The sequence below is a fragment of the Phyllostomus discolor genome, chromosome 6 (genome assembly GCF_004126475.2).
Source record: "Phyllostomus discolor isolate MPI-MPIP mPhyDis1 chromosome 6, mPhyDis1.pri.v3, whole genome shotgun sequence".
In the NCBI taxonomy this organism is placed as follows: domain Eukaryota; kingdom Metazoa; phylum Chordata; class Mammalia; order Chiroptera; family Phyllostomidae; genus Phyllostomus; species Phyllostomus discolor.
The window spans coordinates 35,644,672-35,933,029 of record NC_040908.2 but is presented as its reverse complement, the minus strand read 5'-3'; the positions used below and the strand labels follow the sequence as shown (position 1 = coordinate 35,933,029).

The following is a 288,358-nucleotide window of genomic DNA, read 5'->3' as shown; positions in this document are numbered from 1 at the left end:
GTTGATGTTTCTCTCCTTCTCTTTCTCCCTCACTCCCCCTCTCTCTAAAAATAAGTTTTAAAAACCTTTAAAAATATTTTTTCCTCATCTTATAAATGGTGTATTAGTTTGCTAGGACTGCTGTAACAAAGCACCACACACTGGGTAGCTTAAACAACAGAATTTTATTTTCTTACAGTTCTGGAGATAGAGAAGTCTAAGATCAACATGTCAGCAGGGTCGATTTTTCCTAAGGTCTCTATCCTTGGCTTCTCGATGCTACTTTCTTGCCCACATCTTGTGCCCACTTGGTTTTCCCTCTTTACCCCTCCATATTCAAATTTCTTTGTAGAAGAACATCAGTTGAAGTGGATCAGAATATGATAGCCCTATATATACCACTTCAGCACATTGATTGTTTAGGGCTGAAGGAAACTGAAAGACAGCAGGCACAGAAGTAGCTCTCCGCTATGTGCATGAAAGCAGGGCATAAATTTCCCATGAAAAAGGTACAGCCCCTATACCAGGAAGAGGAGAGGAGAGAACGGTGCTCTTATCTCTAGAGATGAGGAGACAGTGCTGAGACGAGTCTGCATTAATAGACCTTACTAAAATAATCTTTATCTTCCATTAAAAAATATCTTAACCCACCCCATGTACTTCCTAGTCACTCTTGCACAATTAAAAACCCAAACAAATCCCCTTTCCTTTGCCAGTCACTTCTTCACCATTTATCACCCTTTGTTAAAATAGTATGTAAGCCCTGTCTGTCTACTCTTGACTTTTTCCCTTCTTTTTTTGTGAAGCTCTCATATGCATAAAATTTGAAATATTAATAAAATTATATTCCTTCTCTCCTGTTCATTTGTTTTTTGCCAGTTTAATTCACAGGCCTTAACTACTAAACCTAAGAGAACAGAGGAAATGATTTTCTTTTTCCTTCCCTACATATTCATATTGGATTTGGACCTACTTTAAAGGCTTCATTTTAACTTCATTACCCCTTAAAGGCCGTCTCCAAATACAGTCAAACTCAGGTGCTAAGGTTTAGGACTTTGACATATGAATTTGAGGGACATAATTCATCCCATTACAGATGGGAAAATAGACTGTATGACGTCAAGTTTCTTCCCCAATGTCAGAGCAAAGTCAGGGCTTGCAGCCCCCTGTATTTGATACTTAAGCAACAAGATAACTCCCCATTTTCACTTTATAACACATCACAGAAATTTTTCCATGCCAATCAAAACATATCTACATGATCTTTTTTTTTAAAGATTTTATTATGTTTAGTGAGAGGAAGGGAGGGGAAAAGAGAAGTAGAGAAACATCAATGTGTGGTTACCTCTCACATACCCCCTATTGGAGACCTGACCCACAACCCAGGCATATGCCCTGACTGGGAATGTAACCAGTGACCCTTTGGTTCGCAGTCCAGCACTCAATCCACTGAGCCATACCAGCCAGGACTCTACATGATCTTTTTTAATGTTACCTAGTACCTTAGTTCAGGCTGCTATGACAGAACATCCTAGACAGGTGGTTTATAAACAACAAATTTATTTTTCACTGCTCTGAAGGCTGGGAAACTTAAGACCAAGAAGTCAGCAGATTTAGTGTCTAGTGAGAGCTGGCTTCCTGGTTCATAGATGGCCATCTTCTCTCTGTCCACGGAGGTGGAAAGATTAAGAGAGCTATTCAGGGTCTCTTTTATAAGGGCATTAATTCCACTTATGAGGGGTCCCTCAACTCTCATGATCTAATCACTTACCAAAGGTCCCACTTCCTAATACCACCACATTGGAGGTTAAGGTTTCAACATATTAATCTTAGGAGCACACAAACCATTCAGTCTATAGAGCACCTACTTTCTATTGTATGAACATAACACAATTTATGTAAATACACCTATATTGATCTAGAATGTTTCTGGTACTATTTTAAAAATAGTCCTACAGTAAGCATGCTTGTAACTAAATCTTTACACCTGATCTTTATCCTTCCTAAAAGTAGCCTTGCTAAATCACACAGTATGCAGTTTTTAAAGACATTTGTACCTGTGTAGTTTTTTAAAGAGAAACTATTTTACATTCTGCAATAATCATGGTTAAATGCTAAGTAATTCTTTCGTGTTAGTGTGTTACATCCATGAGTCGACATATCCATACACATGCACAAATAATCTCTGACACTTTGGAGATTGTTAATTTAACCAAGGAAGGCTAGAGAAATGACTATGAGTTCCTCACAGACTCTGTTAAGGAAGCAGAGTGTTAAATTTCACAAAGGCATTTAAAAGGCCAACACAATGCTTGGCACAAAGAGATGCACAATGAATACTTTATGAATATGTGAATGATGATCTCAGTACATAATGCCTCATAATTACCTAAAAATAATCCATTTTTCGTTTATAGCCCTGGGGAAGAGAGCAAAGGTGTGGCAGAGCAGATTTTTTTTTAATCTTAACAAAACTCACTTGCATTCTACATCAGATAGCTTACAGTTATTATTAGCAATAGGCCTAAAAATACCAATGCAATAGGAGTGTCATTTTCATATGTAATTTATAGAGAATGTAAAACATTAGCAATGAACTACCTAATTGCTACTCCAAAATGAGCTTTCAAATAAAGAGAGAAAAAAGGTCACTGCTTTAATCCTATAAATTGCTTTTATTCTGGCTATAATAAAACTATGTAGAAGTTCTGAATTATAGGTTCTTTGCAAATATTCTTACTTGATTATCTGATTTACATAATAGCAAAGTGATGGAGGAGGTTTCCATGGGTTGGCAAATAATTAATTCCCTGGCATATTTCAAGTTCTCCAATGAATTTTAGATTTTTATTGCATTTGCAGAGATAGCGTCACAGAATTTCTATTCTCTTTTCAATGTCTTGTTTTCTATTCCTCATAACTTAAAAAATATTGAGCAGCTTGATTTACTAACAAAGAAATAATAAAAATACAGTGTCCTTTCAAATCATAGCTAAATACATTCATCTGGTATAAAATGTCAATGCTTAAAATCCTTCCTTTATTCATTGAGTGCTTACTATGTGCGAAGCACTATGCCAGTTGCTGAAATAAAGAGCTCCAGATAAGGTGCATTCTCAATTCCAACTGCGTGGCAGTTTGCTTACTCATTTCATCACTAAATGTTCAGTGTTTTTTTTGTGATTTATTGTTTCTTTTTATTTTTACCTCCCTCTCTTTATTCATTATTTTTATTATTATTTTTCATTGTTTTATGTGTGCATATGGAGAAAATTTTTCTGTTTTTTTTCTTTCCTTCTACCTTTTACTATCTACTAAGGTGACTTTTGCATTTGTCTTTTATTATGTTTTCTCACCTATTCTCCTGGGTTTTCTCCTTTTAACTACTATATTGGTGACTTTGGGGAGGATGACTAATGTGTAGAACATGTTTATTTGTGCCTTAGATCTGCTTTTAGTTCTCTTAAAAGCAGCTGTTGTCTAGATTAATGGCCTCTAAAATGTTTTTGAACCAGTACTTCATTATAAAAGACTTCTGAATATTTTCTTAATAGGTGAGTATACATTTACTAATGAACTACCTACAGGTACATATCCATAAATAAATATAAAAGTTGTGTAATATACAAGTAAAAAACAAAACTCAAAAATGGAAATTAATGAAGAATGAGATAAAAATATTTAGGTTGAAATTCTAAATGCTTGTTCCCTGAGTGCCAATGAATCATCTTGAACACCTGCTGTGGAGGCCACTAGTTTGGGCTTGGTGAACTTGATAGTGTGGGTTTCTGACAGAGTAAGGAAGACAGTGAGTATCTATTTTCTCCAGTTCCTCTTAGAATATTCTGGGAGAAATAATCCAGAAAATTTTGAGATTTGTATTTGAAGTTCAGGACACTGAGATCAAGATTCTCAAACAAAAGAGGATGAAAAAAGCCTCCTCCACCTTCAGAAGAGATGGAAGCATCCCAACTGGGAACTGTTCTGAGGTGGGAGGCAGTAGCGAATCGGGCTTAATACTGGGACATTTTTTTAAGGATTGCTAGGAAACACTCTTGAATTTATTTACTTTAAAATTTTAACCTGGCTGGTGTAGCTCAGTGGATTGAATGCAGGCTGTGAACCAAAGGGTCACAGCTTCGATTCCCAGTCAGGGTACATGCCTGGGTTGCAGGCCATGACCCCCAGCAACCGCACATTGATGTTTCTCTCTCTCTCTCTCTTTCTCCCTCCCTTCCCTCCCTAAAAATAAATAAATAAATTCTTCTAAAAATGTTTTTAAATTTATTGCTTTTTTTGGAAAAGTAATATATGTACATTGTGAGAAACTCAAACATCATAGAACTACACGATTAAGAAACTGAAAATTGATTTTTATTATGAACTAAAGAAAACCACTATAATTGTGTGGTTATTGGCCTCCAGATTATTTTAAATGCACATATTAGCATATAATATCTTCTTTAATGATAATGAAGACATTCCCTTTTATACAATTTGTTTTTACTTCATTTTCTAGGAATATCTTTCAATATTAACACAAAAATTGTTCTTTTAAATTCATCTGTTGTACTTCATTATATAGACATACCTTTATTTAATATCTTATTCATGATCATTTCCAATATTTTGCTCTTATAAACAGTGCTACAATAAGCATGAGTGTACATGTATTTTTGTATTCTTAGTGGAGTAGTTTCATAAAAGAGAAGCAGAATTCTGGGTGTAAGGATATGAAACATTTTGGGAACTATAAAATTATCCATCAGTGTTACCAAATTGCCCTCCAAAGGCAGTACCAATTGATACTGTCACCAAAAGATTATGTGTTTATTTTTTCATACCTTTTCAGCACTAAGAACTATTAGTGTTTTAATGCTTTTTGTCATCTGAAAGGGTAAAAATATTTAATCATTTTAATTTGCCTATATTTAATTTTTAATGAGATTGAGAATTCTTTCTTATAATCATTAACCACTTATAATTGTGAGAACAATGATTTTTGTTTTGTTTCTAGGTTTAACTTTTTACTATACAAATTTGCAAATATACACAAAAGATGCACCATGCTTCAACAATTATCAACATTTTCGTGAAACCCAGACATCATGTCATTTTTTATAGGAGTGATTTTAAGGAAGATGCCATTTAATGCCCTTTAACCCAGGCATTCACCTCTAATGCCTTGGCTAACCAGAAAACTGTAAACTGAAGTAGCAACAATAGCCAACTCCACATGTCTTATAGCAGTAAAAATGTAGTTGCTGATTCAGGTCACCAGATGGCAGGCCACAGGTTTTAAAAAAGAAAAAGGAAAAGAAAGGAAAAAGCCCCAGCTTCATCATAGACCAGATAGATGTCTTAAGGAACTTCATTTCCTATTAGTATTGGGGGCTGGGGGAGAAGGGAGACTGAGAAGGGGTTGTTAGTCAAAGGTATTGTTTTAAACCACAGTAATATATTTGATTACCTAATAGTAGTGTAGTTTATAATCTAATGAAATATGTTTTATATTTTGGGATTTTTCCTATGAATTTATTATTCTTAAGGCCTCCAAAAAATGTTTTAATTAGAATTTCATCAAACCTGTAAGTTAATTTCAAAAAATAAATATCCTTAATATATTTATTTTTTTCTACTAAAGAAGATGATGTTTCCCCCATTTACTTGTCTCCATTTAGATCTCTCAGTAAGAATTCCACTTTTCATTATAGTGATCATAGACGTCACTCATTAAGAATTTTACTTGGGAATGGGTTTATTTTATATATTTTCAAACTGGTTTTTGATGATTTTACAGACATATATTGACTTTTGCAGTTAATGTTTAATCCCTGTATTCTTTTGTTAAGAAATAACTATGAATTCTTTTTAATTTTCTTGCAATGCAATGATATAATCTGAAAAATATCATAAGATTCTTTTTAAGCATATTTTATTGATTATGCTTTAACAGTTGTCCCATTTTTTCCCCTTTATCCCCACCCCCTCCCTCTAGCATTACCCCCCTTAGTTCATGTCCATGGGTCCTATATGTAAGTTCTTTGGCTTCTCCATTTCCTATACTATTCTCCCCCCTGTCTATTTTATGCCTACCAATTATGCTTCTTATTCCCAGTGCTTTCCTCCCCATTCTCTCCCTCTTCTTCCACACTGATAACTCTCTATTTCATCCTCAATTTCTCTGATTTTGTTCCTGTTCTACTTGTTTGCTTAGTTTTTTTTAGGTTCTGTTGTTGATAATCATGAGTTTGTTGTCATTTTACTGTTCATAGTTTTGATCTTTTTCTTTTTCTTAGGTAAGTCCCTTTAACACTTCATATAATAAGGGCTTGGTGATGAGGAAATTTACCTTTTCTGGGAAGCACTTCATCTGCCCTTCCATTCTAAATGATAGCTTTGCTGGATAGAGTAATCTTGGAGGTATGTCCTTAACTTTCATGACTTCAAATACTTCTTTCCAGCCCCTTCTCGCCTGCAAGGTTTCTTTTGAAAAATCAGCTGACAGTCTTATGGGAACTCATTTGTAGGTAACTGTCTCCTTTCCTCTTGCTGCTTTTACGATTCTCTTCTTCTCTTTAATCTTGTCTAATGTAATTATGATGTATCTTGGTGTGTTCCTCCTTGGGTCCAATTTCCTTGGAACTGTCTGGGCTTCCTGGACTTATTGAAAGTCTATTTTCTTTGCCCAATTGGGGGAGTTTTCCTTCATTATTTGTTCTTATAAATAGGTTTTCAATTTCTTGCTCTTCCTCCTCTTCCTGCGTCCCTATGATTCAGATGTTGGAGTACTTAAAGTTGTCCCCGAGGTTCCTAAGCCTCTCCTCATTTATCTGCATTCTTGTTTCTTCATTCTGTTCTGGTTGAATGCTTATTTCTTCCTTCTGGTCCAAACCATTGATTTGAGTCCCAGTTTCCTTCCCTTCACTGTTGGTTCCCTGTATATTTTCTTTTATTTCATTTTGTGTAGCCTTCATTTCTTCCTTCATTTTGCGACTGAGCTCAATCATTTCTGTGAGCATCCTGATTACCAGTGTTTCAAACTCTGCATCAGATAGGTTGTCTATCTCCTCATTGCTTAGTTCTTTTTCTAGAGTTTTGATCTGTTTCTTCCTTTGAACCATATTTCTTTGTCTTGGTGCACCTGTTATGTTGTAGCACAGTAGAGCCTTAGGTATTTGCCAGGTCGGGGCAACCCACTTTGCTGCGTTGTGGCACTGTCTGTGGGGGTCGGGTCAGAGAGGGAACAATGATGTTCGCTTGTTCTGCTCTCGCCCTACTTTCCAATGAACTCTCCTGTGAGACTGGGAGTTTCTCCTACCTTTGTAGCTCCCACAGTATTTTATAGCTAGAGGTTTTGAGTCTTCAGTTTCCTAGTCAGGCAGCCCCGCCTTGCCCACGTAACCTGCCACCTTGCCAGTCCTCTTCACCCAGCTGCCCATCTCCACCCCTCCTACCAGTATGGGTGAATGTTTCTTTAAGTCCTTGGTTGTCAGAGTTCCATGCAATTTCATTTTATGGCAGTTCTAATTGTTTATTGTTTTTAAATTAGTTGTTACCCTTCTTTTGGTTGTGCGAGGAAGCAAACCATTTCTACCTATGCATCCATCTTCGCCAGAATCTCTGAAAAATATCATAAGATTCTTATGTTTGCCTTTCCAATGTTTATTTCTCTCATTTCTGTTTCATACTTCATTACATTGAAGTAATGTAATATGTTGTATGGCTAAAATGACATACAAATATAAAATAATGATAAATAATATATCTTTACTATGTATAATTGGTTTTTTATTTGAAATAGATACTCATCGTGTTTATTCTAATGTTACATAGTAATACGTTTTTATTAAGAGTATAAATGGGTGTTGAATTGTACCTGGTAGCCTTTCAGTATCTTCTGAGAGGATCATATGATTTTTCTTATTTAATCCATTGATATTATTATTTTATTAATAAGTTTCCTTATATTACTAGTTTTCTGGTCTGAGGTAAATTCTTCTTGACCTCAATGAGTTAAAGTTTTAATGTAGTTTTTTTAAGATTTTATTTATTTTTAGAGAGAAGGGAAAGGAGGGAGAAAGAGAGGGAGAGAAAAATCAATGTGTGGTTGCCTCTCCCACACCCCCACCTGGGGATCTGGCCTGAAACCCAGGCATGTGCCCTGACTGGGAATCAAACCAGCAACCCTTTGGTTCACAGTGCTCAATCCACTGAGCCACACCAGCCAGGGCAATTTTAATGTATTTTGAATGAGGTTTTCTAGCATTTATTTGCTTTGTGTCTAATATTCATAAGTAAAGTTTGTCTATAAAATTTTTTGGTGTAACACATCTTTATTAGATTATAGTGTCAGAGCTATATTTAGCTCATAGAAGAATTGGGTAGCATCCAATCATTTTCTGTTTTATGTTCCAAAATAAACATGTACTGATTTTTATCTATTTAATATTATTTTCCAAAGGCAGTTCCGAAAAGAATACTATTTTTTAAAAATTTAATTACAATAAATAAATGCCTATATTATGGTAGAGATGTTTTATAATTCAAAACCTTAAAGAACTATAATAAAGGTTATTTTTCTTACAGCAGCTTGTTAAAGAAATGCCTGCCAAATCTATTATAAAAGATTACCTTTGTCTGGGTATGTTATGGGTTATACTACTACATAAAGCAAACAAAATCTCTTATTTTACTCAACTATCTAACTCAGTCATAGAGAGAATAAAATTATGCCTAGGGATTAAGCATCTGAAATGTTATACCAGGCCAGAAGTTGCTTCCTATATATTTTTCATAATAAACTATTGTATTTCTTAGGTGCTGGTAGATAATAATATTCGAAGGAAGTCTTTCTGGGAGAGGGAAGCAATAAAGAATTTGACCCCTGTTTTATCTAGCTGTATATCTTGTCTCTAGAAATAACTCATAACTTGGATAATAAAAATATAGTTGTGCCAAACTTCCAGATGAATAACATTGATAAACCTTCATTATGACGCTTCTCCTCATGATGGACCACAGCACTGTTCAACAGAACTTTCTACTGTGATGGAAATGTCCTGGTTCCATGTGTCCAATGTGTCCCTGGGCCCCAAGTCTCTGGGGACTTGGAATGTGGCTAGTACAGATAAGGGACTGAATTTTTATTTTATTTAATTTTAATTAATTTAATTTTAAGTAGCCATGTGTGGCTAGTGGCTATCATATTGGACAGCACAGCTTCGAAGTGTGAAATTGAATCAGTATGGATACACTAAAAAGCTAGAATGCATTCACCACTAAACATTTCCTTATTACACATAAATAAATTTTACTTGCCCATGTTTTGTCAACTGATAGTCAGTATTAGTCTCTGCTCACTTCTCCCAATTATTTATACTTGTATTTTTAAAACTTGGTTTCATACTTACCTCCTGTCTGAACTGTCTTCTCTTGCCATTCTGAAAAGGATCTGTTTTTCCTGTCATTGGCGTTTTACTCTTTTTGCTGTTTCTTTTTATTTACATGCTCTTAGTTGCCATTAGGTATCTTTGTAATTTTGCATCCAAATCTACTGAATTTTTGTTAGTTCCTTTAAAAAGAAGTAATTTGGTTCAATTATTGGACATGAACATTTTACCATACATAATGATGGATAATTATATCAATAAAATAGTCATGGGTAAAAAATGATTGAGAAGAGTTTATAAAAAAATTGTAATGAGAATTTATAAGAATAGAACTGGCACTTTGGTATGGAAATTGCAGCTATATCATTGAACTGTTTTTCAAAGATGAAGCCATTTTACTGAATCCATTACTGTAATTACACTTTAAACTTGCTAAAAATATACATTTCAGTATGCACCAGTTTTACATCTAGTTACCACATTCAGCTCCATTATTATTAAAATTTTAAGGTTTGGAGGTTCTATTGTAATAATATGGCATGTGTTGCTTCTTGTATTTCTGTAGAAGCAATGTATACTTGAAAAGTTTTATGGTTTCAAATAACCTAATAGGATCAAGGAATAATTTCAGTGATAATTTTTTAATTAACAATTTCAAAATACTTTTTTTTACAGAGGTTGGAATAATCATTCATTTGAAGCTAAAGCTTCATCATTTCATAAAATAATTAACCATTCAAGTCATAATCTTCAGTAGTTGCAAATAATGGTAGCTGCTTAAATTCTGAAAAAAAATAATTTAAATGAAATTATCTGTGACTAGAATTCAGATATTGAAAACACTGAAATATTGGACTTGCTGGATACTTAAAAGAACTCAAGCCTCTATAAAGATGCTGTGTCTGGTGGTGGAGGCCATTCTTAGAGAAGTGACAGAGGTGACTCACAAACTCCTCAGGAAGGAGTAGAAACAAGGCACTACACTTCCCATAGATCAGCAACTAAGAAGATTAGTTTAGAATCTTGATAAAATACAATCTTACTGTCTCTTGGTCCCCACCAACCCACAGTTTAAGTTTTCATTGTTTCTTAGGAAAATATTTTGCTAACAAAATAATAATGTGAACTCAAGGAATAATAAAGTCTTTGATTTTTGTATGATTACCTCATTTTAAAAATTAATGTAACATAAGATCATTTTTTTACTATGGCTAAGGATATTGCCTATTCTTACCTGTTTATCCTTTCAGATAAATTTCAAAATTACTTTGTCAAGTTCTTCTGAAGTATTTTATTGGAATTTTGCCTACCTGCTTTAAGTATATTAACTAATTAGTGGGAGAATGACATTATTTAAATATTAATCTTCCAAAATATAGTACCACTTTTCTTACACTCAGTATCTTTCAGGAAAATATTCTAGTTTTCTTCATACTGGCAATATAGTTTCCATTAACTTTCATTAACACATATGCCTATCTGATACTATTGTAAATTAAGATTCCTTTTGAAGTATGTATTTCAACCTAAGTATTGTTGGTACATATGAATGTTGTTTCAATTTTATATATTTACCTTATTTCCAAGCATCTTACTAAACTCTTTAAAGTATCTCTCCCAAAAATTGAAGTTGTTTTTGTTATCTATTTTTGTAATCAAAAGTAATACCTACTCATTTCATACATACTATGTTCATTTAGGTTTGAGATGCACTGGTGTTGAGCCACTGGGCTGACGCATAGAGATAAGGAACATGTGCCAGCAGAGTTAGGGTAACATAGGCAAGTCACAGCCCAAAATACCTGAAAATCAGTTTAGAAACAGCAGTGTCTGTTTAGACATTCACGAATGTAAGGGGAAAATTTTGTTAGAGGAAAAATCACCTTAAGAGTATTATATGCTGTACACTTGAAACTAGTATAAAATAATATTGAATGTAAACTATCATTGAAAAACATTAAAAATAAATAAATAAAGAGAAACACAGGGATGTAACAGGAAACTGACAGCTATTAAGATATGTTTTCTATGATATTTTTTAAATGAGTAGACAGATTAAAAACAAAGAAATTTAGAGATGGAAGGAAGCTAAGAGACTGGGTAATTTAAGTTCTCTGTTTAGCAGTGTCTTAGAAATAGTAGGTATGCAGTAAATGGTTTTGGCTTATCTATATGACATATGTCTATTTATCTTCATAGTATTCTTTAAATTTTTGATTTATTAAAGTAATTCCCATATAGAGTTAATTAAATATCTCTAATTCTTTCTAAAAATAAATAAATAAAACTGAAATGCTCCCCCCTAAAAAAAAGAGTGTTGAAAATTTGTTGCCATAAACTTCTAAAGCTTACAAGAGGTTATTGTTACATTGGTATATAAGCAATAAAATTGGCATGAATGAAGGACTGAATGAATATATGTAGCACTTTCTTCTGCCCTGAAGGTATAGTGATGAGCAAAAACACACCTCAAGGGGAGATATACATTAAGTAAGGACTCACCCAGATAAATATAACACATGGTTACTAAATTGGAGATTTTGAGGAGCCCAGAGATGGTGACACCCACAGAAATACTCTGCACTGTGACCTTAACCCCCCACAGGAAAGCTACTCTTATCTAACACCATTTCCTGTGGGTTTTCCCATCCCACAAATCTCTGATCTGTGAAACAAAGCCCATAAACAGACTTTGAGAGAGTCCTATTAGACACATTTTTCAGAGGAAGAATTAAGCAGGACAGCACCTAAACCACCATTCCACCTTCAGTTAGATGCCTAAACCTTCTATTGCCTGAGCTACTTCCTTCCCCGTTTGCAAATTACTAAATATTCTCAATGAATTTTCAAAGAAATTCCAGAGGCTGAGGCTAAGCTACAGTATTTGTATTTACCACAGGTCAAGGACTTTCACTGATACCCATAGCCACATTTCAGGGTATCCAAACTACCCCCTGGGCATCCCATTTACACCCCTGAAACAGGACTCAACTCCATGATCTGTTGCATTTGGGTGGAGCCATGGATGCCCAGGGCTAACAACTGCATAAAACACCTGATAACAGTTTGTGGGTGGGGAGCAGCTTCCAGAGAAACATTTCACTATTTTCACTTAGAAACATCTGGATTTTCCAAAGCTCTGGTACTTTAAGAAATAGTTTGGTCTGTAGTCAGTCCAATCAGTCCAGTCAGGAAAACAGAAATCACTGGTCATAGTTTAAACAGAAAGGGATTTAATTCTGGGAAATGGTTACAAAGGTATTGAAAGGGCAAGAAAAGAAGGAATGTTCCTCTGAGATGAGAAGCTGCTACCACCACTTTTAGGCTGGAGACCCCGGCTGCATTTGCTGTGGGAGATTACTGCAGGAACTGAACCTTCGCAGAAGGGGCACCATGTCACCAGTGCCCAATCTGCCACGAGACACCCCTACCACTGGTACTAGATGAGAATGGCTTCTTCTCTTCTCCCACCAGTGACTCCCATTGTCCAAACTTGTCTGGAGGCTGGGTGGTAAAGGATAACCACCTTTAAATAAAACTGAAATGCACCTCCATTCCACCTGGAACGGAGTTCCAGGCTTCCAGCCCCTATAATTACAGAGGACAGAAAGGAGAGTGTGGCATCGTGCCAACAGAAAGATAACTGGCATGATAATGTTATCAATTAGGTAGATGTTAGTCATTGTTAATCAATTACATTTGATAGAAAATTACTTTTGAGTGGATTGGGTAAGTGTACAGCATTAATTGCTTTCTTTCCCATCAGTTCTTAAGAAATCGTGCTGTTGAAGATGAAGAGCAGCACAAGACAGGGAGAGGGAATGACAGACAGGCCAGGACAGGTCCAGGAGCAGTCACAGGAATGATTAACTAGATGAAAAGCCGGAAAGGATTGTGAAAAAACACTCCATCTTTCCAATTAGAAAACATTTTGTCTCTAAAATTGAGTGTGGAGATAGGAGGACAATAATAAAAATCCTTTCCTTTTGTCTGAGTAGCAAGAGCCAATGAATTTCAAAAATAGAAAAAAAAATCTGGTGTACTAATTATATGTAACTTCTCCTTTATATGGGAATAAAAATGAGTCACCAAAAATACAAAAGCTACATAAATTAACATCCCTCAATGCCTTTAGACAAGTGAGTGAAACAGCATAATAGCTTCATGTCCCAAACTGAGCTTCCTTTCACATTCCATCCAGGCATATCCGGTAGCATTTGTAAAAGGCTCAGATTACCGTCAGCTGATACCTGATGTGGAATTTTTTTAACTTCTTTATATCTCTTCTACCCTCGCTCTAATTCACAAAATGCTTTGTTCAAGTTCGTTTGGGTTTTGTGGCGTATCTGACTCAAAAATGAGTTAATTCCTATTTTGTTCGTTGGCATTCAATGAGCAATGTTGAGTAGGATGATTACTCTGTGAGTAAACATGTAGAAATCATTGCAAAGACTGTTTTGAAATTTCTACTCTAGAATAAAATACATTTACTTTTTTAAAATGTCATGAACTTAAAATATTAGCTTTTAAAATGAACTTTGCTCCTGGCCAGGGTGTGTGCATGTGAGTAGACACCTTAAGTCCATGACTAAATGTTGTGGTGTGCCACTCTGAAATGTTGTTCTCAAGACTCCTTTTGGAATGATGAGTTGCTTTAGAGTTCCAGAAGTCAGAATGGATTTCTGGAGCTTAATTTTTTGAAGCTGCCACTTACTGTCATCATGAAATTCACACTACATAACTAATAAAAATGAATATAAAAATAATAAAATAACTTCCTATACATGCATTTAAAATGTTCGCATATGATAAAAGGGAGAGCATTATTGTCAGATAGCTTCTTAAGTTAGTGCACAATTCTTTTCCAGTTCTCCTGGATCTGAAGTAGCCTGTCAATTTCATAGTTAACCCTACTAGGAAAATATGGGGAGGGGAAAGCAGCAATTGGTTTGTGTAGCTTAACCTTCCCCATTTTTGCTCTTGGAGGTTATAGGGTGAACATTCAAGATACATTCACTGAGTACTACATAGAGAATCCAAAGGGGCCGTTTTACAGACGACTTGTATTCACTTTCATTCAGGCAGCACAAGTTTGACTATGCTGTTTTTTCAAAAAATGAAACACTTTCATATCTACTGTGGCAGGCAGAATAATGGCCCCCAAAGATGTCCATTCTCTACACCTCCACAACCTGTAAAAGTACCACCTTACATGGCAAAAAGGACTTTCCAGATGCAATTAAGATCTTGAAGTGAGCAGATTACCCTACAATATCCAGTGCATGCAATCTAATCCCGTGGATCTTTAAAAGCAGACTTTTTCCCAGCTGTGATCAGAGAAAGATGTGGCTGTGAAAAGAGGCCAGAGGGGAGTTGTAGGGTTGATGGCTCTGAAGTCAGAGGAAGGTCCCACAAGGCAAGGAATGTGAGCAACATCAAGAAGTTGAAAAGGCAGTGAAACATTCTCCCTTCGGACCTTCAGCAAGGCAGACAACTGTGTCAGCACCTTGATTTCAGGTCATAGCGACCTGTGCCTGATTTCTGACATACAGAACTGTAAGATAGTAAGTTAGCATTACTTTAACACACTGTATTTATGGCAATTTGTTACTGCAACAATAGAAAACTAATATACCCCTAAAACCACTGCCTCAAAGCCCACTGCTGGCTCCACCATCCTTCTGCTTCCCTGGGACTCAGTCCAGTAACAAGAGGGGCCACTCCTGGCACAGCAGAGTTCCCTGGGCAGCTGTTCCCAAACCACAGCCAGCTTTAGTTCTGACGGGGCGATGCCTAAGCTTTACCAGTTGTGAAGTATTTTGAACATTACCTTTGGTTACAGAGATCTAAATCGGTAACTTTCAAATTTTTTTGACTCCAACCCACCTGCAGTTAAGACATACATTTTTATTTTAACCTAGGGCGCACACACATTTCCCCTTCCACCTGCCACTCAGCCACTCCACACTTACACGCATACAAAAAATATTTTATAACTACACTAACATTTTATGAAATAGTACTTATCTTCACCACATGTATTGCACTCTGATATTTTCAATTCTATTCCCTTCTATTTTCTAATGTACATTTCAACCCACTAAACTGATCTATGATTTGCTAGTTGGCTGCAACCCTCAACTGAAAAACACTGACCTGAGTCATGACAACTTGATGGTCAAGATGGAGAGTTTATGGTAGAGAATATATTGTGTTTTGTTTCCAAAGGAAGCATAAACATTTGTTTAGAATTTAAATTGTTTCTAGCCCTGGCTGGCATAGCTCAGTGGGTTGAGCGCAGGCTGCGAACCAAAGTGTCCCAGGTTCAATTCCCAGTCAGGGCACATGCCTGGGTTGCAGGCCATGACCCCCAGCAACCGCACATTGATGTTTCTCTCTCTCTCTCTATCTCCCTCCCTTCCCTCTCTAAAAGAAAAAAATAAATAAAATCTTAAAAAAGAATTTAAATAGTTTCTGTATATAACCTTAATTTGTTATTAAATGTTATTTATTAATATACAAAAATGTATTCACTTTCTCAAAGTGAACTTTAAATCCATGACATTGGATAAATTAAGCCTAATAGTAAAAGAGAGGGACCAGAAAATGAATGGGCTACATTTTAGAAAAGCAATTTAAATGAAACAGCCATTAGGTGCATGTATTTTGTGTTCTGCATTTCTATTACTCAATTTTGTTCATTTCTGCTTTTATTTTTAAGATTTCCCTTTTTCTTGCTTGTCTTTAAGATATTACCCATTTCTTTTTTCAGATTAATTTATTGTATTTCTCTTTTTTTCTTATTACAATTTATAGCTGCAGCATCATTTCAAGCACTTGCACTTTGTTTCTGTTAATTTTGAGGTCCTGAAGGAATTGAAATATGTGTTTAAAATTGTTTGCTATAATTCAACTGGCTTTTCTAGGTGTTGGATCTAGCAAAGATTATGCTCTGATATATATGTATAATATGTATACATATACATATGTATAATATGTATATTAGTTAGTTCTCACTACGTTATGTTGTAGAACAAACAACCCCCCAAACCCCAGGGGCTTACAACAACAAAGGTTTATTACTCACTCATGGTACATGTTGGCTACAGTCTGTTTCCGGATCCTCATTCGAGGATGTAGATGGAAGGAGCAGCTTCTATATGAGACACGCTGGTTCGTGGCTGAACCACAGGAGTCTCCTAAAGCTTCTGCTCTGATGCAGGCCATACATCACTTCTACATACATTCCATAGGCCAAGCAAGTCTTAAGACTGAACTTGATGGCAACGGGATAGTAAACATAATCCTTTTATAGGCAGGGCGCCAAAGAGTCGGAAGCAATAGTGTAATCTACTCCCATGTTATCCCCCATAATGCTGCAACCACAAAGCTTTATCCTTGTGTCTGTCGATTTAAAACTCCATTTTTTTGTTGGATTACATGTAGGATTTACCATTATAGCATTTATGTTTCTATTTTAAATATATCTTTACTCATAATATGATACTGTTTATCTCCCTTAATGTGTTTTGCTATAAGATCAACTGTGCTAATCATGTTTTTATAGGCCACTCCAGACTGTAGCTACTATGGGTTATAACAACATTAAGAAAACTATTTTTCTAGCTTAGCCTACACCCACAGCAATGCAAGATCTTCTCTCTCTCAAAATTTACCAGGTAGTGCAAGCGCTTCTGCGAGGGGTCCTGTGGTGCCCAGGAAGATCCTGCTTGGTGCCCATCCAGCCTGGGTTTCTAGTCTGCTGACAGGAGAGCAGTGCCCCCAGCCACCTCCAGACACAGAGCTGTGCTGCTCACACAAGCGGAGACTCCAAGGATTTCACTCTTCCCTAAATTAATAGCCATCTTTCTCTAGAGCTTAAGCTGAAGTTCCTAGTTGCTGGGACACCATTGGGTAGAGAATAATATGATTAATACACTGTGCCATTATCAAAATTACTCTGACAGCTAAACCTTATATTTTAATGAGCTTTTTTCCTTCCCCCTCCTCTTGAGAGTCTTCCCTCCCCTCCGCTCCCCTCTTTCTTCCCCTCCCTCCCCTTCCTCTCCCCTACTGCTCTATGTGAGACTCCTCTGCTGTTCCACTAATAGAGCCTCTAATAACCAATCCCACCCTGAAATCTCTGTGAAACTGAGGTAATTTAAACACCAGGTTTTTATTGTGTTTGTACAGGCATTATGAATTGTAAGCCATTCCCCTTGCCTTATTAAAATTCCTTATTTTAAAATATTTTATCATAATAATCACACATAAAAAAACAGTAATATAATAGGCCTAATCATGAAAACAGTAGTCTACTGCCCCACCTTCTCCCACCCCTAATTTGATTTCCCAGAAGGAACCACTTTTAACCATTTCTGTTTCAAGGCTTTGTGATGGCTACTTTTCTAATTCTGAACACTGCTATTTCTTGATTTACTTGGAAAATCACTATATTAAGTGGTAAGGTAAGTTCTCCTCTTCTAACTCTTCATCTTCCTCCTGCTTTCTGTGTTTATATCCTTACTTTCACATTATAAAGGTTGGCATTTGCAATTTCTCTAGTAACTATATTTAAGTTTTACCCGTTTTGTTCATGGGCTGCTTCTAAAAGTTGAAAGCTACTGACAATCATTGATATATTAAAACTATGTAAATATTGTTGATAAGAAAATTAGATACAGCACTTCATTTTCCTCTCCCCAGGAGCTCTACAGATCATGTTAAAAAACTGTTCATATTTAATATCACAGAGTTTTACTTGGCTGGTTCAATTTTATATTTCTATCTCTTTTCACTTATGCAGAAAGTCTTGATTCCAATGACAATAACATAATAATAAAAAAATGTCAAGCCTACAGGAAAAGTAGAATGGTAGAATAAATATGGTATGCCCTTTATCTAGATACACAATGGTTAAAATTTGCCACATTTGCTTTATTTTTCTCTTTTGTTTTTACTGAGTCATTCATTTGAAAGCACATTACAGATAACATAACAATTCACCACTTGTATGTTTCTCCTAGAACAAGGACATTTTCTAACAAAGCCATAATCCCATTATCAAACCCGTGAAATTTGATATCAATTCTATAATACCTGACATAACCCATATCCATTTTCTCAATTATCACATAAAACTGTCCTTTATAGCTTTTTTAAAAAATGTTTGTATTTATTTATTTATTTATTTTTAGAAAAGGGAAAAGGAGGGAGAAAAAGAGGGAGAGAAACATCATTGTGTGGTTGCCTCTCGTGAACCCCTTACTGGGGACCTTGCCTGCCAACCCAGGCATGTGCCCTGACTGGGAATCAAACCGGTGACCCTTTGGTTCTCAGGCCCATGTTCAATCCACTGAGCCACACCAGCTAGGACTTTATAGCTTTTTTTCTATCCAGAATTTAATCAAGACTCACTCATTGCATTTAATAGAAATATCTCTTTAGTCTCCCTTATTGTCCCTTTTATTTTATTGTACTTTATTTTTTGTCTGTTATGACACTGACATTTTTTGAAGAGTCCAGCAGCCCATAACAGGTTTCAAAGAGAGTTAGTGAAGAGGGTCATCCAGGCTTAGGGCTCAGGATCTGAAACTTAATTTAGGTTAAGACGTTATCTTTAGCCTGCCAGGGGCTTAAACCCTGGGACCTTTAGTCAAAACCCGCCTTTTGTTTTCTGCTGCTTCAAGGGTCAACAATCACCAAGGTGATGAACTAAAGTCAGGTCAGTGAAGTGTGCTGAGAGAAAGAAGAAAAAAGAGTGTTTGTGTTAAAACTATAGTTTAAATCAAACCAGAGTCATGAGGATCTTCAGTTTCAGCATCCACAGATGCCCCTTGGTTGAATCAGTTACACTAAGGTCTTAAAAATGGTGATTTTCTTTCTTTTTTTCTAAGATTTTATTTATTTATTTTTAGAGACAGGGAAAGGGAGGGTGAAAGAGAGGAAGAGAAACAATAATCACTGTCTCTTGTATGCACCCCAAACTGGAAAGAACCCACAACCCAACACCCTGAGCAGGAACTGAACCGGTGACCTTTTTGTTTTGCAGGATGACACCCAACCAACTGAGCCACACTGGTCAGGGCAAAATGGGGATTTTCTAAATCACTTTTCAAAATGGCTGCTAATATAACAACCTTTAGAGTTGTATCATAATTTACTTATTAAGTCCCCTGTTGATGGACAGTTTTGTTTTTTTTTTTAACCTTTTGCTGTTACAAATAATGGTGCAAAGAATACCCTGGTGTCTTTTATGCAAACTGCAACTATAATTGTCAGAATTATAGGAAGAAAAATCACTAGTTAAAAGACATTTAACATTTGGTAGATATGTTGCCAGTGAAAGTGGGGCTCTTTCACTGGATCCCAAGAAGAGCGTTTCATAGACCCATGCATGGGAGATTGTGGTATAGTCAGATTTATTCAGGTAGAAATAGAAGGCAATCCCTGTGTCCCAGCTTCATTCATCCCACCATGGAAAAAGCCCAATTGTGTCTTCAGTAAGGCCAAAACAAAGGCCAGTGTCCAGAGTTTCTGTTATGTATTAAAGCTTAATTCTTGGGAGCCCTCAGGAGACAGCTAAGTGGTCCTAGTCCCCACCCAGGTAGCTTAGCACTCGCAGCTTGGCTGTACTGCTGTACCCGAGCTCCTTCCTGGAGCCTGTGTTTGGAGTCCACGTGGCTGCCAGCCACATAGCTGCTAGACCTGCATGGTTACTATGGAGAGAACACACAAACAAACGGAGCGAGTGTGTGTTTCTGGGTGAGAGAGATTGAGAAAGAAATAGAGAGTTTCTTTGCTAAACTGGGTTATACTATTTTGGGCTTGGGATGAACCATGCACTTTTTCAAAATAACCAATCAACTTTCCAAACCTTCTTGGCCCACCCCCTAGCCAATTGATCCCTTTACCAGGTTAGACTGATAGGTCTCTCTGGTCAGGAGCCTCCCCCTGTACCATTTGACTTGTATTGCACATGTGCTTATCACCCCTTTCTCCCTGCAACAATCTAGTACCAAAAGGCAGGCAGTAGCCTTGGAGATATTTCCTGTCTACTCCAGCTTTTCCAGGTGTGTCCTTTCAGAGTTGTGGTCTCTACTGATTGGTAAGCACCAGGGCAGGGGCTCATTAGCCATTGTAGTTGGTCCTAACATCTCCTGCCTGGTTTTGCTGCTCTTCCAGACCTGGAGCTGAAATATAACTGAGGCTTTGATGTTATCTCTAGGGAAGAAAGGTCAGGGAAGGGTCTGAACTGCTTGACCAGTGATATGAAAGGTCAGGAGGTGTCTAACAGCATGACCAGTGGTATGCCAAGGGAGGAAAGACCACCCTGGGGGTAAGGTCCTATTCCTCTTTGCACATTGCTAGGCACTTGGGGCTTTCTGCCCTGGTGACCTTCTGTATCTGGCTATAAATTGCTCACCATTTTGTCCAGAGATCATCTGTCTCAGTGACCCCATTCCACTTGCCAAGAAATTTTTATAATTTCTTACTGTCCTGCCTCAATACATTTGGTTATGACCTCCTTAAAACACTTTATTCTAATCTCTGCTCAAAGAGGACTTTTCTGCCCTGGCTGATGTGGCTCAGTTGGTTGGGCATCTTCCTGCAAACCGAAATGATGCTGGTTCAATTCCAGTCAGGGCACATGCCTAGGTTGCAGGTTTGATCCCCAGTCGGGGCATGTACAAGAGGCAACTGACTGATATTTCTCTTGCATTGATGTTTCTCTCCCCCCCTCACCCTCTGGAGTGAGAATAAAATAAACCTTTGAGGGGAAAAAAGGGTTTTTTTCTGAGCACTTTGGGTTAAATAGCCAAGCAACTGTTCCCTTCCACTTTGTACCATCTACCCCCATACTCAGCAGTGTTGATTTCCACTTGATACATTTTATAATTATTTGTTAATTGACTTTCTCCTTAATGTCAATCCCGACCTGAACAAGGCAACTATATAATGACATCTTTGAGACAATTAGAGGCATTTGAATATAGACTGGCTATTAAAAAATATTAAGGAATTATGTTATTAAGGAATTTTGTTAGCCATGGTGTTTATGTGAAAAAACTCCTTGTCAGTTAGAGATAACACAACAAAGTATATATGAGTGAATTGACACAATGTCCAAAAATTTTTTTTAAATACTTAGGAATAAGTCCAAGATTTTTTGGCTTGAGCAACTGGGAGAACGAGGCTGTTATTTGCTGTGATTTTTTGAAGACTCTAGGAGGAAGTAGTTTTGTAAGGGATGGAAGTGGGAGAAAATTATGAGCTTGGTTCTACACATTAAATTTGAGATGTGTGTATGTTACAGGGTGCAGCCAAGAGGGGGGCCCAAATAGGCATTTGAAATGGGGCCCAGAACTTAAGGTGTCTAGGAGATTTTGGGATGTTTCCATCCCCCACCCCAGGGTGTGGGTTGGGGGAAGGGACAAATGGAGCAGGGCCATTGAGAGCTGTTTTGCATAGCAACAGCCTTGCAGCTAACCTCTGGGTTGGTCATTTAACATATCTATAGCCTTTGGCTGGTTGCATAGGTAAGTTAAGTAGCTGTGATCAGCTCTAAGCCAGGGGAATGGAAGTAACTTCCCCACCCAGAAGTAACTTCCCCACCTAGATGTAAATGGGGGGCGGGTCCCCTGCGTTACAGCGCCTGCGTGGGAGCTCAGAGAGGATTGGGTCCAGGACATGGGGCCATGCCTGCCCATACTCATGATGGCAGCCCAGTAAAGCTGGAAGGATACGAGTTCCGGCATGTGAAGCCGAGTGTGGAAGGAGTCGGAAATGGGGCTGCAGAGGAAGATTGGCCGCGGGGATTTAAAACCCAGACTTGGCGGCCATTGTGAGGAAGAGAACCATGCTGCTTTAGGAAGGAGAGCCATGCGCAGCCCTGAGTAGGAGAACCATGTGCAGCTCTGAGAGAGGAGAAGCACGCAGACTTGATGGAGTGTAGACTCCTGCAGCCCTGAGAAGAGAACCACGTGGCAGCCCTGAGGAGAGAACCACGTGGCCTGGCAGAGTGGGGACCCCCACAGCTTTAGAAGGGGGAACCACCACCTGGTTTTAGCAGAGATCCCGGCGACTCAGCTGAGGGTGCCGGGAACCCAGGGAGGTCTCCCAGTTGGGAGGGAGTACTAACTGAGAAGAACCAGAAGACTACCTAAGCCATGGACTTCTATTTCCTTTCCTGAGATACGGTACTCTGGATTGGGCAAAGGGGGGAAGGAAGGAAGGACTGTGTGTTTGTGGGTGTTTTTAGGGACTTTGGGATTTTGGTAAAGACATTAGGTCACTACTTTAAGTTTGTATAGCATTAAATAAACGTTTCCTTTCCTTTTCACGAATCTCTGGCATTGAGAGACGTCTTTCCTCTGGCGGCGGACATAACGGACCCGGGTCCTTCTTTCAATAATAGTATATCATCCCAGGCCCCCCTTGTTGTGTTCTGTAACATGTAGATACCTAAGTAGAGATGTTGAGTGGGAATGGAATTCAGGGAAGAGAATCAGGCTGGAGATAAACATCTGGGAGTCATCAAAGTATGTATGATCTTAAAGCCATTAGTCTGGATGGGAACATGTAGGAAATTAGATATTTGAAAAGAGAAAAAGAAGAGGTCTGAGGGCTAAGCCCTAAGTAATCCAAAATTCAGAGGCCATAGATGAAAAGCCATTAGAGGACTAGGAAGGAGTGGCCAGTGAGGTGGGAAGTGGCAGTCTGAGAGCCAAGTTGTTAGGAACCGCCCTCCCTGGTTTCAGGAGCTGTAACCCCCATTGCTAAGGCTGAGTGAGTGACCTACAGACCATAAGCCACTAAAGAGACAAAGCTTATCTCCCTGGCAGGAGCTCTGCTTCTGCTCCTCGTTTCATAACTGGCCTCCAATGTTTGATTAGTTAGCCAATGACAGATAAGATTCCTCAAGGGGGGAATGATCTAAGGCAGGCATGATCACATGGAGGCCTCAGGGAAGGACTTGGGGGGCTATGGAGAAAGGGGGTGATGGACTCTTGCCCCTTGGCTTTGACAAAGCCTGAGTCCTCATTCTGCCTGCAAGAAGTCTCCTATCTCTTGGCTGCCTTACTTCCCCTGCCCGACTTAATCCTAAAACAACAACAGAGGGTGGTGCAGCCCTGTGCTGGAAAGGGCGGGTTTCCCGGGGTAAGCAGGCCTGAGAAAGAATACATAAACTCCTATGAAACCTACTTCTCTAAGAATGCTCTTAATTAAATGATAAAGGTTTGGGCAGGAGATGAGTTTGCTTCCCAGACTTTTGTAGCCCTTTAGCTAACAGACCCTGACTCAAAATAGGCCCTCAGAGTTATTTGCATGTTATCTATTATTTGATCCTTACTGCCTGACAATGATTAATGAACTTTCCCTGTATTCCTGGGAAAATTAAAAGCCAATAAAAACCCTGTGAAGGAAGGATCAGGGCACTCTCCTCTTGAGAGAGTGGCCAGGCTGCTCCAAGTCACCCTCCCCTTGAGAGGGTAGTCGTGCCGTCCCTTTTCCTCCACACAGCACTCGGTAGTCCATGTGAATGTCTCACGTCTCATCCATGACACCGCAGCAGACACTGCAGGCCGGTGTCTACGTCACCAAGTGAAGAAAGTACCACCCAGGGTTCCAAAAGTGAACGTATAAAGAAAATGTTTAGAATGGGAAGGGTTTACAGGAACAAATTTAAAGGACACATGGACAAAAACTAGGGGGAGGGTGGTAATGGGAGGGAAGTGGGGAGGGTTGGGTGGGTGGGCTGGAATGGGAGTAAAAGGGAGAAAACTGTACTTGAACAATGATTAAAATAAAAAAAATAGAAAAAAAAGAAAATGTTTAGCAAGTGAACACAATACAATAATTTATTTCCTTGCCTCAAAATATGCAACAACTGAAGATATTCAATGGATATAAAATGCCAGAGTAATAATGGTAAATTCATATTCCTTTATTTTTTAATTTTATTTTAGAGAGAGAGGAAGGGGAAGAGAGAGAGAGAGAGAGAGCCATCAATATGAGAGAGAAACATTGGTCCATTGTCTTCAATATGCACCCTGATGGGGAACAAATCCACAACCCAGGTATGTGCCCTGACCAAGAATTAAACCCACAGCCTTTTGGTGTACAGAACGATGCTCCAACCAGCAGAGCCACCCAGCCAGGGCATCCTGTTGACTTTTTAAATAGAATAGCTATTATTATGCAAATTATGGGTTGAATAATGGCTAAATAACACTATCATCTCAGGATTTAGTTCTGGTTTACATGATTTGAGTGAATACTATTGTGTTCCATCAAAGGTCAACATTCTCATCCTCTAGCTCCAGAGCATATTAACTGCTGTTAGCTCACAGCTGCATTCCTTGCTGTGAACCCCCCTAGAGTGCAAAGAACTACCTTTCCTAAATGATAAGAGGCAGCTCATATCAAATATCTGGTTGAGGCAGAGATACAAAGCTTGGCCCCCTTGCCTCAATCTGGGACAATTCTGAAGGGTCATCCCTGCTCCAGAATTTCCCATTGGATTACTGAGGCTGCAGCTGAAGCCTCACAGGGGTCAGCTTCTCCTCTGCACATCCTACCTTCCTCACTTCCTCAGAGGCATCTCTCCAACAGACTTCTGCATGCAACTTTCCACCTCAGAATTTGTATGTAGAGAACCCAGCCCAAAATAATGTTCAGTGAGGTGGCACTATACTCCAAATGTAATTGCACCATTTACAATATAATTATAAAATTTATTATTTGTTGAAAAAGCCAGGTCAATTGTTTTATAGACTTCTCCTATTCCTGGAGTTGAGTGATTGTACTTTCTGTAAAATGATAGTAATTGATTCACTTCCAATCATTAAAAACTAACATTCTGAAACCCTTTTTTACTTTTCTTTTTCTATTCTGTAAAATTTAAATATTGATTATCTAAGAGGAGGAAAAACTAAAAGCCTCCTAGGATTAGGAGAGATCATTTATGACTGTACCACCCCCCATTCTCCCCTCCCCATACCCACACACAGACCTGATTGGTATATGCAACTGAAAGACTTTCTAGATGCATATTTGAGACTCAAGGAAGTACCTGAGAATGTGTTTACCTGGATTTACAGCCTTAAGCACAAAATACCTTCTTCCCAAAGCAGAGTATGATTATCTCATTCTCTCTAGGAAGGAAACCAAAGACAGCAAGACTATCTCTGAATCATTTGCATGTTGAATTTGACATTGCTACTAATTTTAAAAGCCATCCTGGCTTTCTTCTGTCAAATGGTTTGATTGTGGATCACATTTTTTCACCGACAGCTGGTGTATTCTAAGTCAATTAATCAACATGCATTTATCAAGCACCTGCTGTGTGATCAACGTCATTCTTGGAGCATTCATGCTGATTAAATTCTCTATAAAACAATTAGGAAGCTGTATTTTGTTTCTGCTCTGTCCCCATCCCCCAATTCACATAAACACATTCAAAAATCAAATAGATGCTCTTTTCATATCAATTTACTCTTTTGAATTATCTACACCCTGCTCCATTCTGTTGAGGGTTGATAACACCCTTGACAATTTATGCATAAATGTATAGTATATACTTCTGTATAATTATGTTCTCTTATGTATCTCCTTTTAAAGAAATTTGTTAAGTTTTCTGTTCATTTTACTTTTTATTAATATCATTACAAGTAACGGAAACCAGCTTAAACTGGCTCAAGAGAAAATAAATCTTACTGAAAATATATTAGCCTCTCTCATGTAATTCAAAGAAGAATTGAACCACCAACCAGGCCTCTGGAAGGACAGAAGACAAGGGAGGAAGCTCTGGGGACCCTGACAACAGCTGCTCATGACCTTCTCTTTGGAATTCTGCCATTAACATGATTCAGAGCCAAACTTCTCCATTCCCCGTGTATCTCAGTTCAAAATTCAAATTCCTAGGAGGAAGAATCTGATTGGGTGATTTGTAGTCAGAAGGCTACTGGGCTCCAATCAATTAGGGCTAGTAGGCAGAGTATCCCTGCTCTAAATATAAACTGGCCATACACTGGCCACATGTGGCTATGCAAAGTTTTGAAATGTGGCTAGTATGATTGAAGACCTGAATTTTAATTTTATTTAATTGTTATTAATTTAATGTTAAAGCTGAAGCAATGTAAAATATTTTTCCATTACATATAACTTAATTATTTTGGTACAACTACATTTCAAAATTAAAGAATTAGCTAAAGAATTGTTAGAATTTGCCATGTGATGTGAGATGTGCTGCCAGTGTAAAATACTCATCAGATTTCTAAGACAGTAGTAAAAAAAATAAGTGTAAAATATTTTATTAATAATTGCATTTACATTATATTGATTTCATATTCAAATAATAACATTTTAGATATCTTGAGTTAAACCAAATATTAAAATAGTTTACCTACGTTTTTTTACTTTTAAAAATATAGCTACTAGAGTATATATGTGATGCACATTACATTTCAAGGGGACAGCACTCCTCTGTATAGGATCCATTTGTGAGGACCAGGGGCAGTTTCAAGATACTGGATAAAATTCCTGAGCAGAACAGACCCCTGATAGTAGTCAACGGCAGTAAAAAGTTACTGAGATCCCTGGGGCAACCTAATGCACTAAAATGACAGTGGAATGCATCTCTTCAGCATTATTTGACTACTTCATTGCAACATTTTTTATATCACTAAGGATTATTGAATACTATTATCTCTGGCTTTAATGTTTAATGCTATGAATTTTCACCCAACCAACATTTATTAAGACAGCCCCTATTCTCATGGAGCTGAAAATCTGGTAGAGAGGAGACAGACAACAATACCCACATAATTAATAGGTGCTCTGGGAAAAAAAAAAAGGTAAGGGGATAAATAATGACAAGGGATGCTCCTTAACTGGGTGATTAGGGAAGATTCTTTGAATTGGTGGCATTAGAGATTAGAGAAGGGGAAAGCATGAAAGTCTTGTGACTCTTAGGAAAACCTGTCCTCCAGCAAAAGTAATTAGTTCAGCACATTTCAGGATCCACAGGGAAGCTTCTGAGGCTAAAGGACAGAGAGAAAGCAGAACAAGGTAGAAAGTAAAATCTGAACAGGTAGTCTGGAGTCAGATTATTCAGGGCCCTTAAAACAAGTTAAGTGGGAGTGGAAGCCTTTGCAGTGTTGAATACAAAACTTTTAAAAAAGTAATTCACTCAACTGCCTAACACACAAAGAAACAGACACCCGTAGAACCTAAAAACAACCATAAAAGAGACATGAATGCAGAGGTACATAAATTCCTAAAACTTGCTAAGCATATGCACAAATAATGTATATACAAGAAGTATACTATATATACAGAGTCTGACACAAAAATGCCCATTTTTTATTACAAAATCCTTTATTATAAAATCACAAGCATACAATTCTGCAACATAACAATACCACACTCAAGCACACCATGTGACATTTTAGGTTAAATGTTCACATTAAAACTATAAATCATCACATCCATATTATTAACCTACCAACCACACTCAAGCAGGCATTACTTCTGCCAGACTCTGTATAATAATGGCCATTATACATAATAACTACCATTTTAAAAATAATTAAAAATCTTTTAAACTACAGTTCACATACATTATTATATTAGCTGCAGGTGTATACTCCAGTGATTAGACATTACATAACTTACTAAGAGATCATCCTAATAAATCTCATACCCATCTGTTGCCATACATAGTTATTAGAATATTATTGACTATATTACCTATGCTATACTTTACATTCCCATGACTATTCTGTAACAGCCACTTTGTACTTCTTAATCTCTTCACCTGATTCCCCCATTCCCCCAGACTCCCTCCCTTCTGGCAACCATCAAAGTGTTCTCTGTGTCTATAAGTCTATTTCTGTTCTGCTTATTCATTTATATTGTTTTTTAGATTCAATTGTTGGTAGATATATATATATTTTTTTTTTTACTGACATTTTATTGTTCTTTTTTTATCTTTTTTTTCTTCCTCTTAAAGAAGATTCTTTAATATTTCATATAATACTGGCTCGGTGGAGATGAACTCCTTTAGGGTTTTCTTGTCTGGGAAGCTTTTTATCTGTCCTTCTATTCTAAATGATAGCTTTGCTTGGTAGAGTAATCTTGGTTGTAGGTCTTTGCTTTTCATGACTTTAAATTTTTGTTGTTATTGTTGCTGCCATTCCCCTCTAGCCTGCAAAGTTTCTGTTGAGAAATCAGCTAGCAGTCTTATGGGCGCTCCATTGCAGGTAACTAACTACTTTTTCTGCTTTTAAGATTCTCTCTTTGTCTTTAACCTTCTGCATTTTAATTATGATGTGCCTTGCTGTGGGTTTCTTTGGATTCATCTTGTTTGGGACTCTCTGCTCTTCCTGGACTTGTATGTCTATTTCCTTCACCAGGTTAGGGAAGTTTTCTGTCATTATTCTTTCAAATAAGTTTTCCATTTCTTGCTCTCTCTCTTCTCCTTTCAGCAACCCCATGATGGGAATGTTGGTACACTTCAAGTTGTCCCAAAGTTTTCTTACACTAGCCTCATTTTTTAAAATTCTTTTTCTCTGTAAAATTATTCATTTCAGTTAGTGTATTCTTTATTTCTGGCTGGTCCTTTTTTATGCTGTTGATGTTCTCACTAAGCTCATTGAGTTTCCATGTAACTAGTGTTTTGAACTCTGCATCTAATAGGTTACTTGTCTCAGTTCTGTTTAGTTCTTTTTCTGGAATTTTGCTCTGTTCTTTCATTTGGGACGTGTTTTTTCGTCTCTTCATTTCGTCAGCCTCCCTGTGTTAGTTTCCATGTTTTAGGTAGAGCTGCCATGTCCCCCAGGCTTGGTAGAGTGGTCTAATGTAGTAGGTGTCCTGTTGGGTCCAATGACACAGACTTCCCATTTACCCAAGCTGGGTATTCAAGGTGTACCCCCATGTGGGCTTTGTACACGTTCCTTTTGTAGTTGAACCTTGATTGCTTTTGGCATGTCAATTGGAGGGATTTATCCACAGGCTGATTGGCAGTAAGGACTGGATGTGATCACTGTGGAGGATCAGTTGTGCAGGGGCCCACTTCACAGAGCAGGATTTAACTTCAGTGGGGTTCTGGGACCCATTGAGACTGCCCTGTGAGTGTGTCACTTGTCAAGGTGGTTGAGTGGTTATGCTTCAGTGTGGTCTGAAGCTGTCCTCTGGGTGTGCTGGTTCTGGGGCCTTTTGGGAGGTTAAGGCCAGAGTCAGCCTTTGCCTATGTTCTGCCTATGGCCACCTACATGAGCTACAAAGCAACCTGAAGGTGGCTGCTACTTGCACTGGTTTTGAAGGTGTTCAGGTGAGGCCAAGTTGCAAACTCAGGCTGGTTGCTGCTAGTGCTGGGCCTGGAGACACTTAGCAAGAGGTATGGGACATGCTAAGGCCACATCCTGCTTGTTTGAGAGATTTTAGGAAAATCTGAAGCATGAGCTGCAACAGGATATTCATATGGAAAAGCCACTGAAGACTTCTTGGGTGGGTCTAAAAGTTGGGGGCCTCAGGAAATCACCAAGGCAGGACAAACAGTGTAAGCCAGGTTGATACAGTCTCAACTATGGCTCCTGCCTGTGGGCTCAGTTAGGGGAGGGCTCATCCAAACACTTCTATCTGGGAGAAAGCTGCCCACTCCCCAACCCGTATGCTCAACCTGATGACAGAAAATACAGTTGCTTCCCTAATGCCTCTGGTGCCTTTCAAGCTGTTGCCCCCACACTGGAGCTCAGAGAGACTGAGTCCAAGTAAGTCTGTGTGGGGGCCCTTTAAGAGGAACTTCCTGGGGCTCCAGAAGCCCTTTTTGTCTCTCAGCCTCAATCTCCACTGACTTTTACAACCAGAAGTTATGGGAACTTCTCTTCCTGGTGCTGGAATCCTAGCCTCAAGGGCCTGGTGTTGGGCTGGGACCCCTCGCTACTCAGGGTGGGCCTTTGCAGACAAGAAATCCTTCCCAATTTTTATCTGCCACATGTGGGTGTGGGACCAGACCATTCTGGGTGTCTGCCCATCTTACCAGTCTTGATGTAGCTTCTTTAATTCCCAGTTGTAGGGTTTCTATTCAGCCAGATTTTAGGTCATTCTAAAGGATGTTTTTTTGGTAGTTTATTTGTAATTTTGATGTAGTTGTGTCATAAATTATATTTCCACCACCTTTATAGTATGTCACTGGAATAAAATCCTAACTCTACTAATTACATTAGGAAGAATGAAGTTGTTTTCCACTTAAAGTTAGAATGCTTTGAATTTTCTGGTACCACTCTCAGCTCTTACTGTCGTGGAAACTACAACCTGTAGAGAATGTATGAAATTGTATAAAGCTAAAATGTGTCAAATAATAGTGTTTTCCCAGAAGAACTCATAATCACAAAACATGGCATCTTGACAACTTGTGTTTTTGCTATTAATAGTTAATCTTAAATATTAAAATACCACATTCATAATAATTGTCATAGCTTAACTAGAAATGCGTTGAAAAGTGATTTGTTTTAAAATTTAGCAGGTTACATGCAATGTGGTATCCTGGACTGGATCCTGGAATAGAAAAAGAACATTAGTGGAAAACTAGTGAAATCCATATGAATTCTAGAGTTTAGTTAATAGTAATATGCCAAATATGATCTACTTTTGACAAATGCTTCAGAGCTAGGTAAGTTGTTAACATCAGTGGACATTGGATGGAAGGATATGCAGGAACTTCTATACTATCTTTGCAATCTTTCTGTAAATCTAAAATACTCTGAAATCAACATTTTTTTTAAACTCAATATAATTTAGCTGAATGTTGAAGTTACATTTTTTCACCTATTTCCATGATAAGGTAGCCGGGCTTACAATTCCAGGGATCTGCATTGGCTTTGGAACTGTGGGGAAAACAAGACAGAACAATAATACAAATTTGAAAAGACTAGAAACCAAGAAAGCTTCTGGGTGAGGAAGTTCAAATCTAGCAGAAACCTCCATAGGACTGGAGTAGAAGTCCCCTAGGTTGTGAATTTGGTATTTAATAAGTGCTAATATAAAGTTAGTAATGAGATTTTAGAAATAATGTATGAAAACATTATGTCTTCTATGTTTAGAAAACATATATGTAAATGATAATAATAGATATAGCACCTTCTAAAATTACTGCTGAAATTTATATTCTACCTGTCAAACAAGGGTAAAACTGCAGATTGACTAAAGCCAAGAAAGCTGCTGGATATTTACAGGACCAGCTCTTGCATTTCTGATGGTGTGAAGAAGAGGTGACAATGTCTTCTTGTTTTCCTTGTTCTCTGGTTCTGTTCTTTCTCATTCTGTTAGAGATCACCTTGCAATTTTTAAACATGAGGGTGTGATCCTAATAATCTTTTCTACTCATACATTTTCAGTTTTAAATTCAATGATTTGATATCAAGTACTAAATTCTTTCTTAAAACATTTATTTATTTCAGACATGGCAGGTGTGGCTCAGTGGATTGAGCTCTGGCCTGCAAACCAAAGGGTTGCCAGTTCAATTCCTGGTCAGGGCATGTGCCTGGGTAGCGGGGCAGGTCCCATTTGGGGGCATGCAAAAGGCAACCAGTCGATGTATCTCTCACACATCGATGTTTCTCTCCCTCTCTTTCTCCATCCCTTCCCATCTCTCTAAAAATAAATATAATCTTTTTTTAAAAAATGTATTTATTTGAGAGAAAGAGAGAGAAACATCAATTTTTGTTGTTATACTTCTTTATACATTCATTGATTGATTCTTGTATGTGCCCTAACCAAGGGTAGAATCTAAAACCTTGGTATATCAGGATAACACACTAACCAACTGAGCTGCCTGGCCAGGGCCCTAGTACTAAATTCTTTTAAAATAAAGGTAGTAGTTTGTAGTCTACCCTGGCATGGATTCCCACCACTCCCCCATTTCCCCAGTAAACCCCACCCACTCTGAGGTGGGTATGAGATCCAAGCCAATCAAACACAGTACCCCATTCCTTTGGACATACTGACAAACCAGGGTGATATGAACATGGAGTTGCTAGAAAGAAACCTCGCTAAGCTAGGAGGAAAGAATAAGCTGAAAGCAGAAAGGCAACAGCATACTGGAAGTCCCCTTCTGCTTCCAGCCAGCAATCCTGGACCATTAAGGGTCAAATTCCTCTTGCTGATTTGAAAAAGCCAAACTCTATGCTCCACTTTAAAATGAATACAAAAAAGAGAGGCAGGAAGCACAGCAGAAATTTGATAAAAATTAGGGAACCCTGTTTCCCTTGCACCTTTGTCTTAAACAACTGTGCTATTCCCTGCCAAATGTAATCAGAAATCATGCCTGTGGCAATACACTGCCCACAGGAGCACAGCCTAGGGACAGGTTAACCATTATGGGAGACTGTAAATTGAGAGCCTATAGATGAAGCAAAGCTGAGATGTGTTGCTAAGAGACAGAAACTGGGAGGGTGGAGTAAAATTTCTGGTATTGGGGCCGGGTTTATGGGATCCCGAGGTATAAATTTGGTGAAGAGCCAGCTGAGGTCTGAAGGGAGTTATTGCCAGAAAAACCTAACATGAAAACAAGCCTGTGAGTGCTCAAACCCTAAGGCAGCACAGAGGCTCCATAATCAGGCCAACAAGAGCATAGTGGTATCATTCAGAGATATGATGGGTGAAGGAGACTTGCTTCTCAAATGTACAGACCCAGGGGCAGCAAGATTAAGTCTCTAAAAAAACTCTAAGTTGCAATAGAGGCAACTTAGATGATAATTTGCATTGCAGGATCAGGAGGAGCCCTGTTTTCATCCGACCAAGAAGAAAAAGCATATGGCCCCAAGTTCATAGACTTTAAGACAAAGTGGTCACTGGACAAGACTCTGGGTTGTCTTTATGGGAGATAAACTGTGCATGGAGGTGTTGCATTAAATTCAGAATGGGAAATTTTTGGAATTGCATGTTCTGAAAGGCCAGAGCATGCATAACAGTGAACTGTGATAGTATACTGTGCTGCCCATTATCTTTCTTAATTTGCCTGACGGTTATTGCTTTTTCTCTCTTCTAGTACCAGATCCTCTCTCCTGAAACATGTATGGGCACGTGTCACAAGCCCACCCAATCTAGGGTTTGGCATGTGGCCCAAGCAGGCCCTGTAATAGTCCTTCTCTGGAAGTGATACACAGACATTGCGGGAAAGAGGTCTCTTTCCACTGGGATTCCTAAAGCAGATGATGTAAGCCTAGAGGCGTGAGCAACCTACTTCTCTGGCAGCCTGAAGACGGAAGAAAATGAGGTCACTACACAGAGGAGGCTGAGCTGAGATATTGGGGGAAGGTGAAAGGGAGAGACCTGATGATATAATTTCTACCTGGGCCTGAAGCCAAACCCTTCTATGAACTTCTCTCTCCTTCTTTCTCCCTCCCCTTTTAACTACTCTCCCTTTTTGGATTAAGTTGAGTTGTATTTTTGTGAATTTCAACTGAAAGAGTCTCTATGTATTTTTATTTTTCTAAATATAAAAGTAATACCTACTCACTGTAGAGGAAATTTAGAAATACACATAAGTAGAAAGAAAAAACAAAATATTCTGTTATGCTTCAATTACAGATTAGCATTTTAGAAGTTTTGCAGTATTTTAAATGCTTATTTTACATAGTCATGATCATAATAAATATTCAAGTTTAGCATACTTTCTATTTAACATTATAACATTTTCCCATGCTCTTAAACCACCTTATAAATATAATTTTTATAAATTGTCTCTATTATTAGATAATTCTGAAATATAACAATTTTAGGTTATAGCCCTAGTATTTATTTTCAGAAATATAATTACTGGGCCTAAATATTGGAGCATTTTAAAGTCTCATGATATGTTTTAGATATGATTCCTTTAGATTATGATTTAGATGAATACAAGTATACATATATGACAAATTTGTCTTTCATGGGTAATTGGGATTAAGTGATTCAAATATGTGGAGTTAAATAAGAGGAAAGCAAGTAAGGTATCATCAGGCCTTCAATAGTTCTTTTTAGGGGTAAAAGCTATCTTAACTCAATTCAAAATTTAAGCCACATACAATTACAGGAACTAAAAGAAATGAAAGCACTGATATTCAACTATGACACCTGGTATACATTCCTCCCTAACTGATAAAATCTGAAAATATAATTTTATCATTTTCCACTATAAAAATAATATATAAAGCAACATAATATACCATTGACAGATTTTTTTTAAAACAATAGTGTCCATTGTCATTGAAGGTACAGGTACAATACTAGGAAAATGCAAATTAATATAACTCCTTGGGGACAACTTGGCAACTATTTTATTTCTGTATAAATGAATAAATAACCAGGCATTTAAATTACTTTATAATATTCCATTAAGTACATGTATTTACTTAACCATTACTCTATTTTTAGACATTTAAATTGTTTCCAGTGTTTACTATTATATATATTCATTTATATGAGTCTTAATATATTATGGATTATTTTCTTTGGATTGATTCCCAGAAGTGAGATTGCTGAATCAAAGGTCACTGAATCAAGATTACAAAATCAAACGTTTTCTGACTCTTGATGGAGCTTGCCAAATTACTTTTCAAAGAGAGTGCACCAGTGTACCACGCCAACAGCAATAAATGAGAGTATACATTTCACCCCACTTTTTCTAGTCTATTAAATGATTTTAATGTTTGCTGATTTAAGAGGTAGAAATTGATCTGGTTTTAATTTAAATTTTAAAATCACTAACCAAGATGAATATTTATGTGAAATTTTATTAATCTTCCCAAACATAATCTTTTTTTTAAGATTTTACTTATTTTTAGAGAGGGAAGGGAGGGAGAGAGAGAGAGAAACATCAATGTGAGGTTGCTGGGGGTCATTCCCAGGCATGTACCCTGACTGGGAATCGAACCTGCAACACTTTGGTTTGCAGCCCACGCTCAATCCACTGAGTTACACCAGCCAGGGCTTCCAAACATAATCTTTTACCAGTAAGAAGGTGCCCATTTTTCAGAGTGGCTTCTGTCATATTAGGAAGAAAAACACTAGGCTCTTCTGTCACTTTGCCTAAAGTGCGGATGGGAGCTGACAGATCAGGCTCACAGACTATAATGGTCCTCAAATGCCTACTCAAAAAACTGTTTGAACCACTTCAGAAATAATAGCTGGGGCATCTATTAAAAATACAGATTCCTGGATTCCAGTCTCAGAGTATCTAACTCTGCAGGCCTGCAGTAATTCATATATGTATATTTTTTATCCTCACTCAAGGATATGGTTATTAATTTTAGAGAGAGGAAAGGAGAGAGAGACATTGATCAGTTGCCTCCATACATGCCCCAGCTGGGGATCGAACCCACAACTTTTTGGTATATGGGAAGATGCTCCAACCAATTGAACCATCCAGCCAGGGCAGTAGATCATATTTTTAACAGTTCTATAGGTGAGGCTGATATGTTGTCAGATTTGGACACCAGTGCTGTAAAGCAGGAGTTTCTAAAGTGTGGTCCCAAGACCAACAACATCAGCATCACTTTGGAACTCATAAAAAATGTAAATGCTTGGGACCCCACCCAGACCTACTGAATCAGAAACTCTAAGGGTAGGCCCCAGCAATCTATAGTGTAACGAGCTCCCAGTTTACTCAGAGGCAGAACCATTGCTCTATTATTGTGAGATGAAGAGGTGAGAACCATTCAAGATGTACTACATCCTGCTTGGAAAGTCAAAGGAGTTGATGTCTGCAGGACAAGTAGACTCCTACTGGGGACAAAAGACAGAGGGGACTGTCAGACCAGTATAGCAACAAGTGAAAAGGCACAGAGGCAGGAGAGAACAGGGCGCATGACGGCACAAGGTGGTTCGCCTGGCTGGAGTGTGAGGTGCAGCAGGGGTGACAGGAGATGAGGGAGAAAAGTTGACCAAGTGCCCAATGTTAATGCAAAGGAGTAAACATTTGTCATTATTTGGCCACTCAGTCACCATCTCTCTTCCTAATTGTACTCCAGTGTCCATTGATGGAATTACTTCTTCCCCACTGTGTCTCATTGACAAGATGGTGAATCCAGGTAAGGAACCAAAGGAACCCTTGGCAGGTCCAGGAACCCCTGGACTTTCCTCTCACCTCCCTGGTATAGCCCAGGGGAGAACATGTGACCTAAACCAAACCAACTATACTCTCTGTCTTGGGACTTTTTCTTTTTTTTTATTTAATTATCTTTTTATTGTGGAATATTCAAACATCTACAAAAATACAAGGAATATTATTATGAATAATCTTCACAAACCTAAACTCATTCTCAACAATGATCAATTCATGGCCAATCTACCTTGTGTATACACTTCTTTGTTTCCTCCAGTCTGTGGGTCTTTTTGAAGCAAATGTGAGAGCTACAATATCAAGAAATATTTCCCCAGTATTATTAATATAAGGCATTAGACTAACTTAAGTTAGTTTGATGAAAATATTGCTTTGTGCTATAAGTGACACTTTCTCAAGTCCTTTCAGTGCCTAGTATGGAAACTGACAATGCCTGAAAAAAGCGTTTTCCTCATTGGAGGAAAGAAGAAAGGGCCAGGTTTGGTCACCTTCTGTGTTTCTCTGCTTCTTTGTCTATCTCTCTTACCTCCGAAGTTAAACACAGCTGTATCAATTTTAATTAATTTAATCATATTTATTTAATTTCATATATTATCATGTGCCATCCAATCCCTAAAAAAGGTTAAAAGCTATATTTATGTTTCATTGCTCTAAAATTGCTTTCCTGAATATTTTAGCTGAAGATATTATAGCATCAAGATTACTGTATTTTTTAGTTTATGTGATAAAATATACAGAATATAAAATTTGCTATTTTAACAATTTTAAGTGCATAGCTTGATGGCATCAAGTACATTCACAATGTTTTATGACCAGGGACTTTGTATTTTGCAGTGTAACATAAGGAAAGAACTGGTAGTGTTTATTCATTGCAGCATAAGTACCTAACTAAGATCATATAGGGATCCCTACTATTAAAACCCACAGAAACTATCTCATTCCAAGCAGATTTTTCAGCCTCCCTTCAATCACATAAGCTCCCCCAAACCCCTTAAGATGATCAGTGTCAATTGTTTTTCCACCAAAGAACCCTAAATAATGCAGAACTGTGAGGGATTTTAAGCAAAGAAGTGACATGATCTGTTTTATGTTTCAAAAACATTGCTTGACTATAGTGTAGATTGTTATGGACTGAACTGTGTCTCTTCTAAATTCACTCACTGAAGCTCTGACCCCCAAGGTGACTACATTTGGAGATAAGGCCTTTAGGGAAGTAATTAAGATTAAGTGAGGTCATAAGGGTATGGCCCTGATCCAAAAGAACTGATGTGCTTCTTGGAAGAGGAAGGAATGCCAGAGATAGCTCTCTCCCCCTTTCCCTCCCCCTTCTGCATTCTTCCCTCCTTCCTCTCCCTCTCCATGTACCCAGAGAGGAAGCCTTGTCAGGACATAGTGAGAAGGTGCCAGGAAAAACACCCACCAGAAATGGAATCTGTTTGCACCTTGATTTCAACTTCTAGCCTCTAGAACTGTGAGAAAATTAATTCTTGTTGTTTAAGCCACCCAGTTGGTGGTATTTTGTATAGCAGCCCTGGTTGGGCCTAGAACAGCTTCTCTTGCTACTGAGACCTGACCTAAGCCAATTTGTTATTCAATAATTGTCAACTTCTTCTATTAAAAACAACAGTATCTTCCAAAAATGAGAAGTGCTTCCTCTCCAGTTACTTTACTGTGATTCATTGCAATGAAACCTACACTCAGACCTAAAATTACCATAGACACAAACATGTTTTAGGAACTAGGCCAAATAGAGTAGTTGTACAAACAGTTCCTCTAAACTCCATGAAGTTCACACTTCCTATTCTTGGCGATCTAAGAAGCTACCTAGCATGGAAGATTCATTTGGATGCCGACACAACTGTATTCTGACAGAGGGTGAGACAACCTTCCAATCAGTTCAAGTGAAAGATTTCTGTATGAAGAAAAGCAACACTTAACTAAACAAGTTAGAACTAAAGACTTGGTGTGCTACCTTAAAGGCTGTTAGGCTTCCAGGCTACCAGAATTTTATACATAATTTATGCAAAGTGGAAATATCTGTACAGTATATTTTGAATAATGCTCATTTTGCTACTAAAAGAAAACACCTCTTCTGATGCAGGTTTGGATAGTGATCTGTAAAGTGCCACACTATCCTGATTTGAGGGATGAACTACAGATTGGGATCCTTGGATGGCTAGCTAATCACTTCTGCCTGGGGAGTGGACCCCTGACCAGGCTGTTAAAAATGTTAAATCATTGTCCCTAGGATGTAGATCAATTTACACACACACACACACACACACACACACGTCAAACTGGTGTATTTTCAAGAAAATTCCAGAGAAAATATCAGCACTTTTAATAATGTTTAAACCTACTTTTATTTCCCACATTATTTTTTTTTCTCCTAGGGGTGAAAATGAGATTGATTTTAAAAAATAGTTGCCATAATCAGGTATTGCATAAAATGGAATATGCCTTACTATTAGTGGAGGGGTAGTAATCCTACTCAAATTAATTTAGGCAAAGAGTGGAATTTAGTGGACCACGTTCCTGGCGAGCATAGGGAAGGATGTGACCACAGGCACTCTAGACCCAAGGACTCAAAAGGGTATTGAAAGTTCTCATTCTTGCTTTCTCTCTCCCTCTGCTTTGTGTTCCTTTCTCACAGGTCTATTCTCTGTGTTTTGGCTTCATTTTCTTCTGTTGCTCATAAGACTTTTCACTAGGCAGGCAAGCCACTTCAGTTTTACTCACTTCTAGCACCATGGTCCCAGAACCTGATGGGGGAGACTTGGATTATCTCAGTTTGTGTTACCTGCTCTGAATAACAATCCCTAAATAATCCCTCTAAGGGTAGGAGGTTAGGGTATCCTGTCTAAGTCTGGGTGACTTGCCCTGTTCTTTGTTTTGGGAAGAAGACTGTTATCAAAAGAAAGGGTGACAGGGTCAGGGGAGGTAGAAGAGGGTAAAGCGGGGGATACAGGGTGATGGAAGGAGACTTGACTTGGGGTGATATACACACAATACAATATACAGATGATATAGAATTGTATACTTGAAACCTGTATAATTTTATTAATCAATGTCATCCCAATAAATTCAATTAAAAAAAGAAAGGGTGGAGCTAAACTACCCAACACTATAGTTGCCACAGCCTCCCCCACCCTTTCTGCTCTCCTTTCCCTGCTTTTCTTTGGCTTGTGTGTGTTAAATTGGATGTTATGGAAAAACAAGAGAAATTAAAACTTTCTGTGTCTTAAGATTTTTTTTAACACATAAACTTTGATCAACCTTCTATTTTTCAGTAGAAGAGACTGGGTAGAAGAGCTGGCAGAAGAACTTTCTAAGATTTTCACCCCCTCATGTGATACCATTAAAATGGAAATCTGAAGGTTTTTATAAGCAGATGTGGACTAGCATTGATTTGGGGAAAAAGTGCCAATATGCCATTGCAGTGAATATCATAACCAAAATAAATTTCCTTAATCATCAAAATTAATTGAACCTGGGACTAAGGAAAAACAGCCTGTTAACCCATTTTATCACTGTCTATGGGTAAGAAGCTCCTGGACTTTCCAGGTGAATGACGCTCCTGATAAATATCTCTCTGTCTTGTGGACAATAAAATGATTCAACAAATGCCATATGTAGTATTTAGCCCTCAAAGAGACCTACGGCCTAGTTGGAACACATCCTATTTGCCGTGCCTACTGGAGGGTAGAATGAACAGATTGCTGGTAATAGCTCACTCCACATAGTGTCTGTCAGACATGAAGTGCCAGGCCAAAAAGTGACCACACGCAATGGAGACACCATTATTTTTCCACTTTCCTCCGTCACTAAAAGTCTTCTAAGAGAAACAAAGAGAACAAACAGCAGGAACACTACTCAGACAATAAATCATGGTATGAGAACTGACCACTATATTATGATGACTAATTTATAGCAGTGTTGATTAATTTCTGGCATGAAATTCTATTATTGAATATTTTCTGAAGAAGAGTATCATTGTAGCAAAAAAATATATTACTATTCAGGTAAGATATGGAAGATAGTGGCCTCAGATAAGTGGATAAGACCCAAATAAATGTATAATGGTGAGTGATAAAGTCTAAGTTCTGCTACTTAAGACCTAGTTGGTTGCTGAAGGTTGCAGGTAGGTTACTGAAAGTGTATATTGTTGTGTGTATATGAATGATGTAGTGCCTTGATACTCACAGTGTGATATGCAAACCTGCAGCATCAGCATTACCTGGAAGCTTCTTCAAAATGTAAATTATTTGGCCCTACACTAGACCTACTGAGTCAGAAATTCTTAGAGATGGGCCAGTGACCATATTTTGTAAGCTCTCCACATGCTTCTGGTGTATCCCTCAAGTCTGAGAAACACCATCCTAAGGACCCTTCTGGTAGTTTGTACAACTGCCCAAGCAATAGGACCTGTACTGATGGTGTAGATGTGCATGATGCTCAGGTCTCTCTTATCGGGTCATGACCTGCAGCTCTAAAGTAATTTAGTAGACCTCTAGGACTGCAATAACTTCTTTCACCTAAACCTCAAACCCACCCATTAGGTAGGTTAAAATAGTCTCATTTTCCTCATCAACTTCTTTAAAGTCATTGATAGGGCTTTACAGGTTACTCTTACTTCTAGAGTTCTGTACTCTGTTATCATTACTCAGTCCTATATAAACACAATGCTGTTTCTGATAGTTAATACAACTAAGGCATTTCTTCTCTGTAACATATATTCTTTAAAAGTTTATTCTTCTTTTTAACTATTTTTTTTCATAAGACAGGAAGAGTTGAGTTTTCTTATGTCACTTAGTACTAGTACAAAACCATTTCAGTATGTATGCTAGCCAAACCCACATAATTGTTGGATGGTACTTCTTTTTTTTTTAAAGATTTTATTTATTTATTTTTAGAGAGGGAAGGGAGGGAGATAGAGAGAGAGAGAGAAACATCAATGTGCGGTTGCTGGGGGTCATGGCCTGCAACCCAGGCATGTACCCTGACTGAGAATTGAACCTGCGACACTTTGGTTCACAGCCCAAGCTCAATCCACTGAGCTACGCCAGCCAGGGGATGGTACTTCTTGAACCAGTGATTAATCAACATCAAAAAACACTTATTATGTATATGTTCTAGGAGCAGCAGAATATAAAGTAGTCTTAGTACAATCATTATTTAACATCCAGTTAGAGAAAGTATAAATTTGAAAATTTTAATGACCATATCAGATAATAAGATAAAAGATATCCCTATTACTATTACTACATAATAGTACTATTGTATGATTAATAGTAAAATAAATGAAGAATTCATTGAAAATAAAGAAATCATTGGACTGAATAAATCTGGGAAGGCTTCACTCAAGGCTCCGCTACTGAGCACATGTTTAGGAAATAACTGCTCCAGAACGGGCCTCATGCAGGTACTAGAACAGGTACTAGAGAAAATGTGGAACTTGAGCTAGTCTTTGAGAAAGGCAATTCAAATGGTAGGATCAGCACAAGGAAAGGCACGGTGTGAAGAGTTAATAGAGTTGTTCTGGTAACCCTCTTCTTGCATAATTCCAAGAAAGCCTGGATCCATCCCCTGGGTATATGGTCCTTGGAAGTTTCTTTATGTTAATTTTGATGATTTTATTGTACACACCTACAGCAACGGGCCATGCTCCACCAGCTTGTCAGATTGCTTTGCACAAACTTCAAGATTGCCAACATGCACTGGTTTCATTGTTAGGGTCCTGAGTTTCAATTGCGACGAATGTATTTCAGTCATGTACTAGAATGGGCCTTTGTGATTATCCCTCCATAAAGCCTTGGACTGTAAGACTTGAACTGACTCCCCTGAGTGGAGACATTCTGCACATGTCCTCTGCAAGAAACAAAGCACATTCTAAGTGGCACTTAATGGGGAAGAACTTGGAAATCTGTATCTGCTCTCTCCGGATTCTGCCCAATGCCTATCTCTTCCCCACTGCGTTTGCTCTGTACCCTTGGCTATAATAAACCTTAGCCATGAGTATAACCTGATATTGAGTCTTATAAATCCTTCTAGCAAATCACAAATATGGGTGATCATGGGACTCCCAAAACATATTGCATGCACCAAGATTTGAGTCACACATGAATTTTGGGGGGTAGAGACAATAAATATTTAGATCTAGTGGGAAACTTCAGTTCTTGATTGCTAAATATAGGTGAAGGGTATGTGGGTGTTCATTGTACTAGTCTTTAAAGTTTCCTGTAAGCTTGAAATTTTTCAAAATATAAATTTGTAGAAAATGAATCATTGGGCAAAAATTAAGTACTAAGGAATGTTAGCAATTAAAAAATTGATTAGTAATATGTGCATGGGCATGTGTGTATAGAAGCACAGAATTGTGTATTGTCTGAAAAATGTAAGTTGTACACTTTAGTCAAATCTATCCATCTTTTCTTCTTTGTTTGTATGTGCATTTTCCATTTCCTTTTGACCACAAACTCCTGTCTTGGACATATGGGGGCCTGAGAGGCACGGTAGAGCCCTGAGTTTCTGGGCTGGAAGTGGGCACGAGGCTGTGGTAAATGGAGCCAAGAGGTTAATTACCAGGGAAGTTTCCTGTGGAGTTCCTGGGTCAGTGGTGCCAAGACCAATAGTGTAGGGTCAGGATGCCAAATTCAGACAGGACAATGAGAAGAGGAAGCTCTGATTCAAAGCTGATCTGTCTGACAGAGAAGGCAATGTAAAGATAGTTCAAATAGGGAGGAAGGCAGACCAACCAAGAATGACCCCTGAGGAAAAAAAAGTAAATGGAGCTAAAATTTCCTTCTTAACCTGGTTCCCATCACAGCTGAAAGAGGGAGTGTATCCTGAAGTGATTGATGCAGCCAGGGACTGGACACTTACAAGGTCACAGAGTTTTCTCATCTGAGACTCAATAAATATTCACATATATTTTCTTCTGATTTTATTATTTGAGATTTTACATGTATTTTAAATCTCTCTAGTTAGACTATTTCTATCTATATGGGTGAGATTAGTTAGTATTGTGCTAGCTTCCTCAGGTTTTATTAATAGGATTTGCATAGTGGTCAAGAACGTGAACTCGGAAGTCAGACTCCTTGGGTCCAAATCTTGGCTCTAACACATAACAAGTAATTAGCAATATTACTTAATCTCCTACCTCACTCTTCTATTAAATGAAGGTAAAAATATTACCCACCAAAGGGTTTTTATGAAGGTTAAATGAGATATATATGTAAAGCAATTTGCGCAATCCTGATAGAGACTAAGTTTTTATTTTTTTATCAGTATTTGCAACATCAGAAGAAGGAATTACAAATCAGGAAAGGAGGGAAGCTAGAATGATCCCTGTGGTGTTGGGCTGGAATCAAAAGTATGAGGAGCACGGTGGCAGAATACAAGTTTTCTTTTGTCGTCCTACCACGGAGCATCAGTCTTGACAATCACCCTCAGATGAGGGGACCTTTGTACACACTGGGAGTCCAGTGGAGAAGCTCCAGCACATCACTGCAGAAAAAAAAAATCAGAGACTAGACATAATGAAGAGGGTAAGAAGAACAGTTTTACTTGCATAAGTTCTGAGAACTAATAATATTCAGCATGGTGCCTATAATTAATAAAAATGTATTGTATACTTAAAATTTCCCAAGTGAATGGATCTTAAAAAGTCTCACCACATATACAAAACAGATAATTATGTGAGGTAATGCATGTGTTAACTGACTTAATTGGAGTACTCATTTCACTATATATATTTATCAAATATATATATGATATATATATCAAATATGTTGTACAACTTAGATACAATTTTATTTGTCAATTTTATGTCAATAAAACTGGAAAAATATCAGTGTGAACTAATGGTTTGGGATAAATATAGAAATAGAGGTGTATCCATGTATATACATACAAGGTATGTCCAGAAAGTATCCAGCCACATACTATAAGAAATAGAGACATTTATTAAAGAAGATACAAGATACAAAAAACATTCTATATAGGACAATGATGCCTCAGCCCCCTTCAAAGTAAGCACCTTGGGACCTCACATGTTCTCCCAGTTGCAACACAATGTCCTTTCTGCTCTGGTAGTACAAGCCACGGAGCAAATTTTGCCATGACATGTTTCATGCCAAGATCCTGCATTAAAATCTTGGACACAGTAGTTTTTGAAATCCCAGACCAGCTTCTAGTTCACACACTGTCAGTCTCCGATCTTTGTTGATTGTGGCCTGTACACATTCAACATTCTGGTGTTCTGCTTGGTGCAGGTATTATAGACGTGAATCTCTTTCAACAGATTCTTGACTATGCATTGGTGCCATACTTTTTTTAAAGATGTTTTTTATTTACTTCTTAGAGAGAGTGGAAGGAAAGGAGAAAGACAGGGAGAGAAACATCCATGTGCAAGAGAAATATCAGTAGGTTGACTCTCGCATACCCCCAACTGGGGAACCTGGCCTGCAATCCAGGCATGTGCCCTGACTAGGAATTGAACTTGCAACTTTTCAGTTCACAGGCCAGTGCTCAATACACTGAGCCACACCAGCCAGGGCTGTGCCACACTTTTATTTGCACTGCACTCATTGCATAATCCCTGAAGCCTTCTGAATCATCTGAATAGCTTCCACAGAGGAATGCTCAAGCTTACTGCAAAATTTGATGCAGATTCATTGCTCTACTCATTCAGTCATTTTGAATGTGATGGCCACACAGTATACAGGCTCACTCAATGGTGTCTACCACCCCCACTGACTAGTACAGTGAAGTTGTCATTGTTCACACATGCGCATTTTAGCCCACTCTCCTTGGCTGCCAGGTTACATCATGTCACGCAAAACTTTCTCATTATATTAACAGTGGCAAGACTCTTTCCAAACAGACCTTGTATATATAAATAGATATTAGCGTGCGTATACATATATGTATATATGTATATGTGTACATATGTATACATGTATGTATATATGTCTATATATGTCAAATATGTAGTATATATATATATTTTAGCTCTGTCTGCTGAAAGGGCCTAGAAGCAATGATAACCCAGTATCAATGAACATGCCTGGTGCCCAGATTTTGTTCTGTAAATACAAGAGTTAAAAAACAAAAACAAAACAAAACCCATAGTTCCTTAGAGAAATGGCTATTTCAGGGCTGGAACAAGGAGACAACAAGAGGAGCCTGGAACATCTTATAAAGCCAAAAAGTAAATGGTCAATAAATGATGCATAAGTGTTGAAAGAACATAAAAAAACACTATGGAGGGGATCCAAAAGGCCAAATCTGAGGACAATTTAAGCAACAAAATCAATAATGATAGCAATATGTTATAACCCATGGAAAAGAACCAATGTCCCTAAGACCACATGGTAAAAAACTGAATAAATAACTGATGCAATTATACAAATAATTGGTGAAGTAAAGAGAAAAAATTACAGTAGAATTATAGTAGAATTCTAAGGAATAAATGTTGAAGAAGTGATGGAAATAGAAAATAACCATTTGCCAAACACTATAGTAAAAATTGTTTCAGGCAAGAATCATTAAGGGATGCTAAAATTGTGTGGCTAGAGTTTGGAGAAATGGGATTTCTACATAACATGAAATACCTCCCCAGAAGATGCTTATTAATTAATGCCAAAGAGGAAAAGTGTCAAGGTCATGAAAGACAAAGGAAGATTGAAAAACCATCCCAGATTAAAGAGTCTAAAAAGTCATGAAAACTAAATGTACTATGTGATCCTGGATTGTCCAGAAAAAGGATAAAAAAAGGGACAGTTGGCAAAATTTGTATATGGTCTGTAGATTAGTCAGTGGTATTTATTGGTGTTATTTCTTTGGTTTTGATAATTTTAATGTGGTTATGCAACATTTAACATCTGGGGAAGCTGAGGTAAGAATATACAGGAATTCTTTGTACTATTTTTGCAACTGTTTTGAAAATCTGAAATTATTTCATAATGAAAAGTTAAAATATGAAAATATTTTTCCTGTTTACTGAAGTCTTTCCAGACTCTTCTAATATATGCATGAGCAAAAGACATATAATTGCATATAAATTGTTTTGTTCTCATTTTACAGAAATAGGATTCATTAGACATGACTCTTTTTGTTTCCACTTAACAATGTTTTCTCTTTTTTATTTTTTTATTTTAATCATTGTTCAAGTACAGTTTTCTCCCCCCTATTCCCATTCCAGCCCACCCACCCAACCCTCCCCCCTTCCCCCCATTACCCCCCACCCCTAGTTTTTGTCCATGTGTCCTCCAAATTTGTTCCTGTCGCTTAACAATGTTTTCAATTATTTTCGGGGTGTTGGCTTATCTCACAATGGTCTAGCTTAACTTCCTTCTCTTTAAAGATGAGCCCTAGAGAACCATACATCTGTTCATATAACTTCATTCCTTGGTCACAAATGATCAGAACATGAATAGCGATCTGACACAAACTGAGTCCATCGGATTCTGCTATCAGAAATTTGAAATCCCATTTGTAATACTCTAATTCAGACTGAGCTACTGTCTTGAGTGAAGGAAATTGAAAAACTTCAAAACTGGGTTACACCTGTAACATGAAGTGTGAACTGAGACAGTTGCTGGGCAGAGAAATGAGAATTAAATAGAGAAGCAGGGACAGGATATGAGAAGGCATTTCCTGGGTTCCCAGTTGCTAACTATTTTATTATCCCCTCTCCTCCTCTTCTCACCTCTTCTCCCCCTCCTCTTCTGGTCCTCCTCTCCTCTCACAGCCCTACTACTCCCTTCCCTTCCCCCTTCCTGAGGCTTCCCCCTCCCCTTCCTTCTCCCCCCTTTCTGTCCCCTCCTCCTCCTTCTCATTCTTCTTCCACAAAGAAGCAGACACAGATATTTTTTTGCTTCCCCTTTTTTCTTACATGAAGGTAATACTCTTTACTTTTTTTTTACACTTGAACATTTATCTTAAAATTTGTTTATAGTGACCCTCCTCATTTTCTTTTACAACTGTATGATACGACTTTGTGTTGCTATGCTATAGTTTATTCAATTATCCTAACAGGAGTTATTTTTCAATTATATATACTGCTTTTAAAAAGCTTTTAATATAAATATATGCATATGTATATATCAAATTATATGCACATATCAAAGAGTACAGCTCAGTGAATTTTCACAAACTAAACACACAAAGGTAACCAGTAAGTGGGTCAAGAAGCTATGTGATCCTGGATTGTCCAGAAAAAGGATGAAAAAAGGGACAGTTGGCAAAATTTGTATATGGTCTGTAGATTAGTCAGTGGTATTTATTGGTGTTATTTCTTTGGTTTTGATAATTTTAATGTGGTTATGCAACATTTAACACCTGGGGAAGCTCAGGTAAGGGTATACAGGAATATTATAAGTAGCCCCAGAGCCCCCCTTGTGCTTCGTCACTACTACTGTCCACCCCTACCCCCACACTATCCTACTTCTAAGAATAAAGATAGTTCCATAGATTTCATTCTTAATATTAATAGAATTATATAATAAGCACTCATTCTTCATTGAACACTGCATTGTCTAGCTTCTAGCCAATGCTAGCTTCTTCATTGAACATTGCATTGTGAGAATCATCAATGTTGCTCTATGTAATAGATCATTCTTTTTGCTGTATAGTGTTCTATTTATGTATCCGTTATACAGCTGATGGACATTTGGGTAGTTCCCAGTTTGGGGCCACTACAAACAGAGCCACCATGAACATTCCAGCACCTATCTTTGGTATGCACAGGCATACATTTCTGTTGCATATTAACTTGGAAGTGAAATAACTATATTATGGGATATGCACATTTGATTTCAGTACATGCTGCCAAATAGATTTTCCAAAAGATCAATTTACACTTCTACTAGGAATATGAGAACTCTGTTTGCTTCACATCCTCACCAACACTTGGTAATTTCATTTTAGTCTTTCAGGCGGGTGTGTAGTGGTATACCAATGTGATGTCAATTTGCATTTCCTGAATGACTAATAAAGTAGAGTACCTTTTCATATGTTTATTCATCACTTGGATATGCTCTTTTATAAAGTATCTGTTCAAACTTTAGCTCCTTTATCCTATTAGATAGTTTGCATTTTACTGTTTTTTGAAGAATTGTTAAAATAATATAAATATTATGGATACAAGTTGTTTCTTGATGTCTTAGTTTGAATTCTCTGAAAGCAGACCATGAAGTCAGGATTCTAGTGCAAGTGATTTATTCAAAGACTACTTCCTGGAGAAAATAATGTGGAAAGTGAGAGGCAGGATAAAGAAGGGGAAGAAGCCAAGCAAATGTGTGATTTCAGGCAAAATACCTCTGATCCCACCGGGAGCTCTGAGATGTCAGTTATGCCTCAGAGTTTGTCCCAGACTAAAACAAGTTCATTGGGCTTTCATATACTTCAAATATGCAATTCTGATACATACTACAACATGGATGAACTCCGAAGACCTTATGCAAAATGAAATAAGCCAGACACAAAAAGACAATATTATATGATTTCACTTTTGAGGTACCTAGAATAGTCAATTTCATAGAAACAGAAAGTAAAATGGTTATCTGTGGCTGGGGGAAGGAAGGAATAGAGAGTTATTGTATAATGGATACAAGGTTTAGTCTGAGATGATTAAAAATTTCTGGGGATGGGTAGTGGTGATGGTGGTACAATAATGTGAATGTACTTAATGCCACTGAACCATGTACTTAAAATAATTAAAATGGTAAATTTTGTCTTATTTATATTTACCGCAATAAAACATAAAAAACCACATTAAAGTATTATATATCATAATCAAATGGGATTTACCCCTAGGATGCTACAGGGATGTCCAACCCACAGCCCGCAGGCCAATGCAGCCCATGATGGCTGTGAATGTGGCCCAAAACAAAATTGTAAATTTATTTAAAACATTATAAGATTTTTTTGTGATCATATGTCTTAATGTATCTAATGTGTGACTCAAGACAACTTTTCTTCTTCCAGTGTGGCCCAGAGACAAATGTGATTCCCCACATTAATAGAGTGAAATAAAGATTTTTTAAAGATCACATGATTTTCTCAATAGATGCAGAAAAGGCATTTCACATAATTCAACATCCTTTCATGATAAAAATTCTCCACAAATTGAGTATAGAAGAAACATATCTCAACGTAATAAAGGCCATACATGACAAGTGCACAGCTAACACCATAGTCAGTGGTGGGAGTTATAGCGTTTTTTCTAATATCAAAAACAGGACAGAGGTGCCTGCTCTCATCACTCTAATTCAACATAGTAATGGAAGTCCTGAGCAATTAGCCAAGAAAATGAAATAAAAGGTATCCAAATCAGATATGAAGAAGTAAAACTTTCTTTGTTTGTAAATGACATGACCTTATATATATATTGATATATATAATTCTAAAGACTACAAAAAACCTCTTAGAACTAATAAATGAATTTACTGATGTTTCAGGACACAAAATCGACATATAAAAATTAAAGTTTTTTTTAAGTATTGGTATCTTCTGTCCTGAGTTTTCTTTACTTTTTAATTTAATCTTTATTGTATTTTTCCATTACCATTCAGTCCCCTTATATACCACCTCCCCCAATAATCACCACACTGTTGTTCATGTCCATGAGTCCTTTTTCCTTTTTTGCTCAATTCCTCTACCCCCTCACCTCCCTTGCCCAGCTGTCATCTGCTCTCTGTCTATGAGTCTGTCCTAATTATCCTTGTTAATTCAGTTTGTTCATTAGATTCCACGTATGAGTGAAATCACATGGTATTTACCTTTCTCTAACTGGCTTATTTCACTTAGCATAATGTTCTTCAGGTCCATAATGGTGTTGCAAAAGGTAAAAATTTTTCTTTTTTTATGGCCAAATACTATTCCATTGTGTAAATGTCCCGTAGTTGTTTTATCCACTCATCTACTGATGGACACTTGGGCTACATCCATATCTTGGCAATTGTAAATAATGCTGCAATGAACACAGGGGTGCTTATGTTCTTTTGAATTTGTGCTTTGAGTTCCTTCAGATATATTCTCAGAAGTGGGATAGCTGGGTCAAAAGGCAGCTCCAGTTTTAATTTTTTGAGGTATCTCCACACTGCTTCTCACAGTGGCTGCACCAATCTGCATTCCCACCAACAGTGCGAGAGTTTCTTTCTCCACATCCTTGCTGACGTCTGTCGTTTATTGATTTATTGATGACAACCATTCTAAGAGGTGTGAGATGATATCTCATTGTGGTTTTCATTTGCATTTCTCCGATAATTAGTGACATAGAGCATCTTTTCATATGTCTATTGGTCATCTGTATGTCCTCTTTGGAGAAGTGTCTATTCAGGTCCTTTGCCCACTTTTTAATTGGTTTGTTTGTTTTTTTGGTGTTGAGATTTGTAAGTACTTTATGAATTTTGGATATTAAGCCCTTATTAGATGTATTGGAGAACATGTACTCCCATTCTGTGGGTTGTATTTTATTTTGTTGATGATTTCCTTTGTTATACAAAACTTTTTTAGTTTGATATAATAGCATTTGTTTATTTTTTCTTTTGTTTCCCTTGCCTGGGGAGACATATCTGATAAAATATTGCTATGAGCAATGTCCAAGGTTTTCTTATCTATGTTTTCTTCTAGGATTTTTATGGTTTTGGGGTTTAACATTGAAATCTTTGATCCATTTTGAATATATTCTTGTGTGTAGCATAAGAAGGTGGTATAGTTTCATTTTTCTGCACACATCTGTCAAATTTTTCCAAAACCATTTATTGAATAAACTATCTTTAGCCTATTGTACGTGCTTGTCTTCTCTGTTGAATATAAATTGACTGTAAAGGTATGGGTTTATTTCTGGGCTCTCCATTCTGTTCCATTGATCTGTGTGTCTGTTTTTATGGCGACACCATGCTGTTTTGATTACTATGGACTTATAGTATAGTTTCATATTAGGTAGTGTGATTCTTCCAACTTTATTCTTTTCTCTCAGGATCACTGTGGCTAGGTGGGGGTTTTTGTGATTCCATATAAATTTTTAAAGTATTTTTTCCAATTCTGTATAATATGTCATTGGAATCTTGATAGGAATTGTGTTGAATCTATAGATTACTTTGGATAGTATGGGCATTTTAATGATGTTAATTCTTCCCATTCATGAACACATTACATGTTCCCATTTATTTGTATTTTCTTCCATTTCTTTCTTCAGTGTCTTGTAAGTTTCTGAGTATGGGTCTTTTACATCCTTGGTTAGGTGTTTTCCTAGATATTTTATTCTTTTTGTAGTAATTGTAAATGTGATTGTTTTCTTAATTTCTCTTTCAATTAATTCACTATTAGCATGTAAAAATGTAACTGATTTCTGGATATTAATTTTATATTCTGCTACGTTGCTGAATTCATTTATCAGTTCTGATGGAATCTTTGGGGTTCTCTATGTACAGTAGCATGTCATCTGCAAATAGTAGTTATGTCTTTATACACTAAAAATGACAACATGAAACAGAAATTAAGGAAATCCAATTTATAATAGCATTGAAAATAATAAAATTTTTAGAAATAAATTTAACCGAGGAGGTAAAATATCTGTATACCGAAAATTCTATGACATTCATGGGAGAAATTGAAAAAGACATAAATAAATTGGAAGACATCCTGTGTTCACAGATTAGAAAATTAATATTGTTAACATTGTCTGTACAACCCAAAGTGACCTAAAATTCAATGGAATCCCTGTAAAAATTCCACTGGCATTTTTCGTGGAAATAGAAAAAATAATACTAAAATTTGTGTAGTACCATAAAGGACCCCAAATAGCCAAAGCAATCCTGAGAAAAAAGAACAAAGTTGGAGGCATCACAACACCTAATTTCAAACTCTATTGCGAAGCTATAGTAACCAGAACAGTATGATACTAGCGTAAAAACAGACACATAGATCAATGGAACAGAATGAAGAACTCCAACTTAAACCCATAGATATACAGTTGACTAATATTCAACAAAGGAGCCAAGAATGTTCAGTGGGGAAAGGATAGTCTCTTCAATAAATTGTGTTGAGAAAACTGGATATTCACATTAAAAATTATATTGGATTCCTATCTTACACTACTCACAAAAATTAACTTGAAATGGATTAAAGATTTAAATGTAAGAACTGAAACTATAAAACTACAGGAAGAAAACATAGGAAAACATTCCTTGATATTGGTCTTGGCAATGATTTTTTGGATATGACACTAAAAGTACAAGCAATGAAAGCAAAAATAAACAAGTGGGACTACATGAAACTAAAAAGTATCTGCACAGCAAAAGAAGCTATCAGCAAAATGAAAGGGCAACCTATGAAATGGGAGAATATATTTACAAACTATATATCTGATGAGGAGTTAATATCTAAAGTATACAAAAAACTCATGGAACTCAATAGCACAAAAAGAAGAAAAAGGAGGAGGAGACAATCTGATTAAGTTATTGGCAGAGTATCTAAATAGAAATTTTTCCAAAAAGTCATACAAATGGCCAACAAGTGCAAAAAGTCATACAAATGGCATAAAAGGTGCTCAACATCACATATTATCAGGGCAATGTAAATCACCACAATGAGGTATAACCTCACATGGTTTGGGGTGGCTATTACTAAAAAGACCAGAGATAAGTGTTGGTGGGATGTGGAGAAAAGGGAACCCTTGTTCATTGTTGATGGGAATGTAAATTGGTGCAGTCATTATGGAAAACAGTATGAAGTTTCCTCAAAAAATTAAAAATAGAACTACCTCGTGATCTAGCAATACCACTTCTGGTTATATGCTCAAAGGAAATAAAATCAGTGTCTCAAAGAGATATTTGTACTCCCGTGTTTATTGCAGCAATATTCACAATGGCCAAGAGATGGCAATAACCTAAGTGTCCGTTGACAATAGATAAATGGATAAAGAAAACATTCTGATTTTCCCATAGTGATGACATATTCTTACAAGTCAATTTATATAAAGATATTGTAGTTTTTGCTAATGGGCTTATTACTGAATATATTAGGGTGTATAATAAGTATTCAAGACACAAATATGAATTAGCTCTATTTATCATATTTTGTTAACCTGTTAACACATGTCAATGTTATTTATGCATTGAGACTACCACACTAATGTTATTTTTATTTTCTTTTCATTCTTATATCATAAACTTGTGAGGATTCTTTACTGCATTCTCTGCTCTTACACAGTTATTGGAAGAGAGTTACAATAGAATTTACAACTGACTTGAATTTCAAAGTAGGAGAAAACTTGAATTAGTTGTGTTTAATTATGTGGAGAGAATGACTGAAAACCTCAGTGGTGGTATCCATTTATATTTGTAACACAATACTGGCATGTCTTTTTACATCACCAAACATAATGAACATTTTTTTCAGGGAAACTGAAATACTGTTCGCAAATAAAATGTGAAATAACGCCTAAACAGTAATTTCTTTTCCTTTCTGCCAATAGAAGGCAAAATGACCAAGTTGCTGAGTTGGTAGTAGTATTTATAACCCCCTGTCTATCAATAAAATTTGAGGAACTCACTGTTCAACTTGCAACAAATAAAGGCAGCACAAGTCGAATCTATCACACTTTAGTAGGAGGAATTGCTGTGTGATTTCTCTGCCTGGGGTCTCATCTCTTCCCAATGCCCCCACTACAGTGCTGCTAGAATTTTCTTTTTAAAAGAGAAATCTGCCCTGGCTGGTGTGGCTCAGTGGTTGAGTGCTGGCCTGCGAATCAAATGGGTACTGGTAGTATCCTCAGTCAGGGCACTTGCCTGGATTGCAGGCCAGGTCCCCAGTAGGGGGCGTGCGAGAGGCAACCACACGCTGATGTTTCCCTCTTTCTCACTCCCTTCCCTTCTCTAAAAATAAATAAATAAAATCTTTTAAAAAGTGTTTTAAATAAAAAAATAAAAGAGAAATCCGATATTCCCTTGATTTTTTGAAAGCTTCAAATAAACCCTATTGACTATAGAATAAAATATGGTATTTGAGTCTCTTTACAGTATGACTTTAACTTTCATTTCATGTCATTGTCTGCACCCTCAGAAACTCTATTCTTTGTCCATGCAAAGCTCTTCATGGGTCCCCAAACACATCACACTCTTCTGTGCTTTGATGTGTTGCTTCTGTTGATCTTCCACCTGAAATTCCCTGTACTGCCCCTCCCCATTGAATAGCTACCTTTTATTCAAGGCCTGGGCCAAAAGTCACCTGTCTGTGAAGACTTACTTGACTTTCCATTAAAACTTTCATTTTTCTCCCTCAAATATCACATGTCATGCATTGCACTGTTTTAGAATAATCAGTTTGTCTAAATTTCCTGGCTGACCATAAGGATCCTGAGGGTTTTGGGTCAAAAGGAAACATCTTATTCATCTTTGGATCCCCAGAGCCTGGCTTGTAGTAAATACTCAAAATGGACAAAAGGAAAGGACTAAACAGGAAGTTCTCATACTGTACAAAACACCTTGAATAGAATTTGGGACTGACATTTGCAGCTAAGGCATGTGGATAGTGTGTCTCATAAGTTCAGGAAACATCAGATATTACCAAAACTTTTTTTTAATATACAGGAATTTTTTCATGAATTTTAATTTCTTCATTGCTTCATAAAAGCCAGGTTTTGTTGTTGTTGTTGTTGCTATTGTTGTTGTTGTTTTAGTAGTAGTAGCAGTAGCTGTCAAGATGGGGATCCTTTAGTGCAGAAGTACAGGCAGAGCATGTTGTTTACAATTTGGAGAAACTGTGGTAGCACCAGGTCACTTGATTTCTAGGCCAGGTGGAATTCCACTTCCCTGTTTCTCTGGAGACAGGAATAATGTACAATCTGTGTGTACTTGGCGCACTCAATAACCAATTGCAGTCTCATTTACACTTTTATGCTGAGATCAGCATTCAATAGTGCAATGAAGAGAGAAGAAACATTCTTTTCATGATTTTACCTCCTCGTTGAGCACCACAGTTTGTTTAAAAACACATGATATATATATCAGTAAGTAGACACAGATGATGTTTTGTAGAGGTGATCATTGCTATACCATCTGCCAGGGTCTGCAGTTGGTTAAAAAAAAGAAAAAGAAATTAGTTTGGCAGGATTTGCTCTTCACAAAATCATGCTGATTTTTGCCAATTCCTCGTAATTTGATATGCCCCTGCAAAAGGAGTAAGAGAAAAGTACTTTCACGTTTAGCTACAGGAAAAATATGGTCATTGTTCTTATGACTCTTGTTCAAAAACATTCAAGTATGAGTTAGATAGAGCCATAGTAAATAAAAGAAAATAAAGGAGATGGAGACATCTGGGTAAGTAATTCAGAATGACCAAACTTGAAAATTGTTTGTAGCTGCAGTGTAATTGATATGCTATTGCTATGTCTTAAACTAAAATGAAGGGGTATGAGATCTAAAGCCTTCTGGGATAAAAATATGCTCAATACAGGACTTGAAAACTTGTCTTTTTAGATTTATCCTAGTAAATTTCCACAGAGAGTGTGTATGAGTTTCTGAAAGTTTACATTTACACATAAAGGATTTCTTCCTCATTTAGAGTCAAAGTCTTCACATGATTAATGTGTTGGGAAATAGAAGCGCTCTAGCTGGTATTACATACTAACATCATTTCAATCAGTGCCATGGTTTTCTACTGTGCTGATTTCACAATGACTTTGGAAGAGGCTGTTAGAACTTCCTCAAATATAAATAAAGGGCATAACAATTGATTTGTTATCAATTTTGCTTTTATCAAGTAAGTGATGACTGTTTTCAAATAGGGAGACACTCTGAATAAATGTTGAATGAATGGGTTTTAGTGAAAGCTGGCTTGTGTGTAGAGCTGCCAGTGACTGCGGTGAGTGGAAGACACAGATGAGAGAATCCCAAGTGTCCCATATCACGGTAACCTAATTTTGATATTTTTTAAAAAAATAATGTCTTCTAGCCTTGGCTGGTGTGGCTCAATGGACTGGATGCCAGCCTGTGAATCAAAGGGTCGCTGGTTCAGTTCTGTCAGAGCACATGCCTGGGTCACAGGCCAGGTCCCCACTTTGGGGTGCATGAGAGGCAACCACACAGTGATGTTTCTCTCCCTCTTTCTCCTTCCCTTCCCCTCTCTCTAAAAATAAATAAATAAAACCTTTAAAAATAATGTATTTTAATAAATTATATTTTCTACTACTTAAAAATCAAGTTTTTAAAATAAAAGTTATAAAAACTATTTTAACAAATGTAGTCATTTAACAATATAGAGCAAATACTGTGTACAAGACATTGCAGTGCACTGATATTTTATATTTGTCAGTCAAAAAATAAGATTTGGTTTGTACCTTACATTAAGAGATCATATGTATCAAACTATATGCCACAAATTTTATGGCACTTTATTGTTAATATAAACCAGTTCCCTCTGTTTTGTCATGGCACTCCATCAAAGATTTAAGCTTGTGTTAATTTGGAAAGAATTTCCATCTTTAATGGCTATCAAAGAACCTATAGAAATGGTTCTAGGTGTTATTTACAGTTTTCGCATGCAGCTCTGTGCTAGGCAGTCTTCTTTTTGTGCCTTTAGTTCTGCTCTTTCTGCCTTTCTCTGTGCCTGGTGGCTGACCTTCGTGGACTGTATCTTCTGTGTTCTCTTGCTGTCTGCTTCTCATGGGGTGCAGCAGTGCAGAGCACTGGCCAGCAATATAAGTGAGAAGGAGAGAGGGATTGGGATATTCTTTTCCAATGTTTTCTTTTGCATCATGATGCCAGCAGTGAACCCATTGTTTATGGACACAGCTCCTATTCAGTGGCTCCTTTTCCAAGACTGAGCTTTCAGGATTCTGGTAACACTTTCCTCCTTTTGTCCTTTCCACCCTGACCATAGCTGGAAGCACTCCCGGCTTTTGCTTCTCACTGGCTGATTTACCACCCTGTGTTGGTTCACTTAACTCTTCAGACCTCTAAGTCATCCTTTCATTAAATTCTCTTGTTAAATACTTCAAAGTTGCCTGCTATTTCTTGCTGAGACTCAAGAGGATTCCCCCCCAAAATGGTTTTAAACCCAGAGGAAAGATTTTCAATGATAACATCATGAGAAATGGAAAACAATTCAAACTATACCTGACGACACTAAATGGAATCAATTTCCAAACAACTGGCGGACCAACTCTTCTGCATATTGTATACTTATACAATACAGTTGGATGGTTAATTTAATTCTTTATAAAGTTAATTGACTGGAAAAAACTTCAATTTGTTTTCTGTTTTGCTGCATCCAATGTAAATAGAGTAAATACTAGTTTAGAGGTCCACAAGCAATGGAGTGGGGGCCAAACCCTATCTGCTGTCCCTTTTGGCAAATAAGGGTTTACTATACAACACAGTAATGCTCATTTCTTTACATATAGTCAGTGGCTGCTTTGTGATATCATAGCAGTTGCAACAGATACCTTAAGGCACACAAAGCCTAAAATATTTACTATCTGGCCTTCTACAGAAAAAATTTTGCCAACCTCTGAATAAATTGGTTGAATGACATACTGGCCATTTTATTATTTTGGCTTCATTTAGATACAGTCTTCTATGTGTTTTGTATCGTCACTATGTTACCTCACATATATGGTAGCACCATAAATACTGATTAATAAAGAAAGTAAGAATGCACTGACAATTATAGAACTCATAATCACAGTTTTATTTTAAACACAGAAGCTACACTTTCATTCTTTTGCAAGATTTATTAGTCAAGTTTTATACATGGTCATAGGATTTGGAGTTTGATGTTTTAAAAATTGGTAATCTGGCAGTTCTACACACTTCACATATGATGAATGTTGATATTAAAATGCACTTGAGCCCTGGTTGGTGTGGTTCAGTGGACTGAGTGCCAGCCTGTGAACCGAAAGGTTGCCAGTTCGTTTCCCAGTCAGGGCACATGCCTGGGTTGCGGGCCAGGTCCCCAGTAGGGGGCGTGCAAGAAACAACCAGTTGATGTTTCTCTCCCTCTATTCCTCCCTTCCCCTCTCTCTAAAACTAACTAAATAGAATCTTTTAAAAAATGCGTTTGAATTTCATTCATTGATAAATTTAAACTGAGAGCCATGTGCAAACTTTAATCATTATTGTATTTTCCAGTGGTGTTTGACAGTGGTCCAGTGTTTTAAATGATGTGAAACAAATGCAGAAATATATTAAACTCTGACTGGTATGTTATAGGTTTAGTTTTTTTGTTTCTTCTTTATGTGTTGTTGATTTTTCCAAATAAGACAATGAAACATTATTTTTATGAGAAAGTAAATAATTCTTAAAATATGAAATGTGTTTAGTTTCATGTAACTGAATATTTTTATTGCTATTTTAGTTAAGAAATCCAAGACAGATCTTTAGGTTAAAAATTCATAGAATAAAATTGAGACTGAAAATTTTCTCAAGCTAATATGTTAAGAAAAGAGTCAACTGGCACACATTGATTGAAAATTAGAAAATAAAGGCATTTACACTTAAATATTTTAAAGTTTCATGAAAAGTTTAACTTTCAACTGCAGAAAATCAAATACATAGTCTCATATCAGTATATGCATTTTTAAGTATATCCTTCTACTGCCGTTCAACAGAAGGAAATAAAATGTCTTCATATTTCCTCATTTGTAACTTGTAGTTTTTGATATGGAAGCAGATCTACACTTTTCCTTTGATTATTAATTATTTTAATCCACATTTATTTTTAGTAGCCTAAAAGCACAAGTGGTGCTTTATGTGGAAACCGACAGGGAAAGTTGTGTGGCAAATTCAAATGATGCCCTAAAAATGGTATTTTTATACCCAGGAACAGCCATTGTGTGCTTCTTTTATTAGAAGATTTTAAGATTTTGTATTATGGTATATTGTGTATCGATTATATTTCTGAGGTTTTCACTGTGAAAAGAGTGCCTGCCACATGAATTTTTTGTCTATTTCATTAAGGATCTATCACTTGTTCTGACATATGTGAGGTTCTGTTTGAACTAGGTATTGCTAATGTCTGTCCCTAGAGTGGAAATGGTATGTGGTAGAGGCTGGGAACAGGCTTATAAGCAGAATAGGAAAGTGATTTTTTTTTTCTCGCCATTTAAAAGTCCATTTCAGCCCTAGCTTACATGGCTCAGGGGATTGAGCACTGGTGTGAACTGAAAGGTTGCTGGTTCGATTCTCGGTCAGGGCACCTGCGTGGATTGCAGGCTAGGTCCCTGGTTGTGTGAGAGGCAGCCAACTGATGTTTCTCTCTCACATTGATGTTTCTCTCGAGCTCTTCCTCTCTCTCTGAAAATAAATAAAGAAAATCTTTTAAAAAATAAAGTCTACTTCATAATATTTGTCCTTCTCTATACATGCTTTTATTTTCTTTTCCAACTATCAGGTTTCCATTTGCTTAGTATCTTTCCATCAGTGGCATTATAAATAGGAATGAGTCACCACCCATTACACAGATTTGAGTTAAAGGAGGAACCTAGCAAACATAAGGAACTGATCCCTTGATAGGAGAGTCATATCCTGGAAATAGCTGCTAAGTGACCAATAATTTATAAGAGTATTTCATGTCATACCACAGCAAACCAGTTAAAGAAATAGGGTAGCACCACCTCACTTAAGTAAAACCAAGAAACTGTCCGTAAGCAAAAACATTACACCAGAAGACATGTTTAGGCTTATCACCAGTTCATGGACTTCACTCATAGAAGAACCCATCAGGTCCTCAGTCAAAAATTTCTAATTCCTTCAGACTGTTTTAACAGTCTGTGAATACCCTACATACGGTAAATTAGAAACAGCACATTAGAATGGGAACTATGATACAGATATTATATCTGTAAAAACAAGCAGCAAAAAACAAAGAACCAAGAGAGAAAATGGAAAAACTACTCAAAGTAAAATAAAAATTCAAAATGTAGTTGTCTGGGACCTATGAGTGTAAGTCAAGTACCCTTGCAATTTTTAAGAGCCTCTGAATATATAATTATATTAAAAGCACAAAACAATAATTTAGGTCAATTGTGATGACATAGTTCTACACTAAAATGTCAGTTTCTGTTCAGAATATGCTGTCTAATAAAGTTCAGACAATTATAACACCTTTCTTGAATATTTCCTTCAAAATGATACAAAAAAAACCAATTTGGGTGTTGAAAAGGGTAAATATGATGTCTGAGAAATAAAAGATTATATGAAGTTTATGTATTCCTCTAAGCTTTTCTCTGAGAAAAAAATTATAGAGTTGAAAAAAATTTGTCTTGAAAGCCATTTTTTTTGTCTCAGTGTCTTTTTAGTTCTTCAAATTTACTGGCAAGCAGTAATTGCCAGCTAATGCCTCCTTTCTAGGTAACTCGTTAATTAGAATAGTTCTCAGAAATTTCTCTGCTGTGAGCTTTTGCCAATTGTCAGGAATTTAAACTGGTTTAAGGAAGACTCTTTGGCACATTGACTAAGATGCTGTCTTGAATGTCAGGGATACAAAGATGAGCAAACCAAGTCACTTTCCAGGAGTCCCCCATCTACTCAGAAAAAGAACATTTGAGCAAATACATATCATTCAGAGCAAGTTAAGAAATAAAGGAAGATCAGGTACTCTTCAGGCACAAAAGAGAGAGTGGTCAGCTCAACCCAGGAATAGGAATGCTTCATGGACAGCAACACTTGATTCCTGAAAAAGGTGTAGGAGTTGATCAGGATAGAAAGCAGGAAAGGGCATTTCTGATGGGGATGGTGGCATGGAATACAATAGTGATTTTGTGATGGTTCACTTTGGAGCAGAGCACTAAAGTATTTGAAAGGAATAAATGAAGACTGGACTGATAGGAAAATCCCTCTCTCTACCCTGTCATCTCTTTCCAACTTTCTTTTCTTCTGCCCAGTTGAGATGCAGGACAGAGCAATAAGCCCACGGTCTAAGCAGTTGTCCAGTAGGGAATGAAATTAGTACTTATACCCATTTCACAGCTGAGGCTCAAAGAAGTTAAATGACACACTTAATATCTCTCTTTCTCTCATTGTATTACATTTCTTTTTAAAACTATGTTGGATAATTAAAACATATATGTTCTATGTTTTGGATGAATTAAAAATCTTATTCATCAGATCATGAGGACTTAGAGGCCCTTTTGAAAAGTCTATGAGAAATTGGATTTTTTGATAGCATTTCTTTTTAAATATTTATGAGGCAATGGTGCCATTCTTTCTTTAAAAATACAGTTTTCTTGCCTTGGCTGGTATGGCTCAGTATATTGAGGGCCAGCCTGCAAACCAAAGTGTTGCCAGTTAGATTCCTAGTCAGGGCACATGGCTGGGTTGCAGCAGACCAGGTCCCCAATGGGGGGGGGGGGGCGCATTAGAGGCAACCACACATTGATGTTTCTCTCCCTCTATTTCTCTATCCCTCTCCCTCTGTCTAAAAATAAATAAATAAAATCTAAATAAAAGAACAGTTTTCTTGAGAAATAATTGACAATTCAGCCATTTAACGTGTCCAAATCAATAAATTTTTGTGTGTTCATGGAATTATGCATTTATCACTGCAATCGATTTTAGAATATTTTGATTTTCTCAAAAAGAAACCCCATACCCTAAGACATGAAACCCCCATATCCTCCCAACCTTGCCAGGTCTAGGCAACCACTAATCTGCTTTCTGTCTCTATAGATTCATCTCTTCTGGACACGTTGTATAAACGAAATCATGTAATAAGTGGTCCTTTGTGACTGGCTTGTTTAACTTAACATAATGTTTTCAAGGTTCATTCATGGTGTAGCATGTACATTACTACATTTTTAAATATAACTTATTTCTCTTTATTTTTTTAGAGAGAAGAGGGAGGGAAAGAAACACTGATGTGGTAGAGAAATATTGACTGGTTGCCTCTTGCATGTGCCCCAATGGGGGACAGACCTGCAACCTAGGCATGTGACTGACCAAAATCCAACTGGCAATCTTTCGCTTTGTGGGACAATGCCCAACCGACTGAGCCACACTGGTCAGGGCAGTACTTCATTTTTTTTATTTCCAAATATTCCATTGTATAACTATCCCACATTTTATTTATTGATCTATCGATCGAATGACATTTTGGCTGCTTCAGTTTTTGGATATTATAAACAATGGTACCACTCTGCAGCTGCCTTTGTTATTTTTAGTGTACTAGCTTATGAATGGGATTAGTTTTGTAAATATTTATCACTGAGGAGCCTGGTTTGGGTTCAGTCCATCATTTTCTATGGTGTAGATCAAGATGGAGGTACCTTTGCGTGCTCTTGTTACACAGGTAGTGTTATGTATATGAAACCTGCAGGGGAAGCTTCAATTATAATACATGGCGAGGTGGGGGGGGGCAGGGAATTGTGGGGAGGGAAAGAGTGGGGGAGAATCTTTCTCTTGTGACCCCTAAATAGGATCATGGTGCATTCTAAACATTTAACTTCTGATTAAAAGAGAGCGGAGCAAATAACTTAGACCCTAACAAGATGGGTATAATTTTTCTAAAATCCTGTCCTGTTGTATTTAACATTCTAAGAAAGGATGAATTCAGGACAAACGAATGACTACAAAGCACAAAAGTAACTTGAGAAATCTCTTCTTAAGCGAAAGGAGGATTGGAGCAAACTTTTGGATTTAATCTTATAGGACGTTGAAATTTGAAGGCCATTAAATTGTATAAATGTAAAATCCTTCTTTTGCCAGACAGAGAAGTTTCCTGATTGTACTCCTGAGATATTATAAAGCATTTCTAAGGCTGCTGTTAAACTAGAGGATTGTGAATTGGTAGGTTTTCAAATAAGTTACTCCAGACCTCAGTCTGGTCTAAAGCTTCCTGTTTTTACAATTAACTCCTCATGTTTCTTTGTTGAGTGTGTGTGTGTGTGTGTGTGTGTGTGTAAAACCTAAAGATAGACTAGGAAACATGTGGGGCCATCTGGCTTTAGAGGGGAATCCAGATTTCTGTCAGGGCTAGCTACTAAATGTAAACTGGATGAACAATGCTATTTTAATGTACAACTCCTCTGCTAACCCTTCAGTCATTACTGTCCAAAGTGCCCCCTAACTTCTTGTACTTTGGTATTAATGCTGTATGGGTTTTTCATGTGTGAATGAAGTAGGTTGGTCCGTCTTAAGATAAAGCCCCATACAAGCATGAACACTTCCATGTTACTGAGTCAAGCTTCTGAGGGATTACAAAGAAAAGTGAACCTGTCACTTTTTTCCTGTGAGGAGCAGACACTGGGCTACTCCTGAACTCGATGTTTCCTTCTTGGCCCCCACTCTCCCTTGGTCTGCATTTCCAAGTAAAGAATTGTGATTAAGAAAGAGTCATCAAGAGCAGAAGGAAAGGATTCCTAGCAACCAGAATGACCCAAGGCTGTGTGCTGACTAAGACAATGCGAGATTTTCCTCTGTGCACCAGTTAGCAAAGTGTGACATGAATGCATCCTAATATTAATTAAGATGATTTTGGAAGGGCATGTCTCTACTCTCCAAAAAAGAGCCATTCTGTAACTGAAGTAGGAGAAGTTACATTTCAAGTTTTTTCCTAAAGATTCTTCATTTGGGGGGAATAATGATTAAAGAAAACACCAATAACATTTATAAAACACTTACTATACATTGCTATTTAATTTAACCCAATTATTATCCCTGCTTTACATATGAAGAGAGTGAAACACAGACAGGTTCAGTAAATTGCCTAGGCTCACACAGCTAAGTATTGGAGCCTGGATTTGAATTAGGCAGAAAGACTAGAGCTCAGGCTCTCAACTACCTAGTTAAAAAATGGTGCTGTTTCTTAATTCAGTGGTATGAAAAAACAGTTTTTGCCACTCATTTAAAATGCCATGTAAGTAATCAGAGTAGATGTTTCTGTAGATGTCAACAGCATACATTGCAAAACTATACTATGTTTATTTTCTCTCAAAAAATTTGTTTAACATGCCCATTTTGTCCCAGGGAAAAGGTCTTTATTTTCCTTCAAAGTGAAGAGTAACATTTAATTTAGCTAGAGAACTGCTAAAATTACTTTGATGGTTCCACTCGTGCATAGCATAGAGATTCATGACAAATATGTAATCTGTTTATTTGTCATCCAACTTGAATGACTTCCAAATGTTTCTTCTTAGTAGCTCTTGATTTTGTTTGGATTTTTTTCCCCAGTGGCCAAAGTCTGAACCACGTTAGCTCCAGCCAGGGAATACCAACAAGTTGAAAGACAGCTATGGTTATTTAAAATCCTACTACATTCACTTGCAACTTTGAAGAGCATTCATGCTTTTAGTGTACTGGATTTTTTAAAAAAGAAAAAAAAAACAAGTTTGGGGCTCCAGTCCCTCCTTTGCTATTTACTGCAGCGAGTTTTCCCATTCCATTTTGCAGGCGAAAGCATGCTAAATAGATCAAGTCAAACTGTCCGAAAGGCTGTCTGCATCCCTCATGGTTAAAAGAGAAGGATTTTGTTCTTTTTCCTCCACACATCAAAGAAGGCACTCGGGGAGGAAATAAACCATAATTAGGCATGAGTGAGCAGACAGACCCCTTCCTCTGTCTTTCCCATCCCCGCCCCCAGACCCTGGCAAACGTCCTGGGTGTGAGCGAGGCGCCGGCCACCGCTGCAGCTGCGGCGAGAGCGCGTCCGTGCCCGCGCCCGCTGCCAGGATCTGGGCGGCGGCGGGACCGGCCCGGGGGCGCGCTCGCTCGGGAGCGCGCTCTTGCAGCGGTTTTCATCTCCCACTCCCACAATCCAGAGGCTGCGGCGCGGGAGGGGCGGGGAGTCGGCGGAAGGATACGAGCGCGGAGGCAGCAGCGCGCTCCTTTTGACTGCAGGATCGCGGCATCTGCTGGGCGGCGAGGAGCGGGGTGTGATGCGGCACTGCGGTTTTGAAGCCGTTACTCCGGCTCCTCCACAGAGGGCAGAAGACTAGGCTGGAGCGCGGCGGTGATTTTTGTGCCAGGGCTCCCGGAGGCTCACCGAAAAGGCTGGCGGGGCTCAGAAAACTGGAGGCTTAGGGACATATTCAAGCCCCCACCCCCTGGGAGGGGAAGGGGGCTGGAGGCGAGGCTTGAGGGCGGCCGAGGCATGGTGTCTGGTTGGAGGGAAGGGACGAGCCCTGCCTGTCGTTGGTGAGGGGCAGGGGAGGCTCCGCGTTTCGTAGCAGCTCCGTGCCCACTGCGGGGTGGAAGGTGTTGAGGGGCACACGGAGGTCCAGCCTGGTGGCCGTCCGGAACCCTTAATGTGAAATCGAACGTGGTATTTCATTTAGCCCACGTTGGGATTAATTCATTATAGGCAGCCTCGCTAGTCAGGCTCCTCCAGGAGCTGGGCAACCTTGACGGGCTTTTTGTCTTGCTGCTCCAGCCCCTTTTCCCTTCCTCCTCCTCCAGATGCCTTTTCTCTGCCCCTCCTTGCCCGGTACAGACATTTCCAGCGCAGGCTGCGGCTCGTGGCTGCTGTCGAAGCCACTTCTTGGGATTTCGGCTCGTTTCCCTCTGGGGTATTTTTTGAGGAGGGAGAGTTCTATTCTCCCCTCCACGATGGGATTTTCTTCCCGTGCCAAAATAGACTTTCATTGATTTCTACTTCAACGTTTAGTGAACAATTCCCTAGGCGTATTTTTTGTGGTAGTTCCTTTTTTGAAATACATGAGCTGTAAAATGGAGAACGAAATTTTTACTCCCCTTCTGGAGCAGTTCATGACCAGCCCTTTGGTCACTTGGGTGAGTGTTATTTGTTATATATTTTGCTGCATTATTTGTGACTGCAGAGATGGAGGTGGGCATTGGTGTTTGATGATCATTCTGTTCCAGGTTAAAACGTTTGGACCTCTGGCTGCAGGAAATGGGACCAACCTGGATGAATATGTGGCTTTGGTGGATGGGGTGTTCTTGAACCAGGTCATGCTCCAAATGTAAGTGTTCTTTTTTCTTTTCTAGGCAACTTTTGTGTGTGTGTGTGTGTGTGTGTGTGTGTGTGTAAATGCATACTGTGAACTTAGAGATTTTATGTTTTAAGCTCCTAATTTGGTTCTTTGCCAGAAAAATTCAGGTGGTTTAACAATTGGACCTTGAAAGGAGTAGTAAGCTTACATGCCCAGCTTATTTATCACAACCCAGTGATTAAAATTACGAAACTTTAATTTTTCATTCCGTAAACCATGTATTGTCCCTTACTGTCTTCAGTGCTGAAATTCAAACCACATTGTGTCCTCTGATAATTAGGTGAGAGAGAGAGAGAGCGCGAGAGGGAGAGAGAGAGAGAATAAATATGAGGATGAGAATGAATAAGAATAGTTTCCTATGGGGGGGTCTTTACTGTGAAGTTATGCACATTTGATGCAGAAATGTTTCTTATTAACCTTTGTGTCTAAAAATAAATGGCTCATAATTTGAAACTGGTGAAGTAATAACAGATTTCAGAAGAGAGAATTTCAAACAATAGTTTCTACCAGTGAGGAACTGTTGCTGTATCAAGTAATTTAAATGCTACTAAGTGAATAGATGCTTTATTGTGTGAATTATTAGATTAATATTTGGGGGTTCGTTTAAGGTATTAGAGCTAGTTTTGAAATGCAGGTAACTGAAATCTTGATGACAACTAGGTAAAGATTTAGTAGGCAAATTTTTATGGTACTGGGTTTAGTGTATTGAGTAGAAAAGTTTTTGAGATGGGAATTGAATATTGAAATCATATTGGTAGCTGGATCAGTGAATAAAAACTCCATTTTTATCCTTGTAGGTATTGTGTTAATAGCATACATGTATTCTAAGTACACAAGTGTAGGTTATCAAACTGAATTTTACAGTTGTGCTCAAAATAATGTATATTTAGCCTTATTTCTCTTGAACAGAATCTGGTTACAAAGAATAGTTTGGAACTTTTAATTTCAAAACAGTGTCATCTTTTATATGTGTAGGAATTTCATGCATTATTAATGTTACTAGAGAATTAGTCTACTGTTGACAGACTAATAGCCTAACATAAAATATCAATTTTGTATTTTATTGGAATTTTTAAAAGAATTTTCTGTTTAAAAGAAGGTAGATGTCAAATCCATAAATAATTGTTCCAGTGGTAACTTTGCAATCTGTTTGCTCAAAGAGTTTGTGTAGTATTTTTAATGTATGTGTTGATCCTACAGGGAAATATTATACTACTGTATGTTTTCCAAAAGTGTTTTATTTGTATAGTCACCCAAAGAAATATGTATGTTATCTAAATGCGTGTGTATATATATATTTTCTTAAGAAAGGTAAAAAGAATGTAGACATTAATTATTTCCAGGGACAGTAAATATATTTTTGGCAGCCCTCTCATGGAACTATTTTTTATCTTTGAAATACCCCACTATTTCTTAAGCAAAATGGTAGACTAATTAAATTGACTTCTATTTTAGGAAACACACATGACAGGAAGGGTAGCCATTACAGTAGATACTCAGAACTTGTTTCCCTGTTTTTTTTTCTTGCTTGTTTTAGACAAGCAAGAATTTTGGATTTGTATACTGACCTCTAAAAAAATAGGTGTGTTTACAAAAATAGGAAAATACATTACTTTGGTTTTCCACCTTAATGTTTTTTATCTGAATGATTCTTTTTCCAAAATAATATTTAGTTTTCTTTTTGAGTCCTGAACAGTTAGACGAGGTGCTAAAAACACTTTAGCTTGTTTCCACTTTGAGTACAGTTTATGTGTAAAAACATATATGTGTACTTTGAATGTTATGGTGTTCCAAAATAGGGGTTGCCAGGTTGTTTTTTGGGGAGAACGTCAAATCTGCTTCTGTTTTCAGTTCCACTTCTCTGTTTCTTTAAGGCTTTTTCAGTGTCCTAAATTCTGTTCTGAATGACCTTTATTAAGTAAAGAAAAAGAAGATTAAGAAAAAAAGAAGTATACTTTAGCTTTCTAAAAATAATTTGCTAAAATAAAATCAACACAAATTTGTTACCCAATAGGGTAATAACATATACATTGTTTTAAAGCTATATTTTACTGATTTTGAAATCTTTAAGACTTGTTAAGCACCCTACTTAATATAAATCATTTGACTCAATGTACTCTATTAAATTGTCAGTTGAAATAGTACCCAGTAAGTGAACCTAAAAGTTAGCCTTTGTCTAAGTAATATCTAGATTACATTTGGTTATAAAATTCGTAAAAATCTTTTGTAAATGAAATTTTATCTTTCTTTGTGTTTCTTGTGCTTCCAGTTCATTGAGTTTCTTGGATCTGTGGGTTTGTAGTTTTTATCAAAATTTGGCCATTATTTACACACAGATCCAAGTTATCTACTTTTTGCCCCCTTTCTCCTTTTTGGAAATACAGTTACACTTAGTACTTGTGTATCAGGAGGTTGATGTTATGTTCACTGATGTTCTGTTCAGGTTTTTTGGTTTTCTCTTTCATTTAGATAATCTTGCTATGTCTCCAAGTTCATTAATCTTTTTTTTTCTGTAATGTGTAATCTTCTGTTAACCTTATCCAGCATTTTAAAAAAAATTTCAGACATGGTTTTATCTCTAGAAATGCAGTCCTTTTTTATGTCTTCCACTTGTATAGCTCTCATGCTGTCTTTTCTCTAGCTTCTTGAACATTGTAGAATTCAGTTATAACTGGCTGAGTGTCTAAGTCTACAATTAAATCTGCAGCATTTCTGGGTTGGTGTCGATTGATGTTTTATCTCATGGATTGTGTTTACTTGCTTTTGCATGCCTGGTAATTTTTGACTGGATGCCAGGCATTTGGAATTTTTTACCTTGTTGGGTGCTAGATATTTTTGTATTCCATTAAAAATTCTTGAGCTTTGTTTTGGGATGCAGTTAACTTGGGAGCAGTTTGATCTTTTCAGATTTTGCTTTTAAGTTGTGTTAGGCAGTACCGCTGTTGCACTGTAGAGGCAAAACCCTTCTTAATACTCTAGCTGGTGGTAATAGGAGCTATTCCTGGACTTCTGTGAATTCTAGGTGGTGTTCCCTCCAGTCCTTTTCATTGGTTCTTTCACTGCCTTGGGTAGTTCCTCACACATATGTACTGATAAGTGCTCAGTTGAACACTTGAAGAATATCTCTGTAGATCTCTGGATCTATCTGTGTAGCTCTCTCCTTTTTTAGTACTGCCTTGTATATGATAATCACCTTCCTATCTCCAGACTAAGTTATGTCTCCTCAACTCAGGAAGACCATTGTGCTCTGCCAGCGTTCCCCATCCTTGTTCCGTGGCCTAGAAATTCCTTCAAGGCAGTACACTAGGGCAGTTGTAAATCCCATCTCATGTGTTTCCCATTTTTTCAGAAATCTACTGTTCTTTGTTGCCTGATGTCCATTGTCTTGAAAAAATCCTTCCAATGTTTTGTCTTTTTATTTTTCCCAGTTGTTTCAGGCAGGAGGGTAAATTTGGTTTCTGTTATTCCTGCTTGGCCAGAAGTGGATCTCTGTTTATATACTTGTACATTAAATACATTATTGCTCCGCCAGTCTTATATTCCTGCTTTCAGATATGGCATAGAATTTTGTTATAGGAGCCTTATGGTAGAATTTGATTTTCACCTAAAGTGTTAATTAAGCGTAAGTATTGATTAGTGATTAGATTTGCCATTTTGGACCTGGAATCTGAAGGTAAAGAGTTGATTTCTTCATGCCAGTTTACTGACTCTGCTTTATAATTTCAGAGTCTGTTTACTGACTTGGGCTTCACTGTATTCAGAGATGAATCCTGGATTTCATTGAGTAGCTCCTTGAATCAAAGAATCTCTGTAAGAGCCTGTGACATGGTGTCAGTCCTCTTTAACTAATGGGAAAAGGAAGCTATTTAGAGATCTGGAATGATGGCCCAGCTCTTTTGCATGCTGCAGGGCATTTTCCTACTTCAGCTAAATGAAATAGTTTTTCCCCAGAGCTAGCTATATATATGACTTTGTGACGGTGAAGTAGAAATAATTGTTTTTCTGTTTGAGATGTCATTCAGTTCTGTAACCAATTTTGAATATTACTTGCTGTGAATTTTTAAGGAATTTATGACAGTAGTTAAATTTCATCATTTTAAAGTTGAAGAAGTATGCTATTTATATTACCTAAGCAATTGAAAATATGGATATGTTAGGGTTTTAAGTACTGAGAAAATTACTAATAGTGTCAGAACAATACTTGGAATTACTCTGATTCAATCCCATTAGATAGCTGTAGAGATCTATACTTGAAATACTTAGTAAATGTAATATACTTATTATGACTTTTCTTTTAGAATCCTGAGTTTGAAGGGACTTCAGAAGTCATCTACTGTGAAAATCATTTTCTTTCTTTTTTTTTTTTTTTTTTTTGGTAAGAGAGGGGAAGGGAGGGAGGGAGAATGCGAGGGAGAGAAACATCAATGTGTGAGAGAAACATTGATCAGTTGTCTCCCATACACATTTCTACTAGGGATCAAACTGCAACCTGGGCATGTTCCCTGACTGGGAATCAAACCAGCGACCTTTCATCTTAAGGAGTGATGCCCAACCAGCTGAGCCACACTGGTCAGGGCTGTGAAATACATTTTTAATTAAACCCCTGACATGTGGTCATCCAGCTTCTGTATTAGTATTCCCTGGAAATCTGTTTTATAAAGTATATTTAATGTAACCACTTATCTAATAGAGAAAGTTGACTGAAAAATGTTCTTTAAGTTATCAATGGTTAAGTTTAAAAAGTAGATTGTACTAGTTTTATGACTATAATAATCTCAAAATGAATTATAAAATACATAAGTTGTTGCTTTAGCTGGGTGGCTCTGTTGGTTGTAGCATCATCTCATATAGCAAAACACTGCAGGTTCTATTCCCTGTCAGGGCACATACCTAGGTTGCAGGTTCTATCCTGGTCAGAGTGTGTATGGGAGGCAGCTGATTGATGTTTCCCTATCTGCCTATCTCTATCTCTCCCTTCCCCTCCCTCCATCTCTTTTATCCCTCCCTCCCGCCCTTGCTCCCTTACCCACTCTCTCTAAAATCAATAAACATATCCTTGGATGAGGATTTTAAAAGTGTATATATATATACACATGTATAAGTTATCTTACCAAGTATGACACTGACTCTGAATTTATATATATATATATATTTGTTCATTTACAGTTGTCCCAGTTTTTCCCCTGTTGCTCTCACCTGCCCAGTGTTCCCTCCCACCCCAACTCCCACAGTCAATCCCTACCCTGTTGTCCATGTCCAACTCTAAATTTTGATATGGTCACTCTCAGGTTTTCTCATTGGACCTTATAGATTTTGTTTGTTGCTTCTTAAAAACACTCACAAGGTAGCCAGAGTTGCTATCTTATTACAAAGTTTTGTGATTTACCTCCCAGGTATTTCTCAGCTGTGCCCCTGACTCTTAGATTAATGCAGTAGCCCCTAAATGGTCTTCTTACTTTTGGGCTTGCTTCCTTTAACTTGTCTTCTCATCTGTGATCATATGATATTTTCTAAAACACTTCTATCTTTAAAATGATTCAATATGCACTCCAATGTTCATAGCAGCACAATTTACAATAGCCAAGTGCTAGAAGCAACCTAGGTGCCCATCAGTAAATGAGTGGATCAAAAAACTATGGTACATTTACACAATGGAATTCTATGCAGCAGAAAGAAAGAAAGAGCTCCTATCCTTTGCAATAGCTTGGATGGAGCTGGAAAGCATTATGCTAAGCGAAATAAGCCAGGCAGTGAAAGACAAATACTATATGATCTCACCTTTACCAGGAACCTAAACAACAAAACAAATAAACAAGCAAAATATAGCCAAAGACACTGAATTAGAGAACAGGCTGACAGTGACCAGAGGGAAGAGGGGAGGGAATTTCTGGTGAATTTCAGGGGAGAATGGGAAGGGTTTACAGGAACAAATATAAAGGACACATGGACAAAAACTAGGGGAGGTGGAAATGGGAGGGAGGTGGGGAGGGATGGGTAGGTGGGGAGGGATGGGTAGGTGGGCTGGGATGGGAGTAAAGAACAGAAAACTGTACTTGAACAATGATTAAAATAAAATTTTTCAGAATGATTCAGTAGCTTCTGCCTTGAGAGTAAACACATTGCTTAAGCATTCAGACTCCTTTGAGACCTGGCTGCTGCCTACTTCTCTAGTTTTATCTTTGCATCGTACTACCTTAATTCATAACCTAAGATTTAGCACACTTATAGTAGCCAAAGATAGGCTGTATTCTCATAGGTCTCTGTGCCTTTCTATATATTCTTCCCTTCTCCAGAACACTCTTCCACCTCCTCACTATTGCTTTCTTAACTGACTGCTGCTTACTATTTACCATCACTGCTTCTCTGCCATACTCTGGCTCCTCTTAGACTTAGTACTCCAACTTGTGCTTCTATTGGACCCTATACAGTGGTACCTCAGTACTCGTCATTAATTTGTTCTGGAAATCCTGATGAGTGCTAAAACCTATAAGTATTGAACTGTTTGTGAGCTATCATGAGAGTGACCCATTGACCTCTGTTTCATCACCAGAGAGGAGGATGGAGTGGCGAGCAAGTACTGAGTGCTGAAACATTTTTTCTTGTCAGAATGCCCACCAGTACAGGGTTTGACGAGTTCTGAAGTTGAGGAGTACCAGGGTGTGACTGTATATACTTTGGTGACAGTATTTATTTCACTATATTGCAGTTCTTGGTATGCTGGACTCTATTGAGTACTTGTGAATTTTTGGAAGCTAGGGTATTATATCTTTCATCGTTCTATTCCTAGCACCAGTGCTTGAGATACAGTCAATTCTTGATACACTCTTGTATGAATGAATAATAGAGAGGGTATGTGATAAAGTGGAATGAATTTAGGCGTGAGTCAGACAGACTTGGGTTCGGTTCTCACTGTGCTACTTATTAGTGTATGATTTTTTTTTTTTAAGATTTTATTTATTTAGTTTTAGAGAGGGAAGGGAGGGAGAAAGAGGGAGAGAAACATCAATGTGTGGTTGCTGGGGGCTGTGGCCTGCAACCCCGGCATGTGTCCTGACTGGGAATCGAACCTGCGAGGCTTTGGTTCGCAGCCCACGCTCAATCCACTGAGCTACGCCAGCCAAGGGCCATTAGTGTATGATCTTAAACAATTTACTTATTATCTCTAAATCTCAGTTCCTACATCAATAAAATGGGAGAAAATATTTCCTTCCTGAAGTAGACATAATCTATATTAAGGGGAACATATTATCTTATTTTCTGTTTTGTTGACCATGGTATCCCCAGGGCTGGTTGCTGTCATTATTATCCTGTGTTGTACCATACCTACCTATTTATATTTCCTCAAACAAGTCATGATCATTCACAACTTAGTTTTTTATAATCTCTGGTGGTATCACCTCTATAAAGCTGTATGATCTTTAGCAAGTTACTTTAGCGATTTCCTCCTTTATAAACAGGATAAAAAGAGAATCACAGGGCTACTATGAGAATTTAGTAGGATAATTTGTGCACAGTGTTTAGTATGTAACAAGTGTTCAATAAATGCTAGCTGTTGATATCTTTATTGCTTTATTCTATTATTATAATAATAATTGTTTCCTAGACTGCCCTTTCCTTCTCTCTCTCTCTCTTTTTTTTGCCTAGCAAATTCTTATTCATCCTTTCACACTCCGTGAAGTCCCTCGACAGAGTTTATTGCTGTCTCCCCTATGATCCCATATCTACCTTTACTAAATTGTTCAAGTGATATGACTAGTAGACAGCACTTAGAGGCTACAGATTTTGTGTTATGTCATCACCAACACCTAGCATAGAACTTGGCATGTATTACCATCACCTAGCGTAAATTTGGTATGTTGTAAGTTTTCAGGAAATGTCAAAGGAATGAGTGAAGACATTTTGTCTTTTTACACATTTTCAAAAATTTGAGGATCCTCTCGTATTGTAGGATTTAGTTTGTTTTACTTTTTAGTTTATATTCTATTTCTCCTTTTCTTCTCTCTCTGTCCTCTTATTTGTTTTAATTACCTTTATTGGATATTTTCTTTACCTATTTTATGTCTTGCTTGAGGTGAGGTGGTAAGAACAAGTCATAGTCCATGATTTTCTCTGGTAGTAGAATACACAGGGCCTTCAGTTTGATTTCCATTAACTTTCCTGATGATGTCCAACAAATTGAGATTTTTGTCCACAGTCTTATATTAGACCAGTGTCTTCAAGAGCAACCCCATAGTGATGTCTGATTCTTAGTATAACACATATCTAGTTAAGATATAGAAAATGACGAGAAACTAGGGAAGAAGTTAACTAGTTGTTACATATGGGAGTAATTCTAAATTTTTAACTGAAATTTCTCTTTGTAATATGTATTAATTATGGGAAACTAGTCCTCACAGGATAGGTGGAAAGGAAAACCAATTTTTAACTATACTCTTTCAGAAGAACACCAGTTGATCTTTTAAGGTTTATGAAACAGATTTGTACCAGTTTTAAGCAGAAAGTTTCAGTGTTTTAAAATAAATATTTGAAGATTTAATTGGTATTGAAAAGTTTTCTAATATTTCAAATTAGTCATTGGTAAACTAGCTACTTTTAAAGACTCGGTGTGATATAGAGGAAAAAAAGATGGACTTGAGAGCTGTAAGCTAAAATCCTGCATCAGTCATTTAATGTATTATTTAGTCAGTTATTGAAATAAGAAAATACTCTTATATTCTCTTTATTCCTATATTATTTTAGTTTTGTTTTGCTAGTTAATTTTAAAGTGTTTTTTTATTGATTGATTTTACAGAGAGTCAGAGAAACATGGATTTGTTGTTTCACTTGTTTATGCATTCATTGGTTGCTTCTTGTATGTGCCCTGACCTGGGATCGAACCTGCAACATTGGTGTTGGGCAACACTTTAACCAACTGAGCTACACAGCCAAAGCTTGCTAGTTAAATAATTAATAAAACTAGGTTGAAAAATAAACTTTATTCTGAGTGAGAGGAGGCCTGCCTCTAACATTGGTGAGAGCCAGGGCAAGCATGTGTTTACCACAAAAGGCTAAATATTTAAAGGTTCTGAACCATGTTAACATGTTGTTAAATATGTCCTGGTTTTTTATTTTGATAAATATACTCTTATAATCATTTGACTCAGGAGAGAGTCATATTTAGAGTTTGTGGAATTTAGAATTCATAAGCTCACAGTTTTAAATCCTCCTGTCACCTCTGGCTCTGTCTGGCAGGCACCACAAAGAGGTGTCATGTGCATGCTGTGGACATGCTACATGCATGACTGCAGTCCAAGCTCTGGCACTCCCTCCTCCAAATAGCTGCTTCTTGGCCAAAGGTGTACATATCTGTAGCATAGTCTGTCCTCAGGACAGACCTGGGAAAGAGGCCTGTGCATGCCCTGAAATTGGGTTAGGGGTATTTGGGCAAGAGATTTCAGAGTTCCTGATAATTGGAATGTCATTCTGAAGGGGCATATATAGGTACATCCTCTTGTTTCCCTAGACTCCTTGCCTAGTAGTGAGGAGCATGGTCTGAGGAGAGCCAGAGTAAGACTCAGGGCAGAGACCTTTTTTGCCAGGATCTAAATACAATATTCAGTTAGAGACATGAAGTGATGGTTTATTGAAATATCCATTCATTCAGTGAATTGTTTCTGAGGACTCAGTATCTGCTAAGTACTGGGGGTATGATGCTGAATAAGATTTGGTGAGCATGTAAACAAATTGCGGTGTGATATACCCGTATGTGCTACATAGCAGACTTATCTTCTTGATCCATGTTGGCACAAAGAGAAGTGATCATTTACCTGGAGGAAAGGCTTCTTGGAGGGGGGAACCTTTGAACTGGGACAAGAAAGTTGAGTAGGAGTTATAAATAATGAAACTAGGAGGAAGGACATTTTAAGCTAAGAAAATATCATGAAGATATTAATAAAAACGATGGAATCAGGGAACTGTAGCATATTTTGTATGGCCAAAGCAGGGGTTGTATGCTTCTTGCATATGGGAAATGAATTTGAAGAGGTGTGAGTGGAAGATACCATATCCTTAGGTACCATGTTATTAAAAAAAAAAAAGATTGAGCCTAGGATAATTATCAGGTTTTTTACTTGGGTGAAGAGTGGATGGGTATTGCCTTTTGTAACTAAGGCATTACAGGAGAATGGAAAGTTGAGGGGGGCGGGAAGTGTGGAAAATAAGTTCTGAGTTTATTTTGGATTGTTTGGTGAACAGTGACAAATATCTTGTGGGCAAGTGGATACATAGGTCTGGAGCTCAGGGAAAAGGTCTGGAATAGAGATTTGGAAATTAGATTTTAAGTTTGTAATAGAAACTAAGGACATGGGTGTTGGGAAAAAATGTAGATGAGGCTCAATGACAGTTCCTAAGAAACAGCAACATTAAAAGGTTGGAGGTTTAAAGAAAGTGGAAAAATTATACAAAGCTGCTGAGAAGAAATCACAAAAGGAGTCAGTTAAAGATGAATACAAGTATTGTCATGCAGGGTTGATGACTTGAGACTTGGAAACCACACATTTGTGGTGGAGCCAGTTGGCATGGTTGAATAACTTACTAATGCTTAGATGCTCAGAAACTGACAAAAAAATATCTGTAGAGTTTATTCAGAATTGGGGCTTGGTATGTGGCTGTGAGGTGGGATACTCTCAGGTGAATAGTAGAATACAGTGTGAGCATTAATGTGAGGTGGAAAGATGTCATGAGGAGCAGGCTGATTAGATTGGAGGTTGCAATAAGGATGAAGGAGAAGAGGCTTAGAAGTTGTAAAGGAATAAGAGATGGTGGAATAGGTTGAAGTCAGAGAGAACTTTCAGATTTTGAGTTTTTGGAGGTGGTGATTCTGAGTGGTGATTTAGGGCCTATGTGAAATAATGTTAATGGGTGTATAAAATGGAATAGGGTGAAAATAACTAAAGTGGAGAAGGAATGTACTTCCTTACTCTTTATGCAGCTGTGATCTCTTGATTACCACTAGAGATAGAAATTAGTATTTTGAATTAAAATAGAAAGCTGGAAAATAATAGCTAATTTTTAACGGTTATAATGAAAGAATTGTAATAGGACTGTTAACACAACTTTATTTTAGCATAATCTTTATATTAAAAATCAAACTCTGGGAATATATCAGTAGTATTTTTTTTTTCAAGTTTTATTTATTGATTGATTTTAGAGCAAGAGAAATGTGAATTTGTTGTCCACTTATTTACACATTCATAGGTTGATTCTTGTGTGTCCTGACTGGGGATTGAAGCTCAATCTTGGTGTATGAGGACAACACTCCAACCAACTGAGCTACCTGACCAGGGCCTCAGTAGTTTTTTAGGAAGTTTTTTAAATGGTATCTTCTTAATGTGACTACTTTCCTAGTCATGGCCACAGAAACCTTGAATTTCATGTTATTATTGACAACAGCCTGACTGGACTTTTTGGCCTAGATGGTAAAGGCCCAACGAAAATGGTTTAGTTTTAGCTGTTGAGTTCTAGTCCAAAGCTGTGGAGAATGAAAAGTTGTGGAGAAAGACCTGTAAAAGCAATATTCCAACCTGTTATTACAAAAACTGGTTTTAAAAAGTAAATTACAGTAAAATCTCAGTTACTTTGAACATTCAGGAAAAATAAAGTGTTGAGTTTACTCATAAGTTAAGGCTAACTTAATTTTTTCCAACTCATCAAAATCTTCGTGAATGAAGTATATTTCCACTTTGTAAATGGAGTATACATATGTTTTAGAATCTTGTATCTCATTATTTTAAACTTAAGTATATGTATTGTGGATAACTGACCATGATGAATCTATAGTAAATGGTGAATGGTCCCAAGCATATGCTTGAAAACACATCTCTGGTTATTAGCTTGTTTTTTACCTTTCTTTCTTTAATTTGTATGAATTTTATGTTTCTTTTGAATGAGGAAAGATGAGAAAAAAGGAGGGAGGGAGAGAATATGTGTGAGAGCGAGTGAGAGAGTGTGTGTTTGTACGTAGATTAGGGACCCCTATTGTTTGAAGTTAGATTCGGCCTTCTGTAGGTGTGGATAGTCAAGGTAACCTAAGGGAGGAAGTTAGATTTGTTTTAAACCTCAAAGAATGATTGGACTTGGGTAGCCATAGATGAAGAGAGGAGGGTGTTTTAAATTAGGGAAGCAGCTTGAAGAAAAAGACTATTGTATTTATGATTTGGGAGATGATAATGAGACTAACCTTAGTAGAGGATCTAAGTTGGGAAATAGTACATAGAATATATATATATATATATATATTTTTTAAATATTTTATTTATTTATTTTTAGAGAGGGAAGGGAGGGAGGTAGAGAGAGAGAGAGAAACATCAATGTGCGGTTGCTGGGGGTTATGGCCTGCAACCCAGGCATGTACCCTGGCTGGGAATTGAACCTGGGACACTTTGGTTCCCAGCCTACGCTCAATCCACTGAGCTATGCCAGCCAGGGGTAATTGTACATAGAATATAAAGTTGCATAGGCAGAGTAGACCAGATTATGGGAAACTTGAAAATTAACTAGTATAATTTAGGCTGCATATAACAGGCATTGGAGAGCCATTTAAAATTCCTTGTTAGGGAATTAAAAGTGTAAGTGTAGGAAAATCATTTTGGCATTAGTCTGTAGAACAGATAGTATGGAATTCATTTGTTCATTTAATATTTATTGAGCATCTACCATGTACACTATCCGAAGTACTAAGAATACATCAGTGAATCAATAAAAACACATTGTATTTGTTATTGGAACAAAGGTGGGGACTAGGCAGGAACAAGGAAGGAAGATAGGTGGGTAGTGATGGATGGTAATCTGTGTTTATAGTGATGAGGTTTTAGACCCACATGGGCTGTTTGGAGAAGGAGCAAATTCAATTACTACTGCAAAAAGAATTGATATATCTATATCCTAGATATAGTATGTGAAAGGAAAGAGGGTATCAAGGGTAAAGTTGAGCAGACAGAGTATACTTAAAATTACGTATTTATAGGAAAAGATGTAGAGTTTGGATATTTAATTTTGCAAGAAAAAATAGGAAATTTAGTTTCTTTTTATTTTTCCTAACTTGCAACTAAAAACTTTTAAATGTATATAATATAGCAGTGTGTTTTAACAATGATGCCTAATTTTGTGTGAGAAACTTGTCATTAGCTATGTATTTGTGGTCCTGTTTAAATTCTCATTACTGTTGCCCCAGCTGGTATGGCTCAGTGGATTGAGCACCAGCCTACAAACCATAAGGCTGCCAGATCAATTCCCAGTCAGGGCACATGCCTGGGTTGCAGGCCAGGCCCCCAATGAAGTGAGGTATGCATGGGAGGCGAGCACACATTGATATTTCTCTCCCTTTCTGTAAAAAAATTTTTTCTTGTTACTGTTAATGTATATTTCATTATTAGGTTTATTTAGTAAAATGGTTTTGAGGATGTGTTATTACAGTTCTTTTGGGCTATTGGGATGCTTTAAAGTTGGCATTTATAGAATATAACTTATTTAGGAGATTTAACGGTTCCCTGAAAACTAAGTTGCATTATAACTGATCAGTTCTTAGAATTTAGCCATCTTTGTATTACACAATCATACCTCAGTGCTCATCGGCTTCAGAACTCGTCAATCATATACTCATTGCATTTTGATGAGAAAAAAAATGTTTCAGCACTCAGTACCTGCTCAGGGCACATAGCACTTGGTAGAACTTGTATGAGTCATGATGCCACCCCACAAGAGAAAATGCTTAATTGTTCAGTACTTGTGGGTTTCGGCACTCGTCCAGAGTTCTGGAACAAATTAATGAGTACTGAGGTACCACTGTACTTCTGTGATTAAGATTCAAAGTTTCATCTGTGATAACAGAAAGAGCTCAAAGCGGTATTTCAGAGTTTGGTCAGTGTTGTTCTTAATAAATTTTTCTGTTTTCTGAAAATATTCATCTAATTACTTGAGTTATTTACTCCAGAGGAAGTTCCCAGTCTTCTTTGCACATTTCTCTAGACATTTGTTTTTGTTTTTTGTTAAATTCTACAACAGAGATATGAAATCCAATATTTATTGAATATTGTACATTTTTTCTGAACATACCATTATCCATCAACTATTTATAGCTGCTTTCGAAATATTCTAAGTCATAGGTCAGCTATTTCTCTGTCTTTTAAAAACTAGTTGTCTACTTTATTAAATTGGGGGTTCCCCAAACTGTATACTTCTCTTGGGCCATTTGTAGACCATGCTGCAAATTTCTTTAACTTGTTTATTATTAATAATCCTTACCTCCCTATTTGTGTGCCTTTACTCTAACTTGGTTTTCAGTTCATCACACCTTTTTAAATACTATGCTTGTTTATATCCATGCCTGTTTTTCCTCTTTATTTACTTCTTTTTGTTGTATGCATTTTTTCCTTCATTTTCATCCATTGTAGTGCTTTATAAATAGGTATCTGTTATTTTGCCTTTAATTGGGGGGATTAAAATGAAGTTAGCTTGTCATCCTTTTGGAGCACTTTTTGATACACTGACAAGGGCGAATTAAACCAGTATTGTGGTAATCTTATTTTCCTCTTAATTGAATTCATATTCTTAGAGTTATTCTGTATGAGGACTTTTTTTTTTAATATTAGAGAAACTGATGATAAAAAAGAATTTTATTATCAATTTAAAAACATTTGAAATAAGTTTCTATGATTGTATATATTATTAATTAGATTATGCTTTGAAGATATTTTTTAAAGTTTTTCATTTTAAAGGGCTTCATTGCTTCTCAAAATTGACAATAATACTTGTCACTGATAATTAATCAAGTGAACTATTTAAATTGCCCTAGGAGGGTTTATGGACTTCAGATTAAGAATCCTTTCCCTATTGAATTGATAATATGGGGGTGTAAACCATAAGTCTGTCACAAATCATGGGAAATACCTAATTATACATCTGCTCATTTTGAAATTTCTTGAGTCTTTAGGACTGAGTGGGTTGCCCTAGAATACTGATAAAAACAAATCTCTGTGACCCTATTGTAAGGATTAAGGACAAGAGGTAATAAGAGTTCCATAACAGATTAGTGATACCTATTGGTGCTAAACAATCTTTGTTTCAGTTACTGGCCATGTGGATGAATAAAGGATGAACCTTCATCCATATAAATGAAGGTTCTTTTACTTAAAAAACATTTTTTTAGGATTTTATTTATTTATTTTTAGAGAGGGAAGGGAGGGAGAAAGAGAGAGAGAGAGAAACATCAATGTGCAGTTGCTGGGGGTCATGGCCTGCAAACCAGGCATGTACCCTTACTGGGAATCGAACCTGCAACACTTTGGTTTGCAGCCCACACTCAATCCACTGAGCTACACCAGCCAGGGCTAGGTTCTTTTACTTTATAAAGGTACCAGTTAGCATAATATTGAGTACTCAGGTCTCCATACCACGAATAGGAATTGATTTTCCAAATACAGTGGTTCTCAGAGTGAGATCAACAGATTGCTAGTGGTCTACTTGTCTGTTAGGTCAAAATTATTTTCATAATAATATTAAGATATTTGCCTTTTTGGCCTGTGTTGCAAAAGCATTGATGGTGCAAAGCAAATATGGGTAAAATTGCCAACATATTAGCATCAGTCAAGGAGTGGTATCAAATTGTACCAGCAGTTATTGTATTCTTCATACAATGTATTATACTTACAGTTAAAAAGAAATCCATTTGCACTCAAAAATGTCCTTGATGAAGCAGTAGAAGTTATTTTATTGAGTCTTGATCACTCATTACATATCTTTAACATTCTGTATAACAGAATGAGAAGTATGCATTAAACATTTGTGTTGCATAATGGAGTGTGGTGATTATCTCAAGGAAAAATACTGATGATTTTCTTTGAGCTACAAGCTGAACAAGTCTCTATTTTGTGGAACACTATGTTTACTTGAAAGAACTACTGAAAAACCATAGTTATTCAGACTTAAATATTGGGATGTTTTCTCAAAAATGAGCAAAGTGAGCCTGTTACTTCAAGAAAAATAACTGATCGTGTGTGTTATCAGTAATAAAATTTGAATTACAGAAAACGTGAGCTTAGAAGGCTTCTCAATATTTAAACTTTTCTGATGAGATTGGAGGTGATATTAATCAAACTGATTTTTATATTGAATGATAAAATGCCAAATTTGGAAGATCTCTATAACTCAGTAACCAATATTATCAAAATGACCAATGTATAATAAGAAACCATGGGTATTTAAAAGATTCACTCAGTGTACTAGATAGACCAATGGAAGAAAAGGTCATTGATATGATTTCAGGTTCCACTTGACTGAATTTTGGTAGCATCAAGGAAGAATGTCAATAATTTTCTGAAAGGCTATTAAAATATTCTTTCCAAGTTTATCTTTGTCAGTTTTCTTTATGTACTTAGAACAAAATAGTGTATTTACTAAGCATTGAATACAGAAGCAGAGTTAAGAATCCAGATGTATTTTATTAAACCAAACTCTAAGAGATTTACTCCATTGTAAAATAATGTCACTTGCTTCTAACATTTTTTGTTTTTAAAAAAGATAGTTATTTATAATAAAAATGTTCTTTATGTTAACATACAATGTGTTTTATTTTTAGTGGATGAGTAGATTATTTTTCAGTTCTTAATTTTTAAAAAATACTTAAAAAATTTATTTTTAGAGGAGGGGAGGGGAGGGAGGAAGAGAGGTAGAGAAACATCAGTATGATTGGATACATTGATCTGTTGCCTCTCATTTGCCCACAACTGGGGACATGGCCCACAACCCAAGCATGTGCCCTGACAGGGAATTGAACTGGCGACCTTTCAGATTGCAGACTAACACTCAATCCACTGAGCCATACCAGTCAGGGTTCTTAACTTTAATTTTTAATATAGGAAATGTATATAGATATAACTTATACAAACTAAAGCTCTCTGGAGCCTCAGTAAATTTTTTTTTTTGAGCCTCAGTAAATTTTAAGAGTGAAAAGGAGTCCTTGGACCAAAAAGTGAGAAAACTGCTAGCCTGATATTTCGAGGGATCATGTTGGCTCATTCTAAAAAATAAAGGGTAGATTTTCAGTAATTTTTTCCAGTTCAGATAAAGTCAAGGTTCATTGTATGTATACTATTGGACTTTTATTGTTTTTGTGTCCATTTGAAACTTTTAAGTCAAAATATTTGTTTTGTTTGTTAAATCAGTGAAATCACTGTGTACTGTTAGCTCAGTCTTGGGCTAACTAGAATATGTCGTAGATATTTCTTCAACCCTTGAAGAAGTGACTTAATGTATCTTAAATTATGATAAAGTACTTGAAGGGGACTGTGTAGATAATCTCTCTGTGGTAATTAATTGTGTATCACATACCTTTCCAAAAATGACTGTTCAGTCATTGTAAATATTGAATTAGTTAACATGTGAAAGTATTCTGTAGGTATATAAAATAGTATATTAATATTAGGTTTTATTGTTGGCCATCATACACAGTGATACAATTTGTGAGAAAGAAGAGAAATAAGGGTAAAGGGATCCTTTTTTTAAAAAACAACTATTTTCTCTTGTCATTCTCAAAGTTAAGATATAGATACCTTACTACTTACATAACCCTACATTATAATGATATTTACCCAGTTAATTATTTTTGATAAAACAATCATTCTGGTATATGCACATTTAAAGTTAAATATGTAAATAACTTAGTTATTTCAAGTGTTTCACAGTGACATGCAAATGTTATATAACTGTGTTGCCATATAACATATCTCTAAAATTTTTAAAGCCCTGCATACAACTAGTTTTAAATTAGAGTGGCGTGATAAAAAACATGAGCACATGTAGTTGTTAAGCACCAACACAAAACAGATGGTTCAAGAGGATACATAACAGGTTTACAGTCTGGTTAGAAGAGCATAAAGCCATTAAAACTATCACATTTCTGTTTCTCATAGATATTAGTCAATGAATAAGTAAAGACATAATCCTTGGATATACAAAGACCAAATCTTAGAATTTTAGTTTTGTAGTACTGCACACTTTTATCTGTTATCCTAATTTAAAAATTACTATATACTGTGGTAGACAATACTATTGCCTGTTTATTGAAATCAATGCATCTTGTCATAAGTAGGTCATTTATAAATGTGAAATTGCTTGAGGCTATCGTTACTGCCATGTTCCATTTAACTTCTGGCTGGACAAATTTGAACAATATTGCCTAGGCTATTTGCCTATAAAGCATTCTTCAATTTTTATCTTACAAAAAGAAGTGGTTGATTTGAGATTATGTTGGTTTTGAAAGACCTGTGTGTGATTAAAAAGGCACTTGCTCTCATATATCACATATGTTTCATTCAGTTGCTTATCCTTTATTTTAGAGAAAGTCCTTTCTAAAAATAAATCCTGTGTGTTTTTTTAAGGTATGTTTTCAAAGGGACTAATCAAAACTTATTACTTAGTGACTCTATCTTTGTTTAGCATTTTAAGTATTAAACGTGAAGGAAAGAATATTTAGAATATGTAACAGACTACAATTTCTTTTTAGGGAATTTTAGAATCATGCTGTACTACATACTGTTTGTTTAAATTACTGTATGTACTGTGACTTTTATTGTATGAAGAAATAAATCTTAAATTGCACAAAGGAATGGAGTGCTTACCTTTTTACAGAAGAAAATTTTTATATTGCATTATTTTCTTCTGTTTACGTTAGTCACATGCGTCTCGTGACTGAATCTCTAGCAATGAATTCTGCTTATGTGTGCTTATGTGTGCTTCAGCTAAGTAATAGATAAAAAAATTTTTTCCCCTAGAAGTAAATAATATGACCAGGCTTCATAAAACAGAATTGTTTTCCTTCTTTAAAAATTATTTTACATGGTTAAAAGATTATTTAATACCAAAACTTTCATAGTGAAGAATAGCAATCCTCTCCTGACCTTCTTCAAAGTAATTTCTTCTTTCATTTAGCCTCTTATAGTATGATAATAATGTGCTTACCCTAATATTTCTTGATTTATTCCTTGTAGCCATTATCTGTTGACATCCTGATAATGGTAGATGAAATTTTAGCTTTTTAAATTCCTTACCTCTCTTTTTTCTTAACCTTGTTTTTCTAATGTCTTATTATAACTTTAATTAAATCAGCAATCAGTATTTATATTAGTATAACTAATACAGGGTGGGTCAAAAGTAGGTTTACAGTTATTTGTATGGAAATTATTATAATAATAAATGATAATACAAGAATTAACTGTTTCACATACATACAGCTGTAACTATTTTTGCCCCACCTGTGTGTTTCCTGCAGAGCCAGGCAGTGTATCATTATTACAATTTTCTTTTTAAAGAATACTGTTTTTCCTGAAGTTTCTAATTTTCTTGATTTGCATAATTTTCAGTAAATCTCACCTTAAGTATGCAACTGTTTTTCATAGGAGAGGAGAGGAGGACTTTTCAGGCAGTTTCACCTGAAGTTAATTTCTCTCACATAAAGAAGATCACATTCTTGGGGTGAAAGGGCTTGTTTTCCATGATCCTAGCATATGTCAGTTTGACCCTAATTCACATTAGGCATGCATCAAATGGGAAACCTAACCTTTGTAATTGAAAGTTTATTGCTCTCTAGATCTGTGCCTAGAGTGTTTAGCAGTTATGCTGGTATCCAAGTCTAGAAAGTTTATAGATAGATTATGATGTGATATTCAGTGATTCTAAAAGAAGAAGGAACTTTCCAGTTCTGTTTGCATATAAAATAACTTATGGTTGTACAGTGTAGATTAGAAACTGAAACTTAGGCCCTGAGTACCTAGGTATTAGCCTATTCTACCAAAGAACTCCACACTTCTATTCAGTTTCCTTGTGAGTCTACTAGATCATAGAAATCCCCTTAAATTCCATGTAATTGTAGCAAAGATTTGTAAACACAAAAACACCGTAGTTTTATAAAAAGATGCAGAAAACTTGCATTCTCTTATCTTTGAAATCCGTGTTAAATGTGAGATTAATTTTAGATATTGGAGTACTTTTCCGTAAATTTTCAGCATACTTTCTCTAGTTTATGTAAATTGTATTTTTCACTTTTCCCCAATTTCTAAAATAATTTCATTTGATGTCCTTAATATATACAAACTAAAGAATTTGCTCTTTTTATATTCAGAATTATCTTAATTTGTTACAAGCCATCTTAAAAGCTGAAAAAATGAAATATAAATCTTGAAAATAAAATTTAAAAAATTTAAGATTTTGAGCAAACCAAAATTCAAAATTCTTAAATTTTGGTCATTCTTAGAAGAGCTTTAGGCAAAGGAGGAGACTACAAAGCTTTTGAGCAACTGAATACATTTCAAAATATATGAGGAATATTGGACATAAAATTTAAAGAGAAATTTTAAAACTTTGTTTTTATTTCACTTAGCATAATGCTGTCCAGTTCTATCCATGTTGTTGCAAAGGCTAGGAGCTCCTTCTTTCTGCTGCATAGAATTCCATTGTGTAAATGTACCATAGTTTTTTGATCCATTCATTTACTGGTGGGCACTTAAGTTGCTTCCAGCACTTGGCTATTGTAAATTGTGCTGCTATGAACATTAGGGTGCATAAGTTCTTTTGGATTGGTGTTTCAGGGTTCTTAGGATGTAATCCCAGCAGTGGAATTGCCAGGTCAAAAACCAGTTCCAGTTTTAGTTTTCTGAGGAAATTCCACACTGTTTTTCATAGTGAAATAAGCCCGGTGGTGAAAGACAAATACCATATGATCTCACCTTTAACTGGAACCTAATCAACAAAACAAACAAGCAAGCAAAATATAACCAAAGACATTGAAATTAAGAACAAACTGACAGTAACCAGAGGGGAGGGGAGGAGACGCGGTGGTGGTGGTGGTGGTGGTGGTGGTGGTGGTGGTGGTGAAGGGTTTACAACAACAACTGTAAAGGACACTTGGATAAAAACAAGGAGGGGTGGAAACAGGGGAGGGAGGTGGGGCTGGCTGAGGTGATGGGGAGGGGTTGGGGGAAAAGGCAGAAAACTGTACTTGAACAATAATAAAATCCAAAAGTATTTAATAAAAATAAAAATAAAAAATAAAACTAGAAAATAAATAAAACTGTTTTTAAAAAATCACTTGAAAGAGAACACAGACTTGGTAACAACTCTGTCAGGGACAAAGATAGTATTTACTTTATAAAAGTTTTGAAAGTAGGAATGAAATCACACATTTATTAGAATATTAGACATCTATCCCAAAGTATAATCCAGATTACATAGTACCACGTAATAATGGGTTTGCACTCTAAATTTGTGCAGTTTTTAAAGTTTCTATACATTTTCATTTATAATATTAAAATTGTTCTTAAATATTTGTCAGAATTAAACACTTAGGTTTATAATAAAATATTGCTGTAATGTATTGAGTGGGGAAAAAGGAACCTTTTTTAGTTTAATTACTGTGAAAACATTTAGCAATATGCTCAAACAATAAAAACAATTAGTTGTTTTACACATGGGTTTCATAGATAACATTGCTTAAACCTTTTTCTGTCAGTCTTTGTCATGAGTATCCTATATGAGAAAAGGCTGAAAAGAGAGTAAAGGGAAAAAAACAACTAAGATCTTAGGCAAATTACTACTTTGGACATTGATTTTCTGACTTACAGTGAAACTAGATACTCTCTGAAGTATTTTTTAGGTCTAAATATTACCACTGTATGTATGACTAGGAGACATTCAGGGGTGAGAAGTACAAAAGGGGATTCAACTATGGAGTTAAGAAAATAGAAATAAAAAGATGGAAGAAGGCTAGAAGGGAAAGGTATTTACAGAATATCTATGATTGCAAATGAAATTTCCGTGACTGGGTAGTATACCTAACATCTTGTTACTAGGGTTGCTTCTACTCTCTTCTGTCCATTACAAGTATATTTTTCTCCATAATGGTAGCTTGACTTAAACTTAGCTTTTATATATTAAGTAATATGGCTATATTAGGTACTCTGAGTGTGTGTTTAACTTAAACTGACGAAAAGTGTACCCAAGTTCATTTTATGAAGCAAGATTTTCCTTCTGCTCTCTGGGTTTTTAATCATTACTTCCTGACCATGTGGCTGTTTCTGCCATGACACATGATCTGACTTTTGTGATATAGTCTCCTTGTTTTTGTAAGTAACTAGTTCTGGTTGATGCTTTTATAAAACTCAGAGACCCACTTTTCAGTTATATGCTCATTTGCTTTGGGCTGTTCATTTTTTTCCTGGCACTAAGTGTAAATCAGTCACTGGTCAGAAATAGCCTGCCTTATTACTATTCTCCCTGTTCTGTAGATCTTAAATTGTAGTTTAGGACTCTGTTATTCAATTGATCTTTAAAACACAAACCTTAGTAAAGACTGTCTGTTCCAGACTTTCAAGTGAGTTGTCATCTCATTCTTCTCATTAGAAAGCAAAAATTTTTAAAACACTGTGATGTTTAATCTCAGATTGTTTATTCTTATTTTTATTTATTCAAACAATATTTATTTAGGACATATGCTAATTTTTATATGAATATGATATGGCCCCTGTCAGAACCTTACAGTCCACTGAGAAGTGAGAGCATAAATGCAATTAAATAGTGGAAGACCTGTGATAGAATTATGTATCCCCGCCCCCCAAAAGGGAATAATGTTATACTGTGTGGTGGAGCTGATGGACTGAATAGTCTGGGATTCTGAGGATGATTCAGTATTAGAGATTGTAACAGTGTAATCCACTACATTGACACACTAAAGGAGAAGAATCAGATGGGAACAAATATAGGAAAATTGGAGAAAATTCAACACCCGTTCAGATATTAAATAGTAACAGGAGGGAAATTAACTGGAAGGAGGGTCTCCATCAGAAAATTATGTCAGATATTATGCATTAATGGTAAAATATTAAAAGCAACCCCAGTAAATTTGAGACAAGGTAAGGATAGTTCTTATCTCCATTATTATTTGTTAATGCAGTATGTAAAGAAATAGAAATGAGATATAAGATTGAAAAGGAGGAGATAAACTGTCATTTGCTGATAATATGAATTTTTTAAACCAGGAAACCCAAGAAAATGAACTGAGAAAACTAAATTTCGAAAAGCAGTTAATCAGAAGTGCAGTATAAAAAAAGCTATAGATTTCCTATTATATACTTGCAATAATAATAGGTAGACAGTGTAATGGAAAGAAATCCATTTCACAAACAAAAACCCAAGTAAGAGAAAAAATATTTTTAAGGTTTTATTTATTTATTCTTAGGGGATGAAGGGAGAAAGAGACAGGAACATCACTGTGTGAGAGGAACATTGATTAGTGTCCTCTTGCATACACCCAGCTGGGGACAGTCTGAAACCCTAACATGTGCCCTGACCTGGAATTGAACTGGTGACCTTTTCCTCTGCAGGATGATGCCCAACCAAATGAGCCACATGGGTCAGCATGAGAAAAAATTTTAATTTAAATGTGTAAGGCTTTTGTGGAAATTTAAAAATTTATTCATACAAATGTCAGGATTTTTTTAATCCTCTCCTGAAGATATGTTTATTGATTTGAGAGAGAGACACAGAGAGACAGGGACAGTGATGAGAGAGACAAACATCTATTGGTTGCCTCCTATCCAAACCTGAACTGGGGATCCGATTTGCAACCTAGGTATGTGCCCTGACCAGGAATGGAACCTGCAGCTTTTTGGTGCATGGTATGATGCTTCAACCAAGCCACCTGGCCAGGGTGCAAATGTCAGTTTCTTGTCAAATTAATATTATTAACAAAATTCTTATAAATCTCCATGAGATTTACCATAATACCTTATAAATATCCTAAAGTTCATAGAAAAGAGCAGTATGTATTACTAACCAGCAGTATGTATTAGGATGATTTAAAAAAAAATAAAAGAAGGGCTTCTCCTAATGGAAACATAATAGTAATAAAGCTATAATAATATAAAAAAGTTTTGGTGACATAGGAATAGACAAATGGATAAACAGAATAGATTCCAAAAATAAAAAAATCACACTTTGTATGAGAATCCAGTGTATCATAGAGATCAGTGGGAAATAATAAGCTCTTTAGTAATTGGTGTTGGGTAATTGATTATCAACATGGAAAAACTACAAATTATATTCAAGACAACCTCTAAGAGCACCAATAAACTGTTAAAATAAGAAAATTTAGCAAGGCTTTTAAAGATAAGAGCAATACACAAATATTGATAGCATGTATGTATCAGTAGTAACTTATTAGCATCTATATTTTTAAAGTACTACATTCACTCAAACAGTGAAAACTAGAAGGTATTTAAGAATATATCTACTAAAAGGCCTTCCTTGAGAAAATTGTAAACTGGTTTCTTTCTTTTTTTTTTTTTTTTTTTTTGCATTTCATTCTTATTTATTTAAGGGCTGAATTTTAGATATGACCCCAAAAGCAGAAGAAACTAAAGCAAAAATAGACAAGTGGCATTTATACAAACTTCATACAACAAAGGAAATAACAAAATGAGAAGGCAACCTACAGTAGTTATCAAAGTTATTATGTTACAGTAATTGATTGTGATCTGTTGAATATTATAGGGAATTGTGAGCATATTGATATAAATGAATAAATTGAAGATTGGTGATGATCAGATTATTGATAAAATTTCAAAGTGTGAGCCCTTGCCGGGTGGTTCATTTGCTTTCAGCGTTGTCCCTTAGACCAAAAGGTTGCCAGCTCTATCCCTAATTAGGGGACATACCTAGGTTGAGGGTTTGATCCCCAGTCAGGGCATGTACAGGAGGCAACTGATCGATGTTTCTCTCTCACATCAATATTTCTCCGTCTTTCTCTCTCTCAAATCATTAAACATCCTCAGGTGAGAATTAAAAAAATCTTGAAAGTGTGTTCTACCAAAATACTTAATTACAAAAGGAAAATAGTTAACTGTGATGGAGAAAACTGTCAGCTATCAGTTTAATTAAGTGATGAAAGTGGGTGTCACCAGTAATGGGACAAATCATAACTACGTACCACTTCTTAGGATGCATTGAGAAGAACACAGCATCTTTTTTGTGGTTTTCCTGTCAAAGATACATAACCTGAACTTAATTATGAGTCAGACACAGTTTAATCAGCCAAATCCAATTAAAGGACATTCTATGATATAACTGACCCTGTAACATTTTTAAATGTGTAAGTCATGAATTCAAGGAAAGATTCAAACTTTTTTTTCAGGCTGAAAGAAACTAAGATTGCAATTTAGACTACTGAATGTGAAGTGGGATTTTGAACTAGGTTCTTTTTGATAAAGGACATTCATTTATTTTTTGTAACAATAAACTTGATTGGATCCTAAATATTAGATGGTTGTAATATATACATTCGTACTGGCAAGGGAATAGTTGAAGTAAACCAGTAGTTCTCAGCATACGGTTTGAGTCTCCTTTCAGAGAGTCCAGAGGGTCTTCTTTTTTCTACGTACCTGGGTGAGGCTGCATATGTGTGAACCATAACAACACAAACAATAGGTTGAATGCAGAAGCAAAGATGAGCATCAACCTGTTTTTAAAAATTAAACTAGACATTAAAGATTTGTAAAAATAGGGAAACAGTATCACTCTCCTCACTGTTTTTTTATTGTAAATTTTATTTTTTAAATATTTAAAATGTACCTAGTGATGATTTGATATACATTGTGAAAGAATTCCCACCCTCTAGTTAATTAACACATCTGTTACTTCACATTTTTATCTTTAGTATGCATGTGAACATTTAAGTTCCAATCTTAGCAAATCTCACTTATATAATACAGTGTTATCAGCTATTATATTTCACATTAGATCTTTAGATCTTATTCATACTGTAACCAAAAGTCTGTATCTATTAAAAATTATTTTAAAAATTGATTTTAAAGCAAGGAAGAGGGAGAGAGAGACGTAGGTTTTGTTGTTCCACTTATTTATGCGTTCAGGGATTGCACCCACAACCTTGGTTTATTGGGATGACACTGTAACCAACCTGGGCCAAGATGAAAGTTTGTACCCTTTACTAACCTCTTCCTATTCTCCTCACCCCTCAGCCCCTGGCAACCACTTTTCTATTTTTATGCATTTGACTTTTTTTTTTTAGATTCCACATATAAGTGAGAAGAGATTTTTTTTTGGCTTTGGCTTAATTCATTTAGGGTAATGCTTGTCAAGGTCCATCCATGTTGTTGCAAATGGTAGGTTTCCTTTCTCATGGCTGAATAATATTTGTGTGTGTGTGTGTGTGAGCTCTTTATTCATTTATCTGTAGATGTACACTTAAGTTGTTTCCCTATCGTGGCTGTTGTAAATAATACTGTGCTGAACATGGGAGTGCAGATGTTTTTTTGAGATCCTGTTTTCTTTTTCTTTGTCTTATATACACAGAAGTGGGATTGCTGGGTTATATAGTAGTTCTATTTTTAATTTTTTGAGGAACCCCCATAGTGATTGCACCAATTTACATTCCGACTAACAGTGCACAAAGGTGCCCTCTTTACATCTTCACCAATGCTTATTTCTTGTCTTTTGATGATAGCCATTCTAATAGGTATGAGGTGATGGCTCATTGTAGTTTTGATTTGCATTTCCCTGATGATTAATGATGTTTAGCACCTTTTCATGTTAGCCATTTGTATGCCTTTGGGAAAATGTCTATTCAGTTTCTTTGTCCATTTTAAAATCGGGTTGTTGTTTTCTGGTATTGAGTTGTATGACTTCTTTATAATACTTTAGATATTAGCCCCTTAGAAAATACATGATTTGCAGTACTTGTTTTCTTTCCATAAGTTGCCTTTTCATATTGTTGATGGTTTTCTTTGTTGTGAGAAACTTTTCAGTTTGAGGTAGGCACACTTGTTTATTTTTGCCTTTGTTGCCTTTGCTTTTGATGTCGTTGAACTTCTCATTCTTAACCATAGCCTGTTTTTCTTCTCTAGTTTCTGCTACATCAGAATCACCGAACCCTTTGCTTCCATTAAATCTACAGAGTATCCACGTATTAACCTGTGCTATAACTATGTTCTTTAATTTCCCTGGGATATTTCCTGTGATATACACTCTTCATTATCCAGTGAAAAGATACAACATTTATTGGTTATTAGCCCATAGTTTACATTCTTGATTTAAACAGATTTATTTGGGTTATGGAAATACACATATTCAAGGAAATAAGAGGTTCTTTATTCCAGGAAGTTGGGGAGACAAAATGATAATGAAGGGCAACATGTGACTTATGTTTAAATTTATTGTGCTATTGTCTTAGAATGTCAGACTCATTTTTATCAGTTAGAAGCACTGAATACTTCTCAAAGTAATCATCTGTCCTTTTAGATCATCTCTCTTAATGCAGATAAATGTATAGTTTGTTTAAAGAAAAATGTGTTATATAATTATTTTTAGTTGTCTGTAGGTTAATAGGTATATTTCAGCATAATTTCAAAGTATTTTTTTATTTCTTTCAGTAATCCTAAATCGGAGAGTCAGAGAGTAAATAAAAAAGTCAACAATGATGCCTCACTTAGAATTCATAATCTATCCATTTTGGTGAGACAGATAAAATTTTATTATCAGGTAAGTGGGTTTTTTTCCATCTTGTATTTTAATAACTGCTTGTATATTCACATTTTTGTGTTATTTAGTATCAATCACTTAATGTATACTGAATGCTTATTATAGCCAGGTACTGGTCTGTTTGCTGGAGATAGAACAGTAATAATAACATAGTCTATTTTTTACAATATTAAGATTCAAGCAGGCACTTCATTATTATCTAATTTTACACATAATTATTGTATTTTATGATTTTTTAAACTAATTTTCAGTTTCCTGGGAATTCACATAGTCCAATACTTTGTTAGCCTGCTTGAAGTATGCTTTTGAAGAGTAATGCTTTGCTTTTTTCTTTTTTGAAGAGCTATGCTTGTGCTTTTTTCTTTTTTTTACTTAAACAATGTATATGTCATAATTTAAATATGAGGATATTAATATACCTCTAAGAATTGCTATAGCTGCATCACACAAATATTGGTGTATTGTGTTTTTTAAATGTATGTATCTGAATTTATAATTTTTGTTATGATTTCTTATTTCAGTCATGAGTTACTAGAGATATGCTTTTAGATTTCCAAACATATGGTATTTTTCAAGCAATCTGTTGATTTTTGCTCAAAGAATGTGGTTTGTATGATAATTATTTTTTGACATTTGTTAAAAATTACTTGGCTTGGCCTAGTATGTTGTCAGTTTTATTAAAGTTCCATGTGTGATTGAAAGAAATGTGCATTCTTTAATTGTTTGGGTGTAGAGTCAGAGTAAGCTTGTTTGTTAATTGTAATGTTGAAACCCTTTGCAGCCTGATTTTTGTCTCTTGCTCTATCAGTTTTTGAGAAAGATGACTTGAAATCTCTCATGATGATGGATTTGTCAAGTTTTCCTTTGTATACTTTAAAGCTATGTTATTGGGTACAAATGAGTTTAAAATTAATTATTAGAAGAATAAAGTATTTATCAATAACTATTTCTACATATTTTTCTCTTTCCTGGTTTAAAAGTTTTATACTTCACATCTGTTTTTTCTTTTAAGAAAGCCACTCTTTTTTTTTAAAGAAATTTCTTTTTTTTTTTTAACTTTTTTTTTAAGATTTTATTTATTTATTTTATTATTATTTTTTAAGATTTTATTTATTTATTTTTAGAGAGGGAAGGGAGGGAGATAGAGAGAGAGAGGGAGAGAAACATCAATGTGTGGTTGCTGGGGGTTATGGCCTGCAACCCAGGCATGTACCCTGGCTGGGAATCGAACCTGGGACACTTTGGTTCCCAGCCCGCGCTCAATCCACTGAGCTACACCAGCCAGGGCTAAGAAAGCCACTCTTGAAATTATCCCTTTCATATTTATCATAGCAAAGGCCAAAATTAATCAGTATCTGTACTCTTTTATGAATAGTACTGTGTGATCTTAGAATTATATAATTCCAGTCATTCCCCCTTTGACTTTTAAGCTGTTACTATCTTTTTTAAAAAACAAAGCTTAAAACAAATTTAGTTTTTCTTTACCTCATAAATCAGATATTGAAATTACAGTTCAATAAATAAAATCACTGTTCTTTTAGGTCACTCTACATGTTTTCCTTTTATCTCTCCGCCGCCATGGTTTTCTTTTCTTTCTCAGACCAGCCTTTGGGATCATTTTCTTACTGAAATATATAGGTTTTAAATGTTTGTTTAGAGAGGGCTTGTTGATAAATTTTCTCAATGTTTTTTGTCTAAAAAATGCCTTTATTTCACCCTTGTTCTTGAAAGATAGATTTATTAGGTTAACAATTAATTTTCCCTGAGTGTTTTGCAGATTTTATTCTTCCATCTCTGTGTTTTATATTGTTCTGGAGAAGTCAGCTATAAGTCTAATTTTTGTTTTTAGGTTAAGTTGTCGTTTTTCTCCACTGGCTGCTAATTTTTTCTCTTCTAATATTGGCTTTTTCCTGTTCTCTTATCTGATATACTTCCAATATTTCTATTACATGTACAGTAGGCTTTCTTATTCTATCCTCTGAGAATTTTTTCAGAGCTGTCTTTTCAGTTTGCTAATTTGCCTGGCATAGTTGTCAAATCTCTGTTTAACCCACTGATTGATTTTTGACCCTCAGTAATTATATCTTTCATTTCTAGAAGTTCTGTTTGACTTTGTTACATTTGTTTTTCATTTTATTTATCATTCTTTTAATCCCTTTGTTTACTTTTTTAGAAATTAAAAAAAATTCTACTTTAGATTTTACATCTGATAATTCCCAAATCTGAAAACAGATCTGTGGGGATCTGAATCTGCCCTGTGTTTTCATTTTTGTTTTTTTAAAAATTGTATTGGTGTTTAGAGAGGGGAAGGGAGGGAGAAAGAGAGGGAGAGAAACATTATGTGTGGTTGCCTGTTACACGCTCCCCACTGGGGAGGTAGCCGACAACCCAGATACGTGCCCTAGATTGGGAATCAAACCAGTGACCTTTTGGTTTTCAGGCCAGCACTCAGTCCACTAAGCTACAGCAGCTAGGGCTGCCCGTGTTTTCTATTTGCCATTTTTCATGGTGTTTGGTGGTGGCAATGATGTGTATGTGTGTGTTTTGTGAGTTCATTTTGGGAGGGAATTTATCCGTGGAAATACTTTTGTGTCTGAGCCAAGTATGTGTTGCTTCAGAGGTTTGCTTTCTTTTGTGCTCCAGTCCACAACCACTTTTTAATTTATTTTAAGGAGCTTTATATTATTTTAGAAGCAATACTTATTTATGATAAAAAGTAGAAAAGTAGAAAAAAAAAGTAAAATATTTACACTTCCAGTGCTTAATAGAGATTACCACTGTTAGTGACTAAATATATATACCTCTGGATCTCTTTGGCTGCATGTGTATGTTTGTAAATGGTGTATTTGTGTGTTTATGTATATATTCTTAACTGAGACTACATTATTACAATTCCTTAGGGAAACAGCCCTCCTCTAAATCTAACAAAGGCTAAGAAATATAGCTTTTTCCTTACCTTCCTTTATAAGGTTTTTTTTTTTCTGTTTTATCTTTTTCTTTTTCTCTTTTTTTGGTGGGGAAAAGGAGAGGGAGAGAAACATTGATCAGTTGCCTCTTACATGCGCCTCTATGAGAACCGAACCCATGACCCAGGCCTGTGCCCACACTGGCAATTGAACCCATGACATTTCAGTTTGTGGAACAAAGCCCAAACAACTGAGCCACACTGGCCAGAGCTGTTTTATCTTTTAACTGCTTTAACTGAGAAACCTTTTTAGAGTTTAGTCATGTATTTTAAAAGACTTTAAAAAAATCCTTTAATATTTTTGGATCTTCTCTTTTCTAGTATCTAGTACTCCTTCTTGCCAGAAATAGGTCTGTGCTAGATTTTTTTACATTTTTGAGCCCAAATGTTAATAGTGCCAAAATGACTTTACTATTAATGATTTTCTTTTTCTTTTTGAGTTAGAGAGAGAAACATCGATTTGTTGGTCTCCTTGTTATGCCTTTATTGGTTTATTCTTGTATGTGTCTTGACTCAGGACTGAACCCATACTTAACCTTGGCGTATCGGGACAATGCTTTAACCAACTGAGCTGGTTCACTTTCAGCTCAGAACTGATTTGCTTTTTGAGTGTCACTGTTTACATCTGTAAATATTTCATTAATATTTTCTGGATGAAGTGATTGAGTATTGTAACATTTTGTCAATATTATTTTAGATATTTAAAATATAAAATATTACTGAGGATTGAAATTCCCCTTCTGCCACTCTCCTATGCCCTTCCTTCAGAACCAATTTACCATACCATCTCTACCCTACCCATATTTCATATTCTTAGATAAAATGTTTCTAAGGCACTTGTGAAGTATCTTTAGAAATAGGTCAACCATATTATTTACACGATTAATTGACTTACTAAAATTATGTTTTATTCTCATGTATATAACCAAGATAGACATGACCTACTTTAATATGACAGATTTTAAGTTAATAAAGTCCAAAACAATGCAGTTCTTGTCACCTGTTAAATTATCTATCTTTTGAAAAAATCAAAATTTTCCCTAAAAGTCTTTCTAAAGCTATTAAAAATATACAGGGTGGGGCAAAAGTAGGTTTACAGTTGTTTATATGGAAAATAATACAATAATAAATAATAATACAAAAATAAACTCTGTTTCATGTACTCACCACTATAAACCTACTTGCTGTATTTTTATACTGTATTTTGCCATGTATAAGGTACACTTTTGTGCCCAAATTTTTGAGGGAAAAATAAGGATGTGCATTATACATTGGTATAATGATTACATACCGTGGGTATAATACTGGGTATAATAATCCCATGTATAATGTGCACAAAAAACGTGGGTGTGCATTATACATGGGTGTGCATTATACAAAAAACATGGGTGTCCTATTTACTCCTATGAAAAAGTATTTGAGTACATTTTGAGTATTCTGATTCACAAAAGGAAAGTGAATTTGGGTAAGTTAAAATTTAGAAGTATACATCTCTAGTTTTCGTTTTGTTTTGTGTGTTTTTCTTATGGGTTGGTAATCATCCAGGTCATCTTGCAAAAATGATTCCTAGGGAGAAAGGAAAACTGACTCAATATCGTGAGATGATTGTTAGTGTATATTCTCAGTAATGATAGGTAAATTTAAGTGTCAGTATTCTTTTGGTTTCATTTTAATGACTTAGAATATCTAAAAGCTCAGTAAAAATTATAATGTCATTTAGATTTCTTCTGAGTCCCACTCGCTTTTATTGAATGCCAAGGCATTGGTGAATGGAACAGACCATGTCCCTATTCTCATGAAATTTACAGTTCTAGTAGAGGGATAATAGAAAAGTAAATGAATAAAATAATTTTGATTGTGATAAATAAGGGCAAATGAAGTATTAATGCGAGAGATCTTGAGAGAAGTAACTGGTAACATAAAGTTATCACCAAGTTTATGAAACATACATTTTGTTATGTTGAAGTGGGAATTCAGATCTTTTCAGATAATCATTAGATCTACAGCAAGCATCTCTTCTTGTCTTGCAGAAAAATGTTTTAAAATTTTCAAGTCAGAAAATAAGTAAATTATAGCTATAAAATTACCGAGGCTTTTTGATACCTATGTTGAAAAGTTACTTTTATTTCTGTGAATGAAGGAGAAAGAGTAAATTTGATTATCAGAGACACAGTTTACAAGTAACACCCTCAGTCCAGTTTTGGGAACTGTCAGCAGCTAGTGTTTGGTATAACTGCTCAGTCTGACTATGTTAAAATAAATTTTTGAGGCCCAATAAACAACATTTTACAATTAGGAAATTTCAATTTATTAAGAAGCTTTTGCACTAATATTCAAAACAAAAACCAGATCTAATACCATTAATGCAGTTGCCAGAGGAAGCAGGTACTTTTTAAGGTTTTTCTTTAACATCTGTTATAATAAGCAACTTGCGGAGTTTAATAAAATTCAGTAGCTGAGGAAAGAGCTGAGTTAACATTATATTCTGTCATGTTTTTGACACTTTGGTTAGATGTTCTTTCCTTCCAATGCCATTCATTTAATTTTCTCTAGCCTACTAAAATATGGTAAAATAGTTTTAATTATTTTCACTAGTAGCACAGGTAAAAGGACAAACACAAATAGTATGAAAAATGTGATTGTTTGAATTTTTAAAATAGATGATAAGAATCTCAAAGGAGCACCTTACTCAGTATGTGATTCAGAAAAGGGACATGAGCCCAGACCTTTGCCAAGTGTAGTTTAACTTCTTACAGTAAAGGAAGTATTATGGATAACTTAGAAGATGAAGGAGAAGCGTACTGTCAATTATATTAAATAGTAACTTAATAATGTTTATATTTGGCACAAACTCTAAATAGTCTTTCTTACAATGCTTTAGCAACCCGAACTTTAATTCATTGAAACTTGCATATCAGTAAAAGAGTTTTTTAGATGCTCCACTAAAAGATACAGTTGATATACCATTTTTTAAGAAAGGTTATACAAAGCCAACTAAAACTAATAGGAATAAAATTATTTATAGAATCTTTCAAAGCACCTTTACTGTTATTTCCCTATTAACATAATCTCTATCATTTCTGTCTTACTTTGTCTTTTTCTTTTTATTAAGTATTGCAATTCTCCAAATATTTCTTTTTTTTAATATATTTTATTGATTATGCTATTACAGTTGTCCCATTTCCCCCCTTCTCTCCCCTCCACCCTGTACCCCCCTCCCACCCACATTTCCCCCTTTAGTTCATGTCCATGTGTCATACTTATGAGTTCTTTAGTTTCTACATTTCCCGTACTATTCTTGCCCTCCCCCTATCTATTTTCAACCTACATTCTATGCTACTTATTCTCTATACCTTTTCCCCCTCTCTCCTCCTCCCACCCCCCTGCTGCTAACCCTCCATGTGCCCTCCATTTCTGTGGTTCTGTTCCTGTTCTAATTGTTTACTTAGTTTCTTTTGGTTTTGCTTTAGGTGTGGTTGTTAATATTTGTGAGTTTGCTGTCCTTTTACTATACATGTCTTTTCTTTATCTTCTTTTCTTAGATAAGTCCCTTTAGCATTTCATAAAATAAGGGCTTGGTGATGATGAACTCCTTTAACTTGACCTTATCTGAGAAGCACTTTATCTGCCCTTCCATTCTAAATGAGAGCTTTGCTGGATAGAGCAGTCTGGGATGTAGGTCCTTGTCTTTCATGACTTGGAATATTTCTTTCCAGCCCCTTCTTGCCTGTAAGGTCTCTTTGGAGAAATCAGCTGACAGTCTGATGGGAACTCCTTTGTAGGTTACTGTCCCCTTACCTCTTGCTGCTTCTAGGATTCTCTCCTTCGTTTTTACCTTGGCTAATGTAATGATGATGTGCCTTGGTGTGTTTCTTCTTGGGTCCAACTTCTTTGGGGCTCTCTGAGCTTCTTGGATTTCTTGGAAGACTGTTCCCTTTACCAGATTGGGGAAGTTCTCCTTTATTATTTGTTCAAATACGTGCTCAATCTGTTGCTTTTCCCCTTCCAATTCTGGGACCCCTATAATTCGGATATTGGAATGTTTAAAGGTGTCTTGGATGCTCTTAATCTTTTCCTCAATTTTTTGAATTCTTATTTCATCATGCTTTCCTGCTTGGTTGATTCTATCTTCCTTCTGGTCCACTGTATTGTTTTGAGACTCATATTCCTTCCTTTCACTATTGGCTCTCCTCCGCGTGTCTTCCTGCATCTGTTTTATGGTAATCTGCATTCTTTCATCTAAATTTCGTCCAAAATCAACCAGTTCCGTGAGCTTTCTGATCACCAGTGTTTTGAACTGCGCATCTGATAGATTGGCTGATTCTTGGTCGCTCAAAAGGATGAGTCCTGGGGGACCGATCTGCTCTGTTGAAAACATATTTTTTTTTCCCCGTCTCTCCTTTTTTTTTCCGGTCTGGTTGCTCTTGTTATGGTGGGGGGCGGAGCCTTAGGTGCTCACCGGGGCTGGGCACCCCAGTCGCTAGATTGTGACGTTATATGTGGGGGTGGGGCGGGAGTGGGAGCGGGGCGGGAGAAAACAATGGCGGTAGTTCCGCTCCCCTGGACTCAGACCCTTGTCTGGGCTTCTGGGCTGCGAGTTCTGCCCTGGTCCACAATCGCTACCCCTCTGGGTCTGCCAGCCGCAGCTTGCGTACTCAGGGATTACCGCTGCCTTCTTGGGCCCCCGGATGGCCTTTGCGCCGAGTTCGCACCAAACCTTCCCCTGACCTCTGTGCGCTGCCGACCCGAGCCAGCCCCGCACCTGCCCGGCTCGTCTTCTCCTACCAGTCCGGATGAACGTGCCTACTTCAACTTCTTGGCTGCCCGACTTCCATTCAGATAAATCCTCTGCCGGATCTGGGTGTTATTCTGATAGTAAATTATTGTTGTAAATTATTGGTTTTCTAATCTTGGTTGTACGAGGAGGTATGGTGCGTCCACCTATTCCTCCATCTTGCCGGAAGTCTGCAATTCTCCAAATATTTCTAGAGTATCTTTATACCAGGATGAAATTTCTACCTATTCAGGGAAATTTCATTTTAATTATCCTGAAACCTCTCACGTTCTTTACATTTGAATATTTGTATGCCTCTAAAAAATTGCTGCCTTTCCTTAATCTCCACTTCCACCAATACTCCTTCTCATTCCCTGCTTTATTTTTATCATAAGCATTTGTGGCCAAAAACATTTACATATGTTCTGTCTACCCTACTGAAATGCAAATTCCATGAGAGCAAGGGTTGTTGTTCTTTGCTGTGTTTCCAGGGTCTACAACAATGTTTGGCAAATAATGAACACGAAATAAATATTTGTTGAATGAATGCCTGTCCTGATTTTTCTCAAAACTTTATTTTCTTTCAGTTGTATTGGTAAAATTATTTCATTCTCCATGCATTTTCATAGGTTTCTTATCACTTCAGTAACATTAAAGTATCTGTACTAGTTCATATACATATATCATCCTTAACTGTCAATTAATTTGTTTCTCCTGTTTAACAAAGTCATATTTATCTTTAGCTCATTTATGTGTTGTTTTCCCATGTTTTTAGCATGTTAATGATGAACATCCTTAGAACAAGGTGAAGTCTGGGAAGTCTGAGGATGACACAATAAAGCTTTAACAGTAATAATCAGGGTTTTTTTAGCCGCTAGTCTCTTTTATGTCTTGTATATTTTTAAATGTTACTTGTAAGATTGGAATAGAGAAACAGAAATGTCTATAAAAATGTACCTAAAATCTAACGGCTCCTCAGAGCCATTAGAAATAGAAGTTTGGGGAAACTTTGGGTCTTTAAAATCTGTATAATTTTTAGCTGCCTTACCTAATATTAGTACTTTGAGACATAACTTAAAATTAACCCTTGGAAATAAAGTAAAATGTAAATTTTTCCGCATTACCTCCAGTATTGAAGAAACTTCATCATTTTTTAAAAACTTTTTACTTTTGTTTCACTTTCTACCCTTCCCAATAAATGTCACATACATGATAAATCATGGAGACAAAATTTAAGCTTAGGCATCCTGACTGTACCAGAGTATACTATACTAGGCATTCAGATTCCACTATACTAGAGAATATTTTGAGATACGTGGAGGTAAGTTTAAATTTAGCAGTTTGCATCATTCAAATATAATTGAACTTCATAGTATATAGATCAAACTGTATTAATACATGTGGTCATCGATGATGCCATGTGGTTAAAGGAGATATGAGATTGGTTTCATCTTTGTGGAAAGACTGAGTTAGCATCAAAGCATGGGGTAACAGTGTAGGCAAGAATTGGAGAGCCAGTTGAGGAAGAGTTGGGAAGAAAAGGAGGTAGCAGACCATATTGAAGATTTCTATCCAATTGGATAGTTTCCTTATACTAGTATACCAACATAGAATGTTATCTGGTAAATCAATAAAATAAATTGCCTTGGAAATGTAAATTGATATTTTTCCTTTGATTCATTACTTTTTACTCATGTTACCCTATAATAAGTGATACAAATTAGAATTATCTTCAATATTGAAGTTGAGATAAAGCTTTTTTTTCTTATAATTCAGGATATGTTAAAATTCAAAGCCTGTCCTTATAAGTTGAATTTGAGTGTTCTTCTTCTGACTTAGATTATCTTTACTAAATGGGAGCTAGGTGAAACAGTGATTGCTTTTATATATATATATATGTATCTTTCTTATTTATGATTTCTTTTAATATGTACAGTGATAGTTCTGATAACTTTGCTTCAAGGCAAGGAAACTGAATTAGAAATTTATTTCTTTAAGTCCATTTATCTGTTTTATAGCTATAGCATATTTTATATTGAGATAACTTGCTTTTAACTTGAAAATTCATTTATTAAATATCCAAACAGTGTCAGCCATTGGAGTAAGTGATTTTAGCATTTTTTGACACATTCTTAATATTCTTATTTATACATCTTAACACAGTTCACATACTGAGTATGTACTTTTCTTTAAATGTATGCATTTTTCTGGTTATAATTATTTAAATGGCTGGTAAATATAATGCAGAAGAAAAATTTAAAACTTTTTATACATATCTATAAAGAATTATGCATAAAACATTAATTCTAATTAGCTGCTCATGTCATGCCACACACTGGCTGTGAGAAAATGCTTTTATAGAAGTAGAATTAATACATCTTTAAAAAGCAGTATAAGTTAAAGCCCTGGTTGGTGTGGCTCAGTGGATTGAGCACCAGCCTGCAAACCGAAGGGTCACTGGTTCAGTTCCTAGTCAGGACACATGCCTGGGTTGCAGGCCAGGTCTCCAGTAGGGGGGTGCAGAAAAGGCAACTTCACATTGATGTTTCTCTCCCTCTCTCCCTCCTTTCCCCTCTGTCTGAAAATAAATAAATAAAAATCTTTTAAAAAAGCAATGTAAGTTAACTTTTTATAGTTATTTTCTTCCCCATCATACTATTTTAAGTTAAGAATGATTCAGAAAAAATTTATTCCTCAGTAACCAGTTATGTCTGAATAGGTAGTGAAAGCCAAATTGTAAAGACACTCAGTTACTCTTACTATAACATTCAGTAATATAACATGATACCCATCAATCCCATAGTCTAATTCATCCCAGATCTTTTGTAGCATGTCATTGTTAGTGGTTGAAATGACAGACACAATGAGTTGCTTTATTTCCTCAAAGAGGAGGTAGTGTAAATATAAACCAAAAGTACATACTCCATGTATTACCTAAAATGAGTAATTTGAAAGCATCCCTTTCTTTCTGAATCATCCTGTACATTCAGAATATATATACTTTAAAAATATTTTTTGTTTTTCAATTACAGTTTACTTTCAATATTATTTTATATTGGTTTCAGGTGTACATCACAGTGGTTAGACACTCATATACTTTACAAAGTGATCCATCCTGGTACAAGACATGGTTATTGCAATATTATTGATTATATTCCCTATGCTGTAGTTATGTATATATGCCTATTACTAAAATTTTGATGCAAGTCAAAGGAGGTAAAACATCTGTTGTACATAGAGGAGAAAAAATAATGATTCACTGGAAAAGCTCATTTGCATGAAATAACCATAAGACAGGATTTTGAATAAAGTAACTAGATTTCTTAATTTTAATATCAGCTGATATTTTTAGTTCCCTCAGGAAAGTAAAACAAAACAAAACAAATGACTACATATACTTAATCATTTATCGAGAAATGTTTTTTGATTATTTAACACCTAAAACTCAATTTCCAAATAAATATTAGACCAGTTCAACTTGACACTTTTATGGGCATTTGATGTGTCTTAATATTGTGAAGTCTATCATATGTTGTAATTTAATTCATTAATTTAAAGTTACAAAAAATTTAAACCTGTAAATACCTATTTGAATTAATTTATTTTTAAAAGGTTTTAATTGTAGTATAACATACCTGCAGAGAAGTACACAAATTGTAAGTTATAACTTGTTGAGTAATAATTACCTAGTCAGCATTACTCGTATAACAACCTTTGGGTATCTTTTTACAGGAGACTTTGCAGCAATTGATCATGATGTCATTGCCAAATGTCTTAATCATTGGCAAAAACCCCTTTTCTGGTAAGTATTAACATTAGCATAATGTGCTAATAAAGTCTTTTTCTTGTGTAATACTAGAATTGTTACCCAGATCTTGCTTATTTATATCAATGGACTAGGTTTTTCATTATAGGGAAAGTTGGAGTTGATAGTCCATTTTATAGAGAGAAAATAAACTCAGAATAGGTTATAGATGAGATCAGAAATACATTTTATATTAAGTCTGGTGTTTTTTTGCCTCTCCCAAATTGATACTTTCTCTGGAGCTTTACTTTTTTTAATTTTTAGGTTATTTAATTTTTTGGAGAGAGGAAGGGAGGGGAAAAGAGAGGGAAAAAACCATTGGTTTTGTTTCTCGCACGCCCCCAACTGGGGACCTGGCCCACAACCCAGGTATGTTCTCTGACCAGGAATCCAATGGGTGGGCGACCTTTCCATTTGTGGGAGGATGCCCAACCTACTGAGCCACACCAGTCAGGGCTCTGTGATGTAGTTTTAGTGTCTCCTTGTAAACAAGGGTAGAAGATAATGCAGCTATAGGCTTCAAGGAACATAACCTTAGAAAATAAGTCATTTTGATATAATTTGTAGGTTTCTGTCTACCATTGCCAAAGTTTTGAATCTAAGGTTTTACTGATTGATATATTGTAATTTATCAATATAAATTACTTCTGAATGGAAAGTTGAGAAGCAGTTTTTAGATCATTTAAATTATATTTTCAAAAGTTTCTGCACTTTAGTAGATTTTAAATGTGCCACATTTAAAGTTTTAATTTTTGAATAGTAGGGGAAATTAACAACTACCTGTTTCAACAGTGGACTTTTTCTAACAGGCTATATGTAACCCAGATAAACTGTATCTTCTCCAGATGCCACTCCCACCCTCAGGCAAAACAACAACAAAAAACAAACCAAAATAAAAACTGAAATAAAGTAGCTTTTTTTATTAAAGAAATTACCAATTAGATGGGGTGACTCAGGAGTTTAGACAGCCTTTATAGATATATTCTGGAATATTTTATTATACAAATAAAAAATGAAAAAATAGTTTATATGTAGAATGGAATTATTTTTATTTCCACATGCATTTAGTAATTACCTACCAAGAATATAAAGAAAATGCTTTGTGTTCTGAAGGACCTGGTGTTCTGTTGAGAGATATAGATTACTGGGAAATCAGGTAAGAATTGGTATGAAATAGAGATGTAAACATGTTAAAGCATGTAAAATACAAAGCTACTACTTATTCTTAAAGTTGGCAGATTAGTGAGGGTTGGGCACCATTGGTGGTTAGGTCAGAAAAGACTACAACAGAGGTGTTGCAGCTGTGCCTCAGATTGTGATTAGTAAGTAGAGAGGGAGGGGAAAGGGAAGAAAGGCAAAATGAGTAACAGAAGTTAAGGCAGTTAGTATGTATTTATATTTGGGGAAAGGTGATTAGTGTGACTAAGAAAGTAGGTTCATGACGAGGAGGAGGAAATACTGAAAAGATTTGGATTTTATCGTAGGCCAGACTGGCCTGTTGGTAAAACTCTGGTCCAAAGAATTGGCTTTCTTTTTGCTCAATGTTTTAGGCAAATCTGAATTGAATTGGACAGCAAATGTGCTCTTCAGTTTTGTTACAGACCATTACTTTTATCCAGTTAATCATATGCATTTATTTTACTAGTTTTACTGTAACTCACAAGGTTTTGATCTTCATGAATCTACTACACAATGGAAAGCCATTTAAATTTTACTGTTAGATAAAACACGTAAGATGTGTTTTAAAAAGAAAACAATAATGGGCCTAAAAGAAGCTAGATCTATTAGGAACCATTTTGGCTGACTTTGTGGCATGTCCCTATATCAGTAGTTCTTAATTTAGTACACTGGTATACTATAATCATTTATGGAAAAGTAGTGGATTTATAATTAGCACACTTTATTGTACAGAGCTTTGAAGCCTATTTTATCTATACTGTAGCCCTTCAAAATCGAGAGCGTTGCCCATTTCTTCTGCTAGTACTACATTGTGTACACACAGAGCTGTTATTTTGAATTTTCCACTGTATTTATATTCTTAATCCTTTAGTCAACTTATGATGAATATTACCCCTAGAAGTGTTTCTGTCAACATAAGAGAGTTAAACTAAAGTAAAATGTTGTACTTAGTTATTATTTTTATTTCAGAACAAGGCACAGAAGAAGTTAAAAAGTTGCTTTTACTTTTACTGGGTTGTGCAGTTCAGGTAAGTTAAAAGTTTTTTCATATTTCATATTGATAATTTCTTTGTTTTTTCAGGCGCTAGTTTCTGAAAGACTTAAGGACGGGCCATTCAAAGTTTATGTTAGAAATTTTAAATAACTATAGAACCTCCTAAGGAGATTTTAAAAGAAAAAGACTTACTCTGTTAGTTTATTTTGCACTTTAGTTGTATTATCAGCTACTCATATCATTTAAAATCTTTAATTTTTTTTATTCTGAAGCTTCTAATGGCCTCAAGTTTTTTAAGTTTCCTTAGAGATACCCGTAAAAACCTCTCTCAAAACATCCTTATGATTAATGTGTGTGTGTGTTTGTGTGTGTTACTGAAGGAAAGTGGGAATAACAATATAAAAGAGGCAGAAATTACAAAAAATGTTCCAGGAGTCTGGGTTATTGTTAAATTGCCCATTTAATTAATGACTAATAATAATAGCAGCTATGATTTATTGATATGATACCTTATATAAGTTTTTTCATATTTATTTTTAGATAAGGAATTTGGTGTTTAGGCAAGATGATATGTAAGTTACCCATATTAAAACACTTGTGAGAATCAAAAAGGGTACTATTAATAATTACAGTGGAACTTCAATTATTAACTGGGATCATCCCAGACAAACAAAGGTGGTAGCTCTACGTTTAGGTCATATTGTTAGTAGGCCAAAGAGTTGAGATTTAGCTTTGGTCTGGCATTTCCTTTCATCAGCCATTGTTTGGATGAGTCTTCACAATGTTCCTTTAAACTGTCTCAATTCTTTGTTGAATGAAGTATTTGTAAGCCAATAATGTGGCCACTAGTAATGTTTTACACATAGATGCCAGAAATTATATATCCGAAGGAGTGTTGGCTTTTAGAGCTAACTGCTTAGGAGCTATATATACAATACATGTTATTAAAGTTTCATGCTGTGGCCCAGAGTAGTATTGCTTAGTTGATTGGGCATCATTCCACAAAGCGAAAGTTCGCCAATTGGGTGTTTGGTCAAGACACATGCCAATGTGGCGGGCTGGTCCCTGGTCCAGGTGCATGTGAGAGGCAGCTGATTGATGTTTCTCTTTCAAATGGGTGTTTGTCTCCCTTTCTTTTTCCCTCCCTCCCCTTCTCTCTAAAACAATAAATAAATAAAATCTTTTTAAAAATTAAAGTTTCATGCTGTGTTATGTACAGGTGTTTATTTCATAATTGATTACATATTAAATAAAGTGTTTGTAGTCATTGCTGTTCTAATTTGGTCATCAGACTCTGAGTTAGAAACACCCCTGAATTATTTACATGCAGTCTTTGTGTACTGTATTTGCTTTAAAAAATACCCTCTATTGGTGAATGTCATGTCAATTTAGATAACATAGTGACATCACACATTTGTTTGTTACTTCTGTTTACTATTTGGTTGTTATTGCTGGTTACTAAAACTGACAGTGGGAATGGAGCAGAATCAAGGACTTTTTAAATGAACAGTGTAGGGAAAGCCTGAAATATTAAAGAAACCATCATTATTACCATGTGTAAAAGCAACAAAAAAGATTGTAAAATCTAAGTTACTTACCCCATCTTACTATTTTCTATAACTCATATGATAGAGTCCCAGATGCTGGAGAATGAAAGAGATGACATGGAAATAATGTCCCTTTTTCTAATAAGCTAAATAAAGCATCTGATAGGTTAACCAGCTCAGTGCATGTTTCCTAAAGAAATTTACCAAGGATTTTTTACATTTGAATGACTGTTGATGTTCATGTCTTTTACTTTATTACTGAAATAAAGCAGAACTATGTAATAGGCCTGTTTTTTTAAAAAAACTGCTTAAGGAAGCCATGCTGGAAATTACCAATTATCATAATGTTAGATGTATACATTTCTTCTTATTGATGAGCAGAACTACATCTGCATAAAGCAAAATAATACATACATAGACCTACATTTGTAAGGTAGTTTACCTTATTATTAGTATGCAATTAAAACAGGAAAATTTTATAGCAAAGTTAAGTAATCTTAATTTTTTCTGTTAACATGTCAGCTGGTTATGATCCCCTATACTTTAGATTCACATAATCTGGGAAAAGTTTATAAGGTAAATATTATTTCAAATGGTCATTAGAAAAGGGAGGAAGAATATTTGGGTGGATTAAGTAAAACAGAAGGCACAGAATGGGAAAATTGTGTAAAAGAATAATTATATTAAAATGGATTGGTATGACATTGTAAAGTAAGCTGGAACATTGAGGTTATTTTTTTTTCTTTTTAAAAAATTTATTATTTTTAATTAATTTTTTTAAAATTACAGTTTACATTCAATATTATTTTTTATTAGTTTCAGCTGGGCAGCATAGTAGTTAGACAATTATATTTTACAAAATGTTCCCCCTGATATTTCCTATATCCACCTGGCACCATATATACTTATTGCAATATTATTGACTATATTCCCTATGCTTTACTTTACATTACCATAAGTGTTTTCTAACTACCAATCGGTAGTTCTCAATCCCTTAATCTTTTTTACCCAGTCCCCCAACCCCTCACCCCTCTGACAGCCATCAGTCTGTTGTCTGAATCTATGAGTCTGTTTCTGTTTTGTTTGTTCATTTATATTGTTCTTTAGATTCCACATATAAGTGAAAATGTGTGATAATTTGTCTTTCCCTGACTGACTTAATTTCACTTAGCATAATACCCTCTAGGTCCAAGATTTCATTCTGTTTTATGGCCAAGTAAGTAGTATTTCATTGTACCTATATATACCACAACTTTTTTATCCACTTGTCTATTGATGGGCACTTGGGCTGCTTTCATAGTTTCGTCATAGTAAGTAATGCTGCAATGAACATATCAGTGGTAGAAAACAAAGCAAAGACTCAAGGACATCATCATCCTAAAGCTTAACTTGAGTCAACATCATTCAGAGTTTTTATAGAAATAAGGAGTTGGCAAGGTTGTCAGACCTTGGTCTTTTATATAAAATGAATTTATCATAAAAATTTTAACCTAGTCTTTGTATATACTTTATATTTTTATAGTCACAGAAGAATTTTTTTAACGTTAAAGCTCTTGGGACTTGCATCTGTTGTAATGCCAGAGTGGCAGGTCTATCAAGGCAGGAGGAAGGATCCAATTTTTAAAAAAATGTACTTTTAAAATGTTAACAATCTAAGTTGTGGTACTTATGATGGAATATTAGTCATAAAAAAATGAAAGCTTACTATTTGCTACAGCATGGATGGATCTAAGGGTATTATGCTAAGTGAAATAAGTCAGTTGGAAAAAGACAAATACCATATGATTTCACTTATATGTGGAATCTAAAGAATAAAATAAATGAGCAAACCAAATTGAAACATACAAAAATTGAACAAATAAAATAGACACAGACAACAGATTGATGGTTGCCAGAGGGGAGGAAGGTTGAGGTGAGGGACTGGGTGAAAAAGATGAAGGGATTAAGAAAGTACAAATTGGTAGTTATAAAATAGTCACAGAGATGTAAAGTACAGCTAGAGAATATAGCTAGTAATACTGTAATACTATGTATGGTGCCATGTGGGTACTGGAAATATCAGTGAGAACACTTTGTAAAGCATATGACTGTCTAACCACTATGCTGTATTCCTGAAATTAATTCAAAATAATGTTAAGTATAAACTAATTGAAAAAAGAATGTATTTTTATTATTAACTTATGTTATACATCCTTTACAGCAGTGAAATTAAATGTAAATGTTTAAATTAAAAAATGTTAATGACCTGATTTTTAAAAATGCACACTATGTACCAGGTGCTATAGTAAAGGCCAGGGACAAGGATTTAAAGAAAATACAAACCTTAAGGAGTATAAATTTTAGGGGTGAACAGAGCCAGACTAACAGTTTGAGGTGATAATTATCATAATAAAACATGCATTTGGTGCACAGAAGAAATATTTTCTTAAGTCTGCTTGTAATATCAGATAATTTCTCTCTGAGGAGGTGATAGATGAAATGAGAGCAAAGATACTGAGATAACAGCTTGTCAGGGAACATCAAGTATGGCTGGAAGGTAACATGCATGGGGCAGATGGCAAGAGATTAATTTGGAGAATTGCCAGGAATTGGGTCACAAAGGACTGTATTCATATTAAGACTGGGTTTAGATTTTGTCCTGTAGGTATTTGGGAGCCACTAATACTAACCATGTCAAATGTGTAACATTGAAAATTTCCCATCAGTCTTCAGTTGTGACTGTATGAGGGATTTAGAAATCTTTGTTATGTGATATGGAAGAGCCAAAAAAATGTATTGAGGACAAGAAACTATTGACGAAACCAATCAGGTAAGAAGTATTGTTTGAGCACTTTCTGGATGTAATCTGTATTACAGAAAACTTGCTTAGCTAGTAGTTGAACAGGTTAAAATTATAACGTTTAGTATAATACGTGACATAAGTGTTTTTTTACATCAGGGTCAGTTTTATCTGTTATATATGTGAGATTTGTAGGTAGAAGTAGCAAATTAAACTTTGCCAGTGTGATACTATACTCCAAGAATTCAGCGGGCCATACCTTTTAAAAGATGTTATATTCATAAAAAGAAATAGAAAAGAAAACAAGCATTAGGAAGTGAACATTTTTTTCTTCTGAAGAAGAAAAATTGTGAAATTCTTCAAGGGGAAATAGCATTCAAAAACAGTAAAATTAGCCACTCTCCCATGATCTTACCTCACAGAATAAATTATAATTCAGATTTTTATCCTTTATTATGCATCAATATAAACCACAGGAACAGCTTTGAATATTAAAGAAATTATTCAAGGGCAGGGCTTGGATATTTTTATTACTTATTATTTATTTATTTTTAAGAAGGCAGGGGAGAGAGAGAAACATCAATTTTGTTGGTCCACTTATTTATGCATTCATTGGTTGATTCTTTTATGTGCCCTTACCAGGGATTCAAACAGCACCCTTGGTGTGTTGAGATGATACTGTAACCAACTGAACTACCTGAGCACACCTATTTTCATTATTGACTGACTAAATCAGTGTGGTTTCTCCAGAATCTTTTTTTAAGGCATAACATGTCTCTTAAATCACTTCTGAATATCAGCTAGAATTTTCACAGATATATGGCTCTGCATCCCAACCCTTGAGATAGTTGAGAGATTCCCAAGCAAAATCATCCTACTCAGAAGGAAAATTTTTGCTCTGTATGTTGTTTGGAAGTTATGAAGATCATGTAAAATTCACCTTCATTCAGCAGAATTTAGATTTTATATCAGTGCTGGCTATTTAGTATCCAAGAATATTAGTTATTTTGGACTTTGGTTGGGTTGAATACTGCTGAAAGTAACTGAATTCCAGGTGTAATTGAAATTAAAATTTTGACTTTCATGTATACCCCCACAAGCAATTCTAACATTAGTCTTTGATTCAGAAAACTAGTTTTGAACTTGGTCAGTTTGAGAGCTATAACCGTTTATTTTCTTGGAGAAATAAACAATACATAACTTCTAGCTCATGCATTTTATTTTATTTTGGGTGGGGGAGGGAGAAAGAAAGGGAGAGAAATATTGATTTGCAAGGTAAACACCGGTGGTTACCTTTTGCAAGTGCCCCCAACTAACTAGTGATGGAACCGGAGCCTGCAACCCAGGCCTGTGCCCGGACCAGGCATTGAATTGGTGACCTTTTGTTTTACGGGATTACACCCAACAAACTGAACCATGCCAGCCAGGGCCAAGTGCTTTCTTTTTTTTAATGAGTAATGAAAATAACAAATGTACTTAAAGATGGAAATTTTTTGCTGATACTGTTTTTTAAGTTTTATTCTTTTAGTTGTAAAAAAATATACATAACAAAATTTACCATTTACGTCGTTTGTAAGCGTACAGTTCACTAGCATTAAGTACATTAATATTGTTTTGCACATCACCAGTGTCTATCCCCAGAACTTTTCTCGTCTTCTAAAACTAACACTGTATTTTTTAAACAATAACTTCTTTTGCTTCCAGCTTTTGGCAGCCATCATTCCACTTCCTGTGTCTATAAGTGTTATTACTTTAGGACCTCACATAGTGGAATCATTTAGTATTTTTCCTTTATAACTGACTTATTTCACACAGAATAATGTTTTTAAGGTTCATCTATGTTGTAGCATGTTAGAATTTTCTTACTTTTAAGAATGAGTAATATTTCATTGTATGTATATAACATTTTGTTTATCTACTCATCCATTGATGAACACTGGGCTGCTTCTACTTTTTGGCTATTGTTAAAAGTGCTACTATGAATATGGACGTAGAAATAGCTGTTTGAGTTTCTCCTTTCAGTTCTTTTGGTATATATTCAGAAGTGGAACTGCTGTATCAAATAGTAATTCTTTTGGGTAGGCCAAAAAGTTTGTTGTTTTCTGTAAGATGGCTCTAGTAGTGCCTAGTTGTCTTCATCTTCATTTGAAACAATTTTTTGATTGTATTGTGACAGCTGTAATATCAGCATGTATTTAAAAACTTTTTTAAAAGTTAAAACTAAAACATCAAAATTGGTGGATTTTTGTGTAGCCATTTTAATACTGAAGATGGAAGAAAATATGCAATGTTTATTGCCGTATTTTGCTGTATTATTTCAAGAAAGGTAAAAACAACTGAAATACATAAGATTTGTGCAGTGTGTGGAGAAGGCGCTGTGACTGATCAAACATGTTAAAAGTGGTTTGCGAAGTTTTGCACTGAAGATTTCTTGCTGGACAATGCTCTGCAAATCAAATAGACCAGTTGAAGTTGATAGAGATCAAATCAAGACATTAGTTGAGAACAGTCAGCTTTATACCATGTGGAAGATAGCTGACATACTCAAAATTTCCAAATCAGAGTTTTAGAATATAAAAAATGTCTTTTATTTTATGGAAAAAACTAAGTGGACTTTTTGGCCAACCCAATATTTAATTTATTATTATTATTATTATTTTAGAAAATACCATATTTTTTAAGTTTTCTATATAGTGTCTGTACCATTTTACATTCCAAACAACAGTACACAAGGGTTCCAGTATCACCACATTCTCCAACATTTATTATTATTTTTTTTATTCTGGTAGTAGCCATTTTTTAATTTTCCTATTTTTATTTCTTTTATGTGGCTCATTTAGATCTTACTTTGGTAGAATTATGATCTGTTCAGTCATTAGTGTTTTTATTCTTAATGAAAATACTATAATGTATTGATTGCTTTATTATTTTATTATTTATTGCTTGTTCAGGGTGCCTTTTTCTCTATTTCAGTACAATTTCTCCATATAAGTTTTGTCTTCTTTCTTTAAGAAGAGAAAGCACTGAGAATACCAAGAGAAAATATGAAGAATTTGAGGAATAGTGATTAAGAGTGTAAACTCTGTGGTGGCAGATACACAACTTTAGGTTAATGCAATACTCTTCCCCCTAACTTCCCACTCAAGTAGCTTTTTAAAAATTCTTTTCTTGTATCCCAGCTTCCATATCATATTCTTGGATATCATGGTAATCTGCTGGAATTGGTTATTATAATAAGAGTTAGAAGGAACTCTGGTGCCCATTACACTTCCAGAACTTTATATAAAAATAAAAGAGAGCTTAATTTTTTAAGTGAAAAGACAATTTGTTGATATCATTTAGTCTTCACAAGAGTCTTTGTTAGCTGGAAGTAAAACTATTTGTGTCTGTTTCTTAACACCAGACTTGCTAATGCTCTAGAGCCGGGCTATCAGTACAGTATCCCCTGGCCATGTGTGTCTATTAAAATTTAAAATTAATTTATAGTTAAATAAATTAAAATTGAATTTCCACACTTCAGTACTTAGTAGCCATTTGGACTAGCTATAGTTCAATACTTAGCTGTATATAACTAGTGTTTACTGTGTTAGACAACACTGATATAAAACATTTGATCTGATTATTGACCTTCAAAGTTTGAATCTTCTTTCATTCTCTTTTTCCATCTTGATAGTCTTTCTCTTTTCTATTCTTTAGAGTCCTATGACATTCATTTTATGTTCTTTAAGAAAGCCTAACCTATTTTTAAAACATTTTCAGAATCCTTTTTCTTTCTTAAATTTTTTTTCCATTGCCATTTACTCTCCTTATACCACCCTTCCCCCAGCAATCACCACAACAGATTTGTGCCCATCACTTTTTCTGCCACCGCTTTCCCCATTCCCCAACCCCCACCCTCAATCCTTCTCCCCTTTGGCTTTGCCCATGGGTCCTTTATACATGTTCCTTGATGAAACTTTCCCTTCTCCTTTCTTTAACTTTTAGAGTTTGCAAAAGATGACATTTAGTAGAAATTGTGTATAATTTAAGGGTAAAGGAAGAATTCTCCTTGATGTGTGCTGAGACTGTGTTCAAGGCTGGGCAAATGAAGGAACAGAGGCTCTAGGACTTAGAAAAGGAGTTTCTGTTTAAAGTGAAGGCAGGCAGATAATGGCAGTTGAATTCAGGGACTGTCCTTTCACTGAGTAATAGTCATTATAATTCACCATTTTATATGCTCATTAACTCAGAAGCTATACATAACTTAACATTTTTGGAAGCATTAACTTTAAAAATTGGGGCTACTATACCTAAAAAGTTATTTTATATATCCTCCAAATGTACTGTCACAAAACCTTTGTTAATTTTACTAGGTTTGTCAGACATTACTTATGGACAGAAATTCTTGTTTTTAAATAAATTTTTGTTTCAGTTCCTAAATATTTACTTCCTTTCCTAGTTACAGCTAGGAATTATACATTCCTGGTAATTTAATTTTAAGTATTATTATATCATCCTAATAATTTTGTTTTTACACAATATAGAACTTTCTGTATTGATGGGAATGTGTTTAATTAAGTTAAATTGTATGGCAATAGAAACATGATGCTATGGTTTAATGTAATAAATATTTAGAGTATAAATCAGAACCTTGCTAAATTTCTTAATGATCAAAGGGGCAATTTTTCTCTTTGTGAATGTATTATCTTCACTAGTGTTCAGAAATTGGCCCAGAAGATGCCACTGAGCTAGACCAGGCAGTGCTGGTTATTTTGTATGCACTTCTCATTTGGTGGCTGCAAGAATACAGTTATGCTAGCAGTTGGATTGCAGTGTAAGAGATGTAGAGGGGAGGAGGCAGAGATTAAGGTGCTTGTTAAACTGTTACTCAATACTGTCTGGAAAGAAAAGGATTTAGTTTGCATTTTAATATTTTTAATTCATATAAAGTCTTTAAAAAGTTACACAAACACTGCCTTTCTTCCACATGATACATGTGTATTATATATATATATATATATATATGATATTTAAGGATATTTAAGGATATATATATATATCCTTAAATTTTGCCCCTGGTAACTTTGTTATAAGCAAATCAAATATTTATTGTATTACCTTATAAATGTTGAACTGATACACAAAAGTAGGTTTCTTTTATTAGATTGATAGGATGAAGATGTGAGAATGAATTGTAAGTTTGAAGTAAAAATTGCTTAAATTTTTTTTTCCTGAGAAGAAAGGCTGTGTTGTTTGATGATAGCCAAAGACTGACTGAGCATTTTGGCTGTATTCCGAATTCTGCCACTGACTCACTGTGTTTTTTGGCAAGTAACTTATCCTCCCTGAAACAAGTTCTTGATTCTTTACTTCTGTGTTTGTAAAGTTAGCCTAATAATATTGTACTGACCTCAGATGGGTGGTGTAATGGTTTCCTGCTTTAGAACTTAGAAGCATAAAAATAGTATGGATTTTTAATGCCTTGCTTTTTGAATAAATATTTTTAAATTGTTATCTTTTTATTAGGTAAGTATACTAGAAAGGCCATTTAAATGCACAACAAAACAAAACCCTCATTGTATTGTTCAAAACATAGCCCAGCTTTTAACCCTGATGAGTTCTTAGTTGTTTACAACATATCAAGTACTATCCCCTATAAAGCATAAATGAGCATTTTGTTTATTTCTTTTAGTGTCAGAAAAGAGAAGAATTTATTGAAAGAATTCAAGGTTTAGATTTTGATACAAAAGCTGCAGTTGCTGCACATATTCAAGAGGTAATACCTGTATACAATTTTTATGAAGCTTGTGGTGTTTATATATCTCTCAAATACATAGGCTAAGCAAGAACAAATCAAGGTCAAATATAGATGAACCTTGCTTTTATACAAATTGTCTTCTTTGTAGAGATAGTTTCTTAAATGATTCATTTTATATGTGGCATAGTGCTAACCACAAATGTACTGTTGTTGCCTTCATGCAGAGGGACATAGGCAAAAAGTGTTATATGAGGGATGAAGTATAGTGTATGTCTTTGTTGGACAGCACAGAATGAATAACATAGTAAGTGGAAGCAGCAGAAAGAGGGTCATTGCATGTAATTCAAAACTAAAGTGAGATAAGATGATAACTGTAGTATTTTGTCATTCATTGATTTGCCTTTGAATGAATGAATACAGAATAATTTTTATTGACTATATTACTTGAATTATAAACACATTAGTGATTTGTAACATCCATATAAAAACTTAAATCTAGTAGATATTGTACAGTGTCATATAATTGAAGTTACATAATTTATTTGTTAAGATTGCTTTTAAAAGCTGCTGTCTCTGCATCTATCTAGACTTGCTCTTTTAATCTTGTGTACTTTAGAAGACTTTTTAGAACTGAGCATGTTAAATTTTACATGTTGGTTAGAAAGAGAACTAAGGTAGAGAATTTTGAATAGTACAAATTGATAGTGTTTAAAATATTATGTATTTAAATGACTTTTTTTCCATATATCATCTTTTCTCTTAGTTAACATTCATACAGCCCAGCTTCCTTGCCAGTAATATTATTGTCAACAGTATGCATATTAGTACTCTATGAGATACCATTTTATTGATAGTTTCCCCTTATATATGTTTATTTATACTAGCTTTATGGTTTGTATTTTATTTTGAATAAATCCTAAATGTTGCTAGTTACTAAATTTGCCACCATTCTTGAAAATGTTATTTTTGTTATTTATTGTGAAAGTTAAAGCAAAATAACAGAATTATAATGAGAAATGGAAGGCAAGAACTAAGTATGTCATTTATATAACTTTCAGTCTTTAAAAAAATCTTAATATTGGGAGGCCTTTTCTTCTAAGGTTCTGTGATGATATCATCTTCAGAATCTATAACGAATTAGATTTTTAAGTATGAAAGTACAATAACATATATCCTACACAATTAAAAAATTTTTACTTTTGAATTCAAGTATAGTACATTTAGTATTATTTAATGAAAATTTAAATTGATTTTGTTAAAGCAGTTGTCAGACATATCAATATCACCTTTCTTTAGGAATGCCTTGAGTTAAATATCTTATTTTTTTAGTTGACGAAAAAATATAATTTTTTTCAGGACTATATTTAAAAAAATTTAATGGTAGCTTTTTCATCATTAATTTTAAGTGTTTTTTATACATCATATTTGCTTTTTATATTTTGTTATATGGAACATAGTATTTGTGCTAGTATCATGCTAAAGTGAAATAGATTAAGTATTAGCCATTTTTTAAATGATTTATTTTGGTTGTTTTTCTAAAGGTAACCCATAATCAGGAAAATGTGTTTGATCTTCAGTGGATGGAAGTGACTGATATGTCTCAGGAGGAAATAGAACCACTCTTGAAAAATATGGCGTTGCATCTAAAAAGACTTATAGATGAGAGAGATGAACATTCAGAGGTTTGTAAGTTTCTTTCAATACTTACCAAAGTGTGCTTTCCAAAAAAGAAAAGTAGCATTCATAAATACTTCAGAATTGATACTTTGTTTATTAAGGTACTAAATTTTTTTTTGTGCAACTTAAGAACCAGACAGGACATATAAGAGCCCCAGATTAGACAAATTGAAATAGTAAACTAGTAAACAGATTGCAGTTAAGTTTTTTTCTCCTGTCCTTTTAAGTTACTATTCTGATTTTGTTCCTGTGTTTTTTAAGTCATTCCCATAGCTTGGCAATAGTACAAAAGTATGATACTGAAAATATTGATGTAAGTGGAAAAATCACTGACTTAAAGCATAAGAATTTGCTTAAGTATAATTTTTTAGTTTTATTGCCACGTGGGGTTGGAAAAATAAGTGTTAATAAAAGGAGAATAACAGGTGTTCTGAATAAAATGTCCAACAAAAGTGCTCAAATTTTTGTAGTTAGTATTAATAATGAGGTGTGACTTAAAAAAGGGGAATTATTATAAGCTCTTTTAAGAGAGTACTTTGCTTTTTTAAAACAGTACAATCACTCCAGATTTTTTCCCTGCACTCTCTGAAAGCAGGTTGTAATTTTTAGAGGAGTCTAGACATCAGTGCATGTGGTAGTGAGTAATATTTTCTTAATAGCAGACCAAAGTACTCTGCCATTCAAGAGAATGTATAGCTTTGATAATTTCTTCCATTTACATGGAGATAGTTTTGAGCTGATTTATAGAGAATTTGATTACTCTTGGGACAAATAAAGGACTACACAGAAGAGATTACTAAGGATGTATTTTTCTGAACAAAACATTCATGTCTCTTTAGTGTATATTCAATTCAGATGAGAATTTTCAGTTGTCAGTCATTAAAAGAGAGGAAAATATAAGAATAAAGAAATATTTTAGAGCAGCAATTAAAATTTTTAAAAGCTAACAGTGAGATCAAAGAAAAGTAGATTGAAAAAATTCCTAGTATAGGCCAAGATGGAAGCATAGGTGGATGCACTGTACCTCCACGCACAACCAAGATTGGAACAACAACAATTTAGAGGCAGAATAACACCCAGAACTGACAGAAAATTGATCTGAATGGAAGTCGGACAGCCAAGAAGTTGAAATAGACCCGTTCATCCAGACCGGTAAGAGGGGCGGAGACCAGCAGCCAGTCAGGGCGTGGAGAGCAGAGAGAGTTGGGTGCATAAGGCATCCGGGGCGTGCAAGATTGCAGTGGGTAGACCCTGAGGCACATGGAGAGACACCCAGCCTCACAGGAGAGGTCATTGGAAGGTCCCACGGCGTGCACAGGCCCACCCACGTGGGAATTGGCACCAGAGGGGCCCAGTTTGCTTGGGGGAAGCAGCAGAAGGGACTGAGGTCCCACAGAGAACAGAGCAACCACCATTGTTCCCTCTTGACCCCGCTCCCACATACAACATCATAATCCAGCGACTGGGGTGCCCCACCCTGGTGAACACCTAAGGCTCCACCCCTCACCATAACAGGCATGACCAGACCAAAAAAAAAAAAAAAAAAAAGAGCTGGCTCAAACAGAAGAACAAATCAAAGCCCCAGAACTCATCCTTTTAAGCAACCAAGAGATAGCCACCCTATCAGATGCACAGTTCAAAACACTGGTGATCAGGAAGCTCACAGAATTGGTTGATTTTGGTCGAAAATTGGATGAACAATGCAGGCTACAATAAGAGAAATGAAGGAAAATGCACAGGGAACCAATAGTGATGGGAAGGAAACTGGGACTCAAAACAATAGAGTGGACCAGAAAGAAAGGAAGAAACAACCACACAGGAAAGAATGGAGAAATAAGAATTCAAAAAAACGAGGAGAGACTTAGGAACCTCCAGGACATCTTTAAACGTTCCAACATTCGAATTATAGGGGTATCAGAAGGAGAAGAGGAAAAGCAACAGATTGAAAACGTATTTGAACAAATAATAAAGGAGAACTTCCCCATTCTGGCAAAGGAAATAGATTTCCAGGAAGTCCAGGTAGCTCAGAGAGTCCCAAAGAAGTGGGACCCAAGAAGGGACACACCAAGGCACACCATAATTACATTAGCCAAGGTAAAAATGAAGGAGAGAATCCTAGAAGCAGCAAGAGATAAGGGGACAGTCACCTACAAAGGAGTTCCTATCAGACTGTCAGCTGATTTCTCCAAAGAGACCTTGCAGGCAAGAAGGGGCTGGAAAGAAGTATTCCAAGTCATGAAAGGCAAGGACCTCCATCCAAGATTGCTCTATCCAGCAAAGCTTTCATTTAGAATATAAGGGCAGATAAAATGCTTCTCAGATAAGGCCAACTTAAAGGAGTTCCTCATCACCACTCCCTTATTATGTGAAATGTTAAAGGGACTTATCTAAGAAAAAGAAGATAAAAACATGTATGGTAAAATGACAGCAAACTCACAATTATTAACAACCACACCTAAAACGAAAACAAAATCAAACTAAGCAAACAACTAGAACAGAAACAGAACCACAGAAATGGAGATCACATGGAGGATTAGCAACAGGGGAGTGGGAGGAGGAGAGAGGGGGAAAAGTTACAGAGAGCATAGATGGTAGGGAGAAAATAGACAGGGGAAGGGCAAGAATAGTATGGGGAATGTAGAAGCTAAAGAACTTAGAAGTATGACACATGGACATGAACTAAAGGTAGGGAGTGTGGGTGGGAGAAGGTGTGCAGGGTGGAGGGGAGTGAAGGGGGAAAATGGGAAAACTGTAATAGCATGACCAATAAAATATATTTTAAAAAAAAGAAGAAAAAGTAAAACTTCCTAGTATATATCAAGTTTATCCTGAATTTTATTTTATTTTCAATCTGGTTTTTGAACCATATGCCTTATCTTTTTTCTATTAGTGTCTTTTCACTGTTTTATTTATTTCTAGAACATTCCTTTTGTGTTTCAGGATATTAAAGGTATTTTGATAAGGTGTCCTCCAACTTCTGAGGAATTACTTATAAAAACCTATACTTTGGTTTCATATGACTGACAAATTAATCTCATATGAACTGATTATTATGGGGTGAAGGAGTACATTATTTTGGAGAAATGTAACCAGAATACTTGTCAGTACATCCTCTGTGTTAAAATTAAAAGGAAAAATAAGCATTATATAGAGTGATTATTTGAAATACCTTTTTAAAACCTGCCTGCTTAAGCATTTTAGTTGAATTTGTTTTTCTAACAAGGAAAAAAAAATGGCCTCATTCTCCTTTCTGTGGTATTCAAGAAACAAGTTGCTAGCTGGTTTAATCTCAGGTCTCTTGGAGAAAAATTTTAATTTGGGTTGCCAGTGGACTAATTAGAAAAGATAACTTGAAAAAATATTAAACAAATATAAGTATAGTAAGAAAATGTAAAAATCTGTATTATATAATTGGATTATGACAAAATCTTAGATTTTCCCTGTAGCATTTTTTCTGTTGTTTTTTTTTTTAAGATTTTATTTATTTATTTTTAGAAAGGGGGGAAGGGAAGGAGAAAGAGAGGAAGAGAAACATAGATGTGTGAGAAAAACACTAATCAGTTCCCTCTCACATACCTGGGAACCTGGCCTGCAACCCAGGCATGTGCCCTGACCAGGAATTGAACTGATGACCTTTTGCTCTGCAGGATGATGCTCAACCCACCAAGCCACACTGGTCAGGGCATATTTTCTGTGTTTTAACTTTTGTCATAGTTGTTTCACTTCAATCTAGGAAGTATAATCTGGTCGCCCTGTCTTTAATTACTCTTCACCTTTTTATTTTTAATGCTCTGGAACAATGATCTCTTCAGTCCTCTTTTACTAAAAAACAAATATGACATTCTGATGAATTTAAGACCTCTTTATTGTTACTTTATTTTATGCCAAGCTCTGTGTTACAGGTTTATCATTCTGAGCTTCATGCAGCCTGTGAGCCGCAGGTTGGATGTCCCTGCTAGTGTAAAAGGAATTTAAATTTAAAGAAGGAAGATATTACTTGCAACTGCTAATGGAATGTCTAGGATTGAAAGGATCAGAGGGGCTTATTTAATTAAAGTTATGTTTTAATGACATTTCCTGTTAGATTCTTGGGAAAATGTCCAGAGGCCTTCAGTCAAGAAACTACCACCATCAGGGAAAAGTCAAACTGTTTACATAGTCTTTAATAGAAAATACCTCTGGATGCCCTTAATTCTTAGTAACAGGTTTCTTTCTTTCCTTTTTTTCTTTTTTAAAAATAGTTTTCAGCCTATAGTTGTTTTGTGCAATGTTCATTGGCATCTGGAATCTCTCAATATCTCCGGTTCACCACCTAGTTGTACTGAAGACACATATTACATACTACATATATTAAATACTGTAAATAACTATGTAGTTAACTATAACATATGTAGTATGTGTCTTCAGTACTTTTGTTGAGTTCTCTATTTTGTCAGTCAGTTATAATATTTTTGAGCAGCTCTTTTTGTGTTCAGTACTATGCTGAATAACATCAGAGATACAATGGAGGTATAGGAAAGATTAGTTTACTGAAGAAAAAACTATATTGCAAATGAAAAATAAAATATAAAGTAATTAAATGTAATTTATTTGTGCATGAAACAAATACTTATTAAACAGTATGTACAGGTACTGTTGTTAGAGTCAGGAGATGTTGGAAGGCAGAATCACAGATAATTGAGACAGAAAAAAGATTAACCAGTAAAAGCTGACCACATGAAGATTCAGCCTGGGCTACAGTGGAGATCAGTGACACTGCACAGTGACAGGGAAGTTGGGCTAGACGTACTAGGTGAGTGGATAGGATGAAGTAGTGTCTGTGAACATATAAACTACCTTTCAAAATGTAGCATTGAAAAAGAAATAGAAGGGTAGCAAGAGGGAAGTGTGATTTTTTTTTTTTTGCCTATGTAGAAGAAACGTATGTGTATCATTAAAGAACAAGGAGAAAAAAAGCCAAATAAAAATGTTACAGAAATAAGGAACATGTGTTGGGTGCAAGAGATACATAAAAATGGAGGGGTTAATCTCACGTGGCTTTGTTTTTTTTGACAAGTTGGAGAAGAGGTCATTTGTTGGAAGTGATGATAGCTGTTTGCAGTTGGAGCCTTAAGTAAAGAAAAGGGAATATATTTATAATAGCCCTTATGGGGAAAATTGTCAGGAAATCAGCAAGACTTTTTTAATGCAATCAATTATTTTTTATTTATTTTTTATTGTTCAAGTACAGTTGTTTCCATTTTCCCACCACCACTTTCCCCTGTCCCACCCTCCCCAACCTCCTACCCTCAATCCTTCCTATGGACAAAGAGCTTTGTCCATAGCTCTTTATACACATTCCTTGATGACCCTTCTTCTTTCCCCCAATGGGCATTGGAAAGAGCTTAACTGAAATGGATCTGTAGTCAGGTTCTATATTTTTTGTTTGTTTTTCTCTTGAGTTTCTTATTACCTTGGAGCAGGAATGGAAAACACTGATGGTAGGTAAAGAAAATAACATAGTGTTAGAGTCAAATCTGAATTTGAATTCCTTTTATATCTATCATTAGATGTGTGACTTTGGTTATTTACTAAAATAGACACATAATACTTTCATTGCAGATTATAGTATTGGATGAGATCTTGTTGGAAAATCCCCTAGCTAGAAGTTCTATAAATATTAGTTACCCCTTTGTTCCCCCAAAGAGTGAGCCGTAGCAAAAAATAGCATGGTAGTGTTAAATTAGAAAGTAAGGGTGGCATTTAAGAGCCTAATTGTAGTTCTAGGCTGATTAGGAACTCTAGAGTAGCAGGGAAAAATCTGTTGACTGGACCAAAAGGGGGAGTTTGTATGATTAAAGGTTCAGGCATAGGTATGGTGGCATAGGAGTAATGTTAGTTAAGGAGGCATGGTACAAAAGAATGATTCCTTCACTGGAGAAGCTTTTATGTATCAACTGGGGAGTGTATGTGGAGAGGTAGAGATAAAAGGAATTGGGAAGTCACATTGTATGGTTTATCAGTAGATACACTAGAATCTGTGAAAGCAGTAGTTGGGTAGACCTTCATTCAGGTGCTGAGATATATTCCAAGGATAAGGAAATGAATTCAAATGGGTGATTTAAAAAAAATAAAAGAATAAGAAAAGTAATTTTTTAGTGAGGGTGGTGTAAGACTTGGTAATGAGAAACAAAGTGAGGATGGTGATTTCGTCTTCCCAAGGTAGTAATCCTACCCATTCTGTCTGGGATGGAAGTACCATTGAAATTGCTTATAGAAGACAATTTCTGTTTACCTAAGAAGTTTGAAAAAAAGGCTAACAATTGATAGAATAAGAGAATTTTCCGATAAAAATAAAATCAGGAGTGGAGGAATATGATTAAGTGAGATGCATGTAGGTTAAAAGGTCCTTAAAGTTCAGATTTAGGATAGATAGGAAGGGATTTGTGTCTCATAGAGGGCCTCTAGAGAAGGTGATAAAAGAAGTGTTGAGATGGGAAGCAAATTGGAACTGCTATTGTAAGGGAGTGTAGGATATTGGGTCTATAGACTGGCCTGGAGTCTTAGCTTTGCTACTACCTAATTGTATGATCATGGACAAATCAACCATTGTGCCTCAGTCATCCTGCCTAAAGAATTAACAGACTGAACTAAACCTCTGAGGTTCTGTTAGGTCCCTTTGCAGTCCCAGTTTACAATTCTGGAGCATTGTCCAATTCTGCAGTGATGACAAGATAATATTTCTGCTCTGTCCAATATGGTAACCACTAGCTGCATATGGCTGTTATGCACTTGAAATGTGGCTAATGTGACTAAGGAACTGTACTTTTAACTTTTAAAATTTGCACCTAAATAGCCACTTGTGCTGCTGGCTACTATATTGGAAAGCACAGTTAAAGATACATGCCATTCTTGGGTTGATTTCTTTCCTATGTCAACAAATCTTTTATGCCTTTCCAACATTTGCCATCTGGTCTAGATGTCTTACTACAATTGATTTCTTCTGTTAAACTAAGAATAGAAAAAACTATTGTCTTCTGCTCTTATCTCGTAAATAGCTTATCCACAACCTGTTGAATGAAACTTTAAAAAAAACGACAGCTAGCCCTGGCTGGTGTGGCTCAGTGGATTGAATGCCACAGTGTCACTAGTGACCCTTTTGTTGTTTCCAGTTGTTGGTGCACAAGAGGCAACCACACATTGATGCTTCTCTCCCTGTCTTCCTCCCTCCTTTCTCCTCTTTCTAGAAATGTATAAATAAAATATTTTAAAAATTTTTATTTTATTTTTAAAAATATTTTATTTATTTATTTTTAGAGAGGGGAAGGGAGACAGAAAGAGAGGGATAGAAACATTAATGTGTGGGTGCGCCTCACTTACCCCCTACTGGGGAACTGGCCCACAACCCAGGCATGTGCCCTGACTGGGAATCGAACCGGCTACTCTTTGCTTTGCAGTCCAGTGTTCAATCCACTGAGCCACACTGGCCAGGGCCAATAAAGTCTTTTTTAAAAAAATGACAGCTGAATATGACAAAGTTAAGGGTTTTTTGACCAATGAATTGTTTTTGGTATTACAATATAGTACTTAGACCTAGTGTTGATGTATTTAGTTCTTTGATATGTAAAATACTGAAAGTGATTCTGTGTTTATTTCCATACTCCCTCAGACTATCATAGAACTCTCTGAAGAACGGGATGGTCTTCATTTTCTTCCCCATGCCTCTTCATCTGCCCAATCACCTTGTGGTTCTCCAGGCATGAAGCGAACAGAAAGTCGACAACATCTGTCAGTGGAACTGGCGGATGCTAAGGCCAAAATAAGAAGGCTTAGGCAGGAATTGTAAGTTGCTGATTTTCAAGGTTCTTTGAACTTACATGGTCACAAAAATGATATAAACAATATTTTTAGGCTTATGGCATATAGATGGTAGTTCTTAGTTGCTAGCCTATGTCAAAGTTTTTATCAAAAGGATGAGAATAAGGAGACCAGCATTTGGTTTTCCTAATGCTGATTAAATCTCACCAATTTAAAGAATGACCTTTATTCTAGATTTATGTCCTTGCCATTTGTTTAGTGTTGAAATGTCCTTTCTTTTATAAAACAATGTTCTTCCTTGGCAAATCGGGATTTCCTTAATTTTTTTTATTTTTATATTATTGAAATAGAATATTGCCAACCACTGATACAGATCAATAAGTTTATTCTTTTAAAATTAATGTAAAATACTGAATTGTTGACATACAGATTTACAAAAATTAATTTTGTGTGTCTTCCTCCATGACTAATTGAAATACCCAAGTTATGTAGCATTGGTAAATATTTATATTGGTTAGTGTCATGAAATTTATTTAACTTTCAAAGAACATTACAGAAAAGTCTATAAATGTTGCATAGGCATTCCTTGGTAAATCACATGTAAAGATATGACCAGTCTCTCCTGGAGATATTTTATTTTGCACTTTAAAAAGAACAAAGGATTTTTTTAATTTTTGGACTTTTTCCTTTTTTTGGTTTTCGTGGAATTTGGGCTTTAGAGTATAGACATTAAATTTAATGCCACAATATAGCAATTAAGTTTTTTCACTGATTAAAGCAGTTAGTTTAAAAAAGTGGTTGAATATATGAGATAGAAAAAAATATACAGTCTATAGGGAAAATTTGAAAAAAAATAACAGCTTTCATTGTGGATATCTGCATTATTATGTGTCTATTGAAGTGAACACGCCCAGGATATTCTATAAGCAGCTGCACCAGGAAAATTAGGGAAGCGATTGCTATTATTAGTTTGACTGGCAGTTAATGGATAGCCTAAACAGTGAACACTAGTTTGTTCCATATAATTTAGCACAATCTTCTCCAGTCTTTAGATAAAGCATGCAATTAGAACTGCATTACTGGCTGTGAATTTATTTAACATTTTACACTATATTAGAATATGATTTTTAAATAAAATTTACTTGGCCATGGAGTGTATTAAAATTCCAAACAACTTGAGATTGATAAGATTTGGTCTCTTATATACTGATTGGAAAATGTAAATGAATATTTTTAATTAGTAAATAAATATGTTAGATATAGCGAGTATTCCCCAGTTATTAGCATTTCATCAGATACCATCTAATATTTTTTTTGTGACTAATTTATATTTATTGCTGCGCTACATGTCTAGAGCTAGCACAATAACACACTATATGTGAGAATGATCTTTAAAAATCATTTGAGACCTTTATAGAAAAATTACAAAACTTAAAATTATTTTTAAAAACTAAATTTTATTTATTTTTAAAGTATATTTTACTGTTTATGCCATTACAGTTGTCCCAATTTTTTTTCTCCCCTTTATCCCCCTCCTCCCTGCACTGTCCCGCTCCCCCTCCACCATTCCCCTCCCACCCACAGTTCATGTCCATGGTTTGTACATACAAGTTCTTTGGCTTCTCCGTTTCCTATACTATTCTTAACCTCCCCCTCTCTATTTTGTGTCTACCTATTATGCTTCTTATTCCCTGTACCTTTTCCCCACATTCTCCCCCTCCCCACTGATAATCCTCCACGTGATCTCCATTTCTATGATTCTGTTCCTGTTCTAGTTGTTTGCTTAGTTTTTGTTTTTGTTTTTTAGGTTCAGTTGTTGATAGTTGTGCATTTATTGTCTCTTTACTAGTCATAGTTTTTGATCTTCTGTTTCTTAGATCAGTCCTTTTAACATTTCATATAATAAGAGCTTGGTGATGGTAAACTCCTTTAACTTGACCTTATCTGAGAAGCACTTTATCTGCCCTTCTATTCTAAATGAAAGCTTTGCTGGATAGGGCAATCTTGGATGCAGGTCCTTGCTTTTCATGACTTTGAATGCTTCTTTCTAGCCCCTTCTTGCCTACAAGGTGACTTTTCAGAAATCAGCTGATAATCCAAGGGGAACTTCTTTGTAGGTAACTCTCTCCTTTCCTCTTCCTGTTTTTAATATTCTCTCCTTGTCTTTAATCTTGGGTAGCTTAATTATGGTGTCTTGGTGTGCTCCTCCTTGGTCCATCTTCTTTGAGACTCTCTGAGCATCTTGGACTTCCTGAAAGTCTATTTCCTTTGCCGAATTGGGGAAGTTTTCCTTCATTATTTGTTCAAATAAGTTTAGTTTCTTGTTCTTCCTCTTCATCTGGCATCCCTGTGATTCGGATGTTGGAGCACTTAAAGTTGTCCCAGAAGTTCCTAATCCTCTCCTCATTTTTTTGAATTCTTGTTTCTTCATTTTGTTCTGGTTGCTTATTTCTTCCTTTTGTTCCAAATCGTTGATTTGAGTCCCAGTTTCCTTCCCTTCACTGTTCCCTGTATATTTTTTTGTGTTTCACTTTTCGTAGACTTCATTTCTTCCTTCATTTTGCAACCAAGCTCAATCAGTTCTGACCATCCTGCTTACCAGTGTTTTGAACTCTGCATCAGACAGGTTGTTTATCTCCTCGTCTCTTAGTTCTTTTTCTGGAGTTTTGAACTGTTCTTTCATTTGGGCCATATTTCTTTGTCTTGGCGTACCTGTTATGTGGCAAAGGGTACAGCCTTGGGTATTTACCAGGGTGGGGAAACCCTCTTTGCTCTGTTGTTGTGCTGTCTGTAGGGGAGGGGTCAGAGAGGGGACATTGCAACTTGCTGTGCTGTTGTCCCACTTTCCATCACTTCCCTCACTTCCCACAAGTGGATTGTGCCCTTTAGGTGCTTATTTGCAGGTGGGTGGGTTCCTGTACCTTTTAGGACCCTGTGGGTCTCTCCAATAAACTCTCCTGTGAGGCTGGGAGTTTTTCCCACCCCTGCAATCCCCACTGGTTTTTACAGCCAGAGGTTTTGAGGCCTTATTTCCCCATGCTGGATCCCTGGGTTATGCAGTCTGTCTCGCTCTGCAGTTTTTCCTCCTGGTTTATCAGCACGTAAACATGGGACTACCAGGTCCACAAGCTGTCAACTTGCTATGTGTTCTCTCCACCCTGCCTGCCTGTCTCTGCCCCTCCTGCTGTCTGGATGAATGCTTCTTTAACTCCTTGGTTGTTGGACTTCCATGCAAGTGTTTTTCTGGCAGTTCTGGTTATTGTTTGTTTTTAAATTGTTGTTATCCTTCTTTTGGTTATGCAAGGAAGCAAAGTGTTTCTGTGTATGCCTCCACCTTGCCTCCTCTAATATCTTTGTTGTCCTTATAAGGGGACTAAATGGTAATGGGAAAAATTGCAATAAAGCTTAAATTTTTAAAAATAATAATATCCTTGTTGTCCTTGAAAATGTGTTCCAGATTTCTTCTATTAACATTTGTTTTAAGTCTTTTTGGTGGGACAGATGGACAGATCTTTAATAAAGTGAAGAAGTATGGAAATCATGATTGGTACAAATCGTTCAGGTTGCCTTAGACCTAATGGAAATAAATAATTGTAATGAGAACATGCAAATTAATAACATACTTCCTTATGGGTAGTATATTATAATATACTTGCTTTTGATCTATTAACATACAGAGTAAAAGTATTAATTTGCAATTTGGTTTGAAGAAGTAATTCTTGTAAATTACACTTTTATTTAGTGGTTAACACTATCAAAAACTTTCTTTCATAATTTTCTCTGCCTTATAGGTCCCATGTTTTCAAAGAGTTTTCTCTCACACAGATTATTCTTTTTTAAAAATAACTTTATTGAGATATAATTCACATATCAGAAAATTTATCCTTTAGAGTGTATAGTTCAATGATTTTTAGTATATTCATTGAGTTGCACTCACTCTCACACAATAATTGCAAGACATTTTTTATCACCCCCAAAAGATACTTCATACCTGTTACCAGCCAGTCCCTATAAATACCTTTTGCCCTTGACTCCAGACAATCACTAATACATTTTCTATTTCCATGGATTTGCCTATTCTGAACATTTCATATAAATGGAATCATACTTTAAGCAGCCATTTGTGATTGGCTTCATTCACATAGCACAGTTTTGTCAAGGTTTATCCATGTTGTATGTATCAGTACTTCATTCATTTTTATGACTAGTATATGTGGATATATACCACACTTTGGTTACTTAAAAGTTGATGAGTATTTAACCCTGCCGTGGTTGAGCTTCCAAATGGAGCGTGAGAGGTCCTGTGGATGACGTGTGTCATCAAACTCTATCTGTTGCAGAATTCTGGATAAACTGCATGGCTTAGGCACTTGGCCAGAACTGAGGTGATGCAACACCTATTGAAGATTATTAATCTGAGTGCACACAGCATTGCCATGTCAACATTGGACTAAAATTGACGATTATTTTGCATGGATGATGATTGTCATCCACGCGACCACTTTAGGGTCAAATTGTTTACATGTTTGGCTATTATGAATAATGCTCCTATGTACATTTTTGTGTGAATCTATGTTTTCACTTCTCTAGGTTGTTTACTGAGAAGTAGAAATGCTGGGTCACATGATGGTTCTATATTTAACCTTTTGAGGAACTGTTAAACTATTTGGCTGCACCATTTTGTATTCCACCAGCAATGTGTGAGGGCTCCAAGGTGGAAACAACCCAATTGCCTATGAGCAGATGAATGGATAAACAAAATGTGCTATAGGCACGTGGTGGAATACTATTCACCCACAAAAACGAATGAAATTTTAGACTTCCGGCCAAGATGGAGGTGTAGGTAGACATACTGTGCCTCCTTGCACAACCAAAAGAACAACAACAATTTAAAACAAAAAACAATCAGAACTGACAGAAAATTGAACTATATGGAACTCTGACCAAGGAGTTAAAGAAGACACTTAGAAGAAACTTTCATACAGACCAGTAGGAGGGGCAGAGACGGGCAGCCAGGCAGACAGGACTCACAGCAAAGCGGTGGTGGAGGACCAGGTCAGGCAAGACAGCATCTGGCGGACCTGGTGAGGTGATGGCTGATGGAGCGGGCAGTCACACATTCAACTGCCCACTCCACCTGGGCAGGGAGGAACAACTGAGCAGCAAGACAGACCTCCCAACCCGGGGTCCCAGTGTGGGAAAATAAAGCCTCAAACCACTGATTAAAAACACCAGTGGGGGTTGACGCAGCAGCTGGAGAAACTCCCAGCCTCACGGAAGAGTTCGTTGGAGAGACCCACAGGGTCCTAGAATGTACATAAGCCCACCCACCTGGGAATCAGCACCAGAAGGGCCTAATTTGCTTGTGGATAGCGGGGGAAGTGACTGAAATCTGACAGGGAGCGGAGCAAGTGCCATTGTTCACTCTTGGACCCCTTCCTCACAGATAGCATCACAAAGCAGCAATGTCAGTTGCCTTGCCCTCGTGAACACCTAAGGCTCCACGCCTTATATACATAGTAGGCACGTGGAGACAAAAAAAATGGCCCAAATGAAAGAACAGATCAAAGCTCCAGAAAAAATACAACCAAGTGACAAAGAGATAGCCAACCTATCAGATGCATAGTCAAAACACTGGTGATCAGGATGCTCACAGAATTGATTGAACTTGGTCACAAATTAGATGAAAAAATGAAGGCAATGCTAAGTGAAATAAAGGAAAATGTACAGGAAACCAATAGTGATGGGAAGGAAACCGGGATTTGAATCAACGGTGTGTACCAGAAGGAAGAAAGAAACATCCAACCAGAAAAGAATGAAGAAACAAGAATTCAAAAAAATGGGGAGAGGCTTAGAAACCTCCAGGACATCTTTAAACATTCCAACATTCGAATTATAGGTGTACCAGAAGGAGAGGAGAAGAGGAACACTGAAAACTTATTTGAACAAATAATGGAGAACTTCCCCAATCTAGCAAAGGAAATAGACTTCCAGTAAGTCCAAGAAGCTCAGAGAGTCCCAAAGAGGTTAGACCCAAGGATGAACATACCAAGGCACATCATAATTACATTACCCAAGGTTAAAGATAAGGAGAAAATCTTAGAAGCAGCAAAAGAAAAGAAGACAGTTACCTATAAAGGAGTTCCCATAAGACTGTCAGCTGATTTCTCAACTGACCTTACAGGCAAGAAGGGGTTGGAAAGAAGTATTCCAAGTCATGAAAGGCAAGGACCTCCATCCAAGATTGTTCTATCCAGCAAAGCTTTCATTTAGAATATAAGGGCAGATAAAGTGCTTCTCAGATAAGGTCAAGTTAAAGGAGTTCATCATCACCAAGCCCCTATTATATGAAATGTTAAAGAGATTTATCTAAGAAAAAGACAAAAAATATGAACAGTAAAATGACAGCAAACTCACAGTTATTACAACCATACCTAAAACAAACAAAAGCAAAGTAAGCAAACTAGAACAGGAACAGAACCACAGAAATGGAGATCACATGGAGGGATAGCAACCAGGGGAGTGGGAGGAGGAGAGAGGGGGAAAAGGTACAGAGAATAATTAGCATAAATGGAGATAGAAAATAGACAGAGGGAGGTTTGGAATCGTATAGGAAATGTAGAAGCCAAAGAACTTATGTGTATGACCTATGGACATGAACTAAAGGGGGGGAATGTGGGTGGGTGAGTGATGCGGACCCTGGCTCGTGGGGTCCACGTCATTATGGATGAAATAGAAGACAAATTCATATGGAGTACGGAGTCCTCTGGAGGAAAAGGGACAGCATGGCTATTCTCTCAAGAGAAGCAAAAGCCTTCGCCCTCACTTCAATGAGCTTTTATTGTGTTACTGGGCACGTTACAGAAGATCCTCATTACCTATGCACTGTCTGGCTTTAGGTGGTTACCTTATACAGAAAACAAAGGAGAGGATGCTGGTAATTACATCACAGAAGAGGGATATTTGCAAATGAAAAGGCAAAAGTATTTGGATCTGTTACACTCCTCCTTGGAAGGTTTAGCATGGTTTTTAGGAAGTTGCTTTGCATTAAATATCCTCAATTCAGGGTGAGGGAGTTTTAGCAAAAAGCTGGAGTCATAGCGGCCTAGGTACATTGCAGGCTTGATTCCCCACAGGAAAACCTATCTGTGGGCATGGGTCCTGTGCATCTCCCAGTGGGAGCTGGGCCCATGCCATGCAGAGAGGCCTCCCACAGGTGGGGGTGTGCAAGATGGAGGGGAATAAAGGGGGGAAAATGTGACAACTGTAATAGCAGAATCAATAAAATATATTAAAAAAGGAAAAGAAAATTTCAAAATGAAAAAAAGGAATGAAATTTTGATACCTGCTACAACATAGATGAGCCCTGAAAACAGTTTGCTATGTGAGAAACCAAATACAAAGGACAATATTATATGATTACACTCAAATGAAGCATCTTTAATAGGCAAATTCAGAAAAACAAAGATTAGAGGGTAGAGGCTGTGGGGTATGGGAAAATTGGAGAGTTATTGCTTAAATGGGCATGAAGTTTCTGTTTGGGTTGTGAAAGACTTTGGGAATAGTGGCGATAGTTGAACAACATTTTAAATGTAGTTAATGTACTGAATTATGCACTTAAAATGGTTAAAATTTATGTTTTATATTATATATATGTTACAATAAAAAATAGAATTTGTTTATAATTTAGACCAGTTGAAAGCATTTTTCAGTAGTTAAATTGATTTGTATATAAGCACTTCTATTCTGTTTTGTTGCCTTATAAGTTGATAATGACTGTTCTGGATGGGAGTTTAATAATAGTGTTATATCAAGTGCCTTTAAACCTATAATAAATATACTTTTAGAAATCTGTCCTGAAATATACAGAGTTTTATGTATAATGAGTTAATTTACCAAAACATTATGTATTACTATAGAAAATGGAATTCACTTAAGCTAATTATGGTTTTTCTGTCAAAGGAAATATTATTCTATTAAAAATTATAGTTTTGAAAAAAATGTATGGGTGTGAGAGATGTCTAGAGCATGTTGTTTTTTACAATGAACATTTTATCTTTTATTACTAAATAATAGAAGATTGAAAAGGAGTGGTAGTCAGTGGAAACTTAGCATTAAGGAAGTTGACTCTGATGGGGAGGTAGAAAATGGGTTAGAAGAAAGCAGTATAAAGAAAAAAATTAGGAGAAATTTGAGGATGTTTATAGGCTTCAGGAAAGAAAGCAATTGAATTGTAAAGATTTTAGGTATCTGTGTGGCCGTGCATTTGGGCCATTTAAAATGCTGAAAATAGTTTGGAGATCTTTATTATAAGTCTCAAACCTAGATGGCATTGCCTTGCATAAAACTCATCCAGCTTATTTGTCTTTGATATACAGAGAGAAAGAGAGGAGAATGGAAAAGGGGGATGCCAAGAAAGATGGGGAGAAATTGCTTTATGAACTATGTTAATCATTGAGGTTTGCCTTTGGAAAACTTCAGAGGGAATTTGATAATATCTAATCATATAAATTCCTAAAATCCATTTATCTCTTTCCCCTGGATTAAAGGCATGGCTAATACTGTGTTCAACTAGATATTTAATAATGATAATACATTTGTATTAATGCAGATATGATCATAGTTTTTAAAGCAGTAAACTTATTTAATAAATGTTTTTTGCATTTAAGGGAGGAAAAGACTGAACAGTTGCTGGACTGTAAACAAGAACTCGAGCAAATGGAAACAGAACTAAAAAGGCTGCAGCAAGAGGTTTGTTCCTGGAAATTTTATTAAATAGGACCACTAAGTAATAGGAAATTGGTTTTCCCCCTTAGGATATGTAACCTTCACGTTAATGCTTTTTGAAGTTACTGAGGCTTCAGGTAATATGATTACTCCTTCAGTGTTTCTCTCTTCAAAAATATCAGAGCCAAATCTAGAAATCACTGTCTTTGGACTTTTTTTTCTTTGTGTCAGTGCTGTTTAAATTTTGCTAAAATTCAAAGGAGGCTTATAGGACTAGGGTAGTTCTAAGTTTCTCTTTTTTATGTATTTGGCTCCTTTGGGCTTGGAAGTGTCACAGGTGGGCACAAGTAACCAGGTTCTTAGTGATTGGGACAAAGAATTGAACTGAACACCCAGAGTACATAGGAGAGAACATGGGAGCAGGCCAATTCCAAGCAGAAATTGATCTCATGGGCTGGAGGGACTCTATTCTTATAAGGCAGATCCTTCCTGGCTAGTTTTCGGGAGCTTTACTGAGCATGTACAAGTAGTTGCATTACTTTAAAGCTACTGCACATGTGCTCTCCCATGATCCTCCCCGATTGGCCACCAGGGAAGAGGGTCCCACAATGCTACCGAATTGACCCCCGTTTCTCCTGGGGTCCCCCTCTACTAGGTTCACTTTTCCCTTCTGCAGAGAATTATAGCTCTCCATGTTAGAGATTGGTGAAAAGGAAAGGAATTATTTATTCAAGTTATACAGACTTAAGAGTAACAGCTTAATGTCTTTGTTAAAATCCCAAAGTCCCTTAAAACGCCCACAAACACACACAGTCCTTCCTTCCCCCCTTTGCCCAGTCTGGGATACCATATCTCAGGGAAAGAAATAGAAATCCATGGCTCAAGCAGCTCCCAGCTCTTCCCAGTAATCCATGCTTAGCTGGTAGGCCTTCCTCAGTTCTCAGCACCATTAGCTGTGTTGCCGGGATCTCCAGCTAAAGCCACGTGGTGGTTCTCTGCTGAAGCTGCATGATGATTCTTTGCTAAAGCTGTGTGGTGGCTCTCTGCTAAAGCTGCCTGGTGATTCTTCTCATGGCTGCGGGGCGTGGGGGGTCCCCCTGTGCCAAAAGTGTGTGGTCCTCCTTACATGGCTGCAGCCACATGCTGCTTTTTGATGGCTGCCGAGTCTGGGTTTAAATATCCTTCCAGCTTTACTGGGCTTTATTATGAGTCTGCGCAGAGGTGGCCCCATGTAGTGGAGCCAGTCATCTCCAAGCTCTCATGCAGGTGCTGTAACTAGGGGGAGTTGCCTCCCAGTTACATCTTGGGGGGAAGTTCCTTCCATCCCCCTGGCTCAGAGCATGGCCACAGCTATTTAACATATTTATGCAACCAGTTAAAGGTTATAGATGTGTTAAATGACCATGCCAGAGGTTAGCTGCAAAGGTTAGTTGCTATGCAAAACAGCTCTGAATGGCCCTGCTCCATGTGTCCCTTCTCCCAACCCACACCTGTGGTGGAGGATGAGGACATCCTATATATCTTTCTAATATTTCCTGGACACCTTGAGTTCTAGACCCCATTATAAATCCTTATTTTGGGGACCCCCTGGCTGCACCCTCCTACAGAAGCTACATGGCTCTACTGTAAAATTAGGGCTGTTTTATGTATATTTCCCTAGGTCTCCACTCTCCAATGGTGCTTTATGTTAACTTGTATATGACACAATGCTTTTTAATTTTCCATTTTATCCTATTAAATAAGATAAAAACTTTAACTTTTAAAAATTATCATTTTTTATTAGTTTTGTGTGTGTGTGTTTCATCTTTAACCAAGATATGTTTAAGAATTTACTTTTTAAAGTCACTCCATAGTGGTTTGTTTTAATTTGGCGATAGTGAATGATATGCATTGGGGTAAGCCTGGACAATTTTCTTCCCCTTACTTCCCTTAACCTGCCATTTAACTTCAGGGAATACTGCACATGTGGTGTGATAAATGTGGGCCTTTCTAGTTGTATGAAACTGTACATCATAATCTTTATTTCCAGATAAGCAGTGGCTGTTCTACTTCTTGGTAGCAGTGCTTTTAGTATCTGTGTTTTCTCTAAAACAGTAGTTCTTAATCTGTTTGGTCTCAAGACTTTCTTCTATTTTTAAAAATTAAGGATTCAATAAACTGGTATTTACTATATTAGGAATTAAAACTAGGAATTTTAAAAATATTAATTCACTTCAAAATAATACTCAACCCATTTCACATTAATATATATTCATATTTTAACTAAATAACCATTATTTTACAAAACAAAACAAATATTAGAATGGTACTCTTACATTTTACACATCTCTTTTTTAAAACAATTATGTTTTAATGATTATGCCATTATAGTTGTCCTGATTTCTTCCCCTCCACCCAACAACCTCCACTCCCTCAGGTATTTCCCACACCATTGTTCATGTCCATGGGTTATTTATATAAGTTCTTTGGCCACTGCATTTCCTGTACTGAACTTTACATCCTAGTGGCTATTCTGTAACTACTTATTTGTACTTCTTAATGCCCTCACCTCTTCACCCATTCTCCGAGCACCCCCTTCCCATCTGGCAACCATCAAAGCACATTCCATACCCATAATCCCATCTCTGTTCTTCTTGTTTGCTTCGTTTGTTTTTTAGATTCAGTTGTTGATAGATATGTATTTCTGCCATTTTATCGCTCATAGTTTTGATCTTCTTTTCTTAGATAAGTCCCTTTAACATTTCATTTAATAATGGTTTGGTGAAGATGAACTCCTTTACTGTTTTCTTGTCTGGGAAGTCTTTTATCTTCCCTTTGATTCTAAATGATAGTTTTGCTGGGTAGAGCAATCTTGGCTATAGGTCTCTGCTTCTCATGACTTTGAATATTTCTTGCCAGTCCCTTCTAGCCTGCAAAGTTTCCTTTGAGAAATCAGCTGACAGTCTTAAGGAAACTCCTTTGCAGGGTCATTATCTGCTTTTCTCTTGCTGCGTTTAAGATTCTCTCTTTATCTTTAACCTTTGGCATTTTAATTATGATATGTCTTAAAGTGGGCCTCTTTGCATCCATCTTCTTTAAAACTATCTGTGCTTCCTGGACTTGCATGTCTTTTTCTTTTACCAAATTAGGAAAGTTTTCTTTCACTGTTTTTTCAGATAGATTTTCCATTTCTGGCTCTTTCTGCCCTCCTCCTGGCACCCCTATGATGTGAGTGTTGGAGTGTTTGAAGTTGTCCCAGAGGCTGCTTACACTATCCTCTTTTTTTTTTTCTGGATCCATTTTTCTTCTTGTTGTTCTGATTGGTTGTCTTTTGCTTCCTTATGTTCCAAATCAGCAATTTTATTCTTGGCTTCACCCACTCTACTGTTGTTTCCCTGTAAATTGTTTTTTTATTTCAATTAGTGTATCCTTTGTTTCTGACTGGATCTTTTTTATGCTGTTGAAGGTCCTCACTAAGTTACTTGAGCATCTTTATAACCAGTGTTTCGAACTCTACATTTGGCAAATTACTTATTTCCATTTTGTTTGGCTCTTTTTCTAGAGTTTGTTCTTTATTTGGGCCATGTTTGTCTGCCTGCTCATTTTGGCACCCTCCTTGTGTTTGTTTCTGTGTATTAGATAGAGATGCTATGACTATAGGTAGCATGGCCTAATATAGTAGATGTCCTATAGGGTCCAGTGGCACAGCCTCTCCTTTCTCCCAAGCTGGGTACTCAAGGTGTGCCCTTTGTGTGGTTTCTTTAATTCCATAGTTGTTGGGCTTCCATTCAACATGATTTCTGTCAGTTCTGAGTGATTGTTCTATATTTTAGTTGTAATTTTGATGTGGTTGTGCAAAGAGGAGAGCCATGTCTACCTGCACTATCATCTTGACTGGGAGTCCTCAAATCTCTAATACCTGGCTTAATTAAAGTCTACTACATTCTTGTAACTATTTCTATATTCATTCTGTTAAGATACCACATGCCATGTAGCCCTTGGGAAATTCTCCTGTGCCCTCCTCATGAGAGAATGAGAGTGGAAAAGGAAAATACTGCCTTAGAATTGTTATGAAAATAGGTTTGGCCACATGAACTCCCTGAAAGGGTTTCAAGAAAGCACAGGTGTCCCTGGATCACACTTTGATAATTACTGTTCTAAAGGATTAAGGATTACAAGAAGGCTTTAAAAGGTTGAATTTTAATGTTTGCCCCGAATGGCATTAAGATATGCAATAATTATATGCACTGATCATTTTACTTGGAAGTCTTTTAAAAATCAGGATTTTAATATGTTACAGCATATCCGAATAGAACCATTATTTCTCTAAAGTAACTAATGATCAATTTTGTCTATTTTATGTTTTTACTGTCCTGTACTTTAAAGTTAACTTTTTTTACCCTTAAATTAATGGCAAATGATTATTTTAGGTAGAGGTTAACTTATTTTAAAACATTCTGAATAGTTTTTATATTCCTGACACACATTATATAAAAATTTGTATATAAACATAGGTTTGTATACTGTTTATAAACACATATGTTTAAAATACTTTTTATTCTTGGTTTAGAAAAAGGCTTTATATCTCTCCATTTTAAAAAACAAAGTTAATCGAGGTATAATTTACATACCACAAAATTCACACTTTTAAAGTATACAAGTTATTGATTTTTCTAGTAGATTCATCAGGTTGTGCAACCAATGGTTATCGATTTGAGAATAGAAAATAATATTAAAAATATTAATATTTCTTTATTTTTAGAACATGAATTTGCTTTCGGATGCTCGTTCTGCGAGAATGTACCGAGATGAATTAGACGCACTTCGAGAGAAGGCAATCAGAGTTGATAAGCTTGAAAGTGAAGTCTGTAGATATAAAGAAAGGCTACATGACATTGAATTTTATAAGGCAAGAGTTGAGGTATGTTGCATAATAAAAACCATTCACAATATTTCTTTAGAAATGTTATGATTTTTAAAATGTAGTGAAAATGTACATAATAAATGAATGGAGCTCTTGAAATGTTTAGCAAGCTGTAAATACCTTTAGATATTTATTTTATCATAGATCAGCATATTGCCTAGAAGTTTTAAAAGGGATATTTGAATAGTATTAATTTTATTTAACCCTTTGGAGCTATTCTTTCATTCCTTTATTTAGCAATATAGGTAGAGCCAACATTTGAAGTCCTTCCCTCATAGTCAAAATAAAGTATTTCTTGCTACTAATTTCAAACTTGATCCCAGAAGTAAAAGCAAACATATTGCTGATTGATTCTCAGCTCAGAATGCTAAATTGGGATCAATGAAGGTGCTTGTGTGGGCACAGCTGTTTGTGTGCGTGCACTCACCTTTCTCTCTCTGTCTCTCAACAGATCATATAAACATCTTATATAAACAGATGAGATGGAACAGTTTTCACTACTTAATGATTACCATACAGTGTTGTATGAAGTTGAGTTTGACAGCAAAGTTTTGATAATCCTTGCATATGCATCTTTTTTTTCCTTTCCTAGTTAATTTCTTCATTGTCTGCAAACAGGAGAGCTTTTGGTCATAATTATGGCAATAAGAAGGAAGGAGTATGCAAAAATTAAGAAGTGAGAATATTATAAGAGAAAATAAAACATTTGAGCCTGAAAGTTATCAAAAATAGACCAAATATACTACAAATATAAGATGCATGTTAATTCTTTGCCAATTTTTAAACGAGTATATGCATGGTACTGTTAAGGGGTCCTTATAAGATGCCATTATTTTAATATACTTTCTCTTGACATTAGTTCATAAACAGGCATATAACTTAACAAGACAAATTTGTCTTCTAAATGGATGTAGGGATTTTAAACATGTTCTCAAGATGATTATTATTTATGTGAGTATTAGTTCAAGTCTTGGAATTTTATTCAAAAATCCCAAACCCTTCACATTCAAGTTATAGTTTAAGTGGAAAGAAACTTCAAATCTATTTCAGCAAATAAATTAAGCCCTGATTCTGTGGAGATTTGTGTCTTAACTATCTGCAAGTCTATTCTATACTTAAGGTTTTTTTTTTTTCATTGTTATTAAATGTACCCTGGCAATTCATGTGAAATTGTAGTAGTATCACACATTCTAATAGAAGTATTGAGTATTTTGTTTGCATAATAGCTTAAATTTGGAAGGAGGGGAGTAAAGCCAAGAAAACACCAATTGTATTTTTATGACTTAGTAGCTTTACTCTTGCATAGAACTATTGATAAAGACAATAATGTCAATCAAGAATTTGTATGTTTCAGAACTTTAAAAAATTAATAGATAATACCCTGTTTGTGATTAAAAAGCCGGTTGGGAATATTTATAGGAATTAAAAGAAGACAATCAAGTTTTATTGGAAACAAAAACCATGTTGGAAGACCAATTAGAAGGAACTCGAGCTCGTTCTGATAAATTACATGAATTAGAAAAAGAGAATTTACAACTGAAGGCTAAACTGCATGATATGGAAATGGTAAGTATTGTAAAGAAGATAAATTACACCTAATTTCCGTATAATGGCAAAGCATGGTTAGTGTCCTAGATGCTTTAACAAAGAAGAGATTAGGTAAAGTGAGTGCTTCCAATTTTGTATGAACACAGGAGTAGTAAAAATTTTTACTTTTGTTATGGGGGTGTGTTATTACTTTTTGCCTTCTATTTTTTAAAAAACTCTAGAAGTATTATGTAAACATGCCTTTAAAATACTGAAATAAAACTATTTAGCATTGGATCAGAATCTTTTGCTACATTCCTAAACCTGTATATTGACTATGAAGAACAGTTTTCAGTGTCTTCAACCTCACTTTAAAAGAAGATCAGACGCCTGGTCATTATGATGACCAATAGTAATTATAATACTTGGTTATTTCCTTAAAACTGGGAAAATGTTAAGCAACTCAAAATTTGTCCTCATATTACTCAGTTTCTGATAAATAAAAGTTATAAGTAATAAAATATTAGCTTTAAATTGTACTGTTTCTTAGCTTTCTTTTCTCTCCCTACTTCCTGCCAACAAAAAAAGGAACGAGATATGGATAGAAAAAAGATTGAAGAATTAATGGAAGAAAATATGACTTTGGAAATGGCACAAAAGCAAAGTATGGATGAATCATTACATCTTGGCTGGGAATTGGAACAAATATCCAGAACTAGTGAGCTTTCCGAAGGTATTCCCAGTTTTGTTTTATTTAAATGAATTGATGAATAAATGAAATGTATTTATGCTTACATTTCTGGATATTTTATTGCAGTTATTTTCCCCAGGTGGAGATGTCTCAGAAGGCCAGCTCTCCTATAGATATGATTTCACAGAGTAATATGTTATTTCCACGTTCCTGGGTCTGTTTATAAAAATAATCAGATAAGCAAAGCATGTCTTACAACCAAACTTTTTGAGTGCAATAACAGATTTGATCAGTTGTTTAGGCATTATTTTATGTTAGTATCACAAGAAACTGGAATGCCAATTTATTAATTTATTTTGAGAAATGGCCATCTACTAAATATAACAGAAAAGTTATATTAGCTGGACAGCATGTTTTTTGACTGTAGTCAACCTAAATAGGAAGTCAAAACATAGAAGAGTTTTAGGTGAATATGTAGCTAGAACATATTAACAAGTTAAGGATCTTCATGGCTACTTTCATCAGTATATATAATCTCCATTTTAGGATTATACCTACCCATCATCCAGTCCCCATTATATCCTGGAGATAATGAATATTTCCCCCCACCACCCCAAATAGGCTCTTTTTTCCTAAGCTCCACTATTGACTTGTGTTCTGTCTGAAGCTAGGCATATACATGCAATACAGTTGTTTGGCTTATAGTTCTGCTTATGCTAATACTGATACACTTTATTGAAAATACACTGAGGTCACATTTCAGTTAGACAGGTTCTATAATTCCTAGTTACCTAATACCAGATTATTCCATATGCCTTCCTTCCTTCAGCAGATATGTTATTAAGCACCTACTATGTGTAGAATATTATACAAGGCCCTGAGGATATAGAGGTGAGGTAGATGTAAGGTTCAAAGGTAGTTTATAGTCTGTTGTGTTTTGTTTGTTTGTTTGTTTGTTTTTGTTTTTTTTGTTTTTTCAGAATAATTCTACAGATGACTCTTATTATCATTGGGCTTTTTCTAGTTTTACACTTGAGAACTTAATTCCAACTTCTAGGACTTCATGTAAATTCCTTACATAGTAAATTATATTCAGTGAATTCTGAGATCTGTTACTTAAAATACTTGTGGAACTCTTTTTTATTATGTTCCTTGTGAATTTAGTTACAAAGAAAGCAGCTCAGACTTAAATGTTTTCTGCTTATAAAGTAGATCAAATTGCACCATTAAACAGTTTCATCATCTGTTAAGTGAGGACAATAATAGTAAGTACCTTGTAGGGTTGTTGTGAGGATTGAATTTCTTAATACTGAAGATCCTCAGAAAAATTCCTGGTATACTGTAAGCATTTGAATGTTAAGAATTCTTATATATATATATATATATATATATATAAAATTGATTATGCTCTTACAGTTGTCCCATTTTTTCTCCCCTTTAACCCTTCCACCTTGCACTCCCCCTCCCACCAGCATTCCCCCTTCCCTCCTTTGTTCATGTCCATGGGTTGTATATATAAGTTCTTTGGCTTCTCCATTTTCTATACTATTCCTAACTTCCCCCTGTCTATTTTGTGCCTGCCAATTATGCTTCTTACTCCTTGTATCTTTTCCCTCATTCCCCCCTCCCACTGATAACCCTTCATGTGATCTCCATTTCTGTGATTCTGTTCCTGTTTTAGTTGTTTGCTTAGTTTTTGTTTTTGTTTTTGTTTTAGGTTCAGTTATTGATAGTTGTGAGTTTATTGTCATTTTACTTTTCATATTTTTGATCTTCTTTTTCTCAGATAAGTCCTTTTAACATTTTGTATAATAAGGGCTTGGGAATGATGAACTCCTTTAACTTAACCTTGTCTGGGAAGCACTTTATCTGCCCTTCCATTCTAAATGAAAGCTTTGCTGGATAGAGGAATCTTGAATGTAGGTCCTTACCTTTCATGACTTTGAATACTCCTTTCCAACCCCTTCTTGCCTGCAAGGTTTCTTTTGAGAAATCAGCTGATAGCTTTATGGGAACTCCTTTGTAGGTAACTGTCTCCTTTTGGTGCTTTTAAGATTCTTTCCTTGTCTTTCATCTTTGGTAATGTCATTATGGTGTGCCTTGGTCTGTGCTTCCTTAGGTCCAACTTCTTTGGGACTCTGAGCTTCCTGGACTTCCTGGAAGTGCATTTCCTTTGCCAGGTCGGGGAACTTCTCCTTCATTATGTTTTCAAATATGTTTTTGATTTCTTGCTCTTTCTCTTCCTCTTTGTCCAGCACCTCTATGATTCGGACACTGAAGCACTTAAAGTTGTCCCAGAGGTTCTTAAGCCTCTCCTCATTTTTTTGAATTCTTGTTTCTTCATTCTGTTGCAGTTGAATGTTTATTTCTTCCTTCTGCCCCAAATTATTGTTTTGAGTCCTGGTTTCCTTCCCTTCACTATTGGTTCTCTATATTTTTTTCTTCATTTCATTTTTCATAGCCTTTACTTTTCCATTTTGCGAAAATAATCACCCATTTCTGTGAGCGTTCTTATTACCAGAGTTTTGAACTGTGCATCTAATAGGTTGGCTATCTCTTGAACACTTAGCTTTATTTTTGGAGCTTTGTTCCATTCTTTCATCTGGGCCATATTTTATTGTTTCATCCTGTGTATTTATGTTGTAAGAGACGGAGCATTAGGTATTTGCCAGGGCCTTATTTCCCCATGCTGGACCCCTGGGTTGCACAGTCTGTCTCATTCCCCGGTTGTTGCTCCTGGTTTTTCGGCATGCAAATGTGGGACCTCCAAGTCCGCCAGCTGCTGCCTTGCTGTGTGTCCTCTCCACCCTGGCTGCCTTCTCTGCCTCTCCTACTGTCTGGATGAATGTTTCTTCTTTAACTACTTGGTTGTTGGACTTCCATGCAAATGTTTTTCTGGCCATTTGGTTGTTGTTTGTTTTTAAATTTATTGTTGTCCTTCTTTTGGTTGTGCCAGGAGGCAAAGTGTATCTACCTATGCCTCTGTCTTGGCCAGAAGTAAATGTTAAGAATTATTATTATGATCATTATATCATATTGTTTTGCAGTTTGTCTTAGCTGAGGTCATATACCTGAATATTCATTTTAATGCGCTATCATTTTTTTTAATATTCAAGGAACTTTCTAGAAAATTTGTGAAGCGGAAAAATTTAAAGGACGAAATAAATCAAATGCACTAATGATTTCTTAAATCTTTTTCACATGTCAAAAACCTTGCTTCTAGAACTTTTCCACACACAGTTATTTCATATTAATGTAAACACATAATTCAGTTTCCTTTTTGCACCTAAGATTATAACATAAGCATTCTTTCATGTTAAAAATGTGTTATAATTATCCTTTTTAATTCTTCATAGCCTGCCTTGAAGCTTCTGTGAAGCACGCTCATAGTATTGAAAATATTATTGAGGTGTATCATGTGTTTTAGTGTCTAATCTCATTGACTTGTAATTCATGACTGCAAATCATGAACTACAGTTTTACTAAAGAAGACTTGGACAACTGATGGAATTTTGAAAGTCAGTGACTATCTAGTATATTAGTTTTTAATGAAAGATAACAGTATGCTGACTAGGACAAAAGCTGGAAATAAGAATTGAGGCTTTCTTTATATAAAATTCTGGTGAATATTTTATTGTACCTAATTTTGTAAACAGTGTGTGCTTATGAGGCTGTATAGAGTTTTGTGTGTGTGTATTTCTTTGGTTTTTTATGGTAGAGAATTTCAAACATACACAAAAGCAGACAGACCTAACCATGGCTGGGCTGTTCAGTTAGTTGGAGTGTCCTCTGTACACCAAAAGGTTGCAGGTTCCAATCCTGGTCAGGATACATATTTAGATTGTAGATTGGGGTACGTACAAGAGAGAACCAATCGATGTGTCTGTCTTTCTAGCTCCCCACTCTCCCTCTCCCTTTCATTTCCCCTCTCCCCCTTTCTCCCTTCCTCTCTAAAATTCAATAAAAACATATTTTCAGGTGAAGATTTAAAAACATTTTTTTAAGTAGGCAGACCTAGAAATGCCCTGCCATAGTTCTATTCATTTCCTGTCCTAAAATCTAGAATTTTAAAATAAATTCTAGGCATTATAGTTCATTTGTAAATCCTAATATTTTTGCATCATCAAAATATTCAATGAGTCTGTTATAAGGTTATTAAAAATAATTATTTTCAGCTTTCTGGAGAGCATCTTTCATAGAAATAGAAACTGAGTTTTCTTATTTTAAAACATGTGATGTTGCCGTTTACTTGACAAAATGTTACTCTTTATCCAGTAGATGTTACTCTTTACCCAGAATTTAACGCGGATTCTTTAAAGAAAGATTCTTTCAAGGTGCCCAGTGTATATTGTCTTGTCAGTCCCAGGATCAGATAAGAATTTTTTCCCTCAAGCTGTCTTCCTTTAATTTTTAAAAGTGTGGCATAGAATACGCTTTATATTTGTTATTTCAGCCACATGTGACTATGAGATCCACAGGACCATAACTCTACTTTGTATAGGTAACCTAAGACTTTTTGACATTAAAGAGGCTTTGTATAGTCAAGTAGTTGATTTCTCGTGGAACTCCAGTCTCTTCAGTCTAAATTTTGTGACTTTTTCCCCCCACAGGAATGCTTATGGATTCATTAAAAATTCAAGATTTACCTATTTCTTGTCTGTCTGTATTTTCCATTGTGTCTGTCTTATATGACTTTATAAAATTTTTTATATGTTTAAGGACCAGGTGATGTACTGTATGTGCACTCAGTATTATAAAGTAAAGAGTAGTAAACATAGTTTTACTGATGACATATTTTTCAATATTATAGCACCACAGAAGTCATTGGGCCATGAGGTGAGTGAGTTGACATCAAGTAGGTTATTAAAGTTGGAGATGGAAAACCAGAGTTTGACAAAAACCATAGAAGAGCTTCGGGGTACTATGGATTCTGCAGAAGGTAACACTTCCAAAATACTGAAAATTGAAAAAGAAAATCAAAGACTAAGTAAAAAGGTAAATAACAATTAATATTTAATATTAAAAATGTTCATAAAAGTATAAATAAATAGTACTATACTAAAACATTTATTTTCCAGTTTTTAATGTGCCCTCAGTTATTTTAACTTATGGAAATTTTAACATACAGAAATGTAAAGTAAAGGAATGCCTATACTCATTATTCAGTTTCAACAATTACTAACTTAAATCCATCTGTCACTCTCTCTACAACCACCAGATGATTTTGAAGTAATTTCTAGATATGGTATCATTTCACCAACAAATATCTCAGTATATACCTCTAAAAATTAAGAAATTTTTTAAAAATCAAGAACAATGACATCATACTTTAAAAATTAATAATTTTTGTCAGCATTTTAATTTCTTCAATTCTATTATGTTTTTTATTTACACTTTGTTCTAATCTGAATCCAAATGAGATCTTAACAGTCAATTTAGTCAATTGTGAGCTTAAGTCTTTTTTAGTCTATATATAGGTTTACTCTTTTTTCTTAGCAATTTTTTTGTTGAGGAAACCAGGTTCTTTGTCTGAGTTTCTGCACAACATAGATTTTTCTGACTGCGTTCTTCTTGTTGCTTATATTAGCTGTTTACTGTAGATTTAACCATAGTTTTTATTGGGTCGGCCAAAAAGTTGGTGTGGTTTTTTCTAGTAGTGCTTAGTTGTCTTTTACTTCATTTGAAACAATTTTTTGTAATATATTGTGACAGCTATCATATCAGCATGCATTTAAAAAAACTTACCAAAATTGTTGAATTTTTGTGCAGTTATTTTAATATTAAAGATGGAAGAAAATACACATTTACAGCATAGTATGCTATTATTTCAAATTCCAACTGAAACTCATAAAAACATTTGTGCAGTTTATGGAGAAGGTGCTGTGACTGATCAAACATGTCAAAAGTGGTTTGTGAGGTTTCTTGCTACCATTGACATTTTGGCCAAATAGTTCTTTGCGGTGGGGCTGTCTCATGCCTTGGAAGATGTTGAGCAGCTCCCCTGGCCTATCTACTACTCACATGGGAGATAGCCGACACTCAAAATATCCAAATCATTAAAGTTATTGGTGAAAATGAAAATGTTTCTTTTACATTATGAAAAAAACTAAGACTTTTTGGCCAACCCAATAGTAAGCACATTCATATGGAGTATGTATATATTGCAATCAAGAGGCACGTGTTTGGTTGTGCCTCTTTTTGTGATGTTAGATGTCATGGAAAATCATGTTCTTGGATCCTTTAATCAGAGTTTGTAAAATCCTGATTTTCTAATTATATCATCCCCTCTTAATGTGGTAGCTACAGTTATTTTTATAAAGAAAAACTTAAAGTTTTAAAAGTTTAAACAAAACTGGTTTAAAGAAAACATCATTGATTAGTCTAGGAACAGTTCTTATGGGAAAAGCATGATGAATGTTTGGTCTTATCCCATTATTTACCAGTTTCCTAATAAAAAACTTGTTTTCTGATATCCCCCTGAGATAATTGAGTGAGTTTGTTGTTCGTTTTAGTGTCATTATGAACTCATGGATTTAAGAATATTTAAAGTGTCAATCTACCACACTTTTCTAGTGTCCCAATGAAGCTGCCTCCTGAATCCTTAGGACACAATCTTAGCGCTCTGTGGGAGCTTCCTTGTTTTCTGTGATGAAAAATGTTCTCAGCTCCTAGCCATGTGTTTTTCCTTGGGTAGATTCTGGGTTTCTAGACTTCATTATAAAAATCTCCCTAACCTTTAGACCAGTGATTTTTGAACTATAGTATACATCAGAGTCACCTATAGGACTTGTTAAAACACAGATCACTGAGCCTGATGCCTGGAGTTTCTGGTTTCTTTGGTAGGTTTGGAGTGAGGGCTAAGAATTCTCATTTCTAAGACGTTCCTTGGTAATGCTCATTGTGCTGTTTTGAAACCATGCTTTGAGCACTGCCTTAACTAATGCGAATAGACTCCTTGATATTGCAATATTTTTACTCTTTTAGAACATTTTTTAAGTCTATTAGCCAAATAATTTTGAAGAATTTGACAGTATAGTGTTAAAGTAAGAGTCGTCAATTTAGAACTTGAAACAGTTTTATTTTGGTTGTCATTATAATTGAATCTGTAAATTATAATTTAATTTTGAATTTATAGTTTAATTTAATTTATAGTTTATTTTTGAAGTCTAAGTTAGTAAATTCTTAGTGATTCTAACAATTGCTGATAAATTCATTGGCTAAAAGATGTGTTTTTTAATATTTCACTTGAATTCCACTAATATAAAACAACAAATGAATTTAATTAAATGTTACCCATATATTTTAATTTATATTGGGAGAACCAGATTAATTAATTATTAATAACTAAAAGCTTCCCAAACATGTAAATTAATGTTGAGTTGAGTTACTGGATAAGATTCGTGACTTGATGCTTTTGAGATGTTATTGGAAGATTATTTTCTATGTGTGGTTATCTTCCATTGATGTTAAAATATAAAGTTCTTTACTACTGATACAAAGATTTAAGTAATATTTAAACTTGAAGTGGAATATTTTATATAGCTAAATCTTGTCTTTATTTTTTTAATTATGTGGTTTGAATATGTTCTGTAATAATGGGGAAATCAAATGATATAGCATATTTTGAACTTAAATTTACTTTTTCATATTTACACTTACTAACTACATACTTTACTATATCTTTAAGATATAATGAAATAAGTGAAAATAAATTTAAACCCAGAATATAAATATTTGGTGGAGGGTTTTTTTTAAAGATTTTATTTTATTTATTTTTAGAGAGGGAAGGGAAGGAGAAAGAGAGAGAGAGAAACATCAATGTGGGGTCGCTGGGGGTCATGGCCTGCAACCCAAGCATGTGCCCTGACTGGGAATCGAACCTGCGATGCTTTGGTTTGCAGCCCGCGCTCAATCCACTGAGCTACGCCAGCCAGGGCTCTGTTGGAGTTTTGTTCAGACTGTTTTTCTCCAGTGTTACTTTCCTTTTTAAAATTTTAAACCAAGTCCCTTTTTGTCTCCTCATTAAATTTACACCACCATCTTTTCATCTTTTCTTTCCTGCTTTTTATATTCTCTTCTTCCTTCTTGTACACCACAGTTCCTTGACTATAAAATTTTACTTTACAAATTCACTCAAGTCAAGAGAGCCTTTCAGTAAGATTGGTACAATCTTCATATAACACATAATTATCGTATATTCACTTGGATTTGTCTTCCTGTTTACAAGTAGAAATTTGCCTTCAAAGATGTAGAGGATAAGAAAAATGTTTGCATATATCATATAACTGATAAAATTATCATGGAATATTACTTGAATTTCTCCACCAAATTCTTAAATTTCACTATTTGGGTATTAAAAGTGTATTTTATCTTTAATTCAGTGATTATCTTTTGTTCTGACATGTTTACAACTGCTTTATGATATATTGTTTTGTGATTTAATTTTCTCCAGGTTGAAATTCTTGAAAAGGAGATTATTCAAGAAAAGCAAAGTCTTCAGAATTGTCAAAATTTAAGCAAGGATCTAATGAAGGAGAAGGCTCAGCTTGAAAAAACCATTGAAACACTTAGAGAAAATTCAGAGAGACAGGTTCATAAATTTCTTATTAAGCATTGTGTTTTAAAATTTATTAACAAAAGTTAGTTTATGCAAATGAAATATTCATATAATATTAAAAGGATATATTTTAGAATTTTTTTAGATTTTAAAGTGAGATTTTACCTCCCTTTCTATGCTGTGTATTTTAGGAAAGTTAAAGGGTAAGATTAGAGTTTTTAAATTGCCAGTATGATTAATAATTATTTCATATAAAATTTTGCAGTACATGTGCTTTGAAGTGCCTGTGGAAAATGGCTGTGGAGTGGAGTTGGAGAGAAATGGGAGTGGAGTTGGAGAGTAATGCAGCTGTACTCCAACCCCACTAAAAGAGGGAGAAGTGGTGGCAGCAATCATCTTGGATCCATTCAAATTTATTTTCAAGTAGTTATTGGTCATTCTCATTTTATTCTTGAGGAAACAATTGGATAGGTTGACTTGATATTTTTTAATTTCTATTTATTTTTTAGATTTAAAGGGATTTGTTTTATATTATCTGGGTCTAGACCTCAGGCCACCTATAAAAAGAGATTTCCGTAAAGTTACAGAAGAAAAATTCTAGAGCTGAGCATGAATCTGTATTTTTACCAGGTTCTTAGGGGATTGTTTAACATGCTAAATTTTAGAACTGTTATATTAGGCCATGCCATGAATCGGATGGATTAATTTTCAAAGTACCACAGGGGCTTGTTATTTTGATGTTTCCAAATTAGAATTCTTTTGGGGAATCAATATACACACATACACACCAATAGATATACACATGTACAATATAGCAAATATTTACTGAAGACCTTCTATGTATAGGCATTGCAAAATTTATTTGTGAAAATAAAAGCTTATATCCTCAAGGACATATGTGTGTACATATGTTTCACCTATATTCGTGTTTGAATTTCAAATGTGCAGTTAAATAACATAAAGATTACTAATATAATAATATAATGATATTAAATGCATTTCTGTTACCCATTCCTTTATATTATGAACTCCCTAAAGACATGAACTTAAAGACCTGGCTGGCAGTGCATGTATACAGTGGTCTCTCATTAAATGTTTATCATAATTAAAAATCAGACATACTAGCACCCTTTTATGTTCTGATTTCCCTACTAGCTTTTGGAAGGGAATAACTATATAATTTAACATATTTAATTCTTAATTCATTTTTTTATTCTCTCCTGTCCTTTTTAAAATTAGATTAAAATATTGGAGCAGGAAAATGAACATCTGAATCAAACTGTGTCTTCCTTAAGGCAGCGCTCCCAGATAAGTGCTGAAGCAAGGGTGAAAGACATTGAAAAAGAAAATAAAATTCTCCATGAATCTATCAAAGAAACAAGTAGCAAGCTAAGCAAGATTGAATTTGAAAAAAGACAAATTAGAAAAGAATTGGAACATTATAAAGAAAAAGGAGATCGAGCAGAAGAACTTGAAAATGAGTTGCATCATCTTGAAAAAGAAAATGAATTGTTACAGAAAAAAATAACCAATTTAAAAATTACCTGTGAAAAAATTGAGGCCTTAGAACAAGAAAATTCAGAGCTAGAAAGAGAAAATAGAAAATTTAAAAAAAGATTAGATAGCTTTAAAAACCTTACTTTTCAGTTAGAATCCCTAGAGAAAGAGAATGCCCAACTTGATGAAGAAAACTTAGAACTCCGAAGGAATGTGGAATCTTTAAAGTGTGCAAGCATGAAAATGGCTCAGCTACAACTAGAAAATAAAGAACTGGAAAGTGAAAAAGAGCAGCTTAAGAAGGGTTTAGAGCTTATGAAAGCTTCTTTCAAGAAAACAGAACGCTTAGAAGTTAGCTACCAGGGTTTAGATACAGAAAATCAGAGGCTACAGAAGGCTCTAGAGAACAGCAATAAAAAAATTCAGCAATTAGAAAGTGAACTACAAGATTTAGAGATGGAAAATCAAACATTGCAAAAAAACCTAGAAGAGTTAAAAATATCTAGCAAAAGACTAGAACAGCTAGAAAAAGAAAATAAGTCATTAGAGCAAGAGACTTCTCAACTGGAAAAGGATAAGAAACAACTGGAAAAGGAAAATAAGAGACTCCGACAACAAGCAGAAATAAAAGATACCACATTAGAAGAGAATAATGTGAAAATTGGAAATTTGGAAAAAGAAAACAAAACTCTATTCAAAGAGATTGGTATTTATAAAGAATCCTGCATTCGTCTGAAAGAATTAGAGAAAGAAAATAAGGAGCTTGTAAAAAGAGCAACTATTGATATAAAAACTTTGGTTACATTACGTGAGGTAAGTATGTTCATCTAAATTTAAGGCAAATTTTTAAAATATTTTTAATTCAAGACTTCTACAAGTTTTATTTGAACCTATCAGTAATGTGTATCTTCTGCTAATGGCTGTAGAGTAGAGATTTAGAATTAGAAGTAGAGACAATTTTCTAGTTTCCTACTTTTGTTAAACTAATAAGTGCATATAAATTGTATTTTTAAAGAAATTGTACTAATAAAGATTCCATGGGGTATCTGACTTATTACAGCATAATTTTACTTCAACATTATATTAAAATATTTGATCAAGACTCTTACTGACCACTAAGTAGAAAGGGAAGCATGATAGCCACTATTTATTGACTGCCAACTGTGTGTCAGATACTGGGCTAAGGACCTCATAAGTTGTAGTTATATATATTTATATAACTTTTATGACCAATTTTTACAGATATTATTTCTATTAGATTAAAAAACTGAGGTTCAGAGACATTAAGTAATTTACTCAGGATGACAGTTAACAAATAGCATAGTTGGATTGCTAGATTCAAATCTAGATTTTTCAGATGCCAATGTTCCATGAATTTTGATCTCTAAGCTGGAAAAGAATTCAAATCAGGTTGAACCTATAGGTCAACACTGAACATTTGGTAGTGGCTTGGGTGTATGTGTTGAGAGGAATTCTGAAATTTATAGGAATAGATTGGCAACAGGTCTTATAAAACATGGTTGGTGCAGATCAGAAGATATCTTGCTTGGTTCTTTTTTGCTATCCCTGTACTATACTATATATGATAACTCTTTAAGTTCAGTTGAAAAGTATCTTAGCATTCTGGTAGAAAGTCACATTGGAAAGTCTGCATTTCTGCTAAAGAGGCATCGGGACTGATCATTATAAGCAATTCATTTTTTTTCTTTCTGTTGTTCTACAGTCTCACAGACATGAACCATAAGTTCCTTATGCATGCACTTCTCAGAATGCCCCCTAGTTCTAAAGAACCTCTTTCTTTGGAAGAAGGATATTTGTGGGAGAAGGGTGGTGTTGTACAGGAAGAAAAATATACTAAATTTCTCGCTCATTATTGAGATCTTAAAGGATATGAATTTTTTTTCTCACAGTCTAAAATGTAAAGTATGGGTTTACAGCAGAGAGTAAATAATTTCTCCTTTTAGTTTTAAACACTAAAAAGTTAAAAAGAAGTATTAGCCAAAAAAAGACAAAACTGTTCTGTTTGGACTACATTATATTATTGTTGCTTAACTAATTAATGCTAAAGGAAAAGTTCAACCACATTTAGCTCTTTACTGCTTTGAATCATACACATTCCTGAATGGTGGTAGTTAGAATCTTGGTTGAATTTCTTAGATGTTTATGTTCTTGACACTTATGTGAATTTTACTTCCTTTTAAAATAAGGATTTGGTAAGTGAAAAATTAAAGACTCAACAAATGAATAATGATCTTGAAAAATTAACCCATGAGCTTGAGAAGATAGGGTTAAATAAAGAGCGGCTCTTACATGATGAGCAAAGTACTGATGACAGGTGAGTATTAAGTCTATTTTGCAAACAGTTTAAATTATTATTTTTTGTTCAAGCATTGGTTTCTTTCCTGTACTAGCTACAGAATACATTTATGTATTTTATTTCACTATTTCTGGTTCCTTTCCTCCCTTAGAGAGAGTTTTGTAGGGGAAAAAAAGTAAAAAATAGGATAAAGACAACCTAATATTGATCTAAGTAAAAATGATAAAATGTTATATAAATACAGTTTCATAATAGAAAAACAGGATGCCAGCTAGGTAGCAAAAGATCCAAGGCTCTAATTGCCTGTGAAAGTAGAATGAGACATTAACAAAAAACAAACCCTTCTCTGGTGAAATATGCATTCAATTTAAGCAAGTTATTTTTTTATTTGAATCATGTGCTTGAACGCCTCAATTCTTTTATTTATTTTGTGTGCCAAAATGTGGACTTAAAGAGAAATGGAAGAAAATTATGAAACAAAGAAAAATGTATTGAGAAGCAGTTCAGGTATGAAAAACAAGGTAGAAAACTAAGGCTTGACAAACAGAATGAAAGATTAACATATACCATTTAATTTTGAGAGTGACCAATGAAGTTTGAAAAAAAATTTCTGTTCCATGTAATTACAGTCTCTCAAACAGTTCATCAGATTTTCAAGTAGTCTACTATTTAGCATCCAGTCAGCTACATGATTCCAGCTAGAAGTGTGTATTGTTATGAATATTGTTTTATGTAGGCCAGATTTTAATTCATTAGATTTTTTTTGTAATTAGTAATTTTCAGTTAAACAGATAGTCAAGGGCCAACTTAGTTGACTGTCTCTTAATATACATACTGAATATGCATCACTTCTTTATTTGAACAGATTTATTACCTGCCACTTATAAGACATTTAAAAAGTTGACTCCCCTCCCAGCAAAAAGTAGGGTAAACTATGTAGTTGCCCTAATGGACCTTGTGTTACAAATTTATGAACCTAGCTTTAGATAGGCCCTTCATACTGTTTGGTACCTCTTGTTAATAATTCATACAATTAGTTCATGTTAATTGAGCTCTTATTTTCTGCTGGTTATCAGGCATCAAAGAAATGATAATGCTTAGTCTAAACCTTAAAGAAGGACAGAAATTTGCAAAGTGGAAACTGGAGAATAAAGCACAAAAGTGTGTTGGGCAATTCTTAGAGTGACATGAAAGATAGATTAGAATAGAGGCAATTTGGAGGCACAAAGACCAGTTAGGAAGGTATTGTAATATTCTAAGCAAGAAAGAAAATAGAAGCTCACAGACATAAATTACTTTAACATTCCTCTCCTCCATTTCGGAATTTATGTATATCTGCATTTGTCTTTACCGTTTATCTCTGATGTTGTCCTTAATTCTTTTGTTAGTCTAATCTTTTCATCTTTCCAATTGATGTCATTCCTTCTGCCCTGCTTTGAAGACAGTTATTAAGATATTCTTGCCATAAAGGAATAGTTTAGTTGTGGAATTGAATGTATAAATAGATAAACAAAAATGCAACAAAGCAAATTCAGTGATAGAGTTATGAACAGTGCTATGCAATCACTTTTGTCTTTCTGTTTTAACAACTCTTGTGTCTTTTCTTTCAATATAGTTTCCTAGGGTTAGGTTCTCAGGCCTTTCATCAGTTCACTCTATTACTGAGCATTCGCGTTATTTCACCTGATATCCATTATTATTCTCTGCTTACTGGACAGTCCAGAAGCAACTCAGGCATTACAAATTCAACATCCAAAGACAGACTCATTAAATGCTTTGAAAATGTTTGTTGGCTCAAGCTGACACCAAGTGAGTGAAATCTGTTCTCTATTCTCAATGAACTTAAAACCTGGTTGAGCAGAAAATATGTAAATTAATTACAGTACACAACAGAATATGATAAAATTTTTTATTATATATTTTAGGTTTTTATTTGATTTAGTCATCAAGGTTCTTGGGTATAAGACATATATTAGTCATAATTCCTAGTGTATGATTCACTCTCATACTATAAAAAGAACTTAAGAATAATGTAATTATTCATGAGCACACCATTCAAAAAGATAACTGAAATATTTACATTGACATCTATCTGCCTCTTCTCACTCTGTCACCAGTGTCCTGTGTCTTTAGTATATCATTCCTTTTTTAGAATATTCTGCATGTACTTTATACCCTGAAGACAAAGTCTTCAGTGAGCTTTGAGTCTTAAATATTAATATTACACAAGATATTTAATGTCTCGTGTAAATACTTTACATTTAATATTACAGACAAATGTTTGATAGTACGTACTTTACTTTTTATAGAGCCTAGTCTTATAAAACTAAAAGGAATATTTTGAGACTTACAAAACTAGACAGTATATAATGCCTCTTTCAAGTATTAATTTTTGCTTTTGACAATGTAGACTATAATCTGGAGCTCCGTTTACTCAGTGATTTTTGTTTTTCATTACCAGAAATAGTTTAAAGGGGGAACACCGGGGCATTAAGAGGAGATTAATATAATTTGCCACTTAAGAAAAAAACTATATTGTAAGATCTATTTATGGCACCAGTGTCTGTGGTCATAAATTATCTTTCAAAATAATCTTCTGACCACCAATAACAAACTTTTATTATTTTTATACTTGCATAGTAGATATAAACTTTTGGAATCAAAATTAGAATCTACTCTAAAGAAGTCTCTTGAAATAAAAGAGGAAAAAATTGCTGCTTTAGAAGCTCGATTAGAAGAATCCACAAATTATAACCAGCAATTGCGCCAAGAACTTAAGACAGTAAGTAATTTCCTTAGAAAGAATTTTAATTGTTAAGTATTTGTAGAGAAAATTATAAAGTAGAAAATAAAACTAACGTTATTTTATTAAAATTTTGTTTTTTCTTAAATTTGAATGTGTTTCTAAATAGATCTTTATCATGTGGTTTATGACAAACTGTATTTTTTCTATGCACTGTAAGTTATTCAGTCCTATTTTATATGTGTATGCTCCCATACAGTTAAGGACATACCATAATGGTAAGAGTGGGGTAGGGAAAAGGCACAGTTATTTCACGGGTGCAAGTTTTCAATGCAGTACTAACACTTCATTCTGATACTCTTTTCCTATTGAGAATCCAGGTAAAAGTTTGATAGACAAAGATACAGGTATGAGAATACCAAGTCAAGGGAAATCATTTGTAGTGTAAGAATGCACCTGATCTCATAAATTTTGAGGGTTTTTCCAGGATCTATTTTCTTCTGATATTTAAAAGTATTCAGTGAATTAAACAGGCTGGGGACAACTGTCTGTTTTTCCTACAAGAAGAAGTTGAAAATGAAGGGACTTGCCCATTCCATTGGGTTAATATAATACTTGATTGGGGGATTTATATTCTGGTTTATTCTCTCTTTAACATCTCTGCAGTGCTTCCAGGAATGGTTTTATAGTCAACAAAACATTCAAACTTACAAGATTGCTATAGGCCACATTGAGAACCATTTGATTCAGAACACTACAGGAAATTACAAGTAGATAGCATGGCACTGTCAGGTGTCCTTCTTCACATGGTTGTCTAAGAATCTTCTTCCCACCAGATGACAATTCAGGTGCAAGTGAGATTCATGTTGGACATGTGTGGGAGCTTCCATGGCCTTAAGACCTTATCCTCCACAGCAATCATCATCTTTTGCAACAGCTTCAAAGGGGTTAGATTTAAGATCTTCACTATTGTGTTATTGCCAATTTTAAGAGTTGCTGTACTCAGAGAAATTCAAAGATATGGTTTCCTGTTAGGTATTTCTCATTCTCCCAGTCCAAATACAGTTTACCAATGAGAGGTCATATTTCCCATAAGCAAACCTGACTGGTAACATAGAACATTCCAATTTTAATAGGTTTATAGAGAAAGTTAACCAAAAATCAATTTCTAATACAGAAAGGAATAAAGATTTTGTTCCTCATTTGCCCTTACCATCGTTACTGGTATTTGTCTCAGACATTACCGTGAACAAGTATTGTTAGAGAAGAAGTTCTAGAACTTTGGTTAACATAAAGTATTATCGAAAAACTAAGGAAAATTTGGTGCCAGATTTGATTAATCTGTTTTATTTCTTGATTTTTTTTTACCATATTAAGCAGTATAACTAGATTACAAGTAAAGTCAGCTAATGAAGCTATTCAGCTAGAAAATAAGTGGGTTTGCATATGGGTTAGTATATATGTATTCCTAGTTCTAAAAGGTAGAGATTTAAAATTCCATCATTATCTTTTACTTCCAGCCACTATTGGACTGGCTTCCTGCCATAAACTTGCATTCAGTAGGAATTACACTGTTCTGACTTTAAGTGCCATATATGAAGACGTCTATCACTTGAAGATAGACTATGAAAGTTAAATGTGAATAGTATAAAGCCTAAAGTAACTTTACTAAAATAGCATGACAGAGAGGTATGGCTAATATGCCAGCAAAAGAGATAAAATAGTACTATAAAAGAATCCAAAAGAAGGCAGAAAAATTAAAAAGGTGGAACAAAGTACAGATTAGACAAATGCAAAACAAATAGCAAGATGGCAGGTTTAAATCAAATCATATCAATAATCACATTAAATATAAAAGATGTAAAACCCCAGGTAAAAGAGATTAATGGATTAGATAAAAAGGCAAGACCTATCTACCCATATGCTGCCTCTAAGAAACCTTGATGGAAATCAATGTTTTATTTTCTATGTGAACATAAATTAGAAATTCTGATTAATGATACATAAAGGAATCTTGTTTGAAATTTAGTTGTAAGACCCATGGTCTAACAATGAAAAGCTTTGAGATTTATTCTCAGTTCTTCTTAATAATGATATAGGTCTATAACCTTTCTAAGGAAAAAAGACCCTGTGGGAAATTAATGTAAAATAGGAGACTGGAAATAATGTCACTCATCTGTTATTAGGGTATTAAAAATAAAGGAAGGGGGCTGGAAAAAATTAGGATCCCAGAACATCTATTAGATCACTTGCCAAGCTTTAAATTACATTCTGTCTTGGCATCTTTTTCCTTTAGTCTCACATCATTATTTTCTAACTCAATAGTAACAGATTTTATTGTTAAGTCATAAGTTTTCTTAAAGTGTTCATTAAGAGTTCAGTTATTTTAAGTGTTTATCCTTGCCTTAATATAAAGTTTGGGTTAATTTAGAAATTTATGAAAATGTCTTCTAGGATAAACTAGTGATTCAGCATAAGTATAAGAATAATCCTTTCAAATGGAAGAGAACTATTAAATTAAGAAGCAATTTTGGTAATGTAAGTTGACCAAATTGTTCATTTTGAGTTGGCTCTCTTAAAGTAGGATTTGGTTGTAGTCACACCAGAAGATCTTGGATAATATATATCCTTGGATCGTTCATTCTTTATAAAATAAATTATAGTAATTATAAGTGATAGGTCAAGATCTGAATAAACAAGTCATTAATTTATTTAACACAGCTCATTCTGGGCAACATATCTTTCATAAAAGGGTAGACATATATAGATCTCTTCTCAATTTTAATTTAGATCTCTTTTTTCTTTTTAAAGATTTTATTTATTTTTAGAGAGTGGAGAAGCAAGGGAGCAAAAGAGAGAAAAACATCGATGTGTGAGAGATACATTGATCAATTGCACACCCCCAACTAGGGATCCGGCCCGCAACCCAGGCATGTGCCCTGACTGGGCCTCAAACTGGTGACCCTTCAGTTCACAGGCCAGCACTCAATCCACTGAGCCACACCAGCCAGTGCATAATTTAGATCTCTTTTTAAGAGGAATTATTACATGTCAAATTTGCATTTGTTCTTTACATGGGCATCTCTGAAATCTCTAAATCAGCTATAGATACAGCTCTAAAACAGTTGTTGGTATTTAGCAATATGTCTTAGTCTTCAGCGACATTTTTATCATAAACAATAGAAGAAATTACAGAATATATCATGGAAGTATGGCACATAAGCAGAGTATATTTAACATTTTCTAAGAGGAAAGGAATTGTATTTTACAAAGCATAAGTTGTGGTTATGCTGATAATGATAATTGTGTATATTATTTATATTTTTTCCTTTTTAAAAATATTTTTATTGAATTTATTGGGGTTACATTGGTTATAAATAAAACTACATAGGCTTAAGGTATACAGTTTTATAATACATTATCTGTATATCATATTTTTAAATAAAATGTCTCTCACATTCACCAGACTAATGCATAGTCAAATTAATTGTAAGAAATAGAACTTGGATGATTTTTTTCCCCCATTAAAATATTTTAAATAAAATTTTAGGTGAAAAAGAATTACGAAGCCCTTAAACAGAGACAAGATGAGGAAAGGATGGTACAGAGCCCTCCTTCAACTTCTGGTGAAGATAGCAAATGGGAGCGAGAAAGTCAGGAAACAACCAGAGAGCTTCTAAAAGTAAAAGACAGATTAATTGAAGTAGAAAGAAATGTAAGTATTTAAAAATGTTTAATAGGAATAAGGATTTTTAGAAATAATATATAACTCAGAAAATTTATCTAATATGTGTTGTAGCTTTGTTCATTTTATACTTTCTTGACTGATTTGTTTTGTAATGTAAAGACAAGAACTCTAGTTTATTTTTCTCCATCCCCCTCACATAAGTCCATCATCAAGCTTTGTCACCTCCATCTTAAAAATGTAACCCAAACCCACTGACTTCTCTCCATCTATGCTGTTACCTTTCTAGTGCAAGGTGGCATCATCTCTCATCTGGAGTATTAAAATATCCTCCTAATTGGCCTTCCCTCTTCCAGTCCCTGTCTAATCTAACACATTCTCAGTGCAGTAGTCAAAGTTATTTTTTAAAACATAACACAAATCATGTCACTTTCATACTTAAAATCTTCAATAGCTTTCCATTTCAATTAAAATAAAATCCAAATTCTTTGCTGTATGCTGTAAGACCCTTCCTGACATTGCCATACCTGGCCTAGTACCATAACACCCTCCTTCCCACTCTGTTTATTAATCTGGGGACAATATTATCTGTCAATATCTGGAAAACCACAGAAACAATGCCTGGCACATAACTAAAGTAAATTAGTGCTAGTCATATTGGCATTTTTCTGTTTGTTCCTACCTCAGGCCTTTCTGTTTGCTTCCCCTGCTGGAAACATTGGCTGGCTTCCCTCAGAATTCAGGTCTCATCACATATCTTCTGCAAGATGTCTTCCCTGACCATACTTGCCTCAGTAAAGAAGCTAGCTCCAGCCTAAATTGACCACTGTCACACCACTGCCTTTAGTTTCTTCATAGCACTTTTTACTTATGAAATTACATTATTTATTTATGTATTTGTTGTTTTTCTATTTTAAAAAAGCTCTTTGAAAGCAGGTAGTTTGTCTTTGTTTTTCATCTCTGTGCTTTCAGTATGTAGAATAATACCTGGAAGATAGCAGGCACTTAAATATTTGCTGAATGGGTCCAGTATACAAAAATTAAATGAATTCAACAAATATCCTCAAAGATGAATAAGCTCTAGAAAGTTGCATCCCAACAAGTAAAATAGTTGTAGTTATTGTTTTTCAATATAACATTAATTTAAAACTTCAGGCCAAAAATTAATCTCTTATACCATTGATTCCTACTTTCTCATCCAATAATAATTACTATGGACAACTCACCCACAAAAAATGTTTGTGGTTTATCTATGTATAGAAATACATTTCTTGCCCTGGCCAGGTGGCTCTGTTAAATGGAGTGTCATGCCCTTGAGTGAGGGTTGCAGGTTCAATTGCCAGTCTGGGCACATGCGAGAAGCAAACAATGAGTGTGTGGATAGGTGGAACAACAAATTGATGTTTCTCTCTCTCTTTCTGTCTCTCCCTTCCTCTCTCTCTCTAGAATTAATTTCTATAAAAGTTTTTAAAAGAAGTATATTTTCTTTTTTTTTGAAAAATCCATACCCAAAGATATGCTTATTGATTTTTAGAGAGAGAAGAAGGGAGGAAGGGAGGGACAGAGAGAGAGACAGAGAAAGTCAATGTGAGAGAGAAACATGGGTCATTTGCTTCCCCAGTGCACCCTGACTGGGGATCGAATGCACAACCTAGGTATGTGTCCTGACCAGGGATTGAACCCACAACATTTTGGTGTACAAGATGATGCTCCAGCCAACTGAGCCACACAGCCAGGGCAAAAGTATATGTCTTTTACAAATACATACCTGTGGAATCATATACACTATTTTTACTTGAATTTTTCAATTATGTTGTCTTGGAGATTTATTTTAGCAGATCGAGATCTGTCTCATTTTAATGACTACATATTCCATAGTGTGGATATATTAGCATAGTTTATTTAAATAAATTCCACATCAATGGACATTTAGGGGCTTTTTTCTCCAGATTTTGCTGCAATGAAAATCTATGTATAAACATGTTCATAGGGTGGTAAATTCCTGACAGTGAAATTGCTAGTCCAAAGGGGATATATACATATTGGAGTGCATATTTGCATAATTTTAATTGATACGTATTAGCCTTTCAAAATCTCGTTAATTTTCAGTCTCTTTAATAGAGTACTTATTTTTCCAGATTAACTTTGGGTATTACTGGCCTTTTAATTTTTGTTAAAGTGATAGGAGAAATATTTTAATTTTCATGCTTAAATTATAGCAATCTATTTTATATCTTTCCATATATTTATAGGCCATGTATGAATACATATTTTTAATTATTCAGTGATATATACATATATGTACCTCTGTCATTTAAATGAATAATTACATGTCAGACAATTTGGCTGGCATATTAAGTCCTATCAGGAAAATCTCTTTCCCATTGACTTCCTTTGAAAATTTCCATTGGGGTAAAAGTTACTCGGTTGTCATATTTTAGCCATTTTATATAAGGGGATTATAAAGATAGCTAACCCTATATTAGGTAAGTTTTTGTGTTTTTGCCAGTATATTTGCCAACTGCATACTTTCTCATTGTAAATTTTCCCTGCTCTGAGATATCCTTTCTACTCTCAGCTCTCTCTTCCATTTGTTACACACTGTAGGAGTTTTTCTTATTCCGAAGATCATTGGAGCTTGTATATTTTGGTTTCTAAAGAGCTGAACTACAATAGTACTTAACATATAGAACTGAAAAATGATTTACCTCTTTGGTGTATTTTATATTATGTTTTCAGTATACATATTTTTTCCTCTTTATTTGGATAAATGAACAAAAGAAGAAATCTAGTATGAAAGGCGATCTTGAAGCATTTTACTTCCTTAGTTTTGATTTTTATGGTATAATATGTGGGTTAAATCATGACTTATCTTTTATACAGTGACAAGTGAGTGGTATATATAACTTGAGACCCTATAAAGTTAATGTTATTTTTGCTCCTTAATGTAGATAGGATAAAAGTGATTTGTTGGGTTTCGTTTGTAAATTTTTATGCATATTGCAATTATATACAAATTCTGGCCATTTTGTATATTAAAGTATTTTATTTTGGTTTTCTAGAGGGTTCTTTGTTTATATTTTTATGTTAATGTTTAATGAAATATTATTTAGAAATAATCCTGAAAACATAATATTCATGACAAACATTTGTAATATCTAGAACATTAAGTGTGAAGGTCTATGATTTATGCAGTAATTCAGGTGTTTAACTATAAAACTGAAATATGGCCACATATACTGGAAAAATTGAAAATTGTATGTTTTGTTTGGATTTGCACTAGAAGTCTTATAGATGGAATAAGTTTTAGTGAGTGTTTTATACCATGAATAAAATTTCTAAAGAAAATATGTAACATCTGTTAGGTTTATTATGCACTAAAATTTTTAAACAGGTGGTTAAGATGGTTTCTACTTCTCTTCCAAATATTTGTGTTTATAAAATACTTGGTTTTGCTGCTATCCTTGTGACCACACACATACACACACCTTTGGGCAATTAGAAAAGGAGCACTCCACTGACTAGCAACAGCTCTACTACGCATTCTGGACATGCTGGGCACTCCTGAGCAGCATAAAAATCATACAGCTGACAACCACATTCTAGTTTCTTGTGTTATTCGATATATTTATAATGGAGCATTTCATTTTTTAGATGTTCTTTAAGCAGACAGACACAGTAGTCTATTAAGGTTTTACGATTATTGCTTTCTTTTTCTGAAATATGTTTATAATTTGGGAGAGGGAAATATTTTTTTAAGATTGTTTGGATTGTTTCTTTTTCTATTATAATGGTAATAAATACTCATAAAGTTTCAATATCTTAAATAGTTTGATATTATTTTATTTTTAATATGTTTGTTTTCTTTATTAAGAATGCTACACTGCAAGCAGAGAAGCAAGCACTGAAAACTCAACTGAAGCAACTTGAAACACAGAACAATAACTTGCAGGCTCAGATTCTTGCACTTCAGAGGCAGACAGTGTCATTACAAGAGCAGAATACTACTCTTCAAACACAGAACGCCAAGCTTCAGGTTGTACTGTAATTATTGGGGGGCTATGCAACCAAAGTTTTAAATTACACTATTAAAATAACGATGACTAGATGTGGTAACATTTTCTTCATAGTAAGTGAATATAACAATTAACTGAAGATAAGTTAAAATATTTCTATCTAGTGCTACACCAAACTTTCAGACATCAGCATTTTCAAAATATCAGAGCCTTAAATATTAATTAATAAATTTAGTCAACAAGTATAAATACAATAAGCATAATTTTATCTATATTTACTTTATGGGCTCTCACGATAAACAAGTTGATTATAATTAATCAAGTAGAATCCCTTACTTTAGAGTATGGTTGCAACATACCATTCTGTGTTTCATTTTTAATGCTTTGTTATCAGTAAGTTACTGGAAAAGAATACAATATGAGAATTTTTGTCTTCAGAACTGTCCTTAATTCAGAGGATCCATCTTGCACCTAACACTGCCAGTGTTTTTTCAGACAAGATTGGGCATGTTTGGGGTGATTTGGCTGTGGACTGCCAGTGATTTTTGAAATAGAGTGATCGGGTGGGAGATGTGCAACTCTGAAACCTCTTAACAAAAGAAAACAAGTTCTGTCTCTGAGTGTGAAAGTCATTTTTCCTGTAACTCTTTTATAAATGGTAAAGCAAATGCTAATTTAATTTAGATTCAAGAAAATATCCAGTTCCATTTCCACAAGTAATAATTTTTCAGTTCTATCGACCCTCACTTCTAGAAAATGATAAATTAGCATTTCAAATTCTATACTTTTTTATGAGTGAAATACAAAGTGTTGCTAACCACTTTCATTTAAAATAATTCAATCCAAAACATATGTATGATGTAGATCTCATACATCATGTGTGTGTGTGTGTGTGTGTGTGTGTGTGTGTGGTAACACCTACCAAAAATCAAAATTAAACGATAGTCTCGTTGTTTAGGACACTAAAATCCAAATTTTCTCAGTAATGTGTATACAAGTTCTGCCCAGAAAGTATACAGCCATGTACTATGCCAAATAAAGGCATTTATTGAAGAAGATACAAGAAACATTGAGCATGGGACAGTGACACCTCAGTCCCCTTCAAAGGAGGCACCTTGGGACCTCACACAGTTCTCCCAGCCACTGTCAGCTACCCCATCATGTTTTCCTGAATCTCATCAACAATCTGAAATCTCTTCCCTTTCAAAAGTGATTTTAGCTTTGGGAAAAGCCAGAAGTCACCTGGCACCAAATCTGGGCTGTAGAGGGGCTGAGTCACCTAGGAGATTTGATGTTTGACCAAAAAACTCTGCTTCAAGCATGATGCATTTGTGGGTTTGTAATGAAGCTGCTGATCACAGTTACCCATAGCTGTGGCCTTCTGAATCATTTGAATAGTTTCCACAGAGGAATGTTCAAGCTTAATGCAAAATTTGATGCAGATTTGTTGCTCTACTCACTCAGTCATTTTGAATGTGACAGCCACAGAGTACTTATACATGCTCACTCAGTGACATTTATGGGCCCCACTAATGCAGTGAAGTTGTCATTGTTCACACATGCACATTCTAGTCCACTGTCCTTGGTTTCCAGGTTACATTGATGATATACAAATCATCCTCACTATATTAACAATGGTCGGACTTTTTCTGGACAGACCTTTATATCTTCTTTGTTTTATTTAGAGCTTCCTGAAGTTAATGTAATCTTTTTTATTTTAAAAAATAAAGGACAACATAAACTAGTTTTCTTGTCTGATAAAAATATGCCTTCTTATAGGTTGAAAACTCCACACTTAATTCCCAAAGTACTTCTCTTATGAATCAGAATGCACAACTCCTAATCCAGCAGTCTTCCTTAGAAAATGAAAATGAATCTGTAATCAAAGAGCGAGAAGACCTGAAATCTCTCTATGATTCTCTGATTAAAGATCATGAGAAACTGGAACTTCTTCATGAACGGCAGGCTTCAGAGTATGAATCTCTTATTGCTAAACATGGAACTCTAAAGTCTGCCCACAAAAATCTTGAGGTGGAACATAAAGACCTTGAAGACCGGTAATTATATATTCTGTGTTTTTAATTTAAAACCAATTTTCTGTGGGTAATTTAATAAACATTGTGTTAAACAGGCCTAAGCAATTATGTAGGAAATTTGTATAAATGTACATGTTTTGTGATACATATAATAAAATACTCTTTTTAAATTCTAAAATATGTTTCTGTCTAAGGAAATATTATAAACCAAATACCTAACTTTTTTTTCCAGTTATAATCAGTTACTAAAGCAGAAAGGACAATTGGAAGATTTGGAAAAAACACTGAAAGTAGAACAGGAAAAAATGCTGCTTGAAAACAAAAACCATGAGACTATAGCTGCAGAATACAAGAAACTTTGTGGTGAAAATGATAGGTAATAAATATTTAAATATTTTAGTTTTGTAGTATTATTCATTACATTCAAAATATATACTGCCCCTTTGTAACACCATCCATAACTTAGAATTGTAAAAGAAAACCCCAGTAGTAAATTACCCAACTAAATGATGCAGCTAATTATAGAATGGCTCAGGCAAAAACCTGGATCTCCTTTTCTTTCTCATTGTTTCTCTCTTGATTTATTCAACTAATTAAGTTTTTAAGCCACATTATATAATTAAATTTTTGTACCTTGACAGTATTTGCATACTTTATTGAAACAATGTAATAAAACCTGATTCTTTATATCTTTCTTTTTGCTAGTCTGGTATCCCAGTTCCTTTCTTTTGAAGTTGCTACTACAAGTGAGCAGCCTTATAATTTTCTGGCTGATTTATTCATACTTTTATTTTAACTAGCTTTGGTATTAAGGTCTCATGTTGCCATGGGGCAATTATTTTTTAACTTGAAGCCTTGGGAAAATCAAAACTTGCCACTGGTAACCATCTTGCTTCATAAGGGTACATTTTCAAAAGTTGTTTTAGAAACCCATGAACAATTTAAACAGCCTAAACATGTGCACTGTACTTAAACTACCATAGCTGAAGCGCTGAAAGGCAGCACACAAAATTCAAATGGGGTCATTTATAATTTGTCCTATTATGAATTTAATAACAGTGCATTTTTAGAATTAAACAACTATTCCTTTTCCTTAACAACAACAACAACAAAATATTCCTAAGCTTCTAGAGCCATTTTCATTTTCATGCTCAGTAGTTTTTAATTTAGTAGCAGTTACAATTAGAAATTCTCTCCTGTGGTATTTGAACTTCAACAAGCTCAACACCAAGGTAGAATCAAGGAGGATGTCTTTGTACTGTAAATATAGTAGACACCAAATTGTGACAAGTTATGGAATACAAAGTCAGGGTCATTTTTATTACATGTGTAACACTGGGGAACACATGTACTGTGAAAGTCCTATGTTGAACCTAATCTTTTTCCATTGTTGGAATTCATACCAAACTGGGACAGTTTGTGAATTTAAGTAGGCCTTCCAGGAGTCTAATTTTACACATTACCGTGGAACCACCAGAGAAGGAGCTCATCCTAAATAATAGGAACATATTGAGCATGATAAGCCTGAACCAGAAGATTCTATAGGCTTGGAAGGGACGAGTGGTCCTGTCCATTTGTCTCTCAAATCTGTTCTTGCCCAGTTTTATGCACTTATGCCTATGTTCTAAAGAAAGAGAAGGTTTTAAATAGAACCTGGAAGAGTTGTTTTACCAGAAAAAGATACTTATACAGACTTGTCTGAAGAATACTAGTTATCCATTCCTCTGAATAACCTAAATTGTAATCTTACTTAATGCCAAACCAAGAAAGTTTCTTCTATGGACTAGTTTGTCTTGGCCTTTTTAGAACTGTGTCCCCTGAATTACATTTTGGTGTTGATGTTCTTGGCTTTGAGGGACAGTGTAAAAATCTCTCTTAAAGAGCTCACTTTAGCATTTCCCATAGAGATGAGATTAAGAACATTGTATATTATATTTCTTTATATCCAGCCCTCCATGAAGCCTCAGTAGGAAAGTCTTTGATTTCCATAGGTGTTGATATGATATGTAGCTATCCATATGTCACAGTGAGATTTAACTAGGTATTAATACTCATGGCATGCATTCATCCATTGATTCGACTTGTTTATGGAGCATGTACTTGTTTTACGTTTCTGGTCTTGCCATTTTATTTATTTTTTTTTTACCAAGTCTTGATTTTTTTTAAATGTATTATTATTTATTATTCTTATAAGCTGACACAGTTTTTTTTTTTTTTGGAGAATGAGTTGAATTAAATCATTAGATGTTCTGAAAAAGTACTACCCTGAGAAAAAAATTGTTTGGTTACCTCCTCCTTTTGTGGATTCCTGATCTTAATGACATAAGATAAAAGTTGTAACTATAGTCAGTTCAGCAGGCCAGATTCAGCATGCAGACTGTTTCGGTGTAGCTCTCAAACTCAGAATAATTTTTACATTTTAAACCAGTAATTTTCAACCTTCTTCATCTCAGAGTACACATAAACTAATTACTAAAATTCTGCAGCACACCAAAAAAAAATTTTTTTGCTGATCTGACCAAAAAATAGGTATAATTTTGATTCATTCACACCAGACGGCTGTTGTTTTGTTCACTGTTGTCATTTTTTAATTTGACAATCTAAGAGAAAAGAGGTCAGTGCTCCTGACAGAATAGTCAAGAATTGCATGTTTTAAGTTTTTTTTGCAGCACACCAATGTGCCATGGCACACCAGTTGAAAATTACTGTTTTAAACTGTTATGGGAAAAACAGAAAAGACAGGCTTGCTATAGACTGCATGTGGCCCACAAGCCTAAGGTATTTTGTTTACTCTGTGGTCCTTTACAGAAAAAGTTTGCCGATCACTGCTCCTAGAGATCAGTGGATGTTGTTCTAAAGGTAAAATAGTGAAAAGAAAAAGAAATGGTTCTAGTTTGACTTTTACAAAAAAATCTAAAATTTATCATTAGTAATTGGAGACTGCATAAACATGAGTAATTTGCTACAACTGCAGAAATCTCAATAACAAAAATTTTGCTTTAAGCCTGACCATCTCAGTTATGTGGCAACAGATTGATGAACTCTCATATCCCATCCTGGATTGGTTAATTCTTTTGATCTGATTGATCTTTCTTGAATTTGCACATTGAATTTTAGAATCTTTGAATTCTCTATGAAATCAAAACTAGATTGGTCATTTTCTTTTTTGTAATTTAATCTAAAATTTTCTTAATATTTTAAATTTTATATGATAAAATTTTGCATGTCTTTATATTTTCAATGTGTTTAAATGCTGGAAGATTTCATTTCAAGGGACAAAAGCATTCAATTTGTTTTAAAAAATTAGTTTTTACAGAATAGACACTGATTCTTGATCAGTGTAGTAACTGGCAAAAGAATTCTTTATATTCTCTAAGTATATCCTAATGTAATATACAGTATTTTCACATTGTATAAATGAAAGCTATTAAGAGAATCTAATTCTGTTTTTATTATGATTTCAAATTATAGGTTGAATCATACATATAATCAGCTTTTAAAAGAGACTGAAGTTTTACAAACTGACCATAAAAACTTGAAAAGTCTTCTAAATAATTCCAAACTAGAGCAAACAAGATTAGAAGCTGAATTTTCAAAGCTAAAGGAACAATACCAACAGTTGGACATTACATCCACCAAGCTAAATAACCAGTGTGAGGTGAGCTTTCACAAGTTTAATCACTGTCTTCCTTCCTTTAGGCATCCAGACAAACCTAGAAACTAAACAGTGACATCATAATAATATTAGCAGTATGTATAGTTAGTGGGGTATTTCTAAAAGAATTGGTCAGTCATAATTGAAAACACAAGTAAATCAGAAAAACTTCCTTTATTATTAATGCCAAAAATTTTTTTACTATTCAAATTTATATGTTCAGATACTTTGAAAATTATAAATTCATGTCCTTGTTTAATGAAAAATGTTACAGGCCACCTGGCATGTATTAGTAAACGAAATAGGTAAAAATTTCTCCCGTTGTGGAGTTTATATTTCTCCCCTTGTGGTTGGAAGAAAACAGTCAATAAACATAGTAAGTAAGTGAAATATCAATATATAGTGTTTCGTGTTTAGTTACATACGGCTGTGTAGCAAATTACCCCAAAACTTAGTGGTATAAAACCACCATTTATTCTCACAAATTCTGTGGGTTGGAATTTGGACAGTATTACGGAGAGCCAGTTTGTCTCTGCTATACTTGCAGCTGGGCCCTCAACTGAGGGCCTGTTGGTGGTCCATGCTGGTTATCAGCTGGAGGTAACGGTTTCCTCTCCATGTGGTCTCTTCCCATGGGCTGGTTTGGACTTTCTCACAGCGTGGTGAGAACCAGACAAAAGCCATCTATCTCTGTTTTAATGATTAGCCTCAGAAGTCATGCAGTGTCATTTTCCCTGCATTCTATTTATTGAGGCAAAGTTTTGTCCAGGTTCAAGGGGAAGAGAAGTAGACTCAGCCTCTTAATGGAGAATGGCAAGATTCTGGAAAAGCACATGGACTGGAAGTACTGCTATAACAATTTTGAAAATTAGCCTGCAACATATTGTATGTTACAAAGTGATATTATGTACAAGTAAAAATGGAGTAAGGTAGAAGGGGATAAAGACTGCCAGGGGGCAAGAGGGAGTGTAGATTGAAATTTTAACTAAGCATCACTGAATTTTCAAGAAGATTCGGGTATTAGTATGTAGATATCAGGGGAACATATATTCCAGGCAAATAGTCAAGGCAGTGACTCTAAGACCAGGGGAATCCTTGTGTGTTTGAGGAACACTCAAGGAGGCCCATCTGGCTGGAATGGCTTGAGCAAAGGGGAGAGTAGTAGGAGTGAAATCAGAGATGTACCTGGGCCATATATGTTGCCTTGTTAAAAAAAACTTTGATTTTTATTCTGAGTAAAATTGGGAGTCATTTGGAGGGTTTCAAATGGAAATGACATATGTCCATATATACAGTTATATTCTTAAGATAATTTCGTGCTTCTTCCTACAGTGGTTTGATAAAGTGCTAAATGTTTTGAATTGTAAAAAGGATACTGAAAGTCTTAAATAACCATTAAATTTTATGCTTGCTATTTTATGGAGTTTAAATATAGCTTAACACCTGAACTTTTAGGGAATTAGCACTTAGGCAAACCTTTACAAAAATTAGGGATAGAGTACATAAGAAAAGTAATACCTAAAAGTTTTTTGACTGATATTATAAACCAATAGAAAGAAAAATTATGTTTGAAAGCATGTACAGGGTAGGGAAAAGTAGTAGGTTTACAGTTCATATGGAAAATAATACAATTAATAAATAATATTGTTTTGCATATTCAGGACTGTAAACCTACTTTTGTCACACACTGTACATTTAAATACTAAACAAAACTTAGAAATTATAGAACATTCATTCTGCCTGTGATTAAAAGTCATAAGTAAAATATAATTGGGATAATAAATTTATAAAATAGTAGAGTGAGGAATATGACAAATCAATTCCCCAAGAAACAATAAAATTCAACAAAACTGTCAAACATGATCATTTTAGGACTCCAGAACTCAAGCAAAAGCATACAACAAATTGAGAAGCCTTTCTTAAAAACTACTCAACTTTAGATAGGAACTGTGGTTGTCTGAGACATTGTGACTTCTGCCATTCTCATTCCCCTCCCTATTCCCTAATTGCAATACCTGGTACTTCTGCCGGGGTGCAAGGCAAGCCATGAAAAGTAGCACTTTTGCTACTGGAGGGGCCTGGCTTGATTTGAGCAGAGCACAGAAAAGCCCTATGCCCAGAAGAGTTGTCAAAGGCCAACTCTCAGATAGTCTGAGGTTGAAATATTGATTGGGACAAAGTAACAAGCAGATCAGCAAACTCACCAGAAATTAACTGTGAGATCCAAGGAATGAAATAGCCAGTCATAGTGGGCCTTGATAATGTGCCACACGTCACTACTAATCTGGAAGGCTGCTTAGGAGAGATAAAGAAGGGTTCTTAGCTACCTACTTAACCCTGACTGTCACAACTTGTCAAATGTAAACTTTTGGCTGTGGGCTGAGTCGGATAATTTGGAGGGAGTGAAAAAATAATTATGTCTGTGAGAAACGATAGTGACAGAGGAGAACACAATGAGTGTTTCTGGAATACAATTAATGTGCTTCTTTTTGATCTGGGTGCTGGTTTCACACACGTGTTCACTTTGTAATAATTCATTGAGCTGTGTATACGCCTAAAATGTGTTCCTTTTTTGTATAAATGTCTTATCAATGTCTGTTGACACGATAATTCTGTATAACAACCATAATGGACAGTAAACATTTATTTTTGCTCATTACTCCATGGGTCAGTTGAGCAGATGTGCTGATCATGTATTGCTGTGAAAGCCAAATCAGTTGATCTTAGTAGGGCTTGCTCCTGCATCTACAGGTAGCTGACCTGTACTTTGAGGGCTGGCTGGTCTAGGATAGCTGCAACTACTATAACTCTTCACTGTTTACACGGTCTCTCATCCTCCAGTAGGATTTCCAGAGGCTAAATGGAGGCACATAAAGCCTCTCGAGTCCTGGGCTTGGAGCTCTCACACCATCACTTCCATCTCCTTCTCTTGGCCAAAGGCATTCCAAATTCTAGAAGAGAGAAAATAGATTCCACTTTTTGATGGGAAGAGGGAGAAGTCACATTGCAATAAGATATAGGTATAGGGAGGAGGATAACTAGATTCAATTTTGCAATGAATCTGCACATTATATTACAATGTAATAATATATAAATAAATAAAATCACAGTATTGATAGTTGTTAGATCTAGATGGCTGTTTATGGATACTCATAAATAGCTTTTCTATATCTTTTGATGATTTTTTTAATATTTGGGGTTTTTAGCTTATTTTTTAGAAGGAAGGGTTAGTGTTGGCATTTTTAAAAAATACAGATCTCTGGTTTGTATTCCAGATCTGCTGAATTTGAATGCTAGAAACCAGAAATCTACATTTTTAAAAATATGATTTACAAATGATGCTAGATTTTGAAAATCACTACTTTGGGCTTTCTGACTTCTGTTGGACCTTCTGGCCTAACTAAGGCATGTTTCCTTCTACTTTCTCTTTACTACAGAGAAAAAAGCAGCCCAATGCTGCCAGCAGCCCAACAACCAGAAATATGAGCTAGCAATACCAATCATTGACAAGATTACCTGACCCCTTTGTTCATGCCACAGAAAGTATATACAAACTTTTAAGGTTCCTTGAAAACAGTGGTTGGAGGAAGAATGAAGTTTATTAAATATCTGTTGTATGCTGTAGGCATGACACTAGATACTTTACATATATTATTTAATCTTTTCAAAAATCTTTTGGGATGGAAATTATTATCCTCATTTTATAGATGAGGTCAGTGAAGCTCAGAGAATTAACTAACTTGTCCAATGTTTCATAGTTACTTAAACAGAAGGCCAGAGGTTTGAATCTAGCATTCAGACTATAAGTTAAACAATTTTGAAGAAAACTTTTGGAACTAGTAACTTATTTATGTTAAATCCAGTATTTGTGAGAATTATGAAAATATATATGTAGAGCACATAACCCAGTGCTTAAGCTGTGATTGTTACTAATCACATTCAATCAAAGTGTGACCATCTAATTTTTCAGATAATGAGATACATAAGTCTGTGAAGTACTTTATTTTTCAGATGTTTTGGTGATTTATATTAAATGTCAGTGTTGATATTTTAAAAAATAAATGTTTGTGTTCAAACAGTTGCTAAGCCAACTTAAAGGAAATTTGGAAGAAGAAAATCGACATCTACTAGATCAAATTCAGACATTAATGCTACAGAATAGAACACTGCTGGAGCAGAACATGGAAAGCAAGGATCTTTTTCATGTTGAACAAAGACAGTACATGTAGGTACCAAGTGATTTTGCGCTCTGAAATATTACCCATGGTTTTGTAAGTGCAATTTCTGGTGGCAGAGAAAACACAGTGCTCATTATTTTAGCATTATTATTATTTTAACATACATTTTTTAATGTTTATGTTTCAGGCTCTATGCTAATCATCAGAAATACTAATATGAAAACATGTGTACTGCTCTTAAGGAACTAGTAATATAAAGTGAGAAATACAAATAATTGTCATTGTGGAGGTATGTGTAGGAGGCCATAGAAATATAGCAAACTTAGTCTGAGAGAGGCAAGGTGGACTTTCCAAAGTTGATTGCCATAGCTGAGACTTAGGGGTTCAATAGGAGTTCACCTGAGTAGGCATACAAAGCCAATACAGTGGCAAATACAAAACACAGCAGTGTGATGAAAGTATGCTATGCTATGGTATAGGATATAAAAAATAGTTTTTCTTGCTAGAGCAAAATTGAGGAAGGAGGAGCAGTAGGGAAGTGAATAAACACTCAGGAGCCACTTCACAAAGGTTTTTTTATGCCATACAAAGGAATAGCTGAAAAATTTGGAAAAGGAAATAATATGATCATATGTGCATTTAAAAAAAATGAGAGGCATTTTTGACTATGGATTGGAGGTTCTAAGAATAGAGACAAGAAGTAAGTTTTATGAAAGCTGTTACAATAGTCTAATGAAAAATAATTCACAAGTGGTGGTGTTTGAGATCTGATACAAGAGAAATGTGAGAAATAGAATTGACAGGGTTTAATGTTGGTAAGTTGTGTCTCCATTGAGAGTGGAAGAAGCTGGTAAAATCAGAATTTTGGCCTGAGCGGCTCAGTGTATAGTCTTTGTATTAAACCATGATCCACCTTTATTAAATTCTACTCTTCCCTTTGTCACTAAATGGGAAGCACCATAGTAAAATAGAAAGCACAGATGTTGAAATCAGACAGCTCTTAAAATTCAGATCCCATTTCTTCCTATCACTAGTTATGTGACCATATTTACTTCATTTCTTTGATCACTGGTTTCAAAACAGAGGTGCAATGCCTTCTTCTAGGGTTATCCTAAACAGTAAGTGAAATAATATCATGATGTACATGATGGTGAGCCAGGGCATATATGAAACCCCAGGATACATAATATACATTTTAAGCATTAATTTTATTATAAAATTTGGGGCAGGGAAAATTATGTGTATATTAATACACAGATACATCATGAAGCAAAAGTAGAGCTTGCATGAACTTCTAAGATAAATGCAAAACTTCAGAGAAATTTCACATTTTTGGCTGGTCACTTTGCACTACACCTTCAGTTCTTTCAGGAGTATGTATATACCTTTACTCTCTGCCAAAAGATGTATTTTAACTTAAGCAGTGAGTATATCTAAAGCTCTTGGCATTTGAATTTCCTATCTCTTAAGCAGGGGTATTATCCAAAGCTTTATTTTCTTAATATTCTGAGCCCTGGTGACTAATTCATTTCCAGGGTTTCAGTAATTGTATCTATATATTGACTTATAAATATTAATATCTATTCTGACTTATTAAATTTAAATTAAAATATCCACCTTGCATGTAAGACATTTTTGTATTAATGCCTGTGCCCCATGGTCCTAGCAGGGGTGACAAAGAACAGGCAGTACTGAGAATTTGGAGGTTTCTGATGATATTTTAACAGGGAAAAGGAGAAAAGAATTGGGAGGTTTAGGCAGTCAGCTATTTGTGCTGTGGTATAACTTGTTGGCAACTTTTGTTCACAAAGGATCTTCCATGTACTCTCTCAAATCAGTTTCTTCCAGTTCCCACTACCCTAATTCAACCTTATCTCCAACTAGACTGTACATTAGCCACTAGACTGTCCATGAATGCTTTCTTTACCTTCATCCTTTCTGATACATCATACTCTATCAGTGAATTAAAGTACCTAAAACAAAGATTTCATAATGTTACTTTTTAATGAAACCTTCAATAATTCTGGTTTGCTATTGAGCAAAACTGTAACCCCAAGCTCCCTCACTACTTCCCCTCATCTAAGCTGCTTAATTTAACATTCTTGTCTTTCCTTTTCATTCTATCTGATATGGCTTCGTTCTTCTTCATGAGGCTTTTCTTTGGTCATTTAAGATGGAAATATTTTCCCTTTTATAAATTCCTATTTTACTTCCACAGTACTTTCATTTGGCACCACTACTGCCTTGGGTTATAATAGTCATCTATGTATATAACATCTCTCTCTATTACAAGCAGAGCTGGGCTACTTATTATTCATCTTTATATCACCTCATGCTTTCCTCATTGTAAATGATTACTAAACGTTTGTAGTATTCTGTGGCATCACAGTTTTTTAGAGAGTTTATTTTACTTTTATTATAGTCTATGATCTGTGATTTTTTCTATATTACATATACCACCAGGAACATAAAAATGAGATGTGGTGAAAGTAGTATATTCATACATTACTGAAGGCAGGAAACAATTCTCTGCAAGTAAATTAAGCCTAAATAATTCTGCCACAAAGGAAAAAAAATCCATTTGCATGAAGATGCAGTTGCAAGATCATTTATTATATTCGTAATTATAAGCAAATTATCTATTTGAATTTTTTGCCTATATAAATTATAATAAATTAAACTTCATTCCAAAAACAGGGAAAAAGTTGGTATTGATGTAATGTTGTTTAATAGCTATAAAAAGATGTTAAGAGAATACCTTTATCATAATGAGATTATAATATGGAAAAATTTTTTTTTAGTATTTTTTTAATTTTATTTATTTATTTTTAGAGAGGGAAGGGAGGGAGGGAGGGAGGGAGGGAGGGGGAGAGAGAGACAGACAGACAGACAGACACACACACACACACACACATCAATGTGCGGTTACAGGGGGCCATGGCCTGCAACCCAGGCATGTGCCCTGACTGGGAATCAAACCTACGACACTTTGGTTCATAGCCCGCACTCAATCCACTGAGCTATGCCAGCCAAGACTGGAAAATTTTTTTAAACATCCTATTAAAGAATGGAAACTTTAAATCCTACTTTTTTATTTAATTAAGTTGTAACTTTAAAGAAAAGGAGAAACTTGGAAAAAATTCATTGTTACCGCCCAATAAATTCTTAATTGTCAACTGTGGTATCTGTATTTGTTTATTTTGGGGGGAGAAGTTAGAGCATAGTTGCAGAATGACATTTATAACTATACAAAATATGATGCATGTCCTAAAATTTAATTTTTGTTTTATAGTGATAAATTAAATGAATTAAGACGGCAAAAGGAGAAATTAGAAGAGAAAATTATGGATCAATACAAATTTTATGAGCCATCTCCTCCCAGAAGGTACTGTTGACCAAATTTTACTCATTTTTATTCTAAAAAAAGAAAGTTGTATTTTAAACTTAAAATTTTGTGACGGATTTACATGTTGAATGTTAGACTAATAAGAACTTTTTAAATTATTCTATCAGGAGAGGTAACTGGATTACTCTAAAAATGAGAAAATTGATAAAGTCGAAGAAAGATATTAATCGGGAACGTCAGAAATCTCTAACATTAACACCTACCCGCTCGGACTCCAGTGAAGGATTTCTTCAACTCCCCCATCAAGATAGTCAAGATAGCTCTTCAGTAGGTTCAAATTCTTTAGAAGATGGCCAAACTTTGGGGACCAAGAAAAGCAGCAGTGAGTGCTTAAACTCTTTAAATATTTGTGATGTCTAGTACTGATTTAGAATTCTTTCCAAAGGCTTTTAAATAACTTCAATAGCCAATTGAGAGAACAGTCTAAGTAATGCATTTCTTTTTAACTCCATACAGTTATAAAATTTATTGCATACTACAATAATGTATAACCACATGATTTTCTATATTATGTGTTTAAAGATATTCCATAAACAGAGATACCATCATTTGACTAGAGGTAAAATAGTGTAGAAAGAACATTGAAATAAGAGCCAGAATACCTCTGCTACTTGCTAGTTCTATTAATATGGGTGTTTTACTTTTGTGTCATACTTAACAGGATGATTATGATAAGCAAGTGAGAAGTATTTACAAGAGCTCATTTTTATAATTAGAATAATAAGTCATTTTATAATGAGATTTTATTCATACTTTGGTATCAGTGGAACAAAGTTACATTGGGCAAAGCAAAGAAACAGGTATGAATTTGAAGAGAATGCTGTTAAAAGATTTAGAAATAATTGAAGGTTATAAAAATTATTGTAAAGAAGTGCTTGATAAAGGATTGATTAAAATAGATGAGATATAAATTTGTGTATAAACTTTGATTTAATATTTTTACTTTTAATATTTAATATTTTAATGTTAAGATATACCAATTAAAATGTGTTAGTATTTTTAAAATATAGAAGTATATCATAATGTGTGTAACGTAATTCATAATTTCTGAATTTCATTACTAGTGTGTTTAGCTAAACAGCAAGAGCAAAATAAAAGCCTAAAGAAGTGTATTTTAAGAGAAAGAAAAGAATCCAATGTTAGGCCCTTTGAATAAGTCCAGGAAGTTGACTACCACTGTTCTTATAAAATAGGTAAATGGTATGTTTTGAATCCACTCTATCACCATAGTCATTAAATTTTAAAAATAGATTGGTATATATAAAAATTTCACTACTATTCTTTTGAGGTAAATAGCAGGCAAAAACAGCTACTCTACTTTCCCTAGGAGTAGACTTTTTATATGGGCAACTCTCAAAGCACTCAAAAAATTATATGTAGTATTTATATGCAGTAGGCTCAAGAGAGTTGTTTAATTCTATATCCCCATATAAGATTATTGTTAACCTGGGTTTTTTACTACCTAGTCTTGTCAACCAAATCTACAGGAAACCTCTAAGTATTGTTGTAGGAAGATCATCAAATTTTTCTTAAGTTTGAGAATACCTAAAATTTTATTAAATAAAAAATGACAATGAGTGTACTTAATTTTTTAATTAAAGGAAGAAATTTCAATTTAGATATGAGAATATCCACAAAGAAAGGCATGACAGTTGTTTCTGAGGCCATCTTGTTTGTTTTAAATACAGAGTGGGTAAAAGTAAGTGTAAGTTGTGAGTACGTGAAAGTTTATTCTTATATTGTTATTTATCAATTATTGTATTATTTTCTGTTTTAACAACTGTAAACCTACTTTCACCCCACCTGTCATTCTTTCATATGCTCTGCTGAAACCTCCAAAATAAGAATCAGAAGAAAATAATATTCTCCTTTCCTACAAATGTTCAGTTTTAAAGAATTTAAACACAAAACCCAGCAATGGCAATGTTCCCTTAATTTCAGTATGGTTTGGGAAAAGAACATTTTGTATGTAAAAACTAATTGCCGTAAGAAGGGTCACATTCCACCACTGGCAAATTTGAAACTCCTTTTATCCTTTCCCTTTTGGAAGAGTGTCTGGCTGTCAGTAAAGCAGTCTTTGGAGAACAAAGAAAATATCTACATAAGACAATATGTGCATGCTGCAACCACTCAGCTTTGTTTTAGCTAAGTGTCCATTTTTACATTGCTTTCAGTTCATTTCTTTTTAACCATTGAATATAGCTGTTTTATAAAGCTAGAAAAGAAATAGGTCAAATTAAGAGCTTAATCATGACTATTCCTGATAGCAATCAAATGAATACATTAAATAGCTGTATGTACATATGTTGCATTCTCCTTAATTAATGATTCTTGTCAGTTTGTCAAAGAGCTTTGATATTTACAAGAAAATAGCAAACCCTGAGAGAGAACATAGCTATTTAGACCGTTACAATATGTGTTTAAGTCTTTATACAGGTTGTTTCCCTAGCTTCTAAATTGCACTTCCAAAAAGGTACAACTTTTTTTGTATTCAAATCTTATTAAAATATAGTTTCAGAAAGTTAGTGATTCTAGTGAACTTATTCATCTTTGTGCTAATGACTCCTACTGTAGTTAAAACCCTCATTTTCATTCCCCAAAATTTTTGCACAGTGCTCTTTGATTTTTTAATAACCTCACCTTCAAAATATCTAAAAATGTAATATATACATAATTTTTGTCATTTTTGCTTGTTTTAGGGTGCCTTCTTATCTTTTAGCCTTACCAGGACTTACAGCTAGCACTTATTACTACTGTCAAAAGACTTTTTTTTCTCTTTCCCCAAACAATTGTTTGTATTATGAAGTTTAATGTAATTGTTCGTTTCATCTTTTGGAAGACTTTGTTAAAAAAGAATATAACTTACCATGGTGCTACTAAATAATGCACCAGAATCCAGTTTAAAGCAAGAAGGAATTCCCTATTTCTTTATTAAAGTTTAAGAAAGTAATGAAAAATTTTAATGGAAGTTTTTAGATTGTTTTAAACATCCCCCCGGGCATGCTAGTTTTTGTTGTTATATACTAAAATACTCTTATAGAATGTATACTCGCCTAAATTATTCTTTCCATAAAACCTTATAATATAAAGAAAATAAAGGATTGAAAAGCCTTTTACATTTTTATCATATATACTCTGTGGCCCACCAATAGCCCTAATTTTAAAGGTATATATTTATAACTTAACCAGGAAAATTGTTCCATAAATAATTCTAACCAGTTCCTATATTTATAGGACTTTAGCTAATCCAGGCTTTCAAAGTATATGTTCCTCATCATTGTCTGGTGCTTTTCCAAGTATTTTAAAGTATCGGAGTGCTTATTTCATATTTCATTATCACTCAGCAGCCCAAGAATAATAGCTTTAGGATAGCATACATAAGCTGAAACTCAAACATTCATTTCTGTCCTTAATTTCAACATTTAACTCCCATCTGTTCTTCTCCCTTTTTTCTTTCATTTTTCTGTTTCTGTTTTTCCTCATGCTCTGACATTAAAGTGGTTGCACTGAAAAGACTGCCCTTTTTGAGGAACAGACCGAAGGATAAAGACAAAATGAAGGCCTGCTACCGTCGTTCCATGTGTAAGACTTTATGACAGTACAGCTTCTTTCAATTGACTATATTGGCTTCCATTACTAATTTGTCACTAACCTTTCTCTGGACTGTGCCAATTTCCTTATTTTACAAAGTACAGTCTTCCTCTAATACAAGGAGCTGGAAGAATTTTTTTTTTCAAAACTGGCACTGAATTTGCATTATATGTATGTTCACTGATACATACATTAACATGCATACGTTTAGTCATACACATAATAATACACTGGTAATTTTCCAGTGCTTTCTAAAAGTTGGCAGAAAAAAAGTTGTTTTTCATGCCATAGAGACTTTTTCCCAAAGAAATTTACTTAAAGAAAATATAACAAAACATTTAGCATTAGGAATTTATTTTCTTAATGAACTAGAATGAATTAATAAATAAACAAACAAATAAATAAATAAAATGGCCTGTAACCCTTAAACATGCTTGTCATTCTTTATATAATAATGCTCTGGTTTTCCTTTTTTTAAGTGGAATGGGTAATTATATAATCACATTAAATGTTGGTCACTTTGACTGTCATCTCTTTCAGGTTTTTATTGAATGATATACTTATTTGATTCATAAAATGAATAATTCCTTCAGTAACCTGCTCTGACCAAGGACTCTATCATTTTCAATAATGATGCTCTTATAAGATCTGCTCTCCATCTTAACCTTTATTCATTCCATTTTTTGTCACCATGAAACCACATTATGAAGGCTTCTAATTATATTACACATCACTGCACAAAAAAGCATGGCAGTTGTACAGCGTAAAATTCCTTTTCCTATCTTTAAAGGGGGTGGAGGTGGGATAAAAATATTTACTGAAATTTATCAGCCTTTGGCCTAGTCATTTCACTCCGCTGAATACATGTCATAATTCAAATGACGTGTTTATAGTTTTTTATTTTCACTTGCATTAATCCATAGGGGGGAAAACATCATTTATGATACAAAAGAGAAATAAGAGCAAAAACATTAACCATGCTGATTCATTTGCTTTCATTTGCATCCCAGCCATGAATGACCTGGTGCAGTCCATGGTCCTAGCAGGAGGACAGTGGACAGGTAGTACTGAGAATTTGGAGGTTCCTGATGATATTTCAACGGGTAAAAGGAGAAAAGAATTGGGAGCTATGGCCTTCTCTACTACAGCTATCAACTTTTCAACTGTCAACTCTTCTACAGGCTTCAGATCCAAGCAGTTGGTTAATAATAAAGGTATAGGCTGTCTGCTATTTGCACTGTTGTGTAACTATTGGCAACAGGAATTTTAATTTCACTTTCCCATGTGTACTTTTTTTGACAGCAACAACCTGAAATAATTATCAAAATAATCTGGCTTTGATTTGAGGAAATTTTCAAATCATTTCAAAAATTTAAAACATACAAATAATTAAAATCTTTCCTAGGCCTTTCATAATAAACAGCAAAAGAACTAACAAGAAAAGGAAAAGTAAAGCTTAAAAAACAAACAAACCTAAAAACACTATGACTTCAAACAGAGAAAACCATGTAGAGCAACTGAGGCTATTGCTTTGCTTTGTAGGGTCACGAAGACTGTTTCATTGCTTCTGGTGTTTCCCTAAACAAGTAAACTCTCATCAGAGCTATTCTGTTTCTTTATCCTAGTTCCAGTTTTTGACTGAGTCTATGATATGTGTTAAATCAAGATGTATTATATATGATTGAAAAAGAATTTCCATATTCTGTGTAAATAAAATTTTATGGGTTTCTTTTGTTAAAAAATATTTTTATATCCATTTTGCTATTTCATGTAGATACTACATCCTTTGAAGATATAAGTCCACAAGGTATTAGTGATGATTCTAGTACGGGATCAAGAGTTCATGGTAAGATATGAACTTTATTTAGAGAGTACGTAGTACATATAGAATGTCGCATTAAATCTGTGAGTGTCCATTGCCAGCAAGCATGTTTTATCTAGCCTGCATGTCAGACCTCTGCCATTCCTTAAAACCTGATGATACTCTCTTTTAAATTACTGCTTCATCTAAATAGTCTGTATTTTAGTCAAGGTGACTTATAAAATATGCCAACACAATGCTTAATGGTAATTTTTTTAAAGATTTTATTTATTTATTTTTAGAGAGGGAAGGGAGGGAGGGAGGGTGGAAGAGAGAGAGAGAGAGAGAGAGAGAGAGAGAGAGAAACATCAATGTGTGGTTGCTGGGGGTTATGTCCTGCAACCCAGGCATGTACCCTGGCTGGGAATCGAACCTGGGACACTTTGGTTCCCAGCCTGCGCTCAATCCACTGAGCTACGCCAGCCAGGGCTTTAATGGTAATTTTGATGCCATTTTGGTATAAGTTTAAAGTTATGAGTTATTTTTTACCATGGGTTTAAAACTTACTTACTTTGGTAAAGGATAAGCTCTAAGAAACCACATTTCTGTAGTGTTAAGCATTTCAGGTTTTTAAATTGCTATCTAGAAAATCATATCTTACCAAACTAACGTACTAACAACAAATGGATAACATATTAAAGGAATGCCATTTGTAGTAGGATTTTAAGAAATAGGATAGGGCCGTGTTAACTGTGCAGTTGTTTCCCTTATTAAGGATAGAAATATAAGACATTAACTACAGATGCCCATATTCCTCCAGTTCGTGGCATCTCTGCAATGTGCGGGGTTCCTTGTCTGATCTGTTGTAAGTGACCTAATCACTAGCACTTTTTCTGACATGTCATCCACTCTCTGAAACAGTCCTGGTGTCTATTTAGAAATCATATTCAAATCTAAATATGCACTTTATCTTTCCTTTTAATTTTAACTATTGTTTCAGAAGCATCCTCTTCTAAAGTGTCTTAGTGAACTATGTGTAAATGTCTTTACTCTCTAATCTATATGTTTCAGCTGTCTGTGGGCATGCTCAGTGTGTAAAAGTGTGCATGATTACTTCCTCAAAGCATTCTGTGGTCAGAATGTAAAAGTTCAGTGTCAGCAGCTGGAAATTTTATCACACTGTCTCCTGATTTTTTCATTTAGCTTCAAGACCAGCCAGCCTTGATAGTGGCAGAACATCCACTAGCAATAGCAATAATAATGCTTCACTTCATGAAGTCAAAGGTATGCTGTAGGTAAATTTATTAATATGCTCCATCCATTTCCAGATTTAAAAGGGAGATTGATTAAGTTTCTGGGGTAGAGCGTGAAATCCAAATCATCTATGTTTGGAATATAGTTCCTTGGAATATCTTATACTTTTAACATTGTAATACACACGTATTTCAATGTATATAAATGTAAAAACAGGAGCAGTTATTTTGGTTTCCATTTTTTCATCTTTTACATAAAATATTTTTATTACAATCTTTATACTTTAAAATATCTCTAGGTCCTTATTTTACTGGTTTTGTCTTTGTCATTAAAATGGTTGTCCTTAATTTTTTCATGATGCATGTGCATTGAAGTCATCACACAAAGTGTTTTAGAAATACTTAATTTATCCATGAAATGAGGGGAAGTATTTTTTAATTTGATAAGGCAGCTGTGTGTGTATATGTATGTTGCAAGACCCAAGTGGATGCATATAGCTCACCTAAGAATTATTTTAAAGTTTTCCCCTGAATTTAAATATGCATTCCAGGGTAAGGTTTTTATGTAATGTCTGGAAGCTGGACGCATACCTTTTTCCTTAAAGGAATACTGCCTACTCAGATTCTGTAATTATTTAGTAGATTATAAAAGTTTGTTAAAATACTATTCTCTACAGTCCAGAATTGTCAAATTATAGTGAATGGATTTGTTCCGTTGCTTTTTGTATTATAAAATCCTTTTGTGTACATTTAGTTTCATTTTATCATTAATACTATGACTTTGTTACTATAATCTGAAAATATGATTTCAAGGAGGGAGGTTTTTAAAATTTTTATAATCACATTTGTATATCCAGTAGGAAAACAAAGTCTGAAAATGTGAAGAAGTATTTGAAAATATAAGAAAATTTTATTACTATAAAATAGTTACATGACTTGAGCCAGATTCTTTCATGACCTACTTTACTCTCTGATTGGGAAACCACGGAAAGTTGCATTTGCTATCTTAACACTCTATCTACACAGTTTGCTTTTGATCAAAATGAATTAGCACCCTTAAGGAATAGCATAAACTTTAGGTAGCTTTTTTACAGAACTAGTAATTTGCATTCTTTGTGGTTGTTCAGCCTCAACTGAGTAGCTACCATACCAACAGTGGAAAGCATGAACAATCAGATGATTCAGGAACTAAATAAAGAATAAAATACTATACATTTGATTTTACATTTTACTGGAAATTTCTGAGTAATTATATCCTGTCTCCATTTGATTCTCCTTATATGTCTATTATTTAAATTTAAAAATTTTAAGGTTATTCATTAAAGGATGAACAGAGAAACCTTTATGTGAGGAGTAAAGATTTCATAAAAAGGCAAAGCATTAGAGTTTTAGGATTTAGAATAGTGTTTGATTTTAATATTCTGAAATAATTTAATATTCATATAATCATGTTTTGTTCTAAATTGTGAGGTGTTTTACAATTATAGTTAATCCTTGAACATATGTGGAGGGGCTGAGGGGTCAGCACCCCTGATCTCTTGTTATTCAAGGGTTAACTTGTATTTGAACCCGAATTTTTAAGAATGTAATATTCATTTATTTATTCATTCCTTTACTCATCAAATACATTAAGTGCTTGTTTTATGTATTTAGGCTCTGGGTATGGTGAAGTTTTTGCTTTTGTGGTACTTATATTTGCCAAATTGACTAAATAAGGAAGCAGGTTATGGTAGACTGATAAAAAAGTCTGGTAGACAAAATAATCGGGGAATTGTTAGACTGGTCAAAGATAAACATAGTATACTAAGCATTTCTAAGTAAAGCTTCATAAGAACCCAGTCAACAAATCTTACTACTTTTATAAAGTTTTAATCTCATTTCTATTATTGAACTCTTAACACACCATCTACTCCAAAAGCAGGTACAGTTCATATCCAAAGCAGGCCACAAAGCCACAGCAGTGGAGAATTTAGCCTACTTCATGATCATGAGGCTTGGTCCAGCAGTGGTAGCAGTCCAATCCAGTACTTGAGAAGACAGACCAGATCAAGTCCAGTGCTCCAGCACAAAATGCCTGAAACATCAGAGGGTCGAGCACATCGCAAGATCAAAACTGGTTCCCCTGGAAGTGAAGTGGTTACTCTACAACAGTTTTTGGAAGAAAGCAACAAGCTTACCTCAATGCAGGTTAGTTTTAAGGGTGACTTTCACTTACATGGGCATTACAAGTTAAGTATCTGTGATTGAACTTTAGAACTTTTTTTTTAGTAAGGAGTGTTTAGAAATACTAGCAATTTTATATTATACAATCTAATATATCAGGAAAGTAAAAGCATGGCTGCTATTCATTAATCTGCTTTGTTTTTTAACAGATAAAGTCCTCAAGTCAGGAGAATCTTTTAGATGAAGTAATGAAAAGTTTGTCTGTCTCTTCAGACTTTTTGGGGAAAAGCAAACCAGTTAGCTGTGGTCTGGCCAGGTCAGTAAGTGGAAAAACCCCAGGAGATTTCTGTGATAGACGGACAACTAAGCCTGAACAATGTGTGAGACCTGTTCCTCAAAAGACTGAAGATACCTACTTTATTAGCTCTTCAGGAAAACCTACCCCAAGCACTCAAGGAAAGATAAAATTAGTAAAAGAATCTTCTTTGTCACGACAATCAAAAGATAGTAATCCTTATGCCACTTTACCTCGTGCAAGCAGTGTGATCTCTACTGCTGAAGGAACTACTCGAAGGACAAGCATCCATGATTTTTTGACCAAGGACAGTAGACTACCTATGTCAGTTGATTCATCACCAGCTACTGCTGATAGCAACATCACTGCCGCATCTAGTGAGTACCCTTTACACCAGTGGTCCTCCCATACACTTCACAGCCCAACACATTCTGTAGGTTCTCATTCACAAATTGGTTTAGTTACAGAAGTGCCTGAGTCTCTAGTCCAGGCTAGATACTCATCAGAAAAGTCACATTTTATAAACCAATCTTTTACCACTATTAATATATCTAATGATACATTTGGAATATCAGCTAAAGATAGCCTAGAATCATTTACTGTGGCTCATCCAGCTCAGCCATTTTTATCCCTGAACACAGAGTTAGTTAGTAACATAAGTGGGTTACCTCCCAGGCCAGTCACCAGAGTAACTGACCAGGTTTCTGCCTCTTTGGATAAAGCTGCACAGAAAGATAACCAACAGTTTTCTGATCATCAGAACCCTAGTAACAGTATCACGCAGTCTTCTGTAGATAGCAGTATTCTTATCACTCCTGCATGCCTCTCTCCTGATGACACAGAAGCTGCATTGTTGGTTTCTGAGGATAATCAAACTGTTTGGTATGAATATGGTTGTGTATGATCAAAACTGCACAGTATAATACTGATGTCATTTGATAGGCACTGTGCTTCTCTAATCTGTCTTGAAGAGCTGCTGTTGAAAAGTATTTGGCTAGATTCATATTTTTATTTTCCCATTGTGGCAGTGTTTGGCTGTATATGATGGCTTGTATATAAATGTGAATGTGTAACCACACCAAAGCCTGCATGAAATATTAATTGCATTGTACATTTTCTGCATGACTTTAAAAACGTTAACAATACATGCTCCTCTTTCACATTTCTTGTCACCTGATAAAAGACCGTGACTTTTAGAAGCATGTTAAGATAGTTGCATGCTCTAATTACCAAGAAAGCATTTCTGAGTCATATTTACTTTATTGCTTCCAGAAAAGAATGCTCATTTTTTTCCCTTCATCCCTTTTCCTTCCTTTCCCTCTCTCCCTCTCATTCATTTCTTTTATTTCTAGGATGTGCAGTACATATTGCACATGTATAGGAAAATATGTAAAAGATGTCACTTTCTTTTGCCATTTAATTATTGCCCTCTATCCTGTTTTATTTTCAAAGAAACAGTTAATAACCCAGTACTTTACATAGCAAGTATTAACCACTGCCTGTATTTTTAGAATTGTTCAGATTTAAAACATTGTTAATACTCGTAATGTTAGTGCCATTCTTAAAAACCCCATCAAGTTTAAATGTGACTTATACAGTGACTAGGAGCATTTGTATATATTCTATTTCTTTTCTGCACTTTTCTTCATCTTCTTTCAAAATTAATTTTTTAATTGGAGTCAGTTAACACAGTTTTTCCAGTTCTTTTTTAATATATAGTCAAAGAGAAATAAACTAGTCATACTCAATGTGTTGGAAATTTGCATTTTTACTTCTGTTCAAAAAGAGTAGAAAGTTTACAAAGTGGTGAAGATTGTTACTTCTATAATTCTATAAGTGATTATTAAATTATATGTCTGTCCTTAATAAGTACCTTGTGTTAAAATAAAATATTAGGATTTGTAACCATTTAAACAAATAGATGTTTTTAATAGAACAAATTTTAGAACTAAGAATAAATGACTCTTAGCTAAAAAATAACCATCTAAGATAGAGGAAATATTTGCTAACTTTGACTCTGGTGTCATAAACTTTACAATTATCTTGCACTGTTAAAGCAGAACCAGCTAAACTTGAATCTCCCAGAGTAAAATAAAAAATAAATTTAAAAAATTCATAACTCTGATTCACTTATCTCTGGATGAGTATATCTTTGCTCTGTCTCTGGAATATTTTGCTGTTTTGATCCAGCCTAAATATTTCTGATGATAGCCTGGCATTTGAAAGGAATGCTTTGAAATGTAACTTTCTAAAGGGGAAGGACATTATTATTTACTACGTGTTTTATATTGATTATTGTTATTAATTGGACCAAAGAAAACAGTCTGTAGAGAATCTTTGCTGAATGAAATTTGTATCCTTTGTAAATTAAGCCATCCTCTTGTACTTATACAAGATCATTTCAGGAAGTAGGCCCCTTTATATCCTTGATCATACTTTTCTCGTAGCCAGCTTTTACTAAAAATAGTGCTAGAGCAGGTGATCGGAAAATTTTTATATTTTTTAGTACCACATAATATATTTCTGCATGAATATAATCCATTTTATTGTCATTTATTTCATAGTCCTAACATTTCAAATGTTTTTGGTGTTCCCTTTTTTTTCATAACCTCGTAATAAAACTTAATGGTAAATATAGGTGTAATAGATTAGATGGAGACCATGTATAATGCAAATGTAATAATTATTTCTTTTTGATATAGAGTCAAGTTTTAGTTCTCAGCTATTTCAACTCTTTATTATAAATCTGGACATATACCTTAAATTTAAAATGCTAAATTTTTCAATATAAAGCATTGAAAAGTCATGTGCTATATTAAAAACTGATTATTTTACAAAATTATGTTTACAGTAAAGGAGTATTCCAACCCAAATGGCTAGAGTTACATATGTACCGCATATTTTCAAAAAGAACATACCCATTGTGCATGTGTGACAGATACATACCATGTCCTTGTGTCTTAATGATTATCTAAGAATGACTTCATCCAGAAACTGTCACAGCTATGGAGTCATGAAAGCCTCTCAAAACATTATATAACCATAATTTCTATAAGTGAAATCTTACAAAAATGTCCCCAATAAAAAAAATTTTTGATAAAAGTAAAGTAACTCTGACTCAATTGAGTAGTTGCATGTTTTTGTCCTAAGACATCTCCAGAAATAGCCATTGGCTTCACAAAGGATTATTTGAAAAACTATATGACATTCAGTACCCTAATTTTAGATGAAACTGTATAGTTTATATTCCTGGCCTAGAATTCTTGAACTTATACCCATATTATTTGTGTGACATTGTAAACTGATACTACTAAGCACTGGGTCTCTTTTGGCCAAAGCAATTTTAGCTATAACAATGTAAGTAAGTATATTATTTGCCTGCAAAATAAGCCTCAAGCCTAGAATTTCTTAGTAAATAATAGTTATTTTCATTGTAGATGTTTCTGCCACTGCATGCAAGATTACTTTTTACTTTATCACTATATGTGACCATTTAGTAAATAAACATAATAAGTAAATCTGATATAAAACAGCATTTATTTATAGCTTTTAAAAATACAAAAAAACAGTCTTTAAGTAATGAGATGTCTATCAGATTAACACATTTTACCCAGAGTTAGCTTCCTTCTCTTTGCCCTACTTAATTAGTTTCTTATCTTCATGAATTGTGTCATGTGTAACCTTTGATTAAATAACATGAAATGCTTTTTTCCTGCAGATGTGGACAAAGTACAAGAAAGCAGAAATTCAAAAAGCAGGTCTAGGGAGCAACAAAGCTCCTAATTCTATTACCCACTACATGACATGTGGGCCAAGTGGTGAGTTTCTTACTCCAAATGTAAATGAGATTAGTCTCATTTATACAAACTAACCGCATTAAGTATAAGAACAAGTGCATATTGCATTAACAGATGTAAATATTGCTTGCTTCATTCATGACTTCTGTCCTACTTGTAAAGCAAGATTATTTGATTGCCATAATTTTTTTTTTGTCAGACAGGAAGCAAATTTTCAGAATTAATTTTCCCCTCAATTTAAATTTAATTTTAGTAGTGAGTAATCAATCTTCTAGGAATTTCTTTTTTTTTTAGTTTGAAGGCTTTTCTTTTTTGTGGTAGGAAAACAACTTTGCCACAGTGTTCTTGGTAATTGAGGATAAACTAAGTGCCACTTGAAGAAAACATGTCTCTGACTTTCTGTCATTCTCATTCCTATAGAAATATCTGGTGCATGCTGTTCTTGTAGTGGCTGCTCTGTATTTTATATCTCTCATCTTCAAGCTTTTCTTATATTTTCTTTCTTCTTTCTACCTTTCAACTAAATACAGAGAGAAAAGTGTCCTTCATTTTCTCAGTATGAAGCCTTTATTTCTGAAGTAACAAGCCACCCAACTATAGAAATCATTTTTTAAAATCTTTAAGGAGACTTTATACAATCCTGCGTGACTAGAGCAGGCAAGAAATACAAACCTTCATTCCTTCCTTGAATCAAGGAGCACTACTGGAGTCAACTGCCAAAATTTTTAGAAGGTTTTAGGACTTACTATACATTGTACTTGTAAGATCTACTGAATAAAGGATGTTCTCTCGCTAAGGATCAAGTGTTTTGAGGTTTCAAGAAGTACTCCAAGAACAACCTACTTCTTTCATCATTTGTTTATGAATTTACCCATGTTTGCTTAATGCTTCTAATATTAGCTGAAATCTAGTCATTTATATTTAGTTGTGTAAATCTAAATTAAATGCTGTAGTATGTTGTGGAATGTACTATATATCAAGATTGAGAACATTGTTTTGGCATGCCAGAGCCTTATTTGGTTAGCAGACTGCATGTGTTGGTATTCTTTTTTTGAAGCCAATTATTTTGATGCACTGAAAAAGAAATTTGGCTTATAAGATAAATCTGAAAAATCCATAATGATAGGAGTTAATTAAAATACAGTAATATTATCTATCCATATTCCCCAGTAAGCAACACTAAACATTCACATGTGGATCCAAGTTGAGTGTTTTTCTGAAACTTTTTTAGTAAGGTGATTTTCCAGCAAATGGCATTCCTAAGATGAAGCTGTCGTATTTTAATTCATTTCCTGTCTTTAGTGTTGGGTTATGTATGTGTGTTTGTTTTTTTTAACTTGAGAGCTGACTGTTGCTTAAGAAGCTTTCTTATGGCAAAAATAATGTAAATAATACTATGATCTGCATTTTGCCAGGAACTCATTTATTATTAAGGCTATCACTTATCAATAAGATTTTTTTGTTTTCTTTATAATGTTACATTAAAGTTGGTAACTATTATTGGTACTTTTGAAATATTTGTATACATTTGTTACCTTGAACATTTGAAAGCACAAAAAAAGTAGATTTAGTTAATTTAACCCAGGGAAACATCAGTTTTTTGTAGTTTCAATTTTATATCAGTTTTATTTTCTTATGAAATCAAAAAAAATTCATTGATACTGGTTAATACAAATTCATTATTTAACATAAATACCAGGGATCTTAAAGGTATAAAATGAGAAAGAAGCTGTGTTTTTTATTTTAACAGTGTGCTTCTTAGGCTCATTAACAGCTCTAAAAATATTTGTGGAGGAATTCCATATTCCAGTGTGGGTTTATGAACTGTGTGTTTCATCACCAACCTAGCTGCCATGAGAAATGTATTCTCCTTCTCCTTTCCTCTCTCTTCCCTGCCCCCTCCTCCTCTCTCTTTCTCATTTATTTATCTTTGTATTTTGGTAGGTCAGTAGCAATGTTGTGTTCAAAGTCTACTTTCAGAAAGACCATTAATGAAAAGAAAGAATGTATAGTTGACTAGATTAAAAGGAAATTAGCAAACTTGGATTTGCTAACTTAAATACCACCATTACCTTAGGTTTTGCCGCCAAATAATGCTGTAAAGTTAAATCACTTTTAAACTCTTGGATGAAAGGTGCTATGTAATGTAAATACAAAGGATTCTTACTAAAATACAAATGTTACACAACAGACATATTTGAAACCTATTCTCTAGACTTCAAAAAATCTCTCTACATCATGACTCCCTAGATTCAAGTATCAAATTGATAATGGGCATCATGGCAGTCTAGAGACACTTGCATGTAAAAAATGTAAATTCATTTTTAGGTGGATAAATGGAAATATAGAAATTATGTTTTAGCTAAAATACAGTAAGTGGGTAACTTAGATTTATATTAACTAGCTTCTAATTTGCACAACTAGGACACATCCCAGGACAATTACTGAAAGTTGAAATTAAGGAGTAGGAGGTGGCCCAATGAAGGTGAATGCCATCACAGCTTGACCTGTCCAGGACCTGCTGACATAAGCAGCATATTGTTTCTTCAAGGAGAAAATGCTAACGGCAGCCTATAAAATACCCAGTGTGAGTAGGCTGCCCCTGAGAGAGCCCCGTTAAAGCAACAACCAAGGGAACACTTGAGACTGCAAAAATGGGAATATTCTAAATTATATTCATCCCCCTTTTCATAACATTTCAAGAAAGGACTAGAAAATAGCCACATAAGTATTTTACTTTCTCCAAAAGATACCACTGGGAGCAAACTTAGAGGAAGTCACTCTTTTTCCTTAAACTACTTCTGCCAAACAAAATGGTATGGCCAACTAGAAACAAACCAGGGTCTTTCTGACTGGGGCCTGACACACTTTAATTATCTATTCTAAATCTATACCTAATCCCTGCCCCACCTACCCCCCCCCCACAAAAAAAAAAAAACTGAAGAATTGAAAATACAGGGTAAGAGCTTCAGTGGAAATGTTTGGTCCAAGTTTCTGAGCTGGTGGTTACCAAAGAGTTCACGAAACAGGTTTGTATTGTAGCACCTTTCATGCAAGGCATGGTAAGAGCCTATTGAAAAATCACTGTGCATGTTACAGAATTGCAGCCACCTCACAAATGAAATATTACAGCCTGCACTGTCTTAACAGTTTGTGTCAGGAAGTGAAAAAGATATTGTACCAAATCTGGAATTACAATGAGTAATATGTATGCTAAATGGTTTGTATTTTAAGTTACTTATGAAAAAAGTGGTGATTTTTTTTTCTTTTCTGCTACCCTTAGTCCTAAGACATGTTTTTTCTTTGAGTCTTGAATTAATAATACAGAAAGAGCCCATTTTACAATATAAACCGTGATGTACATGTTGAAATATTTGGACAATGAAAATGCCTTAAAAGGAATGCTTATGGATAAAGTTGCACTTATAATACTCTTTAACAAAACCTGATCACAAATTGTCTTTTTCTTTTCTCCTAAGGGTTCTCTTTCAATGTTTGCCATTGTACTTATAACTGTTATTAAATACCAAATCAAGTAATATAAAAGTTGTAACATTTCCTTTAAAAATATTGCTACTGAGGGATTCGGAGTTGAATAGCAAAATGTTTTATTACTTGGCAATACCTAATATCAGCCATAGAAATCCAGTTTATACGCAAAAGATACACCATTGTTTATCTTTTTAAAAGCATTCATCATTTATCATTTTAGTGTTTACTTTTTTTACTTAGGTTGGTTTAACATTCACTTATCAAACTGATATAAAGAAATAAAACAAAGGTAATTTTTATAAGTGGTTAGTAATCATTTAAAAATTATAAAATATAATTTAGCCAGGTATTGTTCCTTCTTTTCTATTTGTCCTGGAAAACCTATTTTCAGACATTATCCATAACCTTGTTTAGATGATTCTATCCTAATCATTTTGGCATAGGTATTAGAGGTTTTGGGAGAATGAGAAGAGTATCAGTTGGCCAAAAAGTCTGTTTGGTTTTTTCCATGAGATGGTTCTAGTAGTGCTTAGTTGTCTTTTATCTTTATTCGGAACAGTTTTGTTATGTTGTATTGTGACAGCTGTCATATCAGTGTGCATTAAAAAAACTTATAAAAATTGGTTTTTGTGTAGCCATTTTAATATTGAAGATGGAAGAAAATATGCAACATTTTCAGTATACTGTGCTTTATTATTTCAAGAAAGGTAAAAGAGCACCTGAGATGCAAAAAGGTGCACGACTGATAAAAACATGTCAAAAGTGGTTTGTGAGGTTTGGTGTTGAAGACTTCTCACTGATGATGCTCCATGGTCAGGTAGATAATGATCAGATCAGGATGTTGAGAACTTAATCGTTATGCCATTCAGGAGACAGCCAACATACTCAAAATATCCAGATCAATAAAGTTACTGGTGAAAATGAAAAATGTGTCTTTTATTTTACCGGAAAAAACTAAACGGACTTTTTTGGCCAGGCCAGTGCATTAATAGATTGTACAAATCACCATCTCATTTTCACTTAGCCCTTGGAGGCAGAATGTTACAGGTGGCAACCAGACCTGTGTCCTTGCAGGTCAATCTTTGCCTTTTTCTGTCATAAGGTGGGGAAGGGAAGTTATACCACTTATCTGAGGTCCTCATTGTCTTTGATTCTATTCATTAAATCTTCATTTTATATGCAAAGCAACCGTAAATATACAGTACAGAGTATGTAAAAACTAACACGGCAACTCCGAATAGGTTTATCATTTATGGAAAGGATTTCTTACTAATTCCACATCACTTAAATACATTCTATGTCTTGCAAAATTTCTGCCATGAGCCCCAGCTGATGTGGCTTAGTGGATTGAGCACCAGCCTGAGAACCAAAGGGTCGCTGGTTTGATTCCATCAGGGCACATGCCAGGGTTGCAGGCCAGGACCCTGGTTGTGGGTACATGATGCAACCACACATTAATGTTTCTCTCTCTCTCTTCCTCCCTTCCCCTCTCTAAAAATAAATTTTAAAAAATTCTGCCATGAATAGACTTGTAGTTTCTAATCATACCAAGGAATGACAAGTTTTTATTTTACCTACTAGTAACACAAATTGGTATAAATTAAATACATCTCTACCAAGTGGAATTTTTTGAGTGATCAAACTTAGGAAGATATGGTTATGTTAATGAATATCCCATTTGATTGTACCAGAGGAAAATGAGAATTTTTATGACAGGACCTGTAGACTAGTTTTGTAGTCTGCCTACACCATACCATCAACTGAGAAAGGGTTTTTTGTTTGAATTTAAGTGAGGTGAAAAAAATGTCAATTTTACTCACTCTATTTCTGAACCACGTTTATGTGACAACTGACAGTACATAATCCTGGGATCTTACACTTTTCATATGCCATAATGGAAAGGGGATAAGTAAAATTTCAGTATATCTGAGAGGAAAGAAGAAACTTATGTTCACATTTCCAACCTTTGAACAAAGACTAAACAAATCCTTCTGATGGCTTGTGTATATTCTGCTATTGTTTTAAAATATAATTTTAGTGGTATAATTATTGTAACATTTCCCATCCCTATGTTGAGTGATTTTTCTAGATTAAAATTTTCTAAAGATATAGTTTTATAAAAAGTCAGCTTATTTTTCCACCGAAAATCATGATTAGAAACACCCAGTGATGGAATTTCTTAGCCCTTGCCCATGTTTATTTTAATTATCTTGCAGGGGAGTTTTAAATTCCTTAATCCTCATTCCCCATTGGTAACCATTTTCAATAATTTAATATATTCCTTTTAATTTTTCCTTCTGTACACTATCATATGCATAATTTTATATATACTTTTCTGCCCCTTTTTTCAAGTACAATAAACACCCTAATGAAGATGTAGAATAGTTCATCTTAGTTTTGATGTTGCTCTTAATTTCTGAAGGCATTTTTTTAATTTTAATTATTGTTGCAGTACAATTCTCTATCTTTTACTCCCATCCCAACCCAGCCACCCATGAAGGCATTTCTGTAATGAGTTATAGGGAATGGAGGATGGGGCCAGGGTTATCTGAGCTAACACTACCTCAATAGATCTTTTTAAAAACAGCTTTAAGATAAAATATCCCTCCTAAAATGACTTTAGTCACCAAACCAAGGTGCTAAATGTTCTTACTATTAATCCTTTTTACAAATTACACATAAGAAACACAACTTTCAGAAATGTATTCTAAACATTAGCCCGATTAGTTGTTTTTATCAAAATTTAGTACTACGGGATCATGTCCTGTCTTCTTCACAAATGTAAGAAAGTCTTCAGGGCTCAATCCCATGGTTGCAGCATTGGTCATTGGATGAAAGTACACCTTCTCATGTCCGCCTTCCAAAAAAGCAGAATCCAGAACAAATTTCACATCTCCATGATCACAAAATAGTGCCAAGGGTGTGGCACAGCCTTGGCCAACTTGTAGTTTTTCTAGCATGGCCGTTTCATCAGCAAACCGCAGATTTCCACTCCCAACACCTAACTGCTTGGCAAGATCATTTAAATTAATTTGTCTGTCATGAAGAACTGTCACCAGCCAATAGCCTTTTTTCTTTTTGTCTTTAAGAAATAAGTTCTTACTATGTGCTCCTTTCAAATGCTGGATGTGAGGCATCATTTCTTCAACTGTAAACACCTGTAAAATAATCACGTGAGAATTTAAAATAATATTGCGTGTATGCACCACTGCATGCTTATACAGTTGTATGTATTTTGCTTGTTGGGTGGAAACAGCACGGTTAGGAAGTACTCAATTCCTTACACCAAGACCTCAAGTAGTTGCAGTTCTCTATTCCAGTGTGTTGGCCAGGCCCCCGCATTCCTAAAATGCTTTTTGTTTTTTCTTCAAACTTTTGGTATTGAAAGTTTATAAAAGCCCAGACTCCTTAGCATTATAATTACATCCAGGTCAGGTGACAACATCCAGTCTACAAATATATAACCATACTGAGGGCGCTAGGAGACCCTGCACTAACGGAGAACATCAGAAAGCTGGCGATATGTGGAGGGAAGAAGATCACAGAAAACAATATAATTTTGACGTTAAATTTGTAAAGGTAAGACTTCTAATGGACTTCTCTACCCACCCTTTGACGATTACCATATTTAGCTACCACTATTAGTTTCATAAGTAAAAACTGTGTCCCTGCAGTTCTCAAGTTACAATTGGTCTCGTGATACATTTGCACATCTTTATATACACTAAACCATGTTAAAATACCTAACTGGTTTGAGGACCGTCCGCCAAACCAAAAGGTCGCTGTTGGGTCCCCGCCACGGCACATTCCTGGGTTGTGGGCCAGGTACCCGGTTGAGGGCGTGCGAGAGGGAGCCAATCGAGGTTCCTGTCACGTCGCTGTTTCTCTTCCTCCCTTTCCTTCTCTGTAAAAAAATTACTAAACTCCCTAAACTTGGTGCCCTGCTGTGTGCATGGCGCCTGATACTCTGTAGCCATTGCAGGGACGGCTTACTGCTTGGTAACTTATTTTAGCTACACGTAAAGTGGACACACTGACCAACAGCCCACACCAGTTCTAGGTGCACAAAATTTCTCCCAATAACATCGTAATCCCAAATCGAGAGGCTTTCGATGTTCCTGTCAAGTCCCTTCCGTACTGCAACCCGGGAAAAGCCCTAGAACCGACGTTTTCGCGGCCCCGCGGGACGGACCCCACAGGGGCGCCCACCACCGCCGCCCCGCCCCGGCCCGGCCGTCTCGGGGCCAGCGCCTCACCTCCGGATGCTCCACGACCTCCGTGCGGATGCCGAGGGCGTCCAGCCGCTGCTCGAGAGCCGCGCGCAACTCGGCTCGGGCCATTGGGCTGTCGAGGCCTGGGGAAGAGATTGTTTGAGAGGAAGTGCCTGGCATCCCTGGAGGTTGAGACGGAAGTGCCTAGTGCCGGGAGGGACTAAGGCTGCCGCCGGAACCCCAGGGCCGGCGCTGTCGGGAGGTGGGCGGCGCCGTCTTGTTGCGCCTCTCCTTGCAGGTCCACGAAAACTGTCCGTGGAGACAGCCTTGCAGCACCTGCAGGGTTCCTTACCTGGTGTCCCACAGGAGGGAGGCGCCTTCATTCTCGTAGCCTTCCCTAACCCCGCTTCTGGTTCCTATACCCAACATAGCTGCCATTTAAGTAGCATCAGGCCTAGTAGCGACGTTCAGTTTAAGGAGTGTTGAAGTTGGTCCCAGAGAGGATTTGACCTCCGACAGATCCAGAGCTGAATGAATGGGAGCAATCAGGCTCCTCACCCACCTCCCCGCCCTCGGAACTCCAGTCCGCAGCCCACTGTTTCGGTACTGGAACCACCTGAAGGGGGCAACCTTGAGAAAGTAGTAAGTTAAGACCACCTGGGCAGTATAGGCGACTGAACCTTGTTAAGGCCTCTGTACAAACCCAAGAATAAGAATGGAGATTTCATCTTGCAGCCACCCACGACAAGGCGCCTAAATAAGTTCCCTTGCCTATTAAACCTGTCACCTACCGATATGCAGTAGCCTGCCTCTTCGGGTTTTTGCTTGTCCTCTGTGTAAGGGGACCCGTTTCAGATTTCACGGGGGAAACTCCGAGCTGGATAACGAGCACGGGAGAGCGGACGGTGCCAAAAATCCCCATCCTTTTAAGACTTCTCAACTTATAATTTTTAAATGATAATTTTACATCTTACCTTTTCTGAAAGTTAACTTTTGTTGCTCTTCATCTATGAATAACTAGCTGTGGCAACCCGGACTCAACTTTCTTAGCAGCAGTTTGCCTACCTCTTGGTGTGGTGCTTTCCACTAACCTTCGAAACCTTCCCTCACCCCTTGAATGAGGCCTGAATTTTCATATTAGGGTTTCATTTATGAATTTAGACTAAGCCTCAAATCCCAGATAAACGTAGATATTCCTCGAGGCATTCAATTCTTGTGTGAATAAATTTAGGTCATTTCTGGGGTACAAACCGAAGGCCTGGAGAAGGAAGCCTCTTCAGAAAACACCAGCATAATGGCCTAGGAGGAAACTGCAAAAGAGAAGTAAATCAGAACCACCTTCACAATTTCACTCAGAATTGGTCTTGGATAGCTCAATTGTAAAACTTCTCAGCTTAACCCGCCTCTTAAAACTATTAAGCTATGTCTCCCTTATAATTCTTGTTTCCTCTAATTTTTTGATGTCTGATTATAGAACCAACAACAGGCTACTTAATACTGATGGTCACCTAAGTTGAGGTCAAAACCAAAAGCAAACATACTACATTACTGTCCTGGCTGGTGTGGCTCACTGGGTTGAGCGCCAGACTGTGAACCAAAGGGTCCTTGGGTCAACTCCCAGTCAGGGCGCATGCCTGGGTTGTGGGCTAGGTTCCCAGTATGGGGTGCAGGAGAGGTGGCCATGCATTGATATTTCTCTCCCTCTCTCCTTCCCTTCCCCTCTCTAAAAATAAATAACTAAAATCTTTTTTTAAAAAGCAAACATACTACATTAGAGTGTTTAGAAAACATAGAAAGAGGAAAGGCTTATTTGGAACATTTTTTCCATGTTTATTATTTCCATTCCCCACTTGTGAATTAGCTTTGTTTATGTCTTGACTCACATAGCCACTGAATGAATGTTAATGGCTTTCACATTTAACCTATTATTTTATTTTGAACACTCAACTCATTAATTAAAATTTACTTCAGCATGTAAATTGTAGTGTGGCTCACTTGTTCCCACTAAATTTCCCTCTAAGAGTGGAAGTAGAAAGCAATAGAAGAGCAAAGATCATACATTTGAAGATAAGACATATCCAAAATGATTGTCCTTAAACATTCGAAGACTTTCAAGATTATCCAAATCCAATCACGGTGACCTGAGAGTAGACAGCGGAAAGAATTGGAATCGGATAGAATCTAAGCAATGTAAATTATGTCCAAAAGTAGGAAAACATTAACCTAGGGTAGGATCTCCATGACAGCTACAAAGGGAGAATGAAAAGAGGTAAAACTGGCAGTGACATCCAGCACATTGTCTGGGGTAATCGAGTGTTTTGACCTAGAATCTTTTTGGGATTGAACCACCATCCATCAACAAGACACGAATCCCTCCTGGAGCCCTACTTCCACTCCCCACCACCACCCAGCTTCCTCATAGCTAATCCATCATAGTTGTTTCTCAAATCCATTCCCTTCTCACCACCTCCATCACCCTAACCTAGCGATTTGTAACCAGTGTAGTGTAAGGTTTTTTTTAATGCAGCACCTGACTATTTAGTCAAAAACACTGACCTCTTTTCCCTTAGATTGTGAAATAAAAATTAACAACAGCCAATACGACAATAATCTTCCTGTGTGAATGCCCTGTCTTAAACCATAAATGTATAGATTATATAACAGAGTTGCATCTTATTGGTCATGTCACATAATAAGATTGTGTCTGATGGTTAATTCTTGGTACCAGAAATTCTTATATACAAATATAGGCACCTGATTTTTTAAAACAGTCTATTTGGAGCAAAAAGGGTAGGTACTTACTATTATTATTTCTGAAAATCAATCAAAATTATACCTATTTTGGTCATATAGGCAAAAATATAATTTTTGGTATGCCATGGAATTTTAGTAATTAGTTTCTGTGTGCCATGATGTGAAAAAGGTTGAAAACCACTACTCTAGCCCAAACTACTTTTTCCCCCTGGTCTAGACTAACGTTCTCTTAATTTTAGTGTACCTGTTGTTGAATTACCAAGTATCCTGCTCCAAACTAGTCTTACAATCAAAGATTTTTATTAGAAAACAGAGCTAAATTTGTCTATAGTAAAAATACATTGTGTCACTGTTAAGCTAACCCAGGTTCAAAGCAATATTTATTTGTCAGCATCATATTAAATATAAATGAAATGCTATCCTTGGCATTGTCCTCAAAGCAAATACAATTTCAAATTTATTTTGCAAACAACAACAGAAAACATTACATTTAAATTATCAGCATTAACTTGAGGAACTAGATATTTAGTCACAGAACTTGAATATGAAACCTCATGATTCTAGGAGATGGGTGGAAAATGCACATAGCCAAATTATTTTACAAATGAAAAAGACTTAATAAGTCTGTGGCATTTCTACAGGAACACATTGAGGGAAGTACTCTTACTCTCATCAGGAAGAGTGTGGATACTTGACAGTTAAGAACAGAACCTGGGAAAGAGGGCTAGAAGATGGAATTATGGCAGGGTCCAGGACAAGAGACTTTCACCTTATGTCTGCTCAAAGTAAAGAAACAGCTAGAATTGTAGCTTCCCTGAGAAAGGAAATAAAAAGGCCAAAATCATAAAATATTTATCAATACCAAGGAGATTGGACATCATTGCATTTGTTAGGTGAAGAATGTTAGAAATCCCCATCACTGGGTGAAACAGGGCAATTCCAGGACAGGTCAGCTGAAAGCCATCCTAAGAAACTTTGCATACATAAAAAGAGCAGGAGAGCCCTGGCTGGCATAGCTCAGTGGACTGAGCGCAAGCTGCGAACCAAAGTATCACAGGTTCGATTCCCAGTCAGGGCACATGCCTGGGTTGCAGGCCATGACCCCCAGCAACCGCACATTGATGTTTCTCTCTCTCCCTCTTTCTCCCTCTCTTCCCTCTCTAAAAATAAATAAATAAAATCTTTAAAAAAAAAGAGCAGGAGGATGGTGGGGGGTGGCAAATGCTAGCCCCAATCTGTGTCTCTTCAACATATCTTCTGTGTATGTTATGCTTCTCCTCAAAGACCTTAAAGTCTAGCAAATCGAGAACTGACATTCACAGGGGATAAAGCCAAGAAACCATGCCTAGTGCAACAATCATAGATGCTTGAGGAAGCATTGGGAGCCCAGAGGAAAGGCAATAAGCCGACTGCAGTGTACACCAAGGAAAGCTTTAGAGGAAGATGATACCAGTTTCAATAATAAGTAGGAATTTGCCAGGGGAAAAAAGTGTGTTCCAGCTGAGGAAACTCCAGGAATTGAGGGGTGGAGATGAAAAAGCACAACGTGTCCTGGGCATTACGATTTGGTGTGAACAGCAGAGCAGAAAGAGAAGCTGGGAGCAGGAGACAAGGACTATACCACCATAAAGGGGCCTGTTAAATAAATTAGGTGACACACTTCCTTCAAGTATATTCTCCATCACACTCACAATATTTTTAATATATTTTATTGATTATCCTATTACAGTTGTCTCATTTCCCCCTTCACTCCCCTCCACCCTGCACACCCTCTCCCACCCACATTTCCCACCTTTAGTTCATGTCCATGTGTCATAAGTTCTTTAGCTTCTACATTTCTCATACTATTCTTGCCCTCCCCTGTCTATTTTCTACCTACCATCTATGCTACTTATTCTCTGTGCCTTTTCCCCCTCTCTCCTCCTCCCACTCCCCTGTTGCTAACCCTCCGTGTGTTCTCCATTTCTGTGGGTCTGTTCCTGTTCTAGTTGTTTGCTTAGTTTGATTTTGTTTTTGTTTTAGGTGTGGTTGTTAATAACTGTGAGTTTGCTGTCATTTTACTGTACATGTTTTTTATCTTCATTTTCTTAGATAAGTCCCTTTAACATTTCATATAAGGGCCTGGTGATAATGAACTCCTTTAACTTGACCTTCTCTGATAAGCACTTTATCTGCTCTTCCATTCTAAATGAAAGCTTTGCTGGATAGAGCAATCTTGGATGTAAGTCCTTGCCTTTCATGACTTGGAATACTTCTTTCCAGCCCCTTCTTGCCTACCAGGTATCTTTTGAGAAATCAGCTGACAGTCTGATGGGAACTCCTTTGTAGGTAACTGTCTCCTTATCTTTTGCTGCTTCTAGAATTCTCTCTTTCATTTTTATCTTGGGTAATATAATTATGATGTGCCTTGGTGTGTTCCTCCTTGGGTCCAACTTCTTTGGGACTCTCTGAGCTTCCTGGACTTCCTGGAAGTCTATTTCCTTTGCCAGAATGGGGAAGTTCTCCTTTATTATTTGTTCGAATAACTTTTCCACTTGTTGCTCTTCCTCCTCTCCTTCTGGTACGTCTGTAATTGGGATGTTGGAATGTATAAAGATGTCCTGGAGGTTCCTAAGCCTCTCCTCATTTTTTTTGAATTCTTGTTTCTTCATTATTTTCTGTTTGATTGTTTCTTTCTTCCTTCTGGTCCGCTCCATTGATTTGAGTCCCAGTTTTCTTCCCATCACTATTGGTTCCCTGTGCATTTTCCTTCATTTCACTTAGTGTAGCCTTCATTTTTTCATCTAATTTGCGACCAAAATCAACCAATTCTGTGAGCATCCTGATCACCAGTGCTTCGAACTGTGCATCTGATAGGTTGGCTATCTCTTGGTCGCTTAGTTATATTTGCTGCGGAACTTTGATCTGTTCTTCCGTTTTGGCCATTTTCTTTTCTTTTTTCTTTTTTTTTTTTTTTTTTTTTTTTTTTTTTTTTTTGGTCTTGTTGTGCCTGTTACATATGAGGGGTGGAACCTTAGGTGTTCACCAGGGCAGGGCAACCCAGTCACTGGGTTGCGATGCTGTATGTGGGGGAGGGGCCTGAGAGGGAACAATGGCGCTTGCTCCTCTCTCTGCCAGTTTTCAGTCACTTCCACCTCTTCCCGCAAGCCAACTGGGCCTTTCCGGTGCTGATTCCCATGCAGGTGGCCTTGTGCACATTCTAGGACCCCGTGGGTCTCTCCAACAAACTCTCCCGTGAGGCTGGGAGTCTCTCCCAGCACCTCAACCACCACAGGTGTTTTCAATCGATGGTTTGAGACTATTTCCTGGCACTGGGACTCTGGGTTGCGTAGTCTGCCTCACTCCCCAGTTTCACCTGGCTTATCTGTGCATGAATGTGGGACGGCCTGGTCAGCCTTGCATGAAGTGCCTCACTTCATAATCACTGCCTCACTGGGTCTGCCTGTTGCCATCCCGTGCCTGGGGTCTGCCAGCCACTGCCTGTGCGCCCAGGGTCCGCCCACTGTGGTCTTGAGGGCCCAGGATGCCTTACACACCCAGTGCCACTGCTTTTGTGCTGTGACCCCTCTCCGCCCAGCTGCCTGACTCTGCCCCTCCTACCGGCCTAGATGAACGTGTCTATTTTAACTCCTTGGTTGTCCGACTTCCATACAGTTCAATTTTCTGTCACTACTGGTTGTTATTTTGCTTCTAAATTGTTGTCCTTATTTTGGTTGTGCGAGGAGGCACAGTGTGTGTGTCTACCTACGCCTCCATGTTGGCCGGAAGTCTCTACACTCACAATATTTAAGGACAAAGAGAAATACAATTCAGTAAATGGGGAAGACCAATTATAGAAGAGTACTATACAGACAATACAGCCCCCATTTTGCTTCAAAACACACACACCTGTATAACAAAGTAACTAAAAAAACCCCTAATTAGTATTAGTGTCTTCTTTCCATAATCCCATTCTATGAAGGTTGGTTTCTAAAGGCCTTCATCTAAAGGAAGAAGACTTATCCCAGGACAGGAAACATGGAGGTTAGTTCCTAGAATAAAGGAGGGGAAGGCAGATGGACCCAGGAGTGAAAAGAGAGGGTGAGGACTGGAGTGGGGAAGCCGGGAGTGGGGAGAATAGTCCCTTACTGGCATTCTTTCTCTCAGTGGATAGCAAGATGGGCACGTGCCATCAGTGGAAGGCAGTCCACCTGAGGCAGCCTGGCCAGAGCAAATGTGGCACAAGTACCCTCTGAGCATCATTGCTCAGTGAGGAACTGTGACATAGAAGACGATAATCTCACAGTCCAGTTGCCTGGCTCCTAAGTTGCAAGTGGAGAAGGGAGGAAATCTCAGTAATTAACATGTGGGGACTTGGGGCTTATTAAATTCAATTCAGTAAAACATGATGGATGATCAGCTCAGCACTGGAAGTATAGTGGTGAGCAAAACCTGACAGGGCCCTGCCCTGTGCAGCAAACTGTCTGTTGGAGGACACAGATATTAGTCAAAGAATCACAGACCAGATGTTACATTGCCTGGGTGCAAGTGCTAAGAAGGACACATGTGATGCTGTGAGAGCCCATAATAGGGGAAACTCACCTAGCTCTGGGGAGGACCGAGTGGGTCAAAGAAGTCCTCTGAGATGTGAAAGACGAATTCAGAGGGCAAAAAGAGGACAGAATAGAGTCCCAACAGTTATAGCTTTATTGTACTGCAGGGTATTAACTAATTTTGTACATATTATCAATCTTATTTGAGCATTCATTTGTTCAGTCACTGTAAATACTTGGCCCCTTTGAATGAGGCTTACTTACCATCTTGCTAGTTCCCTCATGGAGTTAAATATGTCTTTAGACATATTGTCACTTTATATTTAAGTCATATATTTTTAAATATTTCTTTTTAGAGAGAGGGGAAGGCAAGGAGAAAGAGGGAGAGAAACATCAGTGTGTGGTTGCTTCTCATGTGCTCCTTACTGGGGACCTGGCCTGCAACCCAGGCATGTGCCCTGACTGGGAATCAAACCAGTGACCATTTGGTTTGCAGCCTGCACTCAATCCACTGAGCTATACCAGGCAGGGCTATTTTAGGTCATATTTTTAAACTTTTCAAAAATAATACTCTGAGTTTAACCTTAATTTTGTAATAAAGATATTGAATACCATAAAGGTTAAGCATCTTATTCAAAGTTTTATTCTAGTTAGTGAAATAGCTGGGACAAGAATGAGGAAGAAGGAATACCGGTTGGTAAAAGGGCACAAACTTTCAGTTAATAAGAGGAATAAGGTCTGAAGGTCTAATGTATAACATGGTAACTATTGTCTTTAATTTCAATTAAAAATTATTGACTATTGTCAATAATTTCAATTATTGTATAATTGAAATTTGCTAAGACAGTAGAACTTAAACGGTCTCACCAAAAGGAAAAAAAAGTAAACGTATGTGAGGTGATGGCTGTGTTAATAAACTCTGGGGGGGTCCTTTCACAATGTATAGTATATCAAATCATCATGGGTACATTTTAAATATCTCACAGTTTTGTTGGTTATAGCTAAGGAAAGCTAATAAAAAGAAACCAAAGACTTTATAACAAAACAAATTTTTAAGAGATGTAATTGTGTAAGAAGAAATCAGTATAATTTAGGGAGACTCAAGAGGGGACCCACAGAAAAGCTTTGTGTAATTTGCATGTCTATGGTAAAGAGACAACTATCTCATTGCAGATGAAAGCCCAATGCAGATACCTTTAATGATATTGACATGTCTTTTATTAGAGGTTCCTAGAGATTAACATCATAATTTCCAAGAATTATACAAAGTGTTACTCTTACCGTTTTCAATAAAGATAATTGTTGCTTTAATAATAGCTGAAATACTAATGGAAACGCAAAGACGTGCCCCATACATCTGGGGCACAGATTGATATAAAATTTAAGTGAAAAAATGCTAATATTGAAATGTTCAACAGGTAAAATCCCAAAGCTGGTTGGAACCCTAAAGATCTTTAATTCAACTTCCTCAAATATGGAAGTGGTTAAGGAATAGCCTTGGATCAAACAGACATGAATTTAGGTCCTTCTCACCAACCACTAAGGATGTGACTTGGGCAAGTCACTTAACTTCCTCGGTGATACACAATTCCTCTAGTTTGCTAAAACTAATGTGCAAAAGTAACACATTCAGTCTTGCAGTATTTAATGAGATGAGGACTATAAAGCATTAAGAACAATGCCTCATCCTTAGTACATCATATTATTATTATACAGTTTAGCAATTTTTCCTAAAGCAACGTATTTAAAGTAAAGTGACCTTACCAAAATGTGCTCTGTAGATTACCAACTTGTCATTGGGAGTATTTGTCAAATCAGAGTCAAAGGAAACTAAACCATCAGTGGACCTCAAACCTGCTAATGTGCCAAGAACCACTGATGTACAAAATAGTAAATAGAATAAAATATTTATGTGACTAGTACATAATTGGCTGTGAAAAATATAGCTATAACTATTACTGATTATTTTAGATTGCTCTAATTCAGGTTCTCACATCTTTTCTAGTTTAAAAAATCTTGGCACTGTTTCTCTAGCAATTTATATTGCAGAGGGGTTTGTTTGGGTTTTGTTTGTTTGTTTTGCTTTATTTGTGAAGCCAACATATGACAGCTGAGACAGAAAACAAAACAGATATAAGCCTTATAAATTTGAACTATCTTACTACATCCTTGATCAACTTCTCTTTGGAAGAAATTTCGTTCTTGCATTGTTCCTTGTGTTTTTCTCTTCTTAGGACTGCCCAGTGAGGTGACTATAGCTCCTTCTAGTACTGGTGTGCGCAAGTGCACAGGGCAGCAACTCACCCCTTGCTCCTCTTGTAGAAGGCAGTTTATCCCTGATTGTCATCAAGAACTACAGGTGGTCTAGATGTTAAAGTGACCTACCCTCTCAAGGGGGATTTCAGCCAAATTCTTGAAAGGGTAAGCTGAAAAGCAGAACCAACAAAAGTTCCAGCAATTTGCTAGGTAAGATAGGCAAGGGATGGCTGCACAATACAGCTGCTTTTCTGTTTTATTTTATTTTTTACTGTTTTTTGGATTAAACTTTGCTCATTGATTTTTATGACTTATCTTTTCATAGTTCTGAGATATGGCTTTCACCAAGGCCATGACATTAGGGAACATTATTTGTGGTTAAGTTGTAAAGATTAAAAAACAGCATTTATAGTATGAATCTCATTTATATAAAATTGTATGTGTACATGTATTTATATAGAGAGATAACTGAAGTGATGTTCATCAAAATAATAAAAGTGGTTATTTCTGGAGAGGTGGTAGATTTAAGATTTGATTCACTTTCTTTTTTAAAAAAATAAACTTTCAATTTTTAAATAAATTTAGATTAGAGAAGTTGCAAAAAAATGGAGAGTTCCTAAATGTCCTTTGCCCGGTTTCGTCTAGCGTTAACATGTGATATTAACCATAATATATTTGTGAAAATGAAGAAATTAACACTGGGGTATTAAAGTTAACTAAACTACTTTATTCAGATTTTACCACTTTTCCCACTGATGTGCTTTTCTGTTTCGGGATTCTATCCAGGAGACGACACTGCATTTGGCCATCATGCCTCCTTAGTCTCTTCTGATCTGGAATAGTTTCTCAGTCTTTTCTTGCTTTTCATAAACTTGACAGTTTTGAAGAGTTCTGTTAGGTATTTTGTAGAATGCTGTTCAGTTTAGGCTTGTCTGGTGTTTTCCCCATGAGTAGAGTTATAGGCCTTTTGGAAGGATACTGTAAGAGATAGAATGTCCTCATCATGACATTTCAAGGGGTACATGATATCAACATGACATTACTGGTGATTTACACCTTGCTTAATTGGTTAAGGTGGTGTTTGCCAGCATTCTCCACTGTGAAGTTACTGTTTTCCCCTTTCTATACTCTTTGGTCCATTCTTTGGAAGCAAGTCACTAAATTCATCCCACACTCAAAAGGAGGGGAATTAAGCTTTACCTCCTAGTGCATTATATACTTGTATTACTTGGAATTGTCCCCTCTGCTGCATTCTTTATTTATTTGGTAATTTATTTTTATCAGTATGGACAGAAGTATACTTGTTTGATACTTTGGGTTATAATCCAATACTACGTTATTTTGTGATTCAGCTGTTTCCATATTTGGCCTTGGGAGCTCTTTCAGGTTGGCTCTTCTGTTCCTTTAATTGACCTTATCTTTAAAAAAAAACACGTGTCTATATTTTGATATAGTGCTAGAGTTTGCTTCATTAGGTGTGCTACCTTCATGATTAGAAAAGTATCAATTATTTTCACTTTAATATTGGGGAAAGATATGACTACTACTTTGATGTTCTACCAACCAATTTCTGCTTGTTTCTCAACTGTTTGGCAAGACATATAAGAGAGCAAACAACAATTTCTTGCAGAAATTGCACTTCAGTGTGTATTTGTGAATGGTAAGTAAAATGATAGCAATTAGAATGAACTCCAATCATTTTCAAGTGTATGAGTATTAGGTTCATTAAAAAGATTTCCAGGGTTGACTGCGATAGGAGTAAAAGACAGAAAACTGTACTTAAACAATAAAAATTTAAAAATAGAAAAAAAATTTGAGAGATTTCCATTCAATCATTCAGCAATACTGATTGCATACGTTTGTGGTAGGCACTGGGGAGACAAACAAAAAAGGGAGGAGCCCTGGCAGGTGTAGCTCAGTGGATGGAGCAAACTAAGAGGTCACTGTTTGCATTCCTGGTCAGGGCACATGTCTGGTTTGCAAGCCAGATCCCCAGTTCTGGGGGTGTGCAAGAGACAACCTATTGATGTTTATTTCCCTCTCTTCCCTCCCTTCTTCTCCCTCTGTCTCTCTAATATATATATATATATATATATATATATATATATATATATAAAAGTGGGGGCTGACATCCTGGTAGAGTAGCTCAGTTGCTTAGAGCCTCCTCTGCATACACCAAGGTTACAGGTTCCATCTCCAGTCAGGACACATATAAGACACAACCAATGAATTCATAAATAAGTGGAACAACAAGTCAATGTTTCTTTCTAAACTAACTAAACAAATAAGAGGAGGAGGCATCAGATAGGAAGTCAAATTATGGAAGGGAGATAACTAACGTTAGGAGGGGACCCAAAAAACTCCCAGAATTTATTAAAAATTATATTTATTCTTACATGTTTAAACTTCAGTCACCTTCAAAGGACTCTCCATTTGATGCAATACACCTATGGAGACTTTATTCCACTTCTCAAAACAGTTTTTGAATTTTGATGCCTTTTAGTGCTTTTGTTGTTTTTTGTTTCACCTTCTTCCACATCAGCAAAACGTTTCCCTTTGAGGACTTTTTTCATTAGGGGTTAAAAAAAGTCACTGGGGTGAGATCAGGTGAATAGAGAGGGTGGGGCATAGAGGTCATGCTGTGTTTGGTCGAAAACTGCTAAACACTCAGTGTGTTGCAGGCAGGTGCGCTTGTAAGTCACCCATCATGAAATGGGCAAATGCCTTGAATGAGTCTTCAAAAAAAAAAAATCCACTGAAGCCAAACACAGCCTCTCACAACAAGCCCAGCTGGTACACTGATACAGATGGGTTCCTACAACTGACCTGGGGGTTGGAGGCCTGGGTGGTAGGAGGGAAGCCTATACTACAAGGGGCCCCTCCTCCAGAAGATAATTCCTGGTGGGTTTTTTGGGTCCCTCCTGGTAAATATGCTTTTGAGTAAGAAACTCTTCTATAATATACCGTATCATTAACCTAGGGTACAAGAACAGAGGTAAAACAATATTTAGCCTTTTGAGGGGTGGTTGGTTGTGGTGGTAGTGGTTAAGGGGAAGGGGCCAAAAGACATGTCTAATCAAAGTGTAGAAGTGCTCTGGGAGGAAGCTGTAATAGTCACAAAAGCAAACTCTTATTATGACCCAGGTGCTCTTATAACCTTATTGCTATTCTATGAAATAGCTACATCATTACCATCCTGCAGAATGGAGGCTCAGAGTCTACACAACAGGGAATGAGCTGGGACTGCAACGCACTGCAGCTATACTGCTTAAAATGCTAGCCACAGGAGGCGACTTTTTAAAGAGAAAGTGCTCCTTACCCAGTATTAACTGCTTCCACCATCGCGTTCCCTGGTATTTTTTCCTTCTTGTTATGTGTCTTGGAAGAACCTATCATTTCGCCCACATTTCCCCTTTTTTAACTCGGTGCCCAGCCTGGAGTGCGGACGCCGAAGCGCTCACAGCCCTACAAGAACAGTAATGTACTTCTAGAACACTACGGGGCCTGCGCAGGCGAACGCCGAGGCGTGGCTGACCCCGGGAGGGCGCTGCAGGTCGAACCGGCGCCTCCCCCGCTGGGCGCTCGCCCGGAGCCGCTGACTAGCACTGCGTTCGCTGCGAGTGCGACTATTCCGAGTCGGACTTCTGAATTGCTGGAAAGACCGCTTCCGGCGGCACCGGAAGCCCGGTGGGGACCTTTTCGGAGGCGTACTGACCCGACCGTCAGTTCTCCCTTGTCCGGAAGGTGGTTTCTTCCCAGTCCCAGAATCCAGACACTACGGGCTTTATGTAGGAGCTGAGTGAGTGGGGTCCCTCGGCCGGGTGTCGTCCCGGGTGGCGTATATTGTTTGGCCCTAAGTGTCAGTAGCACAAATCATAAACATTGCGATTTCGGAGGCTTTTCCATGATGCGTTTACTCCCTGCATGACCCTTCTTTAGGCTTACCAAAGCCGTATGCGACCAGAAGCGCTGTGACAGGTGCGGACCCCAGTCCCAGCCTCCCTTGAACCTGGGGCTTCCTGGGTTCGGGCTCCAGGCGAAGCCACCCCACACCCGTACTTCTACAGTGACTTCCTTTTACCTTTAAGATAAGTTCCAAGGCTTCCAACTGCTCTATTCAGACGTTTCCACCATTGCAACTAGTGTTTCCAACATCCTTCAGATTCTGAGAATGTCCTCGCGGCGAGAGAACACCGAATTGGGTGTCGAAAGCCTGGGTCCTAGTCCTGCCTGCCATGGACTGGCGGTATGCCGTTGAAGAAGTTTTTTTGTAGCTCTCTGGGCTCCATTGTACTTTTCTGTAAAATGAAGGGCTTGGAGTTAGTAGCAAGTAAGGGTGCCTTCCAGTTTTGACATTTGGATGATTGCCCTCAATGTTTTTCTAATTCCCGCATTAATTACACATCTGTGTTCTGGTTAATCTCCACGTAGGGCCTCTCCTCCTACTCCATTAATGTGTGTCTTTGTCAAATCTGGTTTAAGACTCATTAAAACTATTTTCCTCTCTAAGGAATCCTTTGCTTCCTGAGCACTGCTTAGTTCTTAGTCCAGAGACTTGTACCTAAATAAAATTTTTTAAATGTGTCATTCTTGAGGTGTTTAAAGGTGTTTAATGTGCCTGAGGATCATACTGGAACACTTTACAGGCAGTGAACTCTGAAGGAAGGGACCTTGGCTTATTAAACTCTGAATCAGAAACCTCAAACACATTGCCTGGAAGCCGGTGCTCAGGAAATGTTTGCTGAGGAGAAAACATGTACTTCTTACATTATTTTAGTTGTTCCTGCTCTTAAAAACTGAAAAAGCAAAGCTGTAGAAATGCAGTCTTGGAAGCAGAAGGAACAGAAGACTCAAGGAGGAAAAGAACTATACACGGTTCTAAACAATACTATTGAGTTCTGTTGCAGTGTTCTCTCAGTAACTTCTTTTAGTGCAAAAATGATATGCAAAAGGAATTATTTAATAGATATATTATTGGGTGTCTTATTTCCTCTCTAAAACATCTTTGGGCAGTGGGGAAGAGGGAAAAATGGTGAACATTGAAAGACTGTTCCACGTAGGGGAGAGCTTATACAAAGGTTCAAAATTAGATGACAAACCTTTGGAGATTAGAGGTGGGTAAGAATAATAAAAGCCTGGGTAGGAGTGAGGGGACTGTAAGAGTATAAGAACAGATGAAGTGAGGTCAACAGAGGGCAGATAAATAAATCTTTTTATATAGCATGTTTTGAAGTTGTTCATTAAACATGATTTATGGAGGGCATTGGTGGATGCTTAGCAGAGAGCTGATGAGTTCAAACTTGCATTTTAGGAAAATCACTCTATTTTTGATTTGTTAGTTGATGTTTTTCAAGAGTGAAAAAAGAGCCTTTTATAAGTTTTTATTGTATTTTCTGTTATCATGGTAGGAACATTAACGATGATGTCTGGAGAGTGGTTAGTATGGAATCCCAACTCCAACTAGACTATGAGCTCTTTCAGGGCAGGAATGTGGTTTTATTCACTGTAACTCTAGTGCATTGCTTTCCATGTAGTAGATATCCAATTAATATCCACTAACTTGATTTAAGTGTTAACCAAAATGCTACTTTAAAACTTTTTTCCTAGGAGAAGCATGAACCAGAAGATGCTAAAGTTGGAGAATTTGCTGCGATTTCACACTGTTTGTAGACAACTGCATAGCCTTGGTCAAAGAAGAACGTTAGCACAGTGGAGGCGTGTGTTTTCATCTGCTTACCCAGGATGGGCAGCTCAGCAGTACACCCAGCCCTGGCAAACAGACATGCTGCTTGGGGCTGCTTTATCTCAATATAGGCTTCTAGTAACAAAGAAGGTAGGTTTATATCATTACTGAAATATTTGGTCTGACATGAAAGTGCCCAGAGCCATGAGTAGAAGTTCATTTTGAGTATTTTGTCATTCACAAAACCTTTATTCCATAATGCTACACTCCAGGCAATACATCTTTGTGAAGAAGGGAAGTTCTAGTTAGTTGTTTGGCAATGCTGATGAATTTGATTACTTGGAAATTGGTGTATAACAGTAAATTGAGAATGCTGACTTTTAATTTTAGTCTGAGACTTAACTGTTTATGGCAGTGTTAATTGGTAGAAATAGAACCTGTGGTAGATATTCCAGAATAAATATAAATTGTCACTTAAAGGTTTTTCTTCTCCATGTATTCTGGATTTTTGATAGGAAGAAAGATCACGGAAATCTCAGTTATCTTCACCAAAATCTAAAAAGGAGGTGGAGGCATGGATTGGAATGACTGTTGAGGAGCTGGCTACAGCAATGGAGAAGGACATAGGTGAGCCACATGATTTTATAAGAAGAAATGGAAACATGGGATACCTGGTATTTTATTTGCAATGAGACTAAAGCATTCAAAGATAAAAATTAGACTGGCAATTTAAAAAGTTGTTAAGTCATTCCAATAGTTGACAAAAATCCAAAAAATGATTTCTGCCACGAAATCTAATTCTTGGCTCTTTGCCAAATATAGTTCTCCAAGATTTTGCTTCTAATAAAAGTAGAAATGATTTTCTTATCTGGACTAACCTTTCTTTCTCAGAAATTGTGTGGGATATTAGATTAAGTCCAAAGAATGTTTTTGGACTGAGGAACCATATTTATATTCATTTACTTTCCCTCTGTTTTTCTATAATTGTATGATTTTCATTTTTCACTAATTTTGACAGTATCTGTAATGCCAGCAAAAAAAATTTATAGTATTAATTGCAACTTTTAATAATACTCTTTATTTATAAATATACAGCATCTTTGTCAACTTTTTGTTCCTTTATTGCACCATTTATGTGTTTATTACCAATTTAGGATTATGGAAAAAAAATTTGAGTTTTCATTATAAACTGACAGAAGATGATCTGACTTTGGGTGGTGGGCACACAATGCAATATACAGTATCACAGAAATGTACACTTGAAACCTACATAGTCTTATTAACCAATGTCATCCCAATGAATTTAATTAAAAAATGAAAAAATCTAAAAAATAAAATAACTTTAAATGAACAAGAACTAGCTCATAATTGTAGCAAAATAAAGTAACAAGTGAATCAGAGCTTTGGAAAAAAATAATAATTCATATTTATTGATCTCTTACTATGTACTAATACTTTGTATTTTTTAACTATTATTCTCACAGTGTACTAGATGTAGGTATGATTGTTATACATATTTATTTGTTGAGAAACTGAGGCATAGAGAAGATAAATAATTGCCCAGGATTTTGCAGCTAGTATGTGGTAGAGCCAGGATTTGAACCCTGGGAGTATGGCTTCAGAGCCCATGCTCTTCTTATTCACAGACCACATTATCTCTCAAGAATTGTCATTTTGTAAACTACAGCAGAACTAGAATTTTAATGTTTTCTACCTGAAGGTGTTACCATTCATTGTGCATGTGCATCCTCACAAAAACCAGAAAATGGGCACCCTGTCTTGTGTGCTAATAACTTTGTGGTTGCATTTGGCAACCATTTGACAACCAGAAAACATTAAGAGAATGAACAGATATAGTCATATCATTCAGAATTTTTCCATGGAAATCTGTATTGGTATGATTTTATAAATAATATTAATAATAAGCTTGATTTTAAAACTTCATTTTTGGCAATTTTTATACATATTTGGAAGCAGAAATAATAATAAGCACAATGTATGTTTAAGCCAGTGACAACAATTATTAATATATCATTTAATGTATAAGTACTTCTGTGACTATTGATAAAAGATGAGGATTTTTTAAAACATTACCACACACACCCCCTAACCATAATAATTCCTTTGTATCACTAAATAAATAGAATAATTAAACTATAAATTTAATTCTGCTGATAATGCTCTAAACCCAAACTGATATACTTGAAGTTTATTTAATATTATATTCACATAACTTTTGAATTAAAGATAGTATTTATGTGGTGGATATTTTAACTACTATATTAGCAGTATGAGTACATTTTTTTCTTCCCCTGGCTCAATTAAAATAACTTCATGAAATATTTCTTGTTGAAATGCTTTGGGCACTTTTCTACATGTAAATATTTATTCAAGTCTTGGATAAAGATAAAATAATATGTCAATACTATATGCACTTGATATATAGAGAAAAAGATCCCTGTGTTCAAGCTACCTCTTAGAAGTATAGCAAAACATATTGGAAAACTATAGTTACTGGATTATTAGGGATTTTTAGTATTATTAGAAATAGAATTGTACTCATAATCTTTCTTTTTAAAAAGAGTTTTATTGCTTTCTGAGAGTGTATCCATATAGAAAATTTGAATTGTATTGGTCTTAAAATGTGTTTTCTTGGGAAGGGATGTGGTAGGGAGATACATAGGAAAGGGTTTCTTGCATTATTGTGGAGTTATTTGCACCCCTTTGTGAGCCAGTCACTAAATTAAGAGGATTATGGGAGCTAGTTGTTAAATGCAACCATTTAAAAAAATTAAATCAGCCCTGGCTGGTGTGGCTCAGTGAATTGAGCACTGGCCTGAGAACCAAAGAGTCACTGGTTTGATTCCTAGTCAGAGTCCATGCCTGGTTTGCGGGCCAGGTCCCCAGTTGGGGGCACATAAGGGACAACCACACATTGATGTTTCTCTCCCTCTCTTTCTCTCTCCCTTCCCCTCTGTCTAAAAATAAATAAATAGAATCTTTAAAAAAATTAAATCATAAACAAATGTAATAAACATTCATCAAAACTCTTCCTAATTATTTTACTGCACTTTATTATCTATGTTCTTGAGCTTATTCATGCATATTTTACCTATCTATATATTAGAAATAGTAAATAATAGTGTGCTACTACACATCTCTTCCCATCTCTGGGTTCAGTGATTTCCTGTTGGTAACTTGAAGTTAACCATGGTATTTGCACCATAGAAATTAGGAAATGCCATAAATCAGGAACTGTTTAAAATATTTTATTTATTGAGAGAGAGAGGAAGGGAGAGAGAAACATTGATTTATTGTTCTACTGATTTATGTATTCATTGGTTGATTCTTTTCTGTTTGTTTTATAATTGAATTTATTGGGGTGACATTGGTTAATAAAATTATTACAGGTTTCAGATATATAGTTCTACAATACATCACCTGTATATTGTGTTGTGTCTTTACCACCCGAAGCATTGGTGAATTCTTGCATGTGCTCTGGGAAACTGATGGGCGACTGAATCCAAAACTTTGGCATATGCAGATGACACTCTGACCAACTGAGCTATTTGACCAGTGCAGGAATTTTTTTCTGGGGATGGGGAAGCCTTGTGAGTAAACATGTATCAGCACACTACTGAATACGATGTTCTTTTATGTTTTGTGTATTTGAGGATGTTTTATTCCCTATCTTTCTTTCAAAATACATATATTTATAAGATGATTGAAAGTCTGGAAACAAAACTACTTATTTCATTATCATAATAGGTATGTTAATTAAAAAAATTTTTAAGGATTTTATTTATTTATTTTTTTAGAGAGGGGGAGGGAGAAATAGAGGGAGAGAAACATCAATGTGTGGTTGCCTCTCACAGGCCCCTCATTGGGGACCCAGCCCACAACCTAGGCAATGTTACCCGACTGGGAATTGAACCAGTGACCCTTTGGTTGGTTTGCAGGCCAGCACCCAATTCACTGTACATTAATTTTTCATCCACAGGGATATATAACTGAAACTAAAACAAAGTACATTAAATGAAATGCAAAAGAACAAGTAAATATTTTTCATATATTTTAAGGTGTTTTGGACCCTGAATAAATAATAAACATAAATTAATTACATGTGTGCATAGTGAGATATTGCATATGTGTGTGTATGTACATACAGTTGATTGTCATTATTTGGGTATTCTGCATTGGCACACTCTCTAAAATGTATCTGCAGCCCCAAAACCAATACTCACAGTGCTTTTGCAGGTATTGCTCAACATGTGCAGAGGGGTGAAAATTTTGAGTTGCCCTGTCATACTTTCCTAGCTAAGTTTCATGCCTTCTGCCTTCTTGTTTCAGCTCTCAGACTGTAAACAAGTGTCATTTTTGTGGTTCATTTAGTGCCACATGTTTTTAGTGTTACTACCTACAGGAAGGCTGTAATGTGCTGTACAGAGAAAATGCATGTTTAGCCCTGGCTAGTGTATCTCAGTAGATTGAGCACTGGCCTGTGAACCGAAAGCTGACTGGTTTGATTCTCAGTCAAGGGCACCTGCCTGGGTTGCAGGCCAGGTCTCCAGTTGGGTGTGTGCAGGAGGCAACCAATAGACATATCTCTCACACATCAATGTTCCTCCCCCTCTCTTTCTCCCTCTTTTCCTCTCTCTCTAAAAGTAAATAAATAAAAATTTTTAAAAGAAAATACATGTTTAGATAAGTTTTGTTCTGATATTAATTTATAATGCTGTTGGCTGTGAGTTTAGGGCTAATGAATCAACAATATAGTATATTAAATAACATGCCTTTAATAAAAGACACATGGATAATAACAAAGGGGGGTGAAAATGGGAGGGAAGTGGGGAGGGCTGGGGGTGGGCTGAGGTGGGGGTAAAAGACAGAAAACTGTACGTGAACAACAATTAAAATAAGTAAATAAATAACGTGTCTTTAAACAGAAACACTTAAAACAAGGAATGTATTGATTCGCTGATGAAAATTTTGTGACTAGAAGCTAAAGAAAACTAACCCTGTATTTCCCCTAAGAGCAGTGGTTTAGTATTTGCTAATTCAGTGTTTGTGAAGATTTTATAGAACATAACTACTGCAAATAACAAGAATCTACTGTGTATATACACACATTTGTAATGTATGACATACGCAACTACAGGTCTTCAAAGAACTAGGCTATGATAAACTATACAATATACAACATGGCAATTTAATGTTTTTCTGATGGTTCAGATGGTTCATAAAGTACATAAATATTCCAAATAGTTATGAATATGCAGAGACTCCAATTTATATGAACGTGTTATATTTTAAAGATCATTTTCTTTTTAGTTTCTTTGTGATTTGTTAGCATTAGAGAAATAGATAGCTTATATAGTTATTCCTCTGATGAGTGTACTGTTTATGTGGACATTTATTAATAGAGGTCACTTTCTTATCTTATTCCACCCAGATTATATATATGAAGCTTTAATGAACACTTCTATCGACATAGACTCACTAGAAGCAGACTCACACTTAGATGAAGTCTGGATCAAAGAAGTAATAAAGAAGGCAGGGATGAAGTTAAAATGGAGCAAATTAAAACAGGACAAAGTCAGAGAAAATAAAGATGCTGTGAGAAGGTAAAACATAACCATATAGTGGGGGAAGGAGTCCACATAGTTTTACTCACACTTTTTAGTGGAAAGAGTTGCCTTAAAAATATTTTTGCAGTTAAAATCACATTAAACTTTTCTTTGAAGTACTTAAAGCATCAGTATGTTCAGGTTATTATAAAACTCTAAGGGTTATTTTTCCTAGTTTTCCAAGTATGTATATTGATCCTGAACTTAAAATATTTATTAACTTCTGCTCATTATTATGAAGATGCCAACTGTAGGTAGGTAGTCATGTATTTTGTTCTAAGTTGTATGTATAGAAGAAGAAAAGATGATGTCTAATCAAAGCTGAAGGTTGGTTTTTATTGTTAATGGTAGTTCACAGAGATAACTGCAAATTAGTTCACTGGCTATCAACTGTTGTGATGTTTAAGAAATTAAACTCCTTGTGATGTTGTTAATTTTAGGCCCCAGGCAGATCCAGCTTCATTAATCCCAAGGTCCCCAGTTGTTACAATAATGGGCCATGTCGATCATGGGAAAACGACACTACTTGACAAACTGCGAAAAACTCAAGTGGCAGCAATGGAAGCTGGAGGCATCACTCAGCACATTGGTGCTTTTCTTGGTATGAACACAAATTACCTTAACAATGTGCTTGGGAACTCCAGATTAATTTCTTAAAGCTAGTGTCATAGTGTGAAATAGACCAATGTAAGGTAAAAGGAAGGCTAAAGAGTGATGGCTAAAGGGTAAAGCCATTGGTCTGATGAAATGTACAGCAGGTGATTAATAAAGGTCATTTTGTACATTTTATAAGAAGAAAATTACATTACCTTTTTATTCTAGCCCATTCTTAGTTTGGCTTAATGAACTTAAATTCTTCAGTGCTAGCTTGTGATAATGTTGCTGATAATAATTAAAAATAATAGCTACCATTAGGTAGGTATTAATATTCCTACTTACAGGTAAGAAGGGTGAGACTTGTTTAGGTCAAGGCACACAGCTACTAAGTGGCAAAGCCAGGATTGAAACCAAGGCTTTTGGACTTAGATCCTGAGCTACCAATTGTATACTAAATTGCCTTTGTTGTGAGGGCAGTTGTGCAGCTGATGTTTGCTGATGCAGGGTGGCTGCCTACATAACTCTCACTGTATTCTCTCTCCTGAATATATACCAATTGGTACATTTATGAAAGTGGTTATATTTTAGAAATATGAAGAATTTTAGTTTGAAATTATTACATGCAAAGAAAACCTTACAGGTCTCATTAGTGTGTTATCACTTTTTGTTATGAAATTATGATCTGTATTGCTCTGATTAAGATTAATGGAAGGAATAAAATTATTTTAAGAATTAATTGTGTTTGATAATGTCACATATATTCTTTCATATTAAGGAAGTATACATTTGAGTCCTTAGTGTTCTTGGATTTCTGTTTCCACAGTCTCTCTGCCTTCTGGGGAAAAGATAACCTTTCTTGATACTCCAGGACATGCTGCTTTCTCAGCAATGAGAGCCAGAGGTGCTCAGGTCACTGATATTGTCATATTGGTTGTAGCTGCAGATGATGGAGTAATGAAACAAACTGTAGAATCTATTCAACATGCCAAAGATGCTCAAGGTACTGTGTGGCGGTGGCTGACTTACAAGAGTCACTGTTCTGTGGCAGTGCACATGTAGCTCAGCCTTATTACACCTGCTTCTACGGATAAGGCTCAAAGAACGTTGAATTCTTTCCCACAGATGTAACTACTAAGAACAGTATAGCAGGGTTCAATTTGGGACTTGTGAATACAAGTACAGCCCTTTCTGTACTATTTACTTGGCATAGTGTGACACTGTAACAGTCTCAAATAACTTTTAAAATAACTTTCTATCATGGAAATTTTAATTAAATATAAAAGTAAGAAGAGAATAATGAACTCCTATGTACCCATTACCTAAATTCATTAGAAGTTGCAAAGTAGTGATATTCTAATTCTGTTATTCCTTGTTCATGTATCATCTTGACTTGTTTGCTAAAAAAGAAATGTCCTCTCATATACTTTAAGTAAATTCTTATTTGGTCAAAGGTATAAAATCGAAACTTTTGAAAAATTACTTGGCTATTTTCTCCCTTATTTCTCCATTTAACAATTGTAGCATACGGGGTGTGCTCAGAGCAGGGGGCCTGAAGAAATGGCTCCTCAGTTTATACCACACCCAACAGTAACTCGGGGTCATTGTGTGGAGGGGCACAGAATTCGGGCCCTTCCTGTGAGCAAGCACCCTACATGTGTAAAAAAAAAAAGAAGAATTGTAACACAGGTACATATTCCACACATTCATTTTTATTCTGATATGTCACTGTACCCACTGTGAAAATGCTGTTCTTTTGAGAAAATGTACCTAATGGATGCATCACATTCCCCTAGGGGTTTTGGTAAGAAAAAAAAAGGGTTGAGAATCGCTGATTTAGTTAAATTCTTCCATCTCACAACATAAAAACTAAGACGCAGAGAGTGGCAGGAACTCCCCTCGTTGCAGTTAATTTGCAACATGTTTGCATTAGGAATCTGGTCTTCAAGTTTTCAGTGTGATTCTCTTTCCTTTTTAATTTCCCAAAATTGCCTTTGTGGAATGGACTATGTTCCTAATGATTTTAGGGAATACAACAAAAAGAAGAGAGTGATAAATTTGCCAGGGATCTCAAGTTTATTAAGATATGTGATAAATTCTATATATCATGGGTTTTTTAAATTCTATGTGACTGATTATGCTATTAACAATTATCTCATTTTTCTCCCTTTGTCCCTTCCCCACTCAGTACCCACTCACACTCTCAGACAATCCCCACACCACTGTTCATGTTCATGGAAGGTCTTTGGCTACTCTATTTCCTACACTGTACTTGACATCCCCATGGCTGTTCTGTAACTACCTATTTGTACTTCTCTCTTAAAGAGATTTGAATGCTATAAAAAGTATATATTTTCAGTACTCATGTTCCTTTGTGTGGATCCATGTTTTCTAGTATCATTTTCCTTCTGTTTTATTAAGGACTTCTATTTGTACTTCTCAATCCCCTCACCTCTTCATCCATCCCCTATACCGCCCTCCCATGTGTCAGCTGTCAAAATGCTCTTCATATCCATGATTCTGTCTCTGTTCTTGTTTGCTTAGTTTGTTTTTTAAATTCAGTTGTTGATAGATGTGTATTTATTGCCATTTTATTTTTCATAGTTTTGATCTTCTTTTTCTTAAGTCCCTTTAATATTTCATTTAATAATGGTTTGGTGATGATGAACTCCTATGTTTTTTTTTTTCCTTGTCTGGGAAGCTCTTTACCTGCCCTTCGATTCTAAGTGATAGCTTTGCTGGGTAGAGCAGTCTTGGCTTAGGTCCCTGCTCTTCATGACTTTGAGTATGTCTTGCTAGTCCCTTCTAGCCTACAAAATTCCTTTTGAGAAATCAGCTGACAGTCATATGGGAATTCCCCTGTAGATGATAAACTGCTTTTCTCTTGCTGCTTTTAAGATTCTCTCTCTATATTTGACCTTTGGCATGTTAATTATGATGTGTCTTGGAGTGAGCCTCCTCTCATTCATCTTGTTTGGGACTCTCTGTGCTTCCTGGACTTAGGGAAGTTTTCTTTCATTATTTTTTCAAATAGATTTCCCATTTCTTGCTCTTTCTCTTCTCCTTCTGGCACATCTATGATCTGTTTGTTGGAATGTTTGGAGTTGTCCCAGAGACTGCTTACACTATCATCATTTTTTTGGATCCTTTCTTCTTCTTGTTCTGATTTGTTGTTTTTTGCTTCCTTATGCTCCAAATCATTGATTTGATTCTCAGCTTCATCTACTCTACTGTTGTTACCCTGTAAATTGTTCTTTATTGCCATTAGTGTATCCTTCATTACTGACTGGATCTTTTTAATGCTACTGAGGTCCTCACTAAGTTCCTTGAGCATCCTTATAACCAGTATAACCATCCTTATAAGTATCCTTATATCTGCATCTGATAGATTGCTTATCTCCTTTTTTTGCTCTTTTTCTGGAGTTTTGATCTGTTCTTTCATTTGGGCCATGTTTCTTTGTCTGCTCATTTTGTCAGCCTCCTTGTGTTTGTTTCTATATACTAGGTAGAGCTGCTTTATCTCCCTGTCTTGGCCTAATGTAGTAGGTGTCCTGTAGGGTCCAGTGGCACAGCCTCACCTATCACCCAAGCTGTGTACTCAAGGTGTGTCCTCCATGTGGACTGAGTACACCCTCCTCTTGTAGTTGAGCCTTGATTTCTGTCAGCAGATCAATGGGAGGGATTCACCCATGCCAGTCAGCTGCAAGGACTGACTTTAACCACTGACCACCAACCTTCACCCTCTGTAGACGATCAGCTGTGCAGAGCATGGTGGTGGTGCTCTGATATGGTTTGTAGTTGTTCACTGGGTACATAGGCTCTGGGGTTTCCTGGGTGGTGTGAGCCAAGGTCAGCAACCACCTGTGTTCTGCCCAGGGCCACTCTGCATGAGCCCTTAAGCAATCTGAGATGGCTGCTACTTGTGCTGGGCTAGGAGATTACCAGGTGAAGCCATGCTGTGATTCTAAGCTGGCAGCTGCTGCTGCTGTGCTTGGGGCCACTTAGAAGAGGTACGGGCACTCGGGCCCCTGTGGCTGGCTATTGCTTTTTTGAGAGATTTAGGAAGTTGTGAAGCATGAGCCAAGGCAAGACATTCATATGGAAAAGTCATGGTTAACAGCTTGGATGGGCCTGTAAGTTGGGTGGGATGGAGTCTCAGGGGATCTCTAGCACAGGGCAAACACTGTTAGCCAGGTTGATGGGGTCTCAGATATGGAACCCACCTGCCAGCCCTGTGCCTCTTTGTGGGGAGGGCTCAGAAAAGGGACAATGGCCTCTGCCCGACCTTCTGTCTGGGAGAAAGCTGTTCCCTGGCTCCTCCCTTGATGCCAGACACTTCCTTTCCCTCCTGTACACCACTTGTGCCTTTCAAGCTGCTTCCCTGGTGCTTGAGTTCAGAGGGAGTGAGTCTAATTAAGTCTGTGTGTGGTTTCTTTAAAGAAAACTGCTTGGGACTCCAGAAGTTTCCTCCACTGACTCAGTACCTCCTGGCTTTTGAGATATGGGGACTTATCTTCATGGCACTGGAACCCTGGGCTGGGGGGCCTGGTGTGGGGCTGGGACTCCTTGCCCTCAAGATATCCCTCCCTAGTTTTTATCCACCACAGGTAGATATGGGACCCGCCTATTCCACATCTCTGCACCTCCTACCAGTCTGAATGGATGTGGTTTCTTTAATTCCATAGTTGTCGGACTTCCATTCAACTCGATTTCTGATGGTCTGAGTGATGGTTGTTCTATGGTTTAGGTATAATTTTGATGTGGTTGTGCAAGGAGGTGAGTGTGTTTACCTGTGCCACCATCTTGACTAGAAAATCTCTGTCATGCTTTCACTTGTTCTCTTGGTCCTTGTTAATTTCCAGCTCATCAGTATGGGATGTACTTTTTCATAGTAGTAGGTTGTGGATTGCATAGCTTTTTGTGTGTGTCTCTTTTCAATTTCTGTTCCTTTGAGACCTGAGAAAATTGCAGAGTTGGTAAAAACCCAACCAGAGAATTATCTCCTAGAATTTTGTGTGATTTTTCTTATGAGAGGGTATGTTTACTAATGGCAAGTAGATTATAAGATTATTTGGTTCATTCATTAAATAAACATTTATTGAAAATCTATTTATTACTATGTGTCAGTCACTGAGCTAAAGTATAAATAAAGAGTTGCTGTAAATCCTAAAGATAAGTTAACAGTAATAATACCTAATTTCTAGTGTAAAATGTTAGGTTTTAACAATGAGTCAGTAGTTTCTAGAAAGAAGAAGCAATTCATCTAGTGGCATTAGAATTGAATTAGAACCTTTGCTTGATTTTTTTTTTTTTTTTTTTTTTTTTGAGATTATCTCCAGTATAGTTGCTGATCTTGCTTTCAGGCTTAAGGATAGGCCTTTCTCTACCTGACATATCTTTTTGTTTTGTTTTGTTTAAAATCACCTCAGGTGTCTATTAATTCAGAATCTGCTTATAATTACAGTTTTGACATTTCACATCTGGAATCCTTGATATGTAGAAAGCAGAGTACAGTGGATTTAAAGCAGGTCTTTTAGATCTTTGTTAAGTAAGTACATCCACTGAGTAAAGAGAAAGTGAGAAAAGATTGGTGTCTTCATTGTGAATACCTGGAATTGAAGATGTCATCATTTGAACTCTTAACTTTGTCTCTTTCAGTGCCTATTGTCCTTGCCATAAACAAATGTGACAAAGCTGATGCTGATCCTGAAAAAGTAAAAAAAGAACTGCTAGCTTATGATGTGGTATGTGAAGATTATGGAGGTGACGTACAGGCAGTGCATGTCTCCGCACTCACGGTAAAGGCACAGATGATATGTTCAGATGGGAACGCACACGGTGCATTATACCTAAAGAACATTTTGACATATATAATTTCTGTTGTTTAAAAATTCTCTGGGTACTAGGCAGATCTGGTTTGGCAGATTAGAAGTTAGGCTCAGAAAGGTCAGTCCCAGTCCAGGGTTACATAGCTGATCTGTGGGTAATTGGGTCTAAAGCTAATGCTGTTCTTATTATAGATACTTAGAATGAGAAGATTAAATGATGAATAATGTGGGGATAGGGTATTAATAGCCCAAAGACTGTTTTAAGCAGAAATGAAATCCAGTTGATAATAAAAAGTGCTTTTTATAGTAAAAAACTAAAGAGGTCTTAGGGCATTGAGGAAAGTTTTAAACAAATAAATATTTTCCCTAATACAAAGATGAAACATTTGGGTTCAGTTTGTAAGTGATTGACTTAGTGTTTCTATGAATTAAATTGCTACAAGTTTCCTAATGTTATTAAGACAAATTCTATTCTCTTTTAAATTACCAGTTACTGTTTTCTGGTTGAAAAACACGAAGGAAGCTTACTACCTGCTTTGTGACAACATTTTCCAATTCTCTTATCCTATGCAGGTTGCTGCTAAGTAACAATTTCTTTTTTTGTTCATTCTTATGTTCCATGGTTTACTCATAATACAGACATTTCCTCCCCTAAGATCATTCACTGAGGGATGGTCCTGTATTTTGCCACATTTTTTTTGGTTAATTTTCATTTTATCTTTACTTTTTCTAAATTTCTTACCTACAAGATGCTTAGAAATTATGCCTCCTCGCACTGACTGGTATGTCTCAGTGGGTTGGGTGTCATCCTACAAACCAAAAGGTTGCTGGTTCAATTCCCTGTCAGGGCACATGTCTGGGTTGCAGACAGGTCCCTGGTTGGAGGCGTGAGAGAGATAACCAATCGATGTTTCTCTCCCTCTCTTTCTCCCTCCTTTCCCCTCTCTCTAAAAATAAATAAATGAAACTTTTTTAAAAAAAGAAATTTTGCCTCCTTTTAATAGTAAAACCATGATTCTTTCTCTCTGAAACTCATAAAATGCCACCTTACTTTGTTATCTTCCCACTATACCTTGATTGCTATTGCACTGTGAAAGCCAGATGACAAGATTAAAATGTTTGAAGACAAGGCTACATTTTCTGCCAAAATACCATGAGACGAGTTAGGCAAATCTGGAGACATGGCAGAATGGAGGGAGTTGGGAGAGAGGGCCAGGGAAGTAAGGTGAGGCCTTCTTTTCCAAGGTAGATATAGAGGTCAACATTATGCAAAGAAACAACCCCAGCACTGTTGTTCAGAGCAGCGTTTTGTAAATTGGAATAAATACTAGAAATAAGTGTTGTAGATGGGTAAGCAAAGTATTTTGTTTACAGTCGTCTCTGTTGTTTTATACTCTAACAACTGTGAGCAGTCCCTTAGCCGACATGGAGAATTAAAAAATCCCTTGCCCTTCAGTTCCAGTTTGATCACCAGTTAATGAGCTGTGTAATCTTGGAGCCCTAGAAAGCATAGTGAGTGCAGATCATGAAAGGTAAAAGAATCACATCATCTAGTCCTTCATTTTACAGTTGAAGAAAGGAGATCCAGGCAGGTGAAGTGACTTTTCAGGTCTGCATAGTTTGGGAGTTATAATGGATCAAATGAAAAAATAGATATGAAAGCTTATCACAATGGATAGAACCTCAATGTAAAGTACCATTGTAAAGAAAGTGAGAGGAAGAAAAAGTTTGACAGACAAATGGAGGAGAGAGAATGAAAGCAGCACCATTTATGAAAGAGCATTAACAAACATCACTAATGGACATTCTTTTTTTTCTTCTCTCTTTCTTTCTTTCTCTCTTTCTTTCCTTCTTTCTTTCTTTCCTTTCTTTTTTAGAGAGGGAAGGGAGGGAGAAAGAGAGAGAGAGAGAGAGAGAAAGAAACATCAATGTGCTGTTGCTGGGGGCCGTGGCCTGCAACCCAGGCATGTGCCCTGACTGGGAATTGATCCTGCGACACTTTGGTTCACAGCCTGCGCTCAATCCACTGAGCTACGCCAGCCAGGCTGGGCATTCTTCAAAAAAAAAAAGTAACTTTTCCTTGCACATTCTGTCCCTGGATCAGGTGTCCTTGTTTATCCCTCTCCCCCTCACCCTCCCTCCCTCCCTTCCCTCTTTCCTTTCCTCCTTCCAACTGTGTAATTCATGCTTTAAAGAGAAAAATATATATTAGTGTCAACAATAAAAATAAAGGGAAAATAAAAAAAGAAAATAATAACTCCTATCAATTCATCAACTAATAATCCATTAAGTTCATTGATAGGAATAGAGAAATGGAAATACTTTTTCAAAATGGAAAGATTTAGAAATAAAGTTTTCTTTGGTGGGAGAGAGAGAGGGAGTATAATTATCAATGATTATTTGGCTTTCTGACCCTAGTGTTTACAGATAATATTAATGTATATTATCACATTTTTTTGTTGAAGGGTGATAATTTGATGGCCTTGGCAGAGGCAACAGTTACTCTCGCAGAAATGTTAGAATTGAAAGCAGACCCCACTGGTCCAGTGGAAGGTACAGTGATAGAATCTTTCACAGACAAAGGAAGAGGGTAAGACTATTAAAATGCTTCCTTTTTAATAATTTTGTTCCATTGTTTTTGTGAATTGATGATACCATAATGTGTTATTTTCATTGCATGTTATGGTTAGTCCATAAACAATATTTTCAAAGCATTTTTGAAAAGTATTTTATTGCACTAGCATAGAGAACACAAAAATGAAGTTATTAGTAGACCATAACAACTGCCTGTATACTTGTAGTAGTCATATTTAGATGACTTAAGCATTTAATTTGTTTGATTTTTTTTCCCCCACTGACTTAACTGAACTGACAAAGCCGCATGTCTTATCAGAAATTGGAATGAGATCGCAGTTGTTGCCTTTAAGGTTTCTAAATTCTTTATGTCCTTACCTATTCATATAACATTTAGGAAGGTCTTTGGAATGGTATTCTTGTATTTAATTTCCCTCTCTATCAGCAAAAGAAGTCTTCTCACTGCCTAACAAATTAAAGAAGGGATTAGGATTCTGTCAGAAAACTCAGCTATCCGCATCTTCGCACTACCATAACTTTATAAGAAATGTATGTAACATTACCATCTTAACCATTTTTAAATGTACAGTTCACTGGTTTTAAGTATGTTCTCATTGTTGTCATCTTGCAAAACTGAAACTATATCCATGAAACACTAATTTTCTCTCCTTCTTCCCCAGGTCTATCTTTTCATTTTCTGTTTCTATGATTTTGACTACTTTAGATACTTCATATGAGTGGAATCATACAGTTATTTGTCCTTTTTGATTTGGAGTTGTTTGTTCTTATTATACTTACCATAAATGATCTTGAGGTTCACCCATGTTGTAGCATGTAACAGGGTTTCTTTTTTTTAAGGTTGTGTAATATTCCATTGTATTTATTACTGCATTTTCTTTATCCATTCTTCCATTGATGGACATTTGGTTGCTCCCACCTTTCAACAATTGTGAATAAATATTTTTATAGTATGAAAAAGAGCTTGAGAAGTTGAGAAGTGGTAAACATTATGTGTATGTATTATATATATTTAAGTCTTATAAAGATGTCTTTGCTCTACTTAAGAAAGTACTATTACATCCTGATAATGGCTTTAAGAATAAATACCTTTATTTTCATTTTAGTCCTGTTACTACAGCAATAATTCAAAGAGGAACTTTGAGAAAAGGCTCGATTCTGGTTGCTGGAAAGAGTTGGGCAAAAGTGCGTTTAATGTTTGATGAAAATGGAAAAACAATTAATGAGGCCTGTCCCAGCATGCCAGTGGGAATTATAGGCTGGAGAGACCTCCCTTCTGCAGGGGATGAAATTCTTGAAGTAGAATCTGAGGTATATCAAGCTTAATTCCTATATATTAGATATGATATGATTTTAATTATCAATCTATAATATTATACCAAGTAAGTATATTAATGCTAATTTATTATTAAGTAGTGTTAGGAATCCTAGATTATAAGGAGCTGTGAGGGGACCAACAGTACTTTTTTAGAATTTGGCTATAGAATTTTTTAAAATTTAAGATAGGATTTTTAAATTAAATAATTTCAATTATACACAAAGCCTCCAAATTAAAGTTTTGTAAGTTTCTTGAAACTTATAAAATTAGAGGTTTCATATGAGTTAAACTAATTTCATAAAGGAGGAAAAACACAAAGCTTTTAACCCAGCAGTTACTGGTTTCTGTGTAGTTAAATAATGCCAGTTTTTTGTTTTTTTGTTTGCCCTGTAAAGTCAAGGGCACGTGAAGTTGTTGAGTGGAGAAAATATGAGCAGGAAGAGGAAAAAAACAAAGAGGATCTAAAAATGATAGAAGAAAAGCGAAAGGAACACCAAGAAGCACATCGAAAAGCCCGTGAGAAGTATGGCACTTTACATTGGAAGCAGAGATCATTTATAAAGTACCAAGAAAAAAAAGAACAAAAGATCTTAAGGCCAAAAGAGAAACTAGAAAGAGATTCAAATATACTTCCTGTAATTATTAAAGGTGACTTTTAAAAGATTTTACTTAACTCATTTTGGGAATATATATATTTCTTCATTGTCACAATTAATTTGAGCTGTTAAATTTAAGTCAAAAGTATCTCAGTATTTTGGGGAAGACTTACTTTTATTGAGGTATAATTGACATATATATTAGTCTCAGTTGTATAACATAATGATTCAATATTTGTATATATTGTGAAATATTCACTGCAAAAAGTCTAGTTAACATCGATCAGTGTACATATATACATTTTTTTCTTGTGATGAGAACTTTTAAGATCTACTTTCTCAGCAACTTTCACATGTGCAGTACAGTATTATTAACTGTAGTCACCATGCTGTACAGTACATTGCCATGACTTATTTATAACTGGAAGTTTGTGTCTGTTAACCTCTTCCACCCATTTTGAGACTTTCTTAGTAACCATTTCTCGTCCTGATACTGTTGTAAATGGACATTTGGTTCATTATATTTTATTAAATTAAGTGGATATTTATAATGCTAAACCTAAATAAAAGTGGATTTAGTGGTAAATGTCATTCCTATTAAGGTTTTAAATAGATTATCATGATTTTTGTGTCTGTCAATGCCTAACTCCTAACACCAGTAATTTTCAATTCTCGCTGCATTTAGGTGATGTTGATGGTTCCGTTGAGGCCATTCTGGGCATTATGGATACCTATGATGCTTCACATGAGTGTGAACTCGAATTAGTACATTTTGGTGTGGGTGACATCAGTGAAAATGATGTTAACCTCGCTGAAACGTTTCATGGTAAGGATTCCATTTCCTGTTAGCTTTGTTTCCTAGAACACACTGAACCATTTGCTTCTGTCTTTTGTTGCCTGGCTAGCCACACCTGGCATTTGCTTTATAGCATCACACTTCCTGTTATAGGTGAGTTCCCTGCTACCGATTGAGGGTGGGTGGGATGTGCAGTATTTTAGCTGTAGCTCCACTTGTCATTGTACGGCAACCTTGGAGAACTAGTTCAAGCCCCAGTAGTGTTTCTTGATTTTTTTTTTAAGTGCCATTACTGTCCCATTTCCCCACTCTTCCCAGTTCTCCACCCAATCCAAGTTTGGTTCTGTATCTTTCTCAGATATTCTAATACTTCTAACACTGTAATCAGCCTATTTAGCACTTTGCTTCATCTTTTACATTTGGCTACCTGTTTTTGTTCATTGATTTTTTGACAAATCATCTTTCTTAGACAGAAAGTTTTTGTTAGCTTTAAATGCCTAGAAGGCAAGGGGACTGTTTATTACTCGAAGTTATGATACACAGAGAGGGAACTCATGACTATCTCTTTAACTAGGTCTGTCACTTAGCAAAGCACCAGCACTACTGAGTGATTAATGAATCATTTAGGAAGGAGCTACTTCATGACCTGACTTAATTAGAATTAGATGTTACCTCTACTACTGAAAAGGTATTTTCAGTAATGCTGGCTAACTCAGAGTATTTTTATGGGCACTAATTGTCCTAGCACAGTGATTTCCAACTGGTGTGCTGCAAGAATTTTTAAAACGTGCACTACCTGACTACTAAGTCAGGGGCCCTGAACTCTTTTCCCTTAGACTGTCAAATTAAAAAAATGATAACGGCCAACACAACAATAGCCATCTGGCGTGAATGAATCAAAATTATACCTATTTTTTGTGAGATTGGCAAAACATTTTTTTTGGTGTTCCACAGAATTTAAGTTATTAGTTTACACGAGGTGTGTGCCATGAGATGAAAAAGGTTGAAAATCGCTGTCCTAGCACTGTACTGTGGTAATGTAGATAGTGTATTGAATGATTTCTTCGTAGTAAGACTTTCAAGGTGGTGGTCTTTCTCTTGATTAACCTGTTTGCATTAACTTTGTTTCACTTGCTTAAGTTTAGAGTGTTTTGTTTTGTTTTTTCCCCAACGTATTTGCACTTAAATACTTTATTTGTTCTTTGGTAAAATACTCAGCTTCACCCTGACTGGTGTGACTCAGCTGGTTGGGCATCGTCCTGCAAGCAAAAGGTTGCTGGTTTGATTCCAGGTCAGGGTACGTGCCTGGGTTGCAGGTTTGGCCCCCTATGGGACATGTCTGAAAGGCAACCAATTGATGTTTCTCTCTCACATTGATATTTCTCTCCCTCTCTTTCTCCCTCTCTTTCTCTCTGTAAAAAGAAAATCTTTTAAAAATAAATAAATAAAATGCTCAGCTTCATAGAACTTCTTTCATTTGTTTAAAAATATTTTATTTATTTATTTATTTTTAGAGAGAGGAGAAGGGAGGGAGGAAGAGAGGGAGAGAAACATCAGTTGGATGCCTGTTGTATGTGCCTGACCAGGGATCAAAACCAACCGCAACCCAGGCATGTGCCCTGACTGAGAATCCAACCAGCAACCTTTCGCTTTGCAGGATGATGCCCAGCCAACTGAGCCACACTGGTCAGGGCTCATTTCTTAAATAACTCTTGAACTTAACCAATTAAGTAAGTATTTTTGAGCAACTGAATACCTAAGAGTAAACCACAAAAGTTGTAGACAACAAGATTATAGTAATAGAATTGTTATTAAAATAATGTAATACTATTTCAGCCCTAGTAATTCTTTTTCCTTATATCTCTGGTATAAAAATCAAAGCTTTGCTTAGCATACTGCCTCACACATTATGGGCACTTAAAATGATGTTCCTTAAATGAAGATTTTTAAAATCATAAAGAAATGTTCCTTGTTAAACAAGCTACAATAGAATTTATAAAATCTTTTTATTAGAAAATTTACTAGTTTTCATGAGAAAAAAATTATAGAATTTCTCATTTCCACAACTCACTTTTAATTTATGTAGAAGAAAATAAAACAATTAGATTTGAGTTTCTGTTTGAAAGACAAACTTCTTTAGTACGATATTTAGGCTACTTTGTTAACTGTATTTCTGATTGCCAGGTGTCATATATGGCTTCAATGTGAATGCAAGCAATGTTATCCAGCAGTCAGCTGCAAAGAAAGGAGTAAAAATTAAACTTCACAAAATCATTTACCGTCTCGTTGAGGATTTGCAGGAGGAACTGAGCAGCAAGCTGCCCTGCATTATGGAAGAGCACACACTAGGTGAGTGTTCACTGACCGCGAAACACTCGTATCTTAGATGCTGTAAATGACACTTGAAAGCAACTTTAGGGAAATGTATTTTCCTGTTGAAATGCATTCACTGTTCCAGTATATATCCTGTGCTCTAGAAAAAATGACTACTACACATAAGAATTTCAGTGTAACTTCATATGTACCATAAATATTTAAGCCCTGAGGGTAAGACAAGTAAAGCAGTAAGAACTTACCCTTAAGTTTGGACATGAACAACTAATTTAATACAAATTAGACTGGGGCGGGAGTCGTAAAGATTATTACTATGTCGAGCCCTGGCTGGCGTAACTCAGTGGATTGAGCGCGGGCTGGGAACCAAAGTGTCCCAGGTTCGATTCCCAGCCAGGGTACATTCCTGGGTTGCAGACCATAACCCCCAGCAACCGCACATTGATGTTTCTCTCTCTCTCTCTCTCTCTATCTCCCTCCCTTCCCTCTCTAAAAATAAATAAATAAAATATTTAAAAAAAAAGATTATTAATATGTCATGAAAGGAGCCATTGATTTTTGTCCTGGTGCTGGCAGAGAAATTTACCATGAGAAGAAAATTTATTTTATATTTAAATGTTAAATAATTAAAAAATATTCTTTCTAGCATATCCCTTGGCCAGATTATAGGCTAAATTTATAACAACTGAATCATTTTATGTGTTCTTTTTCTTCCCCATATGCAGATTTTTGTTAACTTTTTTCATGATGATAGTTTTAAATATCCAGAAAAATTACAAGAAAAGTATAAGGAGCTCCCTCTCATATATCCTTTACCCAATTCACCAGTTATTTACATTTTGCCCCATTTACTCTATTCCCTGCCCTTCCACAATCTTTTTCTGTATCAATTGAAAGTAAATTTGAGATATTGTGTCCATTTGCCACTAAATACTTGCATTTCCTAAGCACAAGGATGTTCTCTTATAAAATCATAGAACAAATACTGAACTCAAAAAATTTAACATTGTACTATTATCTAATAGACATGGGCCATATTCAAATGTTGTCCACTGCCCCAATAAAAATTTTATAGGTATATATTTTTCTCTTAGTCCAGGATTATGAATTACATTTAATTTTTCAGTCTTTTATGACCATGCCATTTTTGAAGTATAGAGTCCAGTGACTGTAGAAAGTTCTTTATGTGGATTTGGCTAATAGTTCCTCAATGAGATTCAGTATTTGCATCTTTGGTCTATAGTACGGATTTATTTTAGGCTTCTGTGATCCATTTGACATGATCATACAGAGGTTTGTATGTTCTTGTGCTAAGAGCAATTTGTAAAACAGTGTTTCTAGGAGTAAGCAAGCACCAGTCAGATCACACTAACCCTGGGAAATTAGTACATTATAGTATATGGTATCATGTCATTATTGGAATTTGTTTTAATTTTCAGTTAGTGAAAAAGTTAAGCTGAGTCACAGAATTAATACTCTTAAGTGGGTATAAATTACCAGTGGTGAGATTAAAAATAAATCTGGCAGGGGGTCGGGGAGTTGTTATAAGGGGACTAAATGGTAATGGAAAAAATAAAAAATTTTAAAAAGTGAAAAAAAGTAATAACAGATGAACTAGTCTAGAAAATATATCGAGGGACAGTTGAAAACCAGGTTTTCATGGAGCAGACTGGAATTGTATTAATCTTTTTGGTTTTTTTATACCCTCCTCCTCTTCCTTCCATCCTCTTCACCCTGGCAATCACCCACTGTGGTTCCTGTCCAGGAGTTTTTTTCTTTTTTACTTAATCTTATCATCAATGATTATCATGTTTTAGTGCATTTTACTCAGCCAAAAAAGTGAGTTCTATTTTTCTTTCATTCACTTTTTTGGTAAGCACTTCTATTTTTGTGATTTTCTTTTCTAAGAATATCCAAGCATTTTGTTTTTATTTCTAATATTGGCCAGGAATATAGTTTGTGGAGTCCAAGAAAACCAGGACTTGTATGCATGAGTTTGTATTTTTCTCACACCTTTAGTTATTGCCCTGCAAAATGTCAGAAATTGGTTTTTTTTTCCAGAATACTTTGTTTTCAGTACTCAAATGTTCTCTTCTTCCCAAAGGTGAGGCTTCTATACTAGCTACCTTCTCCATAACAGAAGGGAAGAAAAAAGTTCCTGTGGCTGGCTGCAGAGTCCAAAAGGGACAGTTAGAAAAACAAAAAAAATTTAAATTAATCCGTAACGGACATGTTATTTGGAAGGGTAAGCAACATCAAAATCTGTTTGTCTGGTATATGCGGTCACCTGAACTTGACAGTTCTCTGTAACTACCTGAAATCTGTTGTCTTTCACTCTTAGAAACCTAGTTCAAGCCACTTCTTGCTGATAACTGGTCTCCAGTTGCTGGGTTCCATCTCTCACTAGCTCTTGATTCTTCCTACAAGATTGTTAATCCCTTAGCTTGATTTTCTAAACTTCTCAGATTACCTTTCGAGTTTTGTCTTCTCCACTCTATCTACTTAATTGCTTCAATCCTTTCTTGACCTTTTGCCTGCTATGGTTTATCTAAATCTCACTCAAGTCTTGAGTACATAGTCCCATCCCCTGCAGTTAGCTTGTCTTTAAAATGGGAGATTTAGTACCTTTCACTACAAATCAAATTTATTTTTCTTTGGTTTCCCTGATTATTTAGTTCTATTATTTAATGTGACAAGATCATAAAACTTCTAACAATTCCAGCGTACTTTTCCTTTTAATACCAGACTACATAGCACTTAGTTAAGTGCTTATTGTTTGTTGAATATATGAATCTTAAGGGTTTTTTTTTTTTTTTAGGCTCATTAACCTCACTGAAACACCATAAAGATAATGTTTCTGTCATCAAAACTGGAATGGATTGTGGTCTCAGTTTGGATGAAGATAAGATAGAATTTCAAGTAGGAGATGAAATTATTTGTTATGAAGAAAAGGAAGTTCTAGCCAAGACCTCTTGGGACCCAGGGTTTTAAAATTCTATTAAAAATATTGAAGATTAAATAATCTTGCTTTATCAGGCAACTAGTTTGCTTCATATAAGGTAAGAAATCACCACTTGTCAGTTAATGCCCAAGTAATTCTGTCAAGCATTAGCATGCATAACTGTCAAAGTAGGAAAATGTAAAAAAAAACCCAAAAACTTAAGGATGCCTCCAACCAGAAATCTTGGTAACAGTAAAAAGGAGTTGTTCATTGGCCTACCATGGAATGTAAGAATCAGTTAATGAACTTCAAGTGACTGTTTTACTTGAGTGGTACCAAGAGAAGCAGTCCTCTGAAATGAGTTCCTTGGGCAAAATAAGGCACCAAATACTGCTTGAAACCCTATTTTTCAGTATCACCAGGACTAATGAGCAAACATTAGAATTTGAAAACCTTCTGGAGTTCAGACTCAACACTGAACAGTAGAGTGTATTCCTTTGTGCTGCAGACAGGAAACATCCCAGCCAAGCCACTCAGGGATTTAGGATGAAGTTTTGAATTGGCAATTTTTAGTTCAGTCTTTGTGTGTGAAATATGTCATAGCCTCTTTTTAGGCAATGCTTTAACACCAATTCACACAAATCAGTGCTTCTCAATTTGGGGGTAGGGATTAGTCCTCCCTTACCCAGCGGTCATTTGGCGATGTATGCATACACTTGAGTGTGGCAGTGGGGGTGGAGTGCTACTGCCATCATGTGGGTAGAGACCTATGATGCACAGAACAGCGCCCACCAATTACCTGGTCCAAAATGTCAGTAGTGCTGAGGTCAAAAAACTGACAGAAACACAAACTGCTTTATTATCTAGACAGCTGATAATGAATATAATGGAATTCTACCAATGTGTATGTATTATCAAAGAAATGGTGTGATCTGTCAATGTGACAAAAGTCACTGGAATAAAATTCAACAAGTAAATGTTACTTCATTTCTTTTATTAATCCATATACAATTACTTGTCTTCTGGTTTGTTGAAGCAATAGGTCAGACAACATTTGCCACAATAATGTCTGTCAAAGTGGCTGGCCATAAAAACTCCAGCACCGCATTCATCTGAAGGGCACTCCCGACGAAGGCGGCTGATTTTGCCATTCTCATCCACCTAAAATGTACAAGCCTGCTGTTAAGATAATCTTACAAAATATTTCAAAGTCTAATTTAAGTGACTCAAAATATTTCGTTTTATAATCACACAATGGTAGTTTTTTTATTACCTATAAATGAAAGCATCCCAAATCCTCACCAGTAATCACTACAACACATATAGGTATGTTCAGAGCTCATTCAAGTCCAGCCTTGAAATGGAAGTGGTACAGGGCTAAGATGTGAACCCAGATCTGACTTCAAAATCAAAAGCCTAGTTTGCAACGAGGAGCTAAAAGTAAACCATTATCAAAAGCTTGCTCAACTATTAATCAGGAAAAACTCTCGTACTGAAGAGTTTGAAACCAGAGATGCCAACAAAATGTATTAATCTAGCCCTGACCATGTGGCTTGGTTAGGCCTAGCGCTGCAAAGCAAAAGGTCAGCAGTTCATTTACCAGTCAGAACACATGCCTGGATTGCAAGTTTGTCCCCCATGAGAGGCAACCAATCAGTTTATCTCCCTCTTTTTCCCTCCCAACCCTCTAAAAATCTTTTAAGAAAATTGTTAACCTAATCAGGAAAATTTTTTTTAGTATTTTTTAGAGAGAGGGAAAGGGAGGGAGAAAGAGAGGGAGAGAAGTGTATCAGTGGGGGTTGCCTCTCGCACATGCGCTACTGAGGGCCTGACCAGCAAACCCAGGCATGTGCTCAGACTGGGAATGGAACCAGTGACCCTTTGGTTCACCGGCCAGCACTCAATCCACTGAGCCACACCAGCCAGGGCGCAAAAATTTATTTTTAACAAATTGGTTCAATTTCAGCTGATTTCTTTTTTAAAAGATTTATTTTTAGAGAGCGAGGAGAAACATCAATTAGCTATCTCTCAAATGCTCCCAACATCTGGTCCACAACCTTGGCACATGTCCTGACTGGGAGTCCAATCAGAGACCTTTCCATTTGCCAGATGACACCCAACCCACTGGGCCACACCAGTCAAGCCTCAACTGGGTTTCTTTTGATTCACATTATTTGTATTTCTTCTTTCGTAAACTGTATATTCACTGTTCATTTTCCAATGGAGATATTAATCTTTATTTCCACTGGAACTCTATTGTATATGTTGCAAATACTTCCCGTTCATCTTTTGCCTTTTCACGTCATTCAAGTTACTGATTAAAAAGCACAGTATAATTTTTTAATTTGATGTACTAATATTTTTCCTTTAGACTTTTTCCCAATTCAGTTTTTCTTTCCCCAACTCCAGGTTTTTACAAGACTCATGTGTTCTTCCAGTTTAGTATAGCTTAATTTTTCTACATTTAACTCTTCAATCCTAAGGCTCTATTATCATTTTCCTCCAGCTATTCCTAGATTATTTACTAAGTGATTGTTTTCCCAGAATTAAAATGCTACTTTTCAAATACAAAATGGCCTGATGCTTGAGAAATAAAGAAAAAGGCTCACTTTGTAGTATTTCAGGACAGCCAGCTTAACCTTCTTTCTCTTATGCTTATTCTTCTTGGGAGTAGTGTAAGACTTCTTCTTCCTTTTCTTAGCACCACCACGAAGTCTCAACACAAGATGAAGAGTGGACTCCTGTTAATGAAACACAGCACAAAACAGGCTTTAAAAACAATCACATTAACACCCATGCTCCATTCAGAACAGAAAACTAGCACCACACATCTGATCAGATGCAACAGGAAGTACACAACCAACAGATGAGGAAGACTTGGAGGGGTGGGTCCTGATTCTTAACTAGTTTCTAGGGAGATTAAGTAACATTAAATTATATCATGGGATGCAATCCGCAAAATCCAGGGTGTGAAAACTAGAGCAGGTGCTTCTCAAACGTTAGGGTAAGCATTATCTGGGAAATCGTACCACTTTAATGCTAATCTTCTGACTTATGTGTACTTGACAAGAATTTTAACATCAATTTATACTTAAAGAGCTGATAGTTTCAACTAACAGACCTTTTGAATATTGTAGTCAGACAAAGTACGCCCATCTTCCAGTTGCTTGCCAGCAAAGATCAGCCTTTGCTGATCAGGAGGAATTCCTAATAAAATAAGAAAAAAACTAAGTTACAACAGAACCACCTTCTGCTCAAGGTGTACAAATAATCCTGAATCAAATGGCACTAATAGCTGTTAAGAGTTCTTACAGCAGACTAAGCATAATTTTAAATGTTCACATTTTACTTTAATGTAATCACTAACAATACTTAATACATTAATATAATCTTCATTTCGCAAAAAACGGGGTAGAGAAATAGGTCATCCAATTTCACATATGTGCAATGCAATGGAGTGTGGCCCCACGCTCATAAACGTTTGTCTACCTCCTTACTCCAAAAGCATTTATTTCACACGTCAATCTGACCTCTCCCCACCCCGCCAAGAGCAGGTCTGTCTAGCACCTGCAGGGAGGCTGGAGCGTCTGGGGATTAGTACTTCTGAACTTGAAATTACTTGCCTTCCTTATCCTGGATCTTGGCCTTTACATTTTCTATTGTATCCGAGGGTTCAACCTAAGAGTTTTAAAATGCAAACGTATTATTGACACAGTAAGAAACTATAATACACGCTCACTTCAATTTGACGGTCAGCACAGAACCGCGGCGCGCGGGCGGCCGCAGCCGAGCCAACCCCGCACCCGGTGACCGGGCCACCTCCCAGGGCTGCGGGCGAGCACACTCCCTCAGACCCGCCCGGGGCCGGACACACGTGCTCGCGCGCACCGGCCCGGCGCCTGCCGCCCCATCGCGGGACCCCGGCTTTGCCCGCCGCCAGAGAGGCGATAAGCTCAGACTTCAGGCCTGCAAAACCAGTCCCGGGGCCCTGCTCGGCCAAGAGCCCTCCATTCCGTGCCAGGTTTCGGAACCCAGGCTCAGAAACACGTTCTAGGCAGAAAGCAGCGCGGGTGCCGGAATCCACCTCGCGGCCTTACTCAGACCTCGGCTCCCTCACACCACCTGGCCCGTACCTCGAGCGTGATGGTCTTCCCCGTAAGGGTTTTCACGAAAATCTGCATCTTGGCGGCGATTCCACCTGAGGTAGAGGAAATGGAAGAGACGGATTAGAGACACGGACACAGAAGAAGGAAATGGATAGGCCGCCGACTAGGCGGCGCCCGAGAAGCACACACTCACCGCAGATGGCGGAGCGGAAAGGGAGAGCGCGGCCCAGGCCCACAGGGTTTCCCGGCGCCGCCGCCGGAGGCCCCACCCCTTAGGCGACCGCACGCAATGCCTGACGGCTCTCACAGCGGCTGTCTAGCCACGTGCCGAGCTAGCTCGGGACCCTCACTTCTTCTATTTTGGACTTATTTCTCACCTTTATCTCCAGAATTCTCTCGGGATAATAAACTTAAAAAGCTTAAAAATGTCGTTAAAAGGCTTTTCTCATACAGTGAACGTGGCTAAGAGGGGTCTTTAAAAGAGGGTGGTATTGAGGGAGCCTCAAGAGGAAAAGGAGGAAATGGAAGTGCCTCCTGGGAATTGTAGTTTTTCCACTGCTTTCTTCGGGGTGGAACTACTTGTCCCAAAATGCAGTTCCACACGCTGGGTTCCCTAGTTACTGTCTCCAAGCACTGGCGTCGGGGTTTGGTGGAAAGGATTAGGGTGAGGAGGGAGGATGGGTGAAGCGGAATAACGCTTTCAGAGAAGGTGGAAACGGGTCGGAAATGACTCGGAGGAAAGGGTAAGAGGCTGGGGAAGCGTAGTGGAACGAAAGTATCGTTCTCTAACTTACAGAGGTGGTTAGAGGTCGAGGATCAGCCCGTTACCACCGGCTGCTCCTTGGGCCTGCAAGGGAAAGGAGTTCCTGTGGCCAACTTAAGGCAAACCGAAAAATAGGTGATATCTTCCAAAAGCGCGGGTTCACCTTTTTTTTGCTCCCTCGCCCCCCGTAGCCCCTCCTCGCCCCTCCTCGCCCCTCCTCGCCCCTCCTCCCTCGCCCCTCCTCCTTCAACCCCCACGGCACTGCGAGTGTAAGGTTTCTGGGCCTGATTTGTCGTGTGAAACGGTTTAATATGTTGGGAGTCCTAGGACCGGTTTTCAAATTTTTAAATGAAGCCATACTGGAAAGAAATCAGTGGAAGGGTTATTTAGTTGTAAAATTTCCAAATTTGTACATTGTGAGTGGAGGTGAAGGTCCTAAGAGGAAGACTTTGGAGTATGAATAGGATGTCTCCTGGCAAGGCGGGGCAAATAATGACAAGGGAGTTCTGTCCTTACCTTGGCCCTTGCCCACTGTACAAACCACAGAATCTTTTCTAATGTACCCTCCTAATGCCATCTCCTTTTACTCCATGTCTTCCCCTCTGTCCCTAATCCCCAAATTTTGGCCTCCTTAATTTTCTGGAAGTTTTCAGTATCTAACTTCTAACCTGTCTCTAGTCTTTCTCCTTCTCTAACCCCGCTTCACTTTTGTCTCCAAAATATTCTAGAAAGTAAAAAGATCATGTCATTATTCTACTTCACCTTCAGGATAAAATCCAAATTCTTTAGTGTGATATTTATTCAGCCTCTGCCTCCCTTACATCCTAATCTGCCAAACCTATGACTCACTTTGTACTATTGAGCTAATTGAAGTTCCTCACTTACTTATGCTCTCTCATGCTTTGGCACATCTGAAGAATCCATTTCTTGTTTCTGTAACATTCTTTATCCCATACTCTTCCAACTAGTCTCCACCTTTACAAAACTTGAAAGAGTTGTGTATACTCATTGTCTCCAATTCCTCCCCTTTTATGGGCTGAACCCACTCCTGTCAGCCTTTTGTCCCCACTATTCTAGTGGAGTAGCTCTTGTGGTCACTAATGACTTCCATGTTGCTAAATTTGACGGTCATTTAATCTTACATGTTCTGTCAGCAGCATTTGATGCAGTTGATCACTCCCTCCTTCTCGGAAACACTTTCTGCACCTGACTTCCAGAATATCCCTCTCACCTCTCCCTCCCTGGATACTCTTTTATAGGCTCTTGTGCTGCTTCCTCTTGAACTACCAGACCTCTGCACTTTGGAGTTATCTCCCTAAGGCCCAGTCCGTAGACCTCTGCTTTGTTTACATTTCCCAGGTCATTTTCATTCTATCTCACAACTTTTAAATACCATTTGTATGCAGAGGATCCCCTTGAACTCCAGCTTTACATATCCTGCTGTCTACTCAACATCCCTAATATGCAAGCCCGACTCTTAATCTCATGAAATTGCTCTTCCCATTTCCATAAATGGTACTTCCCATCTTCCTTTAGAATGTATAAGGCCAAAAACTTTATGGCCATCTTTGACTGCTTTCTCATACCTACAGCAAATCTTGGCTTTGTTTTAAATGTACATGCAGAACACTTCTCACCATTCCCACTGCTACCGTTCTGATTCAAGCCACTATTGTCTTTCTCCCAGATTACTGCAGTAGCCTCCTAACAGTCCTTCAGGCTTTGGTCCTTGGCTTCACAAAGCAACAAGAGGAATTCTTTGAAACTGTGAGTCAGCTGCCCTGGCCAGGTAGCTCAAGTTAGAGGGTCATCCTGACACTCCAAGGTTTGTGGGTCCAATCTCTAGTCAGGGCACATACAAGAAGCAACCAGTGAATGCATAAATAAGTGGAACCACGAATCGATGTTTCTCCCTCTCCTTCCCCCCACCCCTTTTTCCTTCCTCCTTCCCTCCCTCCCTTCCTTTCTTCCTAAAATCAATACATGAAAAAAAGAAAGAAAATGCAAGTCAGGTGTCACTCTTCTGCTCACAGCCTTCCGATGGCTTCCCACCTCACTCAGAGTTAAGCTTAAATTCCTGTTAAGTGAGGCTGTCCCTTCAGCACTGGAGTGCCTGGAGGCCACAATTGTCTTGTCAAGTCTGTCCAGCGAAAGGGCACCTTTTTCTAATCCGCACAAAGGTGCTCATGTGCCGGTAGTGGTCCTGCCTTCAAGGCTCTGAATCCCACATGATCTGCCTGTTACCTATCCTGACTTCATCTCTTCTCTTTTTCTCATTCTTTTCTAGCCTCGCTGGCCTTCTCATTGTTCCTCACACATGCTGTGCTGCCTTGAGGTCTTTGGACTTGCTGCTCTGCCTCAACTGCTCTACTCCCAGGAGGCTACATGACCCACTTTGATCAGATTTCGGAAATTTCACCTTATCAGTGAGGGCTTTTCTCTTTCCTAATTTAATGCCTTATATAATAGCACCCTCCCACCTTCCTTACTCTCTAGCGCTCCTTCCCAGTTTCATTTCTCCCCATATGACTTACCCCCATCTGTCATACTATATTTTTACTGTGTGTTGTCTGCCTCTCTACTTGAACGTTACTTCTGGGAGGCTAAGGACTTTGTTTTTTCAGTGCTATGTCTCTAGCATTTAGGATACTGGCAGACATGCAGAAGGTGCCTCTAAACATTTATTGAATAAATAAATAGAGCGCAACTCAAGCATAGCCCTAGACGTGGTTCCTTTGGTGTTGTCCCATGTTTTCCCGCCCTCTCCCACAGACAAGTGGGATGCCCCTCTCTGTCACACTGCCTTCTCTGCTCCGTAGAGGGGCTCTTTTAAGCAAACCCAGTAGACTAGTCTGGGAACATTTGTGATTTGTTTTCTCTGTATCCCGAAGTGTCCAATATGAATGAATGAGTGAAATGTAATCTGAGTTGGTTTATGTAACTCAGTGGCATTTTGTAGATGCTGAGAAACAATCACTTCAACTGTGTTAGGATGTCATGTCTTCTGAGAGATAACTGCTCAGTGATTATTGATTATTGAGGAAATATTTGGTACTTACTCTGCTAGAAACTGCTATGCACTGGAATGCATATGGGTGGGGAAGAATAACTGGGAATGAGAATATTTTGGTTCCTGATCTTATTAAACTTACAGCCTATCAGGAAAGACTATTTACCAAAATGGAGAAGTTGTTAAACTTTTAATATTAGGTGAGAAAATTTAGGATATGAAACTGAACGAGAGTGATCCTAACTTTTATAATTATGAAAATTGGACCTACCTAGTATGGCTCAGTGGAGTGAGTACAGGCCTGCAAATCAAAGGGTCACTGGTTCGATTCCCAGTCTAGGGCACATGACTGGGTTGCAGGCCAGGTTCCCAGTGGGGGGCACACAAGGGGCAACCACACATTGATGTTTCTCTTTCTCTCTTCCTCCCTTTCCTTCTCTAAAATAAATAAATAAATACAATCTTAAAAAAAATTGGAAGGAGATATACCAAAACATTAAATAGTTGTTATGTTTTAGGTGGTGGAGTTCTGAATAATGTTTGGATTTTCATTATGTAATTTTCTTTGGTTTATATTTTCCAAAATTTATGCTGGGATTATATACTTCTGTAAAGGGGGACGGGGGGAGGAGGGAGGAATTAAAACGTTTTGCTTGCTAGACATTTTTAAGCAAGCGTGGGCTGTGTCTGATGTTAATGGGACACGATCTCAGGAACAACTGCTGTGCCCAGCTCTAGCTGGTTAGCGATTCTTTCCTGAGAGCAGTAGGATGGAGCTGCTTGAAATCTGTACTCAGAAAGGTACCTGTGGTGATCTTTGACATCATTGATGGATGCCGTCTAGAAAAAGTCTGACATGTTACTTTTCAGTTAATACACTCATATTAAAGATAAGCATCATAATCAAGTTTATTCTCAAAGTAAATGCACGAATTATTCATAGCTGTTGTGCACCAGCTGACTGTGACTTGGCCAGGGAGGCGTGTGGGTAAAGAAGTCTTCGACCTTGCTTGTGCCATCAGGAGGCTTCCAAACTTGAGTTCCCATGTGAAACAGATAAATAGAATGCTAAACCTTCTGTTAGGAAGTGTTGAGTGTTGAGAAACCATCACTCATAGGATGTATGCATTGCATGGTTAGTAATAGTTCTTTATTGGTATTTCTATCCCAGAGGGATAGCATGTGACAGTAGAATAGATTAGACCTTTTAATTCATAGGGTGAAATATTTATCTCAGAGATCTGTGAGATTTTTTTACTCATTTTAGATGACTATTTGCCTTAATTTATTTTAAGCATTAGATTAATTGATGGCCTTTTTTTTTTTCCTTTCAGGCTTATCAAAGTTTTGGCATTGTTGCAAAAGCAAGTCAAGACTTAACTTTTCTCTGGTGAATGAGTATGCAGATTATGACATGTCGGTTCAAGAAATAAGGAAACATGCAGTTCTCCCTCCTATCATTAGTAGAAGTGACAAGGAATTTTTGGAAAGCATGCAAAGATACATAATTACAGAAACTGAAAGAGTGGGCTGTAATGAGGAAGGACCTGCTGATGAATATTACATCATATACCGAAATGTTTTTGATAAGGTATCATAATCTCTTAAGACAATGGGATTTTCATGGGGAAGAAAATGGTCTTTCTGGACAACTAATATTCCTGTGTTAGCAACACCAGTGCTTGTTTGACTCCATCTGTCAATTTTGAGATGTTTTCCATCTTGTTTGAAATGGGTGGGGAAGATGCCATGCTGCATCTATTACTAGACAGTTACTGAGTGATTCGACTGTTTTAGCTAAAGTAAAGGCTATCAGGTGTTTTTTCTTTTATCAGTTTTTGAGCAACACCTAGCTGTGCCTTCTAATGACATTTTGACCTTCCATCTGAAAGTATTATCTGATACGTGAGGGGCTGCCTTGGTGGATTAGTCATTAAGGAATATATTAGGTGAATATTTAAAGGTAGTGTTTTGAATAGGTTTCATAAATATCAAGAATCATGCTGAGACTCTACATTGTGAAACTGACAAAGGAAAGTCATCATAACTGGGACATGCTTGACTTTGAATGTTCAAATGCTGACACTTGTCCAAGTCACATGAAGAGCTATCTGCTCTAAGTTAGTATAGTTATAGTAAAGTCATATTGGGGGTAGTTTTGGTAAATTTTTTTGACTATGCGATTCACTTGGACTTTATTAATGCAGGTTCACTTGGTGTTTGTTAATGCAGATTTAATCCAAATCTATGCTAACCTAATAACAATACTAATCACTCAGAAACAATCAGTAATAACATTACATGAAAGAATTGGAGGAAATGAACTCCAGTTCCAGAGTCTCAGTCTGCGGGTCCAGGAGACAGCGTGGTGGGCAAGGGAGCCATCAGCACCTGCCAAGGAAGAATCTCCAGGGCCAGGTGGGCAGCAGGGCAGAGAACTCTAGCAGCCAATGCCAAGGGAGATCAGCGTGGCCTGGAGCAGCACTCTGGTGTGTGGTGCTTGGCTGTCTCATTTTGGTAAATTTAATGCTTAGAGAAAAGATACGGGATTAAATAAAAGATAATATCTACACCTACAGCCCTTTTCTCCCTACCCTCAATATTTCCATTTGGACTATTTGTATATCGTACAATTATAAATTGTACATTTGTACCTTACGAAGAATCCTATTCTTCATGGCTAAGAGGAGATCTGAAATATAAATCTTTTGGTACTTACAGAAACTTGTCTACTAGCTTCCCAATAAAAGTCCCTGCCTTTCCATTTTCACATTGCTCCAGCCCATGGCATTATTAATAAACTATTAATGACTGCCTTCTCTAACCTTCCTTCACTTGTGTAAGGATCCAGTTGAGCAGAAGATGAAAGTATCAACTTGTATCTCTAAGTACTTGATATCAGAGAACAAATAACAAATTTTATTTAAAATCAAAGATGGAGTATTTGACCTGGAGAACCATGCCTGAATCAAAGCCAGGAGGACCTGGGGCTCATAACCAGAGTTGAGGGTGGGTTGTAGAAAGAGTCAAGGACTTAGTAAGCAAAGAAGAGTGAGCTCCATAGAAATGGTGAATTATCGAGGCAGCTGGACTCTGGAAAGTGACTGGTCTTTTGTGTTTGTGGTAGCATGTTGTACAAGTAGTCTAGATCCACATACAGAAGCTGAGGTGGAACAGATACCACCCCTCTTCTCCCACAGGCCCCAGTACCTGGTAAGTGTGGCTCAGTTTTCTTGGGTTTAATGGAAGCTACGATTCAGGACTCTCAAACTTGAATGCTGGTAGAGGTGGGGAAGGTCATGTGGAAGAGTTAAGTGGGGTGGCTATGAGAGAATAAGGAATCGTGGAGGACAGTGGTAAATGAAGAACCAACTAAGTCTAATGCTCCAGCTGATTCTTCCCACTGAGGAATGATGGTTCCATGTTGGTGGATTTTTCATGGTTTTCATAGAAAAGCTAGAAATATGATTTTCAGGTGAAATTTCCTAAATTTTAAAATAGTTTGTGGGTCAAGCAAAACTATTCTACTTGTGGCATGCCTCTCTGTCTCCTTTATTTTGATGCACAATCTCTGCGTTCTCAAAGGTTCCCACGAGTGTCTTCTGGCATCTATTTCTTCTAGCAGACAGATACAGGAGCTGATCGATGTATTGCCACAAGTCTATTTTCTGTCCATTAATGTATCTGAGTTGGCTTGGATTGTTGTAGTACATCCCAGAGGTGTGTGGAGTGGAGGATGACCGGGAACAGCTTAATTTGAAAGACCACAGAATAATGGCTTCTATTTCATGATGGGTTGCTGCGTGGCAGGCCTCCTGATTTGGTTTGATAGGTAGTATGGTCATGTCAGAAAGACAACCAGTATTGCCCCTCAGACATCCTCTCCTGGTACTTGCCATTGATCCATAATCCCCTCACATCATTTCTTTAGAGACCAGATGGCCTCCTGGAAAATTTTTTCCCAGATATTGTCTAGTTAACAGAAAATTAATGGGGGGGGGGGGGTACCAGAGACTAGAGCCAAAGCAGAGGTAGAAAGCATAATTGTGGCTTTCAGAGAAAATTATGGATTGATCACATCTCTTCTCTTTACCTGCCATTCCCTTCTGAAATCCTCATGAGCACAATTTGGAGATCATAGATTATTTGTAATATTTTAAGACATATTTTAAATGTTTCTTATTTATTTTTGCATGGGTAATGCATATGAAAAAAAGAGAGGAAGAAAGAAAGAAAAGAAAGAGAGAGAGAGAGAAAGAAAAGAAAGAAAAGAAAAGAAAAGAAAAATGTACACTAGAGAGTCTGATTGTTTTCATATCAGACCCTCTTTCCCTTTCCTTCTCTGCAGGCATCCACTGTTTCCGTTTTCCTCCATTGTTCTCCAAGCATAGTCTGTGCTTAAACGCCACTGGAAACCATGAGTGTATAGTGATGAGGGGTTTCCTACATTACTTGATATATTGAGCATAGACATGCCATTTGAAAACTGAGTATTTGAAAACTGAGTGTTGATCAACCAGTAGGAGCTAATAGGTTAGAAAAACAAGGAGGTGAAGAGAGTCCAGGATTTCAAGATCTGAATGAAGTCAGAGACTGGATTTGGAGGTGGTAAGGGATGATGTTAAGTATGTATAAAAGATCCAGAATTGGGATAATTAGACCTGGTACTGGTTTTAAGTGACATTGTACAATATATGTATTCATTCCAAGTAGAGAAAAATATGATCTTTTTCTCTAGTATTTAAGCTCATAGTACTATAATGATTCACAAGGAGCACAATTCAGGAAATACTGTCTTTAATACACAGTCATATTTGTACAAACACTAAATTTATAAAATTTTAGACTTCTAATTGCTCATCTTGTTTTATTTAAAAAGTTATCTAGCCCTGGCTGGTGTGGCTCAGTGGATTGAGCACTGGCCTGTGAACCAAAGGGTCGCTGGTTCAATTCCCAGTCTAGGGCACATGCCTGGGTTGCAGGCCAGGTCCTCAGTTGGGGGCATGTGAAAGGCAACTACACATTGATGTAGTTTCCTTTCTCTCCCTCTCTTTCTCCCTCCCTTTCCCTCTTTCTAAAAATAAATACAATCTTTAAAAAATAAAGATACAAAACAATCTATAATGCTGTTTGCAAGGCTTTTGATCCATAATGTTCTAGAAAAAAATTCAGTAGCATAGGCAGAAAAATCGTATTTCAGGTAATAGAATATGTCACTGCGTACAAATCCATTCTTACTTCAATCAAAAAAGAATACGATGCCTTTATTGAGAGAATAAAGAAAGACCAAAGAACTGCATTTCATCTCTATGGAAAACTTAAAGTTTTGGCAGCAGAGCCCACAACATTGGTATATCACAGGAAAAGGACAATCCAACTTGAAGCAAAGTGAGTATATTAGTAAATAGCCTGAAAAGTGATAATTGTTAACTTGGCTATATTAACTAGCTGGTGTAACTATAACCAGTGGTTCTCAGTCTTTTTGAAAAATAATTTTATTTTAAAGCCATGTTTTCATGTTACCTTTCCTACCAGCTTGAAATAACTGTATTTTTTACTTATAATTCTGTTTGAGAATGTTATGTTTCAGGAAAATTGGAGGTGTGTTGTAATATCACAAACTGAGGGTTGTAAGTAGTTGCTCCAGGTAATTTCTTGTGTGGGAGATTTGATAGTGCAATTTCATGGTTACCCTCTGAATTAGATCACTTAGTTCTGTGATGCACAAAGGTAAGTAAACCTTTGCATTGGTAAGTAAACCCAGAGCATTGCACTGGGAGAAGGTGCATGCTCATGCTTGTTGAATAGTCTCGCTTCCAGTGTTCCTTCTATTTGGTAAATGATGGGTACATTATTTTGATAGATAATTTCAAATCAACTTGGAAAATTATTCAAAATCTGACCTGGTAATATGGCTGGCTAGATGTTGGATCTTCCTATTGGGAAAAAATGCTATGTAAAAATACATATTTTTAAAATCTTCCCAAAAGCAACAGGAAGCTGACAAGACAATAAGTGATTTTCAGGCAGGATCATAACAGGAGACCAAAGAGGAACACTAAAGCTTCTATGGCCCTGAGAGTATTTATTAAAACTAGTGATCATGAACTTCCGTGTTTAGCATGGCACAGGGGGACAAAGAGAAAGCCCAGGATCTTCCCAAGGGGTGTAGTCCACTGGGAAATCCTCCCTGTAGAAAGCTGGGATGATAAAGGGTTACACCCTTGCTGAGTGAACCAAGGGTAAGTGTCCCAGCCTTGGGGGACTGCATGGAAAATAACCTTCCGCTCAGCAGACTGCTAATGGGAACAGGGCTTATTTTGGGGGTGATGAAATGTTTTGGAACTAGAAATGGTAGTGGTTGTACAACTTTGAATATACTAAAATTCACTGAATTGTATACCTTACATGGGTTAATTTTAAAGTATATGAACTATATCTGAATAAAGCTATTATAAAAAAAGACATGGAGGATAGAGTGGAAAAGTCATGTGTAATCACATCTCTGAGAGACTATAATATGGGTCAGGGACAATATTTGAAGAGATAAAGGCTGAGAATTTTCTAGAACTGATGAAAGATAGCAATTTACAAATATAGGGGGCCCAAAGAATCCCAAGTAAATAAGAAATACTTAACTAGATTTATTATAGTGAAATTGACAAAGATAAAGAGATCACAAAAGTAGCTACAGAAAGGGCCAATCATTAGATACTTTTTTGAGGGTGGAAATTTAACATTTATTTTTTAAATTTTTTTATCGTTGTACAAGTACAGTCATATCCATTTTCCCTCCAATACTCCCAGCCCCGCTCCCTGCCCCAGCCATCCCCACCTCCCACTCAGTCTCACCTGTGGGTCAGTACGATAGCTCTTCATCAGATACAAAGCGACGACTGAGGTCCATTTATGCAGGGTGTGCAAATACAACTGTTATTAAGGATCAGTTAAGTTCATTGCTAACATCTGCACCCATGTTCTAATGTAGTGTGAAAAGGCTTGGAACACTGGAGCAGGACTGATGGTCAATGAATTTAGACTGTTGGATGTACAGTCTGAGTTTGTGCAAGTCAACCAGAGATAATGGGAATCAATAATAAGATTTCTGTTAAAAAAGGACAAGAAATGCATTATTTGCCTTTTCAATAGTTTGCATTGATAGTTTATCCCCCCAATTTGCCATTTGACATGATCTCATGAATAATAATAAATTTATCTATTATCAATTACTGTTTTAATTGGAAAGAATATGTTAGCTTTGTAAATTTTTAGACTGAAAAAGGAGTTTTTCATGGGTTTTGATAATGTTTTAAATGTTAAATTATATGTCCCTTAGAGAAGGGACATAAAGGAAAGAATAAACAAATGGGATCTTGTCAAAATAAAAGGCTTCTGCACAGCTAAAGAAAACAGCATTAAAGTGAAAAGAACCAACCACATGGGAAAACATATTTGCCAGTGATACCTTGGCCAAGGGTTTCATTATACTAAGTGAAATAAGCCAGGCTGTGAAAGACAAATACCATATGATCTCACCTATAAGTGGAACCTAGTCCATAGTTAGATACTTTTCAACGTGTTACAGCCTATATTGGGACTTCGTTGCTTTTTTTTGACTGAATAATGTCCCATTGTATGTATGGACCATATTTTGTTTTCTTATCTGTTGATGAATACTTGCACTGTTTCCACCTTTGGCTGTTGTGAATTTTGTCACTATGAACATTCACATACAAGGATCTATTTAGGTCCCTGCTTTCAATTCTTTTAAATGTCTGTTTACTTTTAACATTGCTTTTTTTTTCACAAGCATAGTGTATTTGGATGAAATCCAAAAGATATTTTATTTCTACAGTCTTTCTTCAATAAACACTTGTTCTGAGCAATCTGTAGTTACCAAGAACTCCAGAAACACATGCAGACAGCAGTTATATACCGATAGGCTTGTTTTTAACTTGCCAAAACCCTGTGACATCTATGTATTTAATTTATTTTAATCTGTTATTTTCTCCCTTAGCCAACATGTCAGTGATAAGCTAGAAAGAAAACTGCATATAATGCTTAAAAGTTTATTTCTTCTTCTTGCTCTTTAAGATTCCCATTTCAGGAGTAACTCAGTTTTACCTCAAAGAAGTGCTATCATTCTTTTAGCTCTATGACCAAAATTACCATATTTTTGCCATGTATAATGCACTCCCATGCATAGTGCATGCCCATGTTTTTGGCCTAAGCTTTCAGGAAAAAAATCTTTCATTTTAATTTTTAATTCAAATTTTTTACTTATATTAAGAAACAAAACTGATTATTGTATCCTAGGGTTTTATTTTGCATATGGATATCATTATTGCTTTCTAGAGTTACACTTTTAATGCATAGGCATAAATAAAAGAATTAAAAACATTTATATAGATACAGAATTCGTACTACCCATGTATAATGTGCATCCTTATTTTTCCCTCAAACATGTGAGCAAAAAAGTGCGTTATCTTAGCAAAATATGGTACTAGAGTTGGCTAAATAATGGCTCCTAAAGATATCAGGTCCTAATCCTGGGAACCTGAAATGTTACTTTATTTGGGGAAGGGGTCTTTGCAGATGTGATTATATTAAAGATCTTGAGACAGGGAGATTATCTTGGATTATCCAGGTAGGCAGTCACAAGTGTCCTTATAAGAGAGGGGCAGAAGGAGAGTTAACCCAGGCAGCAGCAGAGATAGAAGTGATGCAGCCTGAGAAGGCCTGTGGCCCCCAGCAGCTGGAAGAGGCAAGGCCTGGATTCTCCCCGAGAGGGTCTAGAGGAAGCGTGGTCCTGACAACACTGTTTTGGGCCCAGTGATACTGGTTTCCGGCCTCCAGGGTTGTGAGAGAATATATTTCTGTTGTTTTAAGCCACCAGATGGTTATTTGGTATATGGTTATTTGCTATGGCAACTCTAAGAAACGTATACAATTACTTACAAAAATAAGCTTTATTTTATTTTAGTTTTTATAGAAAAATAATTTTAAATTGCAAATGTAATTTTCAACTAAAGGGAATAGACACAGTACTCTGTGGCCAGATTATTATGTTTAACACTTATGAAGTTCCAATAAGGTTATGAATCATAGTGTTTTACTTTTGCCTTGAAAGAAAATTATGGTGAGTTTAGTAAACTTTGGCTGGGCACTGTTTTGTAAACGTCCACCTAAATCCATAATGGTTAAAAATGATAATTAACCTGTTTTATTATACATTTTATGGTTAAATAACTGTTAGTTGAAAGAAACATAAGAAAGCCTTTTTGTTTTTCAGAATGAGGGTTATTGAACATAATTCTTCAAAGATTCAAATGCAAATAGATGAAATAAAACAACTTAGGGCAGAGCGTGATATGAAAGAAGTAAAACATTTTTCTTTCTGCAAAAATCCTTCAAAACCTATTCCAGGTACTGTATTTTGTGTAAAATATTTGAAAGAAATTCTAACTGTCCCAGTTATTACTTATTACATGGATTTATACATGTAACATGTATAACTGGGGACAGTTAGAATTTATACATGCATAACTATACATGCATAACTTATTTATACATGCATACATATAAATAGCACATATAAATTAATATATATGTGCTATGTGTACATTTTCCAAGTATACCAGGACTTGATCCTTATTTTATAAAAAACTTGAGCCAGGATTCTAGGCAGAAACAAAGGAATAAGAAAACCCTAAAAGATTAAAAGAGTTCCAGTCTAATTGGATTATATAAAGTATAATAGTTTTTAGTGTGGTTTCTGGTCAGCATCAGCATTAACTGGGAACCTGTCAGAAATGCAAATTCTTTGGCCCTACTGCAGTTACTGTGTCAGAGCCCCAAGGGTGGGAGTGGAGTGGAGGTAGGGCTAGAGCCCAAGAGTCAGTGTTTTTAAATAGATTTTATTTATTTATGTTTAGAGAAAGGGGAAGGGAGGGAGAAAGAGAGGGAGAGAAACATCAACATTGGTTGTCTCTCATCCGTCCCCCACTGGGGGACCTGGCCCACAACCCAGGCATGTGCCCTGACTGGGAATCCAACCTGCGGCCCTTTGGTTCTCAGGTCAGCGCTTAATCCACTGAGCCACACCAGCCAGGGCTCCAAGAGTCAGTGTTTTAACAAATTCTCCAGGTTATTCTGATGTACTTAAAGTTTGAGAAACCATGGTATATGTAATACATGTAAAAACTATAGTGTATTAAGTTATGGTGAATGTTGTTGACTCATATTGATGTCAGCATTCACTGTTTCCTCATCTTCAGCTAAGCCTCATTTTAAGAAATTGTAGTGTACCCTGGAATTTATCCAGGGTGTTGAGAAGTTTGTATGATGAATAGAAAGGAATTACAAATATTCATCCTGCAGATAAGAAAGTCTTTGAGAATAGATAACTATATTCAAAACTCTTATGGATTTTAACTAGTGTTTATCCAGATGCGGAATCAATAGCTTGAAATATTAGGAAGGCAGATTTGTATTCAATGGAAGAAGCTATGTCTTGAAATAATGAGTTACTCCACACCACAGAATTTCAGCTGAGGTTGGATGATCAGCCTGTGTTCAGTGGAGGCAGGGACTAGATTTATTTTCAAAAATTAAAATTATGACTAACAAAATATAGATAAGATACATATGAGTTAGTACAGAATAACTAACAAATTGTTTAAATAATGAGAGGATTCAGAGTAAGGGAATGATTAAAATTGAGTACAATTAATACAGGGGGGTTCTGGAGAAGAATTTTGAGGTATGTCTTTAAAGGCAACAATTAGCGCTGACCAGTGTGCTCGGTTGATTGAAAGTCGTCCTGCAAAGCAAAGAGTTGCTGGTTTAATTCTCTGTCAGGGCGCATGCCATACGGGAGGCAATTGATGTTTTTCTCTCACATTGCTATTTCTCTTTCTCCCTCTCTTCCTCTCTCACAAACAAACATACAAACAAATAAATAAAATAAAGACACCAATTAGCCTGAATGAGAAGGGAAGTCATTTGAACTGTGTTGTTATGGATAATGTGTAAAGGAGCAATTAGAGGGAGAGGGGGCTAGAGATATGGCTGGCATTTTGTAAGCTTTTCATTGGAAAGAATAAACAGGTTACCCTGGGGTTAGCTCTAGTAGTTTAATGGATGCTTTGGTTAGAAATCACTGGGCAGAAATCCTGAATTGTTAGACAGAAGCTCTTAGCATTATTAAGTAACAGTGTTATTTAGGGGTTTGCAAGGTGCGGTGATGAAGTCATTAAGATTTTCTGTCTTAAGATACTAAGGTTTGGACAATCAATCTTTGAGTCTTAATTGATATGCGTAAAAACTGCTAGCTATCTAAAACTGTCTGCTAATTCTGTTTAATGTTCAGTAAACTACAAGTTTGTGCTACCATTTCTTAATTATATCTTGACACAGAGAACTCTCTGACCTACTTTGCTTTTGAGCACAAGAGTCCCACACATGGCTTGGCTTGTTTGATTTGACCCTTTTATCCATCCATAGGCATGACTCTGGAAGAATCTGTCAATTTAGATGCTCTCAATAAATACCTGAAACATCTTGAAGATAAATATGCAGAAATTAAACAATTAATGTCAAAAAAATATGTACCAGCTCAGAGAAAGGCACATTTAGAGGAGGAGATGATTGTGATATTAAAACGGCGAGATGAAGCTGAAAATACCAATAAAGAATTACAGTTTCGGTATGCAAGTTGATTATATATTTTTTAAGTTTGAAGCCTTTATTTATGTTTATTGTAGTGTTCTGCTATTTGACTTTAGGTTCAGTATGTTGGTGTTTTTTATCTTTACAGCCATCAAAGACTGCAGATTATTTTCTATGCACTCACTTCATGGGTGAAATCTGATATGAGCACCTCATTCCAAGACTTCATGAAGCAAATGGAGAAAACTAAAGATTTATATGGTAGTTTATCTATATATTTAATTAATACAAATAGTGGAAAAGAATATTCTTCCCTCTCCCCCACACACAGAAAGCAAAAGAGTGGGGATTTTCCTAGGCTGAGTTTAAGGAAAGCAAAAATACACTTATTTCTATTAGGTCTCTGTTACCCTATGGGAGTCTTCCTTCAACAGATAATTGGTAAAGAGTAGACTCGGTGAGCTGAAGAGATGATGCTTGAAAATGTGCCTTAAAATAAGGAAGAAAGGGAAAGGGAGGCTACTCAGTTTAGAAGAGATTGGTGCTAATAGAAACCGTGGCATTTAGTTGTTGGTATTAACCATCTACATGCCTATTATTTTCTATTGATTTTAGAGCCTTAAATGTTATCTGATGGCTCTTTCAATATTTGTAGGTGACCAAGGCATTGTTGAAGAACTGTGTGAAGACCCAAGCAAGGCAAAAGAAGCGGAAATTCTGCTTTACTACATTGAAAGGCAAATATTTTAAAAGCTTTTATTTTTCCTTATTAAAATAATGTTGCATTTATTTAATATGTATTTACATATTAATTCATATTTAATATTTATTTATTGTTTATTTAGCATTTTGATAAGCTGTAGCCTCTAGCTTTTGTATCTTTAAAATCTTACTCTGGTGGACAAATTAGAAAATAAGCTAGAATTTAAAAAAATAGATTCTTTTTTTTTTTAAAGATTTTATTTATTTATTTTTAGGGAGGGAAGGGAGGGAGATAGATAGATAGAGAGAGAGAGAGGGGGGTGGGGAGAGAAACATCAGTGTGCGGTTGCTGGGGGTTATGGCCTGCAACCCAGAAATGTACCCTGGCTGGGAATCGAACCTGGGACACTTTGGTTCCCAGCCCGCGCTCAATCCACTGAGCTACGCCAGCCAGGTAAAAAAATAGATTCTTTATGACAAAAATACTAGATTGGTAGACTAGGAAATATTTCAGAGACTATAGGTGGATTGCAGTGTTGATTTAACTTTTATTTATATTTTTCCTACATTGCTTCACCATCAACTTGATGTTACAAAATGTTTTTGAGAATGTCTTCTTGAGTCATCAGATTATCCTAACCAATCCAGGCTTTTTTTCTCATTATTTTTATCCTATGACATATTAAAAAGGCTTATTTTTGCCCAATACTTAAGTTATTATATATAGTGTATAACAGAGGCTCAAGGAAATTTAAGACTTTATTCATTAAGAAGTTAATTCAAAAAAAAAAAAAAAAAAGAAGTTAATTCATAGGCTAAAAGGTCAATATGTAATGAACGTATTTAATATTCCTAAGCTAATGTATTAAACAGTTTTAACTGTTTATTTGCATGTTAATATGATATAAATAAGGAGTGAAAATTATTTTGGGAGACACCAAAGCCTGTGTTATTTCCTTACATAGTATTCCTCTCTAAGTCTCCCAGCTTTAGATATGAGAGAAAACCCATAATGAGGTTAAAAGTTTTATTTATTTTGCATAATATTACTTTGGTGTTTTTCTCCTCTGGGGGGTTCCACATTTATTTGCAACACTGTGTAAATCATGTTTGCCCCAGGTTTATTAATTATAAGGTAAGGGCTGATTTGAAGACATTCTGCCTTAGGAAGAGGAGTGGAAGCTTAAGTTATTTGAACTATTATCTTTTCTTCTTGTGTTGGTCTCATATTTAACTGGGATTCTGATGCCTAGCAGAGCGACAGAGGCTTCTGAATACCAAGGACACCTGTTGATCTTCCAACTTGTCAGTCTTTGTGTTCAATTATTTCAATATTTCCCCTAGGTGAGCTTCTAAGCAGATTGCCCTTCTTTTCCCTGACTCCCCCTTTTATCCAGAGATGATATGGGAGAAAAAAACTCTGACCTCATTGTAATTCACTTCAAATTCTGTCCATTTTCTAAGGCTTGTATAAATACTATAGGAATAAAGTACAGGATCAGGGTCAAAGTCAGCTGGCAGGTGAGAGTTTTATTCTAAGGCTGTAAGAGTGACAGCAAACTAGAGAAAAAAATGAAAAAACATCTTACGGAGTGAATGAATCTAATTATAATTTATTAGATTTCCTTTTCTATATTACTATGCCACTATGTTTAGTCTGTATTAGGCATTTCTAATCAATTTTCTTTTTTGTATACTTTTTATAATGTATAATGAAATACAATGGCTGTAGGTTCAACGAATTAATCTCACTTGGTGAATACGAGAAGGCAATTTGTTTTGCAGCAAGAAGTCCTAGAAGAATTCTTCAAAACATTGGGACAGTGGAAAAATTTAAGGGTAAGCATAGAATTCTCTCAGAACCTTATGTATGTATGCAAATTTTACTCTTTCCCTGTGATAGAATGGGAAGAGCACTGAACTGAGGGACTAAAGATCTAAGCTCCAGTCTTATCTCTGCCATTTACTTAGTTTCCTTAGCTATAACATTAAAAGTTTGATTAGTTTTCTAAGTTAAATTATGAAATATTTTACATATACAGAAAAGTATAGAGAAACATAACAGCCATGTACAACTATCAAGATTTTTTTTTTAAAGATTTTATTTATTTATTTTTAGAGAGGGAAGGGAGGGAAGGAGGGAGGGAGAGAGAGAGAGAGAGAGAGAGAGAGAAAGAGAGAAACATCAATGTGCGGTTGCTGGGGGTTCTGGCCTGCAACCCAGGAATGTACCCTGGCTGGGAATCGAACCTGGGACACTTTGGTTCCCAGCCCGTGCTCAATCCACTGAGCTACGCCAGCCAGGGCTCAACTATCAAGATTTAATAAATGTTAGTATTTTGTCAAATTTGTTCCAGTTCTTTTTATTTTTTTAACTTTTAATATTTTTCTTTTTTATTGAATTTATTGAGGCAATGCTGGTTAACAAAATTATACAGGTTTCAGGGGCACAATTCTGTAATACACCATCTGGGCACTGTATTGTGTGTTCACCACCCCAAGTCAAGTCTCCATCCATTTATCCCCCCATACCCTCCTTTCCCTCCATGTACCCACTCTTCCACTTCCTTTTAAAAACAGCTCTGTTGTTGTAAGTTGATATACATTCAACAAATTATACCCATTTAAAGTATACAGTTTGATAAGTTTTGACATGTGTATCACCCCAAATTTCCCTCATTCCCCTCGAGGATCCTTTTCTCCCTCTACTTCTCACTCCACCCACCGTTCCCTCCACAGCTTCCCCTCTGGTCCCTAAGCATCCGCTAGTCTGCTTTGCATTTTCTAGTATTTTATATAAGTAGAATTATATAGTAGGTATTCTTTTTTGACTGGTTTCTTAAACTCGGCATAATTATTTTGAAATTCATCCATGTACTTATTAATAGTTTATTCTTTTTATTTATGAGTGGTATTCCATTGTATGACTATAAGTTCTTTATCAGATAAATGATTTACAAATATTTCCTCTTAATTTGTGGCATGTCTTTTCATTCTTTTAGTAGTATCTTTATTAAGGTTAGAAATTTTTAATTTTGTTGAAGTCTAATTTGAGAATTTTTCTTTTATGAATCGTGACACTGGCGTTGTACCTAAGAAATCTGTGCCTAATCTGTGGAGATGTTTCTCCTAAATTTTTATAAGGATTTTGTAGTTTTAGGTTTACTTTTAGGTCTGTGATCCAATTTGAGTTAATTTTTATATATGGTGCCAGGTACGGTACATGTCAAAGTTAACCCATCAGTTGGTCATTTGGGGTCTTTCCACTTTTTGGCTATTATGTGTAGTGCAGCTATGAGCATTTGTATACAAGTTTTTGTGTGGACATATGTTTTCATTTCTTTTGGTTAGACACTTGGGAGTGGAATTGCTGGGTTATACGGTAACTGCATGTTGATACTTTGAGGAACTGCTAAGCTGTTTGTGCTACTTTCCATTCCCACCAGCAGTGCATATGGGTTCCAGTTTCTTCCCATTTTTATCAGCACTCATTAATCTGTGTGAAGTGGTATCTCAGTGAGGCTTTGATTTCCATGTCCCTGGTGACTAACAAGGTGGAGCATCCTTTCGTGTATCTATTGGCCATTGGTATGACTTCTTTGGAGATATTACTCTTCTTTGCTCATTTAAAAATTGTAGTATTTATGTTTTTTATTAATGAGTTGTAAGAGTTCTTTCTGTGTCCTGGATAAAAATCTCTTATCAGATAGATGGTATTCAAATATTTTCTTTCAGTCTATTGGATTATCTTTTCACTTTCTTGATGCGGTTTTTTGAAGCACAAAATTTTTTAACCTTGATGAAGTTCAATTTATTCTGTTCTTTTATGGCTGTGCTTTAGCTGTTGAATCCAAGGACTCTGTCTAACTAAAGATCCTGTGTTCTCTTCTAAGAGTTTTATATATTTAGGTCTGTGATCTACTTTGAGTTAGTGTTTGTGCATGGTGGAAAGTAGGGGTCCAGATGCATTCCTTTGTATTGGGTACCTAGTTTCCTCAGCACCATTTGTTAAGAAAAAGACCTGCCTTTACCCATTGAATGTTATGGCTCCTTGTAGAAAAATCAATTGACCAGGGTTTATTCTATTCTATTGCTCTAAATTTTTATCCTATATCAGTATCATACGGTCTTGATTACAATAGCTTTCTACTAAGTTTTGAGATTGGAAGTGTCAGTCTATCTTTCTTTTGATTAATATTAGTGTAGTATATTTCTTATACTTTTAATCCATTTGTGTCTTTGTTTAAAGTCATTGTGTTCTAGATAACATACTGGATCCTACTTTTTTATACAATCTGAAAATGCAGTGTCTGGATCATTTATATTTAATGATTGTGACATTGTTGATTTTTATTTGCTTTCTATCTTCCTCAACTCTTCTTTGTTACTTTTTCTCTTTTTCTGCCTTCTTTTGGATTAGTTTAACTTTTTATGATTCCATTTTTTCTCCTTTGTTGATTTATGAGCTACAACGTTTTGTTGATTTATTTGGTTTTTGCTTTAGTGTTTACAGATTAAATCTTTAATTCATCACATTATATCACTTGATATATAAAAACAGAATATTTCTAAATTTTTATATTGGTAGCATATACCATTGTTTGATCTTTGTTCCTTTGTGTAAATTTATATTTCTATCTAGTATCATTTTCTTTCTGCTTGAAAGACTACCTTTAACATTTCTCACAGTGCAGGCCTGCTGGTAGTATATTCTTTCAGCTTTTTAAAGTTCCTTCAAAAGGTTCCGAGGGAGATTCCATCCCATGCTTCTCATTTAGCTTCTCGGTGGCTGTCAACATTTTTCGGTATTCCTTAGCTTAGACACATCACTCCAATCTCTGCCTTGGCTTTCATGTAGCATATAATGTTTAGTCATGATCCAAAATATAAAGTTCAATACATAAGCATTAATTAACAATTATAAATATATACTTTTATTTTTAATAATTTTTTTCTTTTTAAAAAAGATTTTATTTATTTATTTTTAGAGAGGAAAGGGAGGGAGGGAGGGAGAGAAAAAGAGAGAGAGAGATGTATCAATGTGCGGTTGCTGGGGGCCATGGCCTGCAACCCAGGGGTGTGCCCTGACTGGGAATCGAACCTGAGATGCTTTGGTTCACAGCCCGTGCTCAATCCACTGAGCTACGCCAGCCAGGGCCTAAATATATAATTTTAGATTAAATTTTTTAGAAAATGCAAAAAGATGAAAATAATATGAAGTAAGGAAAGAAAACTATTACTTAAAGTACTTGACATAAAAACTTCTTCTCCCTGTAGCTGTTGGAAAAATTAGAGGAAAGCCTTCTCCATTACTCTTATTTTTTGAGGCTATCTTCAGCACAAGTCATGCTCATAGACGTCCTATTAATGCAGAACTCACTCTGGAAGGAATCAAATGTGGATTGTCTGAAAAACGTCTAGATTTAGTTATCAATTGGGTCACTCAGGAAAGGTAAGCAAAATTAAACTTTTAACTTAATTTTGATATTTAGTTAAGGAAGTTGTTCTTAAAAATTTAATAGTTTTTCTTATCAATACATTATTTGAGCATTTATTTCAGGTCTCTATTATAATTAGAAAGTGTTTGCTAAGCATTCATGGAGCACTGGGCTTAGTCATAACTGATTAGGAGTTGACTCATGCCAGTTCATACGATGACTCATAACCACTTAATGATGGACAGAAATTGATCAATAAGGATAGAAAAGGACTGATTAGTATCACACTGCCTAGAAGAGTAAGGCAGGAACCAGATTCCAGGTAGGCTGTGGATACATGTAAAGGGTAAACCCAGGAGAAAATTGATAAGCAGGGGGATCATGGATCAAGGCCGCATTTAGGAGAACATACAAACTAGAGTGGACAGGCAGGAGGTGGCTTCTTGGAGCTGGGTCTCAGCACAGGTTAACAAATTAGTACCAGAGTTCCCTTAGGTTGGGTTCCCTGGAACCAAAGCCTGAAGAAGGAATTTGGGTGCATATGATTGATAGACAGAGGCCTTCGAAGAAAATGCATAAGTGAAGCAGAATAGGGAGGAGGAAAGAGCCAAGCAAGGATATGATCTCAGGCATGTTCTACCCTTGGCCTTTTTTATAGAGGGATGGCTCTGGAGTGTAAACCACACCACAGAACTAGTTCACCTTGAGGCAAGGGGCTGGCCTTTTATACCTTTTTATCAGTCATTCGGGGGCTGTTGGCTGCCCCAATGGAGTGGGAGCACTTCACTTCATGGGCATGGTGGCTCTCACCAACGAAGGGCAATTCACTGGAAGGGAGGGACCTGTGAGCCACTGCCAGTTAATTCTCAGAGCAGTTGAGGAAGGGTATACTGGCCCAATAAAGAGAGTTTGGGCACAACAGGAAAACAGCATCTACATCAGACATCTATTTGCATAATACAGACCTATTTGCTTCTCACAGGAATGTCACTCCATCCAGACACATCTTCTCTAGGATTCTGTGGTCATAATTCTAGGGGAAGCTTAAAAGAGGAGGGTTGCCCTGACTGATGTGGCTCATCACATCAAAGTTGGTTGGATGTCATCCCACAAAGTGAAAGGTGCCCTGTTCGATTCCCTGTGAGGGCACATGCCTAGGTTGCAGGCTTGGTCCCTGGTCGGGGTGTGTATGAAAGGCAACCAATTGATGTTTCTCTCTCACATTAACATTTTTCTCCCTTTCACCCCCCCCCTTCCCGTCTCTAAGGAAAAAAAAAAGGGGAGGGATAATGGGATGAACTATGTCGCCCTTGTCATTATAATTGGTTCTTTAGCTGCAATTTTTTTACAACTTTATTGAAATATAATTTACATATAGTACCCTATACATATTTAAAGTATACAATCTGATGAGTTTTATTAAAAAACAGCATTATGGAGATATAATTGACATATAATAAACTTCATCAGTTTAAAGTGTACAGTTTGACAAGTTTTGACATATGTATATGCCCATGAAATCATCACAGTCAAGATAACATATCCATGATGTTCAAATGTTTCCTTGTGTCCCTTTATAATGCCTCTTCCTTTCACCCCCTCATTTCACACTCCTCTCTATCTTTAGGTAACCACTGATCTGCTTTCCATCACTGTAGATTAGGTTTCTTTTTCTAGAATTTTGTGTAAACAAACTCATACCTTATATATTCTTTTATTCTTCTTGGTCTGACTTCTTGCCCTTATGACTGTTTTGAGAGTCATCAGTATTAATTAGTGTTCATCATCTTTCTCCTCTATTACCCATTTTAGATTCTTTTCACTCTTACACTTCCTTCTGTTGGTTGTGATGGTTTGTCTAGTGGGTTGATTGTGGTAACCATGCCTTTATCAAACCATGGTTATTGGTTTACCCACCTACAGTTTTCAGTTGGCGTGGGACTACTCACAGATACCCAGTAGATTATCGGCTACCTGTAACAGACAACTATATACCATTCAAAAATCAACTACTGGGCCCTGCCAAACTTGGAGCGTTTATCCACGGAACACCAATGACTGCAACTAGAGCTGCTCGTCATGAACTGGGTTCCGACAAACTCACTGACAAAGTCATGAGGTCAGGTGGGCTCAGAAGAGCCCATTCAAAAGCCGGTACAACCAAGACAAGTTCAAGCAGGTTTAGAGCATATAGGTAAGCTTCACGAACAAGTGGCCCAGAACCCATGCCAACTACCCCTGAAGGACTGATACCTCCTGCATAGCTCTCACCTGTGGCCTCATGGGGTTACCTAAGACCAGTAGATTGTGGCATAAAAACCAAAACTTGGCTCATGGATGGTTCAGGTGGTAGTTAAGATGAAGTAACATCCTTCAGGATGAAGTGCACTCTTTAAACTAATGAGAATTATATAATGCTATCTCCCCAACAGGTAGAATACTTGGGTCTGAAAAATAAAGAGTGGCTGTGTTCAACTCACTACCAGAAACCCAGAGTTTATTAGTCAGGGCTCTCCAGAGAAACAGACTAAATGGGATATGTATATTTTCTGTATATGTAGTATAAGAAATTTGCTCATGTAATTATGGAGGCTGAGAAGTTCCAAGATTTGCAGTCAGCAAGCTAGAGACCTAACAGAGCCAATGGTATAAATTCCAGTCCCAAAGCCAGTAGGCTCAGGACCCGAGAAGAGCCAATGCTTCTGTTTGAGTCCAAAAGCTGGGGAAGACTGATGTCATAGTTAAAGTAGCCACACTGGAGGAGTTTCCTCTTATTTGAGGGAGGACTGGCTTTTCTCTGCTATTCAGGCCTTCAACTGATTGCCACCCATATTCAGGAGGGCCATTTGCTTTACTCAGTATACCAATTCAAATGTTACTCTCATCCAAATACATCATCCCAGACACAATCAAAATAATATTTGACCAAATATCTGGGCACTCCTCGACCCAGTCCAGTTGACACATAAAATTAAACATCACAGGGATTTTGTGCTTCCCATGCCTGTGTTAGGCTCTGTGAGTCTGGGGGTCCTCATTGACTTTGATTGTCATGAGAAGGTAGGACTGTTGCTATGTAACAGGGCAGAGAGGAATATGTTTGGCACTCAGGCTCCCTATTCCCTTCGAGAGAGCATGATACTTGGATGTTGGTGCATGTCATTTACTGATAGACTACTCCTTGGGAAATTTTGTAAGGGAAGAAGTAGGTAGGATAGAAAAGGGGAAAGAGCCAAGCAAGGACGTGAACTCAGGCAAGTCTAGTATTAGCCAGTCTTAAAGGGAGAGGGGCTGTGGAGCATGAACCATACCACAGAGCTGTTTCCCCTTGGTTATGGGATTGGCCTTTTGTACCCTTATTAGTTAGCCATCAGTTCTAGACCACTGTGGGACTGGAAGATAAGCATAATCTTCTGGGCGAGTTGGCTCCAGTGAACTGAGAGCAATTCTTCGGAAAGGGGCATCTGCGAACTGTTTGTAGTCAATGGGAGAAGGCACTGGTCCAGTAGAGGGGGCCTGGGTGAGGCAGCAAAACAGCGTCTACCAGCTTATGAAGATCAACGTCGGGGTAGATACAACTTTTGCTGGGTCTGTGTGCATGTGGTTTGGGCTGTGAGTATTGGAGGACAGACTGAGGAAAGGCCTCCCTGTCATCACTCTAATAGTCATGGCCTGCTTGTTTTGCAGCCTAAGGGCTATGTTTCCTTAACTCTGAATGCATGGGGACATAGGCTACATATCAGAGAGTTACAGTTACCATCTTTAAAAAGTGTATTAGCCCTGACTGGTGTGGTTCAGTGGATTGAGTGCTAATGTGCAAACCGAAAGGTCACAGGTTCAATTCCCAGTCAGGCACACGCTTGGTTTGTGGACCAGCTCCCCAGTTGGGGGCCTGCAAGAGACAACTGATAGATGTTTTCTCTCACACATCTACGCTTTCTCTCCCTTTCTCCCACCCTTTCCCTCTCTCTAAAAAGATGAATTAAAAATTTAAAAATTAAAAAGTATATCATAAGGGAGGTGTATGGACTAATGTAAGCACTTCCTAAATAACAGTCATGATGTAGAAATGTCCCAAACATAAAAATGCTGATTTGCATGCTGCTGACTGCTGCCACCTATTCCAAACGCACCACTTTCCCTGCAGGGCTCTGGATAGTCCTGACACTGTTCTGGATGGATGGCACTACCGTTTACCAGTGCCAAGGGTCTTCCTTCCACCACCTCTGTACAGCCTTCAGTTACTGGGCCTTCACATAATTCTGTTCTAGGAAACTTCTTCTGTGTGTACACTTCTTTTTACTCTGCTTCCTTTGTTTCTCTGCCTAGTTAGACTCTGTGCTCTCTACAAAAAAACACTTGTCAGGGAGCACTAGAAGTAGTTCAGATGTGAGGACATTATCAGAAAATTCATGCTCATTACCAACACCTGTTATGTATTGCAAAGCTACCTCAGATAAGTTTAATTTCCTTACATACACTGATGGTTCTTGACCCATTCTGCCTCTTAGTTGTAAGAATATAAATTCTTGCCCTGGTTGGTGTGGCTCAGTTGGTTGGTTGTCCTCCCACAAACTGAAAGGTCACTTGTTCAAACCCTGGTCAGGGCACATGCCTGGGGTGCAATTTCAATCCCAGGTCGGTATGCATATGGAAGGCAACTGATCAACGTTTCACTCTTACATCAATGTTTCTCCCCCTCTTCCTCCCTCCCTTCCCCTCTCTCTTAAAAAAATTAAAAATTAAAAATTAAAAAAGTACAAATCCTGGCTCTGGCTGTGTAGTTTGGTTAGTTAGAACACTGTTCGGCTATGCCAAGGTTGTGGGTTTGATCCTTGGTCAATGCATAAACTGGGAAAATACTACTGCTTCTAAGGATTCTGAGATGATAGAATAGAATACTCAAAACAATTCACATTCTTTGTTCTCAGCCTCTCTCCCTTGAAGCAGAGGGTCAAATCAGTGATTTGGAATATATGAAGACAAAAAAACACCCATTCAGAACAGCAAGAAGAAAAAAAAAATCCCCCAAAATGAGAATAGTGTAAGGAGCCACTGGGACAACTTCAGCTGCTCAACATTCATGTCCTGGGGATGCTAGAAAGAGAAGAGAGAGAGCAAGAAATGGGAAATCTATTTGAAAAAATAATGACAGAAAACTTCCCTAATTTGGTGAAGGAAATACAAATATAAGTCCAGGAAGTGCAGAAGTCCCAAACAAGATGAACCTAAAGAAGCCCACACCGAGACACATCATAATTAAAATGCCGAAGGTTAAAGACAAAGAGAGAATCTTAAAAGCAGCACGAGAAAAGAAGTTAGTTACCTACAAGGGGCCCCCATTAGACTGTCAGCTGATTTCTCAAAAGAAACATTGCAGTTTAAAGGGGATTGGCAGGAAATATTCAAAGTGATGAAAAGTAAGGACATACAATGAAGATTATTCAGCAAAGCTGTCATTTAGAATCAAAGGACAGATTAAGAGCTTCCCAGATAAGAAAAGCTTAAGGAGAACATCACCCCAAACTAATATTATATGAAATGTTAAGTGGTCTGCTTTATGAAGAAGAAAATAAAAAATATGGATAAAATGGCAATAAATACATATCAACAATTGAATCTAAAAAACAAAATAAACAAATAAGCAGAACAGAAATGGAATCATAGATACTGAGAATGTTTTGATGGTTGCCAGATGGGAGGCGATGTGGAGGATGGGCAAAAAAGGAGAAGGGATTAAGAAGTACCAGTTGGGCCCTGGCTAGTGTGATTCAGTGGACTGAGTGCCAGCCTGTGAACCAAAGGGTCGCTGGTCGATTCACAGTCTAGGGCACATGCCTGGGTTGTGGGCCAGGTTCCCATTAGGGGATGCGTGAAAGGCAACCACACATTGATATTTCTCTCTCTCTCTTTTTCCCTCCCTTTCCCACTGTCTAAAAAGTAAATAAATAAAATCTTTTTTAAAAAAGTAGTACCAATTGATAATTACAGAATAGTCATGGGGATGTAAAGTGAAGCATAGAAAATAGAGTAGTCAAAGAACATATATGCATGATGCATGGACATGGACCAAAGGTGTGGGGATTGCCTGAGAGAGTGGGGGCCTGAGTGGAGAGGGACAGAAGGGGAAAAATTGGGACAAGTGTAATAGCATAATAAAAATACAATTTTAAGAAATAATAAGAATGTTTATCAAATGTAAAAAAAGAAGAATTGATTTAATTTCATCAAAATATCTTCCCCCAAAGGAATACATGCTGATTGTTTTTGTTCTTGCTGTTAAATTTTAGATGTATTTAATTTCTTCTATATTAATTGCCCACTAACTTGGAATTCTTGAAGACTGCAGAAAATCCAGTTCTACCGCACTGAATTTTCAAATACAGTGGTACCTTGGTCCTCATCATTAATTCATTCCGGAACTCGTGATAAGTGCTGAAACCAATGAGTACTGAAGGATGAGCATTTTCTCTTGCGGGGCAGCTTGGTGACTCATACAAGTTCTAGCGAGTGCAATGAGTCCCGAGCAAGCGCCAAGCACTAAAACGTTTTTTTTTTCTTATCAAAATGCAAGGAGTACAGGGTTTGATGAGCTCCAAAGCCGATGAGTACTGAGGGATGACTGTACTTCATTTTCATCCTGTCATCAAGAACTCTCAAAGATGTGTCTTATTGATCTCCTTGCTCTAGGCTCACATTTTCTGAGGAGGCTGGGGATGTGATTTGTGCTTATGGGGAGCAGAATACTCATAACAAGGCCAAGTGCTTGGCTTTAGCTCAGATTATCTACAATGAATGCAACGTGTACAACAAAGCTGTACTTTGCCTGTGTAAACAGGGTCAGATCCATGAGGCCATGCAGTACATACAGCAATTCAAGGACTTTACTTCTGGTAAGTAACAATGCCTACTTGCTTGAGTACGTTCGAATCCTGGATTTAATTGTATGATCACCCATGGTAGTGGGCAATATTTTGGCTTTAAATTATAAAGTCTGTTTTACATATACTGGTAAGTACATTTCTTTTGTAGTTTTCAGGAAAACAGTTAAGCTGAAGCTAACTGACCTTCATAGAATATATTATGTATTTTCTCAATACATAAGCATTTAATAAACAGGATAGTCCTAAAATATACAGTTTTAAAGATAAATTTTGCTGATATGTTGTACCATGCTACTTAAAGGATTTAAGCGATACATATAATGTTCTGAATTATGACATAAGCATTTGAAGTGAAGAATTGGTGAAATAAAATTCATTTCAAAATTTGAAACACCTAGTTTGCAACTAGGCAGTGATCTGGGAGAATTGTGAACCTTTTAGGGTGACCCTAGTTGAACGATCTAATCTCATTATGAACCCAGTTCAGCAGTAATGTCAATGTGCAGGCAGTCCTGGCCCCTCCCCACATCCCAGGCCTGTGCCAGTCCTGGTGTACAGGCTGTGTACCAGAGTTCTAACGAGTTGCAAAATGAGATAAAACATAGCACTTTTAGGTCATATTTTCCCAGGAAGAAAGATATTTTATGGTTGTTGAATCTGATCATTTTCAAACAATAAATTGACTTTTACTTAGGACTTCTTATTAAAGTTACTAATTTCTTCATTCACTGTGTAACAGCATGCCTGATACCATTACGATAATAGCTAACAGTTCAGCTTTTTACATGCATTATCTCAACCCTTATGTTAACTGTGAAGTAGGTTTTATTATAATCCCAATTTTATAGATTAGAAAGGCTAGGGCACAGAGAGGTAAGTAATTTGCTTAAATGCACACAACAACAGAACAATTTGGCATAATAGGAACTACTCAATATTCATTTTATATACACTTTCAAATGATATATTTTATTATCTAAGTATACAGATTCAGTTTCTGTATTATTTTTCTATAGGTAAGAGTTATTTTAGTTAGGGTTTAGACATGGAATATAGGTTTTAATTACTCTTGAATATGATTATTCTGTTTCTATAGAAGTGCATTAAATTCTAAAATAACTAAATGTATATTGTAATAATTAAGAAGTAATAACACTCCTATATAATTAAAACTTCGATATTCATCGCAGATTTTTTTAGCATAACATTATAAGATGAAAATAATAATAACCTTAGAAAAATTAAGCTTAAAATGTAGAAACATTGTTTGAAAAATTACTTTACTTATTTACTTTTTAATGAGAAACAACCATAGCTTTCCAAGGTATCATCTTTTCAAGGCCTCAGGGGAGAGATACATTTTGCTAATACTTTCTGTTTTCAGAGAAAAATGTTCTCTCTCAAATTTAGACTATTAGGTTTACATTTACAATTTTTTAAATTGTTTTGAAACAGAGAGAGAAAAACTTCAATTTGTTTTTCCACTTATTTATGCATTCATTGGTTGATTTTTAAATGTGCCTGGATTAGGGATTGAACCCACAATCTCGGTGTGGGACAACACTCTCACCAACTGAGCTACCTGGCCAGGGCCTACATTTACACATTTTTTTAAAAAAGCAGTAAAATCTTAGAAAAGTCTTTTGTTCTTAAAGCATAAATCTAATGGAGTATCTGTTTTAGAAGTAAAGAACTGTTTTGTTTTTTCCCTCCTAACAATTTCTAGAATAAAGTCTGAAATGATTTGTTTGTTCAGTTTTCTATTATCATTAAACAAATAAATGTACCTATGTGGAAACTGGGTTGTCCCAGATCTGAGATGACACTCTCAAGCTTTCTGGTCTCAGGTCCCCTTCACACTTTTTTTTAAAAAGTATTGGAGCCCTGGCTGGTGTGGCCCAGTGGATTGAGCCCTGGCCTGCGAACCAAAGGGTTGCTGATTCAATTCCCAGTCTGGGCACATGCCTGGGTTTCAAGCCAGGTCCCCAGCAGGGGGTGCACAAGAGTCACCATATGATGATGTTTCTGTCTCTTTCTCCCTCCCTTCCCCTCTCTCTAAAAATAGATATATAAAATCTTAAAAAAAATAAAACTAAAAAGTATTGGAGATCCCAAAGAACTTTATGTTGGTTATATATATTGATATTTATTCTGTTAGAAATTAAAACAAAATTTTAAAATATTAATTTATTCATTTAAAATAATACCAATAAACCCTTACATGTTATCATAAATATGTTTTATGAAAATGACTTTCCAACAGTAAACAATTTCATAAAAAGAGTGGTGTTGTTTTATATTCTTGCAAATCTCTGTAATGTCTGGTTTATTAGAAGATTGCTGGCTTCCCGTATTCAGTTTGCTGTAATATAACATGTCCTGTAGCCTCTGGAAAACACCACTGTATACTAGTGAGAGAATAACAATAAAAAAGGCAAGGAACAAGTTAGTATTTTCATGAAAGTAGTTGTGACTTTCTAGACCTGAGACCATGTTTTGAGATCCACTGTTCTAGGTAATTGTGAGTTAAACAAGTACCATACTTGGTATATAGGCCCTTATAATCTTATTAAAACATAATATTCATGAGATAAATTATGATTAATAACATGTCAAACCTAGGAATAAGGAAATAGATTCTGAAGTGTCATAAGCAGTGGGGGAAGGTCATAGGATTTGAATTTGTGTCCTTTCTGATTAGTCACAGACCATATCTTGCATATAATTGAGTAAATATTGGTTAATCAATTCATGGAAAAGGGGATTCAAATACCCGATTGAATGAAAAGAAGAGAGATGAGCAAGAAAGGAAATGCTGGAGGCGGGGCAGGGGGGTTGCTATATAAATAGCTTCACCGTAGTGGGGGATAGTTTGAGTGACCCAAATCATAATTGTCTGTCTCTTCGCTAGGGAATTTTTTAATTGTTTGACTTTGTTGATATAGAATTATATTTTGCTATTCCTTGTTTCCTCTTTTGCCATTTCTCTCTCCCCCGTGTGCGTAAGTGCTTGTGTATGTGTACATACACACATTGAGTGCACATACACACATTTATTGTTTTGGAGAAGCAGTACTATAGGTTGGAAGGTCATGGACTCTGGGGATCAGATGAACTATTGTACTTTATACCATATGTATAAGTTGGGAAAATTAACTTTGCTAAGCCTGTTTCCTCACTTGTAATATGAGGATAATAATAGTTCACTTATACTGAATATTACATGCAGCGATTTAATATGTGTAAGTTCCCAGTACAATAAGTATGTATTTAATAAACACGAGAGTACTTTGTATTGCCTTTCAGAGTGCAAATTATGCTTGTGATAGTTCTTGAAAGGCTCTCAGAAATTATTCTGAAAATTACCTGTGTTGTAGTCCAAGAAGAATATTTTTACTTTAAAAAGTGTAGGAAATTAACCCATAGTTTACATTTTAAGAATGTAAATCATGATTGTAGGTTAAGATTACCTCAATGGTTAACAATAGATTTTAAACCATATGCAATTGCTTTTTATGGAGTAAAAAATGGTCATATGTAGGCAACTTCATATGGCTCAACCTCTGCTTGAACTAGCTATGGCTTCTTAAAATATTCATTTTTGAGTTTCTAAATACTTGATATTTTTTTAAACAATTACTGATGCTCATTTCCTGTGCAAGACACAGAAAAGAAAGATGTCATATTCACCAGAAGTTTGCCCAAATATGAGCAACAAGATATAGTCAAACATAACTTAGAATAGGTAGAATTTTAGAAATTGGAGATAGTAAGTCTGCACTTTTAAGATGCAGAAACTAAGATCCAAAAGATTAAGTGGCTGATGGAGCACTGATGAGAATTCTGAGTTCCTGAATGACAGTCTAATCTTTTTTGTTATATCACATTTCTTTTCATGGTAGTTCTTTGATAAATTTCTTTCTGGTGCTCTTTATAAGATGTAGCTTTTCTTTGTTTTTTGCTATGCTGAGCATGATTTTGGGGGGGTGGGAGTTTGAGAATAAGTACTATCCACTGAGGGCTTTGGAAGGATTGGAAAAAGAAGTGTTGATTAGCAGGTATAAACATTAGCTGGTTTCAGTTTCTAGTATCATATTAGGATATTGAGACATAGTTTTTCATTTTTGCTTTCAGATGACCTAATGCAGCTAATAAGGTTATGTCCCCACCATGAATTAATTTGGTGTCTCACTAAAGAGTGGAATGGAAAACCACCATTATTACCTTTTGGTTTTGTTATACTTCATCTTTGCTCTGTTGATATGAAAAAAGTTGCCATCAGGCTACTTCAAGAAATAAATGAAGGTGGGAAAGGTAAGTAAAACGTTGTTGTGGAAGGAATAGTAGTGGGTTATTTAGGGAAAGGCTCAAAATTATTATGTTTAAGTTAATTCAATCTTTTATTTTTAGAGGATCTGGAAATTTTATTTATTTTTTCTGTTTTTTATTGATGATGCTATTACAGTTGTCCCAATTTTCCCCCTTTTTTTGCACTCCACCCAGCACTCCCCAATCCCTCTGGCTACCCTCCCCTCTTTGTTTATGTCTATTAGTCATGCATGTAAATTCTTTGGCAATTCCATTTCATATATTTGCTCTTAACATCCCCCTGCTTATCCTGTAACTACCAATTTGTACTTCGTAATTCCTTCACCTTTCCCCCATTCCTCCAGACACCCCTCCCCACTGGCCCCCATCGCAATGATCTCCCTATTATGGTTCTGTTTCTGTTCCACTTATTTGCCTAGTTTGTTTTTTAGATTTAATTGTTGATAGTTACATATTTATTGTCATTTTAATGTGCATAGTTTGATCTTCTTTTTCTTAAATAAGTCCCTTCAACATTTCATATAATAATAGTTTATTATAGTTGGTAATGATGGACTCCTTTAGCTTTACCTCGTCTGGGAAGCATTTTATCTGCCCTTCCATTCTAAATGAAAGCTTTGCTGGATAGAGCAATCTTGGATGTAGGTCCTTGCCTTTCATGACTTGGAATACTTCTTTCCAGCCCCTTCTTGCCTGTAAGGCTTCTTTGGAGAAATCAGCTGATACCCTTGTAGGAACTCCTTTGTAGGCAACTGTCTCCTTATCTCTTGTTGCTTTTAGGATTTTCTCTTTGTCTTTAATCTTGGGTAACTTAATGATGCTGTGCCTTGGTGTGTTCCTCTTTGGGTCCAACTTCTTTGGGACCCTCTGGGCTTCCTGGACTTATTGGAAGTCTATTTCCTTCACCAGATTGGGGGAAATTTTCTTCATTATTTGTTCAAATAAGTTTTCAATTTCTTGCTGCTGTTCTTCTCCTTCTGGCACCCCTATAATTCAGATATTGGAATGTTTCAGGTTGTTCCAGAGAATCCTCAGACTCTCTTCATTTTTTTTTAAATTCTTGTTTCTTCGTTCTGATCCAGTTGTATGTTTATTTCTTCCTTTTGTTTCAGTGATTTTTGTTCAAATCATTGCTTTGAATTCTGGTTTCCTTCTTGTCACTGTTAGTTCCCTGAATATTTTGGGTAATATTTATTTCATTTTGAGTATCTTTCATTTTTTCTTTCATTTGTTGACCAAGCGCAATCAGTTCTGTGAGCATTTTGATTACCAGGGCTTTAAATTCTCCATCAGACAGGTTGGCAGTTGCCTCATTGCTTAGTTCTCTTTCTGAGGTTTTGCTGTGTTCTTTCATGTGGGCCATATTTCTTTGTCTTGGCACAGCTGATAGGTTGTAAGGGGGTGGGGCCTTAGGTATTCACCAGGGTGGGGCAACTCTCTTTGTTGGAACAATGCAGCTCACCTGCTCGTCTCTAGGGCACTTTCCAACAGACTCTCATGTCAGACTGGAATTATCTCCCACTGCGGCAACCCCAGCTCTAGCCCACAGTGAGCTCTGAGTCTCAGTTTTCCCTATAAGTCAGTCCCTCATGCGCAGCTCTGTGGAGCTCAGCAGTCAGTCCCGCCCTTCAGCCGCCTCACCTCGGTTTTTCTGAGTCAGCCCTTGTGGTCTGCCTTACCGGTGTGGTTGTTCTGGTTGATTTTTTCTTTAATTCCTTGGTTGTTGGAGTTCCATGAAGTTTGATTTTCTGGCAATTTTGGTTATTTATTGTTTTAGATTGGTTGTTACCCTCCTTTTGGTTGTGCGAGGAAGCAAAGGGCTTCTACCTATGCCTCCATCTTGGCCGGAACTCCCCCATTTGTGTTTAGTTCTTTTTCGGGAGTTTTGTTCTGTCCTTTCATTTGGGCCATATTTCCTTGTCTCCTCATTTTAGCAGCCTCCCTGTGTTTGTTTCTATGTATGAGGTAGAGCTGCTTTGACTCTGTGTCTTGACAGCATGCCCTAAAGTAGCAGGTGTCCCGTAGGGTCCAGTGGCACAGCCTCCTCTGTCTCCCAAGCAGGTCAATGGGAGGGATTTACCCAGTCCAGACAGCTGATAGGACTGGCTGTGACCCCTGGCCAGCAGCCACCTCCCAATGTGGCTTGTGGAGGTGGTTGGGTGAAACTCCAACATGGTCTGTAATTGTCTGCTGGGTGTGTATGCTCTGGAGTTTCCTGGGTGGTGCAGGCCAAGGTCAGCCTCCACCTGGTGTTCTGTCTGGGACTCCTTGGTGTAAGCTATAAAGCGATCAGCAGATTGCTGCTGCTAGTGCCAGGCCTGGGGCCACTCTTTGAGAGGTACGGGGGGCTGGGCTCAGCTGTTGCTTGTTTGAGGGGATTAGGAAGCTCTGAAGCCTGTGCCTAGCTCAGCCCTTCATATGGAAAATCCACTGTTACCAGCTCGGGTGGGACCATAAGTTGGATGGGGTGGACTGTTAGGTAATTGTCAGGGAGGGGCTTACCGTGGGAGCCAGGTTGATGAAGCTTCAGATATGGTGCCACCACACTATGGTTCTGTGTGGGTGAGGGTTCAGAAAAGATACAATGGCCACTGTCTGCAGTTCTGTTTGGGAGGAAGCTGTCCCCTAGCTCTCACCCTGTTGCCAGACACTTTAGTTCCTCCCCATATGCCACTGGTGCCCTTCAAGCTGCCGCCCCGGTGCTGGAGCCCAGAGGGAGTGAGTCTGGGTGAGTCTGTGTACAGTGCAAGGCCCTTTAAGAGGACAGGCCTGAGAATCCCACCGTTTCTTCTGCCAACCTAACCTCCAGTGGTTTTTACAGCCAGAAGGTGTGGGAACTTAGCTTCCTGTCCCTGGAACCCTGGGTTGGGTGGCCTGGTGTGGGGCTGGAATCCCTCACTCCTGCGACATCCCTCTGTTCTATATCCACCACACGTGAGTTTGGGAGGAGCCAGTTCCACACCTTCATATTTCCACCCTCTGTCCCTCCTATGCATCTGGATGAATATGGTTTCTTTAATTCCTTAGTTATTGGACGTCCATACAGCTCAGTTTTTGGATGGTTCTGAGTGATAATTCTGTAGTTTAGCTGGAATTTTTCTGTGGTTGTATGAGGGGGCAAGTTGTGTTTACCTACACCTCCATCTTGACTGGAAGCCCCGAATTCAGCCTTCTGAGAGTTCCTTCTTGTAAGGAGTAAACTTTAGTTTTTAAATGTACAGATCTTCATGTCAGCGATAGTCTGTTAGCAATAGTATACATTTTTTGAGGAAATTAGAATGAAGAGAGAACCTTCATGAAGCTTGAGGGGGACATCCTAATTATAATAGCTAATAGTATAAAAAGTTTATATATACTAGCACATGTGTGTATTTAGTATTTTATATGGATTTTAAATGTTTAGACATAAACTATATTTTATTCTTAAATATATATGTAAATAACAGTTTTATATGATATTTACTCTGAACCTATTCTGTAGTGAGATCAAAAATGACTAATCAGATTTCACTTCTTTCCTTTCTCTAAATTAATATAAGAACTTGAGCAGACAACTTGATTTTAAGTTATTATTATGGGATTGAAGAAAGAATAGTAAATTACATGGAAACATTGGGGAAGATAATTTTTAAATTATAATTACAGATATCAACTAAAGTGTTTTATTTGGTAGAAAAGTAATGATAGTGGTAGAAATAAATTAATAGTGATTAAAGTATTCTAAAATAAAATACTCTTTCATTGTGTATCACTAGGCAATGCAAGTAATAGACAAGAAATGAGTTCCATAAATAGATAGCTCCCATAGAGGGTCACTATAATTGATTTTCAAAAGTAAATGATATTATTTCCTTTAGAAAAATATTTGTTATAGGAGCTCCATCATTAAGAGCTCTTGATCTAGAGATGGAATGGAGGGTTTGCCAAGGAGTTCTCTCACCCTTTGGGTCTGCAGTACTAGGGCATTTATATGAGGGTTTGAAGGATCATGAAAAGTAGACCAATAAGCTCTCAGTTATTTGGTTGTTTCTATTGGTGCTTTATAGACTCTGAGTAAGGCTGAGCTCACATTCTTCACTTTCTGAGCTCCTTTCCTTGTAGCCTTTAATGCCTGCTCACATAGCAAGGAGATGATTGGGGGAGTGGGGAATGAGAAATGGTAGAGGGTGGAACTGAAGCCTGAAAAGGTTGATGAAAAAGGTGGAGAAGGAGTTACCATGAGCTCGACAAAGCACTCCCTGTTACACTGAAGGGACCCGGGTGCAGGAATCAGCTTTGACAGTAACTGAGTTGAATTGATATCGTTTTCTTTTTCTGAGTAGTTGCTAAGTGTGAATTATCAAGTAAGAACAACTGTCATACTATAATATTGTATTTTTTCCTTAGATGAGATAGAACATCTTATGATAAACAATCCATTTTGGTGCCCGGAAAGGTGGCAAGAAGTGGCAAGTATATGTTCACAGCATGGCCTTGACAGAGTATGTGATGACATCATGTCTGTTCTTCGATCTCAGGCTGGAGTTGCCGAAATTTCCGAAGAGGATGATACAGTCAACTTAATGGAGCACGTGTTTTGGTAGTTCTGTCTCTTAACCAGTTGAGGGAGCTTCTTCAACATTTTATGTAGTTGGCTGGGCAGACTGATTTTTGAATAACTAACTTATAAATAAATCTAGAGCATGAAGCTCTCCAAAGTAAATCATGATTCTTTTGTTATGGTGACATTTTGATTTGTTTTTGAAACATCTATATTATTGCTTTTTTCTATATGATCATTTCTTATATTGAATCTTGATAAATCCAAGAATAGAACTTTGTATAATAGCCAGTTTAGGTATCTAAGAACATAAGCTAGTGTGTAGATAATGCTCCTTTCTGGTCATCTAATTTGAGGGCAAGAACTGCGGAAGGTGTGATCATATCCTGTCTATTAGAATGATTTCCCAAATATCAAGTGCCACAAACGTGACTTTTAGCAAGAAAGGCAAGATGTCATTTCAACGTCGGACTCGCTGGTGAAAACATAGAATATAGTAATTTTGTACTACTAATTTACAGATGTGCCCCATAGAGTAGTATATATAAATGGCAAGTGTGAGGCTTCTATAAAAGTTGGGCATCTTAGCATGTTCTTACCTAGAGAGAAGACCAGACAAATTTTGCATAGAAGTAGGCCTCGGATACCTGTAGGCACAGAAAATATGTCATGAAAAGTGGCTGTGGATGATTTCAGGTATCCGATTATTTAATTAAAAACCCAAAGAGTTCTGTGTCATGAACATGTGTGGTACTCAAAATATTTAACAGTCACTATGCCACGGGCAGTCAAGCTAATCGGAACAGCTTTCAGCCCCGATGCCGCCCCGGAGCAGCCCAGCTGACTGTTGGCCTTGGTCATGAAACGTAGTAAAATTGAGACTAAGAGTAAAGAGCATAAGCTTCCCTCTCCTAAATTTAAATTGAATGTGTATTTTTTATTTTATACTGGAAAAAACAATAACTTGGAATCAGAAAGCCTTGTATTCAAGTTCTGGTCCTATCTTTTAATCTTTGTAAGATATGGGCAGTAATATCACCTAAAAGTTTGTTGTGAGGAGTAGTGATATGTATGTGTAACGTAAGTGTATAACATAATGGAGGAACTTAGTAGAAGATAACTGTTATTTTTATGCAATAGGTCCCCCAAATACATATTCCTCCACTTGTTCATACTTACTAAATTCTGTGTATCTATCTATATACTGACATACCCGGTTGCCTATATGAAGCTGTCTGTCTACACTAATATTAGGGGTGCTTGGATTATTTTATAAATCCAAGAGAATAGTGGCTGAATTCTCAATTTTTCCATATGTTGCTGAACACAGTACTAGATAATTATAATTCCACTTCCTAAAATGTAGTATTTTTTAAAGTACATATAGTTTAAACAGTAATGTATTACTACAAGGCTTATAATAACTAAGAATATTTTGATATTTGGCCTTCACATTAGCTGTGATTTTTGAGAAAAGACGAAAGATGGGAAAAAGAAAGGAAAGAAAGATTAATTCAGTGGCATTGATTCTTTATGTACCAATGGTTTAAGACCTTTTTTCTTTGAAACTTGTATGATTGATAGAAAACTATTACATGTCTATTGACAGAACTTGGGGGGGGGGGGAATGTGTTCTTCAAAGCCTGCAGGATGAAGTAGAACGTAAACCTGAAAAAAGTTTGAAATAGTAGCTGCTGTTGCTGTTACTGTTAATTTTGCTTTGGTTTTAAAATGTTTTTCCTCCACTCATTATTATTCCTCTTCTGCTATCCTTACCTTTGGCAGTTTTCCCAAGGCAAGAGAAACTTGTCAAGTGAATATAAATGAGAGTGCCTGGAGGTAGAGTTGAGAGAAAGAGCAAGAATATGAAGTCAAGTGGGGGAAGGGAAAGGATGGGTTGTGAGCTGCCCAGAGCGTGGGAGACGTAAGCACTACCCATCAGCCGCACTGGAGCAGGTGCGGCAGGAGGAGCCTTACGGCACAGGAGCCTGTGCTCCAGGCGGGCTCTGCCACCTCGAGTTGTGTCCTTTTCCTCACAAACTGGTTTTCACTAGATAATTCCTCTTGTCATTTACAACTTAAAAGTTCAGTAATTCCACAAAAGTACATATGCTTTCCCAGTGCTTTTTGAACTTCTGTCTATATTTTAAATACCACAATCAGCATCAGTGCCGACAGCACACACCGAACACCTGTTCTGTGCACGGGCGCTCCTATCCAGATTACAACTTCAGTGTGAAGACAGCATATTTTAAAAAGTAGCTAACAATAATTTTTTAGTATCATCTAATATCCAGTTGATATCAAATTTCACCAATTGCTTAAAAATGCCTTTTTATAGTTGTGTTGTTCCATTTAGGATTTAAACAAAGTACTTGTGTTCTATTTTGTCATTGTGTCTATCAATCTAGCAGGGGTGTCCTAACTTCTGGTGTCTCTGGGCCACACTGGAAGAAGAGCTGTCTTTGGCCACACAGTAAATATATTGCAACATGCAATCACAAAAAAATCTCATGATGTTTTAAGTAAGTTTATGATTTTGTGTTGGGCTGCATTCACAGCCATCCTGGACTGCATGTGGGCTGCATGCAGCCTGCGGGCCACTGGTTGGACACCCTTGAACTCTAGAGTATGCCTCCTCCCCTTCCTTTTTTTCCCTCTTACTAGATGGCCTGACTTGGTTGTTACAGGGAATATTTCACGCTCTAGATTTGTCTGATTGTTTCCTTATGGTGTTAACTTGTTCTATTTCCCATATTTTCTAAAAATGAAAGTTAGCTCTAAAGACTTGACCAAATTTAGATTCAACTCTTTTGTCAAGGATGCTTTATAGGTGATGCTGAGTACTTCACATTTTATCAAATGTTTGGTCGTCTCATCTCATTGCTTTTTGAGATGAGCCCAAAATCTTTAACATGCTTTTAAAAAGCCCTGCAGAATCAGGATTCTAGCTGCTTCTACAGACTTATCTCCTACCATACTCCTCACTTTCTTCAAGCCAGACACTGGCCTTCTGTCTGTTCCTCTTGTATAAAGGGCTTTATAATATGGTGTTTCTCTTACCTGGGGGCTCATCTCTTTCTTTTTACCTAGTTAATAATTTCTTTTACTTCAGCTCTTAGTTTAGTTAAAATTTCCTTAAGGAAGCTTTGATGACTTCCTTAATTATGCCAATTTTTCCTTTTATAGGCTGTCCTTTATTGCCAATCACAGTTCCTGGTCAAGGACGATACTTTTTATTGAGGGTGAACACGGTACCTTTGGAGGTTGTTAGGAAAGGGGGAGAATTACTGTATTTTCTTGGGTTGCTGAAAACAAAGTCCCAGAAACCTGAGTAGCTTACCATAAGAAATTTAGATTTGTGTAATTGCTTTCTTATGGTGGTGATTTTCAACCTTTTCATCTCATGGCACATGTAAATTAATTACCAAAATTTTGCAGCACACCAAAAAATGTATTTTTTTGCTGATCAGACAAAAAATGGTATAATTTTGATTCATTCACATTGGATGGCTATTGTTGTCTTGGGAGTTGTCATTTCTTTAAATATGACAATCTAAAGGAAGAGAGGTCAGTGCCCCAACCAAAATATGTATTACATGTTTAAAAAGTTTTGTGGCACACTCGCTGAAAATCGATGCCCTTTGGTATCGTCTGAGAGTTCTGGAGGCTGGAGTCAGATTTAAGAGTTGGCAGGGTTGGTTACTTTGGAGGACTGGGAGGGAAGGATCTGTTCTAGGCCTCTGCCTCTCTCTCTGTGCCTTTTAGGTTGCTGTTGTCTCTGTGGCTCTTTGTCATCTCCCCTCTGTGCATGTCTGAGCCCAAATTATGTCTAATAAGTGCCAGTCATATTGGATTAAGGGCCACCTTGATGACCTCATTTTTACTTGATCACCTCTATAAAGACCCTATCTCCAAGTAAGGAGTTTCCAGTTTCTGGGATTTGGGGCTGCAGTGTATGGATTTTGGGAGGACACAACTCAATCCACAACAGTTGCTGTTATGTTACCCAGATCACACACAGTAAATTTCAGTAAGTAGTGGAATGAATAAATGCCTAGGCTGGACCTGGTGACTTTCATATTTAATGCTGACCTTGTGAATTAATTTTACTCTTGCTTTATTTTTTTATAAATTTTGTTGGTGTATATATATATACATATACATAATAATACGTTCTGAAAAATATGTGGGTTATAACTGTAGAGCTCAATAATTTTTCACAAAGTGTATAGTGGTACCTTGGTAGTCATCAGGAACTTGTGATGAGTGCCGAAACCTACAAATACCAAGTGATGTACCATTTTCTCTTGCTGGGCATCATCATAACTCGTACAAGTTCCAGCAAATGCAACAAGTCCTGAGCAAGTGACAAGTGCTGAAATGTTTTTCTCATCAAAATGTGATGAGTATCGGGTCTGATGAGGTCTGAAGCTGACGAGTACTGAGGTACGACTGACTGTATGTTTCTGCAACCAGCTCCCAGGAGAGGAAACAGGGCACTCCTAGAATCCTAGACGCCCCTTTTCCCCCCCTCCCAGAGATATCCTGACTTCTCATCCCATTTGCAAGCTTTTGAATTTTATAAAAATGAAATCATAGTGTATTTATTTTTGTGTGTTTGGTTCTTTTGCTCTTTATTACTTTGTGAGATTCTTCCATGTTGTGCATAGTTGTTCATTCTCATCACTATTTTTCATTTCATTGTCTAAGTATACCACAGTTCTACAGCTGATGGACATTTAAGTTGTTACCAGTGGGGCTGATACACATTCCACACTCTTGTACATGTCTTGGACATAAACAGACGTGTGCATCTCTGTTGGACTCCTTCTTTTTCGTAGGTTGTATACTGAATATTAGGTCATACTAGTAGCTATACTTTTCAGGGTCAGCACTGCATTAACATTTGATCTGCAACATTATTCTCCTCTGACAGCTGCAATGACAAAAGCTATAATAGAAATTCTGCATTGGGTTAGAAATAGCCAATATTAGTCACATTTTTCTAAACCCATGACTTTTTAAAAATATTTTTGAGCAGTTTTAGGTTCACAGAAATATTGAGCAGGAGGAATGGAGGTTTCCCTCATACCTACTGCCTCATGTATGCACAGCATCCCCCGTTGTCAGCAGCGCCCACCAGAGTTACACTTGTTACAACTGATGAACCTACAGCAACACATCCTTGTCACCCAAAGCCGGTAGTTAACATGAGGGTTCACTCTGGGTGTGCATTCTGTGGGTTTGGATACGTTTATAATGAATGACATGTGCCACCAGCATAGCATCAGATGCAAAGTTTCACTGCCCTAAAAAATCCACTGGACTGGATTTATTTATCCCCCATGACTTTTTTTCATTTTTTAGGGGGCATCTCTTTGCCTGCCATGTATGAAGAGAACAAATATTTTTAAAGTGCTCCAGACACTGTGTTAGCTACTTTAATATTCCTATTAAATCCTCACAACAATTTCATGGAAGATATTATCCCCATTTTTATAGGTGAAGACAAGGCAGCTGAGAAAGTAAAGAAACATGCTGAAGATCACATTGCAAGGGCCATGACGAACTAAGGTTCTCTGCCCTCTAGTTAGGTGTTCTTTCCATCATACCAATGGGAGAGAGGAAAATGTTCCTTCCAGAGTCTGAAAGATTGAACTGTGCTAGTTACAATTGTTGTCAAGCACTTATCAAAATGAATTTCTATTAATTTCATTCATCTGAAAAGGTTTGGAAGTTTTCTGAAATACAAATTTAATTCAATGAAAAATTTTGTTAACATTTAGGACTTTTTCTAAATCTTGGATTAATTAAGAAATAGCCATTCTATTCAGTGACTTTTTTAACCTTAACATATGAAAATGTTACTTTTTAGTTGCCTTTATTCTGTTAGATTGCTAAAACAGAAGTTAAAAATCAGAGTACAGGTATCACTTTTTTAAAACGTTTTTCCATTTCATGGAAAGGTCATAAATTTCTTCCATTCCTTTTTGGGAAAAACAACATTTTAACAAAGTTAAACCAGCACTTTTTGAGCATATAAAGTTGTCACTTTGCTAGTAGTTATAATTTGTTATGTTCTTAAATAAAAAGTAGATACATAGTAAAAATATTATCATTTATGTAGCTATTTCCTTTTGTTTCCTCTTTTATTGTCAATTATCTACAAGTACCCTCCATATCTTGGTAATCTGTGTCGATCTCTCCTTGATGTTCTTTTCTTAGATTTCAAACAAAAGGTCATTTTCAAGTACTGATAGAGGCCTGGCACTACAGTAAATGAGTGAGATGTGTCACACTCAGGCATGGGGGATTTAGGGAGTTTCTCAAAGGTCAGTTGTGGTCAGTTCCAGCTAATTTTTGCAGTTGAGGATTATGGACTAAGAATTACCCTATCAGAAGCTGTAAATGTATATATGATGTGAGCAGTCTTGATTTTCAGAGCACTGTGTAGGCCACATTTGCAGACCAAACTCGATCTATTGGCTATCCATTTGAAACCTCTTTCCTAAACTCAGGAGTCCAGATTTAATTTTTAAAATCAGATTGTTTCTGTTAATTTTATTGAAGGTTTTGAGTGTATAAAGCAAGTAAAGAGCTGCCATATTTTCTCATTCAGAAGAGGGTGCTTTAGAATGCCCAATTTACTGATGCCCTGGTAATAGAAGGCAGGATTCTGTAACCAAAAAAATAGAGTTATTATACATTTTTCCAGTCCAGAATAGAGATCATTTTGATTTATAATGCACAGGAACTTGGAAAGTAGTACAGATATAATATGTGTGTAGAGAGAGGAAAAGGTGCATGCTTCTAAAGTAACTTTGACACCTTTATTTCTCACACTAAAGGATTAATCTATCAGTGTCCTTCCTCAACTCTGTTTCCATGAAGACGGGAAAGAAGCAATATCACAGTTTTCAAAAAGAGGCTACTAAGATACATCTGGAGGGGTTTCCTAAATGGATCCTTGTTTCTATTCAGTTAGCTCTTTGGTGGAAATTCCACTGTGGCTCTGGGGCTGCCGTTATCATGCTGTATTCTCAAACTGCCTGTGGGAATATGACCTTAGGCCCCTTCAGTCCTGCACTGAGTGCAGACTGCCCTCAAGCACCATGTGTATTGACCACTAAGGCCACTGAGAAGGATTCTGTTACAGTCTGTTATCTCGTTTTCTTGGGTCAGATCATACGATACTATGACAAACAGCAGCAGCTTTAGTTGCATATATGCTTAACATGAAGTGCATGTCACTCTTGAACTTTTTGTACACAGATTGAGATGTCTAATCACAAATCCCCATCCTTTTCCTTTTGAAACTCTTCTCCCACCTCACACATGCGTACACAGTTTGAAAGCGCAGAATCAATGTGAGAATGTACATTTTGGAAGCAGCCCCCACCAATGCCATCTCAAGATCTCGGTCAAGTTGCTTAAAGATCTAGGGATTTATGGGCTAACAGTTATGGGTTTTCAGTTGCAGGCTCTGACCAATGCAAAGAACACACAGTCTGAGTGAAAAGTCAGCATGCTATTTTTTCCAGCTTCTATTGGGTGAGCACTTGTATTGGTAAGTTCCTGGAACCCACCCAGAAACAGGGTTTTGCTGATTCTAGGAACAATAATGAGGGTGGGAGAGGGACTGGCAGCGAGACCTCAGTGGTTAAAACAGAAGCATATGGAAGCACAAGACTTCCTTCGGTTAGGATTTACTAGAATATGGTATAATTTCACTCAGCAGATGGCGGTAGAGATGCCAGCAAGAACTTCACCTCTGCTTCAGCAAATTAAAGTGTTTTTATGGGGAAGAAGTGAGGTGGCTTCTATTGCCGCTAGTCATATTTTGAAAAATAGCATTCTGTTGGCAAGCTTGGGTAATTTGAGAAATATTCCTTTTTTTCTAATTTTAAAAATTGTGGTAAAATAAACATAAAATTTATCATCTTAACTATTTTGAGTGTACAGTTTAGTGATACTAAATATGTTCATAATGTGCTACCATTACCACCATTCATCTCTACAACTCTTTTAAGCTGGTAAAAACAGAACTCTTACACCCATTAAAAATAACTCCTCATTCTCCCCTCTCCCCAAGCCCCTGGCACCCACCATTCTACTCTCCGTCTCTATGAGTTTGACTAAGCACCTCATATAAATGGACACACAGCATGTCTTCCTGTGGCTGGCTGGTTGTGGCGGGCACAGTACAGTGCCCTTTCCTTTCTTTTCTTGGCCTTTGGCTGGAATGTCATCTGAGACCAGCCCTTCCTCCCCTTTTTTTGCAAAAGTCTGCATGTTGCTGGTTCCAAGCAGTATGGAGGACAAAAAAGCTCAGAAAAGGAAATAATTTGTCTGGGGCAAACTTACTGCACACCTGGGTCCCTTTCCCTTCTGTGGGGATGCAGCAAGTCCCCTGCATCCCTGACCTTTGCTTCTTTAACAACTCTGTCCCCAAGCCTTTTGGTTGTTTATGTCACAAAATTATACCTTTACATACTGTGTGCCTAAAACCATAAACTAATATTTCTTTTAAATGCATTAGTCTCTTAAATTATGTAGAAAATGAAATTTACAAGCCAGTTATAATACTAGCTTTTACACTAATAATTTTTAAAAATGTATTAGTTTCTTAAATCATGTAGATAACAAAACCACTGCTGTAAACAAAACTGGTGGAGTTATAAACCACTGTTACAATATTATTAGCTTTAATAATTGCCTATGTGTTTACCTTTATCGAGATCTTTGTTTCTCCATATGGCTTCGAGTTAGTACAGCCCAGTGTCCTCCCATTTCATGCCGCTGCAGGGCTCCCTGGGGCACTTTTTATTCAGGGCAGGTCTAGTAGTAACGAACTCCCTTGGGTTTTGTTTATCTGGGAATGTCTTTATTTCTCCCTGACTCTTGAAGAATAATTTTGCCAGATGTAGGATTCTTGGTTGATAGTTTTTTTTCCCCCTTTTAGCACTTTGAACAGTATCACCTTCTGGCCTCCAAAGCTTGTGATGAAAAGTCTGCTGACAATCTTTTTTTTTTAAAGATTTTATTTATTTATTTTTAGAGAGGGAAGGAGAGAGAGAGAGAGAGAGAGAGAGGGAGAGAGAGAGAGAGAAACATTAATGTGCAGTTGCTGGGGGTTATGGCCTGCAACCCAGGAATGTACCCTGGCTGGGAATCGAACCTGGGACACTTTGGTTCCCAGCCCGCGCTCAATCCACTGAGCTACGCCAGCCAGGGCTTGCTGACAATCTTATTGAAGGTCTT

General features: G+C 36.2%; 5 protein-coding genes and 1 non-coding gene across 26 annotated transcripts; 4 read left to right on the top strand and 2 right to left on the bottom strand.

The window, feature by feature from the left end:
* The first annotated feature begins 65,205 nt into the window (after positions 1 to 65,205).
* Positions 65,206 to 196,196, top strand: CCDC88A (coiled-coil domain containing 88A). Of its 9 annotated transcripts, none has more exons than XM_028515192.2 (33): positions 65,206 to 66,209; positions 66,300 to 66,400; positions 93,901 to 94,009; positions 105,481 to 105,550; positions 107,702 to 107,760; positions 117,724 to 117,807; positions 119,331 to 119,471; positions 127,115 to 127,287; positions 135,933 to 136,014; positions 140,732 to 140,890; positions 142,313 to 142,459; positions 143,009 to 143,153; positions 147,922 to 148,106; positions 151,564 to 151,701; positions 152,908 to 153,978; positions 155,373 to 155,500; positions 158,126 to 158,264; positions 161,776 to 161,940; positions 165,785 to 165,946; positions 167,706 to 167,983; positions 168,195 to 168,338; positions 171,434 to 171,620; positions 175,697 to 175,842; positions 179,088 to 179,180; positions 179,309 to 179,523; positions 182,700 to 182,783; positions 183,803 to 184,006; positions 184,567 to 184,638; positions 185,797 to 185,877; positions 187,765 to 188,033; positions 188,219 to 188,681; positions 192,023 to 192,122; positions 192,632 to 196,196. In XM_028515192.2, exons 1-32 carry the CDS (start codon positions 66,135 to 66,137, stop codon positions 192,085 to 192,087), a joined length of 5,634 nt encoding a protein of 1,877 aa, XP_028370993.1. In that variant the 5' UTR covers positions 65,206 to 66,134; the 3' UTR covers positions 192,088 to 192,122; positions 192,632 to 196,196. The 9 variants fall into 9 exon arrangements, with proteins under 9 accessions (XP_028370993.1, XP_028370991.1, XP_028370990.1 ...); XM_028515190.2 differs by having other exon boundaries at positions 158,123 to 158,264; XM_036027979.1 differs by lacking the exon at positions 182,700 to 182,783 and having other exon boundaries at positions 65,309 to 66,209; positions 158,123 to 158,264.
* A 1,969-nt stretch (positions 196,197 to 198,165) lies between these two features.
* LOC114499220 (prolyl-tRNA synthetase associated domain-containing protein 1) lies at positions 198,166 to 200,042 on the bottom strand. The gene is made up of 2 exons (XM_028515193.2): positions 199,850 to 200,042; positions 198,166 to 198,751 (listed from the first exon to the last, which is right to left on the bottom strand). The coding sequence occupies exons 1-2, from the start codon at positions 199,982 to 199,984 to the stop codon at positions 198,317 to 198,319; spliced, it is 570 nt and encodes a 189-aa protein (XP_028370994.1). The 5' UTR covers positions 199,985 to 200,042; the 3' UTR covers positions 198,166 to 198,316.
* A 12,973-nt stretch (positions 200,043 to 213,015) lies between these two features.
* MTIF2 (mitochondrial translational initiation factor 2) lies at positions 213,016 to 238,624 on the top strand. 6 transcript variants are annotated; one of them, XM_028515262.2, is made up of 14 exons: positions 213,016 to 213,145; positions 214,954 to 215,179; positions 215,545 to 215,656; positions 220,482 to 220,653; positions 221,097 to 221,257; positions 222,077 to 222,253; positions 226,909 to 227,048; positions 229,544 to 229,668; positions 230,777 to 230,981; positions 231,384 to 231,636; positions 232,270 to 232,410; positions 234,565 to 234,729; positions 236,816 to 236,956; positions 237,530 to 238,624. In XM_028515262.2, the coding sequence occupies exons 2-14, from the start codon at positions 214,961 to 214,963 to the stop codon at positions 237,700 to 237,702; spliced, it is 2,184 nt and encodes a 727-aa protein (XP_028371063.1). In that variant the 5' UTR covers positions 213,016 to 213,145; positions 214,954 to 214,960; the 3' UTR covers positions 237,703 to 238,624. The 6 variants fall into 6 exon arrangements, 5 of the variants coding, with proteins under 5 accessions (XP_028371063.1, XP_028371062.1, XP_035883859.1 ...); XM_028515261.2 differs by having other exon boundaries at positions 213,094 to 213,676; positions 237,530 to 238,070; XM_036027966.1 differs by lacking the exon at positions 213,016 to 213,145 and adding an exon at positions 213,169 to 213,324 and having other exon boundaries at positions 237,530 to 238,070.
* LOC114501213 lies at positions 222,780 to 222,909 on the top strand. Its single transcript, XR_003684965.1, has one exon. It is a non-coding gene; the product is annotated as a small nucleolar RNA SNORA11 (small nucleolar RNA).
* Position 238,625: 1 nt separating the features above from the next.
* Positions 238,626 to 242,046, bottom strand: RPS27A (ribosomal protein S27a). Its single transcript, XM_028515263.2, has 6 exons — positions 241,952 to 242,046; positions 241,786 to 241,850; positions 241,276 to 241,330; positions 240,774 to 240,859; positions 240,262 to 240,393; positions 238,626 to 238,813 (listed from the first exon to the last, which is right to left on the bottom strand). The coding sequence occupies exons 2-6, from the start codon at positions 241,831 to 241,833 to the stop codon at positions 238,664 to 238,666; spliced, it is 471 nt and encodes a 156-aa protein (XP_028371064.1). The 5' UTR covers positions 241,834 to 241,850; positions 241,952 to 242,046; the 3' UTR covers positions 238,626 to 238,663.
* A 275-nt stretch (positions 242,047 to 242,321) lies between these two features.
* CLHC1 (clathrin heavy chain linker domain containing 1) lies at positions 242,322 to 279,827 on the top strand. 8 transcript variants are annotated; one of them, XM_028517507.2, is made up of 13 exons: positions 242,387 to 242,501; positions 244,809 to 244,947; positions 246,866 to 247,122; positions 250,732 to 250,919; positions 254,824 to 254,957; positions 257,037 to 257,238; positions 257,350 to 257,462; positions 257,857 to 257,938; positions 259,636 to 259,742; positions 263,181 to 263,355; positions 270,032 to 270,234; positions 274,360 to 274,539; positions 278,941 to 279,827. In XM_028517507.2, exons 3-13 carry the CDS (start codon positions 246,946 to 246,948, stop codon positions 279,135 to 279,137), a joined length of 1,758 nt encoding a protein of 585 aa, XP_028373308.1. In that variant the 5' UTR covers positions 242,387 to 242,501; positions 244,809 to 244,947; positions 246,866 to 246,945; the 3' UTR covers positions 279,138 to 279,827. The 8 variants fall into 8 exon arrangements, with proteins under 8 accessions (XP_035883863.1, XP_028373307.1, XP_035883864.1 ...); XM_028517506.2 differs by lacking the exon at positions 244,809 to 244,947 and having other exon boundaries at positions 242,323 to 242,501; XM_036027970.1 differs by lacking the exons at positions 244,809 to 244,947; positions 278,941 to 279,827 and having other exon boundaries at positions 242,322 to 242,501; positions 274,340 to 274,500.
* Positions 279,828 to 288,358: the final 8,531 nt, after the last annotated feature.

Coding starts and splice junctions, on each gene's coding strand:
- CCDC88A (XM_028515188.2), top strand. CDS start 66,135: ATGAGCTGTAAAATGGAGAACGAAATTTTTACTCCCCTTCTGGAGCAG. Junction 66,210..66,299: donor CCAGCCCTTTGGTCACTTGG/GTGAGTGTTATT, acceptor ATTCTGTTCCAG/GTTAAAACGTTTGGACCTCT. Junction 136,015..140,731: donor TAAAAAGGCTGCAGCAAGAG/GTTTGTTCCTGG, acceptor CTTTATTTTTAG/AACATGAATTTGCTTTCGGA.
- LOC114499220 (XM_028515193.2), bottom strand. CDS start 199,984: ATGCCAGGCACTTCCTCTCAAACAATCTCTTCCCCAGGCCTCGACAGC. Junction 198,752..199,849: donor AGGTCGTGGAGCATCCGGAG/GTGAGGCGCTGG, acceptor ATTATTTTACAG/GTGTTTACAGTTGAAGAAAT.
- MTIF2 (XM_036027965.1), top strand. Junction 230,982..231,383: donor TTCTTGAAGTAGAATCTGAG/GTATATCAAGCT, acceptor TGCCCTGTAAAG/TCAAGGGCACGTGAAGTTGT. Junction 236,957..237,529: donor CGGACATGTTATTTGGAAGG/GTAAGCAACATC, acceptor TTTTTTTTTTAG/GCTCATTAACCTCACTGAAA.
- RPS27A (XM_028515263.2), bottom strand. CDS start 241,833: ATGCAGATTTTCGTGAAAACCCTTACGGGGAAGACCATCACGCTCGAG. Junction 240,860..241,275: donor CAAGATCCAGGATAAGGAAG/GCAAGTAATTTC, acceptor TTATTTTATTAG/GAATTCCTCCTGATCAGCAA. Junction 238,814..240,261: donor CTGTCCTGAAATACTACAAA/GTGAGCCTTTTT, acceptor TGTACATTTTAG/GTGGATGAGAATGGCAAAAT.
- CLHC1 (XM_028517506.2), top strand. CDS start 246,946: ATGTCGGTTCAAGAAATAAGGAAACATGCAGTTCTCCCTCCTATCATT. Junction 254,958..257,036: donor TCCTTCAAAACCTATTCCAG/GTACTGTATTTT, acceptor ATCCATCCATAG/GCATGACTCTGGAAGAATCT. Junction 257,463..257,856: donor GAAAACTAAAGATTTATATG/GTAGTTTATCTA, acceptor CAATATTTGTAG/GTGACCAAGGCATTGTTGAA.